General features: G+C 43.0%; 8 protein-coding genes and 1 non-coding gene across 18 annotated transcripts; 4 read left to right on the top strand and 5 right to left on the bottom strand.

Moving 5' to 3' along the window:
* Positions 1-53,801: 53,801 nt before the first annotated feature.
* Positions 53,802-64,819, bottom strand: lbr (lamin B receptor). Of its 2 annotated transcripts, none has more exons than XM_036549891.1 (14): positions 64,685-64,819; positions 61,266-61,440; positions 60,607-60,762; positions 60,126-60,203; positions 58,595-58,784; positions 58,227-58,423; positions 57,916-57,970; positions 57,474-57,668; positions 57,263-57,366; positions 56,243-56,368; positions 55,972-56,140; positions 55,571-55,651; positions 55,356-55,478; positions 53,802-54,770 (listed from the first exon to the last, which is right to left on the bottom strand). In XM_036549891.1, exons 2-14 carry the CDS (start codon positions 61,434-61,436, stop codon positions 54,610-54,612), a joined length of 1,806 nt encoding a protein of 601 aa, XP_036405784.1. In that variant the 5' UTR covers positions 61,437-61,440; positions 64,685-64,819; the 3' UTR covers positions 53,802-54,609. The 2 variants fall into 2 exon arrangements, with proteins under 2 accessions (XP_036405784.1, XP_036405783.1); XM_036549890.1 differs by having other exon boundaries at positions 60,589-60,762.
* Positions 64,820-70,390: 5,571 nt separating this feature from the next.
* Positions 70,391-171,101, bottom strand: enah (ENAH actin regulator). 7 transcript variants are annotated; one of them, XM_036549434.1, is made up of 15 exons: positions 136,384-136,907; positions 121,781-121,946; positions 113,636-113,813; positions 98,627-98,699; positions 85,168-85,541; positions 80,830-81,591; positions 78,305-78,636; positions 77,701-77,822; positions 77,328-77,382; positions 76,906-76,954; positions 76,423-76,489; positions 75,292-75,339; positions 73,219-73,303; positions 71,909-71,966; positions 70,391-71,643 (listed from the first exon to the last, which is right to left on the bottom strand). In XM_036549434.1, the coding sequence occupies exons 1-15, from the start codon at positions 136,470-136,472 to the stop codon at positions 71,606-71,608; spliced, it is 2,496 nt and encodes an 831-aa protein (XP_036405327.1). In that variant the 5' UTR covers positions 136,473-136,907; the 3' UTR covers positions 70,391-71,605. The 7 variants fall into 7 exon arrangements, with proteins under 7 accessions (XP_036405327.1, XP_036405330.1, XP_036405329.1 ...); XM_036549437.1 differs by lacking the exons at positions 75,292-75,339; positions 136,384-136,907 and adding an exon at positions 170,741-171,101; XM_036549436.1 differs by lacking the exons at positions 75,292-75,339; positions 136,384-136,907 and adding an exon at positions 144,295-144,470.
* A 4,197-nt stretch (positions 171,102-175,298) lies between these two features.
* On the top strand, positions 175,299-177,299 carry srp9 (signal recognition particle 9). The gene is made up of 3 exons (XM_036550470.1): positions 175,299-175,484; positions 176,276-176,344; positions 176,705-177,299. The coding sequence occupies exons 1-3, from the start codon at positions 175,413-175,415 to the stop codon at positions 176,822-176,824; spliced, it is 261 nt and encodes an 86-aa protein (XP_036406363.1). The 5' UTR covers positions 175,299-175,412; the 3' UTR covers positions 176,825-177,299.
* Positions 177,300-180,278: 2,979 nt separating this feature from the next.
* Positions 180,279-189,030, top strand: ephx1 (epoxide hydrolase 1, microsomal (xenobiotic)). Its single transcript, XM_036549920.1, has 9 exons — positions 180,279-180,315; positions 182,626-182,819; positions 183,143-183,323; positions 184,082-184,300; positions 185,457-185,586; positions 186,126-186,340; positions 186,460-186,568; positions 187,473-187,595; positions 187,896-189,030. Exons 2-9 carry the CDS (start codon positions 182,637-182,639, stop codon positions 188,104-188,106), a joined length of 1,371 nt encoding a protein of 456 aa, XP_036405813.1. The 5' UTR covers positions 180,279-180,315; positions 182,626-182,636; the 3' UTR covers positions 188,107-189,030.
* Positions 189,031-190,845: 1,815 nt separating this feature from the next.
* LOC118792414 (transcription factor 24-like) lies at positions 190,846-192,158 on the top strand. The gene is made up of 3 exons (XM_036550256.1): positions 190,846-190,974; positions 191,573-191,854; positions 192,009-192,158. Exons 1-3 carry the CDS (start codon positions 190,846-190,848, stop codon positions 192,156-192,158), a joined length of 561 nt encoding a protein of 186 aa, XP_036406149.1.
* A 6,263-nt stretch (positions 192,159-198,421) lies between these two features.
* On the bottom strand, positions 198,422-198,549 carry LOC118792777. Its single transcript, XR_005005631.1, has one exon. It is a non-coding gene; the product is annotated as a U6atac minor spliceosomal RNA (small nuclear RNA).
* Positions 198,550-201,221: 2,672 nt separating this feature from the next.
* Positions 201,222-219,286, bottom strand: slc5a6a (solute carrier family 5 member 6a). Its single transcript, XM_036549573.1, has 17 exons — positions 219,210-219,286; positions 208,489-208,666; positions 207,114-207,582; positions 206,428-206,493; positions 206,093-206,144; positions 205,762-205,829; positions 205,376-205,530; positions 204,773-204,913; positions 204,368-204,497; positions 204,178-204,266; positions 203,724-203,836; positions 203,528-203,595; positions 203,007-203,093; positions 202,626-202,816; positions 202,302-202,405; positions 201,852-201,973; positions 201,222-201,443 (listed from the first exon to the last, which is right to left on the bottom strand). The coding sequence occupies exons 3-17, from the start codon at positions 207,459-207,461 to the stop codon at positions 201,273-201,275; spliced, it is 1,905 nt and encodes a 634-aa protein (XP_036405466.1). The 5' UTR covers positions 207,462-207,582; positions 208,489-208,666; positions 219,210-219,286; the 3' UTR covers positions 201,222-201,272.
* A 1,691-nt stretch (positions 219,287-220,977) lies between these two features.
* rpl7l1 (ribosomal protein L7-like 1) lies at positions 220,978-226,203 on the bottom strand. The gene is made up of 7 exons (XM_036549757.1): positions 226,160-226,203; positions 225,334-225,442; positions 224,867-225,030; positions 224,645-224,782; positions 223,829-223,938; positions 221,515-221,726; positions 220,978-221,415 (listed from the first exon to the last, which is right to left on the bottom strand). Exons 1-6 carry the CDS (start codon positions 226,171-226,173, stop codon positions 221,518-221,520), a joined length of 744 nt encoding a protein of 247 aa, XP_036405650.1. The 5' UTR covers positions 226,174-226,203; the 3' UTR covers positions 220,978-221,415; positions 221,515-221,517.
* Positions 226,204-228,028: 1,825 nt separating this feature from the next.
* Positions 228,029-270,388, top strand: ncoa1 (nuclear receptor coactivator 1). 3 transcript variants are annotated; one of them, XM_036549845.1, is made up of 21 exons: positions 228,029-228,329; positions 239,118-239,292; positions 248,526-248,631; positions 251,000-251,166; positions 256,505-256,611; positions 257,311-257,488; positions 257,807-257,989; positions 258,639-258,749; positions 259,000-259,140; positions 259,589-259,736; positions 260,037-261,060; positions 261,535-261,697; positions 261,819-261,971; positions 262,061-262,181; positions 262,796-262,973; positions 263,557-263,835; positions 265,096-265,200; positions 265,708-266,092; positions 266,797-266,971; positions 267,106-267,292; positions 268,761-270,388. In XM_036549845.1, exons 3-21 carry the CDS (start codon positions 248,543-248,545, stop codon positions 268,926-268,928), a joined length of 4,062 nt encoding a protein of 1,353 aa, XP_036405738.1. In that variant the 5' UTR covers positions 228,029-228,329; positions 239,118-239,292; positions 248,526-248,542; the 3' UTR covers positions 268,929-270,388. The 3 variants fall into 3 exon arrangements, with proteins under 3 accessions (XP_036405738.1, XP_036405739.1, XP_036405740.1); XM_036549846.1 differs by lacking the exon at positions 228,029-228,329 and adding an exon at positions 228,422-228,498 and having other exon boundaries at positions 268,761-268,928; XM_036549847.1 differs by lacking the exons at positions 228,029-228,329; positions 239,118-239,292 and adding an exon at positions 243,288-243,520 and having other exon boundaries at positions 268,761-268,928.
* The last annotated feature ends 9,428 nt before the right edge of the window (positions 270,389-279,816 follow it).

A 279,816-nucleotide genomic window follows, 5' to 3' on the forward strand; every position in this document is an offset into this window, starting at 1 on the left:
TCCCTGACTAGTGACAAAACCAAATTAACCATAACTCTTCAATTCAAGACTCAATTCAGTTAAAACCCTGCTTATTTTACAAAGTATGTTTTGGCTTCTTGTAATAAAGCATAGTACTTGTTTCCTCTGGAAACAGAATATAAAAAAGTCCTTTCTGAAGAAATTGACACCAGCAAAGCATGCTTGCAAGCAAGAATGAATATAGTGATGCTTTAATATGGGGGGGATCTGAATCATTTTTTTTCCTCATTGAATTTCACTTGCCATGAAGATGACATGGCAATTTTGATAGAATTCAGGGGTGAGTAAGACATGGATTCTGACTGAGGAAGCTGTACTTTAAAAACTAATTCATTCTTCGCTTCAACACTGGCCTGACCTTCAGCACATCTGTGTCCTGAATGACTGCAGGGCTTGAAGGGGAATATTGTCATATAATGACATTGTCAGTCACATGGAAAATACAATGCATTTGCCTCTTGTATGTGATGGAGTGAAAAAAATCATCATGAGAGACAAGTTTTCCCCTTCTTTAATGACCTGCTGAAAAACATCTATGTAAGCATGACATGTAAAGCTAGTGTTGTTAATGTAGAAATTATGCTTTCGATCTGTTTTCCAAGATTATGCCTCCGGGGTTCATTATAGAAGATGCTTCACTTAAGACCATAATGACTGTATATTTTAATCAATATTTTCCATAGCTCCCACCCTTACCAGTTGCAACGTATTGCTTTATCCAATTATTCGTATGTGTATGTGTGTGTGTGTCTGCCTGTCTGTCTGCCCTCCTGATCTGTTGGCTGCCATTTTCTTGGAAGTGCTTGTGCTCCACCTGTGCTGGCCTGGGTTACATGCTTCCTTTCTACTGTCTGTTGGAACACAAGATAGCTTTGGCTACAAAATAGCATCCTAATAAGAGTAGCTTTTCAGCAATTCACGGCATATAACATCAAATCAGATTTCTGAAATATTACAGCAGAGACAGCAAAGGAGTGTTATGTATATAAGATCATTATCGCGTGTTATAATATATATTATTGCAGGTTTATTTTTATCTCTTGCATAAAATTGTTTGCTATATTTTTCCCACATTTAACTGAAATCCACCTAGCCCGCAAACTCTAGTTCTTTTTCAGGATGATGCGATGACATCTTGAGTCATAACATTAACAAAGATATTCCTGAAGAGTATGTCTGACGGAGCGCCACTAAATCTCTCAGTATGGAAAGTGGGTGCTGGGCACCTCAGAGATAATCCGTTGGGGAGTGGAGTATCTGGGGAACGGGAACAGGGAGGTTCCAGCTGCTTGGGGGCACAAAGGCCCTCAGCACTCGTTTAGGAGCTGGGGCATTATTAACGCTGGCATGCCCGCCCAGCCCGGGTCTGTCCCTCCACGTTAGATCTGTCAACATGCCCGGAGGCCGGTGCTGAAGGCTGGCCAGGAGAGGCCTTCGCCGAGCCCTACGCTCTGGCACGGATCACTGAGCAGCCCCACCCCCCACCCCCCCACATTCACTCTCCGAGTGGCGGCAGGCGTGCCTCTCTTCCGTATGTGTGTGTGTGTGTGTGTGTGCGTGCATGTGTTGGGGGGAGATGTGTATATTCTCAAACAAACATATTAATAAAGAGACCGCGGGCTATGGCAGATAAGGGATCTCCCAAAATAGCACTGCTCTTGTGACAGCTGAAGTCTCAGTATTAACTTCATATTCTGTACACAGTATTTTTTTGGCGTGAGAACATTATGGACGTGTCTGAATGCACATCACGGGGTTTAATTCGTTTGTTTTTTTGTCGTTCACTTATGTGCTTTCATTTGATAAACTTTGTCTAAAACAACCTAAGATCTAGAAAAGTTTCTTTTTGACATTTAAAATCAGCTGGCAATGATGGTTGTCCTGAAATCGAAAAACATCAGTTTCTTTCTCAGTTCTGTTTGTTGAAGGTACAGTATGATGAAAACAGTGACTGTCACCATGTGTCTGATGCTATCATGTTAGCCTACCTAAATAGTTGAAAACTGACACATATAAAGGCTTACATTATACTGTTACATTATATGTCTTATAAACCAAACATGATCTGTCCTTCTCAAAATATATCGAATGACATATTCATGGAAAAATAGAAATTTTTACATGCCATATCAAAAGTTATTATTTATGTTTAGATATGCATTATTTCATTAGAGCACAAGGAAAATATAAACAATAAAAACTCAAATGTGATATGTGTTAAATTCCATGAATGAGTGCCCAATTTTTTTAATGCATATTAAGACTAACACTTATAATATATCAATTTAAGAAAACACAGCTACATGACATTGTATCATGTGTCACTCTCAGCAAGGACATATTACATTAAGGGCTAAAGCATATTCTGTGAGCAATACCACCAGAGCCAACAAAGACTGAACCAAACAAGCCTCTGATTCATACTGGAAAAATCTCTGTCACTATAAATACCCATCACTATTGACTGTGACTGTGTGAGCTGGAATACGGCAATGGCAGGGACTTAATTCAGGTTCAGTCAGCTACACATGACTTTGTGGTGGATTAAAACCCCTGCCAGACCACTGCATTTGCAGAATTACATCAGAATTACTAAATTTCCTTTCTAATCTGTTGCTGTGGAGAGCCATCATTTGGCAGAGCAGAGCCTGTTTTCCCTGTTGCTGCCAGATTGTCTTAAATAATGCATTATTAATAGCATACTTTTATTGAATGCAAAATGTGTAGGGCAATCTTATAAATGACATATAAATGACATTATTTAATGACATATTCATTTACTCATGAAGCAAATCTTCATATTTGTGAGTTGTGCTCCAGTTTAATGAGAGGGTCGCCAAATATAGACCCTCTCTCAGTCCTCAGAGCATGGTCCAGGGCTTCACACCTGCCATAGCTGCGAGCCTGTGACCAATTTGTGGCTGTCTCTGGTGCAGTTAAAATAGCCAGGGTGAGAAAGTACTGCCCATACGTTGGTATAAGAGTAAACATCATACTAATGTGGTTTAACTTTCTTTGAGAATGTGGCTATCTGCCTAGGATGCACGTTATTCACCTGAAAACTTGTCACTGATATATAAAAGGATTCTCCTTCAGTATGATAGAATACAACTGAAAATCATTTTCTGGCAACCAGGGAGCTTTGGCTGTGAATCCATATAATAATTGACCCCCCATATTAAAAACCCTAATGACAATGGGACTTGTTAAAAGGATTACGTCTGTGAAAGTAACTACTTGCAGGTGGGGGGGGGGGGTCATCGTTATATGGTTTTATATGGTTTCACAGCCAAAGCTCCCTGGTTGCCAAAAAATGATTTTGTGAAGGGTTTCATTTGGCATTCTGCAGCCCACAATTTTGTTCAGCACTGCTACACAGGGTGACTTACAACATGAGTGTCCTCTGTGTATGTGCTTCCATTTTATTCTCCAAAGAGTTTCTCCAGTTTGCAATGACTTTAATGAGTCCGCATCTCATCTACATGTGCCACACTCCATAAACATCAGCATGACTCTCTCAGTGAAACGGACAAGTTTGATGTCTGCACTGGGAAATCCTTTTTTTTTATTTCAGACTAAGTTCCCTTTCTCTTTAATCTCAGCTTTCAGACATCATGAGCAATAGATGGGGTGTCAGAATAGGAATGGTCATGTTTTATTTAGCAAAATTTCTGCAGTCTGAACATACTCATTTCTGCTTCAGTTCAGGTATCTTAGTACCACGTCTAATATGCTCAGTTAAAGATGAAATGAGTCGTCTTTTTCTCCTTATAAATGATTTAGGCATACACCCCATCTTCAGAGGACATGTGCTCCATCAGTTGATTGTTGATTACTGCAGTATCAGTGAACATCTCCACACCCAGTTGGGCATAGTCTTATGCAGGAGACATTGGGTTTTCCTCTGACTTGCATGGCGCCAGACTGTGCAATATGATTTGCCTGAGTTGATCGCCATTTTACTGAAGGCTTGTGTGTCTGTTTGTGAGGCCACTGATGCCCACAGACCTGCAGCATTCCTGGTCTGCTGGTGCTGGACATCAGCTGGCGTGTCCCCCTCTGCCCTTGCACCACCCCGCCTAGCGTCACAAGGTGGCACATACACTTGTGCCAAAATAGTACAGTCTAGGAAATGCGGTGCTAAATTCCTAGCATTTCAACTCCCAGCTTTCCCAGCATTTTAACTTGAACCCATTTTAATGAGACGCACCACTGAAAGTAAGCCAGAGAAATGCTAATGTCGGTCCTATGTTTCAAATATTTCATGAATTTTCATGGTGTCGCCACCTGCCTTCAGCGGCTCTGCACAGTATGTGACTTTTGAATTCTGAAGCTGGCATTGCTCACTGACTTCAGGAACCTTGCAGACATATGCTCCATGTTTGGTTCTGTTCAATTATCTACAAGCAGCAGGGAGCAGCTGCCTATGGCACCTGATTCCCACAGAGTCAGAAGTTGTTTTTCTGTGTTAAAAATGAAACAACAGGGAAAAAACAATCTCATGAATCCCAAGTCCTCTGGATCAGTGCTTTTACTGCCGCATCGCTGCACGTTGCTTTGCAAATGCTTCGTGAAGACAGCCCTCTGATAGGCAGACAAACATGCTAACAGTTTTTGGGTTCTTTTATTCAATGTATGATTTTCGATTCAAGTGAAATCAGACAACTGCTCTGGGATGTGTGGTCAACAGCATTCTGAGTGCCTTTTAGGTTCTTATAAAAAAAGTAACCCCTGTGATCCTGCTATTGAAACTATTGAAGTGTGTACGTTACATTGCATATATTTTGTAGCCAGCTGCAGGGCTTTGTAACAGCAGTTCACAATGGCTTTTACTCTGAGGGTTTCTGAAGTATGTGTGTGAAGATAAGTCCTCCACATGTAACTTGACAGCAGCACAGCATTTTGCCCACTTATATAAACCCAAGGTGCACTTCAACATGGCCATGCTATAAATGGCATGTCCACTCACAGCCAGATGTAGGTGAGGTGTGGTTGAAAGCAGAGATCTCCAAGTATGTATGTGGGCTGCTGGATACTGGAGATGGCCAGGGTGTGGCTGCGCTATGTTTGGCAGAGGTATGCGTGTTTATGGAACTCTCAAAGGGAGAAGTATACCCTAGTACAATGGCAAATAAATTGAGCAATCTCGAAAAACAGAACTACTGATGATATAACATTACAGACCAAAGAATACAGGAGAATATGAAAACCTATCAGTAAAAAAATGATTAGCATTTACATGCTCAGCTACTATATTTTCAGACTCTAACTGAATGTGTCACTGGTCACATATGTCATAATTTTCATGGTGATGATGATGATTACTACTATTATTGTTGTTGTTGTAACTGGAATACAGTATATGCATGACAATGACTCAAAATAAGGAGCAATATTTAATCACAACATTACATACAATGCAAGCAGACTACAAACATTTTGTTTGTTTTCCAACACCCTCTCCTTGCATTTGAAAGCAGAGGTTTTGTACAAGCACAAGATGTTGTGGGGGAGCTTCTGAGAGTCTCCAGCTGGTGAGCAAGCCCTTCAACTGTCTTTTGTTCTCTCAGGATGGTCTCTGAAACTCTATTTTAGTCTCTTGTTTATTAGATTACTCATGCCAGCTGCGCACTAATAATGTCTTGCACAAAAACAGATCTGGTTGAAAAGCCCTGTTCTTTATTTTTAAACTGAATCTGCGCAGTGCAATCCCGCATCTTGTGTCTGCATCTATTGTGTTTGCTTACCATTAATGTGGTGAAGTAGCTTATGCAGGAATGATGTTGCATCAAGGGAATCTAGAATTGGCTCTTCTTAATTTGCTCAATGTTCAGCCATTTCTCAATGGAGATCTATATATCTCTGTGGTGATGTTATTGATCCCACAGCCATGTGTCACAGCCCGTTGGCAGTACAGGACATTCCATGTCAAGCTGATTAATGACACTGATATAATCCAATGTATAAAATGAGCATCTGCACCACAGTCATTATTCCATTGTTGAAGCGAGCCAATTCAAAGACCACCTTTGAGTATGCTATGGAAATTGTGTGGGAAAATGCATAGGTCTCACCATGCCTCTCTGAGACACAACACAGACCAGTCCTGCCAGACCAAGCTAGTTTTGCAAACATCTGATGAAACAGGCCAATATTTCAGCCTCATTCAATATGCCACCATGCATGACATATTGTAAAGCCATATTGTAGAGTGCTTCATAAGCACAGCAAAACTCAATACCTCTTGCATGAAAAAACTGGAAAAAGTAAACTCGGGTTTTAATCAGACCTCACATCCACCACCACGCATGTGGTAAAAATATCTCACAGAAAAGAATTCATCTGACACATTTAGAGATTTAGTGCTCAGGATTTTTTTTTTTCATTAAATGACAGCTGATCTGAAGTGGAGAACACCTTGCAGGCGGACGTGGGCATTCATTTGGAGGCCGTCTATAACTGCAAATCGGTTCCAAAAAAATGTCCATCTAAATTGGCCACTATAATCCTCTTCCAGGATACTCAAGCCCTGCCAAAAGGAAATGCCAATCAACAGCTTCATCGCTTCATCAGTCAGTCCAACCCTACAGTCACATTTGCAATCAATTCAGAGCTAACTAACTAATCAACCAACTGGATAAGTTTAAAACATCTTGCTCTCTTATGGTTAATTATCGCAATAATCATAATTGAATTAAGAAATATATTTGAATGAAGCAATTAATACTTACTGGTCTTTTTGATACAAATCTATTTGTCCACATATATTGTAATCACACTGCACTAAAGGGAACAAACAGAAATCAACTTACACTATAGATTCTCAATATTTGCCTCCATAAGTATGAAGCAACCACCACCTTCAAAAGAGAGAAACTAAGATAATTATAGACTGTACTTCACAGATCAAGTATTTGCCTGTATTTGACAGCTGTGTTTACCAAATGATAAAAATGAAAGAAAAAGAATCTAGTTCTGAACACAAGCTAGGTCAATACCCCATCAATGGACATATTACACAGAAGTTCTCAGGAGCCTTACAAGTAAAAGAAAATGAACATTAAGCAGCACAAGCCTCAACGTGAAGGCTTTAACTTTTGACCCGAAGGTTGCAGGTTTGATTCCCAAGTGGTCCACTGCTGTTTCCCCTTTGGGAGAGGTAACCCAAATTGCCTCAGTAAATATCCAGCTGCATGAAACATGTAAATATTGTAAGTTATGTAAGTCACTCTGGATAAGAGCATCTGCTAACCGTAAGTAATTTAGCGTAAAGTTCATTCATACTCACATCAAATAATACCTATGGTTTGATTTATTAGTGGAATGTCTTACTGTTGATGATGTATGTCCTTCATGCAGTGTGTGGGAAAGGGATGGTGATCATTTTGTAATATACACTGCTGGGGATGGGAGTTTAATGTAACTATGTTTGCACTGATATTGCATCAGTGTTCAACTCAATACATGTGATCCTTTAAGAAGCAGTGCTAGTGGAAGGATAGTGTTGAAAATAGCATAACACTGAGCAAACTGATGTGGCCAAAATTGTACTGTAACCCATACATGCCAAAAGAGACATTTAAGTCTAATTGTACTGCACATGTGCATCTTTCCTGATGTGTGTTGAGATAAATGTCAATCCATGGTAAAAAAAAAAAAAATCTATTCATCTGACAAAATAATAAAAAAAAAAAAATTATAATTTAATAATAAAATACACAATGTTTCAGTTGCTGGTTTAAGGTATGTGGTTTTGAGTGTGTTGAACATTATACAAGATTTTAACCTCCAATTTAGAACCGAAATTTCAGAGAGACAGGCAACATATGAGAAATATACAACCCATAAGACCCTGCAGCAAATCAGCCAATAATGGAATGCATTTCATCTGCATTAAGGTTACTGAATAAATCTTGTATGGTTTATTTTTTTCCAGTGTTGCAAATCAAATGAAATACTGGCAGAGATGTGTAAAATAGAGGTGGACAGTTTAAAAATTCCCTCATGCATTTTTCTGTATCACTTTGCTCATTGTTTTGGCTCTATATTCAATCTGCTTATAGATTGTCAAAGCCCAGAGGACGTCTTTGTTATCTAGTTATCATAAAGCTGGCTTCATTTTTCAGCAGTGAGAATATTTTAAAGAGATGAATACTTTCATTGTGGTGCAATTCATAAAAGGAATTGAAGAGCTGCTTTTTTTTTTCATGGCATAAAAATGTCAGTAATCCTGCTGTCCCTTTTTGTGTGTCTGACTTCATGTACACAAATGGTTTATTTTTTATATATGGCGTGTATGTTATGTACCATAAAATATTGACAGAAAATATTCTGTTTCTCACAATAGCAATATGGTATTTTGTCACTGAAAGAAAACTAAAATAGAAAGATCATTTGGGTCAGGCTTAAATATTTTAATGCAGTTTAAGTAGAAACAATGTCCAGTACGATATGCTTGAAGTTTACTTATATTGATATTACTGCATATACATTTGGGCTTGTAGTCTGGGTTAGGGATGCACCTGGCTGTACCAATGAGGATGAGGACCCCCTGAAGGCATCATGGACAACAGAAAATGGTGAGAGAGAGAGTAGGAGATGTGAATGAGGGGGAGGGGGCTGAAGCAAGAGGACGAAGGCATGTGGAATTGTATGCCTTCTGTTTTAGCTATAATGAGAGGAAGTCATAGTATAACTTGGACTTGCTGTCTGCAACAGCAAGAACAGGAGAGGTAGACATACGCGCTCTGAGGCTTGGCATAAGGAATAGTCATCTCCCCTTATTTGGGGTCTGCAGCTGTAATTGCAGTTGATCAGAGCCAGACTGCAGCTGCTGGACTGGGAACAGCCAGCAGGCGTTGCCTTAGTTCAGCACCAGACAGCTCCCACTTTGTAGACTGGGCTGCCAAGTTCCTTGAGTGACGCAGTTTATGGACGGGAGCATAACACACACCTCCTGTCACGAAGTCTGAGCATTATCAGGTATTTTATGTTGCAGGGAGGTGTGAACTATTACACGTGTACACAATATGCAATATCCCTCGTGGTGATGGCATTGTGTAGTTTGGCTGTTGTACTGCAGTATGCAATGAATGTATTCCATATTGTCTGTGCCCCTCAGTACAGAAAACAATCATGGCAACAAGAGAAATGCCCACTGCTACATAAAATGTGCAGACTGCAAGAACCTGTTCCAGCACCTTGCGTGAAATGAGTGTCTGGCAGTGCATGATACACTAGTGTAAAACATACAGATATAAATAGAGAACTTGGAAGTACTAATGTATATCATGCCAGCTCCACCATGAGCGACACACAGACAGCACTGCCAAACACAATCTGTGTTTCCCATGAGAGTGTGTGTTTGTAGCCCACTTGAGAGGTTAAGTGACAGACACTTTGAGCTTATGTATACTGTGTCAGTTAGAGATGGAGCATTCCCATCTGACCTCATTACCGATAGAAAACTCCAAGGGGTCTATTTCATGTTGAGTAAATGACCTTATTATTCCCTCAGAGTGACAACCCTAGGAGCCACTAAATATTAATGCACTCACTGGGGAACACAGCTCAGACACTTTTTTATTATTTAATGGATGCAGGCATTTTAAAAACCTCTAAAATGTATCTAATAATCTTAATACATAATCCCCCTCTTTTTTTCAACCTACACATCAATTGAGCATGAAGTTCTGCTTGGTAAAAGCTAATTTTTCTGAACAGAACTTATTGGAAAGGAATCTCTATGAGCACAGGGCCGCAGGCATAAAGATAACTAGGAACAATCTCTGAATAAAATGGCTTCCTTATCAGTTTACGGTTAGAAGAAATCGCTTCAGAAATTAATCACCACTTGTGAGCTGTGGCTGTTAAATGGAAAGGAATAACATACAGCATACAGTTGCAACAAGCAGAGGAGACATATATTTGCATGTTTCCATGTTTGCAGTTAGAAAAGGAGTGTCAGTTTTCATCCACACTAGCATCACTCTGTATTAATAACAAAAAACAGCTTATTTTCACTTTCAGAGGCTAAACGAGAAATACTGTGCAACTGTATTTAATACTGTGTTATTAAAAAAAGTAAGCTATGAAACTGTGCATCATTAACTGTGTATAATTAAACCACCAGTGAAAAGGAGAGTAGGAATAATCAATACATACCTTTCTCAAAATAAATACTTTATTATTTTAATTGAAGGGGCTGAAAACAGATTTTGATGCCTCTAAACCAGTATATGAAATGAGAGCGCAGATGCACAATTTCAAACACAGGGACCGATAATCGAACTGAATGCCCTGTGATGCGTTTCAAATATGAGATTTTTTTTTCAAGCACAGCATCTGCTACCTCATCGAATACCCCCCAGGCACTGTGTGAAGATCAGCCCGGGCTCTTCTTCTAAGGATTCAGTCTGGTCCCATATGTGCTGCATGCAGCAATTACGGCAGATATTTCACTTTTTTGAAGCAAGTTTTTGAGTTTTCAAATCAGCCAAAGCTCAGCTGTAAAGCGTGTGAGAATCATGCACACTGTTACTATACAATCAGGAAAATGTATGCTTGGCTCATGGGTGTATTTGTTCAAAATAAAAACATATACGCCTATAACAACATCCCTCGGATGTCTGTTTTATACCATAAGCCATCCTTCTCTGTATATTTTCTATGTGTGGTGTACAAAAACATCATGTTACTTACATGAACAAGGCAACTATGTAGTAAAAACCTGTGCAAAAATTAGTGTACCATTAAAAGTATAACATTACTGTATAATGAAGCCACATTACTTTTTGTTTACTTTTTTGAATTTTTTCCACTTTTCCCTTGGCTATAACAGTTGCTGAATGACACATCACACTACAAGTCCCACTACGCAATTGTGGCCTCCTCCTGATGCTATCTGAGTTAAATCTTAGGCACCCATACCAGTCCTTGGCCAATCTACTCACCACTGTCCCTGTGTTAATGACACCGGAGAGTGGGTCCACGATCATTAACAGCAAAGGACATGATGGGGTTTGAACCAAGGCCAAAGGGCTGAGCCTTAAACAAGTGTACTTTTACTGTCTGAGCCACTCAGGAGCCCCAGCCAGGTTACACCTCTGTCACACTGTTTGGCATTTGACACTTTGTTTGTTCAATGCAACCAACCTAAAATCAAGCATAATCATATCAGATCTGGGATGTCCTTTTTCAACAGCAGTACATTACATTCATAGAGGAGATAGCATAGCCTGATACTCTCACACTTTCTTTCACATGAGATTTGTATATTAAGCGTTAAGTTTGCAACACAACATTTAGAAATGACTTACATTGACAATCTACACACACTCTTCATAAAACATTCATAAGAATTACATAAAGGTTTGACGTAACAACCACACACAGATCATTATTGCCTCCTTACAATTCTGTCATGAATACATTTTAGTGAGAAACAACATCACGTCTTTAAGGATGCCTAAACTGGCCAATGCATTCCTAAGCATTAATATACTGACAGCATATAATTATAATAATTATAGCATATAATAATTAATTGGTTCACTCATTTTACAAAATCCACGTAACAAGGTGTTTCCATAATGATGGACATTTATGATCCCATAAACCAGAGAAAACAAGACATTGCATTAGCTCTTTATGGCTCTGGTGCCAATTAATGATGCCAATTATCTCTCAGTACTACTCTGTTACTTTGCTCTTTGCTTCTGTGTAATGAACTACACTCTCAAGGGAAGTCTAGTTAATTGCAGGTTAACATCTAGAATGTACCCTGAGCTGTGAAGTAAAGAGTAAAGAAGTAAAGAATTCCAACATTATAGACATGTAATCATAGACATATGTAGCAGAATGTTCTGGTTGTATTAAGAGCCATATTATTGTAACACTGTATTTTAGTTATTACTACAGCATTATTTCAAATGCAGGACTAATTCATAAATATGTTTCTGCATAGAATGTTTAGGGAGGAAAAGGAAGTTGTTTATTATTGCTACATGATTGTGAGTCACTGGTTCAATGCCAACCTATTGAGGCTATTACATAAATAGAAGGCTCCTTTCTTCTTCCTGTGTAAAGGCGCTATCTTTATAATCCTGCTTCAGAAGTAGAAACAGGATCATTTATTGCTTTCGTGTATTAATTATTCTTAGAATAGCCATAAAGCAATTATCCAGTGGGCTAGAGGAAATGGTATTTTGTGTGTGTCACGTATTGTGCATAAATATGTAGTGTCTTAATCAACAAACACAGGACAGGATGTGGTAGGGAGCTACTTGCAATTCAAATATTTCTTTTCAAGCGGAACATATTTGCTTGACATATAATTCTGCAGACTGTAGGAAACATTTCAGTCTTTATTTCTCAGCTTTCTTATACTTATCATGCTAATATGATATGCACACACTCACACACACATGCACACACACACCTGAATCAAAAGCTGTCTAAGAGCTGTATCATTCTGTGAGAATTGTCTATACAATTAGACAAAAGCATACAGATTAATTTGTGCGGTCAGCCTTGCCCAATAGACAGGAGGATATATTTATCATAGTTACAGGGCTCACTGAAGCATAAGACTTCAAGCCTCTCCGTAGGATGTGACACTGTGGTCAGGGCTTTCAGGAAGCATGCATGGGTGTTCTGTAAATGCACAAGAGGAGCAGCTATTTCTGTTAGTACATCCTTTATGATACAGTTCATTAATGATGTCAATTGTTTTCAGAAATACAAAAATACATGCATAATTGGTCTGACCTTTGTGTTATACTTGTCTGTAGCAACCAGTTTGGTACTATTTCTTAAGAATAGCCATCTCTGGATCATATTCATTTCATGCATAAACTAATGTTCTAACCTCCCCATACAGATAGGACTACAGTAAATCCACGATCTTCATAACAAAGACAAAACTACATGGTCGTAGCATTTATTAACTACAGTCAGTGATAAAATAGCAACAGAAAGTATCTGATATGGGATAGCAATTCACATCATCTGATCTGATCAAAAATGTAAAAATACCTCTGTATACCAAATGATACATTTATATGCATTCACATTGTAATTATGTTTCCCTTTTAATGGATGAATGTCCCCAGCAGTGTTGTGAAGGTTTATTCCAAAACAGTCTTTCAGTTCAAGATTCTGGGACCCATACAGAGGCAGCATATGCAGCCTATCATTCTATGGAATTTACAAAGTGTGACCCTTTAAATACCCTGTATAAATATAAATGTCCTAATATGTTGCCATATTAGGTGACTATAGATATATACATCCTAAAATGGACCTTCACATTTTGACCTTACAGCATGTTCATGAACGGTGTTACATAATGTGTGTACTGTGTTCCTCACACACAAAAACACAAAATTCAAAAGCACATCAAAGAATGGCTATTTTGAGTACAATCATGCAAGATGGCTTGTTAGCGTTATCAATGTGGAACTGACATTGATACAACTAATCACAAGAGCAGTGCTCTGACAGCAAGGCAAACGAACATGGTCTGTCAGTGCCACAATTAACAGTTTCATGTGGGAGGATTACACAGGATGTGAAGTACATCCATAACAGGAAGAAATAGTTTACATGTCAATCCTTAAGTCACTTGAGGTGCTAAACATTCCCATTTGAATCATTAAAAGTTCTCTAATAGTTCAGTGCAGAGATCATAATTACATGTAACCAACCTTTGGTGTCTTTCAGAGAATGCATAACTCCTACAGTACCAGTCAAAAGTTTGGATTAAGTGATTAAGATAATGGGAAATGTGCATTCAAAGACATTTTGATCTAAAGATCTTTGATCTAAAGACTTATGCTTAAATGCTTGAAATTTGTCTTTTTGACAAATATAAATTGTGATGCTTATGAAAAATTTCATACCAAAAACATTTTTAATTTTTTTGGCTACTTTGAAGAATCTAAAATATAAGAGTTTTGATTAGTTTAACTTTTCTGGCCCCTGCATAATTCCATTTGTGTTATTTCATAGTTTTGATGTCTTTACTATCATTCTAAAATGTGGAAAATGGTAAAAATAAAGAAAAACCCTTCTATGAGAAGACGTGTCCAAACTTTTGACTGGTGCTGTATTTATATGCACAGGCAGAAATGTGAACCTGAATGTGGCAAACTAGAATTTTGACTGAAATACTTTCCTCAATGGGTTAGCAGCTTGAATATTATTACATGTTAAGACATCAAAAGGAAAGCACAGGCTACCCAAAAGCACTTTTGATAATATCCACATCAGTTGAAGTATGATCTTTGATCAGGTGTTCAGGCAGGTGTTCCATGATTGCCCCTCTGCTTGGCTGATAACAATTTTATTCTGTTGCCGCCCAAGAAAGTTTCTGGAGGCTGATCCCATTTTTGAAGTTAGATCTACCAACTTTATTTTCTATTTTTTGCCAAGTGCAGATAAAAGGCCTAATTACTCATTTAGTAGCTACTCAGGCTGATAGAAGCAGTCATCTCAGCTTCTGTTCCTCTGAGAACTCAGCACACCCATGGTTTACAGTGGGCAGATGAGAGCCCAGCCACATGAATAAATGACACTGTAATGTACCCTGCCAGTAAATGACAACAACAAACCACCTTTTATTCCTTCCTCCATGGAGCTCTCTAGTACTGAGGTCTGAAAAAAAAAACAGTGGCTCTTTCTGCCTGACTGTCTGATATGCACTGGTGGATCTAAGCCTAGAACATGAAGCGTCTCATTCAATGCAAGTTTGCTATGGAACGTTTCAGAAGCTTTAGAAGGAATTTAGAGAGTGCATTGTGTCCGCTTCCTAAAATTTGTATAGTTCATCAATGCAGATGCACAAACACTACTACTAAAAGATTTTTGAAGAGGAGCAGACACTGCAGGGACATTTAATTCATTTTATTACGTCTCTCGGCACAGCACCTGGAAAATATGTTCGTGTGGATATGCATTTGTTTTCTGCTTCAGATGCTATGGATTTTTAAAATAGCAATAATGACTGGGGGGCCAGTGTGTGGGGAGAATGGCGGATGCAGGTCTGATTCACAGGTGGGGCACAGGTGTTGCACTAATAGCTGTGCAGAAGCACAGATACCATAGTTGAGTCTGGAGGGTGTGTAGAGCCTGATTATGCACTGACGTCAGTGGCAGTAAGGAGTCTGATGAACTGATCTGTCCTCAGAGCCATTTTCCCAGTGTATCTTTACTGCAGGAATCCAAGCAGAGAGGCTCTGGTAGTGACATCTTTTGGATGAGTCAGTTGAGGAATGATTTCATTCTCACTGTTCGCTCTGTAGTACGGGCATGCAGTGCTGTCTGTGTGTTTCCATTCTAATGTTGTAGTTGCCATCACAGAGAAATGGGTCACTTTGCCAACGGGTTAAAATGATCGGCTGCAGGTGCATGCATCACATTCATCTACATATCATCTTGACACTGCTTTGAGTGGCAGAGGTATTTTTGTGCAAGACTGACACGGTATACTGGAGAATACATGTTCTGCACCTGTAACTCGCCCTGCTTATAATGTACACTGAAAGCATTTTACTAAGTTTTAACATTACTATACTTGGTATAATAAATATTTGTTCTATAATATTGTGGCTCATTCTGTCCTGTTTGACCAACATTCATTTTGGTCTGATTCAGGCATGTAAAGAGACGTTAATTTGCAAAACAGGTGAGCTGTGATGTGTGGGGGGGTTATGTAATTATACCTTCAACCTTGACAAATGACCCCGCCACGCACCAGTGGTTACATCAAAGGACAGAGAAGTCTGCGCAAAGCCTACACTTTTCATTGATCATTCTTTTTCCTGAAGGTCACCTCAGATGACACATTGATCCCCAGACAATTGCTGACCATTATTTTCAAGGGGGCCTTTCTTCCTACTAAGTGGATGTAGATTGTTGAAGTGGATTTGTTCTTGTTTAAGAAATCTCTGGGGGACAAAGAGCACACAATTACTGAAAGACTTTCAGCTTGACTGGCTCAGTTTCTGACTTGATCTGTTCTTTCAGCCAAGGAAAAAAAATCCTCATCCAGACCTTTGCTAAAACATTCTTTATGTATTGTATTGGCTAAAAAAAGACCCAATACATATCACAGCAGCGGCCTTTGAATATGGCACCAAATGTATTACTTTAATCCAGCAATGGAAAGTTCAGTTGGATCAGGTCAAATTCTCTGGTTTCAAAAATTCACAGGACCATACTGTACAACAAGTACTGACTGTTCAAGCATATAGCAGAGTGAACAATGATTGTTTTATTGAAGGTCCAAATGAAGATTCAGGAGGAGAATTTTCAGACAGCCCCTACACAATTAATAAACCCATCTTATCCTCAAATATAAAAAAATCCATTTATCATTTCCTTTTTGTGTCAGCTGTTCACAGCATCCCTCCTCCACCCCATCTCCTCCTTTCAACATTTCTGTATGCTACAATATCCCTGTATTCATGCATGGTGTCCAAACGGAGGGTCAACAACCTTGGCTCATGGCAAGGTGGGGCACATTCCTTGGACTCCAAGTTAAAGACCGGCTCATACCCCCATCAATAGCAATGCCTCCTAATGTATTAAATTCTTATCTACTGAATTGTCATTACTATTCTTGTTCCTTTCAAAAATTTTTAAACTGCTACAGCCATTCAAATCTTATCATTTTCTGTCTGAACTCTACGTGGCAATTAGGAATTCTTGTGTGAGTGCATGTAGTGGCCGCAGTCATCCACTATACTATTTGCTCTTTCAAATCAAATTCTGTATGATGCATTATTAATAGTTAACATATTTAAGTGCAAATTAAAACCACCAAGCATGTGCAATCAGAAACATGATCCATGTTCCATCATATGCCTTTAATGTTGCGCTTAACATATGATGTTTGCCTTTTTTAAGCAATTATGTCTTCAGATTCCATTGGTAATCAGGGATTAGGAATTAAATATAACTGAATGGAAAATACCATGCAAATGCATTTTGCAGGCACAAATTACTAGTCGATTTTTTTTTTTCTATGTTCAGATTAATCCACGGTGTTGTTTCATGTGCCAGTCACCATTTGGTGTGATATTTTATCAGTTAAAAGTAAAAGGAAGACAATCTAATGATAGAAATGGACATGCATATGTATGGACAGATCTGTCTTATTTCCATGTTGCTTCCAATTACAGTACAAAAAAGCATGGAAAGCTAGTTAAATAAAAGTCTGGGAAGTGGAAATGATAAAATGCCCTTTTCAGTAAAGCTGGGTTGTCTTCTCATTTTACATGGATGAATAGCCATCTGCCTCCTCATTATTATCTAGGAATGATAATAAAAAGATATTTCCTGTGTATAATATTCAGTCGTGGCCTCATGAACTTCCTCTGGTTGCAGGTAATGCAGAGTGGCAGGGTGAACGTTTCTCTCTTTTCGGTATTGGTTTGATATACAGTTGGCTGGCACTTTGAGGGTTTAATTTAAATACAAATTATCCTGATATAGTCTTGTCATTATCTTTGGGATGAATTGTGCTGGTAGATACTAAAAGGCTTTTATGTCAGGCCACTAACTTTTGCTATTTTATTTTATTACCCCCCTACACACATACACACACACACACACACACACACACACACACGTGCGTGCGCATACACAAACACCACAGGCATTGCTGTAACTTTTGGATTCAAGCACAGTGTCTCATTAACCTCCTCCTGGGACTGTATGCGTCAACGAGCAACATTAGAGGATTATTAGACAGAATATTTTAGTGCAGTCAGATAATCTAGTGAGAAGGGTAAAGGAATAGACACATGTGCTGAGCTTGGCCTGTTTTGTAATGCTAAACCTTCGTCTGCGTAGTTACAGAAGTGCTTGTCCAGACTGTAAGGCCAAACAATCACAAACCAATGGCTGGTAAAATCTTGTTGTGTTGGACTGGGCATTGACATATGGATTCAATAGCCAGTAATGGGAGGTACCTGGGGTACCAAGGTCGAAGTAAAGGTCATAGCAATTACATTGGAATGCTTATGTATTGACAGCTCCATACAGCTGCACTGTAGAATTTAATTGGTGAAAAACACCTTGTTTTGTATTCACCAGTTCATAAACCATAGTTGCGTGTGTGTTGTTTTTTTTTTTTTTATTATGGGTGAGCTGCACAACGTCCTCTTGTTTGTCATTCATACCCCTGATAAACTGCACAACATTTTTCAGTATCCAGTATATACCATTTTCTATTATCATGTTTTTGTTCCTATTGAATCCGAGGTATGAATTTAAATTCTGAGGACACCTTTGCTTTTCCCACCATTGAACCATGGACCAAAGCATTTTTGTGTGCATGTTTTTCTCATGTGAATCCCAACTAACTAAAAGGTAACAATGGTCATGGGAAATTCTGGTTGTAACCAATATGCTTAAACAGCTCACCAGCTGCTCACGCCTCTGTAACTGTGCATATAATGCATACAGTTCCTGCTGCAGCTGCAGCTCTTCTGCATGTTTATCATTATGCTACAATAGGCAGAATGTGTGGCTCGGGGCTCTCTGTCTTCGCAGTATGCATACCCTGTGGGTTGATAGGGCAAACAGTTAGCAGCTGGCAAGACCTTTTGGGGAAGTGGTTTGTAAAATTATAGAATATGCAATATTTGTGAGGTCCCAGGTGGCATCTGTATGGCCATTGTTAACAATTATTGCCTATAAGGTTTTATTGTGGTTAATAATTGTATATACATGTATGGGGCATAAAATTTCTATTTTATATTGCAGCACTGTATCTGAAACGTAAGAAGAGAACAATTCTCCATATTGAATTGATGATAAATGATAAAACTATAGTTCAAATAGAGTATTGCTTAAAATACTTTTTTATTGAGGACTGAGAAAATTCCAGCATAATGCATATGCCATAGAGCAATGTTTTAATTTAGGCTTAATTTTGTCAGTAATTCGACCATGGAATTGAAAAAGGAGTGTGTGATGAATTGCTTTTAAATTATACACAGAGGACACTTCTCCAACAATGGTCGGTACCCTTTTTACCTGTTTCTACCTTGTTTATCTTGTTACCTTTTTACTAGTTTTATGTTTTGTTTTTACTTTTTACCCATTTATCTTTTTGCCTTTTTTACCTGTTTTACATTTTTACCTTTAAAACAGATGGTACAGTAACAGAAGGAAAAGGTCATACTTATTCTTTGATGGATGCTTTTATTATTTTTCCTCTTATTTTATCATATTCATAATTAATCATATTAAAACAATCCTGAAATTCAGAAGGATACTGTAAACAGCAGTGGCACTGTAAAATGTTATAAACTCATGAAGAACTTGCATCAAAACAGAACAAATTAGCAATATAAAGAAGAGCAGCTACAACACTTTGGAATGGGACATTCAAAACTGTTGAGAGGTAGCTATGAAAAGTGAAAAAAATACTTCTACTTTTTCCACTTCAAAAGAACAAAATCCTAAGAAGAAAACCAAAAATAATAACAATGAATAAGTGGATGAAAACTGGGTAAGAATGTATTATGCAATATGACTTCCCTTTCCTACTTCCTGGCTGTATTGCCTATGTTTTCATACTAAGAAAAACTAGCTCTGTTTCCCTTGACCTCTGGGTATTCCTGTTGAAAGCATTTGATCCAAACCGCTTTGCTCCGTGGGCAAACGTCAACACTTAATGACCCCAGTGCACATGCATGCAACTCATTTTACTTTTAACACTGTACATACCACTCCTGTGATTCATATTAACTCAATTATGTGTACATGTTTCAAATAGACAACAGAGCAAACAAAGGGTCATGCAGTAGTATAGCCTGACATACTTTGTAATGTTTCTTATTAGAACTAGTGTACCAATACGCCAGTCATTTTGATTGGATAAGTTTGTGAACTAGCACTGCGGAAACACGGGTTCCTGTGTATGTTGAATGCATGCCATAGATGATTCACAGCAAACAATGGCAGGATGAATAACTTGCAAAGTTACATGGTATGCAAGTAGTGTACCATTTGAATTCAAATGTAAGTAAAACTGCACGATGAAATATATTTAAAAGCAAACATTTTTTTTTTTTTTTTTTTTTTTTTTTTTTTTTTTTTTTTTTTACATGCATTTATTTTTTATTTTTTTTTTTTTTTTTTTTTTTTTTTTTTTTGAGAAATGTTGGTTTATTTTGTCTGATGAAATGAAAATTTTGGTACTGGCACCGAAAAATTGTTTTGGTACCGGCACCGAATTCCAGGTACTGATATCTTTTTTTTTTTTTTTTTTTTTTTTTTTTTACAAAATGTTTCTCTTTTTGTTTTTTTTTTTTTTTTTTTTTTTTTTTTTTACATACATGATGTGATACATACAGTATGTGACGGTTTATGTGATAGATTCTTTTTTTTTTTTTTTATACCATTAAAGGAAAAGGGGAGAAGAAGGAAGAAGGGGGAGAGAGAGGAAGAAAAAAAAGCAAACATTTATATGAAGCATTTGACTAGCAAATGCATGAATCACATGCAAGTAATAACCCTTCTGCATGGATCAGACAAAGTGCTGTGGCAGTAGGTAAACTTTAGAGAAGTTTTTTATACATACACAACAATCAAACAATCTTATTAACTGGGTATTCAGTTGCAAAAAGCTAAACTTACTCTACTGTGCACTCTATCTTTAGAATTTCATCCGTCCAGAATGATTTGAATTTTAAATGCAAATAATGTATTGAAAAAAAATGAGCAAATGGACAATTGTTTGTTTTTTCTTTCATGCATTAAATGTCCTGAACTAAATTTATAAAACATGAAAAAAAATATTTGATTCTACATTAGCTTATTTTTGTACAATCCTTTACTAAATAATATGACTCACATTAATTATTTGAATGTCACCATGTGAATTTCTGTCACTGTGTAGGTTAAAATGAGCCCAAGATAGTTTTAATAAGTGCAGTTCCTACAAATGGACAATTTAAGTTTTGTTAGTATAGAAATAATTCTGTTTGCTGTTTGCAGTTGATTCTCATATCTTTAAGTCTTACAAATGGAGGGCACTATATTATTGTATTAGCACTGAAAGTGATTATTTTAAAGTGGCCTGTAAAGTTTCATTTCGGAACAATAACATTTCAAAAGGAAAAGGAAATGTTTTAAGCATTTATGAAATCAGCAAGTACTTGTACAAAATGACCAACAGGGTGTATGCGGTGAAACAATATACAGTGGAAACATTCTGCATTTTGTAGATAACAGCATTTCCCAGCCCGAAGCCCTTCAGGAGACATTTAATCCAAGGAAGGGGGGGTTCTGCCAAAAAAAAAAAAAAAAACAGATTGCTAGGCTTCAGTGATCCTAAGCACCTGGAATTATAAGGGTTGTTTTAGAAATGTCTGATTATGACATGAGTGTACTTTGTAGGACTGATGTAAATGTGGCTTTTTCAACTGTGCCTTAAAGATGGAGCTAGAATACTAACAATTTCCACTCATCATTATTACCGGAAGCATATTTAATCAAACCACTGAATGCAGTCAACATTCCTCCCTTTTGTAGCCCATGTTTTAAAAAAAACAGAGCAATCCTTTTTATAATGGTTAGATCAACTGTATACATATTTCCAATGAATGTAGACAAAACCCAGCAATGTGGGTTTGTTCTTGGAATATGAAGAGTTCATGATGAATGCAATGTTCTGGCCCACTCACTCAGGCATAGAACTCACATTTAAATATAAACTTTTTTGGTCACATAACAACTGCCTAAAAAAAGATTCACCTGCCTAAAAAGTATTCTCTTTAATCACTGAAAAGAGCTTATGTTGCTTTTTTTTCTTCTTTAGATAGTTGTGATTCTTTTCATCAACCAGTAGATGATGAAAGGTCATTTGACTATAATTTCACAACTCTACCTGTATATCTTGTTATTCATAATTATTCATATTTATGTAGTCATAAGATAAATGGTGAATTGTCTGAAAGAAAAAATGAAGTCTGTTTCTTTGTAAACTTAATTAATTTTCAGTCTTGGTGCACCACAGAAGTGTCTGAAATTGTGCATAACAATTGAAAGTGTGCCAGTGTATGACCTTTGCTTGTTGTTGAAGTATAAAAAGAAAGAGCAGGCCAATTAATTTGTCTCGTATAGATTGCAGCTGTGTACTCAGAGTTCAATTAAAGTTGATTGTGTTGCTGTTATGTCTCCACATGTGTGCTGCAGAATGACCCAATTACAAGAATTATTCATTTGTATGTGTGCAAGTGTGTATTTTTTCTCATCCTACATTTTATGTTTCTGAACCGGTCACTCATGTTCTACAATAAAGAAATTGCTATTCTATTTATTGATGTAATTTATCATAGATGTTGGAAAAATGACAAGTCAAGATTGGCTTGATTGTCTGTGCTAATCATAATAATATTATTATGATTATGGCTTCATCCCCCTGTCAATAATACAGTATATACAGTTTCTCTGTGATGATCATTTTCTTGTTTATATGCATGTTTCAAAGGATGCAAGGTCAGACTGACAGTGCCAAATGCACATCATGACCCTTGTAAGATGAGACCACAGGTTCAGTAGGTGCTTGACCTTTCTTGAAATATTGGAGATTTTTTTTCAACATTTGATAACTGCTCCTGTTTCTTGATAAGTCCTGCTAGGATACCATACACAGTATTCTTTAGGCCTAAATTGTTTTTGTGTGTAAGTCATCATTGACAAAGACTAAGAGATAACAACATATAAGAATGTTTGATCTATTTATACTACCTTCACTGTAAAACTAACACTGTCATGATGAATGCTTAATCTTTTATGATTGCAAATTAACCTCATTGGTAGCATATTCCATAGCATATAGCATATTTCATGAAGAACTGACATAACTTGTTTGATGACTGGAACAGTGTTCTGGTTAAACAGTTCAATCACAACTATTCAATGAAAACTTGTATTCTTGCAGTATTTTATCGAGCTGTGCACTGGTAGATGTTGCTGTCTTTATACACTATAATGATAGACTTGGGTAGTTTTCATTAGGATCCATGCATTTAAGAAAGCATAATAAATCTCATAAAAGATCATGGCTGTGTGTGTCCTCACAAAATCAGCTGATTTTGAGCTTCTATTGATATTGTTTCTATAGTGTGATGTATGTATTCACTCAAGGTGGATGCAGAAGCAGCTATTGCTGTATAGCAATATATCTTATCATGAAAGCCCACATTTTATTCTACTTACCCTGACCACAGAAGAAATTTACTGAGAGCAGCGACTAAACTTCCAGATTTCCCCCAAATAGTTTCCTTATTATCAAGAGGACCTTTGTTTCAGGATTAGCACAATATCTACAGTATAAGTATTCTATCACAGAATTATTTTAAATGCAATTTTCCCTCTCTAATTATCTTCAATGTCAGTGACAGTTAAGATAACAGCAAGTTGCTAATTAGCTAATTTAATGAAGTTTTTCCCTGACTTTTCCATGTTAATGGCCCAATCACCCTTGATGAGACGCAGCATTTTCAGCATAACACCAGGCGCTCTATTTTGGTTCTACACAAACACACATTTCCCAGAAGGACACTGTATGATTACGTTTAGGAAGTTAAACAGGTTGCAGCAAAGTGAAAGAAACGGTCCTGTTAATCACCGCAGGCATCACTGAAACCTGCTCCTACAATGAAGCGCTGTGGGAGAGTGGAGTGAACACCTAAAACCTGCTCTCATGAGATGTAAGTCCAAAGAAGGAGCAGTATGGGAAAATTCCCACTATTATACCTTAATTTCGTCTATCATGTGTAGTGTAGTGTGACTGACGTGGAGTGATGTCAAAACAATGCTGCACAGAAGCTGGATAGGAGATCCTGCTCAAACCCTGGTTTTATAATGTGTGTTTTCATTTACTTTTTTGTAAGCGGCTTGTTTTTCAGTGCAGCAGGAAAACTGATACTCTTTCACAGCTAACTAAAGGAAAGACATCCTGAAAAAGGCAGCTTAACTGTGGAGGAATGCGAACTTTGAACAGATCAGTCAATAATCAGAGTTTGTGAGATGGTCATGTGATGGACATGTGATCACAAAGCATGAAAGTCTAATGCCAGCAAGTCATCCTGCCCCGTCATGCTCGGTCATGCTTTTGGTAAATTTAAAGTCAGTCTGAAGGTGTGAGCTACTGCTTTGTCCCACATTGTTTATGAGCTGCTGATGTGAACATTTGCCCAGTGAGATTGGTGTCAGAATCCTCAAGTGTTTTTATCTTTATACATAATTGATTGCCATTTTAGATGCAGGTGAATGTAATCTATCTAAATACTGTTTTTAATTTGCATATGATTTTAAATCATAAATGCTCCCTATCCTGTTGTAAATGTAACTCCAGTCAAACACATTGTGCTCTCCATTGAAGTTATGGCATCTTGGATGACAGCAGCCTGTCCAGCTGGTTTTCTGCAACCTCATTTGTTCACATCTATCAGACCTCTATACAAGTTAATGTCACATTATTTGGAATATTACAGAATAAACAGGTCCAACGAGAGTGTAAACTGTTTCAGTTTTTTCTGACTCTGTAGGAATGGATAAACGGTGACTGTCCATTCCAACTGTTTATCTACAGCTGTCCAAAATCAAGAACTCCTAAAGTAAATGTGAATGGATTCATTACAGGCCAATATATTTCAAATCCATTTGCACAAACAGTTCCATGAGTTCACAGCAAACAAACTGAGATTATATACAGTCTGTCTCTTTTGGAATGCTTGAGATACAGTCACCTCAGGATGACTCCAACTCCCCCCCACCCCCCACCCCCAACCCCGCCCCCCCCATGAGTGGGGGAAAAATGCTTTCCGGTGCCCTTTTCCTCTGTCTGAACGGCAATTGAACCAAACGGCATCTGTGCCGCCATCTGATCCTGACATCTGTCAAAGACATATGTCAGAATATAAATATAAGATGTACATTTTGTGATATAAAATCTGTACATAGCATTTATGCTTGAGATGCTGTCCTTATCTAAATAAGAGCTGAATGGGATTTGCTCTGCTCTGGTTATCGGTAGGAAAGTAAAAAAAAAAAAACTGGAAACAATATGTTGAATAATGAACTTTTTCATTACAAAGGACAGTTGCATGGTAAGGTAAATTACCTTTTTTAGTGCACCTTACAAAAGATTCAAATGCCCATAGTGATGAAATTGATTATATTTGGAGAAGAATATGCAGAAATCCAATACTTTAGGTTTTCCATGTGTCAGTTTTTGCACTGGTTAATATAATAAGGGAAGAATTAATTCACTTGATTACCCCCAAAATCCTGTATCTGTTTTCATGAGATGAGTGGTTAAGGAAGCTTCCTGCTTCCTCTGTTGAAAGCAGATGGGAGAATATGTACTCCATTTTTGGACTGTGGCGGTGTTCACCTGCGAGACCATCCTGAGAGATTCCTAACCATTCACCTGGACCAGATAAATATAACTTAATTACAGACCTCTCACTCTGAAAGGTGCCACTACTCTCCCTGGGAAGAAACACAGACACAGCTGCAGGTAAACAATCACTCACGCACACAAATAAGCACCGGGTCTCAGGCAGCTTCCTGTATCCCTTACAGAAAAAAACAGCTTTGCAAAAACAAAAACAGCTTTGCACAGCTTCTGGTTTCTCATGAGTTATCTCATTATAGATTATGGTATCTAGTCTGTATGGACTGTTTTGGTTTGTTATCTTTGACTTGATTGATTCTTGTAGCTTTTTTAGAACATATAGAAATATTTGAAGTGAATGTGTTAACCAAGGGAGCCATCAAATTGAGGACATTTTTTCATGGAGGTTTGGGGGGGGGGGGGGGGGGGGTAAAATTGATTGTCTATTTCATTAGACCAATCAGTTCATGTACTATACGGCAAATTTCCAGGTTTGAAAAGCTGAACAGTTTTCTGCACATTTTGTCCAAAGATCAGGGCTGAAGTGAAGTGGTAAGAAAGAAGAGACATGGAGCGAAGGATCAAAAGAGGGAGGAAGAGGAGGATTCATTTGGCTTCAGATAGAGTTTACTACTTAGTTAAAAATGAATTTTTGGACATATGCTTGGGGGGTAATGATGTGCCTTAGTGTCTGACAGGGATTACAGCTGCTATCCCAGATATTAAGCATTACACTAGGTGACCTTCTCTAATCCCTTCGCTGAATCTGTGATAGTCATATATTTCTTACATGTAATTCTTTTTTACTTCTTTCCAAAACAAAGAGCAATGGTGAACTTTAGTCACATTTCCTACAAAAAAATAATAGAGGATAGTATGTAATCAAGTATTAATTTAACTGTAATATATGATATATTATATGTTTATGTATATATATTTGTCCTTCTTAAACCATTATGTTAATAAATACAACATCAGTTCCAATTCTGATGGGTCAATGGGTAATGTTTTGTTCCCGTATGTAGTGGAAGTGGCATTTTACGGAGACAGTGCTACAGAATTACAGCTTCTGTGTAAATTCTTCTTTTTCCTAAATTGTATTGCACCAAAATGGGGGAATGGGGCAGATGACAAAACACTTCTATCTGCATGTAAATGGACATACTCCGGCTGGGAAGATTTCTCATTTTTCTGCCTTGGAGGAGGCTGTAGAAGTGTGCTGCAAGGGCTCAGGAATTCAGATTTCTTCCTCACTTCTCATTATTTCAGGCATTTGAACAGAATTATGCAACTGAATGCCTCAGCAAAATGGCGAGAGGAGAGGGTGCTATGAAGGATATTGCTCTTCGCAGAGCATCAGAAGAGGTCCCAGCTACATATAGCCTCAGTCACAGGGGTGGTGTCCCACACCACACCCCGCCTCCAGACATCCTCCTCACCCAACTCATCCAGTTTGACCATTTTAAGAGGGTTGTGGCATAACATTGGCCGCAAAACCTCAAAAAAGAGCATTTTACTTTCATGTTTAGTTACAATACTCTGTTGCATTTGTTCACTATCATCGCGGCGACTCCTCAACAAAGGCTATGCCCATGCAATGCAACTGTCACCGTAAACACAGCGAATACAGTGAACACAGTGCTGATTCTGACCAATTACTGGTTGCTCCATTCCATTGTGATTGTAAAATAGAGTTAATAGTAAATCGGTAAATGTATATGAATGTCCATGCCCACCTGAAACACAGAACCTATAGTATGTAGTGTACATCATATAGAGTTACAGGGAAATGTTGCCTATGGGGGATACTTAGATGTGAAAAGATTACACATCTGTCAGATCTAGGAGCTTTGGAAATGTCACTGGGCCTGAGATCAGTTTCCACAACTCAATGGAGTGGTATTTTATTTGGATTACAGTATGGATTACACGTAGATACTGGTTTATTTTGCATCTCACTGGTTGGAGAGTGATGTAATCGCTGGGTTTTAGTATCACTTTCAGTTTTCACTACCTGGAGTTAAAATTGGGTTGGGGGAATGGCTTTGCACTTGAAGCTACAACTGTTTCAACTCTTCACTCTTCCAGTCAGCGTGCAGGATGAAAAGTCAATTAGAATGGATTTCATAAGTAATATCTGAGATAAAAATTTAATTCTGTGTGGAAGCCAGTACAGGAGACCCACAGCAGTCACAGAAGGACATATTATTGAAATCCCTGTGATATCTACAGTATCTACAAATACTGCACTTACATGTGTAGGAATATTTGTTCCTGGCATAAGAAAGCACTTAATGTTATATAATAATGCAATATGCAAGTGATTAATATGGTATTTCCATTTGTATTATGCCATCAACTTGTATAATATGTAAAATGTAACAGCATAGATGTAATATAATTATATAATGTGGTGTTTTGGAGCATTTTCCATTTTCAGTCATTGCATGTAATCAATTTTATACATCTTTTTGACTGACTTTTCATAAATGCTTGCTGTTTGGCATCAGTATGACTCGGTAATAGCAATGAAGTCTGTTAGCTGTAGCCTTTGAAAAGAGAAGAGCTGCAGTGCCTTTGCAAATAACAGTAATCCTTATATAATATTCAAAAAGAGCATATTTAAACACTCAGATCCTCCTTGCCTCATGTGCAGAAGGGGGAGGGGAGTGGAGAAGGAGAGAGACAGAGGGAACAGCAGAGGGAAGGAAAAAGCAGACGAGAGAGGAGAGGGAAGAGAGGAGAGACACAGTTAATACAGAGTCAGGAATAATTCCATCACACCTCCTTCTTCTGGGGAACACTATATTTCTGTCAGTTTTATGTCCGCTTAGGCCACTGGAGGCACATGCCTCTTTGCCCAGAGATTTTACCATAGGGTCTCACAATTGCATCTGTGTCAAAGTTACATCGCCACCTTGTGGTACATCTGAGCCACATGCATGCCCTCTATAACCCATTCAACGTTCTGCTGTTACATGAGATGGAAAGAATCTGCTACGCCTCCAGTGAAGGCTTCATCTGACTTATTTATGTTGCATTATGATTAATGTTCCATAAACATAGCCATATGCTGCCAGTGTTCATCGAGGGAAACGGGCATTGGTGTCCTCTTACCTAATACATTGATTTATTACAGCACTGGTGCGGAGAATAAGAGCGAAACAGTTACCTTTGATGTGAGTGTCACAGTAATCGGTTGTGTATAAGTTGTGACTGAACACACATAGGCATACAGTAGTGTGCTATGAAGAGTGTACCAGTCTAAAGCAGTCTCTTTTTGACATCTTCTGTAATAAGCCGTAGAAATGCTGCCGTAGGAATGGGCCTGTGCAGAGGCCCTTAGCAGACAGCTGAAAACTCCAAGTTGTCAGGGAACTGGGCCACTGAACAACAAACAGGAGCTCATGTTTGCTTCAGTTTGTCTCTCAGACACTTGAAAGAGGCTCTCTGATTGATCTGAATACGGAGGAGCACAGACCAAGGACTGCACTTTCATCTTTGAGATGATGTAAAACAGTTGAACCAAATATTTTCCTCTCAGTAAACCCCCTTGGTACTGGTAAAGTTAAAAGTTTTATTGTAAGTTTATGGAAAAGTGTACTTTCTGAATAGAAAATGATGACTGTAGTAATGCTAAAAAAGCTTGTATAAGCTGTTAACAAATGGAAACAAGTTGCCATCTGTTAAATGCATGCAATAAGCCATGTCAGATTTCTGTTATTACAAGGGTACCAGTAATTGCATATTGATCCTGCCATAATTATTAAGAATTATTTATTTATTTGCCAAGAATCCTTGTTTGGGGTGACTCAGAGACCATTTGTACAGCACAGAATAAAAATAGCAAATAAGCAATTGCATTCAGCTACTTATACTAAAAAGCCACATGTAATCATCTTATCCAATTAAAAGTGAAATCCCTTATCTTAACAAGTCCAGTATGAACTTTAATTACAACCACTAATTCTAAGGTATCGGTTTAACAAGAAAAACAACATTCAGGTCTGCATTAAATGATTTACCAGTCAGTAAATAGGAGCAGGTCAGACTCAGATGAACCCAGCAGAGTGCAGTCTGAACTTTGATGTAGTCTTTGTGATGCGAGGGAAGGCAGTGAGCACCTTTGCTGTCCTGACTGAGGGAGGTACATCACGCAATCACTGGGGGGCCAAGGCTGAATATGAACAGGCATATGTCACGCAGCATCAGAGGAGAAGGACAGAGAGATGACTTGCAGTGGCTGAGAGTGCATAAGAATTAGCCAGCTGAGGGAGGTGAGGCCCTGAATGTACAAGGGGTATGGGAGGGTTCACAGATGAGATTAAGTTGTCCAGTGACTGGATCCTTTAGCATTCACAGGTGGACACGTTCTTGAGATCGCAATGAATGGAAAGATTTATGAACACTCTACTGTATAAAATTATAAAATATACTGTATGATTGATTAATTCATTAAATAATTAATTAATATGTACATTTATGCAATAATGCTGAAAATGGGTATAATATGTAATTAAATGTAAGAGAGCTTGGAAACGCAAATGGCGAGGTTCTCCTGTAATTGGGTGAAAAAATGGATGGGTCTTTCCCCCATTTGCCATGATTAAGTGTCAGGTGTGAGTCAGTGTCATGATATTTTGGGAGAAGGCGGCAGCACTGTACATAATAACTCCACAAGATGGTATGGGATGGGGTCCTCTCCAGGGGATACATTGAGGTCCTGGGCTGTTGGTGACATGGCAGAGGTACAAATTCGATCTGATGTAGAAGAGACCAGGAGAAAATACAAGCTACACTGAGATCTTTGAGGATAACAGAAGAAAGAAAAAAAACTTGGCATCCAGCACATGACAGTGGTATATAAACCCATGAAAGCATATTAGTGGCCCTGGTGATCTGGTGCAAAGAGAAGAAATAGGGGCTAAGGACTGTAACTTGAGGTATACTTTCTGTGGGAGGCTGGGGGGCAAGGTTACATCCTACTGTTGACTCATTGATGCATTGCAAGACTGCAGCCTCCCTAAGCTTATGTCCCCTGATGTTATTTAAAAACATGAGCACAAAAGGCTTATTTTCCACAATTCTTCATCCTGAATCAATTAATGACAAATGAAAGGTAGTCAAATGGAAATTGTCAGCTAAAATAGCCAATTGGCAGTCATTTGTCATTTAGTGACTAATTTGAAAAGCATGGTTAGCTGTGAATTGGACTGGATCCAGTTGCAAACAATAATTTTAACGCATGGATTACTAACTGAAATATATTTCACCCTTTCCAGACAGCTGTAACTACAGTAAGCAATGGTTAATGTTATTAATGTTGTTCTGCCAAGTGCACAGGTACTTCTGAAATTAATCTTTTTTTTTCACGATAGTAAGAAGTTATTGTTGGTTATTTTTGTCTTTTTACTCATGTATGTTGTGACTGAAAGCTGTGCTTGTGTACCTGTTCATATTTTCCTCAGACTTTCAAAAAGGGCTGGGAGGTATGTCTCAGGTTGTAAGGCTGGGACTCCTGGCATGGAGCTGCAGTATGAACAGCTCCACTTCATTTAAAAACCCAGATGTGCAGATTTATGGGATTTATGAACCTGCTCTTTGGATTGAGCAAAAAGCATCAGCAAAAGGGACGATAAGCACTGGCAAACAAAAACAAGTTGTGCTCACATGTAGGCCTGTCATGATTTGTGGTTATGTCATTTTACATATTTATTTGCTTTTTCTCCCACTTTTTTTTTTTAAAAAAAAGCTCCTCAGTGCTGAAGTAGTCAGGCTGTTGGAGATTTACTCCGTAATGCAAAACAGCTGCTAAGCCGAGCTTTTATCAAACACCTGGACAGGGAAACTCTGATTGGAAGTGGTGTCAATGAATTAAGGAGGATGCATTGCCAACGACGCTGTATATTCCGAGACCTACTTTCCAGACAGCAAGTTTGATATCCTCTTTTATGTGACACTGGCCGAGCTATAAGAGGAAGATGAAATAAAATCTCAGAGCTGAAGCTGTCAGGTCCTCTTAGAGAGATAAGAGCTTATGTAATACCAATGTAAGGCTTAAGTCATTGAGCCATCTATCAGAAATTCCTCCCAATTTAATAAAATGGCTCTTTATGTTCCACAGCCTGTGCAGTGTTTTTCTCACATCCAAAATTATTTATTAATTTGTTTTTGTATTTCTTATCTCCATTGTTATGCTCAGTCTATGACAAAAATGCAGTTGATGCTTTTGAAACCAGTTTTATAAGACCTCACAGAAACAGAAATGGTTGCCAAATTGTCAGAGCACTGAAAGAAAATTAAACATGGAAAAAATAATTCCATTATTTATGTCACATCTGATGCTTTGATCCATGTGTTTTGTCATGTCAGCATGCTTTCCTGCTCAATACTGAAAACGTCCAATTAATATAATTGGAAATATGATACACCGACATATGAAAGCATCTCCATTCAGTGAAATGAATGCCCTCTGCCTATTGTTACAGCAGTGCTTGCAGGGAATTTCCCTTCTATAATTATGAACTCCATATTTAGAGCTCATTTCTTATAACAATATGTGGAAGAAACAAATATGTGTTATGTTTTTTTTTTTCTTGCTGTGCCTACTCTATGTCAGTTCTTATAGTCGATGTAAATCAGTGCGCATTATTAACAGCATCCCGAATTTTAAGTCCATTTTCTGCATTATTTTCTGTTCTATAATCACCCCCTGCATTCGTTGTGCTGGACAGCCTTTCAGGCAATTCTCTTTCCGATCCTTTATATCTCTCCTGCACCTGGCAAAAAGCTGACAGAAGTGTTTTTTTTATAGAAATTGCTTCCTCTGCAAATCTTGCCAGCATGCCATGCAATAATGTAGCTGAACAGACCAACAGAGAAACATACATGTGACAGGATTAAATAAGAGAAATGAATTAAAATGCTGGTAAAATAAATAGCATAAAATGCATTATTGAAATCTTGTTGAATTAATTACTCCTTTGTAGCTGTTGTTGTTGCTGCTGTACAGGACTTCTATTTTTATTTCATTTGATATACCTTACTGATAAGTAGTAAGATGCAGTAGTTGCTGGCGTGTATCCAGCTGTAGGTGTATGACTGTTGTTTCTTTGTGCTTCAGAATGTCTGAGCCTAATATTTATGTGTATCTCAGGAGGAGAGCACACAGCAGTTGTACCTCTCCCTGCCCACAGGAAAATGGGTACCTTACTGCAGGCTTTGAAAGGAGATCCTGGAAACATATGCAGAAAATCACACATTGTTTGCGATATTTTTTTCTTGCTCTATTAAATTATCATGTCTACAACACCAATTTACTTTAATCGATTTACAGAAAGATCATAGTAATTCCTTGATGTTTTCAGGGTGCCCAAACAGCATACACAGCATGTGTTCACTATTAGAGAGTGCATTTTCTTCTTACTTTTAAAATAGCATATATTGAGCCTGTCCATATTACTGTATCATACTGTATGGCAGCATTACTCATTGGAATCAGATGGGGATTCCAGCTGTGTAGCGTTGTGTTGTAGTGGTGTTCTAAACTGCTATTCTACTCATTGGGTAACAACAGGCACAATGGCAGTGTTAGTACAGTGTTTTGTGTTTTTCTCATGTCTCTTGCCCTGTGGCAGATATCTGTGTCTCTCAGTGGTTTGCATCTTGATATATTTAATGACTTTATTTTTAGTTAGAATAACATTGAAAAGTGGAGAAAGGCAAAAATGCTGACATTTGCGTATATGATTAATAGTTTGCTTGGAGACCAAACAGATCCCAGTGTGATTATTATTCTGTTCCAGTTTTACTTAAACCCTGGTGTTTTTTTTTTTTACATTTCCAAAAATTAAATTTCTCCTCATGAAGAAGCAGGCTGGGTGAACATATTGGCAGGAGGAGTGTGCTCTGAAGCTTCAGGTGAGGCAGTTTCCTCTCTTTTCACATTCAACACTTGTTTTTGCAGACAGCCTTGTCTGGAGCAATTTGTATTACTCATGTTTTATGCTTCATCCATCTGTCATCAGAATATGTACTGCTCATTTACTGCTCAGTTAGAGTACCACATACTTCACCTGGGATTTGAACCTGCAACCTTAGGGTAGTCTGGTTCCCAAAGCCCTGCACTGCATGGCAGCTTTTAAATTGTTTTGATCAGGACAACAGGGCAATAGGACATCAGGCAATAACTCACTGAATCTAATCTAAATGTAGGATTATTACTGGGATAATTTTGCAACTACTGCGTGATACACAACAGCCCGATACGGACATGACCTTGTGACACTCTCCCAGTAAGCAAATAAGAACAGCATACTTACACATAATACTCGGCTTGTTGGTATTAACCAGTGGCATTCAGCTAATAGAGTATATATATATAATGTATACGAATATATAGGTGCGTCCAATTTCCAAAACAAGTCAAATGAATTAGCCCAGTAGCTTATGATTACCATAAGCTGATTTCATCAACTCCCCTAACAAAAAGGGGGTCTGAATAGTTTGTGACTTCAAAGACTTCAGAGAACAGCACCAATACAGTACAGCAGCTGGATTTAGTGTTGCTCTGTCATCATCATGTTCTGAAGAATTTGGTTTTATAGTGAGGTAATTATATTCACTGTCAAAAACATTTATTCTTTCACAACACTCGGAGATTTCCCAAATACGGTATATTCCTGTGCTTTCTATTTTTAGCATTGTGACCCATTTACAAAGTCTTTTATGTACTTTTAATATTTGATTGTTTTGTGCGGGACTAGAATGTTTCATTATTCATTCTGTTGCCGAGTACAGATATAAGCGCATCTGGCATGAATAGTAATATCTCAGCAATTTGTTTCATTTTGTTTTGCTTTCGAAACGCTTTTATCATGCATTAAAGTCAAAGACGATCAGGCCAATAATGATCAGACCGAACGTTCTTCACGAAATGACAACCCTTTAATTATGCATGTGTTTTTCAGACAGTGCAGCACAGTATCTCAGGCTATTAGCAGTTCTTTGTGTGCTGCCCAGAGAAAATCCACTAATCCGGACATTTTCACAGGGTTGCACCTTGTCGTTCTGCATCCTGTTACAGCTTTACATTCTCATGCATGGTGAAGTTGTGTTCAATCAATGGGTCGTGCAGATCATTTGAAATTGTTTTTGAGTCGTTTTCATTCTAGGAAGGGATTTTCACACAAAACAAAGGCATATGAAATCTTCGGCAGCCGTGCAGGACAGTTTCACGGGGGTAATGCAGTCTCACCCCTGTAGTTTTTTGCACGTAGTTAACTCTGAGGAACATACTGTTATTTATTGATTCATGCATTCCTTCACATGAGTGACTGCAGCACTGAAGAAGAATGAGAGAGTGAATACCACTTTAAGTGTCTTACTTGGTGCTAAAGACAAAGCGGCATTGACACAAAGAAGAGAGTGTGGCTAGTAAACAAACTATTTCGTCATACGTCCAGAGAATATGATCAATAGCCAGTAATTGTATCACACGGTATGAAATGGGTTCATAAACTCATTTTATGAATGGAGTCAGTGATTTAGAAATTTAAATGAAATAACACAGATAGCTGTGTCAACATTTGTAATCATGTAAATGCTGAACTATCAGCAAGAGTAGTTTCTCTGTTACAGATTAATAAAACTTATATAGAGAAAATTTATAGCAGGGGTGTCCTTGCATGCCCTTGAACTATGGAAACTTATACTGTACAAGTACATTCAGTATTCACTAGTCAACATTTAATCATCAAGCTCATCAAAGTCCATTTATTCATTTTTCCCTTTTTAGCTATTAAAATGAAGGCTCGAGGGAAATATTTTGTTAGATTTAATGCATATTCTAGCGAAATTAAATAAACAATGTTTTAAAAGCCATGGAAATGGGTTAAGGAAAGTTTCTGGGGGGAAAAGCCATGACCATTTTTTCTCATTATTATATATCTATAGAGGACAGCAAATATGTATGTCTGCCTTTGGATACAGTGAAAGAATGAACGCACTATTCTATACATACAATCTTTTGTAATGTTTTGTAATGCTAAGAATTTAACAATGAGACTTTGTTTTGTTTTGTTTTCTTCAGTCATCTCAGTTACATACATTTCAGACATTTTCATCTGGGTATCACCTACCTTGGGTCCACCGACACAGTGGTTCTGCCTATTCTGATTGTTGCTCTCGAGATTTGTTCTACGCTGGCTGTTCTTTGATTTCCAACATACACAAATTTACTCATACTGACAACTTTTTTGTGTCACTGTTTTTCTGAAACTATTTCATCAGCGGCTTTAAGCACGTCAGCTGTCGTGAGAGAATGATTTCGGCACCCGGTGTACTACACTTGACTGCACCCTATCAGCTTTATACTTCTTCTGTGTGATTGGCTGAGTGGTTTGAAAATTGCTCAATGCCCGAACCAACTACATTAAAATGGGCTATTTTTCCCATTGTCTTATTCAGTATATCCAGCATAGTGAAGTCCTAAGTGGGGCATTTTAGATATTTTATTCATCATCGTGCTGGGTCCTGAGGTACAAGAGCAAAAAGACTCTTTTAAAATGAAATTGTTTTGCGAATTCACTGGAATATTTTATCATTTGGCTCTTGTCACATGAAGCAATTCACCCACAATTTGTATCATTTTCAGCTGCAATCACATTCAGCTTTCATTCCTTTGTCGTTTGACACCAAGGGTAACCTATCTGTGATTGCAAGGAGTAGACTTAACTTCATTTTCACGCAACTGAGTTTGTACAATATCCAATGAGTGCACATCCAATGAGAGGTCACATGATTAATTTCTGTTTCCATGATGTTGAGCAGTGGGTTTTCTCCTTGTGTTTGTCTGTACAGTGATTTTCTGTGCCAGTTTTCACAAGGTCAAGAATCTAGAGCTTTAAATGCCCCTTCTATCAAACTAATAACTATATTAATGAAGCTGCAGGCTTATTACAGGCTTATAACAAGCTTTGTGTGAATTTTTTTTGATTGAAACTGCGTTTGGATTGCCTGTATATTGTATCCATTAACAGTAAAATTGCACTTGATTATACTGCATGCAATCCATTTGTGTTTAAAATGGGCTTAATATTGATATCCTGTTTTGTTTTTGAAGCCTGCGACCACGGGGTTTTCCTTGTGTTTATGTTTATATTGTACAGTTGTAGCTTCTTGGAATATGTTAATGTAAATGACAGCTGGCTATGTAAGAGATGCAGGAAGGGACAAGTCAACTGCTGGAACAATAAATAAGGGTTTCTATGGTAACAATGAGGAAAAATTAGATGGTACAGGAGCGTTCTGTCAAGCAGAAAGCATTGTGTACCATTAATTATACTCTTACGTGCATGAGACAGAAATTCATAATGACTAGATGTAGGAAGAGAAAAAGAACATTACATGTTATAAAATTGTCCAGTCTTTTCTTTTCTGGTTCATATTACAGTGATCCCATACATTGTCTCTTCACAGTATAATAACACAGTGTCATGCTCAACACTTCAAATTTGCTTGAACAGTGGTAAAATTGAATTGTTGTTAAGAAAGGACAAGCTTGGTTTACTGACCTCCATGTGGACACCATCACTCTCACTGCCTATGTACTCTGTTTCCTGTTCAAGTATCTAGTGACTGACAGTGAAATACTGAGCAAAAACATGAAAAATCATTGAGTGAACTCATTTGCCTCATTTCATCTATGACATGCATTTATTTCTGATCATCACTCTCCAAATCACAGAGGGGAAAGAGATGGAATTCTCCAGAAACTTGAGAGACGTCTTTACTCATTGTTATTTACCACATATGAATGTTTTGGATCAAAGGGGGTAGAGTCCTCTGCTGAAATGTAGAACCGTGGCGTGTTCACATCCACGCCCCTCCGCTATACCAAAATCTCCTCATCCCGCCCAAGTATCCATATACTTTAACCTCACTTCAGCACACACTGATCTCTCTTAGTATGTGCTGGAGCTCAATTTAAACATTTAACACAGCATTTTCTGTGTGCAGCCCAGTCATTCACATTAAAGCAGATGCACATGAGGCACTGAACCATAATGCGATTTTCACAGCAGAACCGTCAGAGAATTTCCCCAATGCAAGATATTTTAGTGTTTGCCACAATGCATCTATCTATTACCAGAATTTACGAATACCCACAAATACTTACTCTCCAGATGTGCAGTACATTACTGTTTATTTGACACTTAGAAGTATGTGTAAGGTGAGAGAGTATGTTCTGATTACTTATTTTCCAGTGTGCCCTAGTTGCATGGATAATGTTTTGCATTATTTATAATGACCTTTGACAAGCCAAGTTTACAGGGCATATACTTTAGATGTAGAGTTAGCGTTTATGGTCAGCTTTTTCAAATTAATGTTAAGGTTGCGTTTCATTGCACGTATTGTGCTATTAATTTTGTTTAAGGTCTCTGCCTTGCAATTCATGCTCTGGTTTGATTGTAAAATATCCCATGCTAAATGGATGGAAGGCACCATCGGTGTAACTCGGTGTAACTCTGAGGCTGATTCAGAGCCTTGCAGAAAGCAATTAGTCAGAGCTGAATTCAGTGGAAGCTGTGAAACTGTCCCCTTGTCATTGTGTGTTCTGAGTACTCCCAGACCATCTGGTACAGAACCAGGATAAAGAACCATTCATAAAGGAATGACCGATCTCACTTCTTTTACACAGCTTTCAAGCTTGACAAACTGACAAATTCCAGTTTATTGTTTAAATGATTTGAATAATTTTAATGAATTTAAGTGATTTTAAAGAATTATTTTAAACAACATATGCACGCATACATATATATGTAAAATGTGTACACAGTGTCTCTATCAACTTCCTTGGAGTTGTATTTTCCAGTTTATATTATAATGATGAGAGACACTATGAATATAGTACCGTTTCCTTTCCAAAAGGTTACAAGCAGTTTGTTTTTTTTCCTGCTGGCCTTGGAAAAGTCTGACACGTCAGAAATAAAGCAGGTTAGCAGCAGCTTCGTGCGATTTGAAATACCATCACTGAGGCATTGATCTCTGCCACCTCTCTGCTCGCTATGGAATTTGGAGCTGGAACGACAGGTTCTGTGGGAGCCTATCCAGCTGTAGCGATCCAGTGAGGAATACCTCCTGAGGAGGTGATGAAAGTTCATCATCAGCTATCCAGCAGGAAAAATGTTTTAACCAACTTTCTCTGTAACACTCTCTGTAACACTGCTGATGTATGGACTCAACATTTAAATCAAGTGAAATTGTGTACATGTCTGGAACATGTTACTGGAGGGAAGTTTGCTTTGGGTATATGGATGCACTTGCAGTCAAAACAAGAATTTAATATTTATATGCTTTAGCTGTGGTGCTCTCACAGCAATGGGTTATTCATAGTTTGCTGTATTAAATTCACATTCCCACAGATACAGATGGTGTAAGATTGTGGTATCACATTACAGACTTTCAGCATCTTTTAGCCTGCTGTGAGAAACACACACAAGTGACCGTTAAGGTGATCAATCAGGGAGAGAGGGACGCCTAAAAAATAATGTAATCTTGAAATCTTGTACCTGGGCAAAAGACTGACCTGCTCCTTCCTTTCACTTTTTTTTTTCAATTTCTGAGCGTATAAAGTGTGGATGGGACAGGTTATTATTCCCTTCTCTCAAAACCAGTTTGTGTGTCAGTATTTAAAAATTGCATGCTATGTTCCAATCCTCTGTGTAAATTCAGCATTCTCAATGCCACCACCTCCTTAGTGCAGTATCTGTAATATCACTGCACAACAATGGAGACTTCGTCAGAACTGATTATCTCTTGTACTTGCCTTTTCTAACATTCCTGTGTAACTCTGGTCTGGTGGCGACGAATACAAACCAGAAAGCTGCAAAACAGATCCCCGGAGGTCCTCAGCTAACAAGACTAATGGCCACTGACTGACTGGCAAAATGACTGACTGTTTGCCTGGAAAAGTAATATGAAAACAGTGAAGAACAGCAATAATTCGCATTGTGAACTCTTAGCACATTATAAAAATAAATCTGAGTAGCGGATTCCATATCGTATATAATTGCTGATTTCAATCACAGAAGAACTGTATTAAAACAAGAGATCTGATTACATTATAGATAATTTTTTTTATTATGTACCAGTTTGAAATATCTGTGATAGCAGTTCACTTTGGTTCGCAAATGGTTCACGTAAAACAACACAACCATTGGTAGTGATCCATTAAAGATTAATATGTGCTTTACTAATTATCTTTCCGTTGAAGATGTACACTAATAAAACAAGATCATAAAACTTTACACTTCTTAACATGAAACACGCATGCAATCATTTGCATGACTTCATGGTAGAAATAAATTTGACCTATATACAGCTATTAAAAATTCACTCATATGATTATGATAATGCGTTAATATCTGTAAAATGTAAAGCACAGGAAATGAGTTAAATACCAGAAAGGGTATGATTTTGATGTAAAATATGCAGGACTAAAAATATCACTACAGCAGCACATTTCTGACTGGAAGTGAGTATTACTGCAGAGAGGTTTACGGGTGGCAGGATAATGGCAGGTATAAAGAAGCTAGGTGGAAATTATGACGATTATCTCGTGAGAAGGAGCCACCATCATTATCATGTCAAAGTCTTTGTGTTTGGAATCTGGATAAGCTATTACCATTTCAATTACAAAAAATTCCAGGCTGTTATACATTATCTGCCAACTGTCATCTAAAAGAAAGCTCCTCTATATTTTGCAGTGTATAGTACAGCTGTAAAGTTGCAAAAGTTGCTGGGTCCACAGAGTTCTGTCATGTGCTGATCTCTGAAGAATTTCAGCATGTACCTGAGGGCAACTACACTGTGGTCGTACTATACAAAGAAGGCCGTCGTGGGTTGGGTTTGTGGCCTAGGCCTTGCACACGAGACTGTTGGCTTTCAGGGTGCTGATATGCTTGTCTCTGTACTCAGCAGGGGTCAGGCACCTCGGAGCCTCCAAAGGAGCGAGGTTAGCTTTGGTTTGGGATATCCAATGAACCAGAGACTTGATGTTGCAGTCGCACGCCCAGGGGTTGTGATGTAGGTGCAGCTCTTTGAGATCTGAAAAAAGTTCGATGCAAAATTCATGCAGACAAACTATGCATTGGTTCTTTTTAAATTTTTGAAGTCACATATAGTTATTTTCAAATAACTTTTCAGTTACTGTCATTATTTAACAGATGTCTGATAGCCACTTGAAACTGATTTCAAGCCACCAAAAGGTCTGGCTTGACCAAAGCATTAAAAAATGTTTTGTTCAACCAACCAAACACTCGCTGAGTTTATTGTTTTCAGAGAACAGACCAAGTTGCCTTTGAAGCAGGGTGTGTATTGAACTCATATGCCCTATTGTCTAAATACAGATATATTATATTGCTGTAATTTTAAATTGACAAATTATTTGTAGTCATGAGGATTGAATGCATCACATTCTCACCTGACAGTTGAGCAAGCAAGTTGCCATTAATGGTCTTCAGCCCGTTTCCGCTGAGAGCCACTTGGGCCAACTTGGGAGTATGTTTGAACACATCCTCAGGGAGTCTCTGGATCTCATTATTCCTGATGTAGAGCTCCTGCAGCTTAGCCAAGCCCTCAAACATGGAGGAACTGACTGTGGTGAGGCGGTTGTTGTCCAACACCAGCGTCTCCAGGGAAGTCAGGGGCTTAAAGGCTCCCTTGGGCACAGTCTTAATGCTATTGCTTTCCATATTGAGAAACAGGAGCTCGTGGAGGCCAACAAATGATTTTGGGGATATCTTCTGGATACTGTTGTGGGCCAAATCCAACACTTTGAGAGCAATGAGGGGCTTAAATCCATTAGGAGGGAGAGACACAATGTTATTTACTAGTAAATCAAGGTTTGAGAGATTCCTCATGCCTGTAAACATTTCAGGCTTAATAATGGTAATCTTATTTTGACCCAGCATGAGGAAACGGAGGTTTAGGAGGTCCTGGAAGCCCTTCAAGGGAAGTTTGCTTATCTGATTCCCATACAGGTTCAGTAACATTAGCCTCCTGCCACCTGAAAAAGCCTGGGGATGTATTGATCGAATGGAGTTGCCTTCTAAATTTATGCTTTCAATTTTCAGAATCGGTTGCAAGATGTTCGCGGGGAGGTCTTGCAAAACATTTTCACCTTGAAAAAAGAAATCCAAGGAGCAATAACATTATGAAATTACGGAAAATAAAGCAAACCATATTCCATCTCATTGTTTTTCATATAATGACTATAATTATCTTGAGCCAATTTAAGTGTCTTGGGCATATTCCAAATCACCCTTCCATAGTTATGACTTATATGACTTACACTGGGCATATTATGCATTTACCTCAATGAGATGTTTACTAAAGTAATTCAGGTTAAGTACCTTGGCCAAGGGTACGACAGTATGCCACCAAAGATTTAAATATGCAGTTTCATGGTTACAAGCCCAGCTCTGTATACCAACAATACATCACACTGTCACTAGTCGTGGATTATATTTCATAGACTTAAAACATAAACATAAACATAAATACATGTCCCATTTTCAGAGTGCTCACCCATGTTAAGGGTCCATGTGTCCTGGGGAAGCTTTGTAGGGAAGGTCGTCAGTCCCCTCTTATGGCAATTAACCTCTGATCGCTCAACGCTGGCTTTCTGAGTGCACTCACAGTCATGTGGACACCTCTGTGACGCCTGCGTCACCCAAATCACCGACACCACCAGCCAAGCAATGAGCCACATTCTCCTGCACACATCAAAATAGCCACTTAACAAAGTGGTGATAACAGTTCTTCAGCTGGTTGTCTAGATGTGCTGAATACTGACTGTGTGTTAAGCTGTTTGAGATACCACTGAAGAGGGATCAGACATTCAGTTCTGTTGCTGAAAATGTTGACTATGGGCTTCACCAAAATTTTTATAGATCAAAATCCATTTAAAACTTACCTTTATAATGGATGATGTTGTCTGGGAAAACTCCTCCAATTTCGTATTTCTTTATAGACTCAGTATTAGGTTGGCAGGAGATCCTGAGTTGTATGTTTTCTTCAGTTGCCCTGCCACATCTGTACTTGTGTGTCGGAATGAATTAATCCAACAGAGCAGGGCGAATCAAAATCTCTCAGCACGGCGACTTCACAATGTCACAGTGTCTAGAGAAAAGTGGCATCCACAGATTATGGAAATGATCCATCAGCAAACTGGACCACTGCTTGCCAAGAGCTTAGCAGTACATTGTGCAGGAAGGGGAAAACTGTTTGACTAGGGAAGTGTGAAAAGGATGTAGGTACAGACCAATATCAGTGGGCTCCAGAGATGCTGGGACATGTCTGTGAATGTGACAATGGCGTCTCATGCCTTTGTGTGGTAGCCAGTGACAGTTAAAGAGTTATAATGACTGTCCACCATCCCCACTGATTTCACTTTAGCTCTTTGTAGCTGAAAACTGGGCATGATGCTGAAACTGATTTCTCTGAAGGAAATAGCTATCAGCCACGTTGAACTCCTCTTCTAGAGCCAAGTTGTGTGGGTGAGGCAAGTCCTTGATCTCTTTGGTCCTGTGACGTGCTGACACATGTCTATGTCAGATTGTATTCATGAATTTTTCTTAAGCTTTAATGCAGTCCAGTGCCATTTATAATTAAAATGCCTGTGTATCTCACACGTAAACATATCTGGGCCTGTGGACTAAGGAATTCTTAAGTAATCAACCATAATGTAGCAGGACTATTATCAGTTTTATTATTATCATATGATTATTAGTGGCAGCAGTGTAGTATAGTCGTTAAGGAGCAGGACTTGTAATCGAAAGTTTGCCGGTTTGATTCCCATTGCTGATGTACCCTTCGGCAAGGTTCTTATCCCGCAATTGCTTCTGTAACTATCCAGCTGTGTAAATTGATAACATTGAAAAAAAAAAAAAAACTGCGACCAATATGAGTAGCTCTGGATAAGAGTGTCTGATAAAAAATGGCAAGAATAATGTAAAAGTGTTCAACACTGTAGTCCTGTCCCCTGTTTTCTCTTCAGTTAATGAGGTGACATATAATAATGGGGTCTACCCATTATAAAATATGTAGATGTTATGCCATCAGTTTCATGCCATTCACAATAACAGATTATCTTCTGTATATAAATACAAAATGTATTGTGTTGTGATAAAAGCTTATTCTTTCTTTAATCGTAATGTCATAAATATGAAATGTGCTGTTGGGCAAGGAAAGGGTCCAGTACAGGCCTTACTAGTTTAAAACCAATTAAATTAAGATGACAGAAGGCTGAGTAAGTCTGCAATTACTGTTTACAGTTTTTGTTCAAAAATGTTTTGAAAATTAGAAACTAGAAATTAGAAATTAGAAAAACCGTAATCTGTATATTGATCCCTTTTTCAAAGTGTTCTTACTTTTAATGTACTGTTCTGGTAAGTACTCTTTAAGTAAAAAAGCTGTCAGATGATATGCTTGATACAATTTCAGTTCTAACTCTTGTGTAAGCAATTGATGAAAATAGCACCAAATTCTAGATCTCACCTACCCAACTCATCAGAGGAATTCTGACATATTTGTGTGTTTGATGGATTAATACAGTATCTGTGAGGAATACATAGTTTTGGATTCTTTTTGTATTTATAGCACAATGTTATATGATCATGTCTGTTAAATCAATGATATGAGGGAAAATTTCGAGTGTATGACAAATTTCAAGGGAAATTCTTCTGCTGTTAGTCAGGAATAGCAATTGTTGATGACTGTAGTCAGGCAACTCTGAGCATGCGGTAAAGATTAAAGTGCTTCTACACCCAGCCAACAGCAACACAATATGGATGCCATCTGGAAGGACAGAATTATTCCTCAGATTCCCAGCTTTGCGGAGCAAGCGAGAGGATGTCCAAAAAAATCACACCATGTGAACAATATGTGTGAGAAAAGAGCTGTAAAAACAGAAATGGTTAACCACACAGAGGGTACAACAACTCCTGTTCTAATATCAGCCCAGTCAAATGAGAGAATAAAAATGGGTGTCATATTGCGTGTTGTTATTCAAACCCATATATCGATAGTGACCTCAGACAGTAAAAAGTGTGAAGAGGGCCTGTCAACAATATTTGGTGTTAAAGAAACTATTTATATCTAATGTCAAACACACAGAACACCCACAAAAGTAATAATGTCTTGAAGGCAACAAAGGGAAAATATTATCTATTCTTCGACAGCCACCTTTTCATTTTTGTGAATGTGAATGTAAGCGAAAAGTAATAAAGGCAACATGCATTGACATGTTCTCCTGGAACATTACTGTCTTTGGTCATGACAGAAAAAAGTATTGCTACGTTATTTAGCAAGTAGCAAGACTGCACTTGACCAAAACACATTAAGCTTCTTTTTTTGCACTGTTGTTTTAATACACTCATAAGATATTTTTGTACGGAATTGCTAGAAGCCTGTCATTGATTTTGACAGTAAGCTGCAGTATGCTGTGGGTGCCATGGGTCTGAGCAGCATGAATCACACAGTGGAGCTTCCCCTGCAGATCACTGCAAAACTGTGGCACAAAGGTGCCTTGGATTCATAATGTGCAACCCAATTACTCCTCGACAGATCAAAATCAAAGCCTTACATCAGAGGTGCATAAAGTCTGAACACTTATCCAGAGCAACTTAAGGCTACACAAGAGCATCTAATCACAACAATACACACAGAACACAAGACAACACACATTCAAACATTTTAGTCCATCCATGTCACAAGTGATATCAAGATTAGTATGTTATGATATAGCACATTTCATGACAGTCTGTCAGTTGATGTAAGTGTTCATAGTGTAAATGCAGCATTTATGAATGTGTTATGTAGGTCTTAGGAAGGATTTATGTAGTTCTTCTGTAGGACACTTCACAGAATGCATTACCATCTCAACCTGTCAAAAACAACTAGCAGAGAAAAGAATATGACATACAAGCAGGTGTAGTCATTATATGCCAACATCACTGTGCTGTTTTACAGAATTTGAAATCTGAGGCCGAACAGAAGTTGACTTTCAAACTGACAGACTCTGAGACATGGTAACAGCTGTTGTGTCTTGATTGTGTTCACTTTAGCATGTCAGAATAAGTCCCAGTACACTTCCCATGCAGTGGTTAAAGCATATTCTCAAGCTGACGGCCTCTAATAAGCCAAGGTTTGAAGGTCTCTTGTTCCTTTGAGATCAGGCAGTGACCCAGGCCCCCAAAAACCGAGTTATTATTGTGACCGTAGCTAGTTTCCCTCACAGCATCAGACAATGAGTGATCATACAGTGAAGCAGTACATTAGGGAACTCAAGCTCAGAATAACATTTACTGCCATTCCCATCTACAACATAAATGTACAGAGGGTGTTACAGGTGGAAACCTCTAGTATTAGTAACAGTAATAAGTAATAGTCGTCTGCTTTGGAAAAAATACCATTCTCATTTTGTTCTTCCAGAAGTCTTGTCTCCGTCTCTCTGTGTTCACCTTTAATATTTCTATACAGGAGGGATGTTGATGAGAGATGATCTCTCTTTTGGATTGGAAAGGTCTAAATATATTTCTATCCCTCACACAGGTGAAGTTTGCTGGAAAAAAAATAAATATCAGATTTTGGTGATTGCTTAGAGATCAGTTTATGATGAAGGATGGTCTGCTTTGTGTACCAGCATCCCATACCAATAATATCTTTATTGGTTTTTCTCTATAGCATAAGAGGTGAGATTTCCTCACTGTGATCATGTCTCTGAGTCCTGCACCCGACCGCCCAGATGCTCAGCCTATGCACCCTGCCCACTGTAATGTGTATGTCCTGATGAAGGTCACTTCCCTGTGGTGTGAGAGGGCTTCCAGGAGCAGCTGGCCTGATCTCCCTGCAGCACCCCCTGCTGGAGGAGCAGCATGGCTGTCTCACACAGTCAAACTGCATACACTGTCACATGGTGAACAAGTCATTACTTCAGCTGTAGGACATACTGGGGTGAAAGGGATATGTCATGTGGCACTTCAGCACACTTGTCACAGGAATGTTAGTCATACAGTCAGACAAAAGGCATTATTAATTGATTGTGAAACCCTGTGTTGAGGATACTGTGCAGGAGTCATGTGTAGTTGAGGGTACTGGGCAGATGACATGTGTATAGCTGAGGATAGTGGAAGGATGATGTGTGTACAGTTGAGGATACTGGGCAGATGATGTGTGTATAGGTAAGGATATTGTGCAGATGATGTATGTATAGTTGCGGTTACTGGGCACATGATGTATGTACAGTTGAGGATAACAGGCAGATGATGTCACTATAGTTGAGGACAGTAGAAAGATGATGTGTATATTGTTGAGGCTACTGTGCTGATGACATGTATAGCAAAATGATATTCCCTGTTACCATCTGTGAGGTGTTTTATAAGAAAGCAAAAGCTTTGAGGTATAAAAACAATAATTCTGAGAGAAGACCTATAAAAACATGAATGGAGGAATTCTCATATGTGCTTTAAGGGTATATTCTTTAAGGGCCACTGTCGCCATTTTATAAGAAAATGCTACAGTGAAGTACATATCTATGTAAATATGAGAAACCAGTGGCTTTCAAATTTAAAGAAAACACTTGCCAAAAGTCCAAAGGCAGTATAAATACACTGCTCAGCTTCTTTACTGGCCTCCTCTGCTCATTTGAAGGTACAGTATCTCCTGAATCATTTGCAGATCATTCCCTTTATGGTGCTTTGTAAAATACTTTCTCAAGAATTTACATTTGTGTGAAACACTGGTTTAGTGTACAGACACGGAATGCTTACATATTCACTGTAAAAGGTCTGGAACAGTAGTAAGATTCAGTTGGGCAAGTGCTGAGATCATTGAAATAATTAAGTAAATAACCCATGTACTCACATTTATCATTGTTAACCATACACAGTAAAAACAAGAACCAAAACTGTGGCTTACTACTGACACCTGCTGTTACATTGCTATAATTACAGCTATTAAACAACAGCAATCAAGAGCTTGGATCAGATCTAGTTCAATTCAATGAAAACAATGAAATTCAGTCAATTAATAGCAAAATCTTTTACTCTTTTCAATTAATTAACTGAATTTCAATTCAATTCATTTACTGAATTTGCTGAATTGAAATGGCATTGTCCCCAACTCAACTGAATCCATTATTGTGCAAGTTCTGTATCCCTGTACCTAAGCAGAACATTTCTCTGTGCACCAAACTGTAAGATTATGGGCAGTTCTGTGAGTTTAGAGTCTGTGGTTAATTCTCCAGGACAGCATCGTGATAAGGTCTGGCATAGGGACAACATGTGCTGATCACCCACAGTCCCTCTGTCTGCCATGCGAGTCTATCCAGGCCTACCTGCTGCTCTCAGCCTGCCAAGCTAGCAAACCTCTACTGCTTCCTGAACCTGGCTTACATAGCCTCATAGCGGAGTAAGTGCTTCATGAACAGTGAATTAGTCTTCCTCAGGGGAGCATGGATTTATGCAGTTTTTCAGGAGAGCAGGTGTCTCATCGTCTGCCACTCTTCTCTGTCATTCTGGCCATTCACTTTTGCACTTGATTTGCACAATTCACAAATTAAGATGTGCTACTTGCATTGTCATAAATGCCTTAATGTAAACTGTCCAGTGATCATCATTAATGGGCTACCATTAACAAATAAGTCACATTTAGATGCAACAATACATGGTATATGTAGCAGTCTTACAAAGTGCAACTTTTTGTTTGTATCATTACATTGTGGTTCTAGGACACAATCAGATTGTTACAGAATGCTGAAATATCCTAAAGTGATATAATTAAGTTCAAGAATATAATATAATGTAGTAAGGCAGACCTCAAATCATAGGTGATTGCAATATAGCAGGGAAACAGACCATGACCTCTGTTTAATCCAGTAGCAAAACACTAAATTTCACAACATTTTGATCAGCCACCGCCCATTTCACAATGTAATTAATACTTGTTTAAGTTTACTATTAGGGACAGAGCATACATTTGACTACATTAAGTAGAAGCTCCTACATTGTTATAGATGATAAGCACTCATAGGGCTTTAGCCCAGCTCACGGTAAAAGGTCATAACAAACCTCATCACATTCTGTACTCTGAACAGGTGAGGAGAGGTCTTTTGTCAAGTCTGATGTTTCACCCAGAGGACCTGGCAGCATTTCAGTAATTCACTCTGGTTTATACACCAAGGTTTGCAGCTAAACTGTCATTTTTGTAATGACTCAGGATACCTGACCTATATTCCAGAGTTCTGAACAGCCAGAACCTACTTCCAGTCTGTAAACAATGTTGATTTATTTGAGATAATTTAGACTTCACAGCAGTACACCTATTTCAGTTGTGATGCTCACACATTATTCATCACATTATCAGTTACAGCAAAATTTTACATTATCAGTTATAGCAAATAATTCAGCAAGTAATCAAAGCAAAAACTTTAAAAACCATTTTTAAGATTTGAGCACAGCATAGACACCAGACCTGAAAAGTAAGAAAAACAAACAGTTTTCTTTGTGACGGATAACGTCTCACTGAGAGCATCTCCTGCACAAAATCAATTTTGGTTATTAAAGTACTGTAGATCTCAGCTGAAAATACACTCCAAAACCTACATACACTCAGCAAACATTAGCATAGAGGACTTTTTGGAGTGCTTTACACACCACTGCTTTTCATTTCAAGGGGATTATTGCGTATCTTTTAGCCTTGTCAAGGCATCATTTTCTTTGTTCTGCTCAAGATTATTTAATTCTACAATCGTCAAGGAACCCTGACCTCATCATTCATATTATAAAAATACATTAAGCGATGCAAAACTGTGGCGGCTTTGCTTTGATGTTGTGGAATACATTCTGGGTGAGTTTGACAGATGACTTCGCCTGAATATCCAAGCTTTTTATTTATGCAGTTGCAAATGTTATACAGCTTGTTTTAAATTAGGCAAGGGACATTTGATTATTTCTGGGAGTTCTGAGACGCATCCTTAACAAAATGATGGCTTACTGCAGGCCCTCCCCACTACAGGTGGTGTGGTAGCTATAACTGATTTACAGTTATGATTTTTCTTTTATTTTCCAGGTTTATCTAATCTGTCAATATATTTGGGTACTGTCAAGAAGGTAGCATTGCATTTTTAACCCCTCCATATAACAATTCTGCCTGTTCAGATCAGAGATGCTTAAGTGTTCAACCTAAACTCTAGGTTTTAATAGACCTAGGTTTATTATGATACAGAAAAGGTGGAAATAATTTCACTGGTACCAAGGTTCTCAGCCCATAATGTCAGCTGCGAGAACCAGGAGGCAGTTTTGGGCTCTAAATATCTTGAAAATAAGAGCTATGGCAAATATTTGAGAAAACAATACACACATCTCTGTTCTATTCCTTCTATATATCCTGCCTACATCTGTCTCCTGGTAACCTGACATTTGTTACACAGGTGCTTTAGAAAGATATAGTGTACATCTAGATTTGATAACCATTGACTGTCCAGCCTGACCTACAGAAGCTTATTACAAGCACAGGTATTACAAATTTTTTTCCATCTCAGATAAACTGTTCAAGTACAGTTATGTAAACATAATCAACATTAGGTAATGATCAGTGTCCTTCCATTGAAGATTTTACAGTGAAAGGTCACAGCCAATTAAGGGAAATGTGAGATAATTACAGAGAGCTACAGAGAGAATGCCTGTGGCTCTTGTCTCTCCAAGCTGTGCTGGAAGAATTGTTAACAAAAAAAAAAAAAAAAAGCTTTCATCTTTTTTTAACGCAGAGAGTGAGTCTGCAGTTCCATGTCGCTGACAGTGTGTGTGTTTTGATGCGTGATCCCGCAGGCATGGGCCTGGTCTTTAATCTAGTGCAGGAAAAGAAACCTGCACCAGGAGTTTATGCCTTTGGGGCTGCACCAGGGCTCAGTAATGCTTTATTCTCTAATATTCTTGATACATGATTATTGGCAATGCACAGCGTGATGCAACCTTTGGGCTGGACTATCATCTCCTCAATCACATCATCAGAACTGTGGGCTCCATTAATTACTCTGCAACACGCCGACACTCTGCAGCACTGAAACATGGTAACACTGCTGAAATGCCTTTAAGCCTTTGTTTTTAATCTACAAGCACCAAACAACACAATGGAATGGAACAGCAAGTAGCTAGACAGCAAAAGTTACCTTTTCCTTCAAATTCAGGGGCAAACATACAAGATTTGTACACTTTGTGCACTTGATACAAATTTTGAGCCTCATAGCCCTGTTTATAAACAGCTTTTTAGTGAAAGCTCTGTAAGATGAACAAGACAGCATGTAACTATATCCATATCAAATTTCCATCCTCACAAAAATCCAAAACGTAAATATAAATCACAAAATATAAATATTCAGTTTTGCCAAGGCCTAAAGTCCTATATGTGGTTTATTGTTCTTGAAACTAGTGTCTTTTCTTAGGTGACTAGAAGTGTGAACCATATATCTAGGCAATTAAAATTTTTATTTTCTTTTTTGGAGCGGGGGGGGGATTGGGGTGACTTCCAGAGGCAAAACACTCCTTATTTCTTACTTTTCTGGGAAACTGAAGATGACAAATCCTGACAAAAATGACAAAACATGACTTGTTTTCTAGCGTCTACCGTCAGCATCTAAACTGCACCATTGTGATAAGGAATGTGAATTGGACCATGTAATATAATCTTGGAATCAATTCTCACGGTGGGTGAATTAATTCTCACTGAGTCCAGATGTCAGCAGATGACTAAGCCGAGGCTGTGGAGTCAGAGGATGGCTTTCAACACGACCGTCCTGTCATCAGTGCCGTGCTGCCTAACAGGCTGGCTCCCTGGCACTTCTGCTCTTAATGTAGGGGGGGGGCGGTGGTCACCCACAGGCTGCAGCAGCTTAAACACAAACAGCCGCCTCAAAAAAGCACAGATGTCTTTATAACCGTCATGAAAGCACAAGCAGTTTTATCCAAGCACCAAAAAAAAATTCTTGTGAATTATTACAATTTTACCATTTCATTTTCTTTGTAATAACAACTCTAAAGGAATAAGAAAAGGACGAGCATTCATCACCCAAGATTCTGGAAAGAGCAAACGGCAGCTTGTCACTACACAGTATCACCTATTATAAACCAAATGACTTTACTGATGGTGAATGTCTGCCCAACTGTTATGTGTGTTGTGTGTAAATCCACTTTAGGTAAAGACGATATGGAGTCATCAAACATGCTTAGGCATCTAAACCAAATAATGCTGAGGGAATTGTCAGTGTTGATCATAATGTGATGTTATGCATTCAAGCGAGCAGTTACTTTCCACACCTTATGCACATATATTTTTGTTGACCGTAGTTAAATATATTTATGCCAACCACTGAAATTACATATAGTTTAGAAATTCATTCATAACATAACACAAGTCAGCTAGGTCTTTATAAAATAAGAACATAAGTAAACAGGCTTAAGGCTTAATAAGACACTCGAATCAGATGTGCTCACCTTTTATGCAGTTTCTGCCCTGATCATGATTCAGTTGGTTAAGGGCTGCTAAAACATACAGTTTCTACCCCATCAACCCCGTTGAGAGCTGCAACTTAGCTTGTTTTTTATAATACTGCAGAGGTATGGAGGCAGTGTTCAGAATTATAGCAAATCAGTGACATGCTTCGCTGTGTAGTGTCAAAGCAGGAGCAACTGAACAAAGCATAGAGACCTGTGTCTAGCTTGTGACACTGGTTACGTAACTGGTTAAAGTAACAAGTGCTAATGAGGTAATGGTATGAACCTGCTTCTTTGAAGTATATTCTATATGCAATAGTAGGCCAATATTGTACTTCACTAAACAAATAATCATTCTATGGACACATATTCAATGAAATTCATGGATATGGTTAAGTCTGCTAGGAAGGTAGGGCCACAGGGAGCCAGGGACAGATCCAAAGAGAGACAGGCCTACACCTGAATGGGGTGAGTCTTTTGTTATATGCTTGGGTGGTCTTCAAAGAATTCAGACAGTATCATGCAGGTCCCTGGGATGAGAAAGATTGAGATACACTGCTCTAATACACATAAAAGGATTCCACAGACAGACTTATGTAATACTGTAAAGCTTTATTTTTTGCCAAAACATTTTGTACAATGAAATCTTTCCAGCCAATGCATCAGATTTAAACATCTACTTGAACTCATTCTATTAATCTCAAATTACCTGTTGATGTGCTCTTCCCTCATTAAGGTACACTGAGGAACAGATGTCTGTGCTTCATTAAAGTGCACTCATTCCTACGTGACAGGTCAAATTCTCCAGTTTTTAATGAACTACTGATCTGTCATATGCTAACGGTAAATTTCAAAGGCATCAATTTGTTTTACTTTACAATTAGAAAAGGGATCCAGATTTAAGTAGATACTGAGCGGACAGGTAAATAAAAACCTCTAACATAGGAACTTGAGGGAAGAACACATGATCAGTTAAATGACTTTTTTTTTTAGGTAACAAGGAATTTGAATTGGAATTTGAAACAGACAGGCCTACAAGTAAAATCAGATGGCTACAGTGGTAATCCAGGCATCTTATTTTACACAAACAGTTAAAATTAGCAACTTTAAATATCTACTATGAAACATAAGATTGTCTACGACTACTACTAATGGTATAATCAAAATCACAACACAAGAAAAACAATTCCATCTATAATATGTACATTGCATTCAGTCAAAATTCCATCTTCTACTTGCTGTATTGCTAAACTGCTCATCTACAGTGGCATACAAAAATATAATTTGGTGAGTCTTGAAATGGAAATAAGAAAAATGCCAATGTAGCCAGTACTGAAGCTACTCTGAATTGTGCATTATCGTCACAGTATTGTCTTTATTTTACCATTTTTGCTGCCATTTTAGCTGCAAACATTAGAGATCAACTTTTACATGTCACATGTAAAAATGAAAGCATTGTGGAAAAAGTTAATATTGGGCGGTTTGATGCATTTTGAGAGTATTTGGCTAGTATTATTTAAGGTTGGTTGGTGTTTGTGTCATAGGAGAGCATTTTGGTTTTAATACAATTAAGTGGAATTGAGAAGCCATCTTCATGGTGAAGACATGGGGTTTCCTTCACAGAAACAATGACAATTGAATGATCTAAACCAGTGCCTCTGTTCAGTCCAAACAGAATGCATTTGTCCTCAACACAAGTAAAACAAGTTGTTACATTTTTTTCCAACTGACATGTTTTGTTCATTTTAGTATCTGTCAAAGATGTAATGTTGCACAATTATCAAAAGAGAAGTGCTTGAACTCATTGCTCAAAAGACACACAGCAGTGCAGTTTGACTGCAGAGAGGCTACAGAGTTAAAATGGTCCAGGGTCTGGGAGGACATTTGACAGTCAGTTTGAGGTAGCAAAGCCAAATTGAAAAGACTTTGGATATAAAACGCAATCTCACATTAGTGCATTTAATGCCAACTCAATTTTTACATGCTCATTTAAACTAAATATCTATATAAAAATATACACAAGAATTAAGACAAACCTTCCTAATCAATTTTTTTCACAATGTCCTGGTCCTGAGGGAGAACAAGAGTCCTGTTTTACTGTACAGATAAAAAAAGAGCATTTATATCTCATAAAATACAATATACACAAGCCGTATACCAAATGGTATAATTACAAATTATTTTAAAAACAAAAGCCAAGTAAAACAACAGCAATGCTTTGTGAATTTAGAGGACTTATGCAATGTTACGGTGACATACTTTGTGTAAAAAAATGTATATATACAATAATATACATCATATGGAGACTTTTCCCTGGTTAGGAGGCTGTTGTTAAAAAAACAAAAGGCAAGAACCAAAAAAGCCAGTCAATAAATCATTTTTCCTTTTCTTAAACTTTAACACTTCAATGTCATTAAATAGAGTAAAAATTAAAAAAAAAAAATCTATATGCTGTAAGCTTATTTCCTCCAGGTCTCCAGTCCTACTCTTGTTATGTAATAAAAACACCTTTCTAATGTTTCCAAATCTACTTCATATTACTATTCTCCCTGGTCTCTTGAAGTCTTCACAAAATGAGCTGCATACATGAGTGTAGGTGAGTGGTTTCCCATCTCAGTAGATTTTGGGAAAGATACGGTAGCGCACTTCTCGACAGTACTCATCCCACGCTGAGCCGTACTTTTTCCTGCACTGGGCCTCGTCACGAGCATCACGGTGAATCAATAGACAAGTGAAGTAAATCACATAGTAGTAAGGTAAAATGTGGGTGAAACCTATAGGAAAAAGGCAGAATTATTTCTACTGTGTATATTCAATGCTTAAGTTCTCAAGAAGCTTCTACTCTTTTTAAATTTAATTTTTTTCTTTTAGTTTAAGCAATAAGTACTTTCTGAAAGGCTATGGTACAATAGCTATATCCAGCCTTCATAGCTAAATGTGAGATTTACACTGCCCTCATAACCTTTTGTAAGTCCAAGTGTGGAAAGTAAAATGCCGTAACCCTTCCTTAAAGCAGAGCCTCAAGAAATGTCAAAACCAAACCAATTGCTTAATAATATTTTGCCATAACAAGCAGCTCCCAAGAAAATCTCATTTTAACAATGCCCCTGAAAAGGGAATAAATATAAATATTCAAGTATTAAATCAATTGTTTTATTTACCATGGGTAAACTATGACATTAAACTGCAAAAGGATCCATTACACAACACCGGATCATCAAAAATCCAACTCGTGCTAAGACAGAAAAGGAACCCCAGAGTATATGCTGTCAGTAAATTGAGGGGTCAGTTAGTAAACCAAATCAGGAGAACAGAAGTGAAACTGTTGAAATACAGGATGTAGATCATCTAATACTCACCACATGGGAGAGACCATGCCAAAGCCATGATGAGGTCACCCAAGTAGTTAGGGTGACGCACAAACCCCCACAAGCCAGAAACCAGAAGAGACTTTCCCGTTGCAGTAGGAATAGTCCGCAGATCTGCCCAGAAATAGGCATCATCAAAACAATGGCATGCAGGAACAGAACAAACAAGTCCCATTAACAACCATTACCACAGTCACTGTACTTACAAGACAATTTGGGGTCAGAAGGGTTTCGTCTGAAGGCATTTTTCTGCGAATTGGATTTCCGGAACACATAATAGCCGATTGCTATTGAGAAAGAAAGTAAAAGTCAAGAATGCAATATTCACATGTACAATAAATGGACCACAGCAACCCCAAACGTAAGAAAAACATGCCATGAATATGGACAAAATAATGCTTGAAACACAGCAATTTAGTCATTTCTATTCATATATTTTTCCCCACTGAAATGCATGAGTACTTGAGGCATTTCACAGTGAGATCACACTGCCTCGCAAATCACATTGTTATTCCAGCATCATATCTGACCCAGCAGCCTTTTCAAATTTGCAGTTCATCACTCAGGTCATTAAAATACAGCAATTTTCATTGAAGGTCTAACTCACAATTCATTGCAACGATGGTCACAATCCACGGTAGAGAGAGGGCATTTGGATGATTCACCAAGTAATATGCCTGTAGGCTGTAGGTGAAAGGTACCCAAACCAGGTCTCCAAAGGCCAGCATGAATCCAAAGCCTTCATGAACAATGTCCATTGTGGTCAGAATTGCTTCCTGTGAGAAAAAACAGATTGTCCCATGTGTAAGAACACCAGTAACAATAAATCAAATCATATGGTAGTGACCTCTTTGTGATTTAAACTCAATCATGTTTACCTCATTCCAAAGACCATCAACAACGTATAGAAGCTGGAAGCAGTTAACCAAAATCATGGCCACTGAAGGAGAACTAAGTTTCTGAAGTTTCATTTCAGCAAGCAGCATGGCGAAGTTAATCACAATCTGAAAGAGAAGAAAAAAAAAATAAAAATGAACAGATAATCTTGACAGTAGCCAGATATTCAGACATTCTTGCTCATCACAACACTCATAAACACTGACAAGCACTTTATTAATAAAAACCCTTATATGTTTTAGCAACAGATCTATGAATGGTGTGGAACAGAATACATTCTGTGTCATATATTCACACAATACAAAAGGCTGATTGTAGGAAGAAAAAAATCTGACAATGGCAGGCACTAAAACAGCAGTAAAATATTGTATTCTGTTGGCCAATAGAGGGAGCAATGTACACAAATAACCAAAAGCACCATACTGTTGGAATACTTTGGTCTGATTGAGATTGTAGGAGAACAAATTATAATATGAGTCAGTTTCATCTGAAAAATAATTATCAAGAATTGGTTCATACTGCATAGAAGTGGCTTTACTTTGAGATCAACAAAAAAGGCGTGGCTTTTAACTGGTTTGCTTCTTGTTTGATAAATTGTGCTTTTTCCCTGATACCACTTTTCCATAAACTGGCCATGTTACAGCTTGTATCCTCATGCTACAATCAGAAAAGTCCAAGCCTCAGTAAATTCAGGTCACCAAAGTTTCACATTACCATCTTACAAAAATAGCAAGACCTGTGGTAGTTTTACTCCACAAAAAAACAGGGTTGTCAAACACACAGATGACACAAGAACACTCTAAAAATCATACACAAATATACACCGAATTATTTATAAAGTGCCAAACTGATAGGATTTTAAATGATAATTATATCTAGAATTAACATATGCATGCATTCATTTTTAATTCCCTACATCATAATGGAATTTACATACTGTATCTTGTCACATCAGACTGCCTGTAAATGTACATATCATTAGAATATACTAAGAGACTTACCCAACCAATTAAACCTGGACGCATTTCACAGAAGTACTTGAGGTCGAAGTTTTTAATTCGAGGGTTAAGCTCATGTCCAATGAAGAAATCATAAATCACATTACCTGGGAAGTAACAGCAAATAAAAAGTAAACTGTGAAACAAAATGAGATACAATATTTTATTCTTCCTGTATGACGGACATCATGTTTCCATTGCTTTGTCCACTTACCAGAATTTCCCCCTGGAGCGAGTTCATCACTAGGTGCCCAGCGAGAGCGGATGTACAGGTACACACTCAGAAGCGTTGAGAGAATAAGGGAAGAGACGGCAAACTGCAGGAAGTGTGTGTGGATGTAGCTGAGGTCAACACCCTTGTACATAGCTACTCCCAACGCGGCAGCAGTGAAGAGAAATGCGTAAAATCCTGGAAAATTTATTTAAAAAAAAAAAAAAGACAATGCCTCAATACACTGATTTAAGAATCAGCACACTGTTACCAGCAAATTATAACACTTAACAGGATATCCTAGTATATATACAAATGTAAAAGATCACTTTGTTTATCACTATTGAAAAACAAAGCTCATACTGCAAATCTTAACTGAAGAATAAGAAAAACAGATGCTAAAAACAGCATACAGATGCTAAAAACAGCCAAAAGAATGTCTCACCATTAATCCTGTATTTCAACTTTTTCCCACCCTTAAGAGGCATTCCGTCCACAACCTTGAAAACAATAAAATCAAAAGTTAAAATGTTGTACATGAGGTAAGGTTTAACATCATAAAGTAGAAAAGGGAACAAACACTTGCACTATGTGGCTAATGTACAGCATGCACCATGTTCATGACGATAATCAATCTAATTGGAATTAGAGCTCATCATGTGCCCTGCTTTAAGTCATGTGATTGTGGGTGCATGTGTACAGTTCACTCAGCAATACCTAGAGTTCATGAAACCAGGCCATCACAGCTTTCTTTACCTTCCCAACAGGGAGCATGGAGAGAGCCATCTGAAAGAGGATCCACAGAACCACAATGCCAAATACTTTGCTATCCCACAGAGTGCTCATGGCTGGAATTGGTGGAGGGAAATTCAGCAGGCTGGCATCCTTCTGACGGCAGGTCAACAGAAGGACGAAGACCATGGCTGGAAGGAACAGCAGCATGAAGAATGCCCCTGGGAAAAGAAACATGCACAACAAGGATTTAGAGAACAAAGGGTAAAGCAGCACAAAGCAATGAAGCAGTACACTGATTTCCACAAAACAAGACCATCAAGTCTAGAGCACGGAGAATTCTTGTCCATATAAGGGCCCTGTCTCCAACTATGTGGACTATGAGCTCTCACCTATTCTACCACCAAACTCCAGCTCTGTTGTCTTTCCAGTTACAAATTTCTTGGTCTTCAGGACTGGCTCTGCTGCCTTCTTCTCCTCATCTTCCTGCTCAGTCTGCTTGGGAGCAGAGTCATCCTTCCTGCGACGCAGGTTATAGCGTGCCCCCACCCGGTTCTTCTCTAAATCACTCTCGATCTTTTCCTGGAGAGATTAAAAAACATCATAGTTATATATATATATATATATATATATATATATATATATATATATATATATAACTTAAATAATCTGACCCATGACAAGTAGTAAGACCAATTCCATTTTCACAAAATCTGGTATTTTCTGTGCTGCCTCAGAGGCCCCTAAAAAGGATAAATTGCTAATACACTGCTAATTTATGAGGTCTCCTAAATTTATCACTTGGTATCCCTTAATCACCAGATTTTATGACATGTGCCCCGGCATGATGAAAAGGCTGAGAAAATGTCCTGGCACATAGGTCAATAATACTTACTGCTCCACTTTCCACATATGCTGAGTACTGTTTCCATCTATCAATCACAAAGAATGACCTATCACCACTGATCTGAAGGAATTCTTGTGTTTGTCTGACTGTATGGTGTTACTACCATAAGGGCTGTCTAAGAATCTGTCACAAAATTCAAGACAGTTCAGTATTATTGTAATGCTGGCAACAATACAAATGAGCCTGTTTCATGAAAGAAAAAACTAGTAGTCACTTTAGAACCTTGGAGAAGACAAAAGATGCAAGCACACAGCAATGTGACCAACTGTTGAACATTCCAGGATTTCAAGCTCTCTGCAATTGTAAGCTTTGTGCAGACAGAGCTCATGAGGTGTTGTCATAGCCATGGGAGGAACAACATGCAGGCATCATGACATTCCTGCACTTAAAGGACCATTCAAAAGCATGTGCAATACAACAGCCTGGTGAAATTCCCACCTTAGCAGCCAAACAAAGCGTTTTGCTATGTATATACAGCTTGCAGAACACTTACAATTCGTTCCACTGGATTTGCTGATTGGGCTCTGAGGAGATCTTGCTATTGGCTAGCTATGCTAGTCAATGCATCAAAGCACATGACATAAAGGCTGAGTACAAAATACTGAAACACTGTTGCTAGTAAGCCATTTGTAAAAACTGACATTTGAGCACAGCCACAAAAAAAAAAACAAAAAGCTTTGTGTTAAATTATTTTTACTCTTAACAGGGCTAACAGACCTTTGCCAATTCTAATCCTCTTATCCTTCCACTGACTATGGCAACACTGATCAACTAACTACTACAGAGCTACAGTAACATTCATGTTACCTGCCAACAAATGTAGATGATAACATCAAAATCATGCTGCAATTTCACTGCTTTAACTGACAGGACCCTTCTCTATATTTTTTATTAATAACAAATTAATCACAACCTGCCTAGTTCTTATTATTTTGCACATATATTTACCCCACAGCTGTGGGGAAAAAAATACCACTGGAAGGACACATTAAGGATTTATTCTTTGTTTATCTCACCTCGTTGACCATGTTAGCAGTATCATTTTCCTCTTTCTTTTCATGCTTATTGTTGCTATTGTTCTCTACTGGCTTTGCCTGTAATAAATGAAAACGCAAAAAGGATATGAAAGAAAAGTAACTAAAAACAGAAACTAAGACAAGATTCAGTAATTGGAAAAAAATTCAACAGTGGTCTGTGCTATGGTGAATAAATAAGATCATCAATATTCATGACCCACAGGCATGCAACTGAATTGCCTCACACACACACACAGCTATAAGCAAATGTCAAAAACCACAAAATGTATAAAGAGGGTACCTCCACTGCTTTGTGTAGTTTTTGGTGGGTCAGTTATATTTGTATCATACTTGAGAACAGTTCTAACACTTTCCCACCACATCTCAAAGACTGAAGAGCAGTACAAGCATAAAAACAAAAGCTGGAAAAGATAAGAGCTGTGGCATAAAGTGGCATCCATACCACAGGAGACAGCCTGACCTCCAGCACCTCCTTCAGCTTGGGGTCCTTGCGTGCTTCTCGGCTGCGGGACGAGGAACGGCGGGCAGTCCTGCCCGGGGAACGGGAGCGACTGCGCCTCCGAGACGGAGAACGAGAGCGAGAACGACTCCGGCCCTGGCGAAACCCTGAGGCACGCTGCTCAAGACATAAGACATAATTCATTCAGGTTATTCACTTACAGCACAACAAATGTAAGGAATTGGAGCACATTTGCCAAAAGGAGCAAAGGTACAGATCACAATGGCAACTGTATGAGGCCAACAACTAGAAAAATCATCATCAAACACAAATTCCCATTTTTTGAAAATTTTCACACACATTCTTTCATGTCTCAAATCACCTCTTTATTCTGAACTTATTATTCAGGATCATTATAAGCTACGGCAAAACCCGAAACTAATGCACCGCAACAGTTTAAAGTTATCTGAATCACTTTCAGAAATATAAGTTTAAACTATTTTGAAGGGACAATAAATCAAACACAGAGGACTGTTCCATGTACCCATGTGCACTTCATGTGGCCAGTGCGTCCAAGTGATATTTGACATTACCTGACATTGCGACATGTACTATTGTGTCTTATTACTGGCATAGCTGCCTAACATCTACAGCTGTTATATATGTGGATGTTGCCTTACCTTGATGTCAGCCTCCTTCAGTTCCAGCTCTGTGCCATCCTTGTAAATCACAGTGTAGAGCTGAGTTTCAGCATCGTATTGCAGCACTTTCACCTCGTAGTATAGACTGCTGCCCGGCCAACGACCCATTACCATTTCCCCTTTTTCAAACCTGTTACTCGGCATTTTCATTCACCTGAGGAAAGGCACCAACAAATTATTTCAAATACAGTGTATAAAAGGTTTTGCACTTTGCAATAAAGTAGTATGGCCATACTCCATTTACACTGCATTTACACTGAATACACACAGTCCAGTACATAGCTGTAATGCATGGCCTCCTCATAAAGCTGAAATGGTTTTTCCCTGACAAAATTTTCTGTCTTAAACATTTATGGTACAATACAGTACTATTAATTTAACAATTTTTTCTAATAATTCTTCTAAACAAAAAAACATATGGACACCAATTTGGGGTTGATAATCCAGTGTAATGTTTTAATAATTAACTATGCTGGGAAAAATCTTTGTAGATGTCTGTGTTCCACAATTTAAGATACATGCAATGTAAGGGTTCCTTTTTATGCATAGACTCCAGCTACACAGCAACCAGTGCAATGGCAGTAAGAAATTGTAAAGGGAACAGACGTGCATAGCGTTACACACAATAAAGCTGTGAAGTCAGCAGTATGGAGGGCACTGTTTCTCACAGAAATGCTGACATGTCTGTCCCCAGTAGGTTTTATTCTGTTTGTAGTTTAAACTGATCATTGCCAATCCAACCTCTTTTGTTACCCTTTCAATAGCTTTTGTACATAGCATTCCAGCAACATACAGGTAATATTTTGAGCTACCTTTTGGAGAATAGCATGCCTCCTCTCTCAGAGACCAACTACATACACACATTGTCACTCAGGAATGTACATCTACAGGACTGTAGATGAATAAAAAAATCCTCTTTTTCTTATGAACCACAATCACTTTCGTGACTGAAGAAAAAAATTAACTCATTACCAGAGAACACAACAACTGTGTCCTTACACTGGAAAAAAATAATACGTAAGAGCACTTGCATGAAAACAAACACTACATACATTCAATAACAACCAATTATCCACAAAAGACAAGAAAATGTCATAAAGCAAATATATTAAAGCAAATCTAAAAAAAACGCAAAAACTACAAAATTGTTTCAGGTGTTAATGTCATTCTATATTGGCATTGAACACTTCAAACAATTCTAAAAACTAAATAAAAGTCAAAAAAAAAAAAAATCAGTGGATAACGTTACATCAGAATAGTAACTTGTCCTAGTTTCCCAATTTCCCATTCAGTGCCATGCGCAGATGCAGAAATCAGTGCATTGGCTAAACCATCCTTCGTGACCGCTTTATCTAATTCAGCCACATTCCAAAAACATCTCCACTCTAAACAGACACACCCCAAGCTTTCGGCCGCTGTCCTGTCCACGTTGCATTCCATGTGGTTATAGCGAAATAAGAGAGAGCAGCTGGGAAAGCCTCAAACTCAGGCCTCAAAAGATTAGAGGATGCGGAGCCGGAAAGGGGTGGGGCCTTCACATTACAAGTCATTACAGAAGTCCTTTGTTAGCATCTGATACTTTAATAAAAAAAATGATGCATGTTCTAATGTAAGCATTAAACTTTCTATTCTTGTTACTAAACGTTATCACGAGAAAATGCGTATGGTAACCTTACAGGTTTTTTTGTTTTGTTTCTTTTTCATTTCCCTCTACTATGATATGACAGCTACTCTCTCTAATTGCTTTTAGTACACTGCATCAACTACTTTGACAATAACATGCTAGGAACAGCTTGCTAACGTTAGCTAATTTAACGTTACTATGGTTAGAGGACTTGTGAACAAGTATGTTAGCTCACAAGCTAACGCTAACTACGGATCTAAACATTAAATTCCTCACGATTAACGGTCCTTTGTTAGCATCAAAAATCGAAAGTGAACTCGTGATACTACCTAACGTTCGCTAACTTATTGGGCCAATTAAGCTATCCAGACAAAACATCAGTCGCAAATTTGCAAGTGCAGTGGCTAATTTGTTCTGAACTCCACTCAATTCAATAATTTAACTCGTATAGACTCCTTCACTGGTTAGCCAGACAAAACTTCGTTACTTCAGGACACAATGACAACTACTGTCAAACAATGGTGTGCGACATTTCAGTGTCCTCATTTCACCTTTGCTAACTAACGTTAGCTTGCAAGAAATCTAAACATCGGGGCATCTTTGAGACAGATAGCCTATAATTTCTTTGCTAGACAAATGGCTAGCTAACGTTACTCCCTTGATGAAAAACATTTAACGTTAAGTGTCAAAGTGAAAAATAACGCAACTTCATAGCAATAGCTAACGGTGTAGTTAACGGTACTATGGCCAGGCAGCTGGTCGCGAGCTAATGTTTTCAGTGCAGATTTGAATAACAACAAACCACATAACGTTAAATAGTTAAAATATTTTTATTTCAATGAGATATCTACCTAACATAACTAACTACGCTAGCTACACAGCACTGATCGAAAACGCATCCAGGGGAAACTACACAAAACTACTGCTCCTTTAAAGACAATGTCGAATGACAACGGAATGGAGGGAAAACGTCATGTTTTCAAACCCATTCTCGATACGCAGCCGCTACGGCTTTAACTTATCAAGCGTGAGAACAATATCCTATCGATGGCGACTGGCTAACTAACTGCCAAACTAATAATGCAATGTGAAAGCCAAAGTGCAGGCAAAGTACCCTAAAATGCATAGTTTCGGGTATCGTGAGCAAGTTAGACGGCTAGCTAGCCTGTTAGCTGCCTGAATATGGCAAGAGAAACCGACAGCTAACATTAGCCCCTTCATCGTGTAATGACAGTACGCTAGCTAGCTCACGTTAGCCAACCTGTCACTGAAGTCACAGCACAGCTTAACATTTTGTAGTTTTCAAAGCCAGCTAGCTTGTTACTGTTTTGCAAACTGTGTTTGCGAAGTGCAATGCGAGAGCAAAATTCTAAGTTTGCAATGTTTTCAGCCAGCAACTGTCTTTACACTTTTACTTCAGCTAGCATTAGCTATACAAGTCGGCCAGCACAGTGCGTCAACGTCTGCTCTGCTATAGTCATGGCGTAACGCAAAGATACATCTTAGGACTTACCATGCGAGAACTTAGCTATTTAAAAACTCGGTATTTTAAACAGACTCACGAGCCTTAAATACAGTATATAAAATTAAAGTCCACAAAATTTGAACTTGCTCAGTGTCCACATCTACAACCGACAGTTAGCTGGCTCGTGCGAGTTATTACCAACGTAACGTTAACTCGCTAGCTTGTTAGCTCAAATTGTTCATAACAAAGCCATATCATTTCACTTAATATTTTAAAGACACTGGAATCAAACAAATAAGTTGTCCTTACCTCTGATACACGTGATGAAACTTAAATGGTAATGTATCCCTTTAAATTCGGAAAATAAAATTAACGTTATTATTTAAAAAAAACTGTCCAAGCGCGTTCCCTCCCTCTCTCAGCGAGCTCCTACCAGCATCGACGATGGCGCGAAGCACACTGATTGGCTGATGGGGCTTTATTTTTAAATTATTTAATTTTATGATTGGATAGGCTGAGGATTGACGTGAATTGCGATTGGTTAGAGCGGTCCTAACCGGCATGTCCTTCTTCTTTATTTATGGTGTCTGTTTCGGAACAAAACAAAATGGAGACCGAAGTTTGACAGCTCGTATCACGGGGAAAATGTGAAACCAAAACAAAAGCTGCTGCCCTGCAAAAAACACGGCTGTCAAGCCTACAATTAAATGTGTTTGTACTGTTGTTAGATACTTTTGTAAGAATGTCTTGAAATGCGGTATAATATATTTGTCACGTTAGTTAAAAGAATGATTTCGATGGGTAAAAATAGTTTGGTTGTGTGGTTGGTTTCGATGGTTGTCAATAATTGCAGTGAAGTTACAGCTAACAATAGCTAAATTTGATCAGTTTGCTAACGTTATCTAGAGCCTAGCCAGCCACCGAACGTTAACTAAAGTCACCTGGTGATACTCGTTAATTAGTCAATAGATGGTTTTCCCCATACTGTTCGAGATCACTAGATAACCCATCTAATCCATTTTTTCTGAGAGGGCTAGTTAGCTAAGAGCCAGGACCAGAAATTCTAACGTTAGCTAGCTAATGCTGTCTTGGGCGAAGGGGTGCAAACATGACATCAATTAGTTCATCCAAGTTCGTTTGAGTTGTTGAGGATATCTTCACGTGCTTTTATATGAAAAAGCAATATAACGTTAAAGAACGTGCGTAGGGAATTTAAACTCACTATTCGCTTTCGAAAGGAGTAGACTCTTTGACTTCAGCAGCCGGGTTCTGAGTTTATTGCTTCTCCATGAATCGTAATGGGGAACTGCTAACGTTAGGTAGCTAAGCTGAACTGATGTATGAGACCTATGCGTGTAAGCAAGCCACAGGGTCAGAAAGTTGTTATAAGCTTTAATTGTAAATCAACCAGAAATCTTGTTCGTATACAAACATACGCGTAGGCTAATAGCTGGACTAGACAGTATAAATAGTTTAGTAATTAGAGGTGGCCTTGTATTCTCTTAAATGTTTTACAGCCAATGTTAGGTTAACTGTCAAAAAGTGAGAAAAAAAAAAGAGTTAAAAAGGGATCAGTAAGACGTTAATAACAGCTTGCTTGAAAAGCAAATAGCATTTTTGTGATGCTGTTTAACTAATTAATTCTGTTGAACAACTAGCTTGCAGATGGAATCAAGTTGTTAACAAAACACTTAATGTCACAGATAAAAATATATCAAATATATCCTATTTCCATTTATACAAATTCCAGTCTTCATATATAGTTATGAATAATTTCAATGAACAATTTACTTTAAATGGGCTCTATATTAAAAATATTCTTGTAACATGTCTTGCGAAGATGTCTTTACAGTGTAATTCATATGTGTGACGTTAGTACTGGCACCTTGAACGGAGCAGCACCTGTTAGCAAAGCAGATGGTTACAGTGTATTGGTGAATGCATCTTTTTATTTCCTGATTGACACCATTGATGCACAGCTGCATGCTACACACTGTGTCTTTCAGACAGTCTGTGATGGTGGGGGGGGGGGGGGGGGGGGCTGAGTTTGGGGAGCCAAGATGTAGTCTGCCTTGCCCATTTATTTTGAGGAAAAAACTGATATCCTACTTTAGCATTCTTTGTGGTTAAAATATTCTTTTTCAATTGTGCAAGAGTGTAAATACATTGGACCATTGTGATTTGGCAATAATGTACTATTGGGCTGCATGCAAATGCATTTAATTGTAAAAAGTGAAATGCTTAAAAAGCTTAAAAACAAAACAAATAAAATAGTTGATAAGGTTGTCAAGAATTACAGTGACGTTACAGCTAACAGTGAAGTTACAGTTAAGCTAACAGTGAAGAAACAGGTACTACATAGTGTATGAAATCTTCTCTACCGTTTTCCCGCCCTGTACATTTAAAGAAGTAATGTGCATTACAACGTGATGATCATGCTTTGAATCAGAACACCAAATCAAATTATTAGTAACCTGCAGTCCTATTTGCTGAGAGAGAGGGGAAAAAAAACAAATTAAATTCAAACGCTCCAATCCAGTCATTTTCATGTCTTGCACGTATGTTCAAGCTAAAGTTTCGTGTCTCGTAAGTGCATTCAAGCTGAAGTAATGAAACTACGCACCCACGGTCTGCCTTCCTGTTATGCAGCAGTTTCCGCCACAGCTTTAGCTAAATTTTCACCTCTCATAAGCCTCAGACAAACAGGGAGACCTTACAGTAACAATCAAATATCTTCCATTATTAGAATGACGTACAAAGTCTCCTGTGTTGTCAAGAATGGAAGGAGTCAATCTGTCACTATGCAGTGGATTTATTGTGAAAAATAAAATCAACTTTTTACAGAAAAATTACCTTTCTCAATCATCTAAGCAGTACACACACACACACAACTCTTATCCACAGCTTTGGAGAAGCTGCACCCAGGTTAGATCATTCTCACTTTGTCATAGAGGATTTAAGCACCTAGGTCATTTTGATCATCAAGGTAGCACTGTAAAAAGAGTCTGAGAACTCTCAGCTCCTTTTTCACTTTGCATCACTTCCTGTTCCCCTTATGTGAACTACAGCAGAACACCATGAAGGAGGGGCTGTTAGATGTTATGTGTAACCGGGTGTGAAATGCAGCAGATGTAAACTGTAGTGTGACTGGTCGGCTAAGACATCACTCTGAATTGTTCCATTGTAAAACCTCCTTCGATACATTGGCTGTATGTGAAAATTAATTTCTGTACAGACACTCAAGTGACTTATGAAGCGACTTACAGTTACAACGAGAGTCTGGATTTTTTTTTCTCCCATAAAGTAAAAGCTTCCTATCAGAAGTTGTCATATTTTACACTTACATTTATTCATTTGGCAGACGCTTTTATCCAAAGCGACTTACATAGGTTACAGTTCTTTACAATGTTATCCATTTATACAGCTGGATATTTACTGAGGCAATTGCGGGTTAAGTACCTTGCCCAAGGGTACAGCAGCAGTATCCCAGGGGGAATTGAACTGGCAACCTTTCGGTTACGAGTCCTGCTACTTAACCACTATGCTACATTGTTATATTATCATATAATAAAGTCATATAATACTATTTGTTGTTTTTATTGAAACATGAAAAATGGGGCTTGGCTTTTCCCAGTGGGAGATTTGGCTTCCTGTAACAGTACAACCCCATTTCCTTGTTTTTACTGTTTTTTTTTCACAAAACAAGTCACAAAGTAAATGGTAACTTTTTGTTAGTAACTTTTGAAGACCAGCTCAAAATCAAGCATGTGTAAGTACATGGGAACTTGAAATTGGTGATTGTATGAAGTGTAAGTCTCTGCATGTGTGCAAGACTAAAGCGTGTGTGCGAACACAGAAAGGAACTTTCTTTCCTGTTGCCCCCACTCCAATAACAATATCTGTAACTGCTGTGTCAGTTCCCTTAATTTAAAAGCCACACCCAACACCACTCTGCAACAACTGAGTTCTCATAGTAAATGCAGTAAGCCCACACGTTTGAGCCAATTCTGTACACTGTTGGTGCCATTTTATATGGATATGATTATGGAATATTGTAAAAGACTGCCTTTCACTCTGGTGTGGAGTATTATTAATAGCACATGTACAGAATAAATGGGACTTTGTGCTAACGTATTGCAATTTTATTTCATTTGCTCAAACAAAACAATGTTAACATGTAAGAAAATTCTAAATGTAACATGAGAACGGTATGGTACACTGTGAATGATAAAATATAAAATAAGGAAACTGATTAATAATGATATTCAGAAACATTCAGTTGAATTCTTCCAGCCAATGCGTGAACAGTACACCAGTTTCAGTCCCTTCAGAAGGTCTTACAGTCCTTGTGTGGGGATCGGAGTTCACAGCCAGCATTTTGATTTCAACATTCAACTGATTTCACTGCAGAGAATTTCAGAGATTTTAGATTTACCAAAAACCCACAATCTCACACTGTGACATGAATCTTACTGCAACATCATTACAAGTGGCATGAAATAAAACAGAACATGAATGCAACTGTACTCTAAACAGATATCAACCTCAAATCTCCCTTTGAAATAACTAACAGAATGGGGAAAAAAAAGATCATGTTTGAGGTTATGAGAGCTTCTACAGTTATTACTAGTCATTTTAATCTTTGACATGTTAAATGCAACTTCAGAACAAGGCACAAACCATGAAGATCACAAACAGATTTATCCATGTATAGATGCGTTTTTACCTTGATCAAAATACTTTACCTCCGAATCATAGAATTTGATACATCTTCTTTCTCTTGATAATGATTGAACAAAGAAAGCTTAGAAAAGAATGGCATTTTTTAGGATGATACCATGGTTGAAAACTTTGGTGAGATTGCCGCACCGTTGGGCAATGGTTGCATCTTGCAAGCAGTACCATAATATGAATTTCTATGGGGTTTTAAAGTGCAATCGATGCTGTAAACACTCTTTACAAACTTTCTAATATTTTGATCCAGAGAGATTGTGGTTAAATTATAGAAAAGAAAACCACAACCATATATAAAGGGTGAAATATGTTATATACCATCATTCCAGTCTCTCTGACTTTAACACAATCCTTTACTGAAGATTAATGTGCAGATAAGTTGTAGAATGAAACTAAACATTAAATTGTTCAGTAAAAAAATGAAACAAAGTTTTAGGGGAAATACTGACATTAATGATTGAACTGTAGTCATGTAGAATCCCCAATCATCATAAATCCCCTACAATATAATCATGAACCATGAACCTCAACATTGTTAAAATGAGTTTCCTGTCAGTATTTATGTACTTCTTTTATCATTTTAACTCGGATAAGAGAATCGATACCCTTCAAAACACCTTGCTAAAGGAAATTTCATTTTCTGATGATGTTAGTGTTGCTCAGTTCAGGTCTGTGTAAAACCAAAGCTCTCATTCAGGGAAATGCTTATCCCTGTCAAGAAGCGAAAATGGCCAATTACTTTAACTGTGATAAAGGAAACAAAGGCAAACAATAAAAATTACATAACATAAATAGATATTATCACTAACCACAAGTGAAAAACATTCTTTTGATGGCACAAACATGTCTGTAGAATTGTCTTGTTGTCAGATTCATATGTTTGGGTATGTTAGAAAATGGGCAAGTTATCCAACAATGCTGACCCCTCAGAGATTGCGCTGCCATTTGCCTTGTGCACAAAGAGACAACATTCCATGGCCGAGTCACACTATAACTGGATACAGCCAGTGATCCCAATCAAAATGCAGCATTCTAGAACCCAAAATGAAAAATAGTGTCTACATAGGATAAAAAATACATGGTTTAGCTCAGTAAATGAATTATGGCTATAAACACGGAAGATGCCCCAACCCCCACCTCACCTTTCCAAATATCATTAATGTATTTAATTGAGTTAAACACATGGATATTGAGAAAAGCCGTACAGTCAAGCACTCTCCACACTGGGGGGGGGGGGGGGGGGGGCAATGAGGGCCATGAAGACTGAAAAAAGGCAACTAAAAGGCGATGTTACACTTATTGCTTATACACAGACAGAGACGATAATTAATTTCGTGGCAGCCATAAGACCTTCACCTTACAAAATTTGACATGCACTAAATTTGACAGAAATAAAAAAAGAGAGCTTCAAATCAAACAAAACATGGAAAAAAGTAGTTCCAAAGAGCTCTATCTACAGATCCGGCCTTGGCAATATGCAGCACTGACCAATGCTTTGAATGAGGGAGGACTCTGAGATTTTGGTAAAGAGCTACAATGATGTACAGTAGGAAGGCATTTACCAATGTGACTGTGCCACCAATGTGTAACACGCAAACAGTGAAAGGAAATGCCCTACACAGGCTCAACTGAGTTAGGCTTCTGAGTGTTCCTCTCCAGAAAAGACCAAACCAAAGAATAAATGTTTTCAGGATATTAAGCCAAAAAAGACCAAGAGACTGGCCATCCCATGACTCCATTAGGCTACCTGATATGGCCATACATTGGAACAGACATGAAGAAACGACTTGCAGATAATCTTTTTTTCTTTTTTTTTTTAAATGTACATATTCAGGTAAAAGAGTATTTCAGGAAGACAAGCTTTACAGAGTCCTGCAGCAGTAGACTTTACCCAGTCCAATAGTCCTTCATCCAGATAGAAAGCCCTCCTCTAATGGCCCAAATGAGTTGAGCCCAATACTTCCTCCCCCCTCAGCCTCCCTTCATCCACACAGACCTTCTAAACGTGCCTTTTGCCATGAATTCACAAGTATGTGCGAACCGTCCAGATTCGTTAAGTGTGAATGTTGTCTGTTTGCTTTATCACACTGTGATGAGTAATACAGTATATATTTCATTACTTCTTTTTTTGTATTATTTTCCTTGTTTTCTTGTGTTATGAACAAAGAAAGTCATCTTTGCATAATTCCAGTCACTCCTCTTTAAGACTGTATCCTGTGTTCTGGGAAGGTCCTCAGGAACAGCACAGCTGCCAGGCTTCTAAAAGAGGAGAAACGCCCGCTGCTACATGTCTCCCACTCCCCACACTCAACTTGTGTTTTTCTGACGCTTCTCCATCAAACCACAACAATGTGTCTTCGTTATTAATAGTATTATTATTATCACCACCTCTTAAACTTTTTTTTTCCTTTTTCGTTTCTTTTTAAATATTGTTGTAACTGAAGTCAACCTCGAGTTGTCAGGTCAGGGGTTAATGTAGAGGGAGGTCAGACCCTTCTACGCGGTGTTTGACTTGCCCAGTTCCTCCCTGATAGCTGCAAATAGAGAGACAGAGGGATCAGTGAACTGCATTGACACAAAAATACATTTTACACTACATTTGAGCTGCAAAACTCTTCAGACATTCAGACACATCGTATGCCTGTGTCTTCTATTACAACTGAATACATTTTGTGGAAAAAGTCAAGAAACCAGTTACCAGAAATGGCATCAAGTGAATTGGACTTTTTTGGCAAGCTTACAGGGTGTCTAATCACACACCTTAACTTACAGTTAGAGGGGACTTTTAATGAGGCTTACCATCAATCAGCTCTTCTTTCAGCTTGGTGAGTTCCTTCCTCATTTCATCTAGGATGTCCTGCAAGAAAGGATTTCAGAACAGGAAAATGAGCAACAGATTAGTTCAAGCTGAAAGAGGCTTCATCTGAAATCAGGAGATCATGAACCACAAAGCCCTCTAAAAATACAGACTCCTTGATAGTTGCTACATTTTAGACAATTCACATCTCAAAGTAAGCCAAATTACAGGAGTTTTAAGATGAAGAGATTTACACTTGTAGGGATTTCCTTAGCTTCATTTCTGATTATTTTTGTCTCTCGCTATGACTCAATTCCATTTCCTGCTGCTGCAATACCAAACCTGTTTGTATTCTCCAGTCAGAGCTGGTTTTACATGTTCTGTTCTACTGAAATAGCCCGTGAACAGGTGAATCTATTATTTTCCATACATTCATCCATCTGGAGTGTCCCCTCCAATTTCCTTCATCAATAGCTCTAAAATTACCCAACGTGCACTGCTGTTGGTTCAATTACAGACACTGCACCGTTCTGGTGCATATGCTTCACGCTCTCCAAGGACTTCCATGTCATTGTTCTAAACAGGCCAAATTAACACTCTTATTTACATCCATGATTTAAGTGCTTTCATTCCTCAGACCTCATCATTAACACCTTCCATTACTGAGTATGAATTCAGCCCTTCAGCATCTTCCCACAGGGGAATGCCTTGCTTTATGACCATTATCAGCATTTCTCCAAACTACTCATACAGACTGACTGGACGCAGTGTCCACATGCATGCCCGGTGCTCCAATACAGCCAAAATAGTAGTAATATTATTCAGTGCAATTATCTCAAAGCTAATACACTGATGGATTAAGCTACGTGGAAAAAAATACTCCCAGAGCACTAGGCAACAAGCAAAATCCCCGGCATCAATGAACCGAGTGCTGCCTGTCTGCCTGAACTCAGGGTGGCCTTGTAAATCCTCCCGCCGTATCAATGAGTCAGTCTTCGCCGTGCATTAATTCCCGGCCCCTTTTCACACACCGCCTGCTGCGTCTGCAGATAGCGAGGGCATGTGGAGAAGCTGCACTTATCTGGGGCAGGGCAGGAGCCCTGGCACTCTCCCTTGCCGGGGACGAGGGAGGGATTGCCCCGGCGCACACACTGCGCTCAATGGACACACCCTCCCTGCTCTCCACACAGCGTAACACAATACCGCTCGCCCGCGGTGTGTCCGGGTGGTGGGCTGTTGCGTTTCTGCAGTTTTGGAGAGGGCACGGCCTGCCCCCCCCCTGTTCTTCATCCTGCACAGATGACGTCTTTACCTGTTTCAATCTGTCGTAGTCGAGACCTTCTGTTGGCACCCCGTTGGCACTTAGGGATCCAGTCGGTGTGGGCGTGGACTTCGGTCTGAGGATGAGAGATGGACATACTGAGAGAGAAGTTTCTCTTCAGTAATCGCTGAAGGGTAACAGAGATAAATGAAAGCCCCATTTCTCCAAACAAGTCACTGCAACATATAACACACAGCACTGCAGTAATGAACTCACCATGACTGCATTAAGCTCTTTGAGGACATCTACGCTACTCTTCAAGCTATCGATGTGCAGCCATTTTTAGTGTCTGAAAATGGCTGCACATCAAAACTAATTAGTAGCTTGAAATCAAAAATACCAGTTCATAAAAGGTTCCAGGGAGACAGTTCATGTGTCTTTAGACCAATTAAATCTAATTTAGCAGTTTCTCTAAATACAGTACAGTACGGTTCTTTATACAGAATAGTACAGACAGAGTCACTTCAGGACACACTTCTTTACCTTTTTGATTGGCTTTTTCTCCTCCCTGCATTAAATGTTACATACATAAAGATAAAGACTCTTTGCATCGCTAATAAGTGATTTGTAAATAGGCACTTTTGCGGGTGATGCATTATGCTCACTAAATCTTCAGTTTTGAGAGCACACTAACTAACTAACCTATTATATCTCTGTCTTATGTTCACATACACAAACCAGACCCAAACCAAACTCCTGGAGTTCCCCAATAACTACAGACTCCTGGAGTTCTGGGATAGTTATACAGCTGTCAAATTACAGGTATATAAATGGCACTCCTAATGCATAACACTGCAGCCATTCCTGGTTTTACTAAAAGCAGGTACTAGAAGTTGTCAGCTAGTGGTACATTAACCTTCTTTTATGTAAACCATTCAATGGCTGAAACTACTATGCACTGGGGGTACTATTTCATGCCATTTGATGCATAACAGTTGTAATTATCCCAGACGTAGATACAAACACTTATGCGGTCGCCTCACAATGGCATCAGGGAAACACAACTCACTGCTGAACACATTGTTAATATAACAACTCCATGACAACCAACACTCCATTACCAAGTGCATTCACTGCCATGGGTACAGAGCTGAGGGGGTGTGGGGGAGGCAGGGAGGGAGGATGCAGAAGGCTTACTGCCAACTGAGACATGCAGACATAATATTGCAGCTTCACACTCATGCACCTCTGCCACTGGAGAAAACTGACAGGAAACCATTGCCAACAAGGTAATCACCCCAGGGGGAGAGAGGCACATAATGCCCTTGTCTTAATATTTGATGATCAGGGATATAAAGTATATGAACATGATAGCTTGCCAGAGAGAAAAGACAACCCAATAGGGTACAAAGGAATGACCTAGTACAACCAGCAGGCCAAGATTTTGAAACTTTTTTGAAACAGATTTTGAAATCCTGTTGTTTTACATAATTCAGATGAGCTGCATTTATGTCTCTGTGGATAAATATGTAAAACATGTGTTCTCATAAATGTTACTTGGCAGAAATGGCTCGTTCTCTGTCAGCGACAGGTCCGTTTGGCTCTTCAGCTGACAGTCAGGCTTTTTTTTAATGGGCAGAAATTAAGCACGCCCATCTGCGCGCTCTGGGAGTGTGGCGTTATCTTGCGGCCCTGCTGGGAGGGAGTTGGCACTGTCACTCTTCAGTGAGACACTCTGTTGCCATGGTAACGTCTCGCTCAGGCAACAGGCCGCTAGGCGGAACCTCCCTCCCGTGTTGTTACCGTCACGTACCCGCTTCTCTAAGCGACACAGCTGAAGAATGGCCAGTTTCTATGAGGCTGAGGCTGCAGCTTCAAAAGGCACATAAACTCTGAAGCCGGCAAACAGGTTGGAAACACTTCCAATAAATGTTTAACAGAGTTTCTGCAGCAAGTTCTTGAAATGTGGTCCTGGCGATTACCTTATTGGCACATTAATAAATAAAAACTGAAATGACAGTAGGAATTGGTAAAAATACATTCAAAATACCATCCCCTCCCCAAAGATCAATTCCAGCACAGCAAGATGTGAGAAAGAGAGATTTACTCTACAGGCTCATATACCTGTTTAACGGATCAGAAACCATCTGATTTCTCCAGGGGGTGTCCCGTCTGTGAGAGCAAAGACACTCGCTGAAAAAAGCCGAGTCCTGGGGCCCCACCCAACACCCCACCCCCCACTTTCATCCAGGACGCCAGCCTTTAACAGCCTAATAAATGTCCTAACGATGGAGCAAACCTAAGATTACTCTCCAAGTTAATCTTCACAACAAAACATGTTGTACCATTTTTAATTCTTCCCCCCACACACATTCTGAAACCCTGTTTAGGAAATGGCAGTTGTAAACACGGCTCGACTCACTGTGACAATCTCTGTACTCAAGAGCTGACGCAAAGTGAATGCAATGGAGTTAAAACTGGAACGTCCATTGGAGGATTGTTGCTACTCCACTGATGCAATTGGAGCAACTTGTAAGCACCTGACAAATTAACGTACCCACCCCTAAAACAATGCCAATGTGCTCCCCTGCTGTGGGATTCTGGTCATTGTAAGTAAATGACATGGCTGGATTCTGAACCCGAACCATAGGGCTCAGCCTGTACACAAAGTGAACGTCGTGCTGACTGAGACACTCAGGACCCAAAGACAAAGTTTTCCAAGCAGGGAAATATATGGAGGACAATATATGAACACATAACCATCTCCATTAACTGCTAACAAGCATTTCATTATATAAAGTTGCATCAAATGTGCGTGTATGAATCACTTCTACACAATGATTTGAGAACTGTGCAGTCATCAGTATAGCACCCGTTTTCCAAGAGTATGTATGACATACTGTACCGGATTAAAATAAAACACCTACTGAAACAGACAGGGACTCAGCAATAAGCCACATGAGTGTGCTTTAGTAATGTTAAACAGCAGGCAGCTGAAGGGCAGCCTTTAATAACAGTAACAATGTGCCGTGCTCTGCTGGAGTCCCAACAGCCAGGTGACGCTATGCGTGCAAGTTGAGTGATTCACATGAAAAATGATTGGTGGCAGAGACTCCAGTTACACCCATATGAGTGTCTGTCCCAAAAGTGATGCATCCAATGGGAAGGAAATGTGTAATGAAAAGCACTACATTTATGCGAATGAAAAAATCGTGAAAAGCCGCATCTGCGCATTTTGCCGTCATTAACTCTTACCTCCCAATGACCGGCGATTTGCTACCATTCATAGTGTTTGCCCGTTCCCAAGGCTTTCTGGGCATATCTAAAATGAAATAAGAACAAAAGAAACAGAGCAATTAGAAGGTCCACATGGTTCTTCATGAAGTTGTTACAAACACAAGCATTAAAAACATAATACAGTTTCACAGAAAATATTTTATGGCAAATATTTGGTTAATAGAGAGGACCATCTCCACCCCTGTTTATATAATATGAAAATGAACAAAGAAGCACGTTCACAACAAAAGAAATACATACTGCAAGTATAGCAATATATATGCTGAGCTTGAGCAAAAGTGTTTCTACTGCCTTCAAGCATTGCCACCTTAACAGAAACTGCTGTAAAAATTGCTGATTAACAGTCCTGACTGAAATGCTCCTCATCAGAACGCCTCCGATCTATGCTCTCTACAGCCTGCATTTGTCCAGCTGTGTGTCCTCAGAGAGAGTGACCCTCACCTGGCGTGTTACACGCAGAGACCTTTGGAGTTGTGGGCTCTGCCTCATCCTGTTGGTAGAGAGGGTACGGGTCAAGGTCAAAGATCAGAGCACTCCAAAGGCAGATAGCCCTTCATACATTTCTCCCCCAGCAACAAACAGCAAAATCAGGTCAATGAGACACAAACTAAGCCCTTGCTCGTGGCAGAGGTTCAGGGTTTCTGATTGTCTCAAGCAACTAGATACACTACTCACTGATACAACTTAACCAATCAAGACGGAGACTACAATCAGCTAGAACTGAACCTAATACACTTAACCAGGACACCTGTCAGTAATATTATTGAGTAGAGTATGCAGGTATTCCTGTTGCTAGGTGCCAAGCAGCCCTTAGAAGTCAGAGAAAACTGACAGAGCCCAGTTTTGGCCCACTGGGTACTCACGGTTTTGTCTTTCTGTTCTGGTTCTGGGGATGATCCCTTTTCTGCAATTCTTCTCCTGCATGGAGGCAAAGAGCACAAAACTCAGTGCAACAGTCCGGCACAGTACAGCACCACGAGTATGCTCAGCTGTGAATACTGTATGTTCACCAAGTCTAAACACATGCAAATAAAGGTAACTTTGCACTACTGCACACCCAGATCATAAGGTGTGTGTTATCGCATGCAACGCTGAGAAAGCACTACTACGGAGTCCTGTTTCTTTAACCTAGGATTATCATTAACTTGTGTTCATTCAGCAGGCCTTTCCCTAACATTTTTTGTGGACTACATGTCCCCCCCCCTCTCAGACAGGGAAGCTTGAGCGTAATGTCACCTCCTGGCCAGCAGGGCGCTCATCTCCTCCATAAGGCCCCCGCCGCCAGGGAGTGGGCCGTTTCCACGGGACGCGTCGCCCTTGGCACCAGCAGCAGCTGCGGCCCCCGATGCGTCATCGTTCTGAAGTGCAGACAGACCCATTAGTTAAGTATCTGTACTCGTCTTACACGTGTTGTTTTGACCTCCAAGGTTTGAATTCTGTTTACACCACTCTATTTATCCTTGTTATAGATTAATTTGTTATTATAAATTATGTCTGGCTGAAGACTTGCAGCCATGGAACTGTCAAAGGACACAACAAATTACCTGCTACATATTTATTCAACTAATTTCATTTTACAGCAAGAGAAAAATATTTGAGTTAAAGCTGGCATACCTCAGTACACAACTGACTTAAGCAGTCCCACAAGTTCTGGGAACACGTTCACATTTTTATAAAAAAAAAAAAAAAGGATATTCTCAAGAAAGATACCTTGAATTTCTAGAGCTCAGTATTAACTCTTTACATTCCTGATTACCTCAAACAAGTATAATCAGAAGATGTTAATGAAGGAACATAAAGGTTAGTTTTGTGCTATCATTCTTCGCTGTATTCCTCTCACCCTTGGCACTTTCCGTAGTTTGGCTCCAGCGAGGGCGGCGGCCAATCCAGCGAGGGGCCGGTTCTCCTCGGGACTTGGAGATGGAGCGAACAGCCCAGAGGGGAGGGGTGGAGCTGGGGGAGGAGGTGGAGTAGGAGGAGGGGCCTGACCTGGAGGGGGAGGGGGAGGGCCAGGTGGGGGAGGTGGGCCCGTCGGGGTGAGCGAGGGAGGGAGTGGGGGAGGGGGAGGGGGAGGGGGGCCAGGAGGGGGTGGCGGCCCGGCAGTGGGGGTCACAGTGGAGCCGGGAGGGAGAGGGGGTGGGGGAGGAGGAGCAGGTGGCCCCTGCGCTGTATCTGTTAGGGGCAAAAAAAGGAGAAAAATCAAGCTGTCAGCACCAAGCTCAGGAAACATTTCAGGGAGTGCTGTGTCAGGAGTCTGACTACATAAGCCAAATTTAACAAAAGCACACAAATGTTCAGGTTTCTAAAACATTCTTTAGGAAATGAGAGTGATTGACTTCATTGTACAAAAAACAGTTAAGTAAAAATAGCTATCACTATGCCTACTGGTCTGTGAATGTCATTTTTAAATTTTCATGTAAAAATATCAGGTAATCGGTTTGCTGGAAACATCACCGTGTCAGCCCACATCAGAGCCCCTCCCCCAATGCAATCACACGTAATAAAGCATATTAGTGTAGAGTCCAGAGTTATGGCAACATTTAGGGCCTCAATGTAACTATCTGAAAGGAAAACAGCATCAACTTCACAACTAAATCTATACTGGCTCCTCCAGCTGACACAAAATAAAACAGGCAGGAAAAGCAGACTCACTTGCTCTGCTGAAGCTACCCACATCCCGTATTCCTCCACCCCCCACCCCCCCTCCCCATGCATTGACATTTTGAGGGATGAATTACGGTGAGGATTCAGTGCTGATCCTAATTAGCCATCACACTGCAGACACAAGATGTGATCAATAGGCCTTGATGGAAAGCGAACATATTGAACATGGTCCATGAACGATGAACTGTGTCATCAAGCCAACACTGACAGTGGACTGACAACGTGACAAGGGCTACCATGGAACCAGTGCTTTGAATGCCATCCACAGGAACAGTGACCACTGATGATCGAAGGGTCAGCGTTACGATCGTTAACGCTGCCACGAGGGGGTTAACGTCAACCCTAATGTTCATCTTCCATTTCAAAGCCATTCATGCACAATGTGAAACTGTTTGACATTCCAGTGATGTTTTCCCACCAAAAACAATGGTGTCATGTAGTTGGTTGATATGGGGTCATGCTACTGCAGGGGACTGTAAATACTATTAACAGGAAATTCATGAATGAACTACTAGTTGCTCATAATGCATTTAAGATTAGAAGAGAAATTACTGAAAGCATTCTAATCTGGCACTAATCTTAAGATATAGTAAAAATATGTGAATAAAAGAACTTCAGTTCACTTCATTACCTGTGTATTCTGCCCATGGGTAGCCAATATGTGACCACCAAGAAACAGACCAATGCAATTAGAGCTTTTATGTTTTTGTGTTGACCATCTCTAAAAACAATATCCCTATTATAGCATCTTATTATCAAAATATTGAACAGAGATACGAGCATGGAATGAGAATATTTGAAGTTTGAGTTCCTTTTACTCATAAACAAAAAAGCTCAAATCTCAGTAGAGTGGAATGAAATTCCTACAGTCCTTCGGACACATTTCCTAAAGCAACCAGACCTTACCCATCAGTTTATGGATGCGGATAAGCAGTGTTAAGGACAGAAAAGCAACTGCCACGTCTGTCACTCTGCTCCTGACCCCGGAGCAATAACCTGACTGCTGCAGTTTCCCAGAGAGAACACACTTAGAGGTTTGATTGATAGGAGCTTTCACTCCAATCAACAGACACATAAAGTAATGACTCACAGATACAAAGCCACTGTAATACAATACAGTAGCCTTGGCTCTTATATGTTGATGAACATGTCTACACAGTACACTGGAGGTAAAAATTTATAACAAAAGAAAACATGAGTGACTAAAATGGTGAATTGCAGAAAATTAATATGCTTAAACAAATAGGCAAAGGGGAAACAAACAAACAAAACAACAGACAATGAACTATATTTTGCAACATCACTTTGCACAGCTTAGCTTTCTGAAAAAGGGCAGCGTTTTCAGAGAAGCTTGTGAGAGGAAACTGATGTGCTAGAACCGACAAGCCCAAAACACGGTTCTGTTGAAAGCGAACCAGACGATCCGAGCCCAATGGACAACAACAGAAATGAAACCGAGGCAGCCAAACAACAGGAGAGCGAGACATACACTGCGGATGGCGGACGAACGCCTAGCCAACATGTGGAACCATTTTTTCACAGCCTGATACAACAGCCCTGTCGCGCACTCAGCAGAGCCCAGAGTCGCAGATCCAGGCTCCCCCCCCCCCCCAACGAGGGTGCCCCCCTCCCCACGGCTCGCTCAGACCCCGTTAGTGGATTAGTGGAGGAGGCGGAGACAACCGAGAGAGGAGGCCTTACCCGGCTGGGTGGGAGGGTCGGCGGGGTGAGACGCTCCCGGCTCTGGGGCAGAGGAGCAGGCGTCTCCCAGCACAGAGTTTACAGAGTGCTCAGCAAAGGCAGGGGGAGCTGTGGAAGGAGGAGGCAGAAGAGCAGCCTGGGATGAGGGGGAGGACACGAGGGGGGTGGCGGGGGACGTCGGGGACGCCTGGCAGGAGGACGACAGGGACAGCGGGGGCAGCGGCGGAGGGGGCGGAGGGGGCGGCGGCGGTGGGGTCGGGGCTGGCGACAGGATGTGGGGCTGGGGGGACTCCGGGGGCCCGTTGGGGGCGCCGGGCGAAGGGGACGGGGGCTTCTGGGAGAGCGGGCTGGGGGCGGGGATGGCGATGATGGGGCGTGGCCCGGCGGCCTTCCCGGGGGGGCTGCTGATCATGACTGGTGGGGACGGGGGGAGGGGGCTGAAGTTGGTCGCCGACCAGACGACGGACTTGGAGGGCGGGGCCGGAGGTGGTGCCGGGGCAGGGGCTGGGGGCGTGGGCGGGGCGGGCGGGTGCTTGTTAAGAGGCCGGGGTACGGTGGCGTAGTGGGGCAGGACAGGGTGGAAAGCGGAGCCCAGGGACGTGGCGAAGCGGGAAGCGGAGTGACGCAAGGGAGGGGTAGGGGGTGCGGCAGAGGAGGGGGAGGGGGCAGGAGGCACGAAGTTGGGAGTGGAGGGAGAAATTGGCGAGGAGGAAGTCTTCGAGTACTCTGGAGGTGGAGGGTTGTAGAGGGTGCTTTCAAATGCTAAACACACCGGACAACAGGACAGGAGGGAGGAAGCAGTAGCCGTGCACAGGGAAAGTACATAGGACAGCGAGAGAAAGACAGAAAGAGAGAGAGAAAAGAGAGGAGAGAAAAGGGAGCAAATGAAGCAGGAAAACCAACACAGACCACATCTCCTTTTCCTTTCTTCTTTATTCAAATAAAGGACACTACAATTAGTATGAAGGTTAGCTGTTGAAACAAGACCAGAAACCTTCTGTGTAAACAATCTTTAATATGGTGTATATAAAAGTTAGGAAGTTGTTGAACTTCTCTTTGAATTAATGGTCCCACATACACTAACAGCACAATATAATGTTTGTCAAGAGTGAGTTCCTTTAAAGACTCACTGAATGTTGTCATTATTACCGAATGCACACATCAACTTGCATTAACATCTTTGTAGCCCAAAAGAGAAATGCACACCGAACAAAAAGTCAAATCATTCACGTTCACCATGCTACATCGAAGCCCCACTCTCACACAATGACACCAAAGCAAAGCAGATCAACAGAGATTCAGAAAACAGTCGCCATCAATTCTAACGTGGACATGTGGAAGTTATACTTCAATAAAACAGATTTTGGTGCACAACTGCACATCTGGGTACACATTTTGGCACTACCGGCTTCAGATGCAAGGCTGCACACTGCACTGAGCAGACCATCTTTAGCTGAAACTACAACCACCGCCAAGCACACAACATCCTTTACGATCATAAAGTTGTGATATATACCTTACTTGTAATCTGCAATTCACCATACCTCCAGTCTAGTTGACCCATCATGTCCCATCAAAAGGGCCGTAAGAATATGAAAGACTTATTTTGCCTTAATTCCAAAATGGCACATGCCCTCAGACTGCACCAATCCTGAAGAAGAAATGTTACTGTATTTTTATTGTTATTTTAAATCTCTCTCCACAAGTGAAGGAGATCTGACTAACAGGTGCCACTTGCACTGGAATGCAATAAGGCTTTAATATTTAGACTGGATGAGTTATGCGCAACAGCAGGAATAAAAGTTTTAGCATGGGTAACGTGGTGTGTATCAGCATGATGCTGGTTCTTCAAGAGTAGAGAGTAGAGCAGCACAACCCTCCCACCCAGGCCCTTGGTAATTACTGTAAATAATTCAGTGACATATGTATCGTGTTATACAGAAGGAACTCTCAAACTTTGGGCCATTAATACATTTCAGATGAGCTCTGGAGTCTTTGTGCTGGAGCTTTTTGCGTAAAGTTAATACTCTTAAAATTAATTTAGATGCAGTTCCTCCCTCAAACATTGTAATTGAAAATAAATTGCAGCCAAAGCCTGGAAACGAGTACCTCACTGATAGCAGAGGCCCATTCCCTGAGCATTCTGTTCACAATCTGACAACCTCCTTATCCCCCAAAGTGGATGAAAAGAAATATTTTCATTTAAAAACAGTCTTTATAATTAACACAAGAGCGCAAACGGAGTCGTTTGTTCCGGCTGAGAGGAGAACTCTTCTCTCTGGCCATGCTACGAGGGCACAGTTGCCGAATTATGCATGCTCTGGTTTTTTTGGCCGAGTGCTGTTTGTCTTGCCATATGTTTACCGTGGGTCTGAGGTTGCTAATCCTTTGACCCCGCCCTCCTTCTGGTCCACTACCCCTGAAAAGGAGCCTGCGAGAGTCAGGCGACCGGCAGACTCGGGGCCTCCCTGTCACTCATCACCGGCCACGCCTCCAAGCGAGGTTGAACCGCCACTCGCACAGGGGGAAACCCTTTCACTGCACTACATAGACAACGCGTCCCTCGCAGAACCTGCAGTACCCCCCCCCCAACCATTCACCCAAGTGCAAGATGGCATTGTCTCACGGAGTGAGCGCAAGTGCTGTGAGCCTATTCTAATGCATTAGATCTCTCTTCTTAAGCCTGCTGCTTCCCTCCCTTCTTCTTGGCTGATCTCTGATACTCTGGGCCCACGCGGGTCACCGGGCCACAAGCAGGTCACGTTACGCTGGCCGCAGCTTTGTGTTGATCTCAGGGCGGTATAATGGGCAGCGCATAATGGGATTCTCTGGCTCTGAAAGCACAGTCACACCACAGCCCCGTGCACGGATACTCCAGGTCTCGGATCAGCTGGGTGTGAACACAGCTTCCTCCACCAACAGGCCAACTCTGCCACAGCCAACTCCAGATAAAGCCTAACCCTTATTTAGCAGCGTGAGAGAAAGTCTCTTCAGCATCTCTTCCAGCACCAGGCAAACCTCCTCTGAAGTGATATGAAATCTCAACGGTGAGGAGAAACATTAGCTGGAGCTGGAAATAAAGGGCTAATTTCAGACCAATTTCGGAAGGGTTACCTAGGGATACAGCACATTTAGTTAGTAGATGTTCAGAGTTTGTTTGAAAACAAGGAACATCTGTTCTTCTCAAATCTGATTAAGGCTATGGCTAATACATGACAGACTCGAGACAGATGCTGACCGATTAAAGACCTGAGTAAGGAATGTTTCCTTGTTAATGCCTTTCAAATCCCATGTTAGTCATGACGCCCCCTTGCATGTTGCACTTGTTAGGCTCACTAAAGCTTTTGCTGCCAAGCATTAGATCATGAAAAAGTCTCATATCACAAGTGTTAACATATGTAAATAACAGTCAACAAAAAAAATTCATACAGTAACACATCAAAAGATTTTCATTTGGGCAAATACGAGTTCACTTTATAAGTATATACACCATTCCAACCAACAACAGCGCTGAATTTAAAATCAAGCTCATCTGGTGAAATCTTGGGACTTAAAACTCTCCTAGCATCAGCCTTCACCTTCAAAGCCAAACATGGTCAAGTGTAAAAGTGAAATTCACAATTCCATCACAGATTGTGGCATGAAGACAAGCTCCTCCCATATCTCGGAGCAAAGCAGTTCAATGTATTTTTAGCCTCTGACTCAAGCTGCAGATCTGGACCCTCTAATGTGATGCGTTTGGCACTGAACCGTGATGCAGAGCGATGGGGCTCTGCTTACCACAGCCCTGCACTGACGGCAAAACCCCACTCCGCGCCTCAAAAGCTCTCCCCAACTCACCTCTCAAAAAGCCTCTTCCGCCCGGAACACTTCACTGGAAATGTCCCAGTTGTCACCACTGGTCCCAATACAAACCCAGCTTGAGGAAGCAGGCTGCACAGGGTCGTCTTGTCAGTGCGCCCAGAGAACCCCCTTAGACTCCCTCGGCTCTTCCGCCACTCAAGCTGTTGACTAACGAGGACCAATTTGCCAACAGATGGGCAGGAATCAAAAGACATCCAAACCGGGTTATGCTAATGAACGGGGCGAGAGCGCGTAAGAGAGTCCCAGTCTCGGCTTGGGTTCCAATCCCAGCATTACCAACCTCTAACCCTCGCTCGCTAATATATTCGCCTCTGAGCCACTCGGCAATCCCGCGGTCGCCAAACGACTCCTGTTCACCTGTATCCGTCCGGCCCAATCGCCCGGCCCTCCCTGCGCTGCGATTCGCTCGGACACAGAAGCACCGACTCTGAGAGGGAGAGAGAGAGAGCGAGAGAGAGAGGGAAGGATGCTCACCGGCGTTGGACATGCGCCGCCCCCGCTCCCAGTCCATCTGCTCGCGGTCCAGCTGCTCCTGGTGCTCCCTCTCCTGCTTCTCCCGCTCCGCCCTCTCTCGCTCCATCAGCTCTCTCTCGGCACGCTCTCTCTCCTGCTGCTTCTCCCGCTCCAGCTGCTCCTGCTCCAGCCGCTCCCGCTCCAGGCGCTCGCGCTCGGCCTGCTCCCGCTCCGCCCGCTCCCGCTCCGCCCGCTCCCGCTCCTGCCGCTCGCGCTCCAGACGCTCCCTCTCCAGCATCTCCCGCTGCTCGCGCTCCGCCCGCTCCCGCTCCGCCCGTTCGCGCTCCGCCCGCTCCCGCTCCAGCTCCTTCTGACGCTGCAGCTCCTGCAGCTGCCTGCCGGGGGGAGACAACAGGGAGAGGTGCAGAACCAAGTCAGAAACACTTCCATTGCATACACATTTATTCATCTGGCAGACACTTTTACCCAACGTGACTTACATAGAGGCAGTGAGGTAGAGTACAAGACAAGCAAAAAGTCACATAAGGAATTAATAGAAGAAGTGCAGCATGACCAAGTTTCAATAGTCGTTCAGACAAAGTACAAGATAGCTGGTAGAGATAAAAGCGCATGAAACAACAGATCAATTTTTTTTTAATGTTAAAGAAAGCTTACCATACAAGAAATAGCTTTAGTTGGTAGTGTTACAAATATGGGGATGGAGCTTTAAACAAGGTGCCCAGCAATATCAGGATTCACCACCATGCACACCCAGTTATCTGACTCCCATTTCTGTGTCTGAGAGACTATGATCCACCTATGGAAGAATCATATCTACAGACCCATAAACACCTATGCATATTTGATATATTAAACATATAAGACAGCAGGTTTCAATTCTGACGTGAGAGGAATGAGAGACTGGTGAACATCCTCAATAAAGGGAATGCAAATTCTCAATGCAGGCCACAAATCTGAGAAATTCCCCATGGCATTTGCTAAAACACTCACTCAGTGTGTAAACATATGTGGTGGAACAGTATGCATTCCTACAAAAAAATAGCCTTCACTCTGGTTAATTGGTATGCCAGGGATGAAAACCAACCGCAAAAGGCAGGTCATTACAGGTGATGTTTGACAATTCTGGCAGCAGGGTGATGCCAAGCGAAATATTTTGTGAAGCTTCAATTTTACAGGTAATTGTACAAAAACATATCCAACGCTGTAATTAGCATGACAATGCATTGTTGAATTGCACATCCATTCTAGTTTAGCCATGTCTGGGTTTTGGAAACATTCAAATTATGCTGTTCATTTAAAAATATTTTGATATGATAAAAACTTCCCTCAGATTCTTTTTCATTTTTCACGTGCAACTTGGTGAACTGAGTCTTCACCAAAAACCATACTAAACTGTGAACGGATATACAAGGGGTGGCTAGAAAGCAAAAGGAGGTTTCATCACAAAACTCGTTTACAATTCAGACTGAAGGTGGAGCTGTATTGCATGATGCATGAGACCAATTCCTACTGGTACAGTAGAGGCCACTAGGGGGCAGCATGAATCTAAAAGATGAACAACTGCATCACTGCAGAGCCAAGTGTCAGTGACCCTTCTTGTGTTGCTGGCGGGAAGCCTGGCTCTTTCTGCACGTAAGAACTAAGTGATGTTCCTTGTCGGCATCTCTCTGCATCTAATCAAGCTCAGTACGACCTTGTGCACAATGTTACAGCACATGTAACACTGCAGGTCCACATTCACCTCCTTCTGACCTAGCTGAGATAAGTCAAATAGACTGTAGTTTAGGGCCCGTAAGCTCAAAGACGAGTATAAGTACAGACCCAAGGAAAATGATTCTGGACGTATGATGAAGCCCCATGCTGGGACTAAATTCAGTGTAAATATTGGCTTTGTCACTGATCTAGAGGGCAAAATGCAGATAATCACTATTCCAGCCACTAGGGTCAGTGCCATTCAGCACTGTAAACCAAAAGGGACACCACACACACATAGACCTTTCCCATGTGAAAGTGTGGACACTTTTGAATCTGTGTGTGCTTAAGGGGTGAAATACACATATTGAATTGAGCTCTAAGTCTTCAGTTCCACTCTCAGCTTTGAAATCAATGGACGCTTGAGTAAGAGAAGCCCCTGACTGCACACATGCATATGCGTGGGCCCACAGCATCTGACTAACAGTGGCTCATGTGAGCACTATCATGTTAGCTTAGTTTAGACAGTGCTTGACAGCTAAACGCTGTGCCCCAATTGGTCGGGAAGTGACGCTGTATTCTCAGGGTTTAGGGCGCGCAGCATGGGTGAGAGCTGCGAGTGATCTCACTGCGCTGGCTCTAAATGAAGTCACTGGGCTTGGCAAGCTCTGCTCTACGCGCCAAGTCAAACGCTCCTCGGCGGGGGGCCCATGTATCTCAGAACAGAGTCATCAGCACCCCTCCCTCCCTCGCCGCCATCACGCCCCCTCCTTCCATCTGGCCGGGGCGTACCGCACACCTGTCCCTCCACACACAGGAGCCATGATGTCAGGACCGCCCCGCCCCTCCACCTCCCATACATCATCGCCGCTTCCCGTCCTGCAGGCAGGTGCCCAACCTGTCGCCTCATGCCCGCGGGGGGAGGGGAACGGGACGGGGAGGCTCTGCCCCCATCTGCCAACCCCCTGGCGGAGGATGACTTCATTCCGCCTGGAGCGCAAACAAAACCCCCCCGCAACGCACCTTCCGCCCCGCCCGCCACCCACGGTTCGCAGCAGGAGTCGTCTCGTTCCCATGAGCTCATCGCCTCCTGCCGTCCCACAGCCAGCTCCCCACCCCCCGCGCCCCCCAATCAATCACATGCAGCCTTTTACTTTTACATTATGTTTATCCATTTGGCAGACGCTTTTATCCAAAGGGACTTACAAGTGAGGCAGAGTACAACACAAGCGAAAGCCATACACGGAGTGCTGCATAACCAAGTTTCAATAGTTGGCCAGACAAGGTACAAGCTGCCTGGTGCTGCAATAAACCATTACATTTTTTTTTGAAAGGAAAACAGAGTTTAGGACATAAGAAATTGCTTTAGGTGGTACTGATTCTGGTGGTCAGGTGAGTGCAGAAGAGTTGTGTCTTCAGATGTTTCTTAAAAATAGTGAGGGATTCGGCAGAACGGATGAAGCGTGGAAGGTCATTCCACCAACGGGGAACAATGGCAAGAGAAAGTTCACCAAGTCCACCAGACGGCATTCGGTAGCAGAGCGTAGCAGTCGTCAGGGAATATACATGCATTTCCTAAGGATTACGCCTAACATGGCCAGAGCTCTGATTGGATTTCAGCAGAGCAGGGATCTGGTGTGCACATGGCCCAACTCAGTGGGTGCACCCAGGGAAACTGCCTTGCCATTCCTGAAAACCAGTCTTTCAGGCCCCATGCAAAATGATCATTTTGAGATTAGGCCTATGTGTTCATAGAAGAATAACCTCAGATGAGGTCTATTTTTCAAATTAAAGTACTACTGTAATAAGCCAGTCGAGTGATCACGACTGAAATGATTCTGTGCAGTGCACCAAGTTTTATTTCACCACCTCACTATTTTTGCAATATCACATACAGACCAGTCTAGTTTAACTAAGTCTTCTTACAGGGGAGCTTATGCACACCTGTATCACTTCACATCCATGCAGCTCCAACCTGAGGGACAGTCATGTGGGCCAGTTCCCGGTTATGTGATGCAAGCAGAAAGACAGAGTGTTTTTAAGGCAACCTCGCCGTTTCCTCACGGCAGATTCTGGCCGCTGTCTCAGGCAGGCTTCCCCCCAGGCTCCTTTCCTCCTGCCCTCGTTCCTGCGCTCATTACTTCCGTCTGTAAGGTGTCCCCGCGTCCTGGATCCCCGGGGGGGGAACCCCGCACTCCCCACACTCCAATACTTCATTAGGACACCCGGCCTCGGAGCCCGCACGCCGGCCCACTTCCCCAAATCCCCACGGCGCGCGCACGGTTAATTACACGAGCAGGAAGGCGTTCATAATTCAGTTTCACACCGTGCCTCGGGAGAGAGAGCAAGTGCTCACGACGGCCACCGTCCATACAGCGTCGTCATGCACTCAGCGAGGAAAACTTTGGTGACATAACCAGAGCACTGTAAGGACAGCCACTCGTATTCAGTCTGGGTCGAGTTATAAAGGACCATTAACTGTGTTAAAGAGGGCTGCCAGAGAATTACTAGAAAACGTGCCGTCTGAACTGAAACGTTAATAATTTCCTGTGTGTGGTCAAAAGCACACATAATTGGACCACTGCTGAAATTTTGGATCTGATACCAAGATGACTAAGGGTTTATGTTTGGTACTCCCAGGGTGAGTCAGACAAGGCTTAACAGGGCTAAAGTGCAATGCTGATCTAGTAGTGAGTGATCTGTGAGTGGTCAAATGAAGTGTGTGCTGGATGCAGTACAGATCCCTACATCATGAGGTGCAATGCCCCCCCCCCCCCTATAAAAAACCCTCAAGTTTCAATTATCAGTCCTTAACTGAATGATCCAATCTCTACAGGTACAGCTTCATTGTTTAATTAAAGGAGAAATCTCATTTTATCTGTTTTCATAGATCACCGTTCAACCATAATTTATGCTCACGGCTGTACAGTATCACCCTGAACCCGCGTGATCTCAGCCACTGATGTATTTTTATCATCTTTTTCTAAGGTTGAAATTCCATACCTGCCCATCTCATACTATTTCTGTCAAGTGCTTCATAAGTATGTAACGCTATCTGCCACAGACACACACACATTCCCTGGCAGGGGAGATCATAACAGCACCTCAGTCACTTAAAATTAGCCCTGCCTTCAGCCCCTGAGCTCAGGGAACAGGGAGCTGTCAGCATTTGCCACATCTCCACTTCCCCACAAAACTGGGGAGGAGTCAAACAGCTAACGCCACACTTTACCAATTCTCATTTCCAATTGGAAATTTCCATGTCTGGAAATGTTAATTATCCTGTAACCCAAAGTAATTAAGGGATTTACAAGCCATATAAAAACGGCACATTCGCTAAAAAAATAACCATTCTATCCAGATTTGATGCCGATTGAAAAAAACATACAAACATAAAAGGCTTTTTAAATATATATCTATATCTACTGTCATGTACCGCTAGAAGGTTTTGTCCAGATTTGTTCATAGAGGAAGGAAGCTCACGAAAGAGACCATGGCAAACATAAAATTCACATTATGAGGAAAATGACGCAGAGTAATGAGCACATTGGCTACAATCATATTTACTGCAACCATTTATGAGGCACACCAAACCTGAATCTAAAAATGGTTTCAACACAAAACCAACATTACAAGCCGAGGAGAAAAATTGTTTTTTTCCAAAGACGTCTGACAGTTGGCGTAGAACAAGTTCCAGAACACTTACTGTGAAAGCACACGGGTATCACACACCCTGCCCCCAGGCAGCACAATATAGGGCCCCACAATCCTCATCACTTCCTCTCTGTACAGGAAACACTTCTGGCTGGAGCTGCTCCGGCCAGGCCTGTCTTAAGGAGTGTCAGACGTCACACCCTGGCCATGATGGCAGTCTTATTTAGGGATGCTGCCTCATCGCTGCTCCCAAAAGTGACCACTGCGTCACTCATATGGGGATGTCACACCCCTATCGTGGGGGAGATGAGAATTTCCAGAAGGCGGTGGTAGTGGCGAGGGTTTTCATGAGCAGGAGATGGGTGGTCTGGGAGTTCTGTCTTGTATCAGAATGTTTACAGATTTTATAACGCAGCGAGCCTTGCAGTGGACAGCTCGTCTGGGTCAAAGCGCCGACCTCAGCCCTCCATGGCAGTTCTAATACGGTGATGTCATGCTCTGGTTTGGGGGAAGATTTTAATGACTTCAAGTTATCTAAAAGGTGATGTCAGTTTTAAAAGCACTGCTGTCTTTGCAGGGGTGAATAAGATGGTATTGTGTTGAAGAGGAGAGTGACCACATGGTGACATCAGGCATAAACAGTTGATATTACACATGCAGATGGAGCTGACAACAGCAGCATCTGCACCACTGCTTTAAAATGCTTTTAAATTTTTCATTTTTTCACATTTTCAGTGAGGGAATATTAAGAATAACAACAGACAACCAATTCCGCATGACAACCACGTTTTATGAGGTTAACTTTCCAACAACATTTTAAAGTTACTCATCCCTCAAAAAGCATAACTGAGCTGGGGCTCAACTATGCAACCAAACTATGTAGTTATAGCCCCAATGTATGAAAATAAAGCTGTTTAAGTAGATATTATCAGCCATTTTCAAGCTAAACCTTATATACATAAATACAAACAAGTATATATGTATTATAAATGACGGATTCATTATCCTAGTCTTATAATTATACAGTATTCCTGGTATCACTTACAATTTTGGTGAAGTCCATTTGAGCTGGACAAAGACCCAATTAAAAACCATGAGAAAAGCACAGAACTTTCTTCTGACTCTCTGACTCCTCACTTATGGGAGACGAGATGTGTTTAAAAGGAACCAAATCTGCTGGCGTCTTGGTCTCTGACATCCGTTACCAGGGGAACTGTTGCTAAGGCAATGTAGGCGACACGGGGCTTTGGATCAGAAAGCCTTCCAATAACTTACTACAATGTAATCAATTCTTTTGTATGGGGGCTACATGGCCCAGAGCAAGAACCTAAGGAAGAGGTTGGGTAGGGCTGGGTATAGGGGAGACAACAGTAGCACAGGAGTGGCAGAATCAAAGTCCATCCATTCTAACACACCCAGACTGCCCTCTCAACAGTCCCGGGCCTCTCTGCACAGAGCCCATAGGGTGACAACAAAGAGCACAGCCAACTGTAATCCATAAAGTCCCTGCAGCAGTTCGTGCACCCTAGCATCTCGGAGCCGTTACGAATCGGACACAAATGAGACCGAAGGTGCCGCCCGGGACCGTCCAGGGGAGCGGCCCTGTCCATTTGGCAGAAACGGCTCTCTTTATCATTGCAGGAGGCACTTGGTGCCTGTTAAAAAAAAAAACATGCCATGGTCCTGTCTGTCTGCATGGATCAGAGCCCAGAAAACCCATCTGGTGCCATTCAGACGGGTCTTGAGCGAGATCTTCAGATTCTGCTGGAGTGCTCATTAGCCGTGCCAGTGCACCGCACCTGACGCATTCGCTGGGCCCGGTTCCGGAAAAGCGTAAATAAGCACCGCTAACGTCTCAGGAAATTCACAAAGTTGGAACCAGCAGCACTCCGACGTGCATTACAATCTGACAGATGACACGTTAGCACTAGCAGCTGCGGACGTTGAATTTCCGCCATTCTGCCATGCTGCCATTATGCAAATGCGGGCCAGTGAAAAGGGTTTGTGTTTGAATGATTACGTCACTGAGCTCATGGGATCTGCCTTTCCGCAATCTCTCTGCTCGAGAAAATCTGGATGAAAAAAAAAAGCCCTTTGTTTTCCACCTGACAGATGTGCTCAAGGCAACGGTATGGGCTAACCTGCTTCAGCCGGGAAATGCCTATTTTTACCCCTGCATTATGAAGATGCTCATGTCTTTTTAATCAAATGGTAATACTGTGTATTTTTGGCACATCAAAAGGCGATGCATGTTCTTTCATGTGCTGTTTCTGTCCTGGTGGGATTTGGGATTGCTGTTCAAGCTGCCGGGAGTTACAGTAATAAACTAGAGGGTAAAAAAAAAAAAAAATCATTTCCACATATTTTTTTTTGTTTATGTAATCCTCTGTAAACCATAATCTGAGATATCCGGGTAGGATGAGGTTATGCCAAAAATACCGCGACAACGCCGCGCAGAGAGAGGACAGTGCCCTTAGTACATGCAAGTAGATGTGGGATTGCGCCTGGAAATAGACCATGCAAAAACGGCAAAAGCAAGTGAAAAGGAAAACCCACTGTGTCATCGCTGCCCGTTACTGAGCGAGGGTTCTCTAAGAGCACGCTCTAATTGGCCACACACACACACACACACACGCACATGTGCACACACGTGAATGCACACACACGCACAGATACATGCACATGCATGCACGCACGCACACTCGCTCACGCTTGCACACAGCTTGTCCAGTGCAGGGCTCAGACCAGAGATGAAGAACGAGCGTGCTTTTGGCTGGAAGGAGTGAGTCAGCAAATGGGGCTAGCAGAGGGGTTGAGCATGCCCATGCTTCTCCCTCTCTCTCTCCCCCTCTCTCTCGCCCTCTCTCTCCCCCCCCCTCTCTCTCTCTCCCCCTCTCTCTCTCTCTCCCCTCTCTCTCTCCGCTTCATTCACGCACACTACTTCATTCTCTCTCTCTCCCTCTCCCTGTTCCTCACTCTCTCTGTCACACATGCAAGCTCTGCGAGTTGATTAAGATATCCGGGCTCAGGAAGAGGTTTGTTGCAGAGGAAAAGGTGTGATGCTGACAAATACAAGCAGGCAACAGAAAGTACACATCCAGCAACCTGCAGACACCGCCGATCCCTTCACCTGGCAGTAAGGACAGCACAGGACTACCGACAGACCAGCAGCGCTCACTTAGAAGCAAGCTAAAAAAAAGCACTGGCAAGGGAGACAGTTCTGTCCAGTCACTGATAAGTTCAGGGCAGAAAGTTTGAAATATTGCTTTCTCCACAAGGGAAGGATAGAGGAAACCTGGGCATCGAGCACTCTCATTCACATGTTCCTTCAAGATTCCTTCAGTTTGTTTCCAATATGTACAATTTGTTTGTCTAGAAAAACAGCAAAGTGACATTTACAGCACTTAGCCAGATCCATACCATTACACTACATTTCACTGCATCACTTTGCAGACACTCCTGTCATTTCCAAATCAGAAGGTATACTTAAGACAAGACAGTTGAGGCAAGAATCAGACACTATTAAGGGCCACCTTGAAGCCTGCAACCTTCACTGAAAATCTTTATCCAATTGCAGACCCGTAATGCTGTTATTAAAATAAAACCCAGGGTCAAACTGATAGCATAATGCTGTCCCTTGAGAGTCCCTCAAAGTTATTAAAGGTCCTCTGAGAAGCATTACTGACACTTTTCTGCTCAACCTCAGCGGCATTAGAAGGAATTGTACAGAGTACACATCACACGATGACATCACACATTAAGCATCCAGCCAGTTTCATTGACTGCAATGGCTAAATATGGACGTGGGCCGGAGGTGTGAGAGCGAGTGGGAGGCTCGTTGCCAACTCCATTACATTCACAAAAAAACATTCTTTGAAAGAATCACAACCCCTCTGGTTTTGGCAGACCGCAGGAGATTCGGCAAGATATCCTTATAAGGAGCCCTCATACTACACACGGGAACAGGGGCCAACTAAATGTCAGGATGTAAACATGAGCCGTGTGTAACACATAGCTAAAGCAGTTGTCAGGGAGGGCTTGACTGTATTAGAGAGATTGTTTTAAGGCTCTGGGCATGGAATGCGTCCTGACACTTCTCTTCACATACTCACATTTTTTGAGGCTGAATCATTCGAGCAGTATATACAGAATGTTTAACTACTTTACAGCGTTCACAAACAAGCCCCCATGCTTTATTAATGTATTTGCTAGCATGCGGACAGCAGTAATAATATTGTGTGTATGTAATACGGTTATTCATTAACTCTAACAGGAACCAAATGTATTACTTTCAGATGTACGAACGCCTTACTGACATCAGCAAGTCACCTGGTGTGCATTTAATCTCGAACAGTCGCGCTTGAAACCCCACACAGTATCTCTGTGTGCCCGTCCGTTCAGGTGTCATAAATACGCTGGTTATTAGAGGCAGGCATCAGCACCATCAGCACCACACTCAGACAAAATAAGCTACGGATGGGAATAAATGAAAAGAAAATCCACAAAAGCGCCAAGCTGTACGCTCGCGCTGTAAACGCCATTCACATGGTTTTTACTTAGTACATCAAACACAACACTTTCTCTGGCGGTTCATTTTCAGATAATTAGTTTGCTTCTTTCCCCACAAAAATTTCAGTCCGTTTCCTCATTATATAGTTAGCAGTAGCTCCCTTCGCTACTCATTATCAGGCCTGGCGCTGGGTGTCCTGTAATCGCCTGAAACTCCTACTGATGTGACATATGCCAGAGCTGAATTCATGTCTGCAGCTGTGTTTCCTGGGCAATAAATCATGTAAAGCTGGAATAAGATTTCATTAGTCCAATGGGAACACAGCATAGATGGCCACACAGGTATACCAACAGCATAAACCTTCTCATCTCTGTGTGAGACACACCCGGTTTATCAGCCCCATCAACCTGAGACAGAGAGACACAGGGTCTGGCCAATAACCTGTGCAGTACAGAACCAGAACAAGAACAAGAACTATAACCAGAACAACTCTGGACAAATAATTTTCCTTTCTGAATGTATCATAAAGAGACTATTTTAAGCTAGTAATAAGCATATAATTAATTAGAATAACAGTAATACCAACTCCTGTTAAATCTTGTTTTTTACACAAATAGAAATAATAACAGAGACTCTTAGCAATACACTTTGCAAGCAATGCTCATATCCCGCCCCCCCCCCCAGCAACATACAGTACATTTCCGTTTCTCTTCCGTATGCTGTATAAAGCGGCCATCACTGTGTCGGCATGATTAATGAGCCAGCGCACACCCAGTCAATTACCATGATTAACTTCCACCTGAGACCCGCCCCTTCGAGCTGCACTGATCCCGCCTTCCCCCGAGAGGCCACTGCATGCAGCCCGCGCCTGCGGCGAAGCACCGCGATCGCTCATCGACCGTACACGACGCGGCGCTCAAACCGACACTGCTCGGTCTCTCACACGTTCCCATCTCTACGGTGTCAACCGCTGCCAGCAGACCAGTAAACCGCTCACCGCAGCTTTACCGCTGCAGAACCGTCAGGATTACTCCATCTCTGTGGCTCTGACGAGCAGGCTGCGTGCTGCGAGATCCCCACGAGAAGGCTGAGGGCTGAAACCTGCACTGCACTCACACTGCTCATGTAGTCAGGGTCAAAAATGAAAGAATGTCCTCCACAGCAAAGTGTGGATGTCCTGGAAAAAAAAAAACACTGAAGGGGCAGCAGTGTAGCACTGTGGATCAGGAAGGAGCCTCCAGACTAGAGGATTATAGGACTGAATCCCAGCAGGGCGACTGCTATTGTACCCTTGAGTGAAAGACCTTCACCCGAATTGTTCAAGTAAATGTCCTTTTACACAAACACATAGTAAGTAAAACTGTACAGTATACAACCCTCCCTGGATAAGAGCATCTGCTAAGCAGACACATAACACTGTGAGGTACACAGGCAAACCAAATTAAACATAATCTTTTTTTTTTTTTTTTTTTTTTTTTTTTAAACAGGTCATAAACACGCGAACCAAACTGGGAAAATCCGCTAGCTCCTCATAATTATGCAACAGTGCAGTGCTGTGTGTCACAGAACAGAGAGGGCTTTTTCTTAAGCTTTTAAACACCCCGCTTTCTGACACTGCACTGCAGGGTAGAGGTAATAAGACTGAAGGCAGGGAGGCATTTAAATACATGTGGAAAAAACATCTGTTCAAAATTAGACCGAAAAATTGTTAGCTGCATGAAGTCCCCACAGAACTGTTACACTTCAAAAGACACAGCTAACGGAGAATGTCAGATGTTGTCTCAGTACGTGTGTTACACATGTACACTGCGTTTCCTAAGCAAACTTTAACTTTGCTTACACTTCAGTTTGTGAAAATGTGGAACTGAGGCGAGAGGACAGGACTCAGTAGATCTGGTGAAGTCTTTTGTTTCATAAGCTGAGAGAAATCCTCTACTGAAATGTCCTGTCCTGCTTTTGAGCTTGCTGAAGATAAGCTTTTCGCTACATGTGCACTCGGTGTATTATACCCTTTCTTCCCATTGCAGAGCTGGACCCAGTTGCTCTGGCTCTGGATACTTCACGATCTTTTCTGTGGTGCTGACCATTGTTACTGGCGCCAGTCCACTCACATGTCAACGCGCCTATGTGGCTTTCTCCTGTAGCACAGGGGATAAGAAGCACACATTGCCATCACTGCCTACAGCAAACAAGCAGATGTCTTAATTTGGGCAGAGGCCAGCTTTCAGTGTGACGTCACGCGATGCAGAGCTGGTCGGGGGTAACGCAATGGAAAGGCAATCATGCTGTACTAGGCCACACAGCTTCGGCCCCAGCATGCGCTGGCCTGACGCCAGCTCTGCAGCAGAGAAGGGATGTTGTGCAAGACGTCCTCTCTCGCTGAACCCCGAGAATTTTCCGCCAGTCATCATCCAATATGCAAAAAGATTTCTCATTTTCAAATTCATTATGAGCTACTAAAAAAGAATGAGCCTTATATTATATTACGAGTATTATGAGTCTCAAGAGTCTCTCTTGGGTACTCTCTACCTACGCATGTCAATTACAACACATAAAATATCTGTATCTGCAATGTAAACACCATTATAGTCAACAGCTATGTTACTGCAACCTTTAACCTTTAAATGTCTACAATGGAAGGGAGGAGAGTTCTCCTGGACTGACATTCTAATCATTGCTGTAGTGCAGCAAGCCAGCTACTGTAAGGGAAAGCCATTATAAAGCATGAATGAAATTTTTATGTTGCTGAAAATGTGTTAGTAAGTACCACTGACAGCCCTTCAGTCTTGTGTAAATGCAAATTATATTGGAGGAAAGAACTATGTCATTATGAGCAGCCTTGCACGGGAGGGACACCTCCCACAGAGATTCATCCAGTGCGTTTTCCTTTCTATCACCTCAAGATTCACTGCACCCTCCAACCACAAGGGGGTCAACGCCTATTAAGATTTGCATTCGGGTACAACTGGCAAGCATTCTCTGGCCTTGCCTGCGCGGCTGCTAACGTTTCATATTAGTGTCACCTTGCAAACTAATGAAAAGTAATGAAAAACCTCTGGGACAAGCCTGCTAGTAGCTGCGCCAGTGTGACGTCTGCCAGTGGGACCAGGTGGAAACAGCTACAGGACGCAGCTGCTGCCAGCAGGGAGAGGAAGACACACCGGACTGTCACTCCACTGTTAAATCCACGTGTCTCTCTGGTGAGGCTGTTAATGGCTATCTGAGTGCCCCCCCAACCCACCAACCCCGACTCTGATTCTGAATTCCAGTGTGTCCCAGCGTTTATGACATTCGCTCAGCCTCAGGAGCAGAGTCACCATGATCCACACAGCGTGGCCAGACAGCATTATTCAATCCCAGCCAACACACCGAAGACTCTTTGTAACTCAGAATGGTGAGTGAGGTCAGAACTGATCTGAATTCAAATAGAGGAGATGAGGACTGAAGATATCAGTTAAATACGTGTACCTATGTGGTAATGACAAGTAAAGACAGAGTAGGAGTGTTGGTTCCCCAGCAGGTAATACTGTAGAGATATGAGTTCCAGGTGCTTGTTTGCTTCCATAGACTTCGGGAGGTCAGCAGGGTGCACGCTAGACTTACCTTCTCTGTATGTCCAGCTCATCAGGTGATGGGCCATTCTGAACCTGCTGGGCATGTCTTGGCAACGTAGGGCCTGTGGCGAGACAGACAGACAGAGAGAGACAGAGGTCATCAAGTGCCATTCAGTGATCACATGGGGCAACTGATAAGCTTCCCCAAGGTTTTCAATGAGAGATGAACGCACACCCTTCCCCAATGGGATAAGGTCAGTTCGTTCCACCACTGTGGACTTCCAGTTGTCCCCAGCTAATGACACAGCTGGGCTTGAACCAGGGTCATAGGGCTTTACTGAAACACCCTTAACTGACTGTGCCACTCAAGATCATGGTTTTAAATTAGAATGTAACGTGCGTTTTTGTTCTGTTTTCTAACGTACACAATGTAAGCCCATAACCTGTACAGCTGGCATGATGTTGACGGATCGAATGCTGGATCAGAAGCAAAGCATCCCAGCTCTGCCCATGACCCTGTCTTCTTCATCCTTAGGGGCTATGACAACACCTCACCTCACAGATTCAACTCTGGTGTGCACCTGGGACCACAGGTACTTACTGCAATCCGCAGGCAGAGCTGACAGGGCCAAACCGCTGCCAGAAATGATACAAATCAGCAAAATAGAGCAAAGGACAAAACTTGGCATCCAGACATCCAGAAGTGACTGCCTATCAATGTCTTCGTCAGATCCGTGCACCTGCATGTATAACAAGCTCTTTGCAACAAGCGAAACACAAGCTTAGAATCACCAGGATGACAGCTCTCACATAAAATATTCCAGTTTAGCATCCAAGTATAACCTTCAGATGTGATGCATGATGTTTAAATATGGCAAAAGAGAAACCCAGAGATGACTGAAATAATTAGGTAATTAAGAGCAAAGGGTCAGGGCAATAACCAGCCTGCACAACGCCCTCTAGGAATCAAGTCTGACACCCCTGCTCTGTATGAAAACACGTCTACTATTCCAGACAGAAGGAGCGAGGGAGGACGCAAGATCTAAAGGAGAAACTCAGCCTGTATCCGGGGAGGATGCTGCCAGCTCCGTCTCAGAGATATCAGATGGTGTTCTTGTGGAGGGGCGGGGGGGAGCTGAGCAGCACTGCACCACAGATCCAGACCTGACAAGTGTATTGCTCCAGTATGGGCCATTTCCTGCTCTGAACACCCAGCACCTGCTACCGGGTATCGTTTTAAAAACCATCAAGGGGAACATCTCTGGCTTCCAACAAGAAAGACACCCTGAAAGGGGGAGTGGAGAGAGAGAAGAGTTTTTGTGTTGCCATCTTGAATTTAACAAGCTCTCATTATGAATCTGCTGAGCCTGTTATAGACTTCCAGTCACTCAGACGGAGACGGACAGACTGGGACCCAGGGCTGTGCTCGACAGGGTGCAGTTCCAATAAAAGCTAAACACAAACACAGCTTTGCTCCTTCACGCAAACCTGGGATCAATGCTCTATTCATCGGGTGAAAGATTTCTGTTTACAGGAGCTAGAGGTGCCGGTGGGTGGGAGGGGTGGGGGGGAGGCATCTCCATGCTTTATTATGTGTGTCGAGAGAGAGCGGCTGCTCTTCCTGTTTACTTTCTCCATTTCCTCTCAAACCAACACAGACTCAAGAGCACCAGCCTACATGGCCTCACCTGAGTAAACATGTCAAACAGCAGCCAGTAAAGTCAGCAAAGCTGTACATCAAGAAAATCTACGCCCTGATAGAAATACAATGGCTGTCTTGGATAAGGTCTGTTTCAGCAGACAAACAGGATGAGGCACTGCTTTTCAACAGGGGAAATTCAATATTATGCGTTTGGCAGGAAGTCGAAGGAGATACATGCATGACATCTTAAGCTTAAAGTACTGTCAAAAAAAAAAAAAATCAATTTTCCGAGTTTACATCAAATATGCGTTTGTTATCGATTTATGTAGCAGACAGACTGACGTAAAAGCCCTGCATTAGACCTGCATTCTGCCATGGGACAGGCAAGTACTTCAGCTGAAAATGGTAGAGTATATGCACAGATAGACATACAAGCTACTAAACTCAAACATACTTTAATCAGCCATGGATTGATATTGTACAGCAGATGTTATGTTCCTCTGCCAAACACATGCAATCAGTAACTGATAAATGTGTTTATCACAAGTATTTAAAAAAGATTAGCATGGTTTTCCATTCATTACACAATCATAAAACGAAATAGGCCATCTTCAAGCCCAGCCATCTGTGAAAGACACACTGAACAACTCTGGAAAACAAGTCAAATCTGAATCTGTTGTTGGAACACTAAAATGCTGCCAGTCAGCCCCATTGCTTTTTGGAAAAAGGGGCCCAATGCCCTTGGACAATGTCAATAGTCCATGTGTACTGACAACAAGCCACCCTAACTCAGCACCGACCACCAACATAAACAGTGGGCTCAGCTTGGCATCCACTCAACCCCAACAACAGGGCTGGAGTGGATGAGAAATTAGACACTTCCTACATGGTCCTCTGTTTTGGATCCAAACACTGCAAACACAATTCTAGTACTCAGTTCCAATGAAAGGAGAGGCCGATTTAAAACTAACAAAACCAGCTCAACATTTCCATAGTGGCACCCTCTGTTTACTGTGATTGTTCAGTGATCTGTGAAACCGACACAGAACACAGACTCTAAACAACAGAGTCCAATCAAAGTGATATACAAACCCACTTTTTAGATCATTATTTCTACAATTATAAAAACATAAGTCTGCACAGTGATTTCCACCCATAAATCCCTCAATCCTGAATGTCAGCAAGGCACTTAAGTGCAATCTTACTTTTTTTTCTGCAGCAATAAGCCATTACACTAATACTTTGTAGATTGACATTTTGACTTTTTTTTTAATAACAATTCACAGCAATACAGCCCTGCCACTTTACTCTCCACAAATCGTAAGCACTTGGAGATTGGGTCATGCCCAAAGCAATCTGTCAGCATTCTGATATGGGCTGCTAAAATGTAGTGCTTCCACACACTCAATTAGACACTGCACAGAGACAAACACTTTTATTCTGAGCTAGAGCTTAAACATGCAGGTGAAATGTTGACAAATGACAAGTACAAAAATTGCCAGAGTAACTGTTACAAATCGTAAGTAACTAACAAGGATCTGGCAAACAAAACCAAGCAACCAAGAAGGAACGAACTTAACCCTCTTCAGGACTGTTACAGTTTAATGTCAGTAAACACTAAACACAAACAAACACACAAATTAAACCACTCATTTCTCCTTGAGAGCGAAGACCAAGGCCGCTGTACTGCGAGACAAAAATCCTACCAATATACTTGCCTATCACACAACTGAATCAAAAACAGTGGAAGAAACCTTGCTGAGCTACAGCACCACACACCATCAGCACCTACATGCGAGTGAGGACATATGGTGCCTCTTCTGACAGCAGACATACTGCCACAGCCCTCCTGGGCAGTCTTTTGGTGCGCTGCTGCTGCCGCCGCCGCCGCCCACTTCAGGAGCGTCCCGGGAGCTCAGAAACATCAGCATGGCCTTTCCACATGCTCCGAAAGCACCGCACCGCACCGCCTCGCGTCCGAGCCCCGCGGAGGTCTGCGCAGTAGGGGGAGGCTGCCTGCGATTGGCCCGGCTGTGCGTTTACAGGCCACGCCCTCGCGGAGGGACCACGCGCAGACGCCCTGCCGCGATCAATTATTCATGCCGCGATCGGCGAAGGGCAAAAACACGGCCGCCCTTCGCATTACGACCGGTCTACGCGGGCAGGAGCAGGCTGTGTATTTGCCAGGCGAGTTAACCCCCTCACTCCCACAGAGGGAAGAGCAGGAGCAGGAATTGTTTGCTTTGCTCATGCAGCATTTGTTGTTGTGTCTCTGTCAGAGAGCGATAGGCCCTGTTCATTGCTGAGATCCAACTGAGTGACCCAGTTTTGCCGTCCCGTGACGCCTCTATTCAAGGTGTAGCGGAAAGACAAAAAGGAGAAATGAAAAATACCAGCAGTCAGCCTTTTTCTTTTTAAAATTTAGAAAAAAAAATAATCCCCAAACATTATTGTGCCAGATTTATAAGAAGCATGCACATCCATCACTTTTGCCAGGTACATGGAGGACCTGGAAAAATGGCAGACGTGGAGGAGAGGAAGCAGAGATGGTAACCGGTTTTAGCATGCGGTCTCCATCTGCTCTGTAACGTCTCAGCGCCTCTGTTCTGCCCTTCTGACGGCTGCCTTTCTAACAGATAAGCGCCCATTTCCCGATCCCAGATCACATCTCATGTGAATCACGCAAGGGGAACCTTAGGGACTGCAGCGTGAACGACGCTGAGCATAAGTATGGCGTATGATGACACACACGTCACAACTGGACACAAGCTGGCTGCAAGGGCAGGGGCACTGGCAGCTGTAATTCCACACTGAACCATCGAGCTGTGCTGTTACAGCCTGGGACTGGGTACCAACCTACACTTGACACACCTTTGTTTTGTGATCTCAAAGAAACGGATCAATGAAGGAAACAGAACATGTGGGAAGGCCTTTAAAAAGTTGCATTAGCTATCACTGGCCTCCTGCTGCTCCTGCTGCTCTGACTGCACTTCTACTGTGTACTAAACTCCATGTGAGGACAGCAGTGTGTGTGTGTGTGTGTGTGTGCGTGTCCATCCGCATGTGCGCATGGGGCATAGTCCCATCATAACTCAGGGCCAAATTCACTTTCAAAAGGCAGTCTCAGGTAACGGATATTGATCTATCATTTTCAGAGGTGGAAGGGCCAGTACTTAACCTGAAATAGCACATTAAACCCAGGCAAATCTGCTGACTCAGTCAGAGCTGAGGAAGTACTCACCACACAGCAAATTTGCAAACGTTTATTCCATTCTTGCAGATTCCAGCTGATGCCTGATTCATATCAAAGACTATCCCACTCTGATGAACATCCATTTTACTCTGATGCTAAACTTTTAACTTAAATCTAGTCAACACTCTCTAATGTGTCTTGCTTTACAGGGAGTACAGTTTTAGATAAACCGTGTAATATAATTTAGGAATAAATATCACCCTGAAATACAGTGATTTTTAGATTTACAGTTAACATAGCAGTGATGTGAAAGAACATACAGTATACAACACTTCCAGAGCCTCTAAAATGACATCACATGACCAAGGGGTTCTCACAATGTTCTCATAATGGAAATCTCATAAATCCCAACTGTTAACATTAAACACATTGGTCTGACAAATGAACAGACCATTTCAACAGACCAATATGACTATAAATGTTTTAAAGTGAACCATGTGGTAACAGAAAGAGACAGCGGGCAGACTTCTTTTTCTTTGGAAAAAGTATACATACTAGGTATGAAGGAAGGAATGTGCTAAATAAGTCCTGTCTCAAGCAGTGTGTGTCATAAGCATATTGACAAGACAGATGTCCTGTCTGACCTACAAATACACCACTAAGGGTCACATAATGTTGCGACACATATAACCCAAAAAGACTGCATGAAATACGATCTCCCTGCTGGATATATTATCTTGGAAGATGATGACAATACAAAACATATTTCAAAATACACTATCGATTTCCAAACAAATGCAGTTCACCAAATTCCTCACAGGCATACTTCCTTTTTACAATGAAATAGAGCAGTCAGCAGGTAAACCTCCGGTCTGTCAAAGGTCTATGAATTTGACGGCCAGGGGAAAATAAAAGCAGACGCTCCAGGGAAAGAGAGAAAGGAGAATGCTGAAGTCCAGATAAAAACTCATTCAAATGGAACATGTCACAAAAATCTAATGAAAACAGGGGGCCATGGAAACCATCCCGCTGAAAGCCAAAGGGTCTTCAGTGAACTGTAAGACAAACTTGCATTATCTAACATAGCGGATATTGGCGCTACATCCCAACCAAACAAATGACACACATAAGAGGTGGCACAGCTCCACAGGCTAGGAGACTGACACAAACACACCTGGCATAATTACAGTTAGCAGGAAATTAACAAAACCCTGAACTGATAACTATGTGAACACTGAACAGCAGAACATCACAGTACAAAAAAAAAACATTAAAGAGAAGCCATTAGCCTCTGTGAACAAGATCTGAATACAAAGAACCACATGCTAAATTAAAAAAAAACAGGTACGTCTTGTTAATTCTTTCCAAACCATGTTGATTGAATTCTTTCATCAGCTTGGCATATTACTGCAATGCAAACACCTTTCCGTGCAGTGTTTTGCCACCAAAGCCTGACGTTGTTATAACATCGAATCTGACAGCTTGACTGCTGCTTTCAAACGCTGTTGAGACCTGAATTAATTATTACAATGGCTGGTATGGCAAAGACGCTGTAAATGAGGCGACCTGAAATAAACATTATTGGAGTGCTGATGTGGATATACAGAAGGAAGAGCAATGAATGAGGGCAGACAGCTGATATGAAGAAGCCCAACGCTGAGGTCTCACTCCCCTGCCTCTGAGGATCAGCCGAAGGGTTCTCAGTGTGACCTTCAGCTGTGGCAGAGAGAGCCACATTGTGACGTCATCACAGTTCTTGCAGGACGGCAGCAGGATTCCGTAATATCACAGAGATGGACCTCACATTCATTCCGCTCAAACAGAATTTCATAATTTCCCCAATGCTAAGTCCTGGGGTAGTGTGACAGACACCAGTCTCTACATTTGCAATAATGAGCATGCATGCACACGCACAAAGAGTCTAGGAAGTGCGCACACACATACACACATACACACACATACACACACACACAGGAAATCTGCTCCTTTCCTGAGATAGTGACAGTGGATTTTTCTGGAGCCACTAGGGAGACACAGAGTCTGGCAGGCAGCAGGTGAGGCACCCCCTCTCCCAATCTGGAGGAGGGCTTTCACAGCAGGGCGGCTCCATTACCCGCAGGACACTAAATAGCATCACACGACACTCAGCAAGGTGGGGTGGGGGCTGGTGGGGGGGTCTGTGAGGGGCGACAAGTGCCGGATTCCTCCGGTAGCAGGAACGAGCTGTGAACCGGAGCGGATTTTACGCAACGTCACCTAATAAAAGAAGCTCTGCACGGAAACAGCGGGGCTGGAAAGGGCCCGGCCGCCCGAATGGGAAGGTAAACATTTTATTTTGGGCCCGGAGTCAGGCAGAGGCGTGTGATCTGAGGCTCCCCCTCGGCCCGCGGATGAGCTCACAGCTGAGACATCCCAGAATTTCGGGCACCGGCTGCGGGACACGGCCACCAGCTCAGTGGCACGGCAGACGGGGCAGAACTCTGCTCCTCTCCCTCCGATTTTAGGCACAGCCGGAGATAATGGAGGAGTTGTAACATATGCAGGCTGCAGTCAGGAGAAACAGCCCATCCCTGTTTGATCATCACAGCCTCTGACGGTGCTCTCAAATTATGCAGGGATATCCCCGACCAGTATGCGGTGCTGTAATGCTTTTTTGGAGCTTGCTGAAAGAGGCGAATTTTGAGCGCACTTCGGGGTGAAGGTCAGGTTATTCTTAATGACACAGGCCAGAAACAAGTCTGCGCTTTGATACTGTCAGAGCAGATGAATGCAGAGGGAAACACAAGCGAGGCATTTGAGTCTGGGCCCCGGCAGCTGGTGGGGAGATGTGACTGAGATGCAGCAGGCTCGGCTCCCTGCCTTTTTCAGCCCTGTCACTGAGGGGGGAAAACGCACACAGAGTGGTCAGCGAGCCCCGCCTGTGATGAACATCTTCATCTGTTGCTACAGAGCTCTGCACTGAAGCTCAGGGACTGGCCAATCAGCATCGAGAACAGCTCTTCAGCGCACCAATGGCGCAGCGCAAAGAGCACTGCGGGACCCAATCACATGGCAGACCAGCTCCTGAGCCCTCCCTCTTAGAGTGTGTACTGTGCCAGCATACTGAATGGACCCGGAGGGCACACTGATCAGGACACAGGCTACATAACATCTTCATAAGCACAGCATAACCTTATTCACCTGAATTCCAGGCTTGAATATCAACCACTTTTGACAAGAGAAACAGTCATGGTAACCAAAAAAAGAAAACCCTTATCCCTAATGGTACAGCAGTAACCAAAATTAAAAACAAAACCCTTGTCCATAACCTTACCTATGACTGTTCATGTCTGATGAACAGTCATGATGTGATTCAACATTAACATCCATGAATGCTAACAAATGGCACAGGGCTAAGGCTACATAAGTCCAGCAACAACTTCTTCCAAAAAAAAAAAAAAGAGAAACTGTAAAACTGCTGATTAGAGATTCCACAGACAAGCATCATGCAGAGCCTAAAGTTCCAGTGTGGCGCACTGTGATGAGCGAAGACCTTCCCTCCGTAAACTTACAGCTGTTTGAAAGTCTGCAGTCTGCAGCTAGCTTCCCCCCCCTCACTCCCGCCCCCTCCCTCTCTACTCACTTCTGAGGATGATTTTCGCCTGGCTGATCTTCTGCTGGGGGAAGCGGATCACTCGGGGAGCTGGCATGACGGCCGTCCGGCAGCCGTGCGCGCCAGCGCTCGTTCAGAGAGGGAGAGAGAGAGAGGAAAGGCGCCGAGGCAACAGAAGTGCGGAGAAGCAGACAGGCGCTAATCTTCCTCCTGACGAGGGAACGAGTCGGCACAGAGACCGGCACAGAGACCAGCACAGGGATAAAGGGACAGGAGGCCTCGGCCTGCTGTTAGTGTTTTGATAGCGTGGTCTGAAACGCACAGGCTATGCACTAGGACTGCACTAGGACTATGTCACTGTGGCAGCAAAGAGCACAATCACATCAATAATAAGCAGGACAGGGTGGTGGACGTCCCCTTCACCTCTGGGAAGGGGGGGGGGGGTTGTTGATGCAATCAGTGTCACATGATGTCACAAGTCACAAAACAAAAACAAACCGGACACAGGGCCCCCCCCCTACACCCTACTGCTGGAAAAACAGACTCCTTTTGGCACAGGAATGTTGTCAGGACCAATGAGGCAAGTTCCCCAAACGAGGCACTGAGCCTCCTAGCCGGCCCGGCCTCCGTGTGGCGGATGCACGCGAGACCGTGAACGCCCAAAATACAGCAGCACCTTCATTTAGCCTGCGCTGGGGGGCAGGAGGGACCTCGGGGCTGGGCCTGGCGGCTTCCCATAGGCCGCTTTGTTCTGAAACAGATGAGGTCATATAATCCAGCGTGCTTAACCAGTATTCTGCACTGTCAACAGGCTATCACTATGCGGTATTTATACAGTAAAGGAGCCAAACAAATCACTGCCAGGGACATGTGACAGGCTCGATTGGGTGGCAGCGGGACGTGGGGGCAGAAAGGAGTGACACAGGAGGTAGGCACCTCAATATGTGGCCGGTCCACTGATAAGGTGTGAAGAGCTTTAGGAAGAGAGACCGCTTCCCAAAAGGGTCAGACCTTGACTCCTGTCTGTTCTCCTCTCCTCCCCTCCACTCAGTCCCGCTATGAGGGATTATCTTAGATTAGGGCGAGGCAAGCTCTACCCTACAGGGCCACAGAGGCTGCTGACTTCTGCTCTGCCACAGATCTTAATTGCTTAATTCAGGTCGGTAATTGGACATGAAGTTTATTCATCTGGTGTTCCAAGTGTTAATCTGTCACTGCCCGATAGTCACTGCGACTTCAACGGCTGCCCAGCACCGGAGGTGACCGATGCTGTTTCAGCAAGATCCGAATCCTGTAACCTCAAAATCTTCACATGGCTGATTAGAGCTGGGCTATTTCGGAAAAAAAAATGTTTTTAATCCCAGTTCCATTCCCTCAGTCAGTTTCCATACAAGGCCTTCTCACCAGAATACTAAAAAAGGGGGGATTACACTCTGACTATAACACAGAGCAGACAGGCATAGGAGCCCCTCTGATCTCCCCCTCTCCTGAAACACCTTCATTTCCCATTTAAGGTCATGAGACTGCTCAAACTGCGGCAGGCCATGAGAGGGTGCCGAGTTCCCTGCAGCAGACAGGCCGGTTTGAGCGCTGCCGCTGACGATGACCGTTCCCAACCTGTTTTTCCTTTATCTGCGACCGTGTCAAGGTGAGGCGGAGAGGCATGTTGATTCAGACATGCTGGAACGTGACGGGAGGCATAACTGCAGCTTCGGGGGGGGGGGCTTAAAGAGCGCAGAGGCTTAAAGAGGGCGACCTCCCGGTCAAATGACGTCTCCCACCATTACCGTCCCGAACGTTACGTCCTCACCAGACCGCAAACACCTCCCGGCCCCACTTTGTTCACACAAACTCTCCGCCACAGTGGAGGACTTCAGCGCTGATAATGGGCTGTTCAGGTAACCTAGGCACTTGTCGGGGGAAAAAAACCCTTCAAATGAACCTTTGCCCAACTGCTGGATGTACCTGTGGAGCCCTTTTGGTAAACAAATCCAACTAATGTTTTTTTTTTTGATTTACAGGAGTTAAATCCAAGCATAACTTTGAACTCCGTGCCGAAGCACGCGTGACCTCTGACCAATTTCTCGTGGATAGCGCATCTGACATGACAACACCGCCCTGTGGCTCAAAAAGCTGCCTTTGACACTAGCCAGCAACAGCCTTTTATTTTAAAGAAGATCACATACCAACATGTCTCGCCGGCCGGCTCCAGTGACAGCATCACAGAAACGCAGCGTCTACCATGTGATTCCCAGTCGCACATTTCACCTGTCTAAAATTAGCAGCAGAGACTCGGGGGATTTCGAGAACAGGACCTTTGCAAGTCATCTCCCCCCTGGCAGAGGAATTCTGCACTGACAGCAAACCAAAGAAACATCCAGTCCGTGCCCACAAGCTCTGCCACCGCGCTTAAGCCATTGAGGGGATGGATCAATCGCACTGCTGAGGCACCGGCAACAACAGGAGTATCCTCATGCACAACCACAAACAAAAATACTAGAAAGGATAACAACAACAGCATTTCATCACACAAGGACTGCATTTAGCTACTGCATTTAAGAAACTATTTATAAATAGCAATAACCATGGTAATAAATTTTTAAACCTGGATAACCTCATATGGCTTTGTTCCATTACACATCTAATTATAGCCATCCTACAGGAATAAGGCAAGCTAACGTGATACACAACAAAATTAGGCCCTCATTTCTTTTTGTGTCATGAACAGAGAGTACTTTAGCTCCCCATGACTAAAGCAGAAATTCAACACAAGCTTGCATCAGTAGCTCCACTCTCTATTTACCTGTACTACTGCATACCCCCAGTAGGGGGAGAAGATGAGGGCAAACTTTTGAGTCATGAGACAATGGAGGTCTGTACTACTGCAGAGGTATATCATCTACATTCACAAGCCCTGGATTGGCTGTTATATGAAAATCTACTGATGGTTAATATTAAGATCAGAAGAATAACTTTAATTCACCAATTTTTTTGCATACATGATGAGATTACATCATTCTTTTGATCAATACAGTAAACATCCACACATTGTACACTTTTTGTTATTGCTGAATAGCTGTATTGAAATTCTACTATACATAATCATGTGAGTGCTGTTTGAACAGCTTGTAAGGCCTGTCTGTTGTTGTAGTTGTTTGAGCTGTTGGTAGCGTTATGCTCTGCCTGGCTGTTCCAGCTAAGGTTGTGCAGCTAGTCACGCCTGACTTTTTCAACTCCATTCGGCTAGTCATGCCTGGCTATATGAGACACTAGGGATGCGGGGGACACAGAAGTGACCACTGTGCCCACACCAGTGAATATTAAGAGGCCACTGTAACTTAATGGAGGCCTCAGGCACAGGCCTTGCCCAACAGAAACCAGCCAGTAACACTCACAGGACCCATGTGTTTACAGGACATGTTTTAGCAACCATGTCCTTGTCTGACAGGGACTAGGATACCGTCCGGCTCTGGCCACATCACAGCATTATATAATTTTTTTTTCTTCCCAACTTGGCTCCATCACGACTGCAGGCTACTGGACTGTTCCAAACCGAAGCATAGCTGCACTCAGCCTCCCCACTGCCTGTAAACAGCTTAATGCAGACAATGGAAACAGAGTGAGGCAGAGCCAATTAGGACATCCCTCCGTGCCTCGCCTCCCCCCCCCCCGCCACCCCACCCCCTACCCTGCTCAGTTCAGCACACTCCGCGCAGTCCTGCATCTGATAGCCCAAACGCAGCCCGCACATTCATTATGCAAACTCAGTTCTCAAGAGGAAGGAAAACAAAAAGCAACCCGACCACTGTTCCATTAATAAGGAGGGGGGAAAGGAACCTGCTCGGTGCAGAAAAGTGAAGCAGGCTGAGAAAAAGCCCGCGGCACTAGTCACTGTTTAGGCCTTCATTAAGCCAACTGTATGGGAACACACTGCACACACGATTAGACGGGGCTCCAAAAGGAGAGAGAGAGAGAGAGAGAGAGAGAGAACAGGGGGATTGGGGAGGACTGTTCCCCCTCCACCCCACCCCCCCGCAGCTCCAAACTCCTCTGGTTGGTGCTCCTGTGAGGAAAGAAACCACTGCAAAGAGGCTGATCTAAGTGCAAACCGTGATGGCTGCGCATCTTTAAAAAAAGAGAGAGAGAGCTTTGATGCTGAAGTGTCAGCAGGCACTGATAGAGCTTGATACAGCAGGAATGAATAGAAAATGTGTAATTACCATCACTTTGCATAATTAAGCCCTTCACTATCAGGTAATTAATAAATTAGCATTAGACTGTAGGAAATAGGAGTCTGATACACCGATAACAGGAATTCAGACAATCAGAGGACAACAAGGGACAGCGATGCGAAGGTCGAGAGAGGAGACGTACGCGTTGCCAGTGGCACCGCCGCACGCCCGTTTTAATCATTTTAAAGTTGGACTAATTTACATCGACTTCCTCAAACCTCCGCTGTCCTTCAATCGCATTACAGACGGAGAGGCAGAGGGACGAGAATAGAAGCGGGTGCGTTTGGAACGGAACATCAGAATGCCTTTAAATAAATTTGTGGGTGTTCTTGGAAGACAGTCCCCCACGAAACAGGGTCGTAAAACGCGGCCTCATTTGAGGTTCCTCAAAATGGCAGTTTCCATCTTGCCCCTCTGCCGACGCGGTTAACGCGGCCAGCGAGAGATTCTGTCCAAAAGGGGTCTCTCATTCAGAAAAGTCTGTCTGTGCCTCCCGGTTGATATCGCACCGGGGGCACTCGACATAACCGAGATGCCATTTCCTTTTCAGAGAGGACCTCGCCTCACATCTGACAGGAAGGCATCCGGCAGCAGTGAGAGGGCTCCGTAATCCTGGTTCGCTTTTTAAGGGTGTTCAGCCCACTTGGCTCAAAAACTGCTGCGTTCAGGGATACAGCGAAACCCAAAATGCAGCGGCTAAGATTTTTTTCTGATGAATCACATCTACAAAAAAAAAGAAAAAAAGAAAAATGACTGTGTTCCTGAACAATGCCCCATCTGTTTCCAATAAAGAAACAGTTTGACTAAATGCTGAAATTATAGCCTGTCGAGAACACTCCGCTGACTATCTGTCCGATTTCCTGGACCCCCTACCTCTCTCTCATGCCCAAGATCTCAGTCTTACAGGGGCCCCACTCTGTACAGATGTCTCACATATTTACAACACGGGACTCCTGAATTCAGCATTGCCCCAACTAATTATAGCCATTTTAAGTGCCAGGTCAGACCAGGTCCTCAGAAAACATATGACCTCACCCATGCTGTGAAGACAAAAGAGTAATTCTATCCAAGCGGACATTAGCAGCAGACCAAGAAAAAGATGCAACGTAAGTGAGTAAGTATTTTAAGCAAGCTTAAGCTTTGGCAACCATTTGTATCGCGATAAGTAATACAGAATGTTTTTGTATGCCTTCATCCTGAAATGTTCAATTTCCCTCAAATTTCACCATTTAGGGACACTACAAACTATTTGAGTTTACCATTTCTCATCTTATTTTCAGATGTTTGGAAAGTCTCACGAAAACACCACACGAAGAAAAAGACCACAATATAACTGTCCTACATGATCTTAAAATGTTTTCACAAGGACTTCTTGCTTCTCCTCCGTTTCAATTTCTGTGATGTTACTGAAAGAATACATACAGGCCTGTGGTTTATTTCCCAGCGTTAACTTTACTCACAAACGACTTGGAAAAAACATTTACCACCTTCAAGAAACTAATAAAAACTAACAAAAAATATTATAGGAAAACATCTGTTACATGTCTGAAGAGCCAACTGACAGTTCATACTCTGCAGCAGGGGTCTATTGACACATTGGGGTCATGCCCATTTTTCATCCAAGTGCTTCCAGGTCAAAAGTCTCGGACCTAATATATCATTTACAACTTCCTGCATCTTTCTCTTCTAAGCCTAATCAAATCTGATTTTTGTTTTCCTCTGTAAACTAATCATAAATCAAGAATTGTTTATTATCAACTGCAAGGTTACATGCAGCTGCACCCCACTGATCCGGCTGCAAAGTGACAGAATGCAGACTCAACCCAGCTCCATCACTTCAGCGTGTTCACCTGACAGGTGAGTAGTCTCAGTTTATGTTCAGTATCATGAGATAAGTCTGGCTTTTTAAGTTCACCACAGTTAAATACATGGCACGCTTCATTACGTTTCCTGCTCAATCTATAATTTCATGAACATAATTGATGAGAAATATTTTTACATTCAATCATTTCATGTTACCAGTTTTAGTGCCAGCCCTGCTGTTCACAAACTCCTACGGCCAGGCTATTTGCCTCCCTATGGGAGGGACAGTGCTCACACGTTGCCCACTCTGTCCCCATCCTTAAAGGTAGCTGCCCAAAATAATCAAGGCCAGGGAAAACTGGGAGAAACCACTCGGTACAGAGGAAGACCAGAGGAAGAAGGCGGCAGCTCTCCCTTCACCTCCACTAAGAACATCAACATTTTTCAACAAAGCAACTCTTCAATCGTGCTTAACACAGGGCCAGCTTGTTAAGCCACCAGCTGCAAGGAGAGACGAAGAGCTGTAAAGGGTTGAGAGGCAGAGGGAGGTGGTAGCTCACTGTAGGAAATTATGGGTACCCTTCTTGCCGGCTCACCTGTGTCCAATGAGTTGAGCACCTCCAGAGCATGCATCATGGCACTGGCAAATACGTTGGCATCCTCCTTGCTGCCGAAGTTGAGGCCGTACACCTGCCTGGCATCGCGCCACTGGTGGAAGGTCTGTGTAGCCTGGTTGTACTTCAGCCCCTTGGGAATGGCACAGTTTATTACCACCTGTGGAGAGGAGCAGGGGGGCCAGAGTGAGTGGTGGGAGGGCTGTAGCTAAGGGGAAAAGACATGGAAAGGACAGGCATGCAAAACTCATCATTAATCTCCACATTCAAAATGTAGGCTTTCTGAGCAGGGATGGAAGGAAATTTATTCTAATTTAATTTAAAAACAAATATTGTCCTCCATTGTGGCTTTTGTTCAGTACCACACCTCCAGTTACCCTCCATTCTGCTCAGATGTTTCCCAGCTGGCAGCGAATTCAGTCTAATTGCAGCTGACAGCAGAAATTTCGCAAACTGACTGAAACTTAGCGGAAGCACTGGGCTATGATTTCTCGAACACACTGGAAACTCAAACAACGCCGTGCTGCTGCTCTTCCCTGCCAAAGCACTCATAAGAAATGCACACAATGGCGACGATAAGCAGGAATGCCAAAAATCAATTTATCTTGGACGCTTGCGGAACTTTCCCCACCACCCCACTGATGGTAAACACGTTCTTGTCACAGTTCATGGAAAACATTCCCCATTCTCCTGACCTACCAGGGCAGTGCACCCATGAGTACACAGAGTATTTCTAGTGTCAGTAATATAACCGTAGGACTTGAACTTGGTCTGTGGAATCCTAAGGACATGCAAGGTCTTCAATGCCTATAAAACCCAAGAGATCCTGTCCTGGTAAAAGCCAAAGGGAGACCCCTCTCTGGAGTATTGGCAAGGGCCTAAAAGGGTGATTCCTGGCTGTTATTCACTGCTCTGGATTTCTCCATCCTCCTCTACACTCTACACTTTTCCTATGCAGTTCAACAGAAAGCAGACGCACATTCTCCAACTGTGACTTCAAAGACTCCTCCATTTTCAATGGCAGATTTCCGCTTCCAAATATTTACCTTTCCTTAAGAACAACTTCATTCTGTGTGTGCATGTTGAACTTCACTGAAATATTTTGTTTGTTGTTGAATAAGGGGTCTGTCATGGAAGTGTGAACACAATCTGTAAAAGGCCATGAAGATTATATATTCTCAACCATGCTGATTCTGACAAATATCTGACAAAAAAGACACACACATCCAGGTGATTTAATGACTGACTACCCACCACTGTTTAAGAGTCCCACAGAGACCACTTAGTTTCCAAAGGACTAATTAGATAACAGGAATAGTCTTTATACTTCAGAACTGAAACTCACTTTGGATAAAGAGCTACCTTAACACCACTGCAAGATGGTAAAGTGTAAAGGTGAACTGAATAAAGGCAGCACACCAAAAGAGCAATAACCCTGCACAACTTCCCTGGTGACACCAATGCTACGAACTGTATCACTATACAGGAAAAAATTCACAGCTAAAATCTATCTTCTCACATGAGCTAAATTATACTATTAAGAAACAGGCCCAATATAGGGTGTGGCCACTTAAATGTTTTGCATTGTGGTTATCCAACTCCACTGGCACCCTACAATGACCCTATGGTGGTTCCTAAAATCAAAACCAACGCCTGTCAGCTGTTACAGTTTACCATGTCAACCTCAGCATTCCATCTGGAATGCACAATCAGAGAGAGGAAAGGACAGGTTGTTCTGTTTCAAAGAGATTATTTCAAGACAAATATCACAATATAATACATACAAGATATCCATTTTGCCAATATCCTGAGACACCTTTAGACATTGTAGCGTAATGTTCCTAGTTGTGCATTTATGTGGGACTTGGCCTTTACATTGCATTAGTTATCCCAATTATTCTAGCTAAACATAAAATACTGTTGTTACGTGCTTGTCAGCGGTCATATGTTGTGCAGGCACAAGTTATTAGCTCAAGCTTGCATGGTCTCATATCACATAAATGTTTCTGCACACAGATGCTGAGCCACAATCACACTTCAGTCTATGGAAGCTGGAACGGACCTCTCCACCGAAAACTTCCCACGTTCACAATAATTTACTTCCATTGTTTTGAATGACACATGCAGGGACTTGAGAAACAAAACTCTGCCAATCAGTCTAGTCTGGGAAGAGAAGAAGAAGAAGTCACAACACAGACAGCCATAATCCAGCACAATTAGAGACGAACAATGAATGCGCCAAGAATCACTCAGTGCCTGGATCACACTTTGGCTGACACATACTCTTCACATCCTTCAAACCACCCAGCGATGCTCTCTCTGGTACCAGAAAACACTAATTTTGCTCCCATAGGCTGCTGTCATAGCTGATCACACCCCCGCCCTGATAAGCTGCTGGCAAAGATTAAAATTCCCCTCTCTGATAGGCCGCTGTCACAGCTGGACACACCCCCTTTCTGACAGGCTGCTGTCATGACTATACAATTTCCTCCATGATACGTCAGATAAAATCTTCATATCAAATTTGTGTGCCATCTTTCGTGTGTCATCAAGCAGAAGCCTCATGTGCAGTACATTTCATATGTCATACTTCTTAACGTTTATCTGTGAAAAGTCAGGTCAGGGTATCTCAAGACGACTGCAATATGATACGCATGAGAGATCGCATTCATAATGAAATGAAATCTCTGAGCCATAGACACTTGTACTGTGATTCAGATATGTATTCTCCATTCTGGAATTGGGTTATGTCATGATATGATTCAAAGGCACAAATATGCACCTTCATAAGATGATTATTTACATTCAGCAAGCAGAGTGTGGCTAGAATACAAATCAAAATAAAACAAGTGCTACGCCTCTATGTACTGGATTAATAAAGAAAGCAGTGGATGGCTGCTTAATTAGAATGGAAATGGCTCTGTCCCCCAGGCCTCGCAAAGACAAAAACAAAAAACAAATGAGCATCATGGTGCTAATTAGCCACTCTCAGCTCCTCCTGAACTCAACACACAACTCCCTTGCCTGGCAATGAGGGAGAACGAAAACTACAGGCACCCTAAGTGAAGCTGCACAGGTCTGAGACAACCAAACTCAGGGACGGACACTGGAGAGACACACAGTGGACCCCTTCCTCTCTAACTGCGTAGAGGGTGAGAGGGGGGTCAGCTGCTGCCCATCTTCATTTTGAAAATACAGATGTCACATCTGTTCTTTTGTGCTGAAAGTCGCTCTGGATAAGAGCGCCTGCTAAATGAATGTAATGTGATGTAATGTCTAATTTACTTGGAGTGCCGCAGATGTGCAGCTGTCTGTAATCATATGGCGGAAAGCGAAGGCCTCAGACCAGACCCCATGTCAAATACATATGTTACACGTTCTCACTTTCACCCACAGGGGTTTCACTGGGAGCAGGAGAGACAACATGGAACACCTTCTACTTCCGGGAAACCCGAACTTCAATAAGCGCCAGGACACCAAAACACAACAACCCAGCAATCGTGGCGGAATGCGAAAGGAAAACAGGAGCGCCGACAGCTAATGAGCGCTCCTCCAGACACCGCCAATGAGTAAACAAGCCGCGCGGTGGCGGTGAGCGCTGATCCAGCGCATGCCACAGGCCGCGGCGTCCCCGGACAGAGCGCTCCGGGTGAGGGATCTCTCTAACACCTCTTTGTCAAACAAATGACTGTAAACAAACTCCCGTGACCTCCTGCACCTTTCCCAGCATGCCCCATCCATCACGCGGCACTGCGGGCCTCAGCCAGGTGGAGGCTGCCGAGAGGATCGCCCTTCAGATAAGGCGCAGGGGTGAGCGAGGCTCTATCGCTCAGAACGGCCCGATGAGCCAAGACAATTACCGTGCCAAGTGGCTTGGCCTCGGCTGAATATATTGCTTTGTGTCTCACATTTTAGTTCAGGACTGTGAGACAGAGCACAAAGACACATTCCCAATGCAATAAAGCTAGCTGATTTTTTTAAATACACTCAGTGACCACTTTATAAGGTACACCTCTCTAATTGCTGGGTAGGACCCCCCTTTGTCCCCAGAACAGCCTGAATTCTTTGTGGCATGGATTCAACAAGGTGCTGGAAACACTCATTAGAGATTCTGCTCCATGTTGACATGACAGCATCACACAGTTGCTGCAGATTTGTCAGCTGCACATTCATGCTGCGAATGTCCTGTTCCTCCACATCCCAAAGGTGCTCTATTGGATTGAGATCTGGTGACTGTGGAGGCCACTGGAGTACACTGAAATCATTGTCATGCACCTGGAACCAGTTTGAGATGGCGTGTGCTTTGTGGCATGGCGCGTTATCCTGCTGGAAGTAGCCATTAGAAGATGGGTAGACCGTAGTCATAAAGGGATGCATATAGGGGTGGGCGATATATCGAATATACTTGATGTATCGCGGCTTGTTCTACATGGGATGTAGTAAATTTTTATATTGCGAACATTGAGTACAAATTGTCGTGTAATTTTTTAAGCCACTAATGCAGTCGTGTACAAGATGACCAGAGTTTCATTGCATTCACGGACCAAAGTCAATTTTGCACTTTTAAATGTCCCTGCTCCTGTTGCTATCGGACAGTGAAAACTACGATGAATCTCAAATAGCCTTTGTTTCAAAACCATATATTCACAGGATAAACAATTCATCACAAGAAGCATTAGCAGATCCTGGCACTTGTCTAGTTGCCTTTCAGATGGTAACCAACAGCTGGAACACCTTGAACACGTATCCAAACAGTACCTTCGGTTAAATTCGTAAGAGCTCAGGAAGAATGAAAAAGCTTAGACACCATCCCTCTAGCAACGCCAAAATTCTCAAACCTCCACTGTTCCTTTTTCACACCATCCAATAATCGTAACACAGTCCAGCCCCACATTTCCACTTTAAATCAAGCATAATTACTCATTTAATCACTAGATACATTTTTATACGTTCCATTTTCCATTTCCTTTTCAAATAACTGTTCTTGTTTGTAGATTCTTTTTTGTCCAATGCTTCAGTTTAATTTTTTCCCTTCTGAACAACAAACGTGAGGCTAGATTCACTTGCACGACCATTGCTGTCAGATTAAGTGCCATATCATTCCAACCTGAATAACCAACACTGTAGCCCCACTCCGAGATAAACTGCTCTCCAGACCTCAGAATGTAACTGTCCCCAATTATGGTAGGAAGTCACTGAACCAGCAAACCACTATGGCATGTGTTTATTTCTTTAGGACTTGACCACCTCGGGGATTAATGAATCCCGGGCTGGTCCAAATCACTTCTCCAGACGTCACCAGGCCTCTTCTGTTCTACATAATGACAGGTTTCAAGCCGAGTAGTGGAGGTACAATATCACAGTTAGTAAGAGTTAAAAACCCAATGCACTCTAGCATACTGTACATTTAAAATGACCAGCTGTAAAAAAGGCTTGTAAATGCCTGTGAACCATATTACATCTCACATGAATTCCTTTAACCTCATAAATGTCAGAAACCTCATAAGTGCAATTCAAGTTGTGGTGTGTTCTCTGCTTTAAAGCTAAATTTAACCTAGCTGAGCACAACACAAGTGGAACATGCATAATTGCACGGAAAGGACTGTAAATGGTGATTCATCACGACAAACACCGTCTGCGTCACCGCCTGGGACAGGGTCTTCCCATGTCGTCTGCAATGTAGGGAACTGTCAACAAGTGCAGACAGGGTACCTAAGTTTGAACAAGACTGCACGCATTCCCACTTAATCAAGTCTGAGGGGGACAACAACATGCTGCTGGCTAGACATATACAGAACCCTTCTGCAAGCAAACCCAGAGGTTGCGCTGACACTGACACCCACCAGACCTGTGCTCCGCCCCTCTTACACCGCGGTCACCTTGAGCCAGCACAGGCAACCACAGAGTAATAGGAGCCTCTCTATGCAGTGAAGGTGTACAGACGTGCACCCCTGCCCCCTCCCTAACACCACGGACCAGCACCGAGCGCTTTTCTTTCCCCCTTGTAAACCGTGCTTTACCCAGCATTCCTGTGACCACTCGCCATTTATATGCAACTCTATAATGAAGCCTGTTTGTATTTGCGTTGTGGTGCAAATGGCCCCACGGAAAAACAGGGCCCAGAACAGCACTGCTAACTGCCGGGGCCGACCATGGAGGAAACAGCAGGGAAGCTCGCTGCGGTACTCACGACAAGAGGCACTTTACTTTATAAATGGCTCTGAAAGGCCACCAGTGAAACATAAAATATCAATTGTGCCTCCATTACGCTAAAACCATTTACTGATCAACAATGACTCATGAGAAGGCAGGTCTAACTGCCTGTGCTGTACCTGACTGCAGGAAGACTCTGGACAGCCCAAGGATGAACCAGGCCAGTCCCTGCTATGCTTGTTTTACACTGAGGCCACAAGGGAGTTCTCACACTGTCACTGGTTAAGTGAATCAGACACAGGGAGGAGAGAGGGTTCATTTTAAGGCAACTCCTAAGAGGTGGGACTGACTGTGGGAGAGGACAGCCCCACCCTCAGGTTGTCTGACAAGTGGGTATGTCTGAATCTCTGAAGCAGTTTCTGACTTTTCACCTCTGATACGTGATTCCACCCTCTAAATATTGTGCTTTTAGAGAAGAATGCCGACAAAGATCCAGACTGAAAACCAGCCATCTTGCCGTGCAAGGTCTGATTCATGTAAATGGATCTGAGGTCAAAAACTAACTTCGACATATGGCAGACAAAACGGGACACAATGGTGAAAACACACACTCAACTGCTTTTTCTCTGGCACATGCTATCGTAACAAAAAAATAATTTTCCATTTGCAACTTTGCAAAGAATACCTCCCTCACATTAAAATTTTATAGTGACTCGGTTTCAGTGTATCGAAAGCAAAAATGCATGACCCAAGAGAACTAGCAAGTTTGTCAGTTTTGGCTTAGAACTTCATATTCTGTGGAGCAGGGGGATGGAAGAAATCCAACAACAAATCCAGGAGACAGGGTCACATCTCTGTCATCTATGCTGTGTTTAAACTAGGAATATGCTCTCAAGCTTTGCAAATAACCAGCAGACATCACAGTGGAACATCCTGGATAACGCTGCATTCTCAGAGGTGTCTGCAGGGGTAGAAACTATTCAGTATCTGATGTCACGTTTCCATTAAAATAGATGCATTGTTCCTAAACACTGCCCCTCATCTATCATTGTACAAAAAAAACTGTACATTCATTAAAAATGCCCACTATTCACAGCTGGACCTGAGACCTGAGGAGACCCTATGGATGCCATTAGGGGCACCTTTTCCCCTTCCACACAGCTAATCCGTATTTACAGTGGGAAGCTCTTTGTTGACTCCACCAGGACCGTACCACTAACAAAAGCCCAGGCTTTTTTTTTGGCGCTGGGACAGAGAGCAAATGCTTTGGAAAGTGGGCTCATGCCAGCTCTGCCATGCATGTGGATGTGTGGCCAGGCCAGCTCCAGGCCCCAGATCTGCCTCCAATTATAGCACCGGATCATCCGGGAGAGGCTGCAAAGACGGTGGCCGGCACTCAGTACAGCATGGATCAGAGCCCCTGCATTCCACATTTCTGCTGAAGTTTATCAGAAAAATGTCGGACGAACAAACAAAATCCTTTTTCCACCCTGAACAAGCCCGAGTTGATTATTTTCAGCCAAACGGAGCCAGGACTCTTTCATGCTGTCACACTGCATTGTGAACGGTGCATGTGATTAAAAAGACTACTCAATGTACTTGTCTATCTTTTCAAACATAATGTTCTGAATGTTCACAGTTTTATTTCTTTTAAAAAAAGACATTGTTGAGTGAAAATCCTTACTTTACACGTCCCATGGAAAACACAGAGAGGAAAATCTCCCCCCTCAACTTCTCTTTGTGCAAACGGTGGTTGTGCTGTGCCAGGAACCTGTCATGGCAGAATTCCCAGCATGCATCACACATTGTGGGCCTGACAGCTGATATGGAAAGGACTCTGGGTGGAGACGCCACTGGAGACTAGTGTCAGCCTTGTGAGGAATTCCATCACCATCCCACTGCCCCAATGCCACCCTGGAATCCCCCTAACCCTGACCCCACCCCCCCCCCCCCAAACTCCCATTGCCGCCTCACCTGATGGTCCTGGATTTTGCGGCCCACCACCCGGAAGGCGTTGTTCCCCGTGTGGTGGTAGATGTGCACTCTGCTGAAGCCTGTGGAGCCTCCGGCTGGAACCCATTTCTTATTGGCATCGTCATACACCATGACTGCAGCCCGCGCCTGACAGATACTCTGTTCACTGCAGAGGAAGCACAGAGAGACAGACACATGAACACGCTGCCAACAGGGACGAAAGTCAAAATCAAAAGAAGAAAAATTCTTACTGTTAAGACACCGTCCACACCGTCTCCATTACAACAGGGTCACCTGATTCAATCTAGCTACAACTACTAACTTTACCCTGCATTTACGGGAGGAATTTATTCACATATTTTTTTTTCTGGCCTGCCATTTTTCAGAAATTTCAGCAACCACATTAACTGAATTTTACCAAAATTCACGATGTCAATAATAAGAGGTGGAAAACAATTGCTTTACACTGTATCTCAAAGCTGAGGACAAAGTGCTCTGCAGTTAGATGTACAAAGGCCATGTCTGACTTGTCCTCTCTACATTTTTGTTTTTAGTTTTGCACTGCTGTAGTGTCAGAGGATCCCAGCCCTAGAGCAAGCTGCACAAGCTAATCAAGCATAAAGCATCACATGGAGGCCTGGAAGGTCCTGGCAGTCAGAAAATGACACAGTAGCTTTATTGCTTACTCGCATAGTACTGGAAGAACTGCACACATAATGAGATTATTATCTTTCTGCTGTTATGCTACAAGGAAACTATACTACAGGGAAAAACAACGTTGCACGGAGAAAGGGGTGCATGCATGTGTGATGATTTACACATTAAAGTCGATACTCTATTTATAGTACTATAGCCTTCTGTCACACACACACACCCAATAATGACAGCTGAACAGGGTGGCCATAAAGTGACTCCACTATGAACACTGAAACCTCCCCCAGACAAATAAGTTGGCATGTGCAACCCAGAGCCTACAAATTATTCAAGACCTATTCTGCTCCAACCCCCCCCCCCCTCCCCCCCACCACACACAAACGCGCGCGCGCACACACGCACGCACACACGCACACACGCACACACACGCACACACACACACACACACACTCATTCAGCAAGAACTCTGCAGGGACTCCAGCGATAACTAGGAGCCCAGTGCAACAGCTTTCACAATCAATTTTCACAATCATTTTTCACCAGTGAGAGCACATTCTCGGACACTGCCTTGCACGTCCTCCTCACGCAGACACTGAGACAGCTTAACCCCTGACCATGAGAACTAGTGACAGCATCCATCTTCCCTGACAGAAACAGAAACCTTGAAACATTTCCGCCCATCTCCTCACTATTGCTTTGCCAGTTCTGATTAGTCTGCATAAGTTATAACTGCCAGAGGTTTCCTGTTGCCTCAAGAATCACAATTCAAATTTAAGGTGACGTGGTCTGGACGGTCCGCGTACTGCTGACAAGGACTCCAGCACACTGTATATTTCAGCAGGGATGGCAATGTGAAAATGCAGACAAAAAATTGGCAACACAAATGGCATTTGTACCATCTGTACACAAAGTGATTCAATGTAAAAAATCAGCACAGTTTTTTTCCCCCTCACAGAGGCCTTGTGAATACAGTTATAAAACATATTCAACATATTTGAGTTTCTGAAAACACAGTGTATCTGTGAGATACAGGATTAATATGACAGCCCTGCACAATGTTATCTCCAAAGATTGTCCGCTGGGAACAATGCACAGCTTGTAGTTTAATTACAGAACACGTGCCGCCAAAAAACGGTGAACACAGAGAAGGGAGAGACAAAGCTATCAGCCATCTGTGGAGGGTTGGGACCAAGCGGTTCGAGGCCTGGAGTGCAGCAAGCTCAAGAGTAGTGCTGAGGGAGTTACTACACCCTGAACCGCCAGGCAGGACAAGGTGTGTGTAGGAGGGGCCAGCTGGACACACCGGGGCATCAATAAGGGCGTCAGAGCGTAGCGCTGGCCCTGAGGCCATTCGGGAAAGGCCTTGGGAAGCGGACGGAGGGAACGGTGAATAACGCTGACTCAGCACCATCCTGTGTCGCCCGAGCCTCTGATTGGCCCCTCAAACAGCTGCTAAAAACAGAAACCCAGGGGCGAACCAGCTGCCGGGCGGAGGCGTGAAGGTCAAAACGCCAACTTTACACAGAACTAGTCAAACAGCTGCCTACTCCAGGAGGCACACTTCAATGCCGTGACTGCTAAGGGTATTATACTGCAAGAGTAACCTTAAGTCCCAAGCCGCTGTGAGAGCTCCGGCTTACATTTTAAAAAAAGCAACAAATAGGTTGAATATAGCAAAACATTCCTATGAATAAACAGGTTTACTACAGCCTAAAATTATATGCTTTTTTAATGTTTTTTTTTTTCCTAATATGCAGAGAGCAGCTCAATATCCTTCATACGTCACACACCCAGAGGGTTGCATGAATGGCTCTGTCTGAAAATGGGGTCAAAAAATGATCAAAATCCTTAATCAGAGTGAAAGGTTGCATACCCTAGCTACTACCCCTGAAATAGACTGCTATCCTTTACAACACCTGATTCAGGTATGTGCTCTTACAGTGAAAATGGCCTGCTTGGAGAGCTGGCCTTGCTCCTTCCGTCTAGCATTGATTCCCATTCCAGATGCACACCAGAGATTGGAGTGCATCTCCACAAACGGGTTCAATCTCATATACAAGGGTAAAAAGACTGCTGAATTTCACCGGAGACCAGCTGGAGAAAGCACTTCACCGGGAAGGCCAGAAATAACACGGGAAGGACGGCGAGGTGATATCAGGAATGCTACTTCCATGAGAGGACTCGATTAATCCCGCGCATGCAGGGCTAACGGGGGAAGTTCCAACGGAGAAAACTGCGCGTAATTTATTCATGCGCCACTTTGCTTATTTAGGTCACTTTTTTGCGGAAGAGGGAACCCATTTTGCTGAGAATCTCCCGGCTTGTTCGAAACGCTGTAGCTGTGGAGGGAAGCAGCACAGAAACGCCTGAGACACGCTCAGCTAGGCCAGGCACTACACCACATTCCGCAAGCCAAACTCCAAGCAATGTGTCCGGGGGAAGGGGGTGGGGATCCCTGAACTGCCAAAGCTCCTTCCATCTCCACTCACCAGCAGCAGAGGGTGGGCTCTGTGTCAGAGCTGTGGCCATATAGATAAACATGAGGATTTATTTACCCGCCAAGCAAAGTAACAGTTCGCTATGATCGCCCTCAAGCCCGTAAACTTATCCCCTTACGAAAGACACACCATCATCGCTTTGCCAGACCTGAGGAAAACAATTTTGGATCAAAATGGAAAGGGCCCTTCCTGCATGTAACACGCACATGTCTGTACACATGCATTTGTTTTTTATTGGCGTTATCAAACGCATCAAAGCCAGAGCAGGATGCTGAAAGGGTTACTTGAATTGACGGAGAGCTTACATAATGCAAGTGGACAGTACTATAAGGGTCAATGGAAGACAAAGACGAGGATACTTAATTTCTTTAACAAGATCGAGCACTCTGCACTCCTTCCTCTCCCTGCTAGAGACCTGCTGTCGGTGGAAGAGACTCCAGGCTAGGACCTCTCTCCAACGATACACTCATAAATATTAATAAGGAGGCAGGCCTGGGAGGCATTTTAATTTTGAATGACTGCCAGTTGTAACAGGTCCGCACATATCCAGAGCGATTACAATCAGAGGCCAACAAGTAACAGTGACACGTCCAAGAAATACTCTGAAGCAACAGTCTTCATGGGAACTTGTCAGCTTGAACAATACAGGGCCCTGTCTTGCACATAACGAGTCAGACATCTCATACTGAGTCAGTATGAAATCTACCCGAAGGCCTGAGTGCCTCCTGTATCTCTGAGTCTGGATGAACTAAACAGATGGTTGGGCATGGCTGGTTCTAGCAGAGCCAGGACCAATGAAGGACACCCAGCTCTGCTCTCTCATGAAGTATTGCTAGTTTACAATTCTCATTTAACATGGAAAGAGTTTTAAGCAGCTGGAAAAAGGTTGTCAAAAATAAACTACATGGAAAGTGTGTAGCTCACTGTACAATAGTCAACACATCAAATCTATGGCTTTTACTTGGGTGATTTTAAGCACAAGTCCAATCAAACACCTTCCCTGAGTTTAACTTTCTCATACAACCTTGGGCGCCTTTCAAAGGGTTTCTTTTCCTCTGGCTCCGGAACCACAGCAATGTCCGCTGACAAGGTTACAGTACCTTAAAGAACGAGTCTGCAGAGAAGTGGCAAGCCCAGGAGAGGTTCATGAATTCTTAATGCATCCTATCGACACCAGGGCAGCAAACCTGTAAACCCAAAACTCTGAAGCGTGCCTCCTCTAGGAATAATCTCCCGCTGAGAAGCAGGATAGCTGCAGTCAAAGCCTGATTGGATGATGATCTATGCTCTAACTGAAGCACCTCCAGCACGATTAAATCAAAACATTCTCCCTTCTACCTGGCGAAATGGCTCCGCTCTCGTAAGCATGCAGACATTTGCATTTTTAAGTGAAATGTAAACATGCACCTTTGACATCCTGTTGAATTTCTCATTGGCTCACTAGCTCTGGGACCTGGGTGTGAGTTCCTGTGGATTCCCTGTACCTTTCCTTTACAAAGACAGGTGGCTTGCACTCCTACAACAGGGCGGCCACCTTATTTACCAGAGTATAGATTATCCTCTGATATTAGCCTATACCAGAACTCTAGAGCAGTTGTGAGGGGCTAGGTACATGCTAATGCGAAGTCTAGGGGCTGAACACAGTTATTACATTACATTATTGTAATTTAGCAGGCACTCTTTTTCAGAGCGACGTACATAGGTTACAATTTTACATATTACCCATTTTTACAGCTGGATATTTTCGCATGTGTTGTATTCTGCCGCACTTGTAAGTAGCTTTGGATAAAAGTGTCTGCCAAATGAATAGATGTAAATGTACTTACTCGGCAATTGTAGATTAAGTATCATGCCCAAGGGTACAACAGCAATGGCCTAGTGTCGAACTGAACCGGAAACCTTTCAGTTATAAGACCTGCTCCTAGCCACACCACACTGGTGCCTCTCTGAGCATCTGAGATCTCAGCAGCTGTGTCATTCGCTGAGAATAACCTGGAGTCCACTGTGGCAGAACTTCGCTCTGCTGGGGGTAGGGCGAGTTTCGTCAGCCAGGGCTCCCTGATCACATTGCTCTCAGTGCCCTAAGGCTTGCCAGGGGCCTATGAGCTGGTCAGATTATGCTAGGGAGATACACCTACCCTCCTTTCACCATTTGCTCTCCTGGTGCACTATGGGATTTGTAGTGTGGAAAATAGTAATTGGTGCCATACAGCTGTAACAGAGGATTGCATGTGCTACACCCCAGTTCTCATTCATAAGTCAAGAGGTTGTCACAGTTAGATTAGCCTAATGGCCAGCTGATAATTCCACAAAAAGGGTGAAAAATGAGGGGGAAAGGTCGAAGAAGGACAATAAAAGATATTGAAAGTGGTGACAAATGACAGATTATAAACCTCTAAAATCCTTTCAGCGTGGTAAACATTCCCTGCAGCGCGCCCAGGATAAATCTCACCATCACCAGGCCACACCTCCTCCCAGATAAGCATCTGATGAGTAGAGGCACATTTTCTCTTCCGAAACATTATTCAGCGATCGCTGTTCCCACAGCACCGAGAAAGAACTGCGGCTCAATACACTCACCCTCAAGCAACTCACACACACACTGACTGAGGCAGAGTGAAACCAGTCTCACTCAATGAATTATTCTCTCTCCCCCAACATCAACACAAGTAGCTCAGGTTGGACACTGACCCATACCTCCAAAAGACTGGGGTAATCACGTCCAAATCGCAAGCACAGGTACAAAGCTCCTGATGCCTCTGAGTAGACAAGCAAGTGAGGCATATGCACATGGGTTATGTAAGACTCCATGTGTCTGGCATTGTGGAACTGGAACAAGTGGACCATTTTATTTTCATTCGCGTTAATGTTTCCAACACAAAAATATAACATCAAAGGGCTTCCGAGAGAGGGTTGCTGACGTCGGAGCCGGCTGAGCCGTGAGAGCAAACGCTCTGGGGAGAGCGCTGAAAACCAGCAGCCGATTACACGCCGTAGTTCCGGCAAATTCTGACAGGAGACACCAACCTGAGCCTCAGATTTAAAAAACTCCACATCGCCGCGTCCCTTGGTTCCTGCCAGAAATGTAAGCGTATTTACAGAAAATAAAAACCAGAGTCAGAGAAAATGAGCTCCATTAAAGAGCAGGGTACACAATGGCCCATTTTCATTTTTGGTTTGTTGCGTTCTGCTAATGTCTTTTCTACTGTGCAAATATATGCACATTTTCATAACAAATGAAAGGACCCAATTTACAGTAATAAATGCAGATTAATTACACTTCAGTGGAAGAGAACTTTATCCAAATCCATAGGCAGCACTGAAATTATTTTATTCTGTGTTCAGTCTGAAAAGGTGGCAAAGATAAGCTGCAGAAATGATTGATGTTCAATTTCAATAATTACAACAAACACATAAAATACCATGGAATAAATTATAATTCATCTGAACAACAATACTCTTCCCTTCCATGTATAAGTACATCAGAAAAACAAGCAAAAAGTAATAAACATAAAAACAAACGGTCAGTAACTACAAAAAAATTCTACATGTTGAATGAAATTTTACACACCCAAATTTACACTATCAATACAAACTAGTCAATCAGCAGGACAACAGGAGAAATATCTACTGGTCATTCTCTGCTTCACAGGGACTAAAGACGGTGAGTCCTAAAATTATTCTTTTGCTACTTGTCACCCCCCCCCCTTTTGCCTTGAAAGGTCAGGCCCAATTAAGAGTGGCAGTATTATGCAAGGCCATGTGTATTTCCAATCAAAGGCGTCAACAGGGGCGCTGGGCACAGTCATAACCCACTAGTGACACACAGCGGTTCCACCATGACCTGGGGTATAGAGAATGAACTGGCTGTATGCTGCCACGAATCCAGAAAACAGTGTTCAAAGCTTTTAAATGTGGCCAAACAGCAGTAGAGAAACATACAACACCACAAGGAGTTATTTCCTTGCCCCTCTTCTCTTACACAATGGAGGTAATGCTCCAGAAGTGATGGTGCTCCATAAGTTTCAGAGGAGAGACCCGTCCCTCTTTGAGAGACTGCAGAAGGGCTTTGTTGTGCCTGCAAAGCCCTTCTGAATTTAAATGAGAGGGAAAAGACTCAGTCACAATCTCATCAACATAAAAACAACCGAAGCTCAAAAGCACAGAAACATTGTGCCAGTGTGCAAAATAAGTAAACTCCCAACCTCAAATACCCCCAGTCAAAAAAAGGTCTACCTTCAAAAAGCCTTCCAAAAAAACAGAAAGAGGAGTGTTTCCCTTAGTTCTCTACTGAGCACTTGTTTTGAACAGAATCCCAAGGTGAAGCTTAACAGAGCGGTTGGAAAGAAAGCTCATTTCCTCTGAGTGGATTCTTGACAGACAGGCACTCAACCTGTCCTCTTCAATCCCATAGACCGTTGGGGAAATGAGGGGACAATGAGGACTCTACAGCCTTCTCAGGTCACTGCCATCTCTCAGGCGAGAAGGACAAATTCCACTGCGAGCCTTTAAGCTTTCATCGCAGGGGTTGCCATGTCACCCCCAGGGTCAAGCTCTCTCTGGAGTCCATGACCAGACCGCCCGAGTCGAACTCCAGGCACTGAAATGACAGAGGGTGTTGTGATTCAGCGGCAACTGGAGGGGGTGACGTCAGCAGTTTGCTCAAAGACGGGCGATAGGGCCAGCACTACAGTCAGATACACAAGAAATCACGAGTGACAATCTGTACATCTCATTTTACTCTGGGAAACTTCAGACAAGCAGCTAAATGAAGCCAGCCTCTTTTCCCCAATATCTCTGATAATCTGCCCGGTTCACCTTCAGCCAAGTACTGTGCACATGAGGAGTTGCTGAGAAAGCGATTTGCAGCAGAGAACGTATGTGCATGCAGAACAAAACAAAATGCAAACTGGTAGCTCTCTCACCTACAAGAAATGTTTTTTACATAACGGCAGACAAGGGACAGACATCCATTACACTAGCTAAATTTCCAACTTTCTGCTTTCCTTAATTTCCCCTTGGCGTCAAAACCAGGCCCCTCCCCAACTGCAGAACAGCAACATGACTTAAGGCTGACCACAGAGAGATTCCTGTAGGGCTCCACATGACTAACACTAACAGTTCTAACCCCCAAGTGCTATGCACTGGACAGGAATGAATGAGAGGGAACGCTGGTACCCTCCAGAGTGAACCCTCCACAGCATTTGTTGACTTTATTAGGAGGCTGTGTGGCATACGTATGGCAGCCACAAAGCCTCCTGCTTAGTACTGGAAAATTACCTTGTGCAGAGCTGCAGTGGTGGGCACTCAAAAATGGTTTAAACTTCAATGATCAATTCTAAAACAATCAAAAGTCTGGTACACAACTGCAACATGGTGGCTCGTTTCTGACCAAAGACTGAGCTCACTTTGGATTCAGACTCATGTTGCAGTCTGGATCTGTAAAGCAGTAGGAGGTAACTGCAATTCTACACACCAATACTCACACTAACACAACAGAGGAAACAGACGCACATCAACATCCCACTGGTCAGGACGAGAGGACCCAGGCTATTGGGGTCAGTAACAGCACACCAAAAACATGACCCCCCCCCACCCCATCCACTGTCACTTTTAACCCCGCTCTCCATAAAATTAATAAATGAGTACAAGTTGAAGGTCATTACAGAGGTTTACAAGTTGGAGGGAAGAATCTGAAAAGATACCGCAACAGAACATATATACAATATATATTGTTCTTGGAAAAAATGTGGCAAAAAGTCCTACACAAAGCAGTTACATTCCCACTGCTCTTTGACATCAATTCTTTATGTTGACATCAACTATAAGAAAACAGAAACAAAACTATACAAATGTGTTACCTAATGGAAAGAAGCAGGGCCTGTAGTCCAAAGGAGGCTGGTTCCATTCCCTTGCGACCCACTACTGTTAAACCCTTGAGCAAGCTATTTAATCCAAATTGCCTCAGTAAATATTCAGATGTATAAATGGATAACAAGTATGAACTGTAACATATACAAGTCACGCTGCATAAAAGTGTCTACTATGCAAATGTAATGTAATGTAAAATGGCAAAACAGTGATTAAAAGGAGGTAAGGAAAGAATGAAGGAAACAATTTCCTCAAAACCACTTTTCACATGAAAAGGACCTGATGTACAACAAAAAACTACAAGAACAGGCTTGGCATTTTCTTCCTTCAAACAGCATATTGATTTGCGAGTTCAGCTTTTTTTACTGTGACACTATTACATCTAAACCACATGTTCCTGTGGGAAAGCACCACCACGCCTCCATTAAATCTGGAAATCATGAACAAAGCAATCATCGCTGAGCATCCCATGGTGTGCAGATTCAGGAGACGTCTGGTGTGCATCAGGTCCCGGCTCTGCTGTTGGCCTGTCAGTTAACCAGAGTTGATCCCTTCTCCACTTCAAAACCCTCAGGCAGGCACTCCCCAAGCTACCACTGGCTGTCACAAGTATGCACGCTCCCCCCCCTTTGACCTCTCCTCCACTGCCTTGCCACTCATCGGTCACCATGTGACCACTCACACCTTCCAGAAAACTTGCATTGTTCAAAAGCATGCCCTCATTCCACAAACACAACCTGCAGCTAAATCAGAGCGACTGCTTGCATAAAAGCATAACTGTCATGAGCACCTTGTGCACCAAGAGGGTGCATGTGGAACACTATTAAACCAATCTGGATGCTTCAGTTCACACTCAATCCCTGCCATTTTTCAAGTTCCCCGCAGGGCTTCGGACACTCAAAATACCCACAATCCCTTGCTCCAATTCTACAAGCACTGTGGGCGTGAGAAAGCATGTGCAAGCTATTTAAAAACCCTAGTGGGATCCTAATTTGCTTCTTAATACAGAAGTTTGATGGTGTATAAGGATGGCAGTTGGAGGCATACTGTAGGTGTTATACAAAGCTGGAAATAGGATAGAGATGCATACTATTCCAGGACTGAGAAGCCGAATGCTGCCACAGCCATGTAACCATTCTACCCGTTGCTTCCATGGAAATGACATTTTTTTCATGCAATCTGGATCTGGAAGAAACCACTGTCGAACACTGCTGATCACAGCAGCTTTGAAGCGCTCTGGCTATTAAAGACGGAGGCTTTACATAGGATCTAAAGAGAAAACCTTTATTCAAACAGGGCTAAATGTACCGTATTATAGCATGTTAGTATAACCTCATTTTCTAAACGGATTTGAAAGCCAGCTGGGGGGGGGGGCGCACAGGAAAGTCCTGATAGGTCATGTCCACAGCGTGTTTAAAGCTGTCACGACTGTAATATCAGCAAGTCCCAACAGGCTGTCTGAAACACGTAAAGACCGGAGTAATACAGTAATACAGTAATTCAGTGTAGGGTGGGGTGGGGTGGGGTGAGAGTGGGCAGGCCTAAATCTCCATGACTGGGATTGCCTGCATGTTAGACAGCACGCAGTGCTGTTTTTTCTTTTGCCAAGCTGTTTATCTCATAGGCCTAGTGAGCTGGTGATAGTGACGTCCCTGTCAAAGCCACACTGTAATTCATTTGTCTCTGAGGTTCGTGGCCTTGAGAAGCACCGTGCTGTGCGTATGGGGGATACTGATGGATACAGAGGTATTACATTCTTTCCCCTGGTAGCTTTAACGCGCCTTTCTCCTTCTTCGCTGTACGCTGAAAAAGGGCTGAGATTTGTGGAAAACTATCAATAATATACCTCTTGGATCTTCATTACCTAATGGCCCATTATAAATCTTTAGTGACCCCCCACCCTTCTGCCAAAAACCCATACTCTGAAGTCCCAATCCTTCATTGGTGCCCTTGCACTCCTGCGATCTTTTTATAGGCTGAGAAATTACAGCCATCACCGTAGCAACACTGTGTGCGTGGGTGGGTTTTATGTATATCCCTTCCGTGAAGCTGAGAGAGACAGAGTGAGGAGAGAGGACAGCCCCAGACAGCAACTCACTACACACATACACGCACACACGCACACACTCACACACGCCCATCCACAAACACACACATTCACCCATTCACACACAAATTCACACACACGCACACACATTTATGCGCAACATACACCCACACCCATCCAGAAACACACGTGGACCCATCTTCAAACAGACGTGTACCAATCCACACACGCACATGTGTCCATGTTTAAACCCATCCACACACAAAAACCCATCCACGCAAACATGCACACAGACACACACACCCCTCTACACATCAGGCTCCCAATCGATCAAAGTAATCGTCACAGCTTGCAGAAAACATTTACAAATGCTTACAAATTACATTAAAATGCACCAAACACACTCCTGCTCTTTCAGGGTGAGATGACCCTATGAGTAGGAGCACATCCACTGATGGCACTGACACCGCTGGCCCCAGAGGACGCCATGCCACTCCCTTCGCCTTGCCTGTAGAAGACAGTGGCCTGGCTGTCTTTCACCTGGGGCAGGAGGGGCCCAGGGCATTGTGGGAGAACTGTGCGATTTCCACACTTGCAGCCCTCCTGCCCACACCCAGTATCTCTGCTCAGGCTCAGTGTGGCCAAAGACAGTAAACAACCAAACTCTGCCAGTGAACACAACCAGTGCTGTAACGGTGGAATGGAGCACGCTCAGTGCCTAGCGGTGACAGACTCTTCCGAAAGGAGCGTGACTGTGCCTACAGCCTCACTTCTGCTCTGAAGCCTTGGGTTGGGCAGAGGCTGAAGGTAGAGAGAGGGCTGAAACACACCCAGACCACCTGCAGTACTGCATCTGGAGGAACAACGCAGCCATTCATGCTGAACTTTACAGGACAATGCCAGGAGCCATCACTATAAACATCACACAAAGGTAGGACTATGTTTACAAGCACACATCACCTACCAGTGGCTTAGGGTCATGAGCACCAAGACACTTCAGAGCAATAATACTTCAGCAATGACAGCTTTTGCTTTACATGTGTGCATTCTCATAGTAGGAGGTGGCGTGAGAAAGAGGGAGAGAGGGGGAGAGAGAGAGAGAGAGAGAGAGAGAGAGAGAGAGAGAGAGAGAGAGAGAGCAAGAGAGAGACTACAAAGGACTTTTCCGCATTTAAAATATGAAATGCCGCTGAGCTTGAAAATGTGGCTTTTCAGCACATTAATCAAATAGCCACTTTTCTGCTGTAATGGCCCTCACTGTGCGCTGAAGGAGATAGTTGAAGAAATGATGTTATTTCACTTAATCCAGCTGCCTAAGAGCTGGCCTTTTGTTTGGCTCAGACAAATACAGGGAATCATGTTTAACATGTCATTTACACTGACACAGTTTGCATCTGAAACTTCTAAAGCAGTACAAGGCCCACCACACTGTGTACACAGACAAGACTGCAGAATATACACTGTGCATGTTTCAACAAAAGTCTTCATCCTATACATAACCATATGGTTTAAGAGTGACCAAAAAGGCTTTAGCTTTTTTTTTTTTACCCTCAACTGATGGTACACACTTTGCTCTGTCCGTCTGTCCATGCATACGTATACAAACGGATGAATACCAAGTTTTACCACTAGATGGTATCAGAGGGGCGAGGGTCTGCAATCTCAGACCTCTCTCCTTACAGTCTTTAATTAGTCTAACCTTTGACAACAGCATGGAAGCAGGAGTCATCACGACCCCCCTTGGGAGCAGAGGAGGACTCTGACCACGGGCTTAGTGCACTCCCTCCAGCTGCACACATTTCATTAGCCCAGTGAACGCTTACCACCGGCAGCGCCTTCAAAAGACAGCCTGTTCTGCTCTCCTGAGAGACAGCGAGAGATGCGAGACTTCAGAGAGCCTCGCCACCGCAGCACCTGTCCCCGCTTCAAACAGCCAACCGCAGCTGCACCCCCGGGGCCCGCCCTCTGCCATCTGCGGGGTGGGGCACAGCGGCCATTTTGTGCCGGCGCATAATCCACTTAGGTCAGGGACACAGGTGGGAGACAGGAAAGAGACCTGAGGGGCCTGAAGACCTGGTGAAATTAATTTTTATAACACAGAGGTACAAAACGTTATTTTGCATTTCACTGTGGCTTTATGTTAGGTAATGGATATCAAAGGGTGTCTGACCCAGCAATACAGTACTTCTAGTGTGTACAGTACAGCACTGTATCTGATCTTAACAGGCATTTCGAAAGTTGAGACACTACAATCGCACACAGTCTTGAAAAGACAAGACTGACTGGTTTAGCTTGTGTGTGAACAGCAATGTTTACATGGGAAAAAATGCCACCCTGCACACACACACACACACACACACACACAGAGCTTTATGAGCGTTCCCACTCAAGGGCAAAAACTTTGCATACTGCCAAAAAAGTAACTTTAACGCTGGGAACTAGGGTAGCTATTATTCTGAAAACTGGATGAGACTGTTCAGAACTGCCGATGAACCTTGTTTGTGCATATGTGTCAGAGTAATTTATGGTTGGAACTGTGAGAAACATGCAGGTGAGCATGGCCTATAACCTGTTTTTCCTCAAAATATTCTTCAAAGGTCTCAAACTGAGCCTGTGTTCACTGACAAACAGAGAGGAATTCATGGGGAGCAGGTCTCTGGCTATCACCGCAAATGATCAGTCAGGTTATGGCAGAACCAGGCCTCATTAGGCCAAAATTTAACCAAACATGCTGCAGTTTGTTGTTACAGAATTTCTGAACCAGAACAACAAAAAAAAGGCCAGTCTTGCTCCTCTTCAGTCCCATGAATGATTTCAATACTTCACATGAGACGCAGAGTAACTTGAAAAACAAAGGTTTTTGGCCCATTTTTGCTGTGAATATCTTCTTAACACTCAACATCTTAAAACAAGTGTTACTCAAAAGGAAATGTTTTATCTTCCTCCAGTGAACTCTCCTGCTCCACCTTTTCACACCTGAATAACAGTTTGAGATTTTCCACTGTTCTGCAATTACATCGTGTTCTGTGCAAATGTTTTGTTTACTTTATGGTGTAATGACCAATCTGAGCGTGTGTACTGATCCATAGGGACCTACTCAAGCAAACACAATAATGATCGGGAGAGATGTTTCCAAGAGATACTCAGCTCTTCTTACAACAAGTGTAACAACGACAATATTTTACAGTGATTGAGCTGCAGCAATATTGGCTTTCAGACGAATGGATCTGTTTAAAGATATTTTAAAACTGCAACATTAATAAAAAGGATCAGCAGAAAGCCAAGCAAGAATATCTGCAGTATTCCAAAACCAATGCTCTTTGCTAATCAATTAAACGTATAAATGCTTCAATGTAATATCTAATGCAATAGTCTCGGTTTCCCACTGAACCAAAGCAGCATTAACAGTACAATGAACCATACAGTTCAACAGTTGCTCTCATTAGATTACTGCGCCTGTAAAGCAATTTGGAGGGGGGGGGGGGGGGGGGTTGGGTGAGAAAATCCTAGAACGGCTAGAAGAGGCTACATACCGGTAAATTTCCATTTTTGAAGACAAGACGCATCTCTCATTCAGAATGAAGCCCGATGCCTTGCAGTGTTTTGTGGGATGGAGCTGCATGGCTTGGCGGCTCCCGCTCGATGCCGTTATTGCTCACCGACGCTCACGAAACGCAGTCCCTCTCAGTCAGGCTTCCTTATTCATTTTCTTCCCCTTCTTCAAATGCATTAGCAATTCATTATTTAGAGATCGGCGCAAGTCAATGGAGCTCCTCCATACTCTCGCGCACAGAATCTGGATTTTCACAGTGGTGGCGGGTAACCTGGCAACAGGCATCGAGTCCTCGCAGTTGTTAAGGAAGATCACGTTTGGGGAAGATGAAATCGCAGCGCGGCGTTATTCCTGCTCAACAGCGCAAGCTGTTTTTACAACCCCTCTTCCTCAATCTCCCCTTTTTCTGACACATGGATTGTTTTATCCCAGCCAGATAGGATTCGCTTTGTCTTCAGGTGAATTTAAAAAGACACAGAGAGGTGTGTGTGTGTGTGCGTGTGTGTGTGTGCGTGTGTGTGTGTGTATGTGTGCGTGTGTGTGTATGTGTGCGTGTCTGTGGCTGTGTGTGTGCGTGTGTCAGCAATGAGTACATCTGACAACAGGAATTCTCACTTGAGGAGCGTCTCCTGAAAAGGAACAGCCTCCATACAGACACAGACATGCTGAGAGGGATGTTCCATCTTCCTAGAATTTCTAGAAAATGGCTTCAATTCTGAGCACCCAACTCCAATGCTGAAGCATGGGTTCCTTTAGTCAGGATGAAAACACGTTTCAGTGCATGGCTAAGCTATCCCTCAGGACACAAGCGGACTTGGCACCGGACAGGCTGGCCCTTCTCCCTGAACCAAAACACACCCACACACCCCCTCACACCCCCCTTAAACGTGCACACACACACACACACACACACACACACACACACACACACACACACACACACACACACACACACACGTGTGAGGTCTGATTGGCTGAGGCAGGGCTACTTCCAAGACCTTGCTAATAAAGTGCCCGCCACTCACACCGCCACTTGGAGAACTCTGCCCTTCTCAAACAGAGGCGGGGCCTGCTAACAGATGCATGCTGGTTGGGGTGGGGGGGGGGGGGGGGGGGGGTTTGTTCCCAGTCTGCAGGGTTAGGGAATTCTCTACGTCAGGGAGCAAAGCTGTAGAAAGTGAGTGGCAGGTCAGCTGTGAGACACAGGCCACACCCTTCAGAGTCAGGGCCCATCATCGGTGTCCTCAATAACTGCGGTCATAATTAAGACCCAGTGAAGCCATAAACACAGGCATTAATCACACAGGCGGTGAGTGGGGCATGCTTTATGAGCTGCCCGGTTACACTCCTGGATTCTGGTTTGAATACAGATTTACCAGTACTACTACATCTATTGTTAGTGGTACCTATGTGAAGGATACATTGAACTATATTCTCTAAACAACTGCTTTTTGCAGGTGACCTTTTATGGAAAATACATTTCACCAAGAACATTACATATATAAACCCCATGTTTCTAGCTCTCAATTCTGATATGTTAAGTAATTGATAGTAAAGCTGCCTCAACAATTCACAACACTGTTGCACAGTCTTTCTTCTATCAACATGGTTTCATGAGATTTATTTACCCAGCTTTCAATGACTGGAAAGTCAAGCACAGGCATGGCAGTGCTTTCACATCAGGAGCTGACTGTTGATGAACCAATTACACTTGAGACCAATAAGAGACTAACATTATTTTTCCCCTCACTGTTCACTTCCTTTGAACATACACAGCACATGCATGGGCTGCTAAGACAAGAAAACAGCTGAACACACACACACACACACAAACTCCTCCTCCGAGCAGATGAAGCCTGCTGTCTCACAGGCAGTGAATGCTGCGTGTGATTCCCAAATCTTCTGGGAAGAGGAGTCGCTTCAACCATGTGTGCTGCCACGATTCGGCAAGCACTCCCACTGCTACAGCACACTGCCTGTGGGGGAGGGGGGGGCACTTCTTTGCTCTCTCCACACACCATTCCTACCTCAGGGGAGGGGAATTTTGGGCTTGATAAAGACACAAACGCCACCTGGGAGGGGACTCGTAAAAAAAACACACAACTCCAGTTTCTCCCTCCTGCCACCACTCAGACTCAGGCGTTACCGCTCTCAAGGAACACCTGCCCCTCAGACAGGCCGATAAGGACACAATCAGGACTGCGCTTCCCAATCAATTAAGCACGTCTTGTGCTCAAAGACAGCAGATCTGCGCTGCACATGGAAAAGAAATAAAAACTGTGCAAATTCCTTTTGTGCTACGTTTCAGCTGCATTTATTCTGTAAGGGAAGATAACAATGAACTCCCATAGTATGGCCTTCCACAGTGAGAACGCTGTTGCTGTTTGCAGGACACACTGCATGTGCAGGTGCAGAGCTGCAGAGAGGACGGACACAGCCGCATTCCAGCCGCTTTGGAGCCGCTTTCAGACGGCTCAGGGATGGCGCTTAGCCATGCTCCTTGCCTTCTGTCTGCAACCGGCACAGATAAAGGCGTGTGACTGGCACCACACGGAACACATGGCTGTCTGACCATGCAAGTTAGGGTCTGCGCAGTAGGCGAGGAAGTTGCGTGTGATGTCTGAAAAGTGGGGCCTCCTCTCTCAGTCTCAAAAAGCATGCCTCTGCTGAAGGTAACATAGGTGACCCCAGGCAGTTTCCCATTTTGAGAAAGCCAACCAAAATCCAGCAGGAAACACAGAGAATTCTACATGTCAATGTTAAAAATGTTGACTGCTGAACAAAGGAGGGCTGAGCTTGCAGCTAGTGGTGCAACTACCACTGAGGCCAGGGTGCTGGCCTAGAGGCGCCCTTAACACACCTCATGACATAAAAGCATGCAGGTGGACTGAAACAACAGGTTTCCACCGATTCAGAACGAAACTTCACAACAAAACAAAATGAGGTGAATCAGAAGACACGAAAAAAAGCACTGCATGGGCACTAAGGTTTACTGTCACCTGCTATTCGCAATTGTGTTTACAAGGAGGACTCACGTGCCAGGCCGAGAAAGAAAAACAACAGCTGAGGCTTTTAATTCGGAAATGTTCTTTGGACTACAGCCATGGAAGAGCAGTTTATCAACCTAACCATCACCAGGTTAGGCAAAGGAGGGGTGTAGTTTACTGAAACATTTCCGGAATGATGTACATCACCACTCTAGAAAGTCTTCCTCCATTCCACTTGTACATCGTTACTGAATGATGCCACTTTAACATTCTGAATTCAATACAGGCCCCCCCCTTATGTGGCGGTTTAAGCCTGATCGGCGACGACGATGAAATTCAATCGCCATTGCGGCACAGCAGTTCCGCTGCTCTTTTTTTCCACCGCCTCGGAGACAATGTCAGCGGGCACAGGAACAGCTGCTGCCACCGTCTGTGGCCCGAGCGCCGCCGCGCCTTCAACACTCACCAACACTCACCAGTCAAAGCGTCACCATTAAGCAGTGACAGCAGCCTGTAAAACCCAATCCCACCACAACCAAGTCAGTCCATGTCCATTACAGGAAATAAGTCCCACCCACCCAAAGGCTCCTCCTTTCTGTTTTCTGGGGTTCTGTGCCTTTTTTTGAGGAGCCAAACAGATCCAGCCCGCATTCAAAGTCAAAGATATTCCCAAGCCATGCACAGGGGAGCTCTGCATAAATAATAAACAGGGGATCAGGGATCTCGGGCAATTTTCCAGTCTTTTGACTTTAATTAGCAAACCCACTTTACCAAGCAATTTAATCAAAGGTACAGCTAACCTAAAAGCATCACCAAAACATTAATCTACAAAAGAACAGTGTCAGAGGAGTAGCAGCTCACACATACAATTTATTTAAAAAAAGGCACATTTCAGAATAGTAATGACAGTGGGAAAAAAAATTAAATACTAAATAATAGGTTTCCATAAAGAGTCAGTTGAGGTTTTGTAAACATGCTACTTTTGTTAATGTAAAAATGTTTACAGTCATCCACTTACTATTGGATTATAAGTACATGCTTAGTTGTTTTATCATATGGTCCCTCTATAATGGTCAAAAAAATCCATTAACTCTTAGCTTTGAAGATTCCATCAAGTGTTGTTGAATATTATTGCTACACACACCAGTGTCACACGCGCACACACACAAACACACACACACACACACACACACACCCTTTGTGCTCTCATTTAGGCCCGCACATCAAGAACACTGGGAAGTTACTATTTGCAGCGCTTGCTTAAATCAGCACTGTCATGTCCCTGCATCATGACTGGAGGGAGCCGCCAAAGCTCCCACGCCAAGCCGTACAACCGACACCACTTCAAGTACCGGAGCTGTCACCGGACCAGACAGTGGTAACGGATAGCAGCCACATGGAAAAGGCACATACTTCAGCAAAATGACTTTTACAGCCGTGCAGACTGGACTGTATGGTTTCATGTTTCTTTGCTGGTGGACCGGCAGGGAGGGTCATAGTGATTTTCTGTTAATGTGGATGGCGGCCTCATCACTTATTCAGCCACAGTCAAATGACAGGGTAGGCCAAAATTCTCATTTTTTCGACAAAATTCTTCTGAAAACATAGATTCAGTCATCCATATCCATACAATACACCTTCCTTACCAACCTCCCAATTTGTGCATTGTACAATAACCATTTTTTTTTTTAAATATATTGTTGATTATATAAAAAAATTGGGAATTGCTATGGTGTGATATATCATCCCATCTAGATGAGATACCTTCATTAGCGTTAAGCCATATAAACATATGTAATACAGTTGACAGCAAATTCATTTGTGCCTCTAGTAGATCCTGAATTTTCAGTATATTCAGTTTGAAGCCACCTGAACCCAAACAGATCAAGATCAAAATTTATTTGCAATTCCATAATCATCATAGCCTGACAAAGTGGCTCTGCAACACACACACACACACACACACACACACAAGATATGTGATCACTGATTACAAACTACAGTTGAAAAACCAGTAAGGTTCACATTGTTATCACCAAATACCCCTTGTGTAAACATCAGCAGCAGTAAAAAAAAAAATGCATAGGTCTCAACGACTCTGATGATGTAACAAACACCGCTCCATTACTGTTCCCAGTGAACACCCTGACAGAGACTGCACAGCTCCACCGGTGATTAGCTTCTCTCTCTGCTTCCCTGGCCCTGAGAGGGAGAGCAGTGGCTCCTTCCTAATGCACACAGCGGAGAGTGGACACACACCATGGTTCCATAACCAAAACCTACATCCCCATGAGACACGACAAATCCACATGGGCCAGAAGGGAAACAGAACCTGCTGGGTTCAGAACCCAGTGTGCTGCCTCAGCTAAACATACGATGGTATCGAGGTATCCAAGCTCTCACAATACCGCCCAGAATCCTTAAACTCCAACAGAGCACACTGTGAGCTGATTCTCTAATTCTGTGGAGGGACAGTCTTCTCCGTACGTGACACTCAGCACAAAGCCTTTATCACAAGTTCCAATGTGGAGTGATGTCATGTTTAGGGGCCTGCACTTCCATGCCTGCAAGGACCACTCAGTAGTGTGCTTTCCATGACCTCATAATGGGCTATTACATAAGAGAGCAAAGTGTACCGGTCAGAGGAGAATATCTGAAACCTGTCGGAACTTGAGAACGAGATCGGTTATGTGTGGCACTTCGTCACACACCTTTTCCTCCATTCAAAAGGAGCCAAAGCCAGTCTTTGTTCTCCGCACTTTCCCACAGGCCCTTCCTGCAGATTCACAGATGAAAGTGTATTCCGGACACACCTTTCATCAAAATCAACAAAAAAACATGACCTTTTTTTTCCCCCACTGAAATCACAGTAAAAACCCATAGCTTGATTTTAAAACATTTGAGAGATCAGACTGTGTCATGGGGCTGAGATCTAGCAACAAAACATGAGGGGTGCAGTGTGTCTTTAATACTTCACATTTAAAAGGAACAGAAAATTAAAGGCCCCATTCTAGACAATACCTCACCATGGAAAGCATCAACGCAATTTATCACTGCATACTTGGCTGCATGCTGTATATCTGCACTGAGTAGAAATAACTTATGGCAGCCGAGATGTGCTGAAATTGGGAAATATCACTGTTCTGGGCGCATGAAACTGAAGGCATTTACCAAATACCACAGAGCCAACAAGCAGTCATCTCTCTGGCGCAGTGATACAGACAGCTTGTGCATCGTGCACCTTTGCTGGTAACCTTTACTGTCCCAGACAAGGTTGCAAGCGGATTTGCATGGTAATGCATTTCCTCTCTCGCTAAGCACATCAACAACATGACCTTCTGATTCATTTCACAGACAGCGGTGAATAAGCTCAATGAATGTGGAGTGACGTGACCCCGTAGGGATCCCATTCGCCCCTTCCCCCTCCACCCCCGATAACGCCGAGCACTGATGGGATGTGACGGCAATTCACACAGGTGTTTCTGCCCCAGAGCATGCTGGGAGAACGGGACCAACGCTGGCCTATGGGCTTCTTGTGAATGCGTTTACTCTACAGTCAGCAGAGAGTGAGGGGCACAGGACATAGAGCCAATAAGTGTCATAATAATAAATGACATTTCACAGATTTGTTTTTCCACTTTATATTTGTAACACAATCCTTGTGAAAGACGGCCTCAATGTGTCTGTGTGTCCCTACTGTCAAAGGCATGGTTATGAACATTTCATTCACATTTCTTCCCGTGGTTGATTAAACGCCGCCACCTCATATTGCATCCACACAATGATCTCATTGTTACAGTTGCAGACGTTGGTCATAGGATACACAAGGCCTGGAAACAGGTGAGCACAGAAAATACCCCAAGGGCATATCCCAACCTAAACTATGCCTTTTGTCTACAGTTCTTTCATGGAACCTCTTGTACAATCAAACGACAGCCTGATAATGAACCTGACATTTTTATACGTTTCAACCACAAACCAACTAAATCCCTGCAAGAGATGATGAAAATAAAAGAATATTGACGAATGGGTCAACCATTCTTAATGCCAGCTTCTGTTCTGACAAAAAAAACATATGGCCACGTTTTCTTTGTAGCCACATGTCACAAAAGGAAAGAGTTGGAAGAACCGTTATTCTTGAAACAGCCGCTTAAAATAGCCATCAGCAAGAAGAACTCAGCCAGTGAGGTCCAACTGATTTCCGGGCCAGAGGGAGACCACAGACCGCAAGGATGGAGAAACAAACTGCATACTTCGCTGGTACCAAAACCAGCGGACTGTCCCAAATCCCAGTGCAGACTCACGCCAGTGCCGTCACATACAAGACTGGGGACACATTCTAGGCTTGACACACGAACAGTAAATGGAAACAGCCACGGTTTTGACTTTCGCCATTAAAATAAAATCCCCATCCGCTGGCTTGGATACAAACTCCTGGTGAATGACTTCTACAGACAGAAGGAACCAAAATACAGTGGGGTCAATCTATAAATATGTCACAGACCAATGTTGGAGAGAAGTCTAATTACACGTGGCCTTGTTCATGCATAGCGAGTGAGCTGGGTTAAGGAGCTCCTGGTCAGGTGTTCATCAGGGTCCAACTCCGATATTATGGTGATGCAGCAATATTTTTAACCACTGCGCCACCTGGATATCTCAGCCCTTCACAATTTAACCTGGAAAACCTAAAATGTTCAATATTGCTGTGTTTTTAGTGCCAACGTATCATACACAATAGTAACACTCAGTTCACAGTAACATGTAAATGTTACCTTAGACCAAAACTTTCACAGAAGAGCTCAATGCTACTCCCCCCCCCCCATTTCCAGTCCCACCATCCGTGTAACTCTCCCAGCTGATTCTCACCACCTATACACCAGTATCCTAGCAGAGGGAGAACTTACACGTCAAGCGTCATCTTGGTCGCAAACTCTGAAGGTGTATCCAACACCTGCTCCACTATCGTGGCGAATCTCAGATACACTTTCCTGTGTCGTGGAAAACCGCAGATACGCGCTCCGGTGTCGCTGGCTATCTGCAGGGAAAGCAGTCCTGTGTCGTGTCTCTCAGAGAGCTGCGTGCGCGCAGACTACAGCCGATAGGATCACTGCTTCAGGGCTAAATCTGTCAGGCCGGGCAGCCCCAAAAGAATGTCCCCTCCCAAGAATAAACATGCTGACTGAAAGGCGTCATGAGTTCATTTTATCCCAGAACTGCCCCCCCACCCGCTCCATGGCTAACGCTATCAGCGCACACCACATACCATAATACAATGAACGGGTCCCTGGACAGGGCTAAAACACAATCAGGATAAAAACTGAGTCACCCTGTGGTCATCCGTGGCCTCCATTTGCCAGAAAAGGAATGGGACTAAAGAGGCGCAGAAGAGCGGGGCTCAAAAACACCGCCGCAAATGAAGGCATGACAGGATGTCCAATGGCATCTCCGCCAAGTGTGTCACAATATCTAAATCTGGGAGGAATAGGTATAAATTACTCTTCCTGAAAGAAGGGGGTCCAACAGATACAGTGAGGAAATGGGAATGAGTCACCAGTACAGTAGAGTTTCAGGTTGCCTTGAAAAGGAAGTTTATTCCCAAATCGGAGAACTTACAAACGAATCCATAATGAGACCAAAGCCTTTTTTGACATAATTTCTTTCCCACTTGCTTTCACGTTGGTAGAGCTTTAGAAGTCACACAGACATATAACAGCCTAAAGTAACCTCATAACACAGGAATCAGAATTTGAGAGTGGAATGTAACTAAAATATTTAAGATTTATGGTTTCTAATTTTCATTTCCAGACATCCTTTGGCTGGGGTGAAGTTTCCAGACACTGTCTTTTGACGATCACTCCCTCCAAACTGCTGGCTGTCACTTCAAGGTCTCAAATTATTGAGGTCCAGAAGGACATGGCCTTTCCAGAAGGTCTCTAACTGTGACCTCGAACTTCAAGCTCTATTTCCAGGGAGGGAAGAGTATTCATCAACGATGGCTGTCATAACATGAAACTGACAGACCAAGGGTGTTGGATGGAGAAGAGCTGAAAGGTATGCCCTCATTCTCACTCAAACTGTCAGAGAGAAATGTGAAATCATCTTTTACGGCAAGCAGGGACGCCGTCCTGAAAGTGGACAAAGCATGGAGCAGACATGGACTGAAACAGGACACTGGACAGGGGTACCATTCAAATACGGGCGTGCCATCAAAAACATCCCTGTATAAAAGCAGCTCTCTGCCCAGCTCACCTTTTATCCTAAAGGTTTGTTTATCTGGTTTCTATGGTGATGCGGCCCTTTCAGTCCCCTCCTGGGGATATGCAGATGGATTTATGGGATTAGAGTGACAGAGGAATGGCGCTTTTCATACGTTCACAAATGCATCGGGTTTCCCCCTTGCCTTCTAGACTTGGGTCAATTGGTCGGAAAAAGACAGAGCCTCTCGTGGGTTCTGCTCGGGATGCAGGATGATTTAACGGTCTGAGGGCTCAATGTTAGAGCTGCACTGTAGGCCAAGTCTCCGAGCTGAAGCCAGATGCATATTGCGGTGTATTGCTCAGATGGTGAAATTCTGGTATGTCATAGGGATGATGGATCACAAGATCTCCATGGTAAGAAAACATAACAAAAATTAAACACAGCTATGAACACCAAAAAAGACGCCATCATGGCAACAGAGCAACAGTTTCTCTGCATTTTGGTCACATTTTACATCAAGCGTCATAATCCTATAAGTTCCACGATGTATATGATGTCATTACGTCAGCCTTCATAAAGCTTTATTAGAATTAATGTTACTGACTCAATAATGTAATGGAACACGCAATGTCACATTTGACAAAAATGATCTCACTTGATGTAAGGACACTGTCCCAAAACGCCAACACACATCACCTTAATTTCTTGGATAAGATTTAGTTTACTTCATGATCATGTGTTGCATGAATTGAGAATTGAATTTTGAGTCACTTATCAGTGAAAGAAGCGCTTTACTGCAGATAGCCACTAAGCCACTATTTTCTGACAACCCTCTTCGTTACAAAAATGTAAATCAGAAATGTTCAAGATGTTGTGAAGCTCTGCTCCACCGTGACAGCCAAAGCATGCTGCTCCACCGCAGCAAGGGAAATCGAGAACATTTACGCTACAGATGCACAGACTTTTAGAGTCTCTGATATCTTCGAGCCTAGAGACCAGCCTAGATCCTCATGCCCAGCTGACCACGTGAGATTCAGATGGCTTCAAAAGCTTTTCTGGTGTCAACGCTTTTAACCAGCGATATCAGAGCAGAAGCTCCCATCCCAATCCGTTTCAATGCACAGCAGGCGATTAACTCGCTTTGACATAAAAGAGGGGAAAAAAAAAAATCTCCACAGATTGGAACACTCCAAATAACTGCCAAAGTTGCCTCTTGTTCTCGACATTAAAGGGCTAACTGACGAACAATGCGCTTCCTCTTCAAATTAGGCTTTGAACTGGTGCCTCCTGGCCATCATTGGACAGATCTCGCTGGCCTGAAGGTGGCCACGGGGCTCCACTTCAATTTTGTGATTTTTGCTTTCAGAGGATAAACCCCCCCCCACCTCCAGCTCAAGGGTAGGAACTGTGTTTGCAAGAATATGTCAGTGTGTGAGAAATTCAATTTTCCCGTTTCCCCCCCAAAACCAGTTGGCACAGGAGCATTTTGCACAAAAAAGTAATTATGCTAATTTCTCCAACTACGTTATTAGACAACCAACAAGCTTCTGAAGCTGCTAGCGAAATGCACTGGATGACACAGCATATTCAAAAACATGCCAGCTGTCCAGAGCGATGCAAAGGATATTTTCAACAGCAACATTAGAGATTCTTTTAAGTGTAGGAATTCAGTAAAGATAACCAATTCAAAATGCCTTCTATCTCATGGCTGTTCATTATCTTTTAAACTGCTGCGTGCTAGGAAACAGAGGTTTTCCATGCTGAACTCGCCAAGCACAGCTTGGTCTAGGACCCTGGCGCCACGGAGGGCCAGCCCTTGCTGTCGCTCTCAGCTGCTACACACTCCACTCGTGAGCCGGGTCGGCAGAAGCACCCTGCTGCCTTCTGGGTCCTATCAATCAGATTATCAGACGACTTCACCCTCCACAAGCTGGATCTAGCGCTCAGTAGCGCTGAGACCATAATCCCTAAATCTTTTAATATCATGTAGAAAATGTTCAGCCAGAGGACGGAAATGTCATAGACAAAGATGACGCTCCAGAGAGCGGAGAGGTGGGGGTGCGACTGTCTTCAACGATGGCCGTGGTGACACGCAGCCCTATCAACTGTAGTCATTCACGGTAGTCAACCTGGAGACAGATTAGATTTTCTCACATTAGCAAGGAAGACTAATTGGATGTACATCTAACCTAATGAGAAAAGACGTACCTATTTGTTTAGCAGGGCAAGTGTACGATGCTTACAATGCTCCCATGCTATTACACTTACGCGAAGCTGGATTTGGAGAAAGAGGCGACGGTTGAACTGATCTGAGACTCAAACCAAAAAATACCTGGCAGAAAGACAATGTGGGACACTGGCAAACAGCCACAGAAGGCAAAAGGCCATACCTGTGTAAGGGTCTGTGGTACAGCAAGTTTCATGAAAGCTAGTTTGTAATGCCTTTCCCAGGAATGGTCCACACACATCTATAGTGCATTCAATCATTTTAGAAAGGGGAGGCCTTGAACCAATGTCATATTTCAACACTTCAACAAGCACAGAAGTTCCAGGTGAAGCTGAAGTGAAACTGTTTCTGACTTGCTCAAAGGTACCTAAACAAGCCTGGAAAAAACCTGAAACCTATCCTGTTTTTTTCCTGTTCAGCAACACTGCTTACAGAACCATTATAAATAATTCCAACAGCAGAACAGAGTCCAGAGCAACTACAGCAGGCCTCTGGGGTTGTGTCTGTGCTTTTAATGCCTTGGTAAGTAGAGTGGAGTGAGTGGAGTTTCATTTTAACTCTGGCACGTTCAACAGTGAAGCTGGAAGGAAATGTGCAAAATGCAAATAACCAGGCCCAAAAGTAAATGAAAAGGAGAGAAGCTTCTCAGTGCAAGAGCAGGACACTGAGAGCACCTTGCCAACAAAGAAAGGCACTACAGCAAACACACTAACCACACCACTGACCAAAAACATTCCTGTCCAATCAAAGCAAAGCACTGCCATTTGATTTTGGTCTACGGGTGATGTTTTTGATTTCCAATGCTCTTGATGACATTGCTTGCTGTTATGTTCTCTGATGCAGACCAAAAGAAGTAAATTGTCTAGCCATGTGAGACACATTCATGCACACACAGCTAACAAATATTTTTGTGAAGAGGCAGTACTTTTCCTGTGGCGTTAAAGTCACACTGCTACCCACAAAAAGACCCACGCGATCTGTGCTGCATTCAATGTGGACATTTTGGAAAGAGGAAGCCATGAAGCTGCCCCATGTATTTCCAGGCTCTCACAAAAGCACACTCACTCCAAAATAAGCTAAAGCCGAAGCATTGAGCACACACGAGGTTGAAGATATCCGTTTCAAAAGATGTGAGTAAAGGCCTGTTTACACAAGCCGAAAGTGGACGGGGGTGAGCTGAAAAACGCCCCGTAAGTGAAACTGCATCGCATTGATTTGAACAGATGCAGTTATACGGGGCGCAGAGAAGCAGGGCTAGCTCTGCAAAAGGCTGCAGTCCAGTGGTGCATTTCTACGTAGTGCTGTGCCAAACCTCACTCTAGACCAATCAGCTGCTATTGTAGTCATGCTAATACAAAACTCCAAGTTATAAGTGCAGAATGTGTCAATGCATTGCAGCAAAATGCAACTCCCCTGGCAACCAATTCCCCTTTCATAATTATTAATTCCTGAATTATAACAACAGCTCAACATGTGCAAAACCTTTCAGCTTAATGCTTTCTGCTTACAGCATAATCAGACATTTTTCTTGATATACTGTAAATTGATCAGCACAGAATGAGGCTGATGTTTCTCAAAATGGCATCACTTTCACTCCAGTGCAGCCAGCATCACTGGCTGTGGCACGTTACAGTGGTCTAACATGTCCGATCGACTCCCTTCTAAAAAGGCAATGGATACAAGTACAGACACACAGTGGTCGTCAAGTGAGAAAAATGGAATCAGACTGTGACAGATTTCATATCTGAGGACAATTACACCAATTTCACAAACAAGCAGTTACAAGCCCTCCCTGCGTGACACAATGGACTCTGTGCTAACTGGGATTGAACGGTTTGCAGGGAGCCATACCCTTCCCCTTAGCACTGCTATCAATCACGCTGTTAAACCGGCAAGGGCTAAAAATTAGAGAAAAAGTGTCTGTACACATGTGATTGACACCAACAATAGGGGCCTTGCCCTGTTTTTTTCAGGGGGTTTTCCCATGATTCGACTGTGAGTACAACCCATACTGTAAAATGCTCCCCACAGTGTAGCCTGTGATCAGCTGGCATCCTCACACGGCTAATCCGAACACGCCAATCCTCATACAGCAAAACCCAAATCGGTCATCCCAAAGACAACGACATCAACCCCACACGACCAACACTCAAAGAAAATGGCCCCACCAATTCTGGGGTGCCTGTACAGCACCCTCTTCATCCCAACCCAGGATGTGCTGAGCCAAGATGTTTCAAGAACTTTAGGAGGCTACAAGCGCAGGGGCAAGAGACACTGTCACATCCAAGAGCTTACAAGCTGCTGAGAGACAGTACTGTTAGCCTGTGAGTCAGTATGTAACTACTGAATTTAATCTGATATTGTTCATCTTTATAACACACATTACTGCCTCCGCTCTGTTCCTTGTGACATCAGCTGTGACCTTTGTCAATTTTAACTCACACAAACCTACTGCACATCTTATGGCCAACTGGAGAAGGCTTACTGGACATTAAACAGGCATGTCTCTTAAGCTGATCATTGATCATTAACACCCATACCCACCTTATGCATCTGAGCTAAGGAATCAGAAAATCAGACTGAATATGTTTGCTTTCCAGTGTCCTGTCCTTAACTTCCCTCATAACACACTAACTTTTCTTCCTTCTTTTCCCTGCCACTGGGCCCCTTGTGTTTTTAACACAAACCTGGAAAGAGAAGTTGAAAGTGCAGATGAGAGAGATCCAAGAATTAAAGATGGTATTAAAAACCATTTTTAAGAGCTGAAATGTTGTCACCTTTCTCTGAAACCAGAGATGGGCCCTTCCTGTGCAGCTCACTCTCTGAATCTGAGGTCATTTTTGATTAATTTTCTTTCCTTGCTGAGATAATTAAGTCCACATGGAATGGAATGGCTGCTGGGAGTAACCAAACCGGGGGAATTGGTGAGGTATGATTCATGGCCCAAGTTAAGCATCCTAAACCTTTCTATGGTCTTCCCAGAATACCAAATCACTGGACGACCCACTGGCTCCACGCTTCATTCCATGCCATTAAATGCGAGCCGGGTCAAAGGTCACAGCCCAGGCTGCAGATGTAACTAATAAGGAACTTTCCAATGGCGGTTTTTACGGTTCGCAGAGGATCCGGTAACCAGAGGAACACGGATGCATACTTTCCACCCTCTCACGGTCGACCGTGGTCGACCACAGAGGCCGGGGGGGGGGGGGAGAGACGAACTAGAACATCCACAGCAGTGCTGTAACCTCAGCGCTGTGAGATCTACCACAGGAAGAGATCTACCGTGACCAGCCCACTGCCAGCTTAAAAAGGCCTCTACCACAAACCACTCCAACACATTAGCTGTTTATGACTGAAGTCAGCTCTGGAACTGCATTCACCCCCCCGCCACCCCGAGCCCCAATGATGCTTACGATGGCAGCATTGATAACGAGGCTGGTGGTTTTGGCTCAGCTTCTGCTGCTGCAGTCCAGAGTCAGGGCCAAAGGGGGGGGAGAGGGGTGCACGGTCGAAAAGCACAGTCAATGACAACTCTAAGGGGAGATTAGCCAGGATGGGCTGAGCAGCGGACTCCTATTCTGCTGAGTCACAGGCGTTTCGCACTGACATGTGACCCCCCCGGGTGGCGTGAAAAAAACCACAGGGTGCAAATTCAAAAGACAGGTTATTTCCTGTGCCCCACCCAAAGCTTGTTAACAACTCACTCTGTCCAGCAGAGGCGGCCAGGATAACTGCCCCTAACCTGCGTGGCAGATGGCAGAAACCTCGAATGCTGCTTATGAAACTGGCAGCGGCGGCGTGACCTCACTCTGACCCTGCACTGACACATGCTCACTGGGGGGCCCTGGGGAGATGTCCATCCTGTGTCCAGCTGCCACGGGCATCTGAGAAGCTGCCTGGTCAGGGACTGTTAGCCACACACACATACATGCACAGCCACCTCTCAACACACACACACACACACACACACACACACACACACACACACACACACACACACACACACACACCCAACCAGCTCTCAAAACATACATACACGCATGCACACACGCACGCACACATGCACACATACATATAAACACTCTGCCACCCTCTGTAAACAGCACAGGAGCACTGGAAGTCAAAAGTGGTGATGTGCCCCAGATGCCTTAAGCTACAGGCAGGACCTGCACACAGTCCAGAGAAGGGGGCTTTCAGATCACAAAACACTCCTGGATTTATCATCCATACAAGGTACTTTTTTGGAGTGACGAAATGAGTTGATGGGACATCCAACAGTTCATCACTGACTGGTCATATTAAAAAGCAAAAAGCAAAAAGAATCACATTCTCACATTCAGGGGTTCAGAAACTTAATTGTGCAGTTCAACTGATATGTATCATTCCATTGACAGTCAGCCAATCAAGGTTTTTAAGACTTAACAGAAATGGTGCTCATGAGTTGATAATACCAAAATTGACCATTCATTTAGCTTTGTTTTGAATATTTTATTACAAGGGGGAATTTGGAAAATGTACACATTTTGTAACCATTTCTCTCTAAAAGTTTTCTGCAGGTTTTCTATGTAATCATCGCACTTAAGTACGTTTATTGTTTTATAATTTCGTAATGGAACAGATTGACTGGTTTGTTGTACAGTGTGGTCTCACAGCAGTCTTTTCTGTGCCACATAAACCTACCTCAGCCAGGCCCTATAATCAAATAATCAGAATATATAGCCTATCCAATGCCTTACTACAATAAAGCAGAGTTTTCAAAACATTGTCCAAAAAAAAAAAAAAAAAAAAGCAAAAACAAGCCGGTCCACATGTGAAGAAAAATAAACAAGGGACGGCCATGTCGCACACTGCTATTTTCACATCCTTTGAAACGTTAGTAGCATTTTGGCTTGCTGGGTGCATGTCCCCACTCCCCCCTCCCCCTGAATCCAGCCGTATTCCCTCCTTTAATTAAGCTCAGCCTTCAGCTGCATGCGAGCTGCTCCTTTTGTGCAGGGCAGAGTCTCCCTGAGAGCGCGGAGAAAGGGAGCCGGGATAAAAACCAGGGAAATTCTTTACATTTTCGCTCCAGGCTGGATGGCTGCCATGAGAATCCTCCAGGGCCCCTTTTCAGCGGCCAGTCAGTGGGGGTGCGGGGCCTTGTTAAAATTCTGACAGCGCTACCGAGCTGGGGACCCGGGCTGCTGCGTGGACACCCCGGCCTGCTGTCACCGTCACTGGAGGGGGCGGGGCCAGGAACCGACCACAGCAGAGCCGTCCCCTGTGACTGACGCACACGCGCGCAACTCAGCCGTGTAAACACCCTCCCCTGAAAACATCACATACACGCACATCACATACATGCAGACATTCACAGGCACACACACACGGGCATGCACACACAGCAGGACTCTCAAAACACAAACAGGACTGGGGCTAAGAGACGATAACTGCCTGAAAAGCGCGCACACACACACACACACACACACACACACACACACACGCTTCCCTGCACTGGCCATAGAGAAGCACAAGCATTGCCTACAAGACAGGGTATTGGTCATGTCACTGGAATACTGTGCGCCCATTTCGCTTAGTAAAACTGTATTCTTCTCATGATCACACTGTCTGTGAAAAGGCTGGAGAGAGCCAAGCAGCTGAGCACAGAGCTTGATCAATGCTGACACACTCAGGGAGGATCCTGATTGTCTCCACTTAACAGGTAGACGCTTACTGTAGCCCACCTGATCCCATGCGACAGCAAACAGCTGATGTCTCTGCTGAGGTCACCGTGCTATTAACCTGTTGAAGTATTAAGCCAACTTATTTAAGATGTGCCAAAAGGGCAATTGTCTATCTATCCCTGTACAAGGCAAAAGCCATACTATATCTTAGTTAAGTCTGTATAATTACTGTACCAGATAAATTAAATTCTACAGTTAATCTCTTCATTATTTTCTTCCATTTCCTCCATGAATTAGGATTTTTACATTATGGATTTGGGTTAGCAGAGTCCATTATAAGAACGCTCTGATTTCTGTAATCCACTGCTATAGGTGATAGATCCACTGCTATAGATTCTGTGTCAAATACAGGCAATGATCTGAATTTGGCTGCGGATAATTAGTGTGTGATACTGAACACGGTCTTGCTGAAGTAAAATAAAGTCAGTGTACTAGTAACAATGTTGCCACTGTTATTTCTCATAATTGCTTTGTCAACTTTGGCGGCAAATGGAGGAAGCCACCATAGAAAAGGTGACACCCATCATGTCCTCAATGGCTAACTAGCAAAGCAGTTGAAGCTGTTGAACAGTGTCTGTTTACTTCTTGTTTGAAACTCCACTTACCGCACCACCTCCTGAAAGTAACAATTATTCAAAAAGAACTGCCAAAGACAGACATTTGTCCCTCTAAAGACAGGCAAGGAGACTCCAGATTTCCACTCCCACCAGCGCAACCCAGACGGACAGGGGTGTGCTTTCAATACAATTATTTGGAACTGTTAGGGTTTGCTTCAGATTTACAATCTTTTAACAAACAATCAAGACTTGTATGGATTAATAGGGATTACTTTCTTTCCAAAGTGGACTGATTAGGATTCAGCATTGTGTGGGCAAACATAGCAATGGTCATGTGCCAGAAACAAGCTTGGTTGCAACAGACAACCAGTCAACTAGTCATTCAGAATCTGGCAGCTAATCTCAAACCAAGAAACTCAGTACAGGACATTCTTGTCCACAAGTGTCTCAAAAGTTCCCTCCAATATTAGCTACATTTAAGGTAGAACAACACTGAATGAATTTTTCAGTGCAGTAAATCTTCTCAACAGCGACACATTAGTTCAGCAGTAACTGAAATTAAAAAAGGGAAAAAGAGCATTAAATCAATTCATTCAAGCAAGTGCTTACACTGTAGTTTAACTGCAAAGAGGCCTTCATATTAGAGACAGATAAACGACAACGGGAGGCAAACTTTGTCACATTTTGTTTAATTACCTTTAAAATGTGACTGCTTTTTTAAAAAAAGTGGGCGCTAGGCAGCATATCCAAGGTATATCTCGCAACACCACATCCACTCCTAAAAGCAGCCCCCTTAACCCAAAGCACCGGATATTGTTTGAGAACAAGGCTGCCACTGTTCTGGGGGTGACAGGTGTGGCTGCACAGCTCTGGTGACTGTCCCGCACTCCTGGCCTTTCCTCTATCAGCTAAAAGGTTCAAAACTTTTTGGCTGCTGGAAACAGGCAACATGACCCTCAATCGGAAGGGGGGAAAAATGGGGAAAAACAACACAGCGAGTGGCCGCGGGACAGCTGTTCTCCCGGCGGACAGATGGAAACACACAGAGCCACCTGTTCAGCACCCCGTCGGACAGCGTGCTACACTGCTCCCAACTTCTTTAGGGCTTCCTGGGGGAATTTTCAAGGAGCCGAAAAAAGGAAGATGGTTCTGCAATCACGAGGGATGTGTGTGGGGGGGGGGGGTTGAGAAACATCACCAGATTAGACAGCACCGTGGGTCCATCTCTGTGTTTGAGCAGGATGATTTACAAGGGGGAGAAATATAACTTGGTGCGGATGAGTTACTCTGGAGCGGGATTACGTGACGAGGATCACAGGAGCGATAAATCTCTCACCAGTGAAAGGCGCACATCAACACACGCCTCAGCAGGGGCTATATCCTGACTATGTCACTGCTCCCGCACAAGCAGAAAATACCATCCCGCTTTGGACTTCCATTTTTCACAGATGACACCCGAAGCCAGACAAAAATATACAGACCCACCACTGACACATGTGCATCACATGCAGCCTGGCATCAATCATTAGAACTTTGATCGCTTCTAAGCGCATCATGCTTTCAGCACACACACACACACACACAAGCACGCACACACACACGCACGCACGCACAACACAAGGTCGCTGGGATGGCCACTGATCTGAGAGCGCCATTCGTGTGCAAGGCACCATAGCCCCACCCGTGACTGACTCGTATCAAAAAAAAAAAAAAATCACAGAAAATAATTCCTCAGCATATTTTGAGGGGGAAGGATATCACACAACATTTATCAGGAGAAGACTTTGATGCCATGCGCCGAGCGGCTCTCGTGCCCTGGAGCAGCTGAATGGAACAGAGGAGCCAGCCTAGCACCCACTGCAGCGCAGACTGAAATCAGAGCGGGGCACGAGGCAGCACCGATGACACGGGACCACTGCCTTTTGCCGCAGGCTGGAGCGCACATGTTTTACCCAGATATGAAGACATTCGGCCTGAAAGTGAGGGCTCTAGGCCTTCGCAGCCAATGGAATTACAGCTTGGTGTGGGGTGATGGAGGATGCGTGACCATGGCAACGCACAACAAAACACGGAGATAAGCAGAGCCTCAGAAAGGGGGAGAAGCTGGGGTAGAACAGGAAAAGCGCTACACAGACTTTGGGCAGATATAGTGAAAAACACTGATTGCTGAAAGCACTCCCAAACAACCCTCGGTGACCTTTTTGTGTTGAGAGAGAAAACATTTCTGCTGTAAGAACTGGCGGGGACATATGTGACAAAGCCCCTAGAGGAATGGCAACATTCGTTACATTGAGCACTTCTAATATTATAGAGCGCTTCTAATATTGTCGACTCCTTATATGGCCGTTTGCTTGTGTTGTATCCAAGTAGCCTTGCATAAAAGCATCTGCCAAATGACTAAATGTAAATGTAAATGTACAAGCAACCCATTCCACCGTCACAGGATGGAGCCCACCATCTGGATGCTGGCACGGGACCACTGTCAGAAACTTAGACTTGGGAGTCCAAGTCGGAAGAGGGCTGAAAAGCCGCTTTGCCTTTCAGTCCGTCTAGACCAGGTTTACCTCTAATCTGCCTCTCTGACCTCCATCTCCCTCACCACCACTTAATGAACTGTTACACAACTCCACCACAAGGAGACATGGCTCCAGGTATCCATGTTCCAAAGAAATCAATTTCCCCTGTGATTTTTTTAGAGCTCCAAACTGGATTATACAGATGCAGGATGAGAGATAAATTGAATTTTAAGACATAAAATGCACCACAGTTCCCCAATAAAAAGCAGCGGCCAAAGATGCCGGTCCAAACCCCTGGTGGGGCACTGACGTAGTATCACTGAGCAAGATTACCTGAATTATTACTGAATAATTACGGAACGGAAAGATCTACACACAGTACATTAAACAGGGTACTTCCTAATCAAAAACTGTAAAATGGAATGCATTTCCCTCAAATTGTGAGTGCATTCATCTATGCACATATACCATTCATACAGTCAGAACTGGAGAAAGCAAATGGCATTTGATCTATTTCAGCGTTGAGCTTAGTTGCGTTTCCCTCCCCCCTGCTAACCTCTTACCCTAGTATAAACCTGGGTAATCTGCCTAACCTTCACTACTGGGATTTCGCGCTGGCCCACAATCAAGTCTGAGAAAACAAAGTGAAGCACTTGGAAAACGAAAGCAGGACACATAACGGGGGGAGGGCGGGGGGGGGGGCATGACCAAAGCCAATTAGCAGAGCACATTCTCTCAGCTTTTCAAGCACAACATCACCCGGCACACCGAGGCCAGCAATCAACTTTCACCCGGCTGCCTACTGACTTCTGGGCGCTCTGGCGGAGTGTGACAGGTGCGACGCAGAGACAAGTAACAAAGGGTGACAAAAACAGGCCCTGGTGACTTGTTTTATACCCAAGGGAAAGAAAAACAACTAAAAACAGGTGCCTCTTTAAATTTTCATTAGCAAAACGCTGGATCGCGACATGAAATAAAGAGCAGGTGGTACGGCACCAACCGCAAGCTGCTGAATCAATGATGCCACTGCACCAGACACAAGCACCTATTAATAAAGTATGGAGTTTCCCTGCAAGATCAATGCAAGTTGCATTTATTCAACTTACAGTTGGCCCTAATGAAATCCTTGAAACCTTCCCTAGGCCACTGTCTGCAGAGTTGATAACAAATGTATGATGGTATTGAAAGGCTCCTACTACACTGTATATAGGTGGACACACAGAACAAAATATTATTAAAAAAAAGAGGCACCTCTCCTACTGAAGCAGCCCTTGCAGCAGACTTTTAACTGCAGTGTTCTCGTAACCCTGGGGAATCCTAGCGATAAAATAATCCCACAGTGGGAAAAGTCAGGGTTTAGATTACCACACAAAAAAGAAATCCTTTTAATGGTTTTAAAGATGGCACATTTTTACAAGGGGTAATTGTATTCTTGCGATTTTTTAAAATTTGCGGATAAAATATCAAGTGTATACTTTTACTGTCTTGTTTCCATTAGCTAAATAATTTCGAGGTTAGGGATCAACATTCACAGCCTAATAAATGTGTTACACTTCTCATGCATGCCGTTTTTATGCTGTGAGCCCTGACGAAACTTCTGCCTCCAACAATATCATATTACAAAAAAAAAAAAACATATATGAATAGCCCAAGCATCACATACAAATGAATACATCTTTTGTTTACACTTCACAGCCTTTTACTGAGATTGACAACTCGATTTCTTGTATGAATTTATTGCATATTCCAAAAATCAAGACACAGTCTGTTTTCTATGGAAGATGAAAAGCATGTCATAGAGCATCAGGGTTCACTGCGCTCAAGCACAGCAGAGTGTGTTCATGCGTTAACAATGGGCACAACACAGTCGACAGTGTTCATACCAACAGACACAGATGTGGAGGCAAAACGCTCCCCCTTAGAGATGTATTACATATTCAGTTTCTACTCTGGAATGTGTTCTATTAGACATGTATTAAACCACACTACTCGCTTTACTGACATCCTCATGCACAGCAATTACAAAGATCACATTTTACAAAAGTGCCCACTAATATAACTGGACATCAACAGAATTTGGAGTATCTTTTTAAAAGCTAAGATAGCACCACCGTATTCACACCTGCAAATCCCTGTTCATAGCCTGGTTGTCGAATCACTGCTGTGTTAATCTGAGACAGAGTTGAGACGGATGCTTTCCTGCGGTGTTGCTCTGCGGTCTCCATACGAGAGCTGAAGCAGTGTGCAGCAGCAGCAGCAGCAGCAGCAGCAGACGGGCTGACAGGAAGCAGAGAAATCTCCCCGGCTTCGTGCCGCTGCGCCACGGACCAGACAGTGCAGACGTTCCACATTCCTTCATCCACGGGAACTCCACAGAGATCAGGCCTAATCCCCAGTCGCAGAAAAACGAGGCGCTGATTAAGTGGGCTTCATGTTGCCAAGTTCAGCATAACGTTCCCCTCTGGGGCAGAGAGGCACCCAACCTCCTTATGTGAGGTCCGAATTGCAGCAGCGGGCTCAGCGATTGCTGACCCCTGACCTCCAACCAGCTTGGTGGGCCCGAATATTCAGACAGACTGGGCCACGCCCCGACACAGGTGAAGCACTAACAGGCGGGGCCCTGCAGGGGCTCTGAACAGGTGCTAGGTAGGCCGCTCCCATGTGGTTTCCACAGAACAGGGAAAGGTGCACCTTCACTGAGCATCTGCCGCAGAGCTACTAAATGAAAACCACACACCACTCCCCCATAAACCCACGCCCCCGTGTCCAGACCATGACCTCCATCCTCGTTATCAGGTCTTCCAGGGACCTGCAGCTCTGTGGCTTTCCTGCCTGTGAAAAGCAACTGCTGGGTCAGGCCTCTATCACGTTCTGCATCTGGACTACTGCTTAGCCTGCACTTTTCCTAATGACCATACATGATTCTCAGTACAGCTACACTGCAGCAGCGAAAAAAAAAAAATATATCATGCTTAGAAACGCTGGAAATGCATTTAACCAAGGGTGACCAGTACATGTCATTTTGCAGGAGATTTATACACTCCCGTTATTCACGCTGAGAGTGATGGGAGAACTTACTGAACATAAATACAGAGTAGTACATACCATCCCCTACCCAGCAAAGGTCATGATAGGTTTAACACTACCGTTTCTACATTTCGACCAGGTCTGCTTTTACACTTACATCCCAACTGCTTCATTCATGAAAAGGCAAATCCAGACAAACTGACATCTCATGCGAGTTTCCCATGAAGACCAACTCTCCTTGTACCTTGCCGCCCCTGGCAGGGCAGTTCTGAGTCCGGATACAGAGAAACCACACGAGGTGGAGAAAACCTGTAATATATGCTGCTGTCTGCTTAATGAAAACTGAATACATATGACCACTCAGCAAACTCGCCATTGTCCCAGAACAAAATGGTCTGACTGCAACAGAAAGAGAGAGCTTTTCTTGGAAGGTTTTGCAGTGTAAAGCAGGCTGTGCGCTGGCATAGGTGTCCTTGGCTAGCCTGTTTGGACTGATCAGCCTTCTCTCGTGCTAATGTGGACTAATTTGTGCTGGGCTCCACAGGCAGTTCACTCCATTTGATAAACAGTGGCTTCTTTCATGAGTTCCCCGCAATAAGCCATTTTCTCCCTTCAGAAGTTATTTTTTTTCCCCAAAGAATGCTGTGCTGTCACATTGAATGGATACAAAAGCAATATTTTGTCTGTCAGGGGGAGTTTTGAAGCCAGTGTCAAACGCCTCTCTTTCAGGGTCCTCTCCATTGTTACATCAACAAAGGGAGATGTTTACTCAGGCTAGTGTATTATCTCGGGCACTTGGGGGCTCCAAAGGAAATGTCTGCTCCTTGCCTCGCAACCTTCCGCGCCTTCGCCCTGCTTCTTTGGCTACAGTTACTGCATTTAGAGCGAGCATTAAGAGAATCACATAATTCTGATTTCGCCTTATTTTTGTTGCCTCGGCAACCTCTTTATAGTGAAGAGATACGAGACGTTGACTGCTAACTAAGCATCGCGCGGCGGATTGTGTGGGCTGAGCGGGTCCGGCGTCGCTCCACACTGCACGTCTCAGTACTATGTATACTATGCGTTTCCTCTGGAGACGTATAGTACACACCTCCAGATTTCTGCCTGTGACAAGATGAATCTGCCCTAAATACTGCCACGTCCCTCGGTTACCTAGCGTAGGGAGGAGCAGCCGCTATGGTTTCCTACTCGAGGACGGAAAGGTCCACAATGGAGTCCCGGCCCTTCAGCAGTGGCTTTCAGATCTTATTCCCCCATCTTGGAAGGGTAACTGTGTAGATCCAATGCTACTGCAAGCAACAGCAACATTAAAGAGGAAATGTACACAGTGGAAAAAGAAATCTTGTTCCATGAGCACTGGAAGCGGATCTTACAATAATTATCCCTATCCACCCCCACCCCACTGCTGTCACAACCAACCCGCCCCCACACAAGTCAGAACTCCATGTATGTAAATTTATCTCCATGCATAGTGGCTAAGAACCCTGGGGTAAGAAGTCCTGTTGTAGTAATGAGCACAGCTCCAGACCTGGCTTCAAGGGGAGAAAAGGCAACTACAGTAAAACAGTAGAGCCACCAAACCGATACTGCACATTAAACTTGCAAATAAGAGGTGGGGTAAAGAAAGATCACATGCATGGATTTTCATACTGCAGATAGCAGGTGCAGAAACAATATGATCTTTCATCAAACAACCAATCGCTGTGGTTGCATTGTGCACATGAACACGATTCTTGGCAGGAAACGGTGACTGAACGTGTTTGGTTTGTTTATTATTGTTTTAAGGCCAAAAAACCGCGGTGCGGAACGCAGGTCTTGTGACTGTGGCCCGACACAGTTCCAAGCCTGCACCGTGCCTCAGCGCTCCCTCAGAGCACCGCCCAGGCCATGCAGACCATGCAGGGCCAGGGCACTACAGCTGCCACGGCGGTCATGTGTGATGCAAGTACCGAGGAACCGATTCCTTCCACTGGAGCAGATGCAACATCCCAGCATCCCAAATGGCAGTCCTCTGCGGAGGCGGCCGGCAGGCTCATCCGCAGTGTGAACCAAGGACAGGGGGAGGCTCCGCGTGCCAGGGAGGACGGCCTCAGATCAGTGCTCCGAACTGCAGTTTCAATCAACACGCCCACTGAGCGCGTGCGACGTTTCCCGCGGCCGTAACCGTCGGTAACCAGGTAAACGGCCGGCACGAGGCTGCGCCAGGGCCCACGAGGGAGCCACGTTAATCTGTTTATCGCTGCCCATGTCGTGTTTCTGTAATTTTCACTCAACCCCAAGGCCGGCTGAGCTTTTAAAAGGACGACATCAGGGGCTGGGTAATCCCGGAGCACACCCCCGCTCTTATCCACCCCGGGATGGCTGCCGGGGCTTGGCATCACCGCCAGCAGGCTGCGTGGCCCTCCGCACGTGACGCTCACAACGTAGCCATCAGCAAATCCCCAACTTGGCCCTACTGCTCTTACATCCACGTTTCTGCCCTCATAATCCCAGCATTCCTAAGTGGTCATTAGCGATTCACCATTCTTAAATGGTCAACGTGCTGGATGACTTTGGATGGTGATGCTGCTTATCTCATGATTGAAAAAGAAGAAAATACTATACAGAAAAATAGAATAAAACTAAACTAATCTTCTGCAGCTTAGGAGGCAGCCGATAAAACCAGACATGACCGCAAGACAAAAGGAAAATCAGATGGACGTGCGCGTTCGTGTCCTGTCACACAAAATCACGCAAACCCGGATTCCATGATCAAATCACACGCACGAGGAAGCTGCGTATGCAGCTGGTCCGATGGCAGGCAGGCGACAGCACAGAGATGTAATGAGCAGAGGAGCACAGAGAAAGTGATCTCCTGCTGAAAAGCTGTTTGTTGCTGCAATTCCCCCTGCTAATCCAGACTCCGATCCCTGAGACCCCAGGAGGGACAGACTGTGCTCTGACCCTAATGCCCATCTTACAGGCAAAAGTCCACAGAAGACAAAAGGAAAACTAACCCCTGTGTCTCTGAGCTTGAAGTTCCCAATAGAAGCCGTCATAACTTTAGGACATTAAGCAAGGGTCGGCTCATAACAATTAATCAATATGAGTAATGATGTTTGTGGTACGAAAAAATAAAGCAGACCCCCGGTCCTGTGTGTTCCTTGGGTAATTAGGGAACACAGCGGATTGTGCAGTCTGCATGGAGCCACAGGGAGGATAATGACAGGCAGAAGGGAGGCCTCCTCTGGCCCGCGGGGGGCTGAAGTGACATAGCTGACCCTCCGCGGTACCTGTGCCGTCTGAGGGCTGCCGCGGGAGGATGAGGTAATCCGAGGATGACAGCTCGCCTCCCGGCGTCACGGTCACCTCGCAGTTGGCTACGGAGACGCCTGCCCATCTGCCATTCATCAAACCTGCCTGTGCCCGGGCTCCCCTGCCTCACGGCAAGGACGCCCGAGCAGCACCGAGGGTGCAGGCGATCGAAGCGGGCAGTGAGAGCGAGGCGCACTACTGTTCGCCCCAACATGACTCAGCGTCTCTCCGAGGCTCTCCGACTAACATCCGATTCCTGCTGCACACCACAGGGAAGTCAGAGAGGAGGCCACAGAGGAAAGAGACATTTCATAAGCTAACAGAGAGGAAAGCGACAACAATCAAATTTTCCTGGAATAAATTTGTTGATACTGTCTTTCATGGATCCAACATATTTGACTTTAGACCCACAGGAGAGCATAGGACAGAACAACTCAGCTCAACCAGGTCTTAGAACTCTTTACACCAAGGGCTGCATGTTCATAACTGGGAAGAGCGGGTGTGCCAATGTTCTATTGGATGGGCCACACAAAGGATTAAAACTGGTAGTGACTAAGGGTTATTTCTGATATCTCTTAAACCTCTTCCCATTAAAGGCAGGACAGATGCTCTGCTGTGTCAGTCGGCCCTTAAATGTCAAGTTTGCTGCTCTAAACCAGCTGTTCCAAAGCAACATTCTGGAAATGTTAGTGTGAGAGAGGCTAGACATTTGTAACTGTTACTATTCCTGCTCTACCTGGCCTATCCCCTCTGAAGGCGTTGCTAGCTAGACCAAAGACAAACAAGCGCCAAAAAGGAAACCCATTTTTAATAATAATGGAAGCTACACTGGATGTCCTGTGCGACTTCCTGAAAAGGAGCCTAACGTGTCAAGGTATAAAGACACACCTAAAGAAAGAGCAGACCCCTGACACTTTGAAGGTTGAGATAACATTCCAGAGTGACAGAGTGAAATGTGACAACAGGTTACAGAAGGCACAGCCATTTATTTAAAGCAGCCTTGTAAAGTGAATAAAGCATTTTAAATGCATTACACCAAATCATCACGAGCACCATGTGAATAATGCATGATGGATTCGGCCTACGATCCCCAGAATGCTGTAACCTGGAGAGTAAGAAATGGGGTTCTGCAGACACTGCCTGAATTAAAAGACTAAAAACACAAACAAACTGGTCTTTTTCCAGACTTATTCAATGACCCAAAAGATGTGCCAATGATTTTTTTTTGTGTTTTGTTTTCTGTAAAACAGTACTGTACCTGGCACATCTAGCACGTTGCCTGGAAGATATTGATCATTACAGCAGTGCTGGAATCCTCCTTAATTTTGGAGGACAGAGAGGTGTCAGTACATGCTGGGTAAAGCCGTGCTGTACAACAGCTTGGGGAGACACAGTTGTACATGATCACAAATTGCCCTCACAAACAAGCATTCTGGAATTCTCTTGTTCTCTGCAAGCAGACTGACACATTGACACTGACAACCTTCCTCAATATTTCACCATGATTTGGGGGCATGGAGATTCAGTAATAACCCATTCATCTCAATAAAGTGGCAAGACATTCTTAACTCCTTTAAAGCACTATCATCTGATGTCATTCTGTTGCGCTGATGGTATTTGAGAGTTGGTTCAATTAAGGAGCAGCACAAAGTGGGGGGAGTGAAGTGAGATATCACTGGCTACTGTCAGAATTTTGGCTCCAATGATGGTATCTGATATAACTCATGATGCGCCAAAGGATTAAACAGCACCATCATTCCACAGCAGTTAAAATACCTGCACACATCCAGCGCAGACACACACACCAATTTAAACTGGGCATAAGAGGTGAAAATAGCCTCAGAGTCACTCACTACACCAAAGATTACGTCTTGCAAAAATAATTCAAGCATACAAATAAAGATGACAACCCTCCTTCATTCAACATTGGAGCTCTGATTACTCTTCTCCAGGGTGTGTGACCAGAGAGGCACACAGAGCGAAGGATGTCCTTCATTGACAATGACAAAAAAAAAAAAAATCAGTTTCCACTTTTCGGCACAAACTCAAACCTAAAAAGGAGAAGAAATGAGAAAGATTAAAAGTAGATTGGCTGAGAGAGCAGAGGGAAATGAAAAAGCTATGGGCAGATGGCGGGGAGTGGAAAGCGTAATACCTGCACAGAAACTGCTGAAGGAATGACTGGAAAATAAACCCGGTCCCCACGCATCCCATCTAAAGGGAGGGCATTCTGTCGGAGGATAATCATCTTGTAAAAGACAAATAAATGCATTACGGGTCTATGCCTTGATATCCAAGGTCACGGAGAGACAGATCTGCTGCTAGTTTGCATCTCTACCCCCCCAAGGCTGACAGGAACAGCCTTTTAGGTGGACAGCAGACTGCACTGTCATAGAACCCATCTGGCCTTTCTGAAAACAACCTGGGATATATGCTGTAAAAAAACAGCAATCAAACCTAAAATCTGTGAAAATTCTCTCTTCATGTCTGAATCGACAAAGAAAATAAATGGTGACCTTGACAGCTCAAGCGTCATCAGAATGTCTTGCATAAGTTATGAGCATCCTATTATGTATCACGAAATTAAGAGTTCTCGCAAAACACTTTAAATGCACCAATCACAAATTAGAGTTTCCTTGGGTGTTCTCCAACCCAAGTCGGCCACAGCAGGAACAGAGGTACTTATGCACCATGTTTTCTCAATTGCTTTAGTCAGGTAATGAAAAGAAGCTGAAGTAGATGTCCAAAGCACGTGTCCCTTATGATCATGTAACTAATGGCTGTTGGTGCACTGTATAAATGAACATTATCTGAAAGGTAGCCTAAGGCAGCTATTCTCATCTGACTGCTTGTGTGTATTACTCCACTTATTTTTACCTGCGTGTACATGTTTCAAAAAGATGCATAGAATGTTTCTACATACTACAGTTAAAAACTAAAAAAAGATCTTCATGTAGACGTTGGTGTATGTAATATTCTCAAACTAAGTTTCGAATATCTTTTGCCTGTGGTTATGATCATATGGTTTGACTTTTCTGGACAGCATAGTATCAGCAGTTTCCAGAAATAAGAGCTCTTGACATACACAAGCTGAAAACACGACCGGTTAGCAAAAAATTTAAATAAACAAGAAATTATTACTCTGTCCAACAGAATTCCAGACCAATTTCAGATAGCTTCCTCCTTTTAAAAACAGCACAACTGTTTGTAGTGACAATGTTTGAGCCCCTTCTCCAAAAATAATGTCAACCCCAGATATTTCATGCAGACCTTGGGCTTGTGAAAAAATGCCTTATCACCGAGAAAGCCAATGAGGACAGTATGAAATACTCAGATTTTGTGATTTCTGCATTTCTCTGAAACCACTTCAAATACAGTACTGTAAACGGTTACTTGCAGTTTTTGGCTATTTTTTTCTACAAAAAAAAAAAAAAAAAAAACTTCACTGGCACAAGCTCAAAAAAGCCAACAGGTTTCATTAGCACAACACAAAGCTGTGGCAAACACCATTGTACGGGACAGTCAACAGCTGCTTGCCTAATTAGGTACTAGAAATTTCTCACAACCTTCAAAGGGCTCAGGACAATGTTGTGAATAAACAAGGATTTAGGACGCTCAAACAAAATAACAGGTTGACATGCAAGAGCAATGTGCCAAAATTACTCTGCATGGTTCACTGGCGAGATACACAAATGCTTTCCATGCATAATACCATGACCAAATAATCAAATCCATCAGCTGAATCCACTTTCTGACAGCAAAGTTTTCTGTCTCCTTACATAACAACTTCCCATGGCTAAATACCATCATTAAACACTGAATGGGCCTTAATGACATTTCTCATTTAGTGCCATGTGTAAAAGACCATTCTTTTCTTGCACCATACTTGAGCTTTTACATTCGTACTCAGATAATTTCAGGAACTTACAAAGTCAGGGACAAAAGTGCAAACAGTACCGCCACATTACCAACAACACACACAGACACTACAGTTTATATGAATATGTATCATACTCAATACAGAATATGTTCTCTAACAAACAAAATCAACTAGTGTCAGAGTAAAAATTGCCTACAATAATTTACAAGAACAGACTAATGTTAATAACAACAGATGTGTCATAATTGGGTAGTGTAGCTGAGACGCAGTGTGAAACCTTTATTCTCTGGTGGAAGATGGCAAGTGAGCCCGCTACCCTGTCTGCAATGGGATGTCGTCGGCTGCAGTAGGGTTGTGGCTTTCCTACAGTTTGGAGAAAGGGTTCTACAGAAGTCGATGGCAGGCATAAGGCGCAAACTGTCAGAGAATATGTGGCTCGCAGCGTTATGGTTCATAAATCCAAGCACCTTGCTGTTAGAAAGGACAGCCAAGTGTTCCAACGGCCAGCTGAGCACTCAGCAGCCTCACAGGACACAACTTAATTTCCTCCTCTCCTCCACTGACACACATTCCAGTGTTTAAATGGACCAAATTAAAGTGCAATTCCTGGCAGAGAGGGGATTACCAAGGCAAAAGGAACTCAGTGGTAGGAGTTAGTCATAAAGGTCCAGCGAGTCGTCTCTACAGAGGGCAACACCACAACAAAGAAAGGCAAGAATGTTTGAGGCTCCCCTTTTCTAGACTGATTCATTCAAGTCCTTCAAAGGAGAAGGAATATTAGGGGTCATTATTCTTGACATGTCATATATTGCAGACTCAGTGGGCTGACATGTTATCAAACGTTTTCCACAATGTGGGTCTAGAACATTCTCTAGTGTTTCCATTCCAAAACGTTACCCTCCCTGGAATCTGATACACTATAGTATAAACAGGTAACCCAACAAAGACTACAAAGCAAACGCTGGCCTGCCCTTTACATTTGCGGTCAAGAACTGTGGTAACACACTGCTCAATTACACTCCTATTCATCCAATTTACCACAGTACATAAGCATATCACACACTTATAAAGGCAACCACAAATCAGTCAGAGCCAGACTGCAATATGTAAACATATTCACATTAGACAAGCTGATCTACAAGACAAAAACAGACACTGTTGCTTTGGTCTGAAGTTTGCATGCAGTTCTGAGACCTGCCGTTACAGCTGGGCGCATTCTCTGGAAAGGCTGCACCGGGTGCACTGAGTGCAAGAGACCTGTTTACCAAGTCATGGGCTTCCAACAGAGGGATACGAAGTTATGCCGTATATTCACTGCCTCTGCCTGTGCAGCGCTTACAATAGATTGTAAATTACATTACAATGATGACTGATGATGAAGAGTATTCACAATAGACTGAGGATTGCCATAGCCTTCTCTTCCCAGGGGGTGGGGGGGTGGGGTTTCATGTCAATGCCCGGGAAAGCGTGACAAGAAAATGCAACTGCGGTTCCCTGACACGTCCTGACAAATGGCCCTGAATCCAAGTCTCCACAGCTTGCCCCGCCAGTCACATAAAACCCACACCTGTCACAGCGGGGAAGCCCTGTCCCACTTCCATCTCTAAACACACACTACAGGCTGGCTGGACTCATAGCCACAGGGAAAACGGCCTGGAAGTGCTTCTCTTTCGAGGTGGTGAGTTTGTGAATGAAAGCTTGGTCTGACCAGCGCAGCAGAGGTGAACATTCACATTTCAGAATCAGAGCTGCATTTTCGTCCCAGTGACAGAGGTAGCAGAGAACTCGAACCAAAAGCAATGTCAGCCAAAGTTCAATCTTGCAGAAAGACGCAACAGCTGTGTCCTTTTAGTCCTTTCTTCCGAACCCCCTCTATGTCACAAGTCTGAGAGAGAGGCACAAATGATTGCCCTCACTAGGGGCGATCCTTTGATCTCTGACCTTTCACCAAGGCAGAGAACTCCCCCCACTGCAAAAAAAATGAAAGTGAGTTACAGCACCAAGGAAGCCCAACCAGAGCAGAAATCCACTTTGGTTGAATCGCACCTGGGTAAAGACTGACATGGTGTTGTGTGTAGTACCAGAGCGGGTCCACACGGCACAGATTCAGGTCCACCCAGAGGCACAGAGGCAAAAACATACACTTCAAGAGCCGTGGAGTGGGACGTTTACACAAAACCCGCCACAGCACCTTGCAACAAAACTTGCATTCAGAGAGACTACCGTTTCAGCTTGTCTCCTGCTCTGGTGTGTAAGGGCGAATCTAGCTAAATGCTCAAAAGCAACAGTACTGCATAGTTTTTCCTCAAAAAAGGGTTCCATCTGATCCACCATTTCCTTTGATTTTCTCATGAAGCACTCCTATCCATCCATTTCTGTCCATCATCCACTTAAACACTAGGACTTTACGGAAGCTCTTCCCTAGGGACAGGGCTTCTGATTCTACTGTGTGACAGGACACGTAATGTGTCAAAAAAAAAAAAAAACGTGTATTGTTTCTAGAAACATACAAATATAGAAGTAAACATAAGGTTGAATCTCCATCCCCTGCGAAAAAAATGACAGAAACAACACAACCTTGGATATTTTTGACCTTCATACCCAATTTCCTTAGCTCCAACATCTGTGGGGGTAGCACGATTCTTTACTGCAGTAAATCGATTTTATATTACAAAATAATGTGAGCACACAGGGGATTGCAAACAATGCCCTCAGACCAGGCTTGTATCATAACAAAACAAAAAGCAAAGTTTTGAAAAGCAAAGTTTTCCCAGATGGGAAAACTCCACGCTAAATCCTGGGGTCTAACCAAGACGTCTTTCATTACATACATAACTCACCATGCGTATCGGTATATTATAGGAATGATGTGATACACACAGCACAAACAAAAATACCTTATCAGGTACCGTGTGAATGACATTAACTGCAATACTTCAGTGATGCTGCATCACCCAAAATATGTTGAGACTCGCTATTAAAATGTACCTAATGATATTACATTTTAGACGTAGGTGTCCTTCTAGCACTTGCCCCAAACCAAAATTAATAAGATTTTATTTGCAAAGAAACACAGATAATTAGTCTAAGACAGGCGAGGTAGGCTTTAGCTGGCAGACGTTGGACACTAAATGCCGGTGCCCAAAATTGCTTGTGAAATTAAAACTCGTAGCACGTAGCTATACAACCACTTCCAAAACAAGATTCAAAAAAGGGAATGAAAATCCCAGCTACCTAATTAAACGATTTTTTAAATTTTCCCTGTTACTGAAAATTGCCCATAACAATTTGATAGTTATAAAAACAGATTAATTATAAAATAGTTATTTTGGCGTTTGGTTGCCTTCCTTTTTATTTGCGTTTATTGATTCCACTGACTTGCACTGCATTGCAACAAATGGAAAATGTTAGCCAGCTAGCTAGTGCAGCTGAATGCATCTTCACGTTCCTGCAGGCAGCATATGAGCTGGAAACGTGAATTCATATTAGTCCGTTTTTAGATTAACTCGCTAGATATTTTTTCAACGTTGACGACAACCACAAAATAATATTAGCCATAGCGCTCAAACCTAAAGGTTAACAAGATAGCTAGATAAGGCAAATAGCTAACTGGCTGGATGGCAACATTCGCACAGCGTTCGACGTCGAGACCCTCTTCAATTTACTGGGATAGAAAATATGACCATTTTAACTTTATTTATTATTTATAATTTTATTATTTATAAAACAATACAACATCGTATAAATATTATCAAATAAAAGTTAATAATAAGTCAACCGTGCAATGCATACATTTCCAGCCAGATGGCCACCTAAGAGCTACCCACCACACTTAAATGCAAGTTAAAATTATTTTGCAAGCTGAAATTTGTTTGTCGTTGCACGCTTTCTGTGGACAGCAAAGAGGCGGCTAGTTATTCCTTACCTCATGGTGATGTTTCCACACGATTAAAAGGAAACGCTGACCACTTTGTTTGAAAGGGGAGCTAGCTTGTTTGACGAGTATTCTGTTCTTTTTTTTTTAAGTTTTCAGAAAGTTCGCACTTGATTAACTACCGAATAACCACAAAAATATCAATGATATCAATGGAAAACTGCAGGACCAAAAATAGAGAAGTTGATTCCAGTAAAGTAAAAAAATAAAATAAAAAAATAAAGAAGCGTTTTTCCTACATGTTCTACAGCATCCCACGACAGTTTATGCTAATTTAAAGAACGGAAAGTAAACGCAACTCGGTGCTTTTCTCCGCGCTGAGACTCCAGTCGCTTCTAGTAGCGGCAGCGTGCCGCCGGGATCCCCGTCTCCAGACACAGCACTGACGCAAAGCTTTTCACAGCTACGTGGGGCACGTAGAGACGTACAGAGTTGCTGCAGCCACACCCCCCATCCTAGCAGATGGAAGTGCAAAGTGTTCCACGCTAACCGGGAATAAATCAGAGACGTTTGAGAAATCGAGGAAAATGGCTTTAATGCGCCACGATGCGGTCAACTGGGATTTTAAAAAATTTATGTCGAGTAAGAGTTTTGAAGACTTCTATATACATTGGGTATAGTGTCAAATAAAACTTGGTCTATTTGAATCAATGCCAGTTTCTTGTTAATCATCTTCATATTTAGAATAAGCAAAAGGTGAAAGAATATTGATGGGGAGTTGCAACGTTGCATAAATATTGTTCATTATAAATGTTCATTATTTTGTTGAGTAATGGTGAAGAACCATTATTAATAACAGACATCAACTAAGACATAATTATCAATAACATACATAAACTAATAATACAAAAATTAAATATCCACGTCATGTACTGCGTTATGTATATTGTCATTTTCTTATCTCGCATAGTGTAAACCATGCATCCAATATCAATTAATCTCCCTACCTTCGTTTCCTCTCCGAGAGGGAAATTTAGTTAGGCTATGTTGGTTTTTCCAGTTCAAGTGCTCACTTGAAATACAAATATTGCTCACATCTGGACATGTAAATTAATTTTTAAAAAATAGTAATAATAATAATAATTGGGTAACATATTTTATCATTTATATTTTTTATGTTGAGTCACTATGTACAGACATGTAGGTATTTGTACCTATCTTATATACACAATCATATCCATATGTTCATGGAGGCACTGACATTCAGTGGAATGTATTTAGCTCATAACAGAAAATTTAGAAAATAACATTTTGGATTTCTGGTCACCTTTCAGTATCAGTTATGTTCTTAACGTTTATGGAGTAAAGAGGTAATAATAGCTGGTAGATGTGTTAAATGTGTGTAAATTTATATGCCTGATGTATTTTAGATATTTTAAAAAGAGAAAAGTTACCCAGATTGTTCCTTGTGCTTTGACCATAACTTATTGACTTTTTGCCTTTTTTGTTTGTTTGTTCTGAAGAAGAAGTACATAAATGCATTTGAACACTACACAGCCTTAGTTGTAGTGAGGCAGAATAGCATTTATTACCCTTTATAAGTGGCTTAGCTGTGCAATTTCACATTCCACACTAGTTTTGGTCACTTTTTTCACATTTTGTTTCTCTCTAGAGCACTCAAAGTCACCATATTGTGATGCGCCTGCTTTACAATATCTGTTCCATACACCATCATTGCAGTCATCCAGTCAATAAAAATTTGGGGAATTCAATACTTCATTGACGTTGTATTTCATAGTCTTTTTTCCAAATAACTCCCATCCATATGAAGCAGCCTTTGCTTGTTGTTATACAAATTATTATTGCAGTATGGCCTACCAATCTCAACAAACGAACGTTTCTTTCTGTCCAACACTGTCAGCCCCATGCAAATATTCTGTCACCAGCAGTGACAGAAGTAGTTGTGTTGTGTTGTATACCATAAAAACCTCATATCAATGTGATATGTTTTTAATGACCTGTGTTATTGTAGATGAATTAGGCTCTTTAAAAAGGCAAAACAGAATCACATCTTAAGAAATAAAATAAAATAAAACTGAAATATTTAAATAGACAAATAGGAATTTGGAGAAACCCAATTTCATTTTAACATCAATTAGTTAAAGGGAAGTTCAGTCGCCACATCCTATTTGAATTGCTCAGTTAGACAAAAAATATTCTAAATTTTATTTCAAATATCAACTTACTTAAATGCATGAAACTGAAATTCCTAGACCCAGTGTCCCCAGAGGGGTGCAATTTGCGCTGACAGAGGTCAGTATCGGGTCTTTGATGCCCTAGCACAGGTGGCCAGACTCTACAGCTTCCTGGGCTGGTTAAGTGGGAGGAGACGTCCCTGTAACTGTCACCCATTTGATTTGATCCATATAGGTCACAGTCCAAAAATGCCACAGTGACATCATGGTTTCTATGGACCACTCGGCGACATATTTGGAATGCAATGGCTTGGATCGTTACAAAAAAGATAACAAGCTAGTATTTCCTGTGTTAGTACCATCCAAAATGTCAAGGGTTGTTGAAGCCCATACACATACACTGTTACATGTTGCTTCTCAATTGAGTTGAAATTCAGCTCCTCCTCATGAGAGATCATGAAGTGTGAAAACAGAGGTGGACTGTCACCAAGAAATAAAAATTATAATAATAAAAACCTTGAACGTATTGCAGTGAAATTGACATTTCGACTTTAACAGAATTGTCAAATCAGTTTCAATTCCCTTGGTGCCACCTGCTGGACTCTCTTCAAAATAGCTTTAAAGTTGTTTAAAATGGCATTCTCAATATAACCCATCAACTGCCAGTCTCACTGACACAGAATATTTTTGTCAGTGGAATGTAAAACTGTATACCTTGTCAGGATGAATACAATCTGTCAAGCTCTTTGAAAGGGGACCCTTTAAGTATATTTAATATTAGGGCTAACAACTGTGACCTTAAAAGCGTGGAACAGATTGTAGGCTCAGTTAACATTTACCATGGATACATTCGTGGAGAAAATATGAATATACAAAAAGACCAAATCTGGAAATGGCAGAATTTGTAAAAATGTTGTAACTGACTTTAAATGACTTCCTGAAACATGGCAGATTACTTGTGTTGAGTACTTAGGAGGTGGTCCAGTATTTTTGTTCCACGCTGGGGCATATATGGTTTAATATTTAGAATTTGGCTTCATTGTTAATATGTAAGTTAAAAAGCTGTATTTGGCCCATTAAAAGTCATTTAAGTGTTGAGAAGGACCATGTTGAGCTGTTTGTGGACAGACACAGTCCACTATCCACGTCTTGTCACTTGTGCACTGCAGTATGTGATTATTGACTGCTTTTCCTGTGGAACCAATGAAATCACTCCACTTAACCATTTCACAGAGAAATGTAAAAACTTACTGAGTGATAATTTTTCACATCTAGAAGTGAGCACGGTCAACAATAAAACATTTATTTATCAAATCTCAATCAGCAGAAAACAATTAAGCCCTATATTTCTGTCTCTCCCAAGAACTCATGAAAGTGTTCAAATTGCAGTTCTATGTCCACTAGAGCAATTATTCTGTTTAAAGCCTTCAAGGTCCATTGGGTAAACATTGGTTGCATTGCATCAAAAGCCAAAATGCAAAATGAGGACATGTCAGTTTTTTCATTAAAAATGCAGGGACAGCCATACATGGTAACACAACAAATCAGGTAGTTCTTGACATTGATTAGTTTGTTTTCCAGGGTATATCACATACTTGCTTTGTTAATACAATTATGCTATTTGCCTATACTGTGTAAAATAATATCCTAAAAAACGCATTCAATTATGACATGAATTGAAACACTAATAGATATATTAATGTAACTCAATATTTGCATTACAAATTACAAATCAATATTTAGATGAATAATTTTCAATAACATTTCTTAAATTCTATTTTGCAACGCACTAACTTTTTCAGGGCGATAGTTTGCCTAAAATAAAAAGTCTCTTCATTTTGCATCACACTTAGTGCAGCCTTGGAATGGATACCCGTGACATTGTAACCCAAGTAGACCGTGACATTGTAAACCGAGTAGATTAATGTCTCTTTGTTGCCTCTAGGCGGCGAAAATGTATTTTATTTATTTGTATTTATGTCATTTGAAATTGCAGCACCTCCATGGGTGTACAACGACAAAGTGTATTTTATTAAAGTGTGTTAATGTCGCTAGTAATTGCAGTACCTCAGTGAGACCACGCTGAGGACGCCCAATCAGAATTCGGAAGATGTGACCAGACCAACTTTCATCTGTGTTGTTACGGTCGACTCTGTAAAACGCGACCGCATCATTTGCGCGTTCTGGTCGTAGTCTCTGATCCTAGATCAGAGCATAAAATTGTACAACAGGTGGTGGTAGCGGCCAGGATAGGCGTTGGAAACTGATCTTAGATCTGCGGCTAAGGGCAGAGAGGACCTGCAGTGTTGGCGTCGGTCTGGAGGCATTGCATAATCCCAGTGCATCGAGCAATATCGAGCACTCTGATTGGTGCATTCGGATTTGTCCAATCGCCAAAGAGATTTTAGAAGAACTCCCATCCATCTTTTCTCCACTGATAGTGCTGATGTGGTTTTGCAAAACGGACCGAAAGGCTGCTTCGATCCGATTTTCTCATTTTGTGACTTTTACTATTTAAATAGTTAGCCATGCCTTATTATCAAGCATGGGAAGAGTTCTCTAGAGCGGCGGAAAAGTTGTATTTAACAGATCCAATGAAGGTACGAATATCTTAAGAAGAAAACTAGCTTGTTAGCTATCTATGTGCTAGACTTGAATGTGTTAGGCTAATAGCTACCAAGCTAACACAGCATGCTGGAAAGCTAGGTATCTTATCTATTCACCTTATTTGCAAAATTGTAACGCCAGCACAGAAAGTCAGCTAACGTTCCTTGACGACCACGCCTGCTGGCGTGTCCTAGTTATATTCACAAAGGTGGCTAGTTGTTGGCTAAGAGTTTGCTAGTGAGCTTGCTTTCTGGATAAAACGTAATCGATGTGAAATTCTGGTAGTAGCTGGCTAATGCGTGTTTGCTGTTCTTGTCCAGTCTTGAAGCGACTGTTTTAGTATTTTCTAGTTTCTAATGAGTAACAGTTACTATATTTTTAGTTAATAGAACTTACCAAACCCCGTAATGGCCTATGTAGCTTGCTCCTCGGTGTTTAGCTTGTTAGCTAGCACCGAGGTACTCAACAGTTCACACATTTGTGTTGTAACCGGTGAACTAAATGGTTTTTGGTGGTATAATGAACCACTTGCAGCACGTTGTTTTTTTTTTCAGATTGAATGTATACTACAATTGTCTTATGATTAAAAATCAGACTTTGCTTGAATTTCGGCTTGCTGTCGTCTGTGAATGATCCATTGCAGCCCTTGTCTTGTTTGGGGATAAATGCCCTTAAACGTATTATTTCACGAAAGGACAAGACCTTTTATGTAATTTGACATCGATGACGATGCAAACTGAGAGCAGTATCTGAATGTTTGCTTCTTTATAAATGTTTCTCGTAGGTCAGAGTTGTTCTCAAGTATCGACATTGTGATGGCAACCTTTGCATGAAAGTTACCGATGATGCAGTGGTGAGTATGTGATTTGTGTTATGTATTATAGGCGATCATGTGATCATGTCGGCGTGTCAGTTTAAGTCTGTCGAGATTTCATACGAATGAGGACTTATCTGGTACTGCATGCAATGCAACATCAAGGTTTTGACCAATTTACATAAACCACAGTGGTGTTTGCCTTTAATTTTGAAAAACTAAAAGTATACTATCCAAATCTGTATGAAGTGTCCAGATATGTGCAAAATGCTCAATCATACCACACTGAGCTAGCCACTGACAACAAACAAAATGCAATAGGTCTTTCAAGTACAAATTGTTTTGTCCTATATAGGTGTCATGCCTTATTCATTGATTATTATGAACCATGTTTCTCAGTGTTTGCAGTATAAGACGGACCAGGCTCAAGACGTGAAGAAGATAGAGAAATTACATGGCAAGTTAATGAGATTCATGGTGTCTAAGGAATCTCGTAGCGTTGCCATGGAGACAGACTGACACCTCTGTCGTGTTGATGAACTCTGAACCTGGACAGTGGTGTGCCCTTCGCACACAAGTGAGGATGAGGAAGGAGCATAGGAAAACCTCTGGAAGATCATGACAATGATGAAGATGGTGTGTGAAGGTTGGGGAGGGGTGGAAGGGAGGGGGAGCAAATTATATGAAAAAGTGAATGGAAAGCAAGATTGAAATGATCTGCTTGTGCTTCCTGTAGAAGGCTAGTTATTTATTTTAAAGACAGACTAAAACTGAATGGGATGACAGTTTGTTTATTGATGATGCAGGGTTTTCTTTTGCTGTTTTGGTCTTTTTTTATTATTTGTCAAGGAGAAATATTCATCATGGTCATTTCCTAAGAACACAAATGAAGCAGGATCTTCTGAATTTCTCTCCAAAACATTTTCCCAGTTGAGCCTTAATTCTGTTTAAACCAATTATCCAGATGGACATAATGTGTTCAATAAATGTTTATTTACACCAGTGTATGTTCATTATTTCACATTATGGGTATGTGAGATCATTTTTCTCAGGATTTTACTGCTTTCTATATGTTATATAGCATACATAAATAATTAATACAGATGCATGGTCTTCACACAAACTCTGAATTCAATCTGTGCTAACAACCAGTTATCACATGACCATAATTGTGGGCTGTTTGGTTTCTTCTGAATGCTGAAATTGGTTTAAAATGATTACTGCATAGGTGCTTTGGCAACTTTGGCACATCATTTGAGAAACAAGGAACATGGTGCAAAAAATTTCACAAAGGCTTTTTTTTTTTGGCTTACCACTCAAAAACATGAGAGCAAACATGGCCTTTGCAAATTATGTATATTTAATAACATTTGATCTAATCAAAAACAGCATTTCATTCTGTATAAGAGCACTCACAAGATTGGTGATCAGTCAGTGGATGGTTGAACCTACAGAGCCATTCATCATGGGAATGCTGTTACAGAACCAAGAGAAGCTGTTAGTATCCCAGATCAGTGCCACTTCTTGCATTTTAGAATCACTTAATAGTGTCCAGAGTTATGCAATTTTTTGCCACAGGATTGAATGCATTTCTTGGTCCAGAAATGGCCTTCAGTGTAATTTAATAGAGAAACCCTCACAGCATTGAGCTATTGAGCAATTGTTTGTGTTTTGGTATTGTAATTAAGCTTTTTCATGTACCGGTTGAATGGTAAGAGTCTTGCTGTGTGTAGGTGTTCATTAGTACACTCGGGTTGCACGCCCTAACCTATATGAGGGCTGCAAATGCTATTATAAGTTACCCATCAGTGTCCTAATATGAAAAAAACTTATTTTGTAGTAATAGTGTAAAAACAGTGTCACCCTTTTGATTGTGTAGGTACGTTGCTATGGAGCAGCTTCATGTGCATGAGTGGCCACTTGACAAGTGGACTGGTCATTTCAACACTCTTTCAACACTATTTCAGTAGGCTAATGCTATATTTTAAACAAATTTTAGTCAGTCACCTTTCAGTATTTCTACATGTAATATCATTTGTGGCAGTCTGTTGTAGTGGTTGAGAAGCTGATTCTGTGACTCAAGATTGCAGTTTTGGATTCTGAGTGGGGTGCTACTGCTACTGTACCCTTGAGCAAGGTATGTACCCTAAATTGCTGAAGTAGCTATCTAGCTGCATGATTAATGGTGTTAAAAAACTCAGGATAGGTGAGTGGCACTGAATAAAGATCTCTACTAATCAAAGAAAAAAGCTTATTTGCTTTTACATTTTGATCTTCAATTTGTATCTTTTATTACATTGGTAATTAAACCTCACTGTTCCAGGGCTGTTAAGCCATCTGTATCAAGGCACTATTAGGCTACAAGAGTTCACCATTCAAAGTATGTTCTATTGGTAGTCAAACATATCAAATAATTATTCAGAAAAATTAAAAGATATTGTGGTTAATTCATAAGAGGGACACTGGGGAGACTGACTTTTTTTCAGCTGTAGTGCAAACATAAATTGTTGTAGATATTAGATTTAATGAGATAAAACGCATGTAACTGTCTGGCCAAAGCAGTTAATGTGACTGTCACTGCAGCCATTCAGAATTAAATATGATAACTGATCTCTGAGAAGAGTGCAATAGTCCTCTAAAAAAGCATGGTAAAAATTCATCAGATTCTGGTACAAAGGAGAGCCTGAAGGCTCACAAATGTGACACGTGACAGGTTCCATGACATTTTAATGTATGCTTTTTGACAGGAAATGATAGATTCCAATTGTGGGCTCTTTGCCGAGGCAGCTCTATAGAATTACTTCATTGATTCTTCTTCACAGAAGAAAGTGAAATAATAGAATATAGTGAAACGATAGAAATTACAGTTGCAACTAAAAATAAAGTGTGGTATAAGTATAGTATAAAGTATTTTTTTTATGTTTGCAACTACATGTAGCTTACGATGTGGATACTCTGTAAGAGATATCAGTTTTGCTAGCACATGTGCATGTGCATTCCACATTGTCAAATGCATCTCCATGCTCTCCGCAGGCTGCTTACAGCAGACAAACAGCTGCTGTGTCTGTCCTGTGATGCACTGCTCTCTCCATGTAGACTCTCAAAGCCCCAGCGGGGCACAAGGTAAACAAGACCTTGTCCTCCACCACCACTCATGGTGAAAAGCAGAAGGGACACAGGTTGACAGACTGACTAATATGAACTGGTGATCTTAGGGAAAGAGGCATTGGCCATGTCTTATGTTTGTGCCACAGTCTGCAACAGTCCTCATCAATTTAGAGCCTTTACAATTCACCAGTTAAGAGCTGTTAATGACTTTGCCGTGTCTGACAGTTCTCCTATATGAACATAAGGTCCACTGAGGCAGCACAGGGCAATGATACTTCTGTCTGACCCAGAACCATGACTGGGATATTTGTCATCTATAGGAGTGCAGCTTGTTGAAAGTGCTCGCTCTGAAAGGTCTGTGCTACAGATTCTGAAAGCCACAGAGCTAAAAACAAGGCAATCTCAGCTCTCAGAGCCCCTGGTGCCAGGAGACTGGACTGGTGGCTTTGAGAAAAACTGATGTGTTGCCACCCTATATAAATAAGATACAGGCTATTTGCAAGAGGGGCAATGACTTAACTTTATGATCCATATATTTAATTAAATACATATATTATCTATACATATTAATATGTAATTTGTAATATAGCCTAAATAAACATTGATATATAACCAGTATATAGATTACGTTTGCGAACCCAGCTGTTTTCACACATGAATTCAGTGTCAAATATCATCACTGCCCTCGAAATGCAAGTTTTTTTTTTTCACTTGCTGATCCTAGTTTTCTGACATACAGTACATCTAACTTAATTTTTTTCCTCCTGGAATCTGCACGTTTCCCTCCTCCCGACAAACACGAAAACTACACTTCCCATAAAGCAATGACGTCCATTTCATTACATTAGAAACTCCCAGAGAGCGCCGTCGCCACTGTACAGTTTACAGCTGCAACACAACAGGTAGGGCCAGGCGGCTTTTCACTACTCATGCATTGTCACAAAACGGTCGAAACTTCGAGATTGATGATTACACACAATTGTTTATTATTCCTCTGTAATGTTTTTTGAATATTAGCTACATTTCCTAGTATTTCTATAGGCTGTGTCAACATCATTACCTATACCAGATAATCAAAGCGTCCGACATCTAGCAAGTTACAGCAAATAACCTTTTTATGCTATGCAAAAACCCTGCACCTAGTTTACACACAAAGTGTAACGTTACAGTTGAAAACATTGCGGAAACACCTTGCAAGTTTCTGATGAAATGACACTCTGGAACAATTAAAATGGCAAATACAGTGTGATCATTGAAGTGAAACATTTTAGGGCAGATTATAGTGTTGATATACAGTTTTGATTCACCTATGTTCGCTTGCCTACTTGCATGACTGTCTACTCCGTAAATGCAGCGAAGTTAAAGTTTGCTTCCTATCGATTCAAATAACTGACATTCCGACACATGCCACAGTTAATGCCACATTAAACGAATTCGATAGACTAATACAGCATGCACGTATTGTACTACGATCACACCGTCGTAATGGTTTATCAGTGATTCTTGTAATGAAATGTTTAGCGTGTCTCCCAGCGTTTAAATGGAAAACGCTATTTTTGGTTATGTGCTTCACATTGCAACATAAACCCACTGGTTGTAAGCCACTATTTGTGGGTATTATTTTGGTTGAAGCAAACTTCAACATTCATGTAACGCAAGTTAGCTGACACTATCATTGCTGCAAGTAGTACTGGTTTTGTACTTTGACGAGTGTCATGGGTCCTGAGCATCGTACCTCTCGTTGAATTTGCTTATCCTGGTATTTAAATATGGTAATGTATCTGCTTTTGTTTGTATATTGCTTTCTTCGGTTTTGAACAGGTGTTTAACTTTTTCTAACCAAGTGAATAAAGCTTGGTTTTAGTTTGCCATTCGCTCAGCATTATCTAGTGCAAGTACCGTTTCAGCAGAATATATTGCAGGCTTGTTTTGGTTGTCACCCTTCTTTGCATTCAACAAAGCGTGAACAACAGTGCTTTTTTAAAATAATGCTTTATTTATACACAAAAGCAGCAAGGCTGCAATTGCCTTCTGCAGTTTGCCACTGTAGTAAGCCCCCAAAATAGGATCTATTGGTTTCAGTTTAGGTTTGATTGACAGACCTTTGAACAGTATGGGAATATTAAAGTTCAATATTGTTGGACAGTTCAGACTTGAATTTATGAATGATTTATTAACATTTTAATTCTTTATTTTTGATTTGGTCCATGTGGTTACATTTCTAATGTAAATATGCAAGTCTCTCCAATTATGTATATTTAGAATTTTGTAGTATATGCACACTAATAAAAAACAAAATTGTCAGTTAATTTTAAATAAGAAAAAAACTGAAAACAGACATAGCCACAATAGTCAAGGGCATAAACTTTACAAAGTGACTTTGAAATATCAATGTGTAGCATTTACAGTTATAATAATGGAAAGTTAATTTTTGATTCAAACAAATAAGAGCTACAGTTTAGTGAATTACAATCAGGCTGAGTGTATTTGCTTAAATATTCTTCATTTGGAGTGGTTCTTGCAATGGTATTTGAGGCCAGATGGAATAAAGCTTTGTCATGCATCTTGGCCTAAACAAGCTGTGACTGTAGGGCCTTGTCCACTCATTCTTTAACTAATCCTTTTCCAGTTCTGGAATGTTGAGCAACAATGATAGTACTATGTTCTGTTTTCACATTTCCTACAAAACTCCAGCCAATTAAGGCTCAATTCCTCCATCTGTTCTGAGAAACTTGTGCTATTTGATGACCAAAACTTCATGCAAAGTGTCCTGTTAGCATCGAATTTCTCTCTGCTTTGGCCAATATCTTTCGATTATTGTGGGGATATCCTGTATGGTTTATCATTACTTTCTCTACATTTTAACATTGCAGGAATGAAACATGACACATGAAAAAATATGTAGTTTTCACTGTCATGAATTATGCTTTGACTGTGCATTGTGCGTTACTAAAGGATGCATTTTTATTTGTATTTGTGGATATATTTGGATAAATATTTGAACTTTATGCATATTTATATTGCATTGAAAATGTAAACATGTTTTTAATATGATTTTTACCATGCATGGTCTCTTCCTCACTAGCTAACTGGCATTTGAGGAATAATCAGTCAATTACATGTCACAAAGGTTTGATTTCAGTATCATTATGCAAGTCCAGCACCACAAGAACTTGCATCTGTACGAACATCTTTTTTCTGGTCCTCCACAGGGTTGGGTACCATGATTGTGGAGGTGCTTGTGGCTGCGGTCCTGGGGGCTGTGATCTATTTCCTCCTGCTGAAGCGCAGGCAGGAGGTCCTGAAGACAGAGGATGGCTGGTGGGGTGTGGGGCTGCCCCCAGAGACCGAGGAGGACGACAGCATTCGCCCCTTCAAAGTGGAGATGTCGAAAGAGGAGATTGAGGTGAGGGTTGGGCTGGGGGCCCTGCGGTGTGAGATTTTGGGTTAATGAAGCTTCAGGCTTTGCAAGAGCTCCCACACAGGCAATCCTGTGTTTCTGCCTCATGGGTAAGATTAGCTGTAAATCCATTTGCAGGGTTGTGGCTTTTTTTAAAGAGACGTTTTTCTTGCAGTGGAAATTAACTCAAAACACAGTATAGAATCATTTACATCATCAGTTATTTACAAAAAACACATTAACGGATGAAATATGAAGTGAAGCAATGGCCTTATAGATTGTATTGTGACAGTGATTTCTGGTGATTTTACCTTGATTTTTGATGTCAGGATCTGTACAGAAGAATAGACCAGACACGGTCCTTCCCCTCCCTGGAAGACAGCCAGTTTAACTACGGTTTCAACTCCAACTATCTGCAAAGAGTGGTGTCATATTGGAGGAATGAGTTTGACTGGAAGAAACAGGTGGACAAACTGAACAAATACCCACATTTTAAAACTAAAATCGAAGGTAATAGATTTCATGGTAATTCACTGTAGATAGCAATACATTAGAAAGTTCTACCAGTTCAACCAACCAATTACAGAAGAGAATTAGAGTAATACAACCAAACTGTTTGTGGGGAAACACTTGATGTGTTTGAATTTCCTGCCCAAGTGCTTTATGTTTTTGAAGTCCATGGTTGCATGATTTCATCTCAGAAGTCTAATCTCTCCCATGAACAGTTGCATGAATTTTGACAACCACATTCTGTTTTCAGCGGTTCCCAAAAAAAGGCCTAAAGGACAGGGTTTCAGATGCTCCTAGGCTAGCACTTTTTCCAGATTTGTGGCCTAGCCAGCATTTTCACATGGAGCTTTTACACAATTATTCTCCTCCCTTCCCACAGAACAATATCTTCAAGTTAAAAGCCAAGGACATCATAGAGGCTCCTGATAATTTTTTAAGGACACGTTCCCTATTATTTGTGCTTTTACAGTTCTCTTTCAGCTTATATCCATGCCTGTCTTTTATGCATTCTTGCATTTTCTCTACACAATGGATAACCAAATAAGTTGCTCACTACCTTAACCTCAACTTATCACTTGCAGTACCCATAACACTAATTTGATATTTGTGCAATTTTTTTCTATAAGTCTCAGTCCTGCTCTGTATTTTTCAATTTTTCATACAGGTGGCTATCCGCCCACCCACCAAGGACTGCCTCATAGTCAATATTTCCTGCCTGGCAGGGCATCCTGGTTCACATTCCCTCTTGTTTCCATCAGGAATCGATGTGCACTTCATCCATGTGCGTCCTCGGAACCTTCCAGAAGGGACCAGCGCCGTCCCTCTGCTGATGGTGCACGGCTGGCCGGGCTCCTTCTACGAGTTCTATGGGATGCTGCCCCTGCTAACTGAGCCCACTGACCCGGATGACATCGCATTTGAGGTCATCTGCCCCTCAATCCCAGGCTACGGCTTCTCAGAAGCCCCACACAAGAGAGGTGAGGGGAGGGGAGGGGAGGGGAGGGGAAGACTGTGTCTCTGGGGTTCTCATGCCACACTCAGGGTGTAGCTTTGTCTGCAGAGTGTTTTTGCATTCCTCCTTTTGCACTCCCTTAAACCCAAGCATCAGTGATCGCCACTTTCATGCATGTAACTTTATTTATACTTAGTTCAATATGTTGTAAAGTTGCATTTTTGCAATATACATGATGCGTGTATGAAACTACATGTGATACTAGCAAATTTCTGTGTGTTTTACAATACAGCTACTAGGGTATTGTGTAATTTCATTTATTATAAATGTATTTCTTTTACTTTTCAATCATTGTTGTACTATATGTTAATTTGTTTTTTTATAAGGGCTGACCCATTTAAGATAATTGTTGAGCGCTATGGTGTCAGTGGATGTAGTATCACACAGCAATGAGGCAGTCACATAATGGTGTGATTATCAGCAGGGTTCCCACAGTCCTTGAAAATTCTTTCAAGTGGTCAGTTACCCCCTGGCATCCCCTTGTAAAAGTCCTAGCAAAATACGCAGTATAAATAAATACATATATTATTATGTTTTTAATAGTGGGATACATCCATAATTCTTGCTAACTCACTACACTGATGTAATTTACTATCTAATGAAAATCAGTATGCTGATACACAGACCATTGATTGATTCTCCATATATACTACATAAGAAGTTGACCGACACACCACCAGTCAGACTTCTGACCCGATCAAGCTGGGTCTCTGGACTTCTGTTATTTCTGGTACAAACTGATGAATGAAAGAATCTGAATCTGTGTCAGAGTGTTCCACTAATCTTCCTTCCACTCAGGATTCCTGTACCAATCCACTACATGTGTCTACACAAACACAGTATATTTTTAAAACAATGTGTCTCAATGTATTTCTCTCCACAATTCCATCTTCATGGCAATTTATCCATTGCATAAATGACTGTAACCCCTACATTTATCCTTAAAATGTTATTGAAATGTATTTTGAAAATATAAATCCAATTTTAGTGGGAACCCTTGACCAGTCTCTCTTATTTAAGTGGGATCATATTTACCAGGGGTCATTGTCACAGTGAGTGCATAAGAGAGTTGTTTTTATATTTAACATCCATTATAACAAGCCTGTGCTCTGATTGGTCAGGTTTCGACTCTGTGTGTGCCGCCCGAGTGTTCCATAAACTGATGAGGAGGCTGGGTTTCACGCAGTTCTATGCCCATGGCGGGGACTGGGGCTGGCTCATCACCACCAATATGGCCCAGCTGGAACCCAAGTAAGGAACCTATCAGAACCAGAACCCTGTGTCAGACCTGAGTCATTATAGCGGGCAATTCAGTACACAGCCAAAGCAGCTTGCCTCAGTATGATTCAATGACTAATTTTAAGGCTGTGGTATCGAAAATAAATCAAAATTGCAGTGAATCAAAACAGAAGTGTTGAGCATATCCATTATCGCCACAGTAGTGTAATTCAAATAACAGCAAAGTTTTACTTTATTAGCAACGTTAAGTTTACTTTATTTTTTTAAATATTTAAATATTACATTTTTATATGCTGAAGACAAAAGTAGTGACTGTTGGGCTGAAGGAGATAAATTAAAATCATCTTTTTTACTTATTCACATTTTATGTGTTGTTTACCTAATATATAAATAGAGTATGAAGATATTTGGTACTTTACAGTTGTATTTTCATTCAGTTTCTCAATACTTTTTTTTAAATGAAGGAGCTCCAAGACCAAATGGATGGCACAAACACAAGTTTTGCTTTTGTGTAAAGAAAGATGAATCTGACCTCTGTCTGTTAACCCCAGAACAGTCAAAGGGCTCCATGTCAACTTTGCTCCCCCCTCCAAGCCCGGCTTACCCATGATGCTGTCGATACTTTTGGGCCGGCGTTTCCCCAAGCTGTTCGGCTTCACGGACCACGACCTGAAGCGCCTGTTCCCCTACATGGAGAAGGTGGTGGTGGAGTCACTGCTGGAGACAGGATACATGCACATCCAGGCAACAAAGCCTGACACCGCAGGTGAGAAAACCAGCCAATCCCATCGAAAGAGATGGAGTTACTGCCAAGAACAAGGAAGGAGGTACATGGGGCACAATACCCTAAGGCTGCGTGTGTGGGTTTGTGTGCGCCCCCTATAGGCCGCGGGTTGAATGACTCTCCTGTTGGCCTGGCTGCTTATATCCTGGAGAAGTTCTCTACCTGGACCGACCCTGAGTTCAGGAACCTGGAAGATGGAGGCCTGGAGAGGTAGCTCATCTGGAACCATATAAATTCTGTGTTTTGGCCCTCTGCTTAGAATGTATTTTATATGTTAATTCCAATTTAATTCTGAATTATATTTGGACTGTGGTGCAGATGTAAACTGTTTAAAATATGTTTAAGAATGTTTAGAAATTAACTCATGAATTATGTCTAAGTTTTAAGGCTATTTAATGTTAACTGCCTTTTGGTTTAGTGGATAGGTCTGACAAAATTTGTGTAATAAAACCTTGGTGTTTACAAGTACTGATTTGATCTCAACAATTGTGTATGCCATTGATTGAGTACCTGATTTACATATGTTCTTGTAGCTGAAGTGCTTTAAGATAATTATAACCATGTGATATGCAAAGGTCTGTCTCTAGAAGTGTTTATACCCTGACTAGGTGGTGTATACGCAAGTGAATTGTACGCATAGTGAGTGACTTTCTTTTTCTGTGAAATAAGTTGATCACTTAATCAAGTAAATTATTGTGCAGCGGCTTCCATAGCAGTAATCATTAAAGAGCGCTTGCAAATAACAACATGTGAATTCAGTAAATTAGAGACAATTATAATTGTTAGGTACCACCATCTTTTTTGACAGAACACAAGGACACAATCAAGATAAGTGACAGAAAGCACAGCGAGAGCTTGGATCTGACTGAAGTCCAGAACAACTGCATTACAGAACAAACACAAATTTAAATATGAAACAACACAAAAATGTTGCACTCAGCTTTAAGCCAAACTATAAGCCATTCACAGGCCGAGGCTTCTTGATGGATGGTATTTAGTTTATGCTGCTCTAGTCAGCTTAATTTGTTCCTTTACTCTTGCAGATTGTGTTAGGTACTTATATTGCTTGCCTGTCAGTTTCAGTCAGTTTTTCAATTATCAATTGTATTCACAGGAATTTTTCCCTTGATGATCTTCTGACCAACGTGATGATTTACTGGACCACAGGATCTATCATCTCATCAATGCGCTTCTACAAGGAGAACTTTGGCAAAGGCTTGAATCAGAAACATGCGCAGTGAGTATAAAAATACAGCAGTAACTGATACACAACAGTCCACGATGACCACAATGATGCATGAATTCAACAATAAACAAATAGACCACACATGCTAATTATACATTAGTGTGTGATGATGATTAAAAAGTCAAGTTTATTGCAGTAATTAATGTCGTTATTTATACTTCAGTAGTGCAGTAGATAGACGCATTTTGGGCTGTGACTGGCAGCTGTTAGGACAGTGAAATGAATTAAAAAACTATTAGGAGACTGCCTTTCTTGGGCACACCAGGTAACGTCAAGTCCCCTTCCCCCCAGGATTCCAGTGTATGTGCCTACGGGATTCGCCTCGTTCCCCAATGAGCTGATGCACTCGCCCAAGCTGTGGGTGAAGCAGAAGTACCGCCGGCTGAAGTCTCACAGCCCCATGGCCCGAGGGGGGCACTTCGCCGCCATGGAGGAGCCCCAGCTGATGGCCACGGACATCCAGAGCTTCATCAAAATGCTGGAGAAGAGGAAGAAGAAGTGATCCCTTCCTGCTCTCAAATGAAGCTGTTCCACAGATATTCTACTGTGACCAGATAATCTGTGGCTGTACATACAGTATTAGAGCTCAGCCCTTGCATGCAATTTACACTGAATACTCATGTCCAACACATTCTCCAGTTTATACACATCCAGCTGTACACTGTCTGTCAGTTCACTGTACACACATCCAACACACATACTCACCCACTTGGCTACACACACCCACTCAGCTATGCACACCCAACCAGCAATACACACTCACTCACACACACGCTCAGCTACGCACACTCACTTAGCTATACACACCCACTCAATTACGTACACCCACCCAGCAATACACACCCACTCACGTAGACACACCTAACCACCTATATGAGCATATCTGGATTACTGCACACGCAAACCTAGCTATGTATATGCACCGAGATCACAGCACACACAAACCCATCTATATACATACACTCAGATCACTGTACACATAAACCTAGCTATACACACAAACACAGATCCATTGTACACATAAACCCAGCTATGCACACACCCAAATCGCTGCACACATGAGTCCAGAGCAAAGGCCCTTTGTAGAAGCTGTTGTTTCCCTCTTAAGGCCTCCTAATGCCTAGCTGGAGGAGGAGCGTGAGGTAGATCAGTTGGCAGTTTCTGCAAGTGAGGACATTCTCATACATTATCCTTGTTTTTCTTATGCTGTGTATTGACCGAATGAAGAATGGACCAATTGAAATACTAGGGTAGTAGAGTCATAGCTGTGGGTTTTTAATCACCCTCAGATTTTAAATGCGTAGGAATTTGTAGAAAAAAGCTGCATCACATGATGAGTGATGCCAGATAACATTTTCATTTTTTGAGAAGTAGTTACTCTGGATTGGAGAGTGAAAATTCATTTTTATGTAGTTTTTGGGTTATCTGATAATCCCTTCCAGTCATCATCCTTTCAAATCTGCATTGCAGTGGTTATTAATATTTAACATATATTTGTATTCCTTATTTCAGTTTATATCTGAAATCTAGATTATGACAGAAGTGTTCAGGAAAATAAAAGATCAATAAATATTTTAACTTTAACTACCCTCTTGAAGCACTTGTCCTTTTTTCTTATTTTTTTCTTGAATTGCTTTTCATTATATTAACTATAGCCTCAGATTAGATGATGTGTCTGGCCAACCAAGGAAAATAATATTAAGTTACAGTATTGGTGTATCATTCTATAGCCTTCTGCCATGTGGCCTCAGCTAAGTGGGTCTGGATCTGGTTCTTACACGGATGGGAAAAATACAGGTTGCAGTTGGAAGTGATGTTGGTGGGCCAGTAGGGGGCAGTTCTCCATCTGGACATATTTTTTACAAACAATGTCCCAGGGGACACTGTGCTGTAGGAGACAATGTGGTTCAAATGAGACCTTACACCAAGGTCCCGACTATGTGTGGACTTTAATGATTCTATGGCACTTGTGGGAACAGAACAGAGGGTTCCCCAATGCCATGGCCAAATTAATTAAACATACCTCCCTCTGTTCCTCACCTGCTGTGAGTGATACTGTGTCAGGATATAACTGTCGATTTTAGATTTGAAAGAATATAGACCAAGTGTTTTTTAAAGGAACAACATACCACATTTTAGTATGTTTTTGGTGAGGCTGATTTTTTTCAAAGTACACTGTAGTAATTTGTGCTTTGCTTTTGGATATGTGGCCAGTGTCTTGCCCAGTATTCCAGCCTGCAGCCTTGGGATTGAAAAGTTTCGTTGCTGCTTTCCATATGTCATGTCCTATGTATATATTTAATGTATGCAGTTTAATACAGTTTCTTAACATTGTTCATGACGGTAATTATGACCTATTCTGAATTAATATCAGAATGTAGCTCGTCAGACACACTAAACAGGGACCTGTTAACAGTCCTTACCCTCATTAAGCCGACTGTTCCAAGAAGGGATGGGAGGAAGTCTTTGTTGCCATTTAATGATATATACCACTTTCCCTCAGAGAAGATCTAGCACAGGGGGTATGAGATGCTTTTGTTACAACAAAGATCTTTACCACACAATGGGATTAATTACACTGCTACTGCATTAATTAGTGCAGGTGGCCATGTGCTCGTGGGATTTCGCCATTCAGACTGAATCACCTGCATTAATCATAAACATAATAAACATAATAATTGATCCAATAATGTGATGAAGAGCTGGTGCAGAACAAAAAAAATCTGTGGCACCCAAGGAGCATGGTAGTCTCACCTTGCTGGATAGAAATAGACCTGATGCTCTGATACCCCAAGAGCAACGTGACCTTACTCTGCTGTAGAGGGACCTGTGGAGCGGATGTCATGCGCAATGTTTCCCCCCCACACATCCACACGTGGACGTTGAGGTTGAGAAAGGCGCTAGTTCCAGCTGCAGCGGGCCCGGACTTTTTCCCAAGCTCCACGTCCTGCCCCAGGACGCCCCGCTACTCCCCTGAGGCTGCTCCCTTGGCAGCGCACGCCCGGGGGAGGGAGAGAGAGGCGGTGGCGCGGGAGATAAGGGCCGCTTGAAGATCCCCTCATTACCTCACCAGATAAGGCAAGGGAGGGAGAGGCATGGCTGGAAGAGAGCCGGCGTCGCAAGCGCAGGCAAGCAGGCTCAGATCTGACTGCTCCGCAGGGGTGCCGGCCGCTCGGGGCTGACGCCGCCTTCGCACTACCTCCCTCTGGGCTGGTTCTGTTCCTCCGGCCCCACGGTCCCCATGGCTGAGAGTCTGCGGCTCGGCGCCACCTCGATGGACGAGAGCGCGATGGAGAGGGAGAGTCGGCCCAGCGCAACAGGGTTGCAGCTCACCAGCAAGCAGCCCGCATGCAGGGATCCCAAGAAGTGGGTGAGTTAGAGCTTCTCTCCCGGCCATGGACTCGAGCATCAGTTGGGCTGAGAGGTGTGAGGGGCCAAAATGGAGAACCAGAATTTTACACCTGTGGCACTGCGAGATCATCTAGTATATGAATATTACCCTACTTGTGTTACGTTGTTTCAGCTGAGGTGTTGCCCTTCCTTCCAGCATTGTGTTTCTCCATTTTACATGATCACTTTCTAATTTAATATTTACTGTAGTTGTTTAATGATGAAAAACATCACTGTAACATTGTACTGTAATGCAGTTTTTCTTGGGAAGGGATCACTTGTCTACCTGTTTTTTGCCTCTTTTTATCAACAGCTGTAATTCAGCTGTATAGTTTGTTCTTAGCTGCATGGGATAGGAATTTAAATGTTCTCCTAGATTTACCATCATAAATCAGCCTTTGAATTCAACAATTAAAAAAGGCATGATCTTTGTTTACAAAGCACAGTAGTCCAGCGCAATTTTAACACATCTGTACCCAATATTCTGTTCATTTCTTGCAGTAATTTATGGGTAATATATTACCTCAGCTGAGAGGAGCGGAGTATAATAGCCCTCATCTCCTAACCATCTCTCACAGGTGAGGTCTGGTTTGGGGGGACAGGTGAGGCTGATGAGGTCACAGCACTCCCCCGAGAACGCGGCGCGGGAGAGGAGCCGGGTACGAAACCTGCGGCAGGCCTTCCACAGCCTGCAGGCTGCCCTGCCATCAGTGCCCCCGGACACCAAGCTCTCCAAACTGGACGTGCTGGTCCTGGCCACCAACTACATTGCCCACCTCACCCAGACCCTGGACCAGGGCGACGCCCCTGCAGACAGAGCCCCGCCCCACAGGGGAGAGGGGTACCTCCACCCAGTTAAGGTCAGTCGTGGGGTTTATTAATTATGAAGACATTTACTTTTAAAGAGCCCAAGGGCAGAATGTCAGCATTTCATCTTCAGTTTTACTCATTGAATACGTGTGCAGACATTGTGTGAGGAAAGTGGAGGTGACGAAGTCCTGCCTTCTCGTGCAGAAGTGGCCCATGCGCTCCCTGCTGTACTGTGGAAGCGTGGGAGAGCTGCTGTCAGGGGTACCCGCCAAGCACGCGCTCACGGGAGAGGAAGATTCCCACCCACTGACTCCTGACCCTGAAGGCCACACAGACTGGACAAGTCAGAAATGAGAAAGCGTGATGAGAACTGAGTCACAACACATTTGAATAAACGGTGTTGGTTTTTAAAATACCCAACTCTAACAGTAAATAGTATATAAACAGTTCTGCTTCTTGTTGATCCCTACACTGATAGTTAAAAACACTTGACTGCTCATCAGACACAATAGTATAATCACAGATCTGTCTATTTGGTATTTGTATTTAGGTTTCACATGAATAAGTTTTTTAACCTCTTAATTCTGTGATCCAGTTGGTATAACCATGTTTATTTTTGTACATTAAGTAAAAGAATTCAAGTAGAACAGCATGAAAGGTTATTGATTTTGTCCCATTTTGTTTCCATTGTGCTGAAATGGTTTTATGTTGCAATTGTACAGCCGGGGGTGGTTGGGGGATAAGCCAGCGCGTAGATAAACCAGCCGGGGAGAGGTAGTGGTGAGATATTTTGGCAATCCTAAATGCAGCTGCAGATTGCTGCCTCATATCTCTTAAATAACGGACGCTTTTGGGTAAACATACATCTTGCAACATTGGCATGCGGTGCTAATCGTATCTAAGTTGTGATTCTAAAACACTTAAACAGGACCATTTAGGACTCTGATATTCTGTATCAAATTGAATTTGTCCAGTCATTTGAATACTTTGTTTTAACATTTACATCTTGGCGCTCCAAATAAGGTCTTTTATAAAACCTCTGGATGGCGAGTTTTGATGTTGAACTTATGACACAGAAATACACAGCTGATTGAGAAATAAATGTCACTATAAACAACATCCTTGGAATGTAAAAAAAAAATTACACGGGCTTGTGCAAAGTATGAAAAGACGTGCTCAAATTGATGATGACATCAACCCTTTCTTTTAAATTTCATCATTCTCCAACTGTTCTGTCTGTCTCTGAACTGCTTGAAATGGAAAGAACTGAAAGTCTAGACAACCGTCAGACATTGACTGATGTCCATTAAGTAATACTTGACAGACTAAGACTATACTAGCGTTGGTTAACTCAAAGATAGCAAGACTATATACAATATTTATGTTTGAATATTTGATGTAATGGTCAAAGGTCAGTCATAATTCAAGATATAGAGGTATGTAAAATAACATTCGGTTTGACAGACTAGCCCTGAAAAAGTCACTAGAAATGCACTTGTGGACAGGCAGTGAGAAAGACAGCCTCTGTAGCTGTACTGGGTTAAACCACGGGACCTGACGGCTGCAGCTTGAGCAACACAGGCTTCAGTCCATGGGGCACAGTGCAGCGTTCAAGGCTAACTCTATAAATCTGTCTGGCTGCCTGATAACCCCCCTTTTCTCTCATTTTAATGACTAAAATGGGCCTGAGAGAGCACTGCTACTAAGGCAAGGGTTACACAGTGAAAGGCCTAACTGAAAATTGCTTAATTCACAACACATATAACAGGCAGCAAAATCCTACATTGTGCCAACTGAGGTCACCCTCATCCAGAAAGACCTTTAAGTTATGATAGCAACTTTTTTTGAGGGCCAGTTAACACAGCACCTGGTACAGAATATGTTTCAAGCAACTTGGACTGTTTCAAAACTGGAGGCATCTGTGCAAGTTCAGATAAATCTGCTTAACACTTAATCACTTAATATCTTTTTAATGTCATTTGATGTTACTTTCAGACTCACTTGGCTTTTGAAATATTGGTTTCAGTAGAGTCCTTTGATGTCACAGGGAAACAATTTTATCATCTCCTTCAGAGTAGCCAATTATGGCTTTGTTTGCACAGGTATAGTTTTAAAATAATTGATTCAACCATACCACACCTTAGTGATAGAAACATTATGAATATCCTATCAAAGTCAGTGACACCGTGTTGCCAAGTAATCCACTACAAGGATAACATGAGTTAAACTAATGGTGGTTATCAAGCATGTCCACTTAGCTCAAAGCAGGCAACAGTGCAAATATTTTTAGAATAATGTCAAAGCTCAGCTAATGTTCACTTCTGATTTTGAGGCTTGTCAAATCAGCTGAGGTAGGATCAGCTGTTTAAAGTACCGCCAGTTAGCAGTATGCTCTAGTTTTCTTGCTTGATTAGGCTACTGTTGTTCTGCTGACTCCATCACTGGGTGTATATACCAAAGGTTCTGGAGTTGAGTCTTGAGACTCCATGTAGAAAAACAGTGTGATAAGCTCAACATAAATGAATATAGTTTGCATTTGATTTGCACAGAGCTTCAACTTACTAATTTTCACTCCCCAATAGAAGTTTAGTATGTTGAAAGCACATTTGCACAGCTAACCATTTGTTTCAGTTTTATTAAAATATGTTTAAATGTGTTAACTAGTAACAAACATGCTAGCCTTGTTCTTTGTGTCTTTTTTCCTCTTACAAAGACCAGTTACAAAGACCATAGCCAAAATAAGTGAAAATATAGTACAAACTGTTCATTTATGTGATCATCTAGCTTGTTAGATTGAGAAAGATTAACATAATTGGTGTATATTTACTGAAGCAGCTAAGGTTAATTACCTTCCTCAAGTGTACAACAGCAGTACCCCACTGTGAAATAATGTTGACAACCTGCTTTTTACCATCACACCACACTGCTGCACCTCAAATTCTGGTCAAGCAAACTACATGATCATTCAAAGCATGACAATAAATTGCCATGCAATACTGTAGAGGTACTAAAGCCAGTGTCTATTAGGAAACAGATTTATACATGTGTAGAATCTTATTGGGATCTTACTTTCCTAGCCCATTTGCCCGGTGCCCCTGTGATGCTGTCGTTCCCTGGTGTAGTTTACAAAAGGCTGCCATGCGTCTTCTGCCAAAGAGGAAGTGGAGAAGAGAGAAATAGCAGAATTCATTTGCAGACACTTTCTAGGACCCAAATGGATTTTTCTTTTTTTGTTTGGTGAGCGTGCCAGAAACTCCTACTTTCCATCGTTTTGGAAGATAATTAAAATAGTTTCTGTATCTCAGCTCATTATATCCATTGCTTGCTGATTTCTCGCTGAATTTATGTCCCCCCTCCCTCCACGCCTGGCCAGACTGGGAGAAAGAGGAGGTTAGCAGGGCTGAGGGAGGAAGAATCATTCTCAGAGAGAGAACAGATGCATTTCACCTCCACATGAAGTGGCTATCTATTCATTTTAATCCTATCTGATTTTAATCTAAATTTACATTTACATTCACTCATTTGGCAGACGCTTTTATCCAAAGCGACTTACAAGTGAGGCAGAGTACAACACAAGCAAAAAGCCATATAAAGAATCATATAAAGAATATTAGAAGTGCTGCATGACCAGGTTTCAATACTTGGCCAGACAAGAGATACAAGTGCATTAAATCATTAGATGTTTTTTTTAAGGAAAACAAAGTCGAATCCAAAGTGCTTCTTCACACCCTGAGCTAAACTGAGGTCTAAACAGTGCTTAGCAAGTAGGAACTTCAAACTGAGATGGTAATGCAAACATCATTCACAATCCAGGGTTTTGGGGGGAGGGGGGTCAGGGCAATTTTGGCATGCTCAACAGGGAGCTAGTGCATGAGAACAACTTGATCACATCCTCTTCTGCCCTGGCTAAATTCCCAATCATCCTCTTTTAATCTGGCCATCTAATACTATCTCCATTTAATTGGGTACAATTCCTCTAGATTTCCCTCCCTCTCCACCTCATCTCATGTGTGGTGTTCTTCCACTAAATGGCTGCCATCCCAGGTGGCTATTACACGTTGGTGGTAGTTGAGGAGAGTCTCCTTCCTCCCCTTCACTGCTATACACACAAGAGCTTAGAACTCCTTGAAAGGCACTTTATGAATACTATCCATTATCATTATCATCATTTCTCACAGTAAGAATGGAGGAGGGTGGCTATACAGAAATTAGGATTGTAAAGTTAGTCCGACATGATTGGGTGAGCTGAGAGTAGGCAGAAACATTTCAGTGTGGCCAAACAGACCTCTAGCTATCCACAGACGCATGTTCTCACAGCAACAGCACCATCAGACTGGACCACAGCACAGGGTCAGCGGGACAGGGGCTGGTATCCTCAGACACATGACCCAGTGATGTGGAGTCACTGTGACCTGCCAAAACGTGTAGAGCTACAGGATGTGAAGATAACACTTTTCCTTTGGGAGGAGACAGAGACAGACAGTGGAACGGACATGAGTGAGGGGGATGACCATCATCCTCTCCAAAAGCTGGACTGATAGCGCAATGGCGTTACTATACATGGTCTTCTCTAAGTATGAAAAACACCACATTCCAGCATTCCCCTTGGAAGTTGAGGGCAATCGTGAGCAGTAGGCAGACCAGTGGTAGAACCAGATGTTACAAGTTATTCTCACTTTGTGTCACTGCTATGGCACAAGGAAACTAGGCAATACATGTAGTCTTTTCTGAAGTGCAGTGTTATGAGTTGATTGAATGATATTGTCAGCTAATTTAAAAGTGGGAAGAAGCAGCACTGAATCTGGATGACTGCCATTTATTGCTGTTGTAGGTAGCCCTCTGCTGGTCACAGTGAATACCACAAACTGGGAGGGGAAACGGCACTGTGCCATCCATGATTTAGGTGACTAAAATTATTGTTCTTCTTACATTCTGAAGAATAAGACACCAGAGACAATCAAACACTTTTTATTTTTTGAAACGCAGTACTGGAATAACTGCCCTGGGATCACTGGCTTTCCACTTACGATTAATTTATTTTCAGAAGCAGAATGAATATCAACATTTTTTTTTCCAATGGAAAAAACAAAGCACAAAAGTACCCCCTCCCCTCTCTTACAAGATTTTGGTTTTGTTCACAAACTCCAACATTACTCTGTTTCAGGGGAATGAATGTAGTTTTGAACAAGAACCACAGAGCTGCCCAAGGACAGCAAGCATAACAATGTGCTACACAGAACACAGAAACAGACAGAAGGGATGAGATGAAGGCACAGCCAGATCAGTATCGATGGACAAAACCTCCCAAACAGTTATTCTGGAATGCATATGAGGAGGTGGACACACAATGTGGAAGTCCGTCAGTCATATTTTCTCTGATTGTAAACTACCAATAAATATCTGAAAATCTCTTCTTCATAACTGATTTGTCCATTAGGTCAAAACCTTGTTATCATTATGTATGATCCTAACAATATTATTCTCTCTTCTTGAAAACATATTTGCAACCCTTATTCTAGACTGGTGATTTCTTCATCTGCCCCCCATTAACATTGACTTTGCAACCACTAATCGAGGATTAAGCTCCCCTCTCTCCCACAGGAGCAGTGAAACAGGACAAGTGCTATCATAATACGCTCGTATACAGCCAATTATTATTCTTCACCATGCACCACAGGAGAGCTAACACCAATTGGAGGACTGGTGCAATTCTCAATGACATCATCTGATCAACCCACAAGTGCATGACAGTCACAAGAGGGAGCTAATCAGCAGTGCGATGAGGGTCCCCTCATCACCCCGATATAAGCCACCCTACCCCAGAGGAAAAGAGCCGCTGCAGTGGACTCCCACCCATTGTCTGCTAATGACACAGCCTAAGACTGGTTACTTCTTTAGGGGTACAATTCCCATCCTTTCAGACACATTGTCCAACCACATTCAATGCACTTCTAAACATCACATTCCAACGTGCTGCAGTTATGTCTTCGTTTCTTGCTGATCAAATCCTCAGCCCCTATTCCTTTATAATAATATTATTTAATATTAAAATGCCCATATAAAATGTTTCATTTGTGCTTTGATTGAGAATTAGAAACATGCACACACTACACTTTTACACACACATTGCATCACCTAGGTCCACACCAAAAATGATGTGATGGCAACTAGTGTTTATTTACTTATTTATTTTTTTTTAGAATTTTCTTGTCCCCTTTTTCAGCCAATCTGAAATCATCAATCATACGCTGAACTTGCCTCTCCACGACACCCTCAGTGCTCACTCAGATGCACTGAAGTGAGACGAATGCAATCCTCGGACACATTCGCACACACCCAGTGCAGCCATTCTTCACACAACAGGTCCCACAGTGCACTACGGTGGAGGGAACGCTGACTGGAGGACAGGCGCATCTCCCACTGACATCATCTGAGCGACTTGTAGGTGCCTCGCTAGCTGCCAGAGGGTGTCACAGTGGTTATCCTGGCCAAAAAAACCCACCCTGTCCCGGTCAGTATCAGCAAATGACACAGCTCAGTGTCAAACCTGAGTCTGAGTGGCAAGGCTCAGCCTGTACTGTACAAGTGCCTTCACCTATCTAGTTGAGAGCCCCTCAAAAAAAATTTGGTTAGAGATGCCACAGAGTAGGTGGCAATGCCTTATCCATATGTGAGTTAATGTCCACTGGAACCTCTTCCATCTTTGTCAAGGGGAGTGCTAACTTTCTCTCCTTTCATACAACGCGTTTACTTTTATTAAATGGCAGTATTACACTCACACATTTCAAGTCATTTCAGGCAGAAGGAAAAAAAAATGAAGCGGTCCAACCTTCCAGCATTAAATACTTACTCTTTCTGTACGAAAATATAATCTCTACACACCCCTTTGTCACAAGAAGTAATAAAAAAATACTTAAACAACTCACAACTAGGCTGTTGGTATTTTCAGTGTACATATTTTCTTCTCGTTCATTTTTTGGAGAATGTGACAAGACAATGGGATCATGAGCAGAAATGTCCTTTGAGAATGAGAATGAAGCTGACTTGTTTGTGTCGAATATTTCAAAACCAAAAGCACCGACACATATACAGACTTCGGGAACAAATCAAAATAAAGCACTGGAAACACAGAGCCGCTGACATGACACTGGCATCTCCTGGCAACCCCACAGACACACACAGATTATTCCCATGGGACAGGACTAAACGACATAGAAGAACAGCATATCACACTAAGAGAGCAGACAATCCCAGGAAACGTCCACAGTGACCCAAAATTAACACCACTGTATGGCTCGAGTTGATGCTTATAGACAGGAGAAACACACACACTTTGGCCAGATTCCAAAAAGAGAAACTAAAAACAATATTACTCATTTCTAATGCTCTGCCATCTGAGCATAATACTAATATGGCTAAAAAACTAGAATTGCTAGAAAAGAAAGTTGTCTTCAATACAAAAAAGCATGAAACATCTGATAACAGTTAATCGCTGTTTTTGTTATATTTTTTAATCTATGGTTTAATGAACATGTATCAAAATACCTAAAATATTCCATCATAAAAATGAATCACAAATAAGGCAATACTTAATATTACAGAGCTAATAAAAACAATCACTCACCGAGCCTAAATACAATTACAAAAGTACGTTTTTCTCTTACAAGTACATAAATGAAAATAAAATAGCCTTTTTCATAGATCCAGTCCAGATTCTAAAGGCTTTGTCCATTTGGAAATGAACTTCAGGGCTGATGTAGGTAACTCGTCACAGCCTCCTGCAGTTCACCCCGGTCCAGTTCAACAGACCCGCTCTCTCACTGCTTGCCAACAATCACATGACATTTGTCTGCTCATATGATGTGTCTACTACAAATGTTCAGCCGTGACCTTAAATCGTCAAGACTCATTTTTGTGAATAATCTCAGAAGGTGGCATTTCTAAAGGTGCCCTGGTCTGTTGAAATTTCCCTGAAATCTCAACTCCAAACACAAAGGCAATGTACCTCCCCATGTCTAAGCAGCATCTCTTTCTGTCTGTCTCTCTCTCTACACCAAGTACCAATGTCAAACGGAAAAGCTGAGTCACTAGTAAACACAAGAACTAATTTCTGCACTATTGCACTATTGCAGGTCCTCTAGATAGCAGCAAACAGACTCCTACTATGGAAATTTGAAATCTGGTAATGTTCAGATATTTTCTGACATGAAAATGAATGCGCAGAGTGGTGAAAATAAATACATTCAGGACCATGAAGAGGAGGCACTTGATGACACATTGGGTAATAGGACATAGACACACTGTAGAGGCTCTTTCAAAGAGCCTACTCAATGACCTCTGAACCCATAAATCCATTGGAAACACTGGCGAGTTCTTAAAATGATGAGAAATGGCCCTGACAGTGTGTGCAATGTAGTTGTGCAAACCATGACCCAGTCACTTACAACTGGTCACTATTCTGTGGCAGTTGAGCACACTGCTAGTGTTTTCTTTACTGGGACACTATGGCACAGTGCACTTTACTAATTGCACCAGTGGCTTATCGTTTGGAACACAATTAAAATAACAAAGGCTAAATTAAAACAAATAAATATGAAGATTTTTTGGAACTGAAAAATGAATTCTTACTATTCTTACTAGTAATTCTTACTATGAATCTGTACTCTTACTAACCAACTTTATGCTTAGGACACCAACCAAGATTCTGCCACAATTTTTTTTTCCTCTTTCTAGAGTTAAATTTTTTTTTTACCTTACTTGGTGCTATTCTCCACAAATAGACAAATACACAATTAAATCAAAGGCATCCCACCTCCACTGAGATTCAATATCTCGTCTTGAACAACACACAAAACAAGACCTGCGACAGCTTTCACAGCGGAGCTCAAGGATGAATTGTGCGTCCGTGAAACCTGATTCGTCCGTTGTCACAGTGCCAGATGAATGTCTACGAACGGAGCGACACTGAGCAACTAACAAACCAACTCCAAGCACTCCTTTAACCCTCTCACAGTGCAGGGTCTTAAACTTCGCCCTGGCCTCTGAACATATGGCTTGTTTTTCAGTAGTTCTGTGTCCCAGTCTGTGCTTGAGTCAGTCACACCGTTTAGGACCTCACTTGTTCACCACATGCCAGATGAGCTGTAGGAATCTGTGGAATATCTTCCAGTGCAAAAGGCCACAAGATAGCAGGCCTGTGGCATCAGTAGGTCTGAGTGTAAAAGGGGAGAGAGGAGGAGTCATAAGGGGCCATATACACCAAAGGAGCTGTAGTGTCAGGTGGACCCAGAATAAAATCTTTCTTGGCCCAGACACATTGGTGGCCATTGTCAGCTATTCAGGCCACTGGCTATAGGGTATGAGTCAGTCAGTGCTGCGTCAAGTAAGTTGACCATTACAGTGTGGGGAGTGGGGGGGACAGGGCCAATGCAGGGTGGGGGGGTGGGGGGGCACACAGCGAAGGAGGCGTCACAAGGCTGTCTCCTGCACCATGTGGGACAAGCGACACGAGGGCCGGGGGCTGGCCTGTCCCTCCTCTTCCTGCTCCTCATCCTCCGTCCTGTCATCCTCTTTGGAGTAGGCCACGCCGTTGCTCTCTTTCTGTGCCATCTTATAGGGCTGGGTGTCAATGGCTTTGGCCTATGGCATACACACACACACACTTGCTGTGAAGCTGGTTACTCACATTGATTACTGCTACTCACAATCCACAACACATATCAGCTCACTATTTTCATCATTCAGCTTTCAAAATTCTTTGCTGTGATAAATCCTTGCAATCCTTGCAATCTTCAAATCTTCAAACAAATCACCAATATTAAATAGAACCACAAATCCAAAAACAAACAATTCATGTCTCCCTTTTCGCATATAACACTTTTTTTTTGTTTTCTAACTTGACATACATGGAGTGCAAATCCACAAAAACAACACCACTGCTATAGCAATAAAATAATAGGGCGAACTACACATTCATATTATGAGGTTAGATTGCACAGACCCCCTTCCCTGATACCGAGTTGAGTTCAGACACTGTGACAGACATACCTTCTGCTCCAGTGGGGTGACACAGCAAAGCTTCTCTCTGTAACGCTCAGGCAGAAAGAACAACAGGTTTCCAAGCACAGGGTACACGGTACCCGGAGTCAGGTCCTTCTCCTTCATCGGACCTGGATATAAACATAGGGAGCACTCAAAAACTCAAAAGGAAAGGGAGTGCGCAGAGCCGGCAAACACAGGTCCTTGGCCCAGTACTGTTAACAGTCCTAAACGCTGTCCTGTTATTTTTATTGTTATAGACTAACAAAACTCTGTTCACTATGGAGTGGTTCAGACAATCCTTAACAATGCTTGCTGTTTCAACCATTGGCCATTTAAATGTGCAATCATTTCTGGTACAGTGCAGCATTTCCCTGTTCCCCGGGTTCTCTTAAACTTTTCCCCCTCGTATGGTAAAGCTCTCCTATACCTTCTTTTAAGTTCGAGTCAGCTTCCTACCTGTGAGGAAACTGACGATGAGTCCCACCACCACCACCGTGGTGGAATTGTGAGCGCTGTACCACATGTATGACAGAGAGTAGAAGGCCTGAAGCCCTGTGGGCCTGCACAGAGAGAGAGAGAGTGATGCCACTCAGAGACCACACTATCCACAGCATGGACACCACATTGAGGAAAGACGGAACATTCTGGAAGCGTGCGCTACTAGAATGTGCTCATCACTGCACACCATTCACCATCATTTATCAGCTTTACGAGTCAGCACTGATAACTTTGCAGGCTAGGTTTCAGGTTTGAAGGCGTGGATGAGTCTTTTCTCCTTGCCTGGGCTTGGTGGTGACCATGCTGACGAGCGTGGTCATGGCCGCCGTGGTCATGTTACCCGCGCTCGGCAGGACTGTGGTGTTGATTGGGGGCAGAGGGGTTGGGGCGGAGGCGGTGAAACGGGCCACAAAGCTTCCGATACCGATCCAGAAGGCCATGACCAGACCTGCCACCAGCCCCGTCACTGCGCCCTGGAGGGACACGAGCGGAAGGGTCAGTGGTGCCCCGCTGAGAGTTCCCATTAAACACTCTACCACAAATGAGATGCCAATCAGATGGCTGGTGGAACACAGACTGCACGGGACTGGTATCAGACCGTGCTGTTCCTTCACTGTTTGCTCCCTAACTTTCTCGATCTAGTCTCTGTTTCCAGACACTTACGGTGGGGTTGGCCCACGGAAAGAACATTCCCAGACAGAACAGGCCGAGCAGCGGACCACCCACCATCCCGAAGATACTGAGTGCCGCCTGAAGGATGGAGGGAGGGAGAGAGAGGAAGTAAGAGATAGAAGACCGTGTAAGAAAGTGTGTGAGAGAGAGAAACAGAAAGAGTAGGAAAGCGTGTGAGCGAGAATGAGAGAGAGAGAGAGAGAGAGAGAGAGAGAGAGAGAGAGAGAGGATTGGACATAGGGAACAGTGTGAGAATGTGTGTGTATGAGACAGAGAAAGATACTGTATGCGAATGGCAGTTTTCAAGTTGACTTCACATACGTCTAGACAGGCTGTCTAAACATGAATTAAAACTTGGGTCATTCTGACACCATAATGCCCTGGGAAAAAACTGAGCAAAAGGCATTCAGCATTGAAGTATGCAGTAATCTGTCAAGTTACAACTGGTCATATGAACTGTTTCATTTTGACTGGAAGGACTTATAGCAAGGAAATGAGCAAGCCTCACATACCTGCAGCACTGATCCCATTAGAGAGGCAATGTAGGCCATGGCCAGGCACACCAGCCCGTAGGCCAGCGCTGCGGAAGAAAGTAACAATGACATCAGACCGTCTCCAGGGTACTGCAACCCAAAGTTCATGACCCAGGGATTGCCGAAAACGGGGGGGGGGGGGGGGGGGGGGGGCAGACAGGACAGTAGCACTCACCAAGACCCTTGGAGAGCATTGTGGCTCTGGCCTCTGTCATAGCCGGGAAGTGCGGTTTAATGAGGTCCTCCATGGTTACGGTGGCCAGGGAGTTAAAGGCTGAGGAGATCGTACTGCAGCAAAAGAGTCACATCATGTTCAACATTCACATGGCATCACCATGTTATTTCAGACAAACTTAGCTGCTAAAATGACCAACCAGGCACACCGTCATCCTTCAGTCACTAGTGACTAAATGGCTTAGGTTGTTAGTGAACTATGTGTTCATGGTAAAACTACCAGTGAATCATATGAATAATAACATGGTTTCCAGCTGCTGTATAAAAATATATTGTTTAATTTCATTTTAACAGGACTAAAAAACACATCTTATATGCAATGCCTGAGATGGATTTTCCTCTTTTGAACAGACCTTACAAGTCTCCTGCAGACACACCGAGGGACAGAGGATTACCTGAGAGCTCCACTAAACAGGCAGGCCACAAAGAGTCCCGGCAGCCCAGGCAGGTCCTGCAGGACGTCCATCACAAAATACAGCACCATCTGCAGAGACAGGCAGAGGCTTAGCCGCCTACTGTCAGGCGCGAGGACCCCAGTGCGGGGGGCAATTAAATGTAACTGCTACTGAGGGAGTCTTGACTCGCCTGGTCAGTTGCGGAGACGTAGCCCTTATCCAGAGGGCTGTCCTCGCCGTAGCGCGCAAACATGACCAGCCCCATCAGACACCCCAGCGTCAGAACAATCTGCTGACAGGGGAACACCACGTAGCAGGACCTGCACATGCACAGAAAGACCACAGAGATACAGGATTATACACAGGAGTGCTACAGGGGGGCACCAGAGAGGGGGGGCACTGTTCCTGTTCGGTCGCACTTCGACTCACAGAACACATCAGCAAACCCTGCAACGTAACCAATATCCCTGAGAGAATTAATAGGCTTGACTGTGAATATCTACAGTAAACACATGATGTTCATTTCCAGCTGCCTGCATCTCCTCTCACACAGGCTTTCTGTGTAGGTGAGGGGGGAAGGGAGAGGGCTACGTACATGACGGCCTCCTTCTCCGTGCGAGAGCTCAGGTACCGCTGCACCTGAGCCTGGTTCACCCCATACAGCGCCAGCATCAGGAACACCCCGCCGACGCCCAGCGTCCAGAAGGTGTGCCTCTCCAGGGGGTCGGGGTTCAGGCTGCAGGGACACACACGGCCAGGCGGACAGGGATTTTAATGCTCACAGCAGTCATCATTATAATTTTAGCAACAGACAGGAATTTTAATGCTCACAGCAGTCATCATTACAATTTAGCAACTGACCAGCAAGTAATCTACTGACTGATGTATGGCAGCATACTTGGCTTCCCTTTTCTAGTCATGTTGCACAAGTTAACACTGTTTAGACCCAACCACAAGTTATGTTCACACTCACTGGTCTGGGAGAATTGTTAGCCTGGTCTGACATTGTTGCTCATTCAACTTGAATAGATACACTTCTGTTCTTTAGTGCTGGATGTCGCTCTGGATAAGAGTGTTTGCTAGATGAATGTAATGTAAAGTAATCATCATAAAACAGGGATGCAGGAACAAGGCTTTCTAGACAGACCCTCTTGTCGCTGTCTGTGGATCCACCCATGGAGGCCCATCAGGTACTCACTTCAGGCCGGAGATACGGCTCCCGTTTTGGGCCTTCCTCCAGACCTCGCTTATGCCCCCAGCCTGATGGGTGCCCACCACGATGACAGCCAGCTGCCCGGCGAACATCACGATCGTCTGGAAGACGTCCGTCCAGATGACGGCCTTCAGCCCCCCCTGTCAGCGCACCACACCGCGGGCCCGTTACAGGGGAGAGTGGTCCACTCACTACTCATCAGGCACCAATGCAAGCTAGCAGTTTCCTCAGCTTAATCAGGTCTTTATCACCACTAACTCTTCCAAAGTATTGCTTTTGATTATAACGGTGATGGTGAAAAATCAGACGTTATCCTTTATGTTTTTTAACAGAGAAGGAAACAAATTTATATAGTGATAATAACAGCTTACCAATGTTGTATACAGGGTGCACACCAGTCCCATAGCCAGCACTGCCCCCCAGAGGTCAAATCCAGTAACTGCAGGAAAAATTTAGATATTAACAGTAAACATAAAAATAAATATAACAATATCTACCTTAGTGCTTATTATACGAACATCAATTAATAGAAAACATCCATACAATGAATGAATTTGACAGTAAAATTATTTTTTGGTCAAGGCTGTGAAAACACAACATATTAAAAATAGAATTTTTAAAAACATTTTGGTCCATATTGACCACATAATTGGTACCCTTCTGTGATAAAGCACCAGTGGGTTTGGCAGTAGCTTCTTTTACCTGCATTAAGTGCCAGGGCTGGGGCGTACAGGACCACACCCATGTAGATCACCTGCAGGGGACAGAGGGGAGTCACAGGAGTCCCCAGAAGTATAACAGTGTCAAATGTGTAAATGATGCAATGTGATGTCACTGCCAAAAAAGGGGAAATAGGAGTGATGCCAAAGATTGCATGCTGCTCAAATGCTCAAATACTTCGACGTTGCAGAATTAACAGACATTTTTTGCGCCACATGTTTGGAGAGAATGTGAATTTGGCTGCACATTTGAAACTACTGTGAACACACACTGGCAGTTACGCCATCTACTCACAGAGGCACTAGCACAGCACTCACCATCTGAAAGATAAAGGTCACCGTCCCACAGATGCGGACCGTTTTATTGAAGCGCAGCTCCAAGTACTGCAGAGAGAGAGAGAGTGGGTGGGGGGATGAGGGGCAGAGAGCAAAAAAAGGGGGAGGGGAAGCGGGGGGGGGTTTAAAAAAAAAAAGTCCTCAACAAATATGACAACCAAGGGGTCGCGCTGATTTGCTACATCTGAACGCCGCTGGCACTGGGCCTGATTTGACTGTTACAGTTGTTCAGCTGTGCTGTACATCGATGAGCACAGCACTGTTTTTTTTTCTAATGACAATGGGGGCACAGTCAGTCAAAAACTGAACTACTGTAAGTGACAGAGTGCTCGGAGGGCATTTCTTCACTCAGCTGATAAGATCTGACAGCAGGGATGTAAGGAAGAACCACACGGAGAAGCTTGTGTACAGATAAACCACACATATAGCCCGACTGAGCAGTGAGGCACACATTACATTACCCACCTTTCCTTCAAACACACGTCCGCTAAATTGTACAGGCAGCATATATGTAAAAACACATGGACTGCCAATGTGATAAACACAAAATGGCCGCTAAATTATATAACCACATCTCTGCTATCCACTTACTGGTCCCTGACGGGCATTACATGACCCCCCAGCGGTTGCTCTCCTCGCCATGGCAACGGAGCGGGGACACTGCGTACCTGGTAGGCGCTGGTGAGGCGCAGCCTGTAGAAAACGGGAATGAAGACGTGTGCCGGGATGAGAAGCCCCAGGAAGTAGGAGCAGCCCAGGAACCAGTACTGCGTCCCGTTGGCGTAGATCTCAGAGGGCGCGCCCAGGATGGCCACGGCCGACTGGAAGGTGGCGAGCAGGGACAGGGAGACGGGCAGGCAGCTCATGCTCCGGTCGGCCATCAGGAACTCCTGCGTGGTGCGCTGGCGGCCCCCAGAGAAGGCGTAGAAGAGCCCGATGCCCGTGGAGGCCACCAGCAGGATGGTGAAGATCACATAGTCCACCGTGGTGAAGTGCATCTCCACCACGCCCTCCATGCCGGCGCCACCAGGGGGCGCCCTCTCCGGAGCAGCCCGACTTGATCAGGACGGACTGCGCCAGCGCTCACCTGCAGGACCACCGCACCGCTGCACCACAGGATGGGCCCAGTGCAGGTCACTGCGGGAGGACGAGGAGGAGGAGGACATCAGCTGCGTCAGAGTGCGGCCTTCACAATGCCTGTTCTCTGACTGTAGAGAGCTTGTGCTTATGTGGGTCTGCATGTTATAGCCACACGTGACATTCTTTTTTCCACAAAGCATATGTCATCCTGTCCCTCACACCCATCCATCCAGCAAAGCCCTCTCCTCACTACTTTGCTCCACAATCGTGCTTAGTGTCTACTGCATATATCCAGTACACCATTGCTTTTGCTGAAACTCATCCTGCAGCCCTCTCAGAACCTGGGCTGCACCAGGTATGTAGAATGCAGCCTTATACTTCTCCAAAGTAATATGGCTGGTGGGCTGTTTGGTTGAAAGTTAAGTGTTAATTAACTGAGCACTCATGTCATTTCTCATGATGAGCTCCAAGGGAAGAAGTCATTTTGTGAACAGGGTCAGGAGGCTTGTTAATACACACCAGAGGAAGTACTGAGGCAGAACGCCCCAGCTTCTGGATTACACAACCAACAGCCAGTTAATCAGAAATCCCGCACACATTTTCCTCACAGCTAAAAACAAAGAAACCGCATGCGCACAAGCACACGCACACATGCACACACAAACAAAAAAAAGCCCCATAAAAGTCTCTCTTTGCCTGGGCGGGAAAGGACTAAACTGCCCTTACAAGGAGCATTTGACACTCAGCACTCGGGCTGTCTGGTGTGAAAAGTTCTGTGCACTCATACTGCGGGCTGGTACCGTGGTAAATAACATATCATTTCAAACATTTCATTTCACAAGTGCACTCAACACAGCTGTGCCTGACACAGAACTGGCAGCACGGAGGGGATAATATTATACGGCAAAGACATCAAACAGAAGAGAGGAGAAATCCTGACAAAGAAGGTAAAACAGTACTTACACTCTCAAGCCTTGAGTTGACAGACTGAGGAGGCCTGCTTCCAAATGAGTGGGGATAAATGACAGTCAGGAGGTGGGGGTGGCCTTCCTTAAAAGGACCAATCACCAGTATCAGATGGAGGGAGGGGACTAAGCCAAGAGCCAATGAGAGGATTATTCTTCTAAGGACACCGCACAAGCTGTGAAAGAAAAAAAAAAACAACCAAAAAAGTTTTTCATAAAACAGTCATTTTAGTCACATCAGAGAATGAGAAAAATATTACTCCTTAAAGGACATTGTTCCCCTGCATCAGTTGTACTATCAGAATAAAATGAATCAATCATCTGCTTAATAAGAGATTAAACGTGATCAAATGGACATTATGAGATTATGAAATAAGTAAAATTCCTGTCCCGGTGCCCTGTACAACTCTTGTTACATGCTGGTATTAGTCTTACTAAGACAAAGACTCTGCAACAGTGAAAAACGTCAGGTTTTGAATGTCAGGAAAAGTTTTAGAACACCTCCCTCCAAACGTTCTTTATGCAGAATTAAACTATTCTTATGAATGACTCACACCGTCAGCAAGGCTCTTCCTCCAGGATGACGCCTCTCTCGATATGCATACCAGCATTCCAGAATTAGCCATTCTCACCCGCCACTTTCCGCTGCCCTCTCTCCCTACTGGCTACTGACAGCCGCGAGGGAACAAAACAGCTTTATGATGACATGCATGGATCCTCATTCAATTACGCCTCCAGCATCAAGCGGTCACAGGATTTGATAAGCATGTGACAGACGGCTTGTGCATGTGGGGACATGGGGGCTTTGTGCTTGTCCCACTGGACAGTAGCAAGAAAACGTCCAACAGCAACTTTTGTCACTTGACCAACAAAAGCTGTTGACATCTTTCCAGTTAAACATAAACCCCCATTTCTACTCATTCCTTTTAAACTAAACAAAGCGGTTAATACAATGCACTGCGAAAAGTGAATAATACATTACGCTCTCATATTCTGAACCCCATGATCACAGTAAAAGGAGTGCATGGGCTCAAGGTTCAGGATGTGGTTGTCTGTCTGTTGCTCTCTCTTTCATACACTTGCACAAACACATGTGTACGCACACACACACACACACACACACACACACACACACACACACACAAATTCCCCACATAGCCAATCATCAACAAATTTCAGAGAGGCTACTGCTTGCAAACTGCTTGCATGTGTAAAACATGTTATGGCCATTTCAAAAGTACGTGTAACTTGCTTAAATGTAAGGCTGGGAGAACGTATCACATTATTAGTAAGTGTCAAAAATGTTTTGCAATGAATAACAAAATGTTCTTATGCATGCTTCCCTCCTTAGAAGTTATTTGAAAATAGCCAACCATGTTTGAACCTTTTAGCTGTCTGTATATGGGCGACTGACTCCCAACTTCTAAATTTTCATAACCATTAAATAACCAGCAAAAGTGCTACTTTGTTTCCAATTTCCTTTGAGTAGAATTTGGAGTGACCTTAAAATGGAAATGAATGAGTCATTTCATGTGTCTGGCCTCTCAAAGGCCAAAAAAATATTTTTTCATCTCCACAATCTATGGTCAAGACCTACAGTGATCAACTTCACTTTCGATTTTGGTTATATATGCTCAGGTGCTCACATATCTGTGGCACACATTTATCGCTTTCAATAAACAAGGAATGTGTCAGTCATTTACGTTATATTAAATGTTTTCAACGACATACAACAGTCCAAACAAAGACCTGTACGTCCATGACTGTTAATGTTAATTAAAAATATTGATATTTGTATCAATAACATTATATAATATATCAGCAACACAAAAAGGCTTATCGTCATTGCCTTTGGCAAAAGCAAGTGACAGTTCAAGGCTGTCCATCTTCATGTGCTTCAAAAGTAACATAAACATTACTCCATGAATGCATCTATGCCTGTGTAAAATCAGTTTGTCTCTTCTGACATCAGAAGCGTAACTAACTGGAGAGAAAAAGACACAACATTTATGTGTCACTTGAGGAGAACTACATACATTTCCATATGTACGACATGGTGGGTGTCTAAGCAACCAGTAGCATTGAGAGCCAACCAGATTGTTGTATTTGAAGACATCGCCCGCATGAATTTTTATAATCGTGATATAAAAAAAGGGCTTTAGCATTGTAAAATGTGACCTGCAATCAACCTGTGTTTCATCTGAGAAATGAAGGTGAGCTAGAACATTCTCTTTACTTCTGTATTTGACTACACTAAATAGGCTGAAAGCACCACATATTTTCTGACACGGCATTCAACAACTGAGAGAGTACACAGAATAGCCACTGTGAAATCAAATCAAGTCGTTGACGTCACTGATGTTACCTGTTGACTTTTCCAAGAAGCAAGTGCTTTCCAAAATGTAAGAATATCACAAGCCTTCACACTCATTGAAAGTTTACCATCTGTCTCAGTTCACAAAACAGGGCCAGCCACAACAGCAGAATCCTCAACACTGGAACTGAGCTTATGTCACTTATGTCATATAAATGTGTACAGGCCATTTCTGTTGCACCTTTGGTTGAGGAACTTAACCTACACTGCCTCAGTAAAAATCCAACTGTTTAAATCGATAACACTTAAAAATCGTAAGCTATGGAAGTCACTCTGGATAGAGCAAATGTAATATAATGGATCCTTCCATGCCATGTGTACCCAGTTGATGGGCAAAGATATTTCTTGAAGGTGCCATCATCCCATAAAATTTCCCAACAGCTTTATGCCTTTCACATTCTTTTTAACATGTGGTACAGTACATCCAGATAACAGATGAAAAACCGCCTCCTGAAGGCATTCTTTCAAGCAATGGGAGGAGAAATTTCGAAAGCTTTTTGTTCTTCCGTTCTGACACAACCTTTTGGCCTGTCTGGCTCCTTTCCCACACTGTATGTACTTCTGCTGCTTCACATTTTTCAACATCAGGTGGATGTAACTTATTAAACAAGAAAATCACATTTTTACTAACTACAGATAGGTGTACAGCACCCTCTAGATTTGCCTTCTTTTTCATCCTTATCTATGTCTAAACCTTCTACACAGGGGAGATTAAATGTATAGTATTTACTTCAGTCAGATGAACTACTCCATGGGGAGAAAGACACTTGGTTCTAATTTGGCCCTGAACTCTGACCTACCACTTCTAAAAGTGAGAGGCCACCACAGAGGATCTCATGTTGCTACCGATTGAATATTAACCCAGTTTTAAATCACAGAGCACTGAGGAGCACATGTGAGTGCAGTGGCAGGCTGAGTGGAGTGACCATGTGTTGCCAGGAAGGTGTGGTCCCAAAAAGCAAGCGTGACTTCCCTCTTCTGAGCTCTCATGATTCCACGGTCTAGAGCGGCATCATTAAATGTGAAGGCTGGTCGACAGGTTAACTGTAGATCCGTTTCATGATATGCACCAAGCCATGCACAATCCAGCATTCCCCAGCACATTCTGTTTGCCGAGAAACCAACCCTATCCTCCTCCAGATGATGACGCAAGAGAGCCTTTCTAACTGCCACAGCTTTTATTAGAGTGAATTAAGAATAAAACTCTAACAGGCTAGACATAATGGAAGCCCACTCTACTGCTATGCTGAAAGCTAACATGCTTTTGTAGGTCCAGAGATGGCAAAAAAAGACCAATGAATACAGGTCAGGTCAGTATGTGGCTGTAGCCCATAGAGTGGGCCTGTATTACTTATAATCTAATTTCATTTTAATTCATACCTTTTCACTCTAATTTCCAAACAATGAAACTGTCCCCAGGCACAAATCACACACACCATGTTCACAGAAATGTTTTTCTGCAAAATACTGTGAGTCAACACGAACTAAGGGCTGCCTGTGGACAAGAAAAAAAAAACAAGTTTGACAGGATTTGGTATTTCCCTGATAGCAAAGAGGGTAGCAGTTAGGGCATGCTGAACTGATGATAGTGAGGTTTCATAATAACTCATATCACTCTCCGAACAGCTTGAGGAGGTTAAGGTGAACTTGATCTGTTTTAAACTCGTTGGGGGGGGGGGGGGGTCCTTATCTTTTGGACTAGGAAGGATTACCACAGGGGCAACGCTGTTTTGTCTAAATTTTGACAAGCTGTGTCTAGGCCCCTAACCACACTGTGTCGAGACAAGGTGTTCTTTAAGATGACATGAGAAAGCAACAGTTTCAAGGATTCCTGCATTTCTCTATGCGTCCACTGAACCATACCGCTGCACCACCAACATACCCTGCAGGAGTGCACCAGTTTTGAACCATGTTTAACATGGGGAATCCCAATGTTAAAGAATTCATGTAACTTCTACATTTCTAATGTGGCCATGCCATATTGTACATATGGCTTGTAAATGTAAAGGTAAATGTAAGTTCAACCATTCAAAACACCTCAAATGGCTACATTAGCATTTAATGCGTTTTCTATGTTGAACCTAACTGCTCAAAACTGTTTCCTACTAACCTATTTAAAAAAAAAGTAATCTAATGGTTTAACGCACTCATTATCTCTACGAGCCAGCTTGTACCTTGTCTAACCAACCATTGAAACCTGGTCATACAGCGCTTCTACTATTGTTGACTGCTTATGGTTTTTTGCTTGTGTTGTACTCTACCTCACTAAGTCGCTTTGGATAAAAGCATCTGCCAAATGAATGACTATAAATGTGAATGTAAAAAAAATAACAAAATAGAATAAAATAAACAGTACTGATGAATTCTGTAAGGAAGCTGTAAAATATGAGAGAAATAATCCGTCCACAGTTTGAACAGAGTGAGAAAAGCACTTTTATGTCACTGCCTTGGGCCTTTCAATATAAAAAATTTCCCAGTGATCTGGGGAAAACGATGGCCGTTTCCATTCGATTGGAAAATTGCACGGACAGAAATGCACTCCTAAGCCTAAGACCTCATAAATGTATTTGTGATCACAGGTTCCCGGATGATCAAACTGTGGAAGCACACCATGACAGCAAGTCGGGTTAATTTCCCTAAGCCTCCCTGATTGAGCTCAGAACAGCCTCAGATGTAGGCCATTAAGCACTGCCTGTTATGAGTCATCACCACTGAAGCACACCAGAGCCCACGGTTCACCAAATTCAGAAAAAGCAGACATTAAAGCACACACTGATGCCTGCAGCCTCACCTCCTACTGCTTCAGAAAAGATGATGACGAATTGGACACTGCGCATCTGAATATTGAACAGAACACACCAGTATAACTTGAGTCCGTTATCCTCCTCAAGCAGGTTACGCTAAGCTCCACACTAATCATGTCCCACCTTTGTAAGCTCACTACAAAGGGAGAAATACCGCAGTTAAAAACAAGAGCGCAAACTGCCTCGTATTAGCAGGCCTTGGTGCGAGCTAGACCCGCCAAGTAAAGCAGGAATTGACAGGGCTCCCAGAAACATCTGCGCTGATATGCACTTGCAATACTTCAGCGGCAACTGTGGCTATATGGGTCTCTGGAGTCCCATGCCAACTGGCACAAAGGGCTGTAAACACAGTGTTCCCCTTCGCGGCAGATTAATTTCGAGAGGATTTCTCATGACTTGCCTTTTTATAAATCCTGTGACAATAACTCCCAAGCACAAGACTAACCGCCACAGCATGGGCCTGCCGCCGGTGCCGTGAGCCAACAGGTCAGAACAAGAAGTCAGACAGCAGGTGGCCAGCAATGTGGACGGAGAACAGCAAGGACTGTTCGGAGTGGCGACCTGCACACAACAAGGCTCCGACATGTGGGTTTAAGCTGTGCGGCAAGGGGAGGTAAAACAGCCTCCTCCTTACGATTATTCAGCTTCAAAGATTTCTGTACATTCAATGTAATGTTCTCACGTATGCAGTTAAACATCTGCAAAATGTCTTGAGTCCAAAGAGATTTCTAGCTTTCAATTTACACCAATTCTCATTTACATACGCCACCTTGTTCACAATGTTGCACTGGGTCAGAGAAACCGATATTCACCAAACAGAGGAATTCAGCTGATAGCCCCGTACTTACAGGCACACAGTGGAGCCACACAGGCCACCATTCCAATTTATTCACTTCAACTAAATAAATCAGCTGACGTATACTGTTGGATTAAATCGGTGACTGCAGTTGTGTCAGAGATGTGAGTATAACCAGATGCACGCAGTTCAGGTTAGTGCAATAAAAGTAATAAGCAAAGCGTGTGCAATGCCCATGTCTGGACAGTGTAAAGAGGGCCTTTTCATACAAAGTTAAGGCGTTACTATTTATTTATGAATTACTCTGAAATGGCAGCAGAGGTGATATCTTCAAAATCAACTTTATTATCCTCTTTACGATAGTCCATTAGAAATGTGATGATGGCAACACAAAGATTCAGAGCTTTGCTGATACCATTTTAGATCCTTTGAAGGGGAAAACTTGCTCTTCCGGACAGCTCTGATAGCATCAGAATGCCTTGTCACGTATCGTAACTGCAGTGCTACTAAAAATCAAAGGTGCTGCTTCTGACAGTGTCATTTGGATTTGACCCGTTTCATGCTTCATTTACCCCTGTAGTTCACTGGTGTCTCTAGAAGGTTGGGTCCAAAACATTCAGTATAAGAGACTCAGAATAGAAGAGTTCTCAGCTTACAGCCCAATCTGTACAAACACTGCCCTTCTCATTTCATTCAGTCAGTTCAGGAAATGGACTGAAATTCAATCAATTAACTGAAAAATCTTGACAGAAAATGACGGGTGATTTTCAATTCATGAACTGAATTTCAGTTCATTCCCTGAATTGACCACAACTGTGATCAACACATTAAAAGTATCGAGATCAGTTAAAAAGAAGAAGGTACAATTAGAAATGATGGCATCACATTAAATATTTATGTCTCTAGAAGCAGAAATCCTGAGAGACAAACAAAAGAGATGGATATATTTGTTTCAGTGTACAGTATTTGCTCTGCTTTCTTGTACCTGATGCACTTGCATATGGTGATCTGGATAATTTACTCATGAAGGAATTAAACTCCCTCAAAAATGGCCTGTACCTGTAGTGTAACATAGCCTCCCCCCCCGCACAAACACAAGCGCAGCCTCATGCGCACACAAAAATGGTAGAAATAATATTTATTTTTAATAAAACATGCAGTGTTGGAACATTTCAATAAGGACAATTAAAAATACATAAAAATAGGCTATGACTCAATACCGTAAGTTTTGAGTGGGAAGGTGGGAAGGTGGTATATATAGCTATCACAATTACAAGTAATTTTAGTGATATCGTTGAATGCTTTGAAGACTGTGTGAAAAGGTCAATGTGCGAGAGGGCCACCTACAATAGTAAATCAGGAAAAAATCACCTTCCTACATGGGCCCCTGACAGTTTCTGGAGTCCGGTGCACTGCACCAGCTGCACTGTCGATATTTCCGCCAGTGGCCTGTACTGTAAAATACCTAGCAGGTTAATGTTCTTACACATTACAGTTTGAAATACCTCTTGCTGCCCTTACATTAACTGAAAGAGTTAACTGCCCTGATTCAGCTTGTACATCACCTGTCTAATAGTAACTGCACATCTCAAACAAGTTCTTTTATGTTTTCCGTTTCAAATCATATGCACCCTCTTTCAGTTGATAGTCAGCCTTGTATTGCATTTGTCTCCTTTAATGCTTCGGTGTTAATGTACCCTCTCCAGGTAAAACTGTGTGTTAACTAGAGCCAAAAACATGCATGGGCACATAAAGGGCCGTCTCCATGATCAATGCGACATTCACAAGTGAATGTAGGGGGAGGACCACTGTTGCCTAGCGACCGAGAGAAAATTGTATGTTATCAGGGAAAAAGCAGCATGTGCTCACAAATGCGTGACCTTCTGATGTCAGCTTTACCTTGAGCTGTCCTCAATGAAAACAACAAGAAAATAAAATGTAGGAAGATGAGATTCTACATTACAAAAATCCTAAAACATTCAGACGCATTATGTAACTGCTCAAATGTGGATCGGCAAAGCCTTGACATACCTTCTTCAGGAATGTGACTTTTCATTAAAAGCATTCTAAATGGAAGCAGGAATCTGTGACAAAACCAAACTATTGCCCTAAAATCTATTCATTTCTGTTTCTTTTTCAGTGAGTGCTAGTGAGAGTGGACTGTATTATAGATCCCTGAAAGTTCAAAGATCTGTGTTACTCATTAATCCAACACTGACTCAGCAACAGTATAAATTATAGCAAATGAAGGCCACTAGTGTCTGAGGGGGCCAAATTAAGAGAGTCATTCAAAACTGCAAAGCCACATGCTTCTGAGATTAGTTAAGTTGTGTGTCCCCATATGCTGAAATAGAAATGGCAATACTATTTTTACATTTTATCCTGCAATATGCCTTAGGCTGGTTAGAAGAGTGTTTTTGTGTATGTGTGTTGGGGGATGAAATCTGCAAGTACCCTGACACCAAATAGCCCCAACACGTTTCTGTTATCAGTCCATTTAAAAGAGGCTTGAGTTCAAAGAAACAACAGAAAGCAAACACTGACCACAACGTGACCATATGCATGTGCTTGCTACCAAATTATGCTGATAACTGTTTGGTGTTTAAAGCCATGTCATTACACTCCTATCTGTGAAAAGCTGCTTACAATCAGTCTTGAAAGCAGTCTGGCATATCAAGCAATCTGGCAATAGCCTTTTCACATGCAGGATGAACATTATGTTGTCATAGTCATAAAAATAAAAGCTATGCACTGTAGCCAGTAAAACAGTACATTGGCAAGGATGTGTGTTTATGAATGTTGGAAAGGTTGCAGGTTCATGTACAATATAACTGATCTAACCAAGACAGTAGTAGTTATTTATTCAGGAGGGTGCAGTTTTCTAACTCACGTTGCAGATAACATACCAGTGGAGGTAAATTACATTAGAAATCCTCAGCACACTTAATATTTCAATGTGTTCCAGCTTCATAAACCATTGACCATTTCATAACCTTGTGTAGTAAAACAAAATGGTTAATTAATTTACACAAAGCTATTTTTCAATTTGGCAAAATAACTTGGAAATGGAAATGATATCTGTTATTTTTTTCAAATTTAAAGGAATATGTCCGTATGCCATAATTTTTCCTTTAATGTGCTATGGAAAAGCTCCAGCACACAATCAAGCCACCATTTCCCTAATTTTCAATTCTAACAAAAGCATTAATGACAAAAAATGGCTTTTCCAGGCCAACAGTGGCCACCCTGGCAAATTCAACATTTCAAGACTGTAAACAGTAAAACTTTTCAAATTTGTTATCACAAATTTGGATTGGGGCATCCTGGTAAAGTAACATTCATTGCACATCTCACAGTAGAAATGCATGACAGGCTTTGGGGAAGCTTTAAGGGAAAAAGCCTTGACACTAACAAACGGCTAGAACTAGAAACGGCTAGAATTAACAAAGCATATCATTCACGTTTTCCACAGTGAAAGACTGGGGAGATGGATGCAATGAGCTTAGGGGCAGATTCATAGAACCCAAATGTTCCTTGCATTTTCCCCAGTGTCCAAAACCAAGGTGCGAGTGAAGGCCAATCAAATAACCTGGAATCTAACAGTAGCCTGGCCAGCCAGTGCTTTATGCTAAAATACCCAGGGCATACCAAGAGCTCTAATGCACCAACCAGGTTACCATCATCTTGACTGCATTTTGTGTAGAAACAAAAAATGCCCTGTAGTAATAAAAGATGCAAAATGATTACTTTAACTAACCATATGTCAAAAGTGATTTACGATACGCATTACAAATGTGGAAACACAAACTCCACAACTGCGTCTTCACGTTACGTATTTTGCATGCCAGCTTCGAGGTAGGAAAATGTAAGGACACGTTATAACCCTCAAAACGCTAGATACATTCTCAGCTACTTCGGGCATCTTCGGGAAGACAGCAGTCCATTCACACATGGCCTGCTTACTGATTTCAAGTGCATGCTTGAATCCTGTCGATTATTACATGATTACTCGAACATGTCGCCACAGCTGAAATCTTGCGCAAAAGGCTCAGGAAACGTTGCTAGCTAGGCGAATGATGCAACCAAGTACAGAAATGTAGTGAGACACCCAAGTAACGATTAGGGGACACATATGGTCCCTTTTTATATTTAGAGCCATGCCATTGCACTTCTATCTAACTGCTTACAGTCAGTCTTGGAAACAGTGACATATAGGGTCCTTTTTCTCGGTCCACTGCGATTCGCGCATCTTTGCGGTTTTTAGCCTCGCTAGCGCATCTTACGTTAAGCACGCGTGGTCTGCTATACAGAAAGGATGACAATTATCCAATGGATGTGTTACTATGTCCTATTTGTTTTTATTCTTCAAAGTGCACCTTAGGCAAGATAACACAGATTAACTATGCTAGCTAATACAACTCTCCAAATATTCATAAGTAGCTCACGCATCTAGACAGAGAGGTAATTAACTGGGTTTAAATTGGCATGCTCTGGTCGCTATGGCCGGGCGACTTAGCTACATTGGCTCATTTCCTGAGCATAGCCAGCTAGCCACCAGCTACGAGTTGCAGGAATGCCGCGTGACGTTCGAGGACCACCTTGCTACGGTACACCTAGCTAACTATCGCTAACGCTAATGTCACCAACACTCGCAAGCTGTGTCGCTCCAAATGTTGTAACTACTGGCTAGCCTCTCTCTTTCTTCTAACCGCGCGTCTAGAGCGCTAGTGAAGGAACGCTCTTACCTCCTGTCATGCAGTTCATGCTGCTTTTCTCCCCTGATCCAGTGAGGAGCAAACAGACACACACCGTTGCGTGAAGGGACCGCCCCTTCTCCTTGACAGCGCGCCTGCTTGGCCAGAAACATGTGCTGATTTCTTCCGTCGCAGTAGATTTACATCATCTTATGCATATGGCATGATCGTTTCATATTCATATTGTGAGTTGATTTGTGGCTCGCGCGTGAAATGGTCTTCAGTGGGTGCAGTTTCATAAGATAAATCGCACTTGTGTTTTCATCCTTTACCATTATGTACTCAGCAAAGCAATCGTGTCTGGCTTGAAATAGGTAGTTATATCTGGTGTGCTACAAATTTCCCCTTACAATAGCTAGGTAATCCGTTTACAGACCTTGATTTTACTGGTACAGTTAATGGAGGTAGACTAAGTGTCGGACGCAGTTCAGTGCTAGACCGCAGTCACATTGAGTCATTTCTTGTCCACTCCAGCTAGTCGAATACCTCCCGTATTACAGAGAGCAAAAAATTCAGATTCACACATACGGATGGTTAAGATCCGTTGGTCTAAAGAAAAAATGCTAAATTGGGCCGAACGTTAGATCAGTGAAAAATGCTTGAAATAATTTGTTACCATGGTTTTTCTTTTTCATGATGACCTTCAACTGTTCAGACCTGCACTCTTTTAAAATAGAGAACGTTAATATTAACTTTCCAGTAAGCAAAACGTTTCATTTATTAATGCAGAATCCATGTAAAAACTGCTTTAGGGTGTTGAAACTGTCAAAACCATTTCATCCTTTAATCTGGATACGCATTGCAGCTGTTCCAGTTGCAGTTTGCCGCTCCATCTTGCTGAGAATGCTTTGGCTAGGCAGTATGACTCACCTCCTCACTAAAGCAAATGTGACACACAAAACAGCTACTGGCATATAATCTGTGAGGGAAAAAAGATTATATATGTAACATTGCTACAGAAATAGAATGCCTACCCCCTTCGTGTTTACAAATGGCAGAGCCTGATTGGACAGGGCATTGACCAATCACAAATAACCCCATGATCAATGCATTTTACACACTGCATAATTGGATTTTCCACTAATCTTGCAGGAATGTTGATTAAATGTGATTTATTCAAACCTCTGACAATGTGCTGAGGACATAAGTCAATAACATCTTAATGAAAAAATAACACAAAAGCTTAAACAGGAGGGGGGTGAATTTAAAGCTACTATGGCTCGGAGAAATCAGTTCTCTCAGTATATTCAGGACAAAATTGTGCAAAAGTGTTGTTTAGAAATAAACCTTCAAAATATGTCAAGTATGGGCCTTCCATGCCGTGAGGACATATCATCGGAAAATCTGAAAAAGCACTTTACCGAATAAAGATTATTACAGGTTCGTTCAATTTCCTGGATATAAGCATCAGATTCATCGTTGCTTTATATTAAATCAAATCCATGGGTTGAGGGTTAAGAGAACAACTATCAAGGATGTTTGTCCTAACAAGAATACCTGTGCGTATACTGGCAGAAGGTGCGTATGTTTCATTCTGTCAATGTATCTACAATACTTTCACTAGACAGTTAGAACAGTGCTAAATATAAAACTAATATACTGTATATTTAATAAACACAGTAGTAAATGGTGCAGGTCTAAAATATTGCCATTAGGCTTGCTGAAAATCCAAAGCTGTAATGGAATGATGTTATTTATTGTAGAAACATAGCTGCTCATTAAAAATACAAATATCAGAACATGGATATCACACATTTACTATTTTTAAGTCAATCGGAAAAGGGTATACTGTTTATTGATGGCTTTGCTTTTATCTTTTGACAATGACTGGTTGCAAAAACCAAGATCAGCACTCAAAGCTCAGCTGCTGAGTTGGTAGGTTACATCCTCCTCCCCCAACACCGATTCCAGGCCCAATACTGTCCCAATCCAACAAGTTAGCCGAGTCCTCCATGGGGGAAATGTGGGAATTCAAATCCAGACACACTGCTTCCATGGAGGTGGTGAGGGAAAATCTGCCTTTGCCTGGCATTACTTTCCCGCTTCATTAATGTGGTGGCCAGGGAAAACATGCCTTTTCAGTCCACCGGCGTGAGCTTGTCCCAGCGCAGTTCAGGGACATCACAGCTCATATGGTCAAATTACAGTCTGTTGGTGTTACTGTGCCCATCAGGCAGACAGGAATCACGGCGATGCCCTACAATGACAAAGGAAAGGGGAGGAACAATTAGCGACAAGATAAAGACACCCTCCAGTCTTCGCCTCAAGCAGTCAAACAGCACCCGCCCCTCCTCACCAATCAGTTGAGCTGCCTGATGACCCTGTTGATGTCCTCGGCTCTGGCTCCGGGTTCTCCTATCTCTCGTAACAAGCCAGCCTTGTCCCTGGCTGCGTGGCGGGCTACTGACAGTGGGAACGGCCACAGGAAGTTATTGGCTGCTCTGAAGTTCTTCCCAACTGAGTAGATTTCGTGGATCAGGTCTTCCAGGCAGATGATACCATGCTTGCCTAGAAATGGAGTAAGGGTAAGATGTTACACAAGTCAGCCACACAATTCCACGTGCCATCTGCCACAAAATTCCAGTCTTGCTCATTTCTCACAGGTTTAGACATTATAGGAGAATATTAAGCAATTAATGCATTAACCTGTGTAAATTGTCTTCACTGTTTATGAGTGGAACACACTGATGTGATAACCTGCTACTGCTGTTAATAACCAACATAATGAGGTGAGGAAGAGTACTTCATGCTACCCTTCCACAGAGAGAAAATGTTGCCCTTCAGTAATGAATCACTATTTTACAGGTCACCCCACCAAATGTCACAGCTGTAGGGTTGCCACCTGTTTTCTCTTTCACCCCTACAGCTGACAGTACATCAGCCTGCTACCCTTCTGAACCTCTAGATTAAACATACGCTGAACACAGTCTGAGGACAGAAATTGGCAAAAGCAATGGGTTATTTTAGAATACAGGGATTTAAAGTTTACTTTATCTACAGAGCAACATTTTTCTGTTCATAATTTTAAATATTGAATGAGACACTTGTTTTGAGGCATATTCTAAATGTTTATTAAAGACATGTTCAGACACAAAACCATTAAGCTGTTAGAATTTCAGCTAACACAACAGCATTGCCTACCATCCATTAACGCAAAATAGTAAAAGGCACCTAAGAAATACTTCCTCAAAACCAAGCCCGAGAGCAAATTAGAGAATTATGGCACAGCAAATTTTTATGTGCAGCACATGCCTAATATCAGTAAGTCTTTTTAAGTCAGTACAAAAGCAAGCACACATTCATGTCATGCTTCAAACCTAATGCAGTGTTATCCAAAAACCAATAACTAGATTAAACATACTCTGGTTGGTATCCATCTAAGAGAAATGTCACTATGAATTCCAACAATGACAGCCCACATTATAGCAACACCAGCTAGGAAGCCAGGAACAACAACAGGTGCAAAAGGTTGGAGACGGCTGGCTTTCTTTTTCATTTGCTTGTAATTTCTGTCTCAAATACAATCACACTTTGCTCTATCCATATGTCCAGCGCAGTGCTGAAACTGACTTTCAGTACCAGGGATCACAGTTCAGCATTCACCAATAGAAAGCTTCATTCTGACTGCTGAGATAATGTTGTATTTGTAAAATATAAAAAAACTGTGCAAATGTAAAATAAACTGTACTCTGTCCACCTCATGATCTGAAATCTTCCACAGATTTACAGTGTTTCAGAGTACAGTGGGGAGAGTCAATAGTGAATTACAGATGAAACTTGCATTTCATCATATACCATTGCTCTTGCTCTCTCTTTGACATACTCACATACACTATATGGACAAAAGTATTTGGCCACACCTGTTTTTCAGGTTTTGGGCTAGGCCCCTTATCTCCAGTGAAGGGCAATCTTAATGCTTCAGCATACCAAGGCATTTTGGACAATGCTATGCTTCCAACTTTGTGGCAACAGTTTTGGGAAGGCCCTTTTTCTATTCCAACATGACTGTGCCCCAGTGCACAAAGCAAGGACTATAAAGACATGCTTTGATGAGTTTGGTGTGGAAGAACTTGACTGGCCCGCACAGAGCCCTGACCTCAACCCCATTGAGCACCTTTGGAATGAACTGGAACGGAGATTGCGAGCCAGGCCTTCTCATCCAACATCAGTGCCTGACCTCATAAATGCTCTACAAAATGAATGGGCACAAATTCCCACAGAAACACTCCAAAATCTTGTGGAAAGTCTTCCAAGAAGAGTGGAAGCTGTTATAGCTGCAAAAGGGGGACCAACTCCATATTAAAGTATATGTATTTGAATACAATGTCATTACAGTGTAATGGTCAGGCATCCAAATACTTCTGTCCATATAGTGTATTTACTATTCCATGGCCTGATGAAATGTTTGTGCTGAAACTTATGTCTGTCTGCTTTTATTCATGCAAATTACATTTAAACTGTTTTTTTTTTGGATAAACCAGTGGACTTGTTCAAGAGATTATCAGGAAGGCTGTAGATTTGGACAGTTTTAGACATTTTACCGTTACTATGCAGTTCTTTTGCAAAGCTCACTATAATACCATATGCAAGAAAGTGGATGTGCCCCTTACCCATATGCTGCTCAATGATGGTATTGTCTGTTAGAGGAACCTTTCGTTTGTCAATCTTTGCCTGTCCTCTCTTCAGGATCAGCTCTCGTACTGACTTTAGATTTGGGTACCTGTTGAGTGTAGAAAGGCATGTTATCAAATCAACCAACAACTGAAATAATTACATATAAAACACTGAGTTAAAGAAAAGGAATTTCATGTTTTAGACTCAATACATCTTACATCCTAAAGACCCATTCAAGTTTTGTATATATCAAAGTTCACCTCTGTATGTCATTTGTAAGACAACTTGAGGCAGACAGGAATTTACCATTAGACTGCCTACTAGTGGACATCAGCTGAAAAGCAGAAGAAGAGAAACATCTGGTAACAGACTATAGAAAACAATTTAATGTGATGGTTCCTCACTGGATAATTTGCCAGGGCTCGAGAATCAGTCCATTTTTGCTGAGTTTCCATACACTAAATTCCACCTGGGCAGAAATGTGCCCCACTCAGTTAAATATAATAGTCTGACTTGTCTGTTTTAATCTATCTGCCAGGAGAGTAATTAACTTTGGCAAGTGAAGCGTCATCAGAGTAGGGCATGAACAGCTTAGAACAACTTGAGCTGAAGGAATGGGCTTCACTGGTTTGGTGTTACATTCCACGTTACACAGAAACTGGGTTGGGTCTGACAGCTGTTAAACGCAGGCATCGGCGGGTCTCCTCAAAGACCACAATACGGCACAGATGACATGCTCAAAGTGTGCCCTCAAGGAGCCTGGCTCACTTTCCCTAGAATACACATTCTCCCATCCAAGGACGCACCCTTACCCCCAGGCCACGTAAGGCTCCACAACCTTCAGCATGCCGAGGGAGGTCTTGTTGATCTTGACGAAGGTGCCGCTGAAGATCTTCCGCAGTCGCAACATCTGAATGACCTTCAGGACCCTGAGGCTGACGCCTTTAATCCTGCAAAAAGGACAAACACTGGCTCAGATTCATGGTCATACGGACCGCACTCACAGTCTCGTCAAAGCATTGGCGGAAACTCACTCTCTGATTCGGACGACGAAGGCGAGGCGGTTCTTGGCGGGAGGCAGCATGGGCGGGGGTCTGTGGGCGGCTCTCCTGATGCGCGTTTCATCGCGGTGCTTCCGTCTGCTGTCTTTCAGGAACTCCTCCAAGCGCTTGAATTTCAAAGGCCGACCTCTCTGTACCTGTCCCACACACACAATCAGCACTTGTATCCTTTGGCTGCCAATTCTGACCTTTTCAACCTTTCACTTCTGGTTAAGCACCTGGCACAATTGGCATTTCAGATGAATGACTATATAAATGATCTGGCAATGGACACAAACTTCTTTAAAAATTCTTGCAAAAAGTTCAGAACACAAAACGTGTATGGGGATCAGTTATGTATTTGTTTTTTTCCTCCTAACTGGATAGGCATTCTGCATTATAAAAGACCAACTGTCGGCACTATATAAATTTCCTGAATTGTTTTGCTGTAACATACTTACTTTTCTTTTTTCAAGAAGCGCGATCTTGGCCTGTGTTGCTTTTATCGCTTGATACGCTTTTCTCTTCTTCAGGAGATTCTCTGGAACAAGCTTGATCACCTTCTTCACTCTAAATGGAAAAGAACAGCCTCATATGAAAACAACAGCAAAAGGAATTAAAGTGACTTTGAATAAAATGTTTATGGAGGCTTCTTAAGTGAGATTGTTTCAGGTTCATTGTGTATTACCTTGTTTTGCCTAAACAGCATTAATGTTCTGCCAAACTTGTCGGCTACAAAATGTAGCATGTTCAGCATCCAAGGTACCCATTATCCCATTTTACACGACAACTTCGAAAATTTGCAACAACTTTACTCGTAATTACGGCAAGATAGTATCCCTACTCATCCTTCTCGTTGTACATCTACGACTTAACTTATTTAGCCAGCTAGCTAGCCAGCCATCAGTACTCTAATAACATACCCTCACTAGCCACCGTGGTGGCATGTTTTCGTGTTACTATTTTAGATGATTTAATGGATTTTAACATGCCAACAATTTTTTCTGCTCATAGCCAACGTTGTTCTGCAGCTAGCTATACTGATATATGCTCTATACAAGACTAAGACTTTATTTAACACGTCCATCGTTGCTACCTAGCACACATGAAACAGATGTGAGAGTCTGGTGTCCGTAATATGTTTCTTTACATAGCAATGACACAATATTAAACCTGAGATAAAATATTCTGACTGCTGACGCTATACACACTGAAAAATGTCAAATATCTCCCTTCAAAATGAATGGATTGATTAAGATGGAATATACACAACTGTAAAATACTCACTCTGGCTCCGCCATCCTTGCCAGCGAGTCTTCGTTTTCAGTCGCATGTAGATGACGTCACGGTGTCCGCTCATTTTTGCTGTTATTGCCATCTACAGTACTGGAGTATGTTCTATGCATCATATACAGCTGGATTATGACAATTGACTAATATATTTTTTTAAATATTTATTTAATATAATTTTAATATAATATACATTTCTATTTAATTATAATATAAAGTTCTGGAAATACTAGTTTCTTTTTATTGATGGCTCTCAAGCTGTCTTCTTAAATGGAAGGTATCAAGCAAGTTAAGCATGCACCTATGAAATGTCAAGGCAAGGTATAGGCATAACCAGCCACTTTCTCCCGCTATTTACTTGGTGCATGACATAATATTTTTATTTTACATTATTTCAATTTCTAGTCAGACATAGACCTACACATCAAATGACAGTAAGTTATGCTATTGATTATTTACATTTACATTTATTCATTAAGCAGACGCTTTTATCCAAAGCGACGTAAAAAGTGCATACAGTAAGTATAGTGACAGTACGAGGACAGGATGTGTACAGTTCCACAATGAGATCGTAGTTCTCAGCTGAGAGCAAAGTCTGTTTGAGGATGCAGATTGTGTGGTAGGTCAGTCCATACAGAGTCTGAAGCGATGTGTCTTCAGACCATGCCTGAAGGATTGGAGTGATGGAGCCATCCGTAGGGAGATGGGGAAGGAAGAGTGAGGAAGAGCGTTGCGGTAGTCCAGGCGAGAGAGCACTGTGGCCTGGACAAGGAGCTGTGTGGCGTTATGTTGTCGAGAACAGACAAATCCTTCTGATGTTGTGGAGAAGGAATCGACAGCCCCGTGATGTACAAGCAATGTACTCCTTGAAGTCTAGTTTGTTGTTGCGGATGATGCCCAAGCTCCTTGCTGATCAAGGGGATGGTATTGTGGTGTCATTAACGGTGATGGAGAGGTCTTGCAGGGGGGAGGGACCGGCTGGGATGAAGAGCAGTTCTGTTTTCTTGAGGTTCAGCTTCAGATGGTGGGATGACATCCATTTGGAGATGTCAGCCAGGCATGTGGAAATCCTTTCATTGACCTGGGTAGAGGGAGGGAAAGAGAAAAAGAGTTGGATGTCGTCAGCATAGCAGTGATAGGAGAAACCATGCGATTTGATAAGTGGGCCGAATGAGTTGATGTAAACTGAGAAAAGTTGATGTAAATTTGATTATAACAAATAACCTCTTAATATCTTGTATTGCACGGATACAGAAGTGTTTTCATAGCCGTAACACTTCATATCACTGGAAGTGTTGTTAATTTTCTTAAAATATCTGGACCTTATTGCTTTCCTAGATAGCTGAGAGGTAATACTTTACGCAGGAAAACATGTTGGAACATGTGTTTCGCTGCTAGCTTCGCAATCAGAAACAAATATTGTAAATGTGAAAAATGTGTATGAAACAAATGTAGTAATTTTCAAATTGTATACGCGGTGTTTATCGGACACTAATAACACCGATTTCGTATAATTTTCAGTTAACGTTTAACGTTACAACAAATACTCATTCATGCCTCTTCCCACAGTGAGCGCGCCCTTGACTCCACTGAACGTCATTGTACGTGCGCGACGCTGTCCTGTTTTGTTTGTGCAGAGGGCGAAAATGGCGGAGAGGAGAGAACTAAGCGATAAATAAAGATATAAAATAGAAGTTGTAACCTTAATGACAAACATAAACAAGCATTAAGTTAAATTTAGAATACCGGCTGCACCATTGTTTTGCACAGGGATGCAGCGCTTGGAGAACAAATGAAAATCGGCAACGAAAAAGAATTTGGAAAGCAGATTTTGAATTAGCTAGCTAGCTAACCAGATAGCTACAGTAATAGCTACAGTAGTTGGCGTTAGGTAACTCGAACACCGTTATGGTATGAGTTAGGTAGCTGTTTAGCCAAATGTAAACAGTGATCTGGCTGTCTTGATAGTTCACTGACATTAGCTGTCTACCTAACCTCCCTAGGTAGGACTAGCTAGCAGGCTGGGATAGCAAGACAGCAGGCTAGTTTACAGATTTGCTGAACCGCTGATCAAATACCACCAAGACCGCTTGCATGTCAGCTGTTTGCATGCATAATCATCTCATACAGTGTCGAAAAGGATAAGAGAATCGAAGAAAGAAAGCAGGTAAGTCACACAAAACTAATTTGTGTTATGTCACAGATGCATTCCTGTATGGTCATTTGACGCACGGAAATGTTGATGTTCAACATTTTAATGTCAGCCCGACACTGAAAGAAAGCGCCTGGTTTAGCAGCGTCGCTAGTTGTGCAGCGTGGATTTCTGGAAGCAGCTGGTGAGTTGAAACTAAGTTATCAGGGAAAGTGCTCGTGTTTAAATCTAACTGGTTATATTATTGAATGACGAAATCTGTATGTTCTATATTCTGTAAGGTTAGCTTGCAAGCTAGCAAGTTACGTTAGCTAAATCACGATAGTCCACTGAAAGGACATCTGCGTTTAGTTGTCTGTAATGCACGAAGCATTCGGCTGGCTATCGTTATATTTTGTATGCAAACTCTGAGAATGTCATTTTGTGTAGGATATTGGAGACTCCAACGAGTGTGGCTACCTATGCTGTCTGTCCAACAGAAACGCATTTCGTGCTAGTAAGGTTAGCTACATAAAATCCTAGCAACACCATGCATTCAACCAACAAGTTACACGCCTATATTTGGAGTGCAGCCGTATTTCTCATTTAAAGAAAAACGTAGCTCTTTCGTCTTGTGCAATGTTAGCACTGAACGTAAACAAACCGTAGTGATTAATTTGCTTGCTAGTTAACTAGACTGCTGTTATTGTTTTTCGTGTTTCAGAATGACTGTTCAAAATGGTTGGAATGTGGAAGTTCAAAGGTACATGCGCTAGTTCGCTTTGGCATGAGAAGTGAAAATGACCGCCTTTGTGTCATTTTCTTAGTGTTTTTTGATTTCTGTTTTTATTTAACATTTTACAGACATGGGTATTACATTGCAGGCAATCAAACGTGTCAGGATACAACCTCTTGCACGCGCACGCACACACACACACACATGCGCGCGTCACCATGTATCGCCAAGATAAACAGTTTTTTTCACCTGCAATTAGAAGACAACACATTTCTTTTGTTTTGTATATTACAATACGTCAAATGGGGAAAATGGTTGTGCCTTTAACGATGTGAGGCCATCTTGATTTGTAATTTGATGAATGTTTTTCTGGCGGGTGACATTGTATGGCCACCTGCTTCATACTCAGAATGGCTAGTAATTACTGAAGAAACCTCCTCGTCGCTGAACGCAGAATCTAAAGGATAGGCAGGGCAGTTGAATAGCCTGTTTCCTAATCACGAAATGAAAGCTTAACTGTGACCTAAACACCAACCAAGGGTTACAGATTCTTTTACTAATAACAGTTGTTTTTCTTTACGGTGCAAGAAGAACAAAGGATGGTCCTAAGAAATTCAAATAGAATTTTACACAGTTCTCTTGAGTATGTACAGGTTCCATTTGATCAATTGTGAAAATAATTTGCTTCTTGTAGCAATATTAAGAATTCATCTGTCAAAAATGATAGGCAACAGTTTAATGTACTACTGTTAGTAGCAATTAGTTTGCATATTAGACCAGCAGGTGGGTCATTCTGTTGTATTTTACAGTCTCCGTGGTTGGAATATGAACTGGTATGTTGCACAGGGAATTGCTTTAGTAAAGGTCACAGTTTTGTGTCTCAGGTTACAGCTGCATCCACAGAAATTCTTAAGAGAATATTCAGCAGTTCATGTATGTTAATTTCTTAATTCTAGTATTTGGTCTTTACGTGGCATGTAATTGTAGTCAAGTGAGATTCCTTTATTGGGAAAAACTGTTCATATGTTTAAATTGAGTATTATTCAATAGCAGAATACTTCTTCAGAAACATACAGGAGTCAGTCATGGGCTCTTGCGTCTGTTTTGAAAATGTCATAATGTATGTGCATGTAAGGTCATGAGAGGTTACACAGCAAGCCTTTGTGTTGCAAAGTGTGTGTATGCTCTCCCTTGTTTTGCAGCAGATTGTGTGTGTTCATGCCTTCTTTCCCACTTGCAGTGCTGTATTTAAAAAATGCAGCAGTATTAAATACAAACGAATGTCTAGGAATGAGTGCGTTTTGCCCACTGCTGCAGCGGGCAGTGCAGAGCAAGCTGGAGCCCTCCCGTCCGGTTCGGGGGTAGTGTGAGATGCACACTTCCGCAGCTCCGAGCGGGCCGCTCCAGCCGTCAGAGAGCTGACCTACATTCTCCTCTCCCTGGAAAAAAGCTTGTGCTGCAGACTGTGAGAATGTGTGGGGGCAGGGACGGGAGAGCGAGGGAGGGAGGGAGGGAGGCTGCGAGAGCGGGCAAGCGCGCGCTCAGAGCCCCAGCCGAGTAGGGGGGAGCAGGGCACCCTGTCCCTTTTCTCACAGGGCACGCAAAAGAGCAATGGGCACAACGGGCCAATGCATGGGAGCTGGCAGTCTTTCACATATGCTTTGTCTCTCAAATACTATTTTTCTATGTATTCATGCTTTTTTGCATGGACCTTTAACCTGTAGCAACTTTTTTGCTGCCACCTTGAGAGCAGTTTTTATTTATTTTTTTATTTCGGCAGATTGAAAAAAAAAACACGGTTTACATCTCACCCAAAAGTTCAAAAGTACACACAGTTACGCCATTGCAGTAACAGTTTTGGTCTGAAAGCACGGTCATTTTCAGCTAGCGTCCAACAGCTCGTGTGTTTACTCCATGCGAAGGGAGCTTGCTGGCGAGCAGGGTAGTTAAAGGTTTTAGAGGTAGGCAGGATTTGCTCCTGAAGCTTAGCTTTGGGGGCTGTTAGAGGACAGGGGAAATTTTCCACTTTTGATCACTCATGATTAGCAAATAATTTGGCTCATTTATGCTAATTGGGGGGGGGGTCTTTGTAGTTGTTCATCCTCTCTAGCATATCATCTGTAATTCTAAGATGTTATTTTTGAATATCTCTTTTTTTACACACCAGCATAGCACATATATGGAAATATAGTTTATATCTCATTATTTTTAATGCAGTCACTCTTGGAGTTGTTCTGTGTTTATCTTTAAACCATTACTCTTCTTTGTATTTTCAACTTCTTGTTGTTTCTGTTGAAGTTTTGCATTGTTTTTTGTAAAGCATTCTCTGAAATGCACTATCGAAATTGTTTTTCCTGCTTGGTTTGCTGAATATTGTGCTGTTTAAGGACAAGATCTCGTCTGTGCTTTGTTGGCGGGGGCAGTGGTGGTTTTTAAGTATTTTCTGTGTGTTTCCCCCTTTTTCACCCCTTTGGAATAGCGGGTTGTATATTTAGCTTGCCTCTCTGCAGCACCCTCTGTACTTGCACAGGAATGTTGAAGCAAGGTGAACACAATCCTCCGATACGTTGACACGCAGCCAGTGAGTGTTTTTCATGCTACGAGCCTGTGCGCCACAGTGGAGCAAATGCTGAATGGAGGATAGGCGCGTCTTCACTGATGTCATCTGACTGGCTCATAGGTGCCTCATGGGCCATTGGAGGCTGGCAGTGAGCGGCAGGACAAGGGGAGCCTGGCCAGCATGACCTGCCCTACCCCCAGCAGAGCAAAGCCCGTTGTGTTCCGCCATTGCGGACTCACGGTTGTTGTTGGCTACTGACACAACACTGTCACCCCAACATACATTACCTTGATCCCTGAACATGGCTCATATAACTTTTCAGGTGATGTCAGGTGTGAACATTTGTCAGAGTCATAGAAGGCACTGTCTGGTTCAGTCTTGCAGTGCCTGCTCTGCAGAACTCTCCGCTGGAGTTACAAGATCAGGGAACTTGAAGTGCAGTAAATCTTATTAAATATCTGAAGGTGCGCCATCCCACATTTGTTAAAATGACCTGCAGAAGAACGGGGGAACCACAGCACTGCCATCTGCCCAGCAGTCATATTTGATTGTTACAATTCAAGGCCACAAGAAATAACATTAAGAACTGTGGACTTTGTTGCAAAGACTGGACTGCCATTTTGGGTTTTTGCAACCTTGTGGAATCGGCCCTGCTGCAGTGTACCAAGCAGGTGTTTTTTCTTCTGTTGTACTTGCCAAGATGTACAGTATTGTCTCCATGTGCATCCTTTCACTCGGAATCTCACTACTCTAAGCAGTAAGCTGTTCAGAAGACATTTGGACCTTGGCATGTGCTCACAGTGGATTGACGTGGATTCAAAATTGCAAAATGGTTGTTTTTTTGTTTGGTTTTTTTTTAACATGCCAAGGCATTCAGAAGCTCACCTGTAGCTGGGGCCATTTCATTTCCATTGTGCAACATTTTTGAAATGCAAGTGCTGGAATCAAGTTAACACGTGTAAACTTGATTACTGATCAGTGCATTCAAATGCTAAGTCGCTAAGATAATGTCACAAAGGGGATGAATGGGATCACACAATGTCCTTTAAGAACAACGCGTTCATTTACTTTTGTCAGCGCTGTTCCTTTCTTACTCCTTTCTTCCTTTCTTTATCTTTCTCTTTTAACTGCTGATGAAATAGCAATGTAGCTGGAAATATAGATTATGCAGGCATTTTCATTTGCGTTTCTGCTTTGCTTCTTTGCATTTATTTTGTCTGAGACAACCAAATGAGAGCAGTAATCAAGCATGAGACACGGCTATCTGAGAGTATACAGCTTTCTTCTACTTGCATAAAAAGCTTAGCCCTTGAGGCTAAAGCACACTAGCCCATCCCGAACCCGACAGAGCCGAGCAAAATGCTGGGTTCAGGCCTGTTCGTGCCTGTAGCACTGCATTTAGCACTTGGGTTTGGGTTAGGTAAGGCTCGGCGTTTCTGAATGTCAAGTGCTGAATACACTGCTGTCTAATATCTGGGCTGAAATTAATTCATTTTGAATGAATGATGTACACACAATGGGATTTAATGTTTTTAAGGCTACTGAACATATCAAGCTTGAATGAGGGATTAATTTAATTACCAATTTAGACAGGAGGAACTGTTCTGTTTCCCAAAAAGAACTGTTCGTTTTGTTGAGCTTTTGAGCTGAATTTTTCCTTTTTTATTTGTTTACTTTTACAAACATTATTCACTATATTACACTGTTTCCCCAATAGGGATAGAATGTGTTGTGTTCATTTTTAAGATGCTGGACTGTGTCATTCAGTGGGATTTATTGTTTCGTACAGACCTTTATTTACTTGGTGCACTTTGTTTGACCAAAAGGTGGGGTTTTGTCAGATAATTTTGATATATGTAAGCTGCCAGACATGATTTTGATTTGATATCATTGTAACCATTAGCTGATTTGGTAACTGCAAGTATTTTTGAGCTAGATCAGGTAACAAAGTTACCATTTTTGAGCTGGGTTTGGTTTGGGTATCAAAGTGCATGGTCAGGTTGAGTGGAGTTTTAGTGTCAAGCCCATGTAGACCTTCACTTGAGATAGAATGGCGTCCGTGGAATTGGTCAAAATTGTTGGGGTCTAAAGTCAGCATAGGTTAATCCATATTGATAAAATCTGGAGGTAAAGCCCGAGAAGTGGTGGGGCTCTTTTTAGGGTTGCCATTTAAAAATGGGGTCATGAATCCATATGCATAAACCCATTTAAAAACACATCATTAAACAAATAAATTTGCCAGCGTAGATGTATTAGGAGGTTGTTTTTTAGTAGATGTTTGGGATTGGGAGGTCTGATTCAACTCGGGACTCAGGGTTAAGTCAGTTTGTTTACTGAACAGCAAAGAATCACAGCTGAAAAGTCCTTCCTTCCACATGAATGTCACTCTGACATCAGCGCTTGACATTAACCTTTTCCAATAATTGAGCAGTGAATGGACTGGAGATTTCTAATTCCCTGCAAGAAGTCAGTTCCTGTCCTCGTATGAGCCTTTATAGCATGCACAATAGCTGTCCTGAAACATTTAAGTGTTTATCCCTAACCATTCAAGATGTTTACCTCCTATTGAAGTGTAGGTTTTTCTTTTAGCTGGGTGTAAGTGTATGTCTTCTTGCTTTGTTTTTTTTTTGTTTCTGCCAGCCTGCACTCCCTTTGTCTGAATCCCTAGAATGCACTGAAAGGCTGATCGCATCTGGCTGTCAGCATCTAGCTAGTTATCTAGGATGCTAAAATTGCAATAAATTCAAATTCCACACAGCAAGATGCCAGTTTAATGAGCAGACTATCTACAGCTTAATTTAGAGTACTCAATACCTACATTTCAATTTAGAGTATACTGTCTACAGCTTTAGAGAAGGCTTTATCTACAGCCAATTCTATTACTGTCAATTCACAATACGCTACTTATTCATCTTAATTTTTTTTAATGCTTTGTCCCCTTTATACAGCCCTAGTTCAGGGTCCAAAATTAACACCTTTCAACCTGCAGGTAGAATTTCTATTCTTAAAGTTGCAGGGTCACTCACTATTCTGGTGGGTGCTTTTTGTGTTAGTCAAAGAACCCTTATAAAACTCAATTAGCTCATTATGTAGCTAGCTAGTAGTAGTAATAAACATTACTGTGGTTTAGCTGTCAGCTTTAGCTGAAATGTTATCTTGCTGGCTAGCTGTTTTAGCTAATAATATACCACGTTGCTACCATACAGATGTGTGCCTTGAAAGATCCACTTAAAATGTAGCTTGATTCTCAGTGGCTAGTGAAGAATCCAAATGGATCAAAAATGTTAACTTTGCATCCTGCTAGTTTGAAATAACAGGTTATATACTAGTTTCCTCTCACTGCAACAAACTCTGGACTCAACAGCTAGTTTTTGCACTGCGACCCACACAGTGCACAACAGCACAGTGGACACTCAGTGGAAGATAGGCTCTGTTCCACCGATATGATGCAAGCAATTCACAGGTGCCTGACGAATCACACGATTCCTGAGAGCAGTGAGAAAAGGGGACCCCTTGCCGACCTACCCACCTACCTTTATCCCTCAGTCAGTTTGTTCCGCCGCTGTGGGTTCTTGGTCATTGCCGGCTGATGACGTGCCTGGGGTTGAACCCAGGCTGCAGAGCTAAGCTTGCGCTCAAGGCAAGCATCTTAACTACCGAGTCACTCAGGAGCATCTTCATCTTAATTTAGAGTGAACTGTCTACATCTTAATTCAGTGTCGTCTGTGTGCACAGTTTAGCTCAGTGTTTTGAATTTGTATTGATGTGTTTATGTGAGCAGAAATGGCTTAAGAAGAATGAGTACAAGCAGGCTGATTTGCAGTTTCAATTGCACAGAGGAGGAGAGGTGGAGCGGTGGATTTCTTGGTTTTGTATGGGGTTTAGATAGCCTGAAGGTTGAATGAAAGGATTTCAAATATAGCTCGCGCTCTTTGTTATCAAAACAAATAAAGAGCTTTTCAATATGTGTAGCTTTTACAGTAAAGGTAAGGAACAAAATATTAGACTGGAGATTGTCAGTGAAGTCGTCGTGACTCGGAGCGTTTCTTTTTCCAGAGTGTTCAGAGGGACCCAGCTCCGTGGTGCTGCTGAGGCCCAGGCACAGGGCCTGATTTAGTAGGCCCCTCCCGTCCATTCCTCCTGCTCCTTTTGTTTGCGTTTGTGTTCTAACTCGTAAGGTCATCGGGAGAGTTTCTGTTTTAAAGATTTTCTAAGTGCCTCAAGGATGTTTTCCCCCCCTTGTGCCTCCTGACGTGTCCCTGGTATCTGTGGCAGTGGGATTGTTGCGGTGGCTCCCTGCTGCTATGCTATCCACAGCGGTGGGGGAATAATGAGGGGGCTGTCATGTGTGTGGGGGTGATGCTGTCCCGTGTAAGACAGGACGCCACAGCGGGTCTTCCGCCATCTTCGCCCCGTCTGGGATCCTGAGCCCACAGTCCCTGCACCGAGGCGTGAGCTTGTGCAGCGGGTTACAGCCTCCACGGGCTGAGACGAGCAGCCACAGAGAACAGCTGCCACAATGGGCAAAAATTGGATAAAGGAATAACATGAGTAGATTAAGTGAAAGAACCTGCCCAAAATAAAAACCTCATTCGGTTTACTAAACCCCAGAACAACCTGAAAAAGAGTGTGGAGTGGTTGCACGAAGGGGGGGGGCTTGTAAATTGCATTAAATGCACTACCTTGTAAATTGCGTTAAATCCAGTAATGTGTAGCCACTCATTTTAAGTGGATCCAGAATAGTATGACGGTGTTAGAACATTTTTTTGTTTTACTGCTTCCAGTGTTTCGTCATTAAGATGTGATTGAGACTTTGTAAAATGTGGTTGTTATCCACTGAATTTTGTGTTGCCTCACATCACGTTGAATTAGTATGCGAAATTTTTGCCATGAATTTTGACAGCATTTGTCACTTACCTTCTGTAATACTCCATAAATCTTCGGCAAGACTCGGTTTTTACCTCTTTATTGCTCCCTTTAAATGACTAATGCATGGTCTTATAGAGTGTACAGGTTGTGTTCGAGCTGAGCCCCACTCAAACTGTATACGCTGGTTATTGACTGTCGGCATAGGAATCCCAGCCACTGATTGCCTACTATCATCTTTGTATCTTATATAAAAATGTAAAGATGTATTTATATTTTAGCTCTCTCTCTCACTCACACACACACACACACAAACGAGAGAAAGCATTTTCCAGTTCTGTGATTTTTAACCATATACCAATATTACACACATGGACATCACCGACATCTCAAAAGGAATGGAAAAAATCTTTAAGAAAAAAAAAACAGCGTCATTGAAAACTCTACTCTTGCAGATGTCAGATACTAAAAAGCATGTAAATGTTTGTTGCACCGTGGCTTGCTGTTCCTGTTAATGAATTCTTCTTCACCTTCACTCCCTTTAGAAATGTTCCTGTCTCAGCACACCATCTACCTGAAAAAGCAATAGCTCTTCATCTATTATTCTGTCCATGAGAGTTCCAGTTCCTGCAGCGGAAAAGGCGCTTTTGTGTGGGATTGGGGGAACTCGCTTTGATGATTTTGCACCCCTTTTTATTCTCAGCATGTTAGAGGGATGAGCAACCCTGGTCCTGGAGTGGTGGAGATAATTGTTTTTGTGCCATTGGAACACCAAATTATGTAATTGGATCAATAATTTGGATCAGTGAATGGAGGTGACCATGTGCTCCTGGTGCTCAGTGTATTTGTGTGGAGCTGGGAAAGGTGCACGACTGTGGCACTCGGTAATAGTTTAACCGAACTGCGGTGTTGTAAGGTTATCCATGGTACGTCTGTAAAGCATAGGGGGAGTTTGACCTGCTGTTGATATCCAGGAGCCGTTTTCCGTCTCTACGTCTGCTCCATGTTCGGTCATGTTACAATAACAAGATTCTCTTGGCAGAGGATTGCTGTAATTCACTTCCTCCTCCTAACCAGAAATCCCTTTGAAGTGGTCACAGTATTGACGCGTAATGTGAAGCAGGAAACTCTAGCGATAGATTGCCATGAGATACTCTGTGACGTTTTTTGCGCTTCAGAATATATGTTTTGTTCTGATCAAAACAATGCAGTTCAGTATTCCATAGTTATGGATAACATGAACAACTGAGCCTGTTTGTTTATTGTTGAGATAAATTGTAAAAACTGTAATTATTTTGTACTCAAACATGACTAAATGTGTTGTTGTTGCCAGCTGTATTACCCACAGCACATGAGTGCACTGTGTTGCTTCCGCGGGGAACACTGGTATGCAGGCAATGACATAAACGCGCTCACCTCCACATCAGTTTCACTTTGCGCGTGTCATTGTGCCTTAACGGAGGAAGCCCAGATCACATTCTCAGTCCTTTCACACGTTTCATTTAGAGGTGTCCTACATCTATTGATGCGAAAGTGAATGGTGCCCTTTACCGGCACAAAAAGCCGTCCTCTCACATCCTACCCCACCTCTCTGCTGTTTTCATGCCTCCGAATTTGAGCCCTCCTCTGTCACAAAGTCTGTCCCCTGCCTCCCAGCCATCGTCTCTGTTTTCCCTCAGTGACCTCGGCAGGAGAGGCTTTTTAGTTTGGGACATGAGCTCTGTCACTTTCTGTGTCCGTCAGCAGTGATTCTCCATTAACTCCTTTGCATTCACATCATTTGTTATTTAGCAGCTCTGTGGTATGTTACCATTGCTGCTTTTCGAATGGCTGTGAGCTGATCCATTTTCCGGGGGAATGATTACTGCTCAACGTGAAACTGTTTTTGTCTAAATCAGCTTGTATTTATGCGCCGAGGCCTATATTTCTCAGGGATGTCATCTGTTCAGAGAAAAAAGTTAAGGGATTTCTTCTGAGCTCTAGGCTGATTAGATTAATAGGAATGTGTAAGCAAAATGTGTAATAAAGGAAGGATATCAAGCTTCCAGTAAGTAAACCATTTTTGTTAGCTTTAGGGCAGTGATTCAGTCAACAAATTTAGTGTAGTGTTTCTGTTTTGTGACATCTTGCATATCTCTATTTCCAAGATGAAATAAACATGTGCAAATAAGAAAAAAATTCAAATTATTGAATAATTCTAGATCTCCGAGGCTCTAATTTTCTGGCAGTGAAACCGTAGCGCAACAGAAGAAAATAATATTGCACAAACAAAAACAAACACAGAACCCTCACTAATATCCAAAAAGATACTGAAGAGATTCATAAATATTAATGTGCAGTGCTGGCAGTGGTGGAGTGAAGGTGTAAGTAAATTGTGATGCCTGGTTTTCTCTCCAGCGCGTTTGTGCAGGATCATCTGGTCGGCCGCGCACACACACCGCCTCACGGTGAAAGGAAAATCACACTTAATCACAAAGTGAAGAAGGGTGGCAGATGTCCGCTAGCGCAGGCATTTATTTATTTGTTCTTTAATGAAGTGGCCCCCCGACGTCCGCTCTGATTGGTGGATTTGAAGCGCGTTGCGGGAAGCACGGCGAGCGCTGTGGGGGGCCTGCAGGCGCCTGTGCTCTCCCTTTAACCCCTTCCTCTCCTGTTTCTGTAGGGCCAGGGCAGGGGCAGCTCCACTCCTCCCTCTCCCAGCGGGATGGTGCTGAGTGATGGGGAGGACATGACGCCGTAGTCCCACGCCGCACCACCTCCTCGGCCCCCCCACCACCAGAGCAGCGGACCACAGACGCAGCCCCCCCCATGACTGTCCCCCTGGAGCCCTAGATCAAGTGAGCCCCTCCTCCGCACCCCCCCCAGCCGAGGGCCTCTGACAGAGCTGTCACAGATATTCTGCATTATAACCTGATATGCAGCCAGTGCGTTCTTTCCGTCTTCTGTGCTACCTTTGTTAGGGAGGCTTTGGCCTGTAACAGGAATGCTGTCTGCATTGCTGTGCTAGCCATTGATGTTCTGTGTTTAGGCCATGTGCATTCAGAAGAGCAATTGTTAGCCAACAAATCAGAACACTCGTGGCTTAGCAACAGCTTCAACAATGGCGGAGAAAGAACTCCTAATGTGTGGTACACAGAGCAGACTATCTGGTCGCTATGTAGAATATCTGTGGCTGTATATCTGCTGCTGCGTATCCGGAGACGGCAAAGCTGGTGCTGAATGCACATCTGTGTTTCCCCTCTGCAATCTGGTGCACTGATTTAGTCACACAGCTAGTGCAGAGCGGCCTCCATACGGTGAACGTTTCATTTACAAAAGCACATTTTAGGGCTTTGTATGTTGCGGTCATGTCTTACTTCATTTCTGTCGTGCGTTATGAAGTGAAGGCCATGCTGATTGGTTACATATGGCGGGGTTGCTGTAGTACGGAAAAGGAGACGTGACATTTGTTTTCAGTTTTGCGGATGAAAGGTTTTTTTTTTCCCCGTAAAGACTGACATCTCTGAGCCCCAAACCAAAAAAAGATTAAAGACTTTGTGTAATATATCTCAAACTCAGATGGTCATTAACAGAGGATACATCAAAACTATAAAAGTCAAAACACGCTCAGAAAGGCAGTTTTTTTTCCCACTCAGCTTAAAGATTAGCTGTGTTTCCGTAGTTAAGTCTTTGCTGTTTCCATGGAAACTTGAAATCTGATCCTGCGTGGCCAGTATCTCTGCCTGATCATAAATCTACTGTAATTCACTATGCGTAGATATATAAGGACCGTGATCAAGCTCAGTGCGTCATAGCATTACAATATTCACTAACTCATGGTGTGTAAATAAATTCTGTGTATTTACCTGGAAATTGCAGATGTGGCTTTTATTTTTCATGTGTTAACTAAGTTTGATATGTTGTTCAAGATGAGACTCTAAAATTGCACATTAAACTCGCCTACTTGTGATGGTCCTTGGAGTCAGAAAGACAGACAAGGTTGTATCTCATTTTAAAGTGAGATGTAATGGTCAGGAACAGGTGTAGTGACAGGCTATTAAGTTTGACTTACAGGTTGCCTCTGGTGATTTTCTGGTAAACATTTGATACTTGATAGTTTCACCAGGTTTATTTGAATGATTATGTGGATAATTTATTAATTATTAATAAGTTATTATTATAATAATTAATTTTAATAATATGTATAATTTATTTATATTAATTATATATAGTATACACATATAATATACACATGCATTTATGTAAGGTAGTTGCATGTAATTGACTCAAAAGTTGTTCAGTGCAGTTGTGTATGTAAAATGTCTGCATCTAAATGGACAGCTAATTTGCCTTATTGTAGCACCTTGTAGGCTTATGCATATATCAGTATGTGTTTGCATGCTGTCCTGTCAGGTCTTTAAGGGCAGTCAGCAGAAACTGTACACTGTCATTATTTACCTCACATCACCAGATCATGTGACTACCATGCAAAACAAACACCGGACATAAAGGGTGTTGTGTCAAAGCTGATACGCGTCGGTCAAAGTGTTAGAAAAGCCTGTCACTGACCCCCCCCAGTCTGTGTGACGTAGCACTCCTACATCCATTTCTTTAAAAATGAAGTGCTCAGCAGATGATCACATTCTCCTCCGCTTTGCCATGGGATAGGTTGTCTGCTTGAATTGATTACACATCTTAATGGGTTCTCAACCTAATTTTAAATGGAACCAATTAGTTTTTTTTTTTTTTTCTCCTCAGCGATAGTTCCATCATTCTGAGTGTGTTTTCTCTGAGGGACGGGGGTGATAATGAAGCGGTGCGACATGTCACTCCAGCACCTGCTGCAGTCGGCACTTCCTCCCTCCGAGTTTCACACCACCTCCTGCAGCTTCTCAGAGCATCTGAACTTCACGAGCGTTCAAATGAAAAAGGAACGAACGACGCAGCACTGCTCGCGCGGTTTCGCAGTTATCGAAGACACTCCTTCTCTAGGATCTTGGATAAAAGAGTCTAGGATCGTTTATTTATTGAAATCAATTTTTATTTTAGCCTGCTAAAAATCATGAGATAAATTTCATAACATACACACACACACACTCACGCATGTGTATGCACACACACAAGCAATCCAGGAGTGGGCAGCATGCAGCTGCCTGCTGTAAAGGAGAGGTGTGCCATTCTGGAAAGTGCAGCAGATTCTAAAAGGTCATGTGATGAGATGCAGTGGGGTGGTGTGGCGAGCAGGGGCAGTGAGGAGCCGGGCCTCCAAGAGGAGGCGCACTGACACCCGTGACCGTTTTCCTCCGACTCGGGCGAGCTCTGCGCTGGGCCATTTCCTCCTCAGAGTAAACATCCTGAATCAGGGCGTAAACACCAAACGTGTTAAACAATACGGAGCAGGAGCGGCCAGCCAGCACCCTCCCGCTGGAGATGAGCTTCAGGTATGGCCAGTCACGTAGAACAGGACTTTTCACCTCTCGGCGGCATGTCTGGAATCAGGAACACTTGTTTACAGGGGTGAAATGTGCCCTAGTATAGGAGCGGACGGCGCTGTGCCTGGGAGGAGGTTAACGGTAACGCCGAAAGAGGCGGTGGGCGGAAATGTTCTTTTAAGACAAATACAGAGATGGGTGTAGCTTTGTGTAACTGTTCAGCCTGGAAGCTCGAGGAGGTTACAGCGGAGCTGGAGACCAGGGCTCTGCAGTCGCAGTTGCAGTTGTCAGCGGCCACAGTGGTCTGCTGGCTTTCATTCTGCCTTGTTTCTTAATTGTTTAATTGCAGTAATTAATAATCCACCTCATTTGTTGGTTTTTCAAGTGAAAATCAGTTGCAAATAGACATGTCTTAATTTTGTCTGAATCAGCTCACCCAGGACAAGAATATCCTGTCCCTATCGTGCATCGGCTTAGGCCTCATCTAGAACGCTGTATGGAGCGCTGGTTGCCATGCCACAAAATGCATGTAAATGCCTCGGAGAAGATTCAGTGAAGGGCAGCCTGGTTTATCCGAGAGCTGATTTATATTGAGAGGCAAAAAAAAAAAATGGATGGGACAGATTGAACAGAGACTTTGCCCTGTACGCCAATCACATATTACTGCAGAGGGCAGGCTCCCTCTGAGAGTGAAGCAAGACCCGCTTGAGGAGTGGGGAAGCAGCCAATAGGATCAGGTGTGTAATCTGATACCTGCAGGAGGTGTTCCTCTCTGCGAGGAGGTGACTAAATGGGCTGTGAAAAATAAATAGAATGACGTGCTTTTTTGTGTTTACTGTTGCCATTATTTAGCTGCAACTTCTTGTGGACTGCGTAGCCTGTCCCTTGATGTATTTCTTGCTCAGTCAGTAGCCCTACTGTAACAGGTTCTAAAAGGTTGCAGCAGCTGTCTGTAGCATGTTTGAGAGGGACAAGAAATCGTTTGAGGTGTGTAATGGCAGAGGTGTGATGGTATAGGACTGTTGTAGCTTCGGTGGTAATAGAGTGGGGCTGACTGTATGTACAGTATTCTCTCCTTCTTTCTCTATTACCAGGGGAGGGAGTCAGCAGCGTTGACTGAGCAGCTTCTCATGGAACAAACCATTCCTGGTAGGGAAGTGGAGGGGGGCGTTTGCAGTAAAGCTTGGAATGTGTCATTTTTAGAATCGTTGTTATGATCTCTTTCTGCACGTTTCTGAATTAGCACCTTTTCTTCTGGTTGCACTGCATTAAATCTTCTGTTCAGGATCCTTCTTGCCGCGCCGGGTCCCGCAGAGAATATTGTGTAAACAATCCCGACACAAACACCCTACCCCCCTCGCCTCTGTGCCGGGTGGTCCGCCCCTCTCCCTCAGTGACATACATTGCTTTTCTGTCTGTGAGCGGGGTGATTAGACTAGCCGAGCGCGCACAGAGAGAGAGCGAGCGGAGCTGCCTGTGGAATGGAGAGCCATCCGCCGCGGCCTGCCTCACCCCGTGCTCATGCTGCCCAAGGGGGTCTGGGTCTCCTCTGCCCCCCCCGCCCGCGGGCCGCTCCGTAAGTCTGCAGGCCCCCCTCGTGTTTTTCCGGAGCTCCGCGACCTCACAGGCCCCACAGCTGAGCTGCCGTTCAGGTGTACGTATGCTCCTTCTTTCCTTCCACCCCCCCACCCCCCTTTTTTTTCCCCTTTCTTTTTTTTTTTTTGAAGTGGGTTGTTTACCGTGCGAGAGGCGGGGGGCGGGAGTTTTTTCCCGTATGGAGCAAAGGCTTGCGTCTGCTGGCTGTGAGCGTGTGAGTTAGCCTGCTCGCCTGCTCGCTCAGGGGAGTGTGGGTAGAGTGCGTGTGCTTTACCCGTGAGGACGAGTGTGTTTGTTTGCAGTGAGCGGCGAGCCCCGTTGGAGGCGTGCTGTTGTCCATGCTTCTGAGGGGGGGGGGAGGGGGGGTGTGTGCATTTCTTAGGGCTCACTTTTAGGTGGGGCAAGAATGGATGTGTAATATTTTCTGCAAGAGTGCTGTAGGTGCCCGTTGTGTGGTAGAGAGGGCTTGTGCATTGCCATCTGTGCCTGCTGCCTCTGTCTTTGCCTTCAGTAGCGCTGAACAGCTTTACTGTTTTTTTTTTCTGCATAGGAGGCTGACCATGTGGCCATACACGCAGATCACATGGACGACTGCATTGTTTTCATAGGAAGCGCCATTAATCAGTATGCTGTGTAACTTCAGCTGCAGCTGTGATTACTGTAACTGCATTTTTCAATTAGGTCAGTTGTACCAATTATTTTAATTTGATGGCTTGAGGGTGAATCTGTTACTGTGTGCGGAGGATACACTTTTGAGGTGTGCTGAAATGTGAGGGTTCCTTCCTATCAGCCTTGATGCGCTCTGACATTCAATTTAATTGGAAATTCTCACCTGTCACATGCTGAAGATTTTTTGACAGCGGGAAGAATCTGAAACTGTTAACCAGATTAACACAAAAGGCCAGTCAACAGCTCAGGGAGCTGACATATTGACAGCGGCATAGTTTTTAGTAGAAACGCTAAAGTTGGATCTCCAAAATCAATTTGGACTTGGGGAAAAAGCTCTGAATTCTGGATTTAAATGCTCATTTATCTGTGGATGAACCAAAATCTACTTTTGTTGCGCCAGTCAAATGATCATTTAATAAGGTTGAAAATGAAATGATTAATTAGCATAGTAATGCCCGTCTGTTCTCATGGGCAGTTTTTGCACGGTTTGGTTCGACGCTGTAATGGAAATGGCCCCCCACGCAGAAGCACAGGCTTTAGTAATCACTGGTCAGATCGCGGGAACCCGTTTCCTTGGCCATTCTCAGAAGCCAATCAGGGAGGACATCCTTTCCTCTCAGACTTAAGAGCCCAGCAGGGGAAGGGGAGAGATACCCACCGGACCTGGGGGAGAAGCCTGACCAAATCCCCAGCTCCGGCGGCGTTTGCCCTCGCTCGAGAGGCGTGGTCACACGCAGTCATTTTCATGCAAATGCCTCTTCCTTTAAAGTGGCGCGGTGGTTTCAGTTTTAAGTGGTGCGTTTCCCAGGTTAAAGATAACCCCCCCTCCACTTCAGCGAACCGGAGAGCGATATCTGCACGGCTGTTGCCTTGCAGGAAGCAGCGCCCGTTGTGGCAGCGCCGTGTCACGGCACGCCAAAAAGAAACGCTCGAGTGCGGCGAAAAGAATTCCCCTGCATTACAGAGAGGATTTATACGGGAGAACATGGGATACAACATGCAGAAGGTGGAGGGGACAAACGTGGTTCTTGCACGGGGTTACAGAGTACATCGCGAGGGGAAAGGGGGGGGGGGGTATTCGTGCCTTGGACACGGATATGTTGACAGATGTGTTTTCTTGATTGGGGAAAGACCATTTTGCTTTTTGTGGTCAGGCCAGTCGTATGTAAAACGTATGTTGGTGGAAGTGCGTTGGTCCCCTGCCAGAGGAAGGAATCAGCAGGCACTCAGGCGTAAATATTATTTCTGCTGGGCGGCCTGTTTGCTGCTGAGTTGAAGTCAGAGATCGCTGCAGTGTGTGTACTTTCCCTGGCCCTGTCCTGCCTCTGTGTGTGTGTGTGTGTGTGTGTGGTTGTGCGCGTGTGTTTGTGTACACGTGTTTGTGTGCGTGATGCCGTGTGTCAGGTCTGTGGGGGCTGCGTTTCGTTTGAGCTCCTCGGGTTGTGTGTTTTTGTGTTTGTTTTTGGTTTGTTTTAGCTTTTAGCATGGCTGAATTTGAACAGTGTGGAGGCACAAGCATGGCAGTGATAGCTGTGGTTATGCTCAGATACACATCCATTCAGTGCATTTCTCTATGAGGGCAGTGATAAATGCTTGACATTGCAACATGGTGTACCTCCGTGGCCAGATATTTACACTGTAGAGCCAGGGGAGGGCTACTCACATTTGGCTTGAATTTGCAATGGTGTATCTCATTGACTCAATCTGAAGTGGCATAAGATTGCATTGTATTGTGCATGTCAGGCAATAAGCAACCGAAGGTTGCTCTCACCGCATGGCGTCTCATTGGTTAGAATTCCACGAGGCGTTCAACCAATGAACCAGGAGCCATTAGCAAACATGGACAAGTATAGCTCGCTGTACAAAGGTGGTGCCGTCCTTCAAGAGCTGGCCTGGGGGACCTGCCCACATTCCAGCTAGAAACATTAGCTTCAACTGATAACTCCCTGCGCCTCAGAGAGAATGGTCAAACCTGCGTTACCCAGAGGCTTTGAAAGATGTGTTTATCATAGAGAGGGCGATTGAGACGAGGTTGAAGATGTTGCTCATCATAAGGAGAGGGTTATTGAAGAACATATTTCTGAAAGTTCTGTAAGTTCTTTTGCACACTCAGGTTTGAGCTTTCTGTATCTGCAGGGGGAATATGTGTGCTTGATGGATGTCTGTCAGGGATGTGCCCAGGGCTCAAGACATGATGGATCCATGGCTGCAGCAGCTGCTGTGTGTATATCCAGCTGCTTCCCCTGAAATATTTTACACTAAATGCACAAATTGTGGACCTATCTATAGAATTTTGGATTGAAATAAAATTGAGATAATGTTTCAGTTGTGATTTCAAGTCGTCATTAACAAGAAATTCACCGGTAATTGAAGTCTGACTGTAGAATTGCAAGTCCTCTATTGCTGGCACCCAACGACGAGCAAAATTATGACAAGTGTAATTATGGCCCAATCAGCTGCCCATAAAAGGACAGTAATCAAGTAAGAAATTAGCGTGAAATTGGCTGCACTTATCTATTGTAGTTTGTTGCTGTAGATGGGAACCCATAAACAGCATGGCAGTTTTCTGACAGTTGCACGAGGTTGGCAACACAGAAACACATCATTGCAACAACATGTAGTTTTTACTGGCCAAACGCACCAGGTGTAATGAATGTGTCACCACTGGTATCACTGGTGGCCACTGAAGCAGAGGGTGGCTTGGTTTGTTGTGCAGTTAACCCCAATCATTAGGGACTGCGGGACTGTGTGAAAATGAATCAGCAGCCGCATTCTTTTGTCAATGTAAAGTCCCTTTGACTTAATTGCCATATACTGATGGTGTGTCACATCCGTGTGTCTGCCCAGCCAAGTGCATGCAAGCTCTGCAGTGATCTGAATGAATGGAATTCCACAGGGGACACAGTACCACAGGGCCACTGCAGAGTGCGCTGACCCAGGATAACCCTTCGTGTCACGTGGTGACTTGTTTGTTTATTTATTTATGAATTGACATTTAATCTTCCATTCTGAGTGGACGGCGCCGGTCTTCTGGCGTGTTTGAATGTGTGTTGTTGTGGTTGTGTTGTTGTGGCGACATCGGTGTGTTGCGGAGGTGCTCGTTGGAAGTGAAACTGTGGAAGTGGGGCTTCTGGGGATTATCGGGCTCGTGAGCCGCTGTGTTTTCCGCCCCGCGACAAAGGCGGCTTGTCTGCCCCCCACTACCGCCCCCCAACACCCCACCCCCCAGATCAAGGCAGCCAGGTCCTCTGAGCGTGCATGCCAAGCGTAGCGTGGAACAGGCGGGGGGCCCAGGGCATTGTGGGATTGCGAGATGAGGCCACGGCAGGCTGGGGCCGCGTAGCGAGAAGCTGCACAGCGTTTAACAGGCAGCAGCTGCTGGTGAAGGGACACCTCAGTCACACTTGAAGGTGTGCTGTGTGCCTCAGGGACTTTCCGCTGCTGCCGTGGTTTGTGGCTGACTACCCAGACAGTATAACGGATTCCCACAGGAGAGAAGACAGTTTTGCCATTTTTCTGTTGCCATGGTTCCCATGTGGGAGACAGAAGATGGCTGATGCACACCTCGACCCCCTGCAGTGATCCATAAGTACAGACCAGACAAGGAAAGCACTATTGGAAAGGGACTACCCGCAGCAGTACCTGGATGTCTCGGCACCCCACCACAGTGCCCCTCACGGGCCACGTGGAGCTCACCATTGACCTCCACCCGGCCTAGTTTTGTGGCGGTGTGGTTGTTTGGCCTCTTCCCTTGGAGTACCCATTTGGGCCTGAATGCTGGCTCTTAACGCAATGCTGAAGGGCTTTCCCTCCGAGCTCATGACAGGAGCACTTGCAGAAGCGGTTTCTCAGCAGCGAAGATTGCCTTTCTCCTAATTCTTAGAACGAGGTCAACCAGCTGTGGAGAATACGACCGGCGGATAACAAACTGCTACATAATAGCGGTATTCAAACCCGGGCTCCATTTTGGCCTCCCTGGCCCGATAAATGTATAACATGAAAGCATTAGTCTCGGCGTATTATCTGTGGTCATGGCTCGCATCCGTAATGGAACATTGTTTTTACTGGTTGCAGCGCTTGGGACGGGAACATAAGGAACAGGATGGGCACAATGTTCTTCCGATCAAAGGCTTTTGCATTCAAGAGGCTTGTCCATTGCAGATTTGTGGTCGTAGTTGCTAAAATAATTGATCGCGCTCTGCTCTACGGAAAGAAAACGGCCTCTTCTTAGCACGGGTCACACTGGGAATCAGCTGACTGACCTGAACCGTGTCGTTGGACGCCTTTGGACGCCTTGGAACCATTGCTTCTGAACGGTGGGGGAGCATTGGCTGTGTTATGAGTGCTGTGTTATGTTTGCGTACGCTGACCTGTGTGGCGTCTCTCTCTTTCAGGTGTGCTGTAGCTCAACATGAGTGCTATAGGGGAAGGCGCCCTGGACCCTGCTGCCTCAGAGTCCCGCAAGAGGAAAGGGTCCCCATGCGACACCTCTGGACAGAGGTAAGCGGACCACCCCTCCCGCCACCCCCCTTCCCTCCTGCAGACCCGGCCTTCCCGGATTTGCCGTCGTCAAGGTGATGGGAATGGATGTGTTTCACACCCCAATTAAGCCCACACCGAGAACAGCCTGTAATTACTCATTGTCACGTACCTGCTACAGTATGTCCCCCACGCCGTGTCTATGGGATATAATTGATGCCTCTCTCCAAAAATGGTAACGTTTAATTTCCATTCATGACTCAACTTGTACAAACCATGTATGACAAATCCCGTGGCATGTTATTATTTATTTTTTTTATTTCTCTCATTCAGCGTAGAGGTTGTTACATAACGTTGTATAGGCAAGAAAGCACAGGTAATCTTACTGAGAGAGAGAGAGAGAGAGAGCAGTGCAGCTGGGTTCAGCAGGTCGGCAGAGAAGGAGCGACCAACCGACCATTTGTAGAGAGTAAGACGGGTTTGATTTGTAAAGCTGTAGGAGCGTAGTGCTGGGGTTTGCATCCGGGGCTGGTGTAATGTGCAGATCGTGGAGAGGGTTTGTGTCTGAGCAGACTCGTCTGTCTGGCTCAGCCATACTGTCTCCTTCGCAAGGCCTCCAGTGGGCTGGGCTGATGTAACTGCCTGAGCGCTGCCTGTTTCTACAGCAACCCCACACAGCGCCTGACCCCCTCACTGCGCCTGTGCGCAGCCTTGGCAATGCACTGACCTACTTTCACTCCGCTGCTGTCCTGCTGGCGCCTGCGCACTCGCACAAACACACACACACTTACACAGCAGACTACACATACACACGCACGCACATACACACTCGCACAAACGCACATACACACACACACACATACACACGCACGCACATACATACACATACACACACACATACACACTCGCACAAACACACACACACTTACACAGCAGACTACACATACACACGCACGCACATACACACTCGCACAAACGCACATACACACACATACACACACACACACACACACACACATACACACGCACGCACATACATACACATACACACACATACACACTCGCACAAACGCACATACACACTTACACAGCAGACTACACACACACACGCACATACACACACACACACGCATGCACATACGCACTTACATAGCAGACTGCACACACTCACTCACACACCCACACACATGCAGTCACGCACACACAACATCTGCACATACAGAGCAACATCTGCACGCACATGCGCACACACACACACACACACACACACACACACACACAGCGCCACACCCACAGACACAAGCACAGTAATACACTCTCTGTAACTACCTCTGTGGATTAACAAAAAGGCCAGAGAATGGCAAGGCCAATGTTTCAGAAACTCTGCCAGCAAACTACTTGATTCTCCAGCTTCAAACCAAAGTCTCATCTTTGACTGATGTTTCTGCATTGTGCAGTTTCAGTTTTTCCCCTCATGCTTGTGTATAGAATATGCATAACACAAGAGTGTGTTATAGAATCCCCTCATTGCATACCGTCAGCTGAAAAGCTCAAGGGGTTCTTTGGTGGGGGAAAAAATACCACAACTTCAGTACTAGTTCTCCTTTTAGATCAGGCCCATGCTCAGTATACCCAGATGTCCAGATCTGATGTGCTCTAAAAGTATGACTTGAATGTAATCTGTCGGCTAATGTGGAGCAAAGTCCATCTATGCCACCATCAGTGCTTTCATTAATTTCAGCCAGGCCTGGTTTAGGCTGATGCCCACTCACGATCAGCCCTAAGATCCATGGTTGCCCCCAGTAATTAAAAACTGCCTATATTCCTCATCCTCTGAAGAACAGAAAAGCCCCCCCCCCACCCTCCAGCAAGTGATGCCCAGTATGGATTTGGTCTCCATCGTTACAGCTTGTCTAACCCATCAGGCCCTCCTGTATTCCATGAATAATTGAGCAAGCCCATGTCCCTGCAGATTTCCCCAGCCTCGATGCAGTCAGCTCTGTGGCCGCACGGCTTCTCTCCTCTGGAAGCGCAGGTCTTTTGACTGTAAAGCCAGAGCTTTTGAGAAGAGAGACGGGGGCCTGGGCCATTGCTGTTAGCCAGAACAGAGCACGGGCAGACTGCAGGGATTTCACATTGGACTGTACCCCAGTAGCAAGCGAGTGGGTCTGCCTGGATACTGGCATTTCAGGGTGCTGTAGCAGTGCAGCTTTGCGTTCAGGGTAAAGCCCGAGACTTCATACAGAAAGGAGTGGGCTTTCTGAAGCTGAGCAGCGAAGGCGTTTTGCTTGTGGAGAAACTGCGTCACCATTTCTCTCCCCTCTCCGCCAATCCCGTCACGCGGCACGCGTCTCACCCTCGGTCCGTCTGTCTGTCCATGTGCCCGCAGTGCGGACAAGCGCCGGCGGGAGCTGGAGTGCCACTACATCGACGAGCTGGCGGAGCTGCTCTCTGCCAACATGGGCGACATCGCCGGCCTGAACGTCAAGCCAGACAAGTGTCACATCCTGAGGAGCACGGTCGACCAGATCCAGCAGATCAAGAAACGCGAACAAGGTGAGCTCAAAGGCAACCTGGCCTGGAGAGCGTGTAAGCCTGTGCTGGACAGTTACACTGCACACACTCACTGGTCTCAAAGATCTCCAAGGGCAGGTTAATATCAGAACCATATCAGCAGGCATCATTACAGAAACATTTTCACCCTGGAGCCTGAACCAGAAGTAGCTCTTTTTCCCCTAAAGTAGATTGTGTGTTTTAGTGCCATCCAAACAGTTCACTACCCACTTAGCAGACTGTCACACTGTCAGATTAAACTGAGGATAAAAAGGTAAATTAAAAAATCTGCAAGTAAGAATCAGTATTCTAGTCTAAATTTAAATACTTGAACATATTTTTCAAGTGCATTCTAGAAAGCCTTTATCAGAGATGATTGACAGTTTTAGGAGTGTCTATATAGGACACTGCTTCACAGTGGTGATTCCTATAATTGCATTGTCATTATAGATGCCAACTCTCAGGGAATACCTGTAAATGGATTTATTTTTCCATTTTGTCCACTGAAAAAACACTTTTGACCTACTTAAGGTCCCAACCATAGTTAAGCAACCCCCGCCTTAATAAGCTGTAAACCTACAAAGCAAATGATTGAAGGACGGTTGAGGCCTGTGTGTCACAGTTGACACCTTTGGAAGGTGAAAGTAACTATGGTAAAATGTGGTCAATGTTGTGTGCCTGCATTCCCATGTACCTACAATCAGTAATCAGTGTTCTTGAGACAAGCCATAAATTGATAAGATGCATCATAGTGTTTTTTTTTTTGGTCTCTCACTGATCTGCATCAAGGCTGTTGTATGTTGTATTATAGCAGCCTTGAACTTGCTACAGTAATGGCACTGATAGCCGCTGGAATTGTTTCTTTGAATTCTTGGAGGGAAGGAGGCATTTCACAGCACTCGGGCTGGTGCGGTGAATAGTCCTCTTGTCCTCAAACTGGAGCTGTTTGGATGTCAGGACTGAAAGAGCCATGTTTTTGTTGTTACTGCTACAAATACATTATGTGGATGAATTCCACATTCATCACATCTACAGTGTATTGAGTTAAAAGAAAACATGCAGCTGCTTCCACAGAATAAGGCCACATTTTTCTGGCAGAAAATTGCATCTGGATTATTGCAATGACAATACTACTACTGGGATTACTTATGATAACAGGGACCATAATGATACGACGACTAATGCTAATAGTAACACAACTGTCACAATGATGATGTTATTACTACTACTACTAATTGTAGTAATAAGAAAATGATTTCTTATTTGTCAGCAAACTAACTAATCAGTTTAGTGGTAATCTAAGGCAAGACTTCTTGCAGGTATGTTTCCTCAGTCTCTCTGAATTAGGTGAGCTGAAATGTCAGTGCTTGTAATGTTGTGGAAAGAGGTGACTTGGTGCTTATGGTAGGGTGTGCACTGTAACAAATTGGGATCTTTGTTTCTGAAGCATCGTTGTTTTTGCCTTCTGTTGTCTGAATCTGCTCAAGGTCATTTCTCTCCAAGGAGAAGCAGTTTTTACTAAAGGTTTTACCTTTTTTTTCCCCAGCGCATTTTGGCTGGGGAACAGAACTAGGTCATCAGTTTCTTGTGGACTATATGTTCTATAGGCTTATATCAATTAGGAGATCTTAAAAAGAAATTGGAAATTGGAAATCAAAGGAGGATAAGTTGAGTAGATGTACCAAGCATACACTGAGTAGATGAGCTTATTCAAGGCTACATTAGTCAGGTTGGTGTCTCCACGCAAGCACTCTGGACAGGTTAAATATTATCCCAAAAGAGTAATTCCTGGGGCCCTGGTGGTCCTTGCTCTTTGTCGTGTAAGCAGTAGTCCCCCTGTTATTAAGACATAAATAAGCGCCTGCCTTCCCATAGCCAAATTAATTATTTGTCCAGTTACTTTATAGGCATCTGTTAATGAAAAGTTTCTGCTTCAGAATGAGAGGCTCGGAGATGAAGGAGATTATTTTACAAGCCTTTTCAAATCCTTCAGTTGTTACCAACCCTGTCAGATTTAGGTCACAGCTAAAATGTTTTTGTGCTTTGCACTCAAGCCTTCTGAGCATAGTGCTCATTACTAGCTGCGCAATCTCTAAAACTGCTTTAAATATTTGATACGTTGTGGGGGTTTGACATGGGGAGCTGGTTTATGCTTGTGCCAGCTTGCGCCGAGGTTAGAGATGTTTCTTTACCCTTGCTCCCACTGTGCAGCATCTCCAAACTGTGACTGTCTCACACCCCAGTAACAGCCTCTGTCTCTCCACCCCCCCATCCCCCCCCCAATTCCTGCTCAGTGTTGTAATATATGCGACGCCATCCTTGAAATGGTTCTAGTGGGAGCTTTGCTGAACCTTTCTGTTATTCCTGGCGATTGCCCAAGCAGTTTCCCGTCCATTCTCTTCACAACATCCACAGCGAAACGGACTTGCACCGAGGGGAAGCTGAAATATATATGTAAATGTTTTTTCGAGATTATAGAACGTGAAACAGAAGGCGGCACGGCGGTCGGCGCTGCACGGCGGTCGGCGCTGCATGGCGGTCGGCGCTGCGCGGCAGCTGTGAAGCGGGCCTGGCAGCGTGGAAGTGCGAGAAGGAGCGCTTCTGCTTCCATTACTCTCACCGCAATTAGCACATGCTGCTCTCACAACCTTTTTTTTAATGCAGCGCGAAATTGCACGCGTTTGAGTTCTTCCGATCCAGATGAAGTACTGAATTTCAGGAGCAGTTTCCTGTGTTTTTTTTTTTTTTTTTGTTAATTCCTCCCCTGGTCTTGGTGAAGTGCGAACCTTCACGACAGAGCCGCCCCTGATCAGCCTGGTGTCCCTGTCGGAGAAAATGGAGGCCGGAGCGTCGCCTGGAGCGGCCCCAGACCCAGCGATCTCTGCGGCGTGTCACTCCCTGGCCTGTCCTTTTCTCTGTTTTGTTTTGAGAGCTGAGGAAGGGAGTGGGGCGTGTGTGAGAATAGCCAATGGCTGCGCTCCCTGCCCCCTGACCTTGTGTGAGCGGGCCCCTCGTAGGCCCCTCTTCCCCTCTGCCGGCTGCCCGCCCGCCTGCCTGCTCTGGGTGGGGGGACAGGAACTGCGCTCTCCTCTGTTCCCCTCTCACCTACTGCATCCCCAGCTGGTGGCAGCGCTGTCGGACAAGGACAGGGACAGGGACAGGGACAGGGACAGGGAGGGCTGGCCTCCACAGTGCCACAGCCTGCCTTTAGAAAAACTCCCCACCTTACTCTCCAGCATAGATAAGAGACACTGCCATATATCAAAAAACAAAAAAAAAACTTTTTGTTATCTGGAATTCAAAAAGTGCAGTGTAAAATTTCTGCATGTGTATTTGTGTGTGTGTGTGTGCACGTGTGTGTGTGTGGCTGTGTCTGCGTGTGCGTTTGTCTGTGTGCGTGTGTGCGTGTGTGTGTGTGTCAGCATGACTGAGATGCATCTTAATGAGAAATGCGTGGGTGGCAGGGGATGGTCAGGTGAGCTTGAATTTCCGGTCCCTCTTGTCACTCCAGCAGAGCTGAAGTGCAGAATTTGCTTTTTATAAGTTGGAGCGAGGGCAAAGAAAGCTTTTCCTCACCAGAGAAGAGGATCCCAGCACACTAAATCAGTATTCCATTCACTGCCTAGCCTGTATTCATGTTCACACAGTGGAAAAACACGTCGTTTACTGTAAGCGCTAGTGTGTAGCCACGGACAGTGTAATGCTAACATGTTTAACACCATCAAGTATGCAAAGATTGAGGTGTGTGCTTTCGGAGGACGTAATACTGTGGCTTTGTTTGCCGTGTTTATTTTTCTTTGTTGTCATTACAGACCCCTTTAAAATACCACATGTAATTCATATTGATGTGTTCACTCGCCACCCCTATTTTAAGTGCTGGATAGGAGCCAGCTTGCCTTTGGTAAATATGGAGTCATCATGTTTTTTTTTCCTGTCCGTGTAGAGGCTTGTGACATAGGGAGCAGGCCTTTTATACCCTGCAGCCCAGCTGTCCAGACTCTGATGAACACTGCGTTGTTTGACTGGAGCGGCCTTCGCGTGCTTACGTCGAGCGCTCTGGAATCTGTGATGTGCGCTCGCGGGGTGTCCCGAGGGGGGCGGGGTGCCGCCTGCAGCCGCAGCGAGGCACGGGGGGCGGCCGTGATGAGGGCCCTGGAGAGAGAGAGAGAGAGAGAGAGAGAGCGAGCTGGGGGGTTGATTAATAGCCGTGGTACGGAACGGGCCCTGGTGGCATTGGCCCTGTCGGGTTTCGTGGGCGAGCCATTGATTGGCGGGGGGCGGGGGGGCGATCTTTCTCCGTCGGAGGGGAATGTCTCTGATGCGCACGGCCAATAGCATCTGGCGAAGGGCCGGCCTTTTCCATTCAGTGCAATATTTATTCCATCGCCCGAGGTGGGGCTGTGGGTTTGCACATCTGCATCTACTCCAGCCATTGAGCTTATTGATCAGTTTTTATTATTTTAAAAAGGAACTTGTTTGATCTGTGCACACACTGTAGAGGTTCTTTCACTATCTCACCTGCATGTGAATGCATAGAGCTTCCCTGATTTAGAGTATTTTGTAGAGAGTTCTGGAGGACTAGGCCTGCACAGCATTTAATGCTATGTCAGAAACCAGTAACTGTTTCATTTGAATACATTTTATTATTATGAACAAATCCATTGCATTCATTTGTATTTGGTTGTGTTGTAATTGGTTACTCTGGGAAAGCATAGACTGATAGAAGTATTAAGCGTAAAGATAACAAGATTCCTCATATTTCTGGAAGAATTGCTTACTGGAGTTTCTGAGAAATGGCTGTATGCTTTTCATGCTGTGTCTTTGTTTTGGTTTTTCTGAGAAATTCTTAGTTATTGTGTGCGTAAAATCTATGCTCTAAATTTAGATCTCTTCCAAAGAGTCAGTACCAGAAATGAATCAAGCAAACAGACACTTCCTCTGTTATTTTCAACCATTGGAAGTGTGTAGGCATATGCTATGTTAGAATGTTGGAGTCCCTGAACTCCTTTGATCTGAGAAGAAAAAAATAGATAAAAGGAACACCAACCAGCAGGAGTGTCCTAGTCCGTCCTTTCTATTAATAGGTTCCAGAAAAAATGTGACAACAAACATTTAACAATGCAGACAGAGTTTTAAACTAGAGGAAGGGACTCAAGTCTCGTTGATAGCTGGCGTGAGCCAACAGCCAGACTCCCTCTCCACGTCCCCACAAGCTAGGACATCGCTAATTAGGGTCACACGCTCGCCCGGCTCCCGGCTCGGAGCCGGCGGTGACCAGCTGGCCCTCGGCGCTGCTTGGTGGCTCGCTCTGACCGGGGCCGCGTGCCGTTTGCTCCCGCAGAGAAAGCCGCGCTGATGTCGACGGACAACGAGGTGCAGAAGTGCGACATCTCCTCCAGCAGTCAGGGCATGATGGAGAAGGAGGCTCTCGGACCACTTCTGCTGGAGGTGAGTGGGAGCGCACCCCTCCCCAACCCGTTTCGCTCTCCACCTTCACCCCTCCCCGCAAACGCTTTCATTCAGCTTTCAGAGCTTTCAGATTTCATTTGCCATCTTCACCTTCCCACAAAAGCTTTATTCAGTGCTCAGATACCTTTCTAAAACACCCCTGCTCATCGTAACCCCTCAGCGCCCACATTCCAACTCTGTGTATGACTTTTCATCCTCCTAGTCTGAATTGTACGCGACTGACGTACTATTTGAAACAGATTTTGATACAAGATTTTGAGTTTCAATCTGAAATTAAGACCCAGGCTTTTTTTTTTCTTTAGCAGAGATAGCCAGTTGTTTGAATGTGCTGAAATTGAGCTCAGGGGTAACCGAGTAAAGGCTTTACATTTTCACACTTTGAAAGGGTTTTGGAATCACTTGTAATACATTGGCAGTTTGCTTGTCAGCTTGTTTCTCCATCACAGTGTTGTTTTTTGGAGGGAGTTACTGTTGCTCCTGTGCTTCACCTCTGTATTATTGCTGGAGGACAGCGTACCTGGGCTCCAGATTCCCGTATGTGTGCCACGCTTGCTCTCGGCCCACTTTCCCCCCGGATGGGCTTGTGGAACGGCTGGCCCCGCCTTCGCGTGGGGCTCTTCCTCCGGGGGGATCGGTTTCACCCTTTTTGTCTGCCTTTGTGCGGCCCGTCTCTCCCAGGCTCTGGATGGTTTCTTCTTTGTGGTGAACCGCGAGGGTCGGATCGTGTTCGTCTCAGAGAATGTGACCAGTTACCTGGGCTACACCCAGGAGGAGCTGATGACCTCCAGCGTGTACAGCATTCTTCACGTGGGAGACCACAACGAGTTTGTCCGCAACCTGCTGCCGAAGAGCCTGGGTGAGCGAGAGCACGAGCTTCAGTTACAGAGCAGTTTCAGAGTCCAAACCACTCGTATGCCCCGACCAGAGAGACAACAAAGTAAGGCTTTCTGGCTTTCAGCCTTGTGTAATCCATGGATAACATGTTGTTAATGCCTGACAAGGTGTAGAGGTCAGGTTTTAGTCAGGGTTTTCCCTTTCAATCAATCTTTCTGTTATTCTAGACAATTATGAATTTCTATTTCTATTTCAATTATGAATTTCTATTTCTATTTCTCTCTCTCCCCCTCCCCCCTTCTTTCCCTCCCTCTCTTTCTTTCTCCCTCCCTCTCTTCAGTGAATGGAGTGCCATGGCCTCAGGATTCTACTCGTAGGAACAGTCACACGTTTAACTGCCGCATGCTGAAGCGGCCTCCGGATGAGATCGACTCGGAGAACCAGGAAGCGCGGCAGCAGTATGAGATCATGCAGTGCTTCACCGTGTCACAGCCCAGAGCTGCCATGCAGGAGGAAGGCGAGGGTGAGCTGGCTGTACCCACACACAGGCCTGCTCTCGCTCTCACACTGCACACACTGCTCACTCCACTCTCACACTGCACACTCTGCTCCCACTCTCACACTGCACACTCTACTCTCACACTGCACACTGCACTCCACTCTCACACTGCACACTCTACTCTCACACTGCACACTGCACTCCACTCTCACACTGCACACTCCACTCTCACACTGCACACTGCACTCCACTCTCACACTGCACACTCTGCTCCCACTCTCACACTGCACACTCTACTCTCACACTGCACACTGCACTCCACTCTCACACTGCACACTCCACTCTCACACTGCACACTGCACTCCACTCTCACACTGCACACTCTGCTCCCACTCTCACACTGCACACTCTACTCTCACACTGCACACTGCACTCCACTCTCACACTGCACACTCCACTCTCACACTGCACACTGCACTCCACTCTCACACTGCACACTCCACTCTCACACTGCACACTGCCACACAGCACTAACGCGGTTACATAGGGCACAGAAGCACTGATAGCTCTGCTTTCCACAAAAAAACAAAATACCAGCAGTAAGGTTTTTAGAAACACCTGATAGCAGGGAAGATGCAGCCTCTCACCTCTCAACTGCCATGTCTCTGCACAGATCTGCAGAGCTGCCTCATCTGCATCGCCTGCCGTCTGCCCCGCCCACAGCCTCGCCCGCAGCCCAGCCCTGTCAGCACAGAGTCCTTCATCACCAAGCAGGACCCTACAGGTAGGCAACGAGTCTGTCAATAGCACATCAGCGCATTTCTATTTCTGTTTTTGCATTTAGTTCTCTAACACCTGACAACATTTTAAAAAGAAAGAGGGGTGATGCTGCTAATTCACAGCAGCTAAGCACATTCATATTTGAACTGCAGACGAAATAGGCTAACAGGAAGGGCTGCGTTTCAGATGATTGTCTCCCCACCCTGCATGGGCCGTGCCTGTCGTGACTCTGCGCTCTTGTGCCCGCACCGCAGGGAAGATCATCTCCATCGAGACGAGTGCTTTGCGGGCCACGGGCCGGCCGGGCTGGGAGGACCTGGTCCGGAAGTGCATCTACGCCTTCTTCCAGCCGCAGGGCAAGGAGCCATCGCACGCCAAGCAGCTTCTGCACGAGGGTGAGGAGAGAGACGGGGAGCCGTGACGCATCGCTGTGTAATCGCTGGGATTGTTGGTTCAGAAGAATTGCTCGCTCCGGCACCGCGGGCTGGCGCGGTTGGCTCAGAGCTTGAGTCACATTCTCGCACATATGTTGCAGCGTTGTGAAAACCGCCACGGTGTTGCATTGTTTTGTTCGCCTTTCAAGATTGGTGGTTTTTTGGGGTGCCAGCTAATGTGGTACTGCCCCCTGATGGCGTTGCTGGGAAAGGTTCATCACAGTTCTGTGATGTGTTGTAAGAGAGTCAACCACAATTGTAACCCTTGCCATTCTAAGCTAAACAGCAAAAATGGTCCTAGATCAACACTTACAAGCAGTTTTTTTCTGCAGCGAGCAGTGCTTCAGCTGAGCCACCTGTCAGCTGCATTATGGGTAATGAATGCCTTGTTTGTCTGTTGTGTGAGCAGTAATCGCCCATGGCACGGCCATCAGTCCCGTGTACCGCTTCACCCTGAGCGACGGGACGCCCCTCAGCGCCCAGACACGCTGCAAGTTCTGCTGCCCCCCCAACCCCGACGTGCAGCCCTTCATCATGGGCATCCACACTATTGACAGGTACAGCTCTGCCCCCTGCCCAATGCCCTCCTCTCCCACAGCTCGGTCTTCACCAACATGAAGGAGAACTAGCAGTTTTACAATGCAGCCTAGTGAAGAACCATGCAAATATCCACACTGTAAAGTCGGTTGTAAACACGCAAGCCACTGCGCCTATTAGCCACTACTGTAAACTCTGTGATACAGCTGCTGCTTTGATCACTAGTGGGTCGGATTATTGATTACCTTTCCTTCAAAGCTGAAGCTACTCCGAACTCGAGGCAGTAACAGCGCTTTGTTCTTGTGTGTGTCGTCCTGCAGGGAACACAACACTGCTAGCTCTCAGGAAAATTCTAACCCCAGCCTTCCACTGACACACGGGAGCTCATCTCCTGCCCAGCCCTCCCGCTCTCCTGCAGTTCAGCCGGGCAGCGAACTCAGCCAAGCCCCAGGCCTCGGCCTACATCTCAACAACGGCAGCAGCACTGGTCCAACCACACCCACCAGCCATTCAACAGGGTACCTGACACCCAACCGGATGTGCCCCCAGCAGGTCAACAGTCCGTCCCCTTTAGGAAGCCCTCTGGGAGCAACCCCTACCTCTTTTATGTCCCCCAGACCTCCACGAGGGAGTCCGGGACTCGGGGGCAGCCCGCGGGTCCCGGGGAACCCCTTCTCCCCCTCCACCCCCAGCCTGCACTCTCCCGCTGGGGCGCCAAGCGGCAGCAGCAGCCTCAGCAGGCAGCCGTCAAGCTGCGAGGGCACCAGCACCCCCATCAGCTTCTCCCTGCCCTCCCCCCTCCCGCAGAGACAGACCTCCACACCGGCCAGCTCCCCCGCGCGGCCCCCACCAGCCAAGCCTCCCGAGGCCCTGCCCGAGCCCCGAGAGGACCCTGCCAAACCTCAGCAGCACGGGAACCCCAAGCTGAACCAGCTCCTGGACGGCTGCGGGGCGCGGGCCCCCGAGCAGGACGCGCCCCCCTCCCTGCCCGCACAGTGCCCCGCCTCGCATAGCTCCCTGACAGAGCGCCACAAGATCCTGCACCGCCTCTTGCAGGACAGCAGCCCGTCGGAGCCCGCCAACGCCGCCGCCGAGGGGGCCAAGAAGGAGCCCCCGATCAAGAAGGAGCACCCCGCCAGCCCCACCTCGGGCAGCAGGGAGAGCCAGGACCACCAGCTGCTGCGCTTCCTCCTGGACACGGACGAGAAGGACCTGGGCAACCTGCCTCCCCCCTCCGCCCTCAGCCTGCAGACCATCCGGGTGAAGACGGAGAAGAAGGCAGGCGGCGAGACGCCCTGCACGGCCGTCAGCTCGCCCAAGCCCAGCGACGGGCCCAGCACCCCGGTACCTGCGCCCTGTCACTCACTGCACATTACACACATCCCGTACAGGCCGACAGAGCTCGCATCTTTTAACATCTTGTCTGTTCATACAGCTGAATATTTACTGAATAAATTCAGCTTTAGTGCCTCAGTCAAAGGTGCAGAAGTAGTACCTCACCTGGACCTGAACCTTTGAGTTGCAAGTGTAGCTCCATAACTCTGTGTCCCAGTGCTAACTCAGGTTAATATGTATATATGCATACATGTATATGTAATATGCATATATGCACATGCTGTGTACAGGACACACTTCTCATATTGCTTATGCTATATATGCAGAAACACTGCTGTCTGTGTGATCTGCTAAGCCTCAGGATGTCTTTGTGCTAGTGTTAACTTTGCTGTGCAGTCCCCGCACCACGTGCTGGCACCGCGAGGCAGCGTTATTCAGCGCCAGCTGGTGGTGTGACCGTGGCCTCTGTCCTGTGTGTGTCAGTTCCCCAGCGCTGACCTGGACGCGCTGAACCAGCTGCTGCCCGCTCTGAGGGGCGCTCCGGGGGCCAAGCTGACGGAGGAGCAGAGCGCGTCCCAGCCGGGCGAGGCCAACATTCCCCGGGGCGTGAGCGTCAAGCAGGAGCCGCCCGGCACGCCCAGCCGGGGTGAGGGGCGAGAGAGGCCGCGGGGGGCACATGGCCCCCCTCTTGCTCATTTCCGTGCGCTCTGTGTAGGGCGGCTCTCGTCCACCCCCCCTCCTGAACATGTCACTCCTTGTTCTTGCAGCTTTCAGTGACGGCTCTGGCCTTCAGAGCCAGTCACCCTTTGAGTTCTGCAGCCCATCGACCCCGACCCAGGGCCAGGGGGACCCGTTCCAGCCTAAAGACAGCAGCCCCTTCCCAGAACCAGGGCCCGGCAACACTTTCAGCACCAACACAGGTACAGCTGCCAACCGGGACCTCAGCACTGTCATTGAGAGCTGCAGTGGTGTTAAGCAGTGGGAAAAAAACTGCGCTGTTGTTGCGCAGGGCTGTCGAAGATGGAGCTGCCGAGCACCCAGCAGTTCCAGTCTGTCCCACTGCCTGAGCCCATGCCTTTCGAAGGGAACCTGGGCAACACCACCCAGGCCCCTCTACCTTCCCCTCAAGAGTGAGTATGATGGCCAGCACTCAGAAGCGTGTGACATCCCCCTGTCTCTGTCTGTCTCCATTTCTCTGTCACTCTCTCTCTCCCCCTCTCTCTCACTCTCACCCTCCCCTTGTCTCTCTCTCCCTCTCTGTCTATCTCTCTGGTTTCCCCCTGTCCCTTCCTGTCTCCCTCCCTCTCTCCCTCTCTCCCTCTCTCTGGCTCTCTCGCTTCCCCTCTTTCCCGCTCCCTCCCTCTCTCCCTCTTTTGCCGTGCTCTGCTCGTATTACATTCAGTCTGATTTATTAGCATTACAAAGATTACATCTGCATTGCAAAAGCATATTTAACAACATAAACAAAGCTAGGACCATGATGTATAGATGTATGTGTATATATAAACCTACACACGAACACGCATATAAAACAAAATAAACTCAGTTACCTCTGTGTCACAGGTACCTCAGAATGACAGGCATTGATGTTTCGTGGCACCACGGTTTCCCAGATCGTCTCCTAGGAGGATAGGGAGTTTTAAACGCCTGCGAGGACTCTGAATGGCAGGCAGATTATTTCTCCTGTTTATTTTCGGGCAGTATTCGCGTGGTGTCTGACTGTACTTGTCCCTGTGCCCCGCAGTCCGCGCACCCCCTGCACCCCCTGCCCCCTGGATGAGATGCTGTGCCCGCCCACCACCCCGGAGGGCCGCAGCGATGAGAAGGCCCTGCTGGAGCAGCTGGTGTCCTTCCTGAGTGGCACAGATGAGAGCGAGCTGGCGGAGCTCGACCGGGCGCTCGGCATAGACAAACTGGTGCAGGTGAGAGGGGCACTAATTTCTATTAGCTGAGCTGCATACTTCACAGTTATATCTAGCCATGATCTAATTGGTCCATTTTATAAAATTTGCTTAATTTTAATTTTATTTATTATTGCCTTTATTTCAAGTTATCCTTGAAATAAAGGCAAACTCAGTTAGTGTAATTTTTCTTTGCTGCAGCCTTCTATATGGTGGAGAATGCACTCGAATTTCAGTATACAGGAAGCCCTCTGGGAATCAGAAATGCAAAAAAAATTTTTGTGTCTTTGAAGATGCCTTAAAAACCTTCGTTTTCCCGTCATTATGTCTTTTTGTATTATTTCTACAGTCTAAGTGGCCTTCATCAGATACCATTACAATAAAGGCATTTTAATTTCACAGTTTTAAAAGGAGTACCTTGGACATATTTGATGTTGTTTCTCTGAAGATGACACAGAATCTGAGGCTGTCTGTATCCAACGGGCCCCCTCCGTTTCGCTTTCATGCTTTCACCAACAGAAAGCATCCATGTTCATGTTCTTGTTCTTGTGACCCCCCCCGGCTGTGTTGTGAAAAGGTCACTGAGTTTGTGTTGTTGTCACAGGGCGGCTGCCTGGACCCCCTCTCCCCGCGGTTCCCTGCCCAGCCGGCGCCCCCCATGCCAGTGGACCCCAAGCTACCTGCTTACCCCGCCCAGTTCCCTCCCGGTTCCGGCCAGTTCCCCTCGGAAATGGGCCGCGCCCAGGGGATGGGCTTCGGCGCCCCGCGGGCAGCATTTCCCGGGGGGATGGGCATGGCTGTGCGGCCTGGCATGGCCAGAGCCCCCGGGCTGCCCAACCAGCTGAGGCTGCAGCTGCAGCAGCGCCTCCAGGGCCAACAGCAGGTAACCTCCTGCACTGCACTCCCAGCATGCACTGCTCCAGAAGAGCTCAGGACCATGTTCCCGAAGAAGCCCATATTATTATGAAGTACTTGGTGATATGTAACAGTACTTCAGGGTTCTATGTAATAGAATGCTGGGGCGGCAGTGTAGCATAGTGGTTAAGAAGCAGGACTTGTAACCGAAAGGCTGCCGATTCGATTCTCCACTGGGGCACTGTTGCTGTACCCTTGGGCAAGGTACTTAACCTACAGTTGCCTCAGTAAATATCCAGCTGTATAAATGGATAACACTAAAAAAACTGTAACTGATGTAAGTCGCTCTGGATAAGAGCATCTGCTAAATGCCAGTAATGTAAATATGAGGAGGTGAATTTTAGGGTGTATGTTAGGATTGTATTTGGAATGGTGTAGTCCACAAGGTAGTACATATTCCACTGCACTTAACATGACAAGCTTGGCACACATTTGTGGTCTCAGCACTGTGTTTGGCACCGATGCTTATTCATGTGTATTTAATGTTGTCCTATTGAACTTTTCATTCCATTTTATTAAAAGTGCTTTGTAAGAATCTGATAAATGACAGTAATGTAATGTAATGGATATAAACAGCCTACATAAACAGGTCTTTTAAAAGCTGCAGTCCTTTCCATGAACAAATTGCTGGGTGAACTGCTTGATGAAAAGTCCAGCATGGTTTAAAGTCCAGCACTTGCTAAACAAACCATGTAATATAGTTCAAGTACAAATGTGACTTTGGAAGAGAATATGATTTTAGATAAGCGATTTTATCACTTCACTCAAACACAGATACAACTCAGGTAAAATATTCCAGTTAGAATTACAGCAAGTTACATGATCTGTGGGCTGTGGTGGACCCGGTCAGTGCAGCTACAGGTGTGGGAATGATAAAACTGATAAAGGTGGTTTGTGGGGAGGTAAATAATAGCACAGCAAAAAGACACTTCCTGGATGTGTTCCATGAGTGACATAATAGGGACAAGGCAGACAGGGATTTTCCAAAATGGAGTGGGGCGTTGAAGAGGGTAGATAGAAATTACCGGTTTTTCAAGCTTTTAAGATGACCTTTTTCCAGCTGTATATGATGTAACCTCACATTTAAGGCTATCAAATTACACTGTAGAAGACACAAAGATTGGGGAACTGAGGGTCCTTGTGCGACAGGGGTTTTAACCGCACGTTGAGAGGAAGGGCATGCGTTTTGTGATGGTGACACAGGGTGGTGTGTCTCTCCTCCCTACAGCTCATCCAGCAGAATAGACTGGCGGCGATGAGCCAGTTCCCGGGAGGAGGGCACGTTGCCATGGGGATGCCCCAGGGCATGCAGCAGGCACAGATGCCGTCGCAGGTGAGGTTGGGGAGAGGAGGCTGTAATGACCACACAGCCAGACTGTTTTTGCTTCCACTCTGTTGGACATTATGTGGACTGAACCACCCAGAAAAGAATGCTGAGAAATTCATTGAAAGTGAGTAATCAGGGCTATAAACATGCTGGAGAGAGAAATACGTGTCTGCACATTGCTTGTTCCATTAGAGATGGGGTGGTAGTATAGCATAGTGGTAAGCTGCAGGGCTTGTAACCGAAAGGTTGCCGGTTCAGTTCCCCACTGGGCACTGCCTTTGTACCTTTGGGCGTGGTACTTAACCCAGAATTGTCTCAGTAAATATCTAGCTGGATAAATGGATAATATGTAAAATTGTAACCTACATAAGTCACTCTGGATAAGAGCGTCTGCTAAATGACAGTAATGTAATGTAATGTAGAGGTGTGTCTATATGTGGCCGCCACAGTGGCCTCACGTCTTGGTTTGGTGCTGCGCGAGGCGCGAGCCTGATGACTCTGTCTCCTTCCCAGCCTCCCCTGAACGCGCAGATGCTGGCCCAGAGGCAGCGGGAGCTCTACAGCTTCCAGCACCGGCAGAGGCAGCTCCTGCAGCAGAAGGTCATGCTGATGAGGCAGGGCATGGGGACGGGGCCCATGGGGGCCGCGCGGCTCCAGAAGGGCCCCCAGCCGCCACAGCAGGCGCAGCAGCAGCAGCAGTTCGCCTACCCCCCGGGCTACAGCCCCGCCCCGGGGAACCCCCCCACCTCCCCCAGCCACTTCAGCCCCATGGGGGGGCCTCCGGACTCCAAGCTCGCGGCCAGGGGCCCCATGGCGAACCAGGGCATGATGGGAAGTATGCAGGGCCAGTTCGGGAACCCTGTGCAGCCTGGTCTATTCCAGCAGTTTGGAGGACCAGGTCAGTCCCTTGTGTTTTGTATGTGCTGGCCATCAGTCTGTAATTAAGGTTATGGTCACTTCAGTTAATTAGGCCTATTACGCATTACACAAAACATTACAAAAAACTATTTTCAGAATTGGTTGTTCAAACTTGTTTCAAGCCTGCCTGTCAAATTAATAAAATTGTGCACTGGAGACTAGTGAGAGAAAGTATTTGTTGAGATGTGTCAAGAATGTGAGGGTTAATTCAGTACAATACAACAGAAACAATAATGTATCTTTGAGTAGAAGGAAGAAGCTGGGTAGTACGATTGAAACATTCGCTGGCTGTGTGTCCTGAATTGCTAAGTGCCTCTTGGCCTTGTAGGGCTGCATTCAGTGACTAACAGGCAGCACCACGTAGCCCTGAAATCATTGTTTGACAGTTACGCTCTAGCCACTGCTATGTGGCAGTGGTCATAAATGCATACATCATTCTTCTTTTTCCAAATCCATTAAAATGAGACCAATGTCCAATGTTGACAAGTAACATTAAAATATATATGATTGTTTTCATCCATGAAACCACTCTGCTCAATCATATGTTAAGCAGCTGTATGTCAAATCTCTCAATTTAATGAATTCAGTGAATATGCTCTATTTTTAAGTATACTAATAGTTAAGTCATTGTTTTGCCCCAGTGAAATGTATCCATATTAATGCAAATTCTGTCTGATTGTTCAGGTATGGTCCAGCAGGGGGAGCCACCCTTTCCCCCAGCTCTCAGCCCCACCAGCCCCCTGCTCTCACCACAGATGTCCACTTCCCAGAGTCCTCTGCTTCAGCAGACACAGCCACCTCCTGGGTACCAGTCACCAGACATGAAAAGCTGGCAACAAGGTGGCATGGGCAACAACAGGTATTGTACTAACCACAGTGTATGTGAATGAAGAGGTTTTTAAAGCAAAGAAGTGTGTGTCAGCTTTAACAGTTTTGATAAACTTACATAAATATTTGCAGGCTGCTCTGAATGGTCTTTTTTTTAATTGACAGCATATACAACCAATCTGGACAGAACCCACCTCAGGCCTTTGGGCAGCAGGGTGTGTACAACAACATGAGCATTACAGTGTCAATGGCAGGAGGGTCAGGGGGTGTGGCCTCCCTACCTCCCATGGGACCACCTGTTGGCATGGGCAACAATAACCTGGGCAACGTCAACCCCATGTGCAACGATCAGGTTGGTGATCAGCTCCACATTTCAAGAAAACTACTTCAGAATCATGGTTTTTGAAGACAGATTAGAGTAAAGCAGAGAACCTGCCTCCCTGCCCCCCAAGTGATGAATGCCTTGTCTTCATTAGCCCTGTTCAGCTGCAGTGGACACAGCTCTGCTGAAATAGAAAAAAAAGGGCTGTTTCCATTACCTTATCTTGAGATGCAGTGAGCTCCTCAAGCTGTGGCCGGGGCTGTGTTCCCATATGTGTGGTAGCGCGGTGACCACCTTCTCTCTCATGCAGTGATCAATGTCTCCTCCTAGCTGGACTTTCAGTATTGGCTTTGATGTTTTCTTTGGGTCTGGATGCCAAAAATAATTCTATTCATGGGAAATCGCACCATTTAATTGCTGTTGTGACAGGCTTCTTCCTCCCTCATTTGACAATATTCTGTAAACTCATGCGAGTACTAAGTAGCCAGCTGTACCTAGAGCCCCCCCCCCCCCCCGTTTTCAATCCTGCCTTACCTACAGGTGGCTGTAAGTGTAAAAGGCCTTAAAAGCATGGCCGTATTGTAGTGTGCTTGCATGCAGGTTGTTGGAAATGAGCCATTAATGTTCTGATGCCACCTGGCCCTGTTTCTCAACCTTAGACCCTACTCACTGTGTATACTGGGGTTTCATTTATTTCCCTTTGAAACTGAAAACTGCATTTTGATGTTTTTTTTATATTTCCTTACAGTTGTGTGTGAAAGAAATGTTTTAATTGTATCATAAAGAAAGGAAGATAAAAAAGGCATTTCTTTTTAAAAAATGTTCTATTATTTCCCTGTAAAAACCTGCAGACCAAGTTCCTCATGACCATGTGTAAATACTATACATTAAGGTCTTGGACACAATATGTGGGAACTTGGCTTCCATGTTAATCAGTTTCGGTTAATACCAGGATGTGCGCTGTTAGATCGCACTCATTTCCACCTCTCCATGTGTTCTCGCTTGGGGTGGACTGAATCCATATTTTAGCTTTCGGCTGAATACCAAATACTGATTATTTCCAGTAATGAATATGCAATGAATCCCACTCTGTGCTTGCTATCAGAAGCCTCTTACTGTAAAACTGCTTCTTTTGCCACTGTTACCTGTAGCAATTCATTGTGAAGTTGTGCTGATGTTACTGGCCAGCTGCCATGGTCACTTTGGATTGCTTTCACCAGAACATCACATCTGTCAGTTTATTTTCTATTAAGTATGACTATACGCTAAGTCACAGAGCTAGACCCTCAGCCAGTTCCAGAACAGCCATCAGAGTATTTCACCTCAGTTTCATCACTTATGTTAAGTTTTATCTTCTTTTCCCCACACACAGAGTGTAGTCACCACTGGGTCGGGGCAGAGACAGGATTTGATTTCTGTTTACGAAAAAAGTGTTTCGTTAACCTGAATAACATGTTATGTGCATTAACACCCATCATTCTGCTGTCTGTTCCTACAGGTACAACAGGTTCAAGTGTTTGCAGATGTCCAGTGTACCGTTAACCTGGTTGGCAGTGACTCCTATTTGAACCAATCTGGCCCAATGGGATCACAGAAAGGCGCAACAGGGGCACAGAGCGCCCAATCTCAGCAGAAAAGCCTCCTCCAGCAGCTCTTAACTGAATGACACTGACACTGAGCGCAGGGAGGAGCCTTTCCACAGTGAGCTATTTATATTTTTTACATTTTGGTTTCTCATTTTCAGCAGGATTGATTCTGAGGGCGTGGTGTTTTGGGGGAGGGTGAGGGGAGCCTGTTGGCGGAAGTCTCATTCCTGGTTACCTACTCTTAAAAAAAAAAAAAAAAAAAAAATCTGCTTCCTGATTGGAGAAGGATCATGTTCCAGATTTGCCAAGTTAAGAAGGACCTGCTACCTGATTGGCTGCGAGCTGACGGGCAGGCGCAGTGCTTCTTGGAGAGCAGCAGCAGAGCTCAGCTTGGTGTGGTCTTTGCCAATTGGTGCAACAAATGGGATGGCACAACTCTTTGACATTCGTCTGTTGTGCAAGGAAAGCTCAGTTTCAGCGGGATCTGTTACTGATTGGCTCTCCACTGCAGTGCCTGGTGGGAGGACTTCCCCAGTCCTTTTATGTTTTCTTTCCTCAATGAATCAGAACAAGAATGGCCAGGGAAGTAGACTATGCTGTTGCCCTGTATGCTACAGACTTTCCTGGGGGAACTATTATAAATACTAGACTACAAACTGTCCTACACCAATCTCTTTTTTTTCCCAGCAGCTGTGAATAAGAGCCGCTTGGGCTCTTCTTGGCCTATCAGTGTTGTTTGCCATGTGTGCCAATCGGGCTGGTAGTATTGTACAATAGATGGACACAATTGGGATGAGCTAACACTTTCTATTTTCCTTTTAACGTTGTTGAATTATTATAAAGGCAACAGTCGTATTGAAGTCAAAACTCACAATTATTGTTGGATTTGAAGCAGGACTTTTTTGCTGTTTAATTTTGAGATTTGGTACCTTGTTGATGTTTTATTGTTTTTGTTTTTGTTTTTTTAAGACGCAATGTTTGGCATCAGAACATGAACGTCTGCAAATGTAACCCAGCAAAATGTTGTCGTGTGGGGAAACTCGCTCTCTGCTCGTTTAATGTGAAGAGGAAAAGATTGTTTTAGAATTAGAATGTTCAATTTTGGTCAGGCTAGCTTTGCTCCTTTTTTTTCTCTCCACTACGAGGTGTTGCAATCCCGTGCGATAAATCGCAAAACATAAACAGATTAGGTTGTACAGTTAACTTTTACGTTTTGAGTTGGGATTTGCTTTCTCGACATCAGTCATCTCAATTCAAAGGGGGGTTTGCTGAGGAATATTGGAAATACAAGTTCTCTACACAAACTCTTCTCAACAGTAAGCCTGTGAGGCCATATCCTCACTGGCTGCACACTACAGCTCTTACTGCTTATGTGACTACTGTCGCCCAGTCAGACACTGTCAGTCGGCGCTAACTTCTGTTGACGCTGATTTAACACTATTGCTAAAGGTTCTTGGCAACAGATACAGTTTTACCTAGATCTACAGAAAAGCTATTAATGAGCAATAACGGTAACAAAAAAAGACAAGGCAAGATTTGGCAGGACAAGATTTTTTTTTTTTTTCTTAATTTTTTAACAGTGAAAAGAAAAGCCGACAGTCCGATTATTTCTTTTTACTCTGGGTGTCAGGGTAACCCTGGCTAAAGAAAGGCTTTAAAAAGGAGAATTCTACAGTCCAAATAGCTTATTGTCTGAGGTGTCACCGTGTATATACAAGGTATTTCACAAAGTCTGCAGCATTACCAGAGCCCAGCCGCAAAGGGGGCGCACAGAAGGTTTTCCTGAGTGTCGCATGCAAGATCGTCCTCGTACCTCCCGGACTTAGTCATACTCCAACAATGTTAAATAATTTGTGAATCACTTTGTGTAAAGTTTCTATGGGCTGCGTGTGAGTGTATGAGTCCGAGTTGTATTTCACAGTGGATGTAAGTCCTCATACTCATCACCATTACTGTCTATTGCTCTTGTCACCTTTTTCGCCTTGGCAAACAGCTCACATTATTTATCTTGGCACCAGAACAACAAAAATGTCATTTGTATTTGGGAAAGTATACCAAGAAATGAATTCATTCCTATGCCTTAAGTCTTCCTGTCTGTTTTGAAGCCCTTAGTGTGCCTGTGCTTGATGGGAGACAGTCCCTTGTAGTGTATTTTTCACACCCCAAATGTTTCTTTGTATGAGTTATGAGGTGTGTAAAGAACTTCATTTTAGGCTGACCTTCAAAAGCTGCCCTGCTCGTTTCACTATCAGCATTTTACTACTGATCCACTGCACGGAGGTTTTAACCTTGGAAATGAAGTATTGGGGAACAGACAGACAGAACAATCTGAGAAATGAGAGTATTGAGTCAGGGTGTATTTACGTAATGTCATAAATGTCTTTTCCCATTGACTTTGTGCCCGAAGTGTAATGCAGTGGACTGTATTGGTGGAGTATGAGGACATATAGAGCCACTTGGATGTATGTAAATATACATTTACAGCATAAAAAGTGGAAGCAGTAAAATAAGCAGAGTGCTGATTTAAAGATAATATGGAGGATTATGTGTACTTATTTAAGATATTGACTTATTAAATTGTTTAGATTCAACGTATCAGAAAGCAAGAGCCCTTCGACTAAAAAAGTAACAGCATGGTATGCCTCTGCTTTTCTGTTTGATCAGGAAGACGCATCATGGTGTTGATGAACTGAGAAATGTTGTTTTCCTCAGAAAATGCAATTATCGATCGCATTATCTTTTTGAAGACCCACCAGTCTCACTAATTATTGTTCCCAGTATTTTGCTATTTTTATCAGTGCTCAAAACGATTGACTGGAATTTTGTATGCAAAAAAAGTGGCGTGGCAAAAAACAATCAATTTTTATTTACAACAGAAAATATGTTAACTGGGATTCAACTACAGTGAGAATGTTTTTTTAAGGAAAAAAGTATCGATATAACAGATAATGTAAATATTCATCTGTTCTGAAGTCAAGATATGTAGTACTCCTAAAGTCTATGTGGGTGTGGTTACTTGCTTCCAGTTTTTTTGTTTTGTTTTGTTTTTTTTTTCTTTTGGACAAGTATGGCTGTGTGAGTGTTTGTATGTACGTGATTAATACTGTATATCTTGTGTTAAAAATGGAAAAGGAAAAAAAAGTCCTGATTTGATTTCTTCTATCTTTTTGATGCCTGCATATTACCTGTGGGTGTTAAGGTTGCTCTATATGCGAGAGAATGGTTTAGCGACTGCTGAATGTGATTTAATGGAGAGAGGGGCAGCGAGGACTGGCTTTTGTACGGGTTAATTTTTAAAAAAGGCCATATTATTTAATTTGTCTCTGTTGTCAAAAGTTTAAACAGATCCGAAAAAGTGGAACCTTGGTTTTAAGAGAGCGGTGCTTTTGTATTCTAATGGAGTTTTTGTTCACCTCTTACCAGTACAGCTCTAGTTTCTACCACTAGTAAATCTCAGTGCAATCCTGTTGATGAAGCATGATTGCATGTTAAGAAATAATGACCAAAGCTACAATATGTTGAAAATTGTATCATATGCAAGCCTCGGGTTGACTGGAGGAGACAAAACATAGCGTTAAAATTGTAAAAAAGAAAAAAAAATCCCATATGTATGAATAGCCTCTTGATCAACAGTAGTAGTGTGTCGTATACTGTTTAAGTGTTATGCTTTTTTTGACCTCTTTAAGAAAAACAACTTGCTGCCTGACTCCCATTGTCCTAAGATACTGACAAGTGACCTATCAGTCTTAGCTTTCAAAGTATATTTCTTGTCTGTGGAGTTTCCCAAAGTACCCCCTGCCCCTCCCAGAGACCGCGACCTGCAAATGAAGTGTAGTTTTCAGTGCAGAGAGTACAGTGGATGTTGACAGGAAAAGTAGATATTCTACAACAGCTAGCTATGCACCTTAAACACAAAAATGATTCAAGAATCCGACTAATGAAATATTTTAACACACTATGTAATCTTAGTAATCACCTTTCAGCAGCTATACACATCAAAAGACCAGTTGCTTTTAGGGTTTTTGTCTTGTTTTGTTTTTTGATTTTTTTGGGGGGGGATTTAGTTTAATTTTAACTCACAAAATGCATTATTTGATGTTTGGAACTGGCGTTTCTGAACAATTTGTGAAATGAAGCCAATGCAGATTATTCTGAATTTAAATTTATAGAAATTATATTATTATATTTGCATTTATTTAGCTGAACACTTTATACCAAATTTCAGGTGCCTCTTGTACATATTTTCTGCATTTAGAGGACTGATCCTTACCTTTTGATTAAAATGTTCTTGTTAATGAGGAATTTCTTATATTATACTTTGTAAAAACAAGTATGCTGTATTTTACACAATTTTTTACTGAAATCTAAATATTACAGGCATTTACAGGAATTACAATCTAGTTTTTGCACTTTATATCTAAAATCAAAAGGAAAGAGGCCATTATAACTATTCATGTCCAAATTGGATCGTAGAAACAGCCCCTGAATGTAATCAAAAGTTTAAGGGTAATTTTGCTCCTTTAAAAGTAATCCTAAAATTTCTCAGGCTCTTTGAAACGTGGCTAATGTTGTCTGTTATAACATTGAAAAGGGAAGCTAGCTCCCATCTCTTAGCAGTTCAATAAATGGTTACTTTTCTCTGCTGCATATCCACATGGCAACCACTGTCAGTTTCATGTCACATGACCCTCCCCCTCACCATCAGCTGTGCTACAAGTTTATTTGTCCTACAGCTTTTAACATATTTGAAAACATTCCTTTTTTTAAGAAAAAACGTTTTCAGCGTTTGTCTGCTCCTCTACCATCTGTAATATTAAATCTGCAACTTTAGTAATGAACTTTCTGTGAACCACCTTTAACAATCATGTCTGCTAGATTCCCGACGTGCTGGTTTGCAGTTCGCTGATCATGTTTACTGCCTGCTGTACAACTATGCTCTCTTGATAATGCTATTTTCTCACTGAATATGGCACCCCTAACTATAGAGGTAGTATTTCTCCAGTGTCTGAGAACTTTAGGAGCAACTGTTTGTCTGAGAAATAATGCTTGTCAAGTATTGTAAATGCTGCCTTATCGATTCTGATGTTGGTTGTGGTTGTTCAGATAAGTTGAGAGCTTGTCTGTATTTATCCATTAGAACAGCAGTGATCTCTTGAAACAAGGTTCCACTTTTTCCCCTGTAAAATTAATATAAATAAATATATATATATTATACATTTTACTCATTTTGTCCAGTTTTGTATGTTATATATTGCATATCTTTTTATGGAAAGGCACTGTAACAGCTGTGTGGGACACCATGAATGAAGATGTATCTGGGAAGATTATGCATGGTTTCCAGTGTCCAGTCTTGCCTGGCAAATTGTACCTCAGCTATTAAGTAGAAGACAATCAGCCGTAACCTGGGTCCAGCAGCTTCAGAAATGCCCCTCTGGCTGATAATGCATTTCACACCCACTGAATCAATCTTCTCAGTCACGACTCAGTCTTACTTCTCAATTCAGTGAAGGAAGTGTGCAGCTGCTAAGGCTGAGATAAAACAAGTTTACACACACATACACACACAAACACACATCTCCTGCATACTGCCCCTCCTTTGCTTTTTCAAAGTGGGTGGTGTTTGGTTGAGTACAGTCAGAACGCAGTGATGACTTTTGAAAGAAATGATGCTTTGACCAGCAAAATCTTTTTAACATCAGTGAATGTGAGAATGAAACACATTGCAATAAAAGCACCATTTAAAAACAGAATTTCCTCAAATTCATTCTCTATGTATTTCTTCTTGCTTGCATTTCACCTGTGGTATTGCTACTTAATGTACTGTATGTATTTATTTATATTGACAGTCAAGAAACAAAGATGCATATAATTTTAACAGTAGCATACTGCCCTCACTCTTTTTATGGTTTACTGTACACACTGTTATTGAAACATGGAGAATTTATCCTGCCAATATAGAAAATAAAATAAATGTGGAAGTAAAAGTATAATTAAAAGTGAAAATAAATTTAAATTCAAACAAAATATAAATCCTGTGTATTTTTCAAATACAAAAAGAGGGCAGTAACTCAGATTCATGGTGATTTAAATAGGACACACTAAACAGAACAAGGATGTGACCATTGAGATGGTCCCAGTTACAGCACACTACAGTACCTTGCTATGCATGCTCTGTAATATTGCCCAAACATGCCAACTACACAGAAAGTGAAGCTCTAAGATCATGGGTTGATACAAGTATGGAAGTCATACTTTTATTACATGTCATTGTTTGTTAAAATGAAAATTCTTATGGATTATTTCCCTCTCCTTTCATCAAGTCAAAAAAATCTGTAGTTTGAAATAATGATAGTAACTACCATTATTAATAAAGTCTAGTGATTATCATTATTAATGAATAACCTAGAGACTATCATTATTAATAAGTAATTACTGCTTATCATTAATAAATAATTGGTTTGATGTTGAGGAAAAAAGCCTGATTATAGGATTTTTTTTTCTTCCAATGGAGTTAGCCATATAGCTGATAAAATCTAATTATGTTACTTCTCCTCCTCAGTCATTTTAAATTCAGACCATTGATCCCTTACAGTATGTTTGCACTGTCTCATCAGGTGCTTAGATCCCAGCTCAGGATCTTTACTGCTCCCAAGTCTGAAATGTAGGATCACTATACTGGTATAGCAGATGTTAAGGTACTCCAGGTAGGTTGCTTAGTGTGCTCCCCTCTGACTTTCCCAGGCAGGGGAGTAAGATAAAGAGCAGAGATTCACTCACACAGTTAGAGGTACACATGGAAATAATGTCTTCCCTGCAACTCTTAATTTCCACATGTCATCGATTTCTCCTAGTGGTGACCAGTGTCCAGCCCTTCAGAGCTTCATGTGTGGCTCCTGAGTGTTAAGGAAAATTAAAGAAAAATTACAAGTGAGATAAATGCTGTGATTTCACATATTACTGTTGGTTCCTGCAAAAAACCTAAAATGATGTTACAGAGTTGGCAAACAGCCAAAAGCCAATTTAGACATTACAATTTAGACTCTAAAACCCATCACTTTAACATTTAATTGATGAGCAAATGTAATTTCTCATCTTTGACAAGTAGTAAGGAGCTGTACTCCTCATATTAAATTCTAAAGACACAGCAGGTTGTTTTTACTGTTAGGAGATATACATATATTAGGTTTTGTGATCTCATTCTTTGAAAACATCAATTTCTGTTATAACCAGTTTTGTGATGTGTCAGCTAGATGGTGCTGCCTGGAGGTGGGCATTCGAAGGACTGAATAAACTTAATGAATGTAATTCTCTTTTTAAAGGAAAAAATAAACATCATAGTTTTGGTCCCAATCAATCTGCCATGTTTTTGGAATTTAATTTGAGGGCTACAGCTCCCATACTACTTGTCAGACATAAAGAAATTACATTTTGTGTGTGTGTGTGTGTGTGTGTGTTCAATGTAAATTGTTAATTAAATGTTAAATATAGGGTTTGCAGGCTTAAAAATAGGCTTTTGGTCATTGTTTTTGTTTCCTTGGGGTCTTAAATACTACTACAACCAAGAGAAGTTCAAATCTGAGTCATAGTTTTGAAATAACAGATTTTTTGACATCAGGAAACATCAGAAACAGGAATTTACATATACCACTATTATGTATTTATGTATACTGCTATTAAGCATTTTCTCAAAAAAATCAAGAGACACCTCTTTTATAATCTCTATCATTTTATACCATCTGATACAATTGCAGCAATCTCTAAGAGAGTTGGTGTCAAAATCTCTTCTCCTTTGATCATTTCACATGGAATTTCCATTTCTCTATAGACTGATTTAAAAACAACTTAAGAGAAATCGTTACCAGGGTAGCTTACAGCTAAAACCCGTTGAAGCGAAATGTCAAACACTAACACGGAATTACAAACACCTTATTAGTTAGTGAAGGGAGGGCCACAAAAGGTTGATTGTGGAAATCAAGGGTTGTTTGGTTGTCTTTGGGATCACCTGATAACAGTGTTGACTTCAGAATTGCAGTAATGTTAACAGAGAAATGGGTTTATTTGGGATTATTTGCACCCTATCCAGAGATCAGTCTTCTTAGGCATCTGTCTCAGGTGTTTCCAGAACATGTACTTAACTGAGAAAAACAATCAGAGTGCACGTTCACATGTAACTATAAATGTTCCAAAAAACGTCAACATTGGAGCAAATTGGAGTAGTTGCTGTTTCCACATGTGGCAAATCAAGTTAAGTACAAACACAATGGATTAATCACAGTAAGATCCTTAACAGGAAGATTGATTGAAATTTCTGCAGAAAAATTCAGAAATATATGGATTTCTTTTCAAGTGATTTAATTTTTTTTATTATGAGAACACATACAAGTAAATAAGGTGCTAATGATGCTAAGACACAGGTAAGGAAGTGTTAGACAAGAGAGGGGTGTGAAAACTAAGAGCTCTGTTAATTCCTAACAACTGCTGCAGCCTAGAAGCTGAAAGAATTCTTCACCATGTCAGTGTGTTTTAAAATATTAATGTTCACATCTGTGGGTGGGGTATAAAAAGGAGTCCAGAAGGCTCATAAAAAATCTGCTTTGGTCACGGCAATGGCCCAGGCAAACCTGGCTCTGTGTCTTTGGTTGTAGATTTTGTCATGGTTTTACACCTGAGGAAAGGAGAAGGCAGTTTAAACATTACTCAGACTCAGTGTGCAGGTAACTGAGTCAGGGGCTCCCCACTGAAATTAGCTTGCCCTCCTTTCTGTCTGTGGTCTGAATAACCATCATCAGCAGCTGCTTCTCAGACCTCTGCAGGGCCTTCCTCTTTTTAGCTACCACACTGAAACACACATGCTCCTCACTATGTGGTATGGGCCTGTCCATCACACTGAAACACACATAGACAAACAATTCTACAGGACTGATGTCCCACAAGAGTTCAGTAATGGACAACATGTAGATGCATATACGTAGGATGTTTACAGCTGTGTGAACCCCTGCACACCTATGCTGTGTGTGGACACAGTGCCACCCATTGCCGTTGAAGACACTCACGCCTGTAGCTTGCTGTTGGGATGCACCTCAGCCTTCCACTTGGCCGGTTACAGCTCTGTCTTGACCTCAGCCCACTTTTCCCTCTAGCTGTCAATATGCAGGAGGGAGAAACCACAGTGAGAGAGAAAACCAAAGAGAGATACAACCAAACAAACACCCCAGGGGTCAGAGAGGTAATGCTCAATGTACTGACCACACTCTCCCTCTCTCATCCAGAATCTTATCTACTTCCCATTTTCCTCTGGCTGTCTATACCCACTGTCACTAAATGATTTGTTTAATCTGTTTGCACATCTCTTTCCCTGTATCCCTCCCTCTTGCTCACCTTGACCTGCAGGTTGGCCATGGACTCATCATACACTATATGGACAAAGGTATTTGGACGCCTGACCATTACATTATAATGACATTGTATTCAAATACATATACTTTAATATGGAGTTGGTCCCCCTTTTGCAGCTATAACAGCTTCCACTCTTCCTGGAAGGCTTTCCACAAAATTTTGGCGTGTTTCTGTGGGAATTTGTGCCCATTCATTCTGTAGAGCATTTATGAGGTCAGGCACTGATGTCGGACAAGAAGACCTGGCTCACAATCTCCGTTCCAGTTCATCCCAAAGGTGCTCAATGGGGTTGAGGTCAGGGCTCTGTGCGGGCCAGTCAAGTTCTTCCACACCAAACTCATCAAAGCATGTCTTTATAGTCCTTGCTTTGTGCACTGGGGCACAGTCATGCTGGAATAGAAAAGGGCCTTCCCCAACTTTTGCCACAAAGTTGGAAGCATAGCATTGTCCAAAATGTCTTGGTATGCTGAAGCATTAAGATTGCCCTTCACTGGAGATAAGGGACCTAGCCCAAACCCTGAAAAACAGGTGTGGCCAAATACTTTTGTCCATATAGTGTAGTTATTTGGCATCACATGCTGTGGCTACACCGTTGGCCCTGTTGAAGGAGAGCAGCTTCTTATCCAGGCTGTCTGACACTGCAGTCTGTGGGAGGGAGAGAGAGCTGTAATGTGATAATGTATAATATGAAGAACAGGTGCAGGAAATGGACTGTGCAGTGAAGCTGGTGTATGTACAGATAAGGTATATTCAACTGGGTGTAGGAGTAATGCGGCCATATGTACAGGTAAGGTATATTAAACTATGAATGGTGCAGATGTACGTACAAGTTAATAGGACTGAGTGTAAGGGTAGTATTGGTACATGTGAGGTATAAGAACACTCGCTATAGGACTGCTCTTTCATCCACTGCTGTAGAGTGATGGATGCATTGTAAATTTGAAACACCTTGACAGGCTGGCCAGGCATCAGAGAGCGCGGGTATGTATCAATAGATGTCTGACTAGAAAGACTGAGACTGTGTGGGAGATTTAATGATGAACATTATCCCACATATGGCAACAAACAGAAGGTGGTAAAAGGAAGGGCACAATTACATACACATTTATTTAATAAATCATCAGCTATTGCCAGGCTGGAGTGAGCAAGGATATATATTCACAAAGGGGTTCATGAGTCATGAGTCAGACAAGAGTCCGCAAGGACAAAAATCCTGGTCATTGAGACTCCCATTCAAGCGGTCAAACAGGTGTACTCTGCTTTTGTTGTCTTTCACACAAAGTTTCAAGTTTTTGAAGACCTTAAATAAAGAACCATAACAGATTTCAGCTGAATTTAAGGTTAAATGTTCAGGGAAGATGGTCATGAGACTAATGTGCTTGGAAACCAACACGTCCTTTTCTTCAGCTCATGAAAGGAGGCAAGTTTCTGATTTCCAGTTGTTCCAGTACAATTTGAGTCAATTTGAGTCTCTTGCAAATGTATCTTGTGCAAATGAGACTGCAATTAATGATAGCATAATGACACATTACAGCTGTCTCTCCTTACCCTTTTATTCACAGTTATCTTGTT

This window comes from Megalops cyprinoides, chromosome 17, assembly GCF_013368585.1.
Source record: "Megalops cyprinoides isolate fMegCyp1 chromosome 17, fMegCyp1.pri, whole genome shotgun sequence".
NCBI lineage: Eukaryota > Metazoa > Chordata > Actinopteri > Elopiformes > Megalopidae > Megalops > Megalops cyprinoides.

Excerpts from the sequence above, each read along its gene's own strand:
- slc5a6a (XM_036549573.1), bottom strand. The coding sequence starts at position 207,461 with ATGGAGGGCGTGGTGGAGATGCACTTCACCACGGTGGACTATGTGATC. Across the intron at positions 203,094-203,527 it reads TAATGGGATCAGTGCTGCAG|GCGGCACTCAGTATCTTCGG; the intron begins GTATGTGAGGCT and ends TCCATCCTTCAG. Across the intron at positions 202,406-202,625 it reads ATGGTCACCACCAAGCCCAG|GCCCACAGGGCTTCAGGCCT; the intron begins GCAAGGAGAAAA and ends CTCTCTGTGCAG.
- rpl7l1 (XM_036549757.1), bottom strand. Across the intron at positions 224,783-224,866 it reads TTCGTCGTCCGAATCAGAGA|GATTAAAGGCGTCAGCCTCA; the intron begins GTGAGTTTCCGC and ends TCCTTTTTGCAG. Across the intron at positions 221,727-223,828 it reads CATCATTGAGCAGCATATGG|GCAAGCATGGTATCATCTGC; the intron begins GTAAGGGGCACA and ends CTCCATTTCTAG.
- ephx1 (XM_036549920.1), top strand. The coding sequence starts at position 182,637 with ATGATTGTGGAGGTGCTTGTGGCTGCGGTCCTGGGGGCTGTGATCTAT. Across the intron at positions 182,820-183,142 it reads TGTCGAAAGAGGAGATTGAG|GATCTGTACAGAAGAATAGA; the intron begins GTGAGGGTTGGG and ends TTTTGATGTCAG. Across the intron at positions 183,324-184,081 it reads TTTTAAAACTAAAATCGAAG|GAATCGATGTGCACTTCATC; the intron begins GTAATAGATTTC and ends TGTTTCCATCAG.
- ncoa1 (XM_036549845.1), top strand. The coding sequence starts at position 248,543 with ATGAGTGCTATAGGGGAAGGCGCCCTGGACCCTGCTGCCTCAGAGTCC. Across the intron at positions 261,972-262,060 it reads CACTTTCAGCACCAACACAG|GGCTGTCGAAGATGGAGCTG; the intron begins GTACAGCTGCCA and ends GTTGTTGCGCAG. Across the intron at positions 262,974-263,556 it reads GCATAGACAAACTGGTGCAG|GGCGGCTGCCTGGACCCCCT; the intron begins GTGAGAGGGGCA and ends TTGTTGTCACAG.
- enah (XM_036549434.1), bottom strand. The coding sequence starts at position 136,472 with ATGCAGCTCCATCCCACAAAACACTGCAAGGCATCGGGCTTCATTCTG. Across the intron at positions 75,340-76,422 it reads AAATCGCCGGTCATTGGGAG|ACGGGACACCCCCTGGAGAA; the intron begins GTAAGAGTTAAT and ends TTGCTCTCACAG. Across the intron at positions 71,644-71,908 it reads GAAAGAAGAGCTGATTGATG|CTATCAGGGAGGAACTGGGC; the intron begins GTAAGCCTCATT and ends CTCTATTTGCAG.
- lbr (XM_036549890.1), bottom strand. The coding sequence starts at position 61,436 with ATGAAAATGCCGAGTAACAGGTTTGAAAAAGGGGAAATGGTAATGGGT. Across the intron at positions 57,367-57,473 it reads CGCTCCAGGGGGAAATTCTG|GTAATGTGATTTATGATTTC; the intron begins GTAAGTGGACAA and ends GTTACTTCCCAG. Across the intron at positions 54,771-55,355 it reads GGCATGGTCTCTCCCATGTG|GTTTCACCCACATTTTACCT; the intron begins GTGAGTATTAGA and ends TTTTTCCTATAG.
- srp9 (XM_036550470.1), top strand. The coding sequence starts at position 175,413 with ATGCCTTATTATCAAGCATGGGAAGAGTTCTCTAGAGCGGCGGAAAAG. Across the intron at positions 175,485-176,275 it reads ATTTAACAGATCCAATGAAG|GTCAGAGTTGTTCTCAAGTA; the intron begins GTACGAATATCT and ends TGTTTCTCGTAG. Across the intron at positions 176,345-176,704 it reads AAGTTACCGATGATGCAGTG|TGTTTGCAGTATAAGACGGA; the intron begins GTGAGTATGTGA and ends CATGTTTCTCAG.
- LOC118792414 (XM_036550256.1), top strand. The coding sequence starts at position 190,846 with ATGGCTGAGAGTCTGCGGCTCGGCGCCACCTCGATGGACGAGAGCGCG. Across the intron at positions 190,975-191,572 it reads GCAGGGATCCCAAGAAGTGG|GTGAGGTCTGGTTTGGGGGG; the intron begins GTGAGTTAGAGC and ends CATCTCTCACAG. Across the intron at positions 191,855-192,008 it reads GGTACCTCCACCCAGTTAAG|AAGTGGCCCATGCGCTCCCT; the intron begins GTCAGTCGTGGG and ends CTTCTCGTGCAG.